The sequence below is a fragment of the Bufo gargarizans genome, chromosome 7 (assembly GCF_014858855.1).
Source record: "Bufo gargarizans isolate SCDJY-AF-19 chromosome 7, ASM1485885v1, whole genome shotgun sequence".
NCBI lineage: Eukaryota > Metazoa > Chordata > Amphibia > Anura > Bufonidae > Bufo > Bufo gargarizans.
The window spans coordinates 199951047-200183139 of NC_058086.1; the positions used below are offsets into that span (position 1 = coordinate 199951047).

General features: G+C 43.8%; 1 protein-coding gene across 1 annotated transcript; it reads left to right on the forward strand.

Moving 5' to 3' along the window:
* Window positions 1-55139: 55139 nt before the first annotated feature.
* On the forward strand, window positions 55140-174984 carry LOC122943808 (choline transporter-like protein 1). Its single transcript, XM_044301854.1, has 16 exons — window positions 55140-55719; window positions 72924-73013; window positions 104984-105126; window positions 105545-105681; window positions 111216-111309; window positions 122905-123074; window positions 134267-134356; window positions 139182-139321; window positions 142413-142599; window positions 146909-147074; window positions 147181-147337; window positions 148703-148786; window positions 150940-151077; window positions 160060-160296; window positions 165608-165682; window positions 173496-174984. The coding sequence occupies exons 1-16, from the start codon at window positions 55696-55698 to the stop codon at window positions 173517-173519; spliced, it is 1956 nt and encodes a 651-aa protein (XP_044157789.1). The 5' UTR covers window positions 55140-55695; the 3' UTR covers window positions 173520-174984.
* The last annotated feature ends 57109 nt before the right edge of the window (window positions 174985-232093 follow it).

A 232093-nucleotide genomic window follows, 5' to 3' on the forward strand; every position in this document is an offset into this window, starting at 1 on the left:
CATAGAGCAGTTTATATGCTTTAACTTCTTTTTCCCCCCTCTGAGTCAGCCCTCCTCCCCATGTGGCATAGGTGCTTTTAATTAGCAGAGAGAGAGCACCTCCTGGGAGAAACCTGCAGCCACCTTTCCACTCCAGCAGAGAAGCCAGCTAGGAAACAAAGGTATTGTAACCTAAAGCAAGTGCCAATACTGGAGGAAGGATTTTATATACCAAGGATTCAAGCCAGCAATTAGGCATCCGGGCCTTGGGATCCAGCCAGCTTGAATAGCTGTGGGGATAGAGCAGCATTGTACTGCAAAGCATTAACTGTATACCCTCCAAGTATCTTGCAAGATTGAAACCTGCTGTGCTGTGAAGTAAACCTGCTGTGCATGTGTACTGTAAAGGACTGCATTATACACAACTGCAATTGCTTGTATAAAGTTGGACTGTTTCCTGAAGTAAAGCAACGTTTGGTTTACCATCTGTGTACTCCATTAATCCTCCTGCAAACCGGTGTGCCACCGTTACAGGCACTGGCGTCATGATTCTTAAAGGGACCTTACCTAAGGCACTCAAAATACCTGCAACATCCAGGGCACCTCACATACCATCAGGCCTGGTCCCTATTTACCAAGTGTGCCCCAGAGGAACTAGTGTCTACCTCTCCTTCACTGTCGCATGCCTGCCCAGGGTTCTCCTCAGAAAAGTGAGTAACCCTCGATTGCCCATAACCGTGACCTCACTATCGCTATACCCTGCAGGTTCGGCGTGCTGCATATGTCTGTAGTTACCTGTGGTCCCCTTCTGGTCCATTCTGGTACAGTCATGTGAAAAAATTAGGACACCCTTTGAAAGCATGTGGTTTTTTGTAACATTTTTAATAAAAGGTTATTTCATCTCCGTTTCAACAATACAGAGAGATTAAAGTAATCCAACTAAACAAAGAAAACTGAAGAAAAGTCTTTTCAAGATCTTCTGTAAATGTCATTCTACAAAAATGCCTATTCTAACTGAGGAAAAAGATAGGACACCCTCACATGTATTCCCTCTTAAATTGGCTCAGATCTCACACAGGTATATCACACCAGGTGCACATAATTAGTAGATCGTTACTCTGCATGTTGAATGAGGCTTGCCCTATTTAAACCTCAGACATTTAGTTTGGTGTGCTCCTGACTGTTGAAGTGAGAGTGAGCACCATGGTGAGAGCAAAAGAGCTGTCAGAGGACTTCAGAAAAAAGATTGTAGCAGCCTATGAGTCTGGGAAGGGATTTAAAAAGATCTCAAAAGATTTTGAAATCAGCCATTCCACTGTCCGGAAGATAGTCTACAAGTGGAGGGCTTTCAAAACAACTGCCAACATGCCCAGGACTGGTCGTCCCAGCAAGTTCACCCCAAGAGCAGACCGCAAGATGCTAAAAGAGGTCTCCAAAAACCCTAAAGTGTCATCTCGAGAACTACAGCAGGCTCTGGCTACTGTTGATGTAGAAGTACATGCCTCTACAATCAGAAAGAGACTGTACAAGTTTAACTTGCATGGGAGGTGTGCAAGGAGGAAACCTTTGCTTTCCAAGAGAAACATCGAGGCCAGACTGACATTTGCCAGAGATAAAGTTGACAAAGACCAGGACTTCTGGAATAATGTTCTTTGGACAGATGAGTCCAAAATTGAATTATTTGGACACAACAGCAGAGGACATGTTTGGCGTAAACCAAACACAGCATTCCAAGAAAAGAACCTCATACCAACTGTGAAGCATGGAGGTGGAAGTGTCATGGTTTGGGGCTGCTTTGCTGCAGCAGGACCTGGTCAGCTCACCATCATAGAATCCACGATGAATTCTACTGTGTATCAGAAGGTGCTTGAAGAACATGTGAGACCATCAGTTAGAAAATTAAAGCTGAAGCGGAACTGGACCATGCAACATGACAATGACCCAAAACATACTAGTAAATCAACCAAAGATTGGCTGAAAAAGAAGAAATGGAGAGTCCTGGAATGGCCAAGTCAAAGTCCAGATTTGAATCCCATTGAGATGCTGTGGGGTGACTTGAAAAGGGCTGTACGTGCAAGAAACCCCTCAAACATCTCACAGCTGAAAAAGTTCTGCATTGAGGAGTGGGGTAAAATTTCCTCAGACCGATGTCGAAGACTGGTAGATGGCTACAAGAACCGTCTCACTGCAGTTATTTCAGCCAAAGGAGGCAACACTCGCTATTAGGGGCAAGGGTGTCCTATCTTTTTCCTCAGTTAGAATAGGCATTTTTGTAGAATGACATTTACAGAAGATCTTGAAAAGACTTTTCTTCAGTTTTCTTTGTTTAGTTGGATTACTTTAATCTCTCTGTATTGTTGAAACGGAGATGAAATAACCTTTTATTAAAAATGTTACAAAAAACCACATGCTTTCAAAGGGTGTCCTAATTTTTTCACATGACTGTATAATTCAGTCTGTGCACTTAAGAGTTGCACTTGAAAGATGTTGCATTTGGAAAGACCAAGGTCTGAAAAGACCTAGGACCTTAGATTTATACCACTCAGTGTTCAAACAGGTGGGATCAAGAGGGGAGGGGGCTACATATGGCCTAATCAAGGAGGATCAGATACAGGGGTGAAATAGTCAATGTAAACAAATACTCAATAAATCCAGCAGGGAAAGAGACATTAGTGCTTCAGATAAGACATACCAGGATTTAGAAGGAGAGATGAGGGGGATGGACAATATCAGACTGTGGAAAAGCTGGGTGTAGCAGTAAGATTCAGACAAGACATACCAGAAGATGAGAGAATTGGGTGATGGTCAGTAGGCAGTGATGACAAAGTGGATTCAATATCCATAATATTACATTCTGGTATAATTCAGTCTGTGCACTTAAGAGTTGCACTTGAAAGATGTTGCATTTTGAAAGACCAACAAGTGATGCGTGAAAACCAATGCTCATGTCACAGACCCATGAGGGGCCGGATTTCGTGCGGGTGCAATGCGTTTGCATCATGCATTGCACCTGCGCGGAATAATCACTCATGTGAAAGAGACTTTAGGCTGAGTTCACACTTAAGTTATTTGGTCAGTTATTTCCATCAGTTACTTCGAGCCAAAACCCAGATGCAGGTCAAAAACACAGAACAGAAGCAAATCGTTCCATTATACCTTATCTCTGAGTAGGTTTCACTAATAGTTTTGGCTCACAATAAGGCCTCATGCACATGACCGTAGACTGTTTTGCGGTCTGCGATTTGCGGGTCCACAAAACACAGATACTGACATCCTTTTGTATTGTCAGAATATACGCACACGGCATGGGCGGCAAATGAGCCCTTAAAGGGCGGTCTAATATATAGTTGTTCTTGAACTGCTGCCACAAACCCCGTTAATCTGTTAGTTTATACATAGAATTACTGTGCCTTGGCATTATTGGGCAGTCTAATATATCACTGTTGAACTGCTGCCACAATCCCCCTTAATCTGTGGGTTTAAACATAGAATTAATGTGCTTAAGTATTACAGGGCGGTCTAATATATCACCATGTGCAACTGCTGCCACATTCTTAGTTAATCTGTTACAAACCGGATTCCCAAAAAGTTGGGACACTAAACAAATTGTGAATAAAAACTGAATGCAATGATGTGGAGATGGCAAATGTCAATATTTTATTTGTAATAGAACGTAGATGACAGATCAAACGTTTAATCCCAGTAAATGTATCATTTTAAAGGAAAAATACGTTGATTCAAATTTTCACGGTGTCAACAAATCCCAAAAAGTTGGGACAAGTAGCAATAAGAGGCTGGAAAAAGTAAATTTGAGCATAACGAAGAGCTGGAAGACCAATTAACACTAATTAGGTCAATTGGCAACATGATTGGGTATAAAAAGAGCTTCTCAGAGTGGCAGTGTCTCTCAGAAGCCAAGATGGGTAGAGGATCACCAATTCCCACAATGTTGCGCAGAAAGATAGTGGAGCAATATCAGAAAGGTGTTACCCAGCGAAAAATTGCAAAGACTTTGCATCTATCATCATCAACTGTGCATAACATCATCCGAAGATTCAGAGAATCTGGAACAATCTCTGTGCGTAAGGGTCAAGGCCGTAAAACCATACTGGATGCCCGTGATCTCCGGGCCCTTAAACGACACTGCACCACAAACAGGAATGCTACTGTAAAGGAAATCACAGAATGGGCTCAGGAATACTTCCAGAAACCATTGTCAGTGAACACAATCCACCGTGCCATCCGCCGTTGCCAGCTGAAACTCTACAGTGCAAAGAAGAAGCCATTTCTAAGCAAGATCCACAAGCTCAGGCGTTTTCACTGGGCCAGGGATCATTTAAAATGGAGTGTGGCAAAATGGAAGACTGTTCTGTGGTCAGACGAGTCACGATTCGAAGTTCTTTTTGGAAATCTGGGACGCCATGTCATCCGAACCAAAGAGGACAAGGACAACCCAAGTTGTTATCAACGCTCAGTTCAGAAGCCTGCATCTCTGATGGTATGGGGTTGCATGAGTGCGTGTGGCATGGGCAGCTTGCATGTCTGGAAAGGCACCATCAATGCAGAAAAATATATTCAGGTTCTAGAACAACATATGCTCCCATCCAGACGTCATCTCTTTCAGGGAAGACCCTGCATTTTTCAACAAGATAATGCCAGACCACATTCTGCATCAATCACAACATCATGGCTGCGTAGGAGAAGGATCCGGGTACTGAAATGGCCAGTCTGCAGTCCAGATCTTTCACCTATAGAGAACATTTGGCGCATCATAAAGAGGAAGGTGCAACAAAGAAGGCCCAAGACGATTGAACAGTTAGAGGCCTGTATTAGACAAGAATGGGAGAGCATTCCTATTTCTAAACTTGATAAACTGGTCTCCTCGGTCCCCAGACGTCTGTTGAGTGTTGTAAGAAGAAGGGGAGATGCCACACAGTGGTGAAAATGGCCTTGTCCCAACTTTTTGGGGATTTGTTGACACCATGAAATTCTGATTCAACATATTTTTCCCTTAAAATGGTACATTTTCTCAGTTTAAACTTTTGTTCCGTGATTTATGTTCTATTCTGAATAAAATATTAGAAGTTGGCACCTCCACATCATTGCATTCAGTTTTTATTCACGATTTGTATAGTGTCCCAACTTTTTTGGAATCCGGTTTGTACATTACTGATACAGTTACTGTACACTATGGCCAACAGACAGTTGCATGGGCACTCCAAAGGAACAGGCAGTGACAAAAATGTTGCTGTAGTCAGCACAAGTAGCAGCAGAAGAAGGGATGGTGGTAGCAGCTGCAGGCATATGCCAGAGCTGCCACTGTCATCCAGCGGTCGTGCTTTGACTAACAATCCAACAGTATTGGAATGGTTAACTCACTCTTCAACATCCTCTCAAGTGACAACAGATATATACAGCCAGGAATCGGTGGGTTCCACTGATACCACACTTAGTTGGCATAACCCAGAACTGCCTCTGTGCCCTCACCTGTCCTGAACCTGTCTCTTGCTTTTGCTGCTCCTTATGCTAGCCAAGTAATGTATGCTGCCGACACTGCTCCGCTTTTCAGCTAGCATGAGCTTTGAGAGGACAGTCAGCAGTTACAGGTCAGCATAGACTTGGAGGAGAGGTCTGCTGCGGATTCCTATAGGCGTGCAACTACCGATGATGTCAGGTAGGAGCACATGTTGCGAAAGGTCGAGGACGTAAGCAAGAGACAGGTGAGGGTGACACAAGTGATGAACAAACATATGTAAATGATGATGTTGCCAATCGAAAATGGGAGCCACATGAAGAGGAGGCATCGTCATCATCAAGGGATGAGAATGGCAGCATGACAGTGAGACAGCAGGGTGTAAGCAGTAGAAGATCTGCAGCCAAACTCGGTACACCGTCTGCTACTCGGGAGACTACCTGTTAGGAACACACAGGTTCATAATAGCAGCAGAATGCAGGCATGATGCAATGGTAGAGGGAAAATGCCATACTCGCCAGTGTGGGAATTTTTACCAAGTCGCTGGGGAACGTTAGCATGGTAGTAATGCAGGATATGTGGGCAGAGGGTGTGGTGCAGCCAGGGGGCTAATGTTGGCACAACGGCCCTGCATCAACGCATGGATTATCACCATAAAGGGGTATGGAAAATAAAAAACATGCCACTCATTTAGTGATACAGCCTGATGCAGCAACTACTGTATCTCCCGCACCCCTTGTCCAGCAGTCAGGGCTCAACAACGTCAGCAGAAGGAAGCTGTTGTTCCTTCCCATCGACTTCAATTTCATCTATTGCTCCTGATACTTCTCCTCCTTCTCCTCATCACTTGTTTAGACAACAACTGATCACCGAAAAGGCAACAGTATGCGTGCACTCATCAAACGGCCCAGAAGCTGAACTTGCACCTGGCCAAGTGACTGGTACTACAGTCCCTCCCTTTCTATGTAGTTGATTCTGCACATTTCAGAGAACTGATGGCTTGTGCCCACCCAAGGTGGAGAGTCCCATATCCCAAAAAAAGCTATACCAGCCCTGCACACATACATTGAGCAGAAGGTGGGCCAGGCCTTGGGCCTCTCAGTAGAGTTCACGCCAGTGCTGACATATGGAGTTGTATCTATGGTCAAGGACAATATATGTCGTTCACAGGCACACCAGCAACTTGGCCAGGTGATGGCAATGCCGCCTCCGCGTTGTAATGCTGGGATTTCTACGCCAATGTCCTTCTCTGCCTTCTCATCCTCTACTTTGTCCTCACCTTCCCCTCTATGCACAGTTCACAATGGTCCTCCAGCATATCACCTATGCAAAGCTAGGCGTTGTCACATGGTTCTGCACCTGGTCAGGAACTGCTCCGCGTCTTCAATAAAGAAATTGAATACTGTCTGTCTCCTCGCCACCTGGATATATGAACCATAGTTACTAATAACAGGAAGAAGATTTTGTCTGCGCTGCATCAGAGAGTGCTGACCCATGCGCCCTGCATGGCACATGTCTTCAATGTTGTTGTCACAGGGTTCCTCAAGTCTTCCACTGAACTGCAAGAGCTGATAAAAATGTCCAGGAAACTGTGCATGCACTTCAGCCACTCTTACCATGCAACATATGCCCTCCTTGAGCTGCAAAGTTAAAATGCTCTTCCCCAACATTGCTTGATATGCAAGGTTTCCAACTGTTGGAACTGCCATGCTCCATATGTTAGACCACCTGTAGGAGCAGAGGAAGGTGGTCAATGATTTCTTAATACTGCAGACGGACAGGTCTACTCCCGGTGAAAACTTCCACGTTAGCCAGTGGCAGCGCATGCGAAACACGTGCCTTTTGCTCAGGCCCTTTGAGGAGGCCACTTTATTTATCAGTCAGCAGAACTACAGGATGAATTATGTCATTCCACTCCTTCACGTCCTTTTGGGGATGCTGACAAATCTGATTGGTGAGGGGACAGAAGACGTGGTGTCAGAATATTTATACTGCTTCTGATAAACAGTCTATATTCTTGATGTAAATAAATTTGAATCTGTGAGGGAGGAGATTCTAACTTATTATCATAAAGACCCAGCCAATAAGAGCTTGTGATCTGTGCTAAGTTTGACGACAAAAAGAAGGCAGTGGTAAATCAAAATGTATTTTTATTAAAATGTCAATACCCTACTTTCATGTACTACCTGATTTTGTACTTGTAACCTATTCTATAATTGAATAAAAATCCTATTGTTCAAAAAAATATAAAAAATATAATAATAATACAGTGCAAAGTAATCAAATATAAAATCGGTGACAATAAAATTATGAAAATTAATTAATGATATGCAACCTTTTAAGAAAGCCAAAATAATCTATAGGATATACATATATTCCTTACAATTTCTTTTTGTGATAATACCCTACAGTATATTTTAAATTATTTTGATACCTGATTTCTCTCAGCCGACAGATGTCTCAGATTAAACTCGTCAGATTTATATCATTTTTTATATATAATCAACCATACATGCATAGAACTGAACTCAGTTCCTTGGAGATGATACCGTGGAAAAAGTTAGAATGATACTGCAGTTACAAACCAGCTTTATTCCAAAACAGATTCTACACCCAAAATATGGTTAATTGAATATATATATATATATATATATATATATATATATATGTGCAAATGTATTATTTTTGTTCTACTATAAAATATAGGAAAGTTTATACTATACCAGTGCATCGGCTAGCAGAAATCAGTTTCAAGATTCAGGACTATAGACTGGTCTGGTCCTATTTGTTCTTGGACGGTTGTGTCCTCCTTGATTGAGGAATGGAATGATGTTTTCAAGGAATGGGTGGATCCCCCTGGATGACTGGATAGGTGGTCCTAGTTCATCGGCTGGGTCTGATGATTTCCTCAGGTAGGTGTATCAGATGGATCAGATGGGATCAGATGACCTCCTCTGTCAGCTCATGCCACCTTTTTATCCTATTCAAAAATGGGATTGGTCTGGTTTGATAATTTACTAGTGACATCACAAATGTTAATTCCCCCAACTATTTTGTAATACATTTCTTAATTTTTACTCTACCGCTAGATGGCACTAGGGCTCTATGTAAAAAGTTTTGACAATTTATAGCTATTTCCTATATTTTCCCTTTCAATTTGAAGAAGGGGTAATCTTTAACTGGGATTTTAGACAGAACTTATAGAACAATAGAATGTAAATACAGTGCCTTGCAAAAGTACTCACCCCCTTGACTTTTTTTTTGTATTTTGGTACATTACAGCCTTAAGTTCAATGTTTTGTTAATCTGAATTTTATGTGATGGATTGGGTCAGAACACAATAGTCTAAGTTGGTGAAGTGAAGTGGTAAAAATATATAAATAAAACTATTGTTTAGAAATAGAAAACAGAAAATTGGCATGTGCGTATGTTTTCACCCCCTTTGTTAGGAAGCCCATAAAAAGCTCTGGTGCAACCAATTACCTTCAGAAGTCACGTGAAATGATGTCTACCTGTGTGCAATCTAAGTGTCACATGATCTGTCATTACATATACACACCTTTTTTTAAATGCCCCAGAGGCTGCAACACCTTAGCAAGAGGCATCACTAACCAAACACTGCCATGAAGACCAATGAACTCTCCAAACAACTAAGGACAATGTTATGCAGAAGTAGAAGTCAGGGTTAGGTTATAAAAAATATCCAAATCCTTGATGATCCCCAGAAGCACCATCAAATCTATCATAACCAAATGGAAAGAACATGGCACAACAGCAAACCTGCCAAGAGACGGCAGCCCACCAAAACTCATAGACCAGGCAAGGAGGGTATTAATCAGAGAGGCAGCACAGAGACCTAAGGTAACCCTGGAGGAGATGCAGAGCTCCACAGCAGAGACTGGAGTGTCTGTACATAGGACAACAATAAGCTGTACGCTCCATAGAGTTGGACTTTATGGCAGAGTGGCCAGACTAAAGCCATTACTTTGAGCTAAAAACAAAAAGGCACATTGTGAGTTTGCAAAAAGGCATGTGGGAGACTCCCAAAATGTATGGAGGAAGGTGCTCTGGTCTGATGAGACTAAAATGTAACTTTTTGGCCATCAAAGAAAACGCTATGTCTGGCACAAACCCAACACATCACATCACCCAAAGAACACCATCCCTATAATAAAACATGGTGGTGGAAGCATCATGCTGTGGGGATGCTTTTCAGCAGCCGGGACTGGGAAACTGGTCAGAGTTGAGGGAAAGATTGATGGTGCTAAATACTGAGATATTCTTGAGCAAAACCTGTACCACTCTTTGCGTGATTTGAGGCTAGGGCAGAGGTTCATCTTCCAGCAGGACAATGACCCCAAACACACTGCTAAAGCAACCTTAAGTGGTTTAAGGGAAAACATGTAAATGTGTTGCAATGGCCTAGTGAAAGCCCAGATCTCAATCTAACAGAAAATCTGTGGTCAGACTTAACCACCTCAGCTCCCCTAGCTTAAACCCCCTTAATGACCAGACCACTTTTTACAATTCTGCACTACACTACTTTCACGGTATATTACTCGGTCATACAACTTACCACCCAAATGAATTTTACCTCCTTTTCTTCTCACTAATAGAGCTTTCATTTGGTGGTATTTCATTGCTGCTGACATTTTTACTTTTTTTTATATTAATCGAAATTGACCGAAATTTTTGCAAAAAAAATAAATTTTTCACTTTCGGTTGTTACATTTTTCAATTAAAACTACATTTCTATATACATTTTTCTCAAAATTTATTGTTCTACATGTCTTTGATAAAAAAATGCAATAATTGTATATTTATTGGTTTGGGTAAAAGTTAAAGCGTTTACAAACTATGGTGCAAAAATGTGAATTTCCGCATTTTGAAGTAGCTCTGACTTTCTGAGCACCTGTCATGTTTCCTGAGGTTCTACAATGCCCAGACAGTAGAAACACCCCACAAATGACCCCATTTCGGAAAGTAGACACCCTAAGGTATTCGCTGATGGGCATAGTGAGTTCATGGAAGTTTTTATTTTTTGTCACAAGTTAGCGGAAAATGATTAATTTTTTTTTTTTACAAAGTCTCATATTCCACTAACTTGTGCCCAAAAATAACATTTTGCATGAACTAACCATAGCCCTCACGGAATACCTTGGGGTGTCTTCTTTCCAAAATGGGGTCACATGTGGGGTATTTATACTGCCCTGGCATTTTAGGGGCTCTAAAGCGTGAGAAGTAGTTTGGAATCCAAATTCGTAAAAAATGCCCTGTGAAATCCTGAAAGTACTCATTGGAATTTGGGCCCCTTTGCGCATCTTGGCTGCAAAAAAGTGTCACACATGTGGTATAATCGTACTCAGAAGAAGTAGGGAAATGTGTTTTGGGGTGTCTTTTTACATATACCCATGCTGGGTTTTCCCATTTTTTTTATACAAAGTTGTCATTTGACAGAGATATTTCTCACACAAAGTTTGGGTATATGTAAAAATACACCCCAAAACACATTGCCTTACTTCTCCTGAGTATGGCGATACCACATATGTGACACTTTTTTGCAGCCTAGGTGCGCAAAGGGGCCCAAATTCCAATGAGTATCTTTTAGGAGGGCATTTTTAGGCATTTGGATTCTCACGCTTTAGGGCCCCTAAAATGCCAGGGCAGTATAAATACCCCACAAGTGACCCCATTTTGGAAAGAAGACACCCCAAGGTATTCCGTGAGGGGCATGGCGAGTTCCTAGAATTTTTTTTTTTTTTAGCACAAGTTAGCGGAAAATGATTTTTTTTTTTTTTTCTTACAAAGTCTGATAAATCCAATAACTTGTGACAAAAAAATAAAATTTTACATGAACTCACCATACCCCTCACGGAGTACCATGGGGTGTCTTCTTTCAAAAATGGGGTCACATGTGGGGTATTTGTACTGCCCTTGCATTTTAGGGGCCCTAAAGCGTGAGAAGTAGTTTGGAATCCAAATGCGTAAAAATGCCCTGTGAAATCCTGAAAGTACTCATTGGAATTTGGGCCCCTTTGCGCATCTTGGCTGCAAAAAAGTGTCACACATGTGGTATTGCCGTACATTTGTTTTGGGGTGTATTTTTACATATACCCATGCTGACATTAAAAAATAAATGTCTAAAAAATTTTACGCATTTGGATTTCATGAGGAGTATGGTGAGTTCATGTGAGATTTTATTCTTTGTCACAAGTTAGTGGAATATAAGACTTTTTTAAGAAAAAATAAAAATCTATTTCTGCTAACTTGTGCCAAAAAAAAAAATCTTCTATGAACTCGCCATGCCCCTCAAAAGTGATCTTTATAGCGCCGCAGCAATTTTACGGTGTTTTTGCAGTGATCAGACAAAAAAAATTCTGCCACTGCGGTGGGGTGGACTGAACGCAAGTGTGCGCACAAGACCACGCCTGATCGGGCGAACACTGCATTTTTTGTAGAGCCTATAAAACATGTCCTATTCTTGTCCGCAATTGCGGACAAGAAAAGGCATTTTCTATATAGTTCTGGCAATGTGCAGATCCGCAAAATATGGAAAGCACATTGCCGGTGTCCGTGTTTTGCGGATCCGCAGTGTCTGTGTTTTGCGGATCTGCGGATCCTTAGATCCGCAAAACACATACGGACGTCTGAATGGAGCCTTACAGGGGGGTGATCAGGGAGTCTATATGGGGTGATCACCCCCCTGTCATTGATCACCCCCTGTAAGGCTCCATTCAGACGTCCGTATGTGTTTTACGGATCCAAGGATCCGCGGATCCGCAAAACACATACGGACGTCTGAATGGAGCCTTACAGGGGGGTGATCAATGACAGGGGGGTGATCAGGGAGTCTATATGGGGTGATCACCCCCCTGTAAGGCTCCATTCAGACGTCCGTATGTGTTTTGCGGATCCGTGGATCGGCAAAACACATACGGACATCTGAATGGAGCCTTACAGGGGGGTGATCAATGACAGGGGGGTGATCAGGGAGTCTATATGGGGTGATCACCCCCCTGTCATTGATCACCCCCCTGTAAGGCTCCATTCAGACGTCCGTATGTGTTTTGCGGATCCGCGGATCGGCAAAACACATACGGACATCTGAATGGAGCCTTACAGGGGGTGATCAATGACAGGGGGGTGATCAGGGAGTCTATATAGGGTGATCAGGGGTTAATAAGTGACAGGGGGGGTGTAGTGTAGTGTGGTGATTGGTGCTACTTATTACAGAGCTGCCTGTGTCCTCTGGTGGTCGATCCAAGCAAAAGGGACCACCAGAGGACCAGGTAGCAGGTATATTAGACGCTGTTATCAAAACAGCATCTAATATACCTTTTTGGGGATAAAAAAAAAAATCGCATCTACAGCCTGTAGCGAATGATCGCCGCTGGCAGGCTGTAGGTGCACTCGTTTACCTCCAGTTCCTGTGAACGCGCGCTCCTGTGTGTGCACGTTTACAGGAAATCTCGCCTCTCGTGAGATGATGCGCCGGCGCGTCCAGGAGGAATAAAAGGGCCGCCGACAGGACGCAATCCTGCGTGCGGCGGTCCTGAGGCGGTTAAAGATTGCTGTTCACAAGTGCAAACCATCCAACTTGAAGGAGCTGGAGCAGTTTTGCAAGGAGGAATGGGCAAAAATCCCAGTGGTGAGATGTGGCAAGCTCATAGAGACTTATCCAAAGCGACTTGGAGCTGTGGTTGCCGCAAAAGGTGGCTCAACAAAGTATTGACTTTAGGGGTGTGAATAGTTATGCATATTGACTTTTTCTGTTATTTTGTCCTATTTGTTGTTTGTTTCACAATAATAAAAAATAAAAAAACAGCTTCAAGTTGTGGGCATGTTCTGTAAATAAAATTATGCAAATCCTCAAACAATCCATGTTAATTCCAGGTTGTGAGGCACCAAAATACGAAAAAAAGTCAAGGGGGGGTGAATACTTTTGCAAGGCACTGTATAAAGGTGTATCCAGGATCAGACCGCTATTCTCAAGGACTTGTAGGTACACAACTCCTAGACATGATTAAACACCTTTCATAGTCATTGTGATAAAATAGGATTCAAGTGATACTTTGGCCTTTGTCTTGATAAAGACATTGTTTGCTTATGGACATCTGTATTTACAATCCCCCTTCCGAGATCTTCTGAGAAACAGATAATTAACTTCACACCAGTCTAACTATCTGACATAGCACTCTGAAACTACATTGGAATTTCCACCTCAATTCTAACACTAAATGAATATCCCTTTATCAAACTTCTAGTTATATAAAACACCCAATTTTATAACATATCATATAAAAACCCGAAATCCATTCATATGAGGATTAATATAAACATTACAATGAATACTAAATGATATTCTTCTGAGTAAATGCATTTTATTATACCTGTAAAACCTTCTTCTCAAAAAAACAGACTGTATAAACACTTTTGCACAGATCACTAATCTCTCAGTTAGTCTTTGAGAGCTTCACCTCACCTTAACCTTTTAAAATCAGACAAGATGGCTCTCATACAGCACATATATCAGTCTATATTGTAATTTGTATAGACCTTCATAATATTAATTATTTTATGTTCCATAGTTCTGACAGTGGCACCTTCATTTCATGGCCAACTGAGCCCTGAGGAGGATTAACTGGCAGAAGAAGAGGAGGAGGACATAAACGTCCAGGAATTGTATACACAACTAGGTGGTTTATCTGTTCAAGCGACAGGAGAGGAGCAATAGGAGCCGAAGGGCGATGATTAAGACGACGCAGATAACCCTGACAGACCGTGGCAGTATGCAGTGGAGATGGAGGTAGGGAGGCCCTCCGAGTCCCTTGCGCAAGTGGCCAGATGCATGCAGTCATGTTTGTTTAGTCACAGCCGCACTGTCAGGATTTGGCAGAGGGATGACTACTTTCTATCCACATTGTTAGACCCTCGCTACCGCTCAAAAATGGTTGCATTTTTTAGACCTACTGAGAGGGATGCAAAAATGGACTACTATAGAGACATGCTATGTCAGCTGTTCGCTGTCTATGAGCGCCATCACCTGTCCTCAGTAAGGTCTGGCCCTTCTGGGCAGTTCTGGGGAGACTCTCCGTGCTCACACTCCACTGGGGGGGAGGGGCAAGAGCAGCACCAGTGCCATATGCAGCAACTTCAGTCTGGAGTCTATAATGAGCAATTTTCTTCAACCGCCTACTGAAGAAACCACCCAGCAGCAGCAGTACATGCAGCAGAACCTCAACCAGCAGGTGGTGGCATACTTGGACTGGACACTGTCACCAATGATCCAAGATCCTCTGGATTACTGGGCAGGCAAACCTGAAGTGTGGCCGCAACTGGCTGAGTTTGCCATGGGCATTCTTTCCTGCCCAGTCAGGAGTGTGGCATCAGAGCGGGTGTTCAGTGCAGCGTGGGGCATAGTTACCCCAAAGAGAACTTTCCTTTCCTCACAAAATGTTGAGAAACTAACCTTCATAAAGATGAATCAGGAGTAGATCAACCCGGACTTCCAGACGCTGGTGCCTGATGCAACAGAATACATCATTCTGCCACTAAAGATCATACTGTAGTGTGCTCCCACACCGACCACTCAGAAGAAAAATAAATGGTGATGTTAACAGAGCCTTTCTGCCACTGCTGCTGCCCCACCACTTCCTACACTGTCATGGGGCCTCGACTGCCACTAGTACTGCCACTGCTGCCACCCAACCCGCTCTGTCATGGGGCCACTATTGTCACTGGTACTGCCACTGCTGCTGCTACCTACCACACTGCTACTGCTGCTGCTACCACCCTCCCCACTCTGTCATAGGGCCACTGCTGTCACTGATACTGCCACTGCTGCTACCCTCCCCACTCTGTCATGTGGCCACTATTGTCATTGGTACTGTCACTGCTGCTGCTGCCACCCTCCTTCCATTCCCTAACATTCACACTGAGATTGTGAGTGGGACAAGTGGGATGACTATGATTAGGCCGAGTTGCCTGTTCCTACCCTTGTATTAACAGGTTAATTATCTTTATTGGTGATGCAGTGGCCACAGCCCCTCCCCTCTTTCTTCCCTCTCTCTCTTCTCATCGGTGGCAGTGGCAGCAGCGGCACAGTGGGGAGGACTGTGCTGCTGAAGAGAACATGGCACGTGCTGGGAGCGGCGCGGCCTAGTATCTTTGAGTAGCAAATCCCGGTATTGAATCGATCCAGATCTAAAGGTATCGATTAGGTATTGATACTTCCATACCTGGTGCAACCCTAATCAATGGGTCATCTGTGTACTGGTGGTATCATTCTGCGCAAGACCTGCTCTTTGGAAAAGATTTCTGTTCTCAGGCTATACCGCTTGAAAGGCATTGATATATTAGCAGAATCCACATTTAAAATTGCTGCATGGGTAAAGCAAAAATATGAACGTAGGGTAATAATATATCTGGGAACTTACACAATAGTGTGATATACTGTTATTTTTATTATATTACATTTCTTTTATTAAATCTTTACCACCAGTAGATATAGACTTAGAATTAGTGTTTATTTGTGTATAGTAAGTCACAGTGTCACGTGTAAGTAATTTATTTGGTCCTAACAACTCAGTCATAGAAGACCAAAATTATTTAAAAACAGCTTGCTGCAAGAGGAGCAGACTGCTAATCATTTTACTTATTCTGAGTGGTTCCTAATTATACTATCCCAGCTGTGACTGCTATTCTTTCTAATGCTACAGAAAACATATTGGCATGTTTGCCCATCCCGCCTCCCAACAGACTTGTGTTTATTTTGAGGCTTAGTTCACACTTCAGTGTTTGGTCAGTGATTTCCATCAGTGATTGTGAAGCAAAACTAGGTGCAGGTCAAAAACACAGAACAGATGCAAATCTTTCCATTATACCTTATCTCAGTGTAGGCTCCACTTTTGGCTCACAATTTCTGAATCAAATCACTTACCCAACGATGAGCAAATCAGTGAAGTGTAAACTAGGCCTTACAGGATGTTTTCTCTGTTAAGGTCCCTTGCACACGACCGTACGCCCCTGAGACATACGATCAGTGAGCGGGCCATATGTCCCGGAGCGGCATTGATCGTGCGCACGGGAGCGCACAGCATCATAGATTACAATGATGCTGTGCACGTCGGGCCCCCTTCGGGGCTATTGTCCTGCACTCATATGATCTTATGAGTGCAGGACAATAGTCCTGGGGCGGCCCGACGTGCACAGCATCATTGTAATCTATGATGCTGTGTGCTCCCGTGCGCACGATCAATGCTGCTCTGGGACATATGGCCCGCTCTCGGAGGGCATACGGTGGTGTGCAAGGGCCCTAACTAAATTCTTGGTTTTCTATGTTCAGGTTTATTCAAGCCAAATTATAAATAGAGGACACATACGGTATATAGAAAAGACTGAGGCCTGGATTTACTGAAGTTTCTCAGATCAGACCCTGTCTAAAAAGAGGCACAAATTGGTGCAATTTGGTGCAACTATGTATCTGACAACTTTTCCTGACTCACTTGTGCCACAGTTTGGCATATAATTCTAACTCAAAGTAGCCAACCAATAGTTGGTGCAATGTTAGATAAGTGTCTATCCATGCACCATATTTATTATCCAACTGTCCCACCTACAGATTCTGAACTAGAATCCATTTAATTACATTATCTCTTCTCTTCTATTATAAAAATGAGTTTCTGTCTGTCTGTCTGTCTGTTCTTTATGCGCGACCAAACGACTGGAGCGATCTTCAGCAAATTTGGCACACAGGTACATCAGGTGTCCGGGAAGGTTTTAGACCAGGTCTCAGATCTCTAGGACGTACTGTTCCTGAGATATTCCCAAATAATGACCTGCATTAGACAATAGAAGCCTAGAAGTCTTTCTCTTCATATCCCAACTGCCATACACACGATCACATCTCCCTTATCAGCCAATAGAAGCTCGCAGGCCCTTAGTCTCCACATACACACAGTTTTACTCCAGGCTTCCATAACAACCCAGCCATTTTTCTTCACTGCTGTAGGTCAGCTTTAGGCTAGGGCTACACGACGACATGTGTTGCGCGATAATAAGTCTCATGACACATAGGGCACAAGTATACTGCGACAATTTTTATAATAATAGTCTATGGTATTGCACTGCGACATGCTGCGACTGTGACGCGACAGTAACAGAAAAATCCATTGTGTAGCAGTCGCTGTATATCGCATGTTGTAGCGCGACACCATATCCTATCATTGTAAAAATTGTTGCAAGACATTGGTGCAACAAAATGTCGCATGACACATGTCGTCATGTAGCCCTAGCTTTAAAGAGCAGGGCGCTGTGAAGGTCACTGTTAAGGGGGCAGGGGCCACTATTAAAAGGGCAGCTGCTGTGGAGCTCACTGTTAAAGGGGCGGGCACTTAGGGGGTCACTGTTAAAGGGGCGTTTACTGTGGATGTTACAGTTAAGAGGGAAGGCCGCTGCGAAGGTCACTGTCAAGGGGGCAGGGTACTGTGAGGGCACTGTTAAGGGAGCGGGGTACTGTGGAGGTCACTGTTAAAGGGACGGATGCTGTGGAGGTCTTTGTTAAAGGGACGGGGAACAGTGGAGGTCACAGATAAGTGGAGGTCCCCTATGGAGGTCAGTGTTAAGGGCGGGATGCTGTATAGGTCACTGTTAAGGGGGCGTAACCCTGAGGAAGTCACTGTCAAGGGAGTGGGGTGCTGTAAAACTCACTGTTAAATGGGTGAAAGTCGAAGTTAAGCGGAAGGGCTGCTGTGGAGATCCCATTTTAAGGAGGGCACTGTGGGGGGGTCAGTGTTAAGGGGTGGGGGCTGTGGAGTTAACTGTTAAGGAGGAGGGGTGCTATAGAGGTCACTGTTATGGGGGATACTGTCGATATCTATTAACGACACACACAAACATTAAATGAAATATATGAAATACACTAGTGCGAAGCCAGGTCCTTCTGCTAGTCTCTTTCTTATATTATAAAAATTTGTGTCTGTCTGTTCTTTGTGACCAAACGACTGGAGCGATCTTCAGCAAATTTGGTACAGGTACATCAGGTGTCCGGGAAGGTTTTAGACTCAGCTCTCTAGGATGTACCGTTCCTGAGATATTCACCAAAAATGATCTGCATTAGCCAATACAAGCCTGCAAGTCTCTCTCTTCCTATCCCAACTGCCATACACACGAATACATGTCCCTTAGCAGGCCATTAATCTCCACATACACACAGTTTTACTCCAGGTTTCCATAACAACACAGCCATTTTTCTTCACTGCTATAGGTCAGCTTTAGGCTAAGGCTACACGACAACAATACATCGCACGACCCATAGGGCACAACTACGCTGCTACATGCATCCATCTTGGATGGATTTTTTGAGACTGTAGTGTTGCAGTCGCAGCATGTCGCATGTCGCAGTGCGAAACCGTAGCATATCATTATAAAAATTGTTGCGTGACATGTCGTCATGTAGCCCTAGTCTTAAAGGGGCAGTGCGCTGTGGAGGTCACTGTTAAAGGGGCAAGCACTGTAATTGTTACTGTTAAGGGGGAAGCTCCTGTGGAGGTCACTGTTGAGGGGGCAGAAGCCACTATTAAATGGGGCAGCTGCTGTGGAGGTATGCTATGCTGTGGAGGTAACTGTTAAAGGGGTGGGCACTATGGAGCTCACTGTTAAAGGGGCGTTCACTGTGGATGTTACTGTTAAGGAAACAGGCACTGTGGAGGTCACTGTTAAGGGGCAGGGGCCACTATTAAAGGGGAATCTGATGTGGAAGTCACTGTTAAGGCAGCAGGGTACTGTAAGGTCACTGTTAAGGGAGCGGAGTACTGTGGAGGTCACTGTTAATGGACCCGGGTACTGTGGAGGTCACTGTTAAAAGGACAGGTGCTGTGGAGGTCTCTGTTAAGGGGGCAGGCAACAGAGGTCAAAGATAAGGGGACGGTCCCCTATGGAGGTCAGTGTTAAGGGGTGGGGTGCTGTGTTGCTAGGCCTGTGTGATGAATGGGAGTCTCACACAGGCCTAGCAACTAGGAAGGAGCAGACAGCAAGCAAAAACACATAGCAGCAGGTAAGAGCCCAGCGCAAAACGTCAAGCACTGGAACAGCAGCACTTACCTGACCTGTGGTTTCCCCTCCAAGGAACCCCTGGGATCCCCTCACCGGAGGTACAGACAAACAAGGGGATGTCTAGCAACCATGCCGGGCAATACACCAAACATACCAGACATAGAACACCAAACTAGACATAACAACAAGTCCCCAAAACAAACCCACACCAAACATAACAACAAGTAAGGTAGGGAACAAGAAGGAGAACAAAGGGGGGACATCAAGGTGACATCAATGTCCAACTAGGTGGCCCTCAAACTGGATCGATGACATATCCAGGACAGGAGCAACTCCAGCACACACCAAGGCTGGAAGACAACTGACTCCAGCCTGTGGCGGTCACTGTTAAAGGGTCGGGTGCTGTGGAGGTCTCTGTTAAAGGGGCAGGGAACAGTGGAGGTCACAGATAAGGGGACAGTCCCCTATGGAGGTCAACGTTAAGGGACGGGTGCTGTAGAGTTCACCGTTAAAGGGGCGGACACTGTGGAGGTTACTGTTAAGTGGGCAGGGGCCACTATTAAAGGGGCAACTGCGGTAGAGACAACTGTTAAGGCAGCAGGGTACTGTCAGTTCACTGTTAAGGGAGAGGAGTACTGTGTAGGTCACTGTTAAGGGAACGGGGTACTGTGGCGGTCAATGATAAAGCAACGGGTGCTGTGGAGGTCTCTGTTAAGGGGCAGTGAAATATGCGATATATTATGCAATATTCTTCACCTGATGAGGGGGACCCTTTCCCTGAAACACGTTGTGTGATTGCAATAAATACTTTTGAAGATTCATCATCCGCCTTTGGTTGGCTCCTTGCGCCGAGGGATGCTCCTTCTTTTCACTTCATTCCAATCCTCTGTGTGGGCCTAGGCACGCTTATCCGAGGACATCTGCATCCGTGGCTGCATACCAACCTCTATATTGGGGATTGAACTTATCTCCGACATGTCTACAATAGCGTTGTGCCTATAATTGCGCAACCCTATAAGGTGAGCCTCCTAAATTGGAGTAAAATCCAAATTTCCAAACGTTTTTACCCTATGGTGCGCCCTGTTTTTCTGTCTATACAGTAAACAACTTGCCTTTACACGTACTCTGTTAAGGGGCAGGGAAGAGTGGAGGTCAGTGTTAAGGGTTGGGGTGCTGTAGAGGTCAATGTTAAGGGGCGGGCCATTTAGGAGGTCACTGTCAAGTGAGTGGGGTACTGTGATGCTGTGGAGGTCACTGTTAAGGAAATGGGGTACTGTGGCAGTCACTGTTAAAGGGGCAGGCTGCTGTGAAGGACAAAGTTAAGGGGATGGGCTGCTGTGGAGGTCCCATTTTAAGGAGGCGGGGCACTGTGTGGGGGGGGGGTCAGAGTTAAGTGGTTGTGGATGTCACCACCAGACATCTGAGAAGCTCTGACAGACGTCTAGAACCTCCTCCTTGAGGTTCCTTTGTTTTGCTTTCATTTTCTCATCTCGTTAGCTTCTCTCAGCTGTCATGTAGTTGCACTGATTGCATCCCTTTAAATCCTTTCCCATAGTGCATCACTTTGCGGTTTATATTCCTTCCTGGAGTGTGTGCATGCTGTTCCTACTTCTGAGTCGTCTACAAGATAAGTTTTGTTCATTCATTTGTGTTTTTCTGTTTGCTGGATCCCAGGTGACCCTGACTCCCTCCGTATCTAGTGTAGGGAGCCGGTGGTCGTGTCCCCTCACTATTATAGGGTGTTCAGGTGTTATACAGTCGAGCTACGAGGATATGCGATCATCTACCATTGTGATTTTCACATAGGCTGAGCAGTAAGGGAGAGAGCCAGGTCTGATGCAGGGCTCTCCCTTTTTGTTCCTTAGTTTTGGATCCAGACAGTCGTATATTCATTTTGTGTTTTCTAGTTTCCTGCACACCTTCCGTGACATTATAAACCGCCAAAACCGTCTCAAGCATGGAACCGGTTTCACTTTTGACTGAACGCATGCAGGGTCTTTCATTGAAGGTAGCAGATCTCCGTAAGACTCTTTCTCAGTTTCAAGTGACCGGTTCAGCTTGCGTTCATGGAGTTTGTTCTGAGCCTAAGATCTCGCTCCCGGATACGTTCTCCGGGGGTAGTGAGAATTTTGTGCATTTTAGAGAGGCTTGCAAACTCCATTTTCGCCTACTTCCCCATTCCTCTGGTGATGAGGAACGGAGGGTGGGGATCATCATCTCACTGCTCAGGGATAACGCTCAGTCCTGGGCCTTTTCGCTGCCGGTGGGGGCACGGCCCCTCCGTTCAGTGGATGAATTCTGATGATCCGGATCGTATTGCTCTGGCTGAGTCTAGACTACGTCTTTTATGTCAGGGTAAACAATCCGCAGAGATATACTGCTCAGAATTTCGGAGATGGGCAGCTGATACTGGTTGGAATGATGCTGCACTCCGAAGTCAATTTTGCCATGGTCTTTCAGAGGGATTGAAAGATGCATTTGCCTTTCATGAGAGACCTACCTCCTTGGACTCTGCCATGTCTCGGGCCGTTCGTATTGACAGGCGTCTTAGAGAGAGAAAAGAGAAAATTGAAGGTTTTCCGTTTGCTTGTAGTTCCCGTTTTGTCCTACCTGCCAGGGTGGTGCTAGAGAGCAAGAACATTTTTTGTGAGATTTTTGTAGATAGTTGAGCAGCTGTCAATCTCATTGATAATCAATTTGCTATAACTCATGGTTTACAGGTATGCACTTTGGGAAAAGATATACCTGTTTTTGCTATTGATTCTGCTCCACTTTCTCAGAAATCGTTAAAGGGCATTTGCTGGGGTTAGTCGATTACTGCGGTCCACATGCGGTCGGGCTGCTCCCCTAATAAAAGACACGCCACAGTGTCATGGGCTGAGCAGCTCCTCCAGAATTGCCACTATATTTTTTTGTTTTTCATTTTCTGCCTTGCTAGATTTGAGTGTGTTTGCCTTTACTTGGCATTCTAACACTCTTTTGCACCTGGTAACCTCCATCACATGGTCTGATGTGGGTGTGGCTCACGGCCTGGCTTCATCCACATTGTACAACCGCAGTATTCATGCTGGGCAATTGTGGGAAGCTTGGCTGTGAGCTGAATTATATCACCTCCAGACCGTGTTCACACCATAGTTAGAGCAGCGGTTAGGACCCCTTGCCATGCTGAGAACCGTGACATGGTGCATGATGGGCTCCGATATCTCCATGACTGGAACATATTGGCAAAAGTCTCAGCTTTTAATACCTGCATTTATGTCTTGCCAGCATAGTCAGTGTTATATCTGTTTGGTGCATTCTCTCTGTGTGTTTCGTGCGTTAAAGGGCAGTTGAGGATGTGTCATGTTTCGTCCTTAGCGGGTTGCCTACTCCTCTAGTGTTGGGGCTACCCAGGCTCACTAAACATAACCCCACCATTTATTGGCAAGCGAGGCAAATAAATGGTTGGAGTGACTTTTGCAGAGAGAATTGCCTCACGACATCTGTTTCTGAGGTTTCTACTAAGACTGTACCATCTTTTCTCTCTGAATTTTCGGATGTCTTCTCTGAGAGTGGTGTTAAGGACTTGCCCCCGCACAGGGAGTACGATTGCCCTATTAATCTCACCCCAGGCGCCAAGCTGCCTAAATCTCGTTTATACAATCTCTCCCAACCTGAAAGGGTCGCTATGCGTGCTTATATCTCTGAGAGTCTGAGAAAGGGACACATTTGACCCTCGAAGTCACCTGTTGCCGCTGGTTTTTTCTTTGTTAAGAAAAAAGCTGGTTCTTTAAGACCATGTCTGGATTTCAGGGAGCTGAACAGTATCACAATTTGTGACCCTTATCCGCTTCCTCTGATCCCGGACCTGTTTAACCAGATTGTTGGGGCTAAAGTTTTTCCAAGTTGGATCTAAGAGGGGCATACAAACTGGTCAGGGTCAGAGAAGGAGACGAATGGAAGACGGCCTTCAATACCCCTGAGGGCCACGTTGAGAATTTGGTTATGCCTTTTGGTTTGATGAATGCTCCAGCCGTCTTTCAGCATTTTGTGAACAGCATTTTTTATCATTTAATGGGGAAATTTGTATTAGTGTATCTAGATGACATTTTGATTTTTTCTCCTGATTTCAAAACTCATAAGGAACACTTACGTCAGGTCTTGCTCATCCTGCGGGGGAATAAATTGTACGCTAAACTGGAGAAATGTGGTTTGCGGTTCCAGAAATTCAATTTCTGGGGTTTCTTCTCTCCGCTTCTGGTTTTCGCATGGACCCCGAGAAGGTCCGCGCTGTGCTTGAGTGGGAGCTTCCTGAGAATCAGAAGGCGCTGATGCGTTTTTTGGGCTTTGCCAATTATTACAGGAAGTTTATTTTGAATTATTCCTCTGTTGTTAAACCACTCACTGATATGACTAGAAAGGGGGTAGATTTTTCCTCCTGGTCGGTAGAGGCGCGTAAGGCCTTTTCTAATATCAAGGAGAGTTTTGCTTCCGCTCCCATCTTGGTACAACCTGATATTTCTCTACCCTTCATAGTTGAGGTTGATGCTTCTGAGGTGGGTGTGGGTGCGGTCTTGTCTCAGGGTCCCTCTCCTGCCAAATGGCGACCGTGTGCCTTTTTCTCAAAGAAACTTCTCTCCGCAGAGAGAAATTACGATGTGGGAGATAGGGAGTTGTTGGCCATCAAGTTGGCTTTTGAGGAATGGCGCTATTGGCTAGAGGGAGCCAGACACCCTATTACCGTGTTTACTGACCATAAGAATCTGGCCTAGTTGGAGTCAGCCAAGCGTCTGAACCTGAGACAGGCCAGATGGTCTTTGTTCTTTTCCAGGTTTAATTTTGTTGTCACGTTCCGCCCTGGGGTTAAGAATGTGAAGGCGGATGCCCTGTCACGTTGTTTTCCGGGAGGTGGGAATTTTGAAGACCCGGCTCCCATTTTGGCTGAAGGTGTGGTGGTCTCTGCTCTTTATCCTGAATTGGAGGCAGAGGTTCAGGTAGCCCAGTCAGAGGCTCCTGATCTTTGTCCTCCTGGGAGGTTGTTTGTGCCTCTCGCTTTAAGACAAAAGATTTTTAAGGAACACCACGATACTGTCCTTGCTGGGCACCCGGGGGCAAGAGCCACAGTGGATCTCATCGCTCGGAGATTCTGGTCGCCGGCGCTTCGTAAGTCGGTTGAGGGTTTTGTGGCAGCCTGCGAGACCTGCGCTCGTGCCAAAGTCCCTCATTCACGGCCATCAGGTCCTCTCCTTCCCTTACCCATTCCTTCCCGTCCTTGGACACATCTGTCCATGGACTTCATAACGGACCTGCCTCGTTCCTCGGGGAAGACTGTGATTCTGGTGGTCGTTTTAGAAAAATGGTGCATTTCATCCCTTTTGCTGGCTTGCCCAATGCTAAGACGCTGGCGCAGGCATTTATTGATCACATTGTCAAACTGCATGGTATTCCTTCAGACATAGTCTCTGATAGGGGCACGCAGTTTGTTTCCAGATTCTGGAAGGCTTTCTGTTCTCGCTTGGGGGTTCGGTTGTCATTCTCTTCTGCTTTCCACCCGCAGTCGAATGGCCAGACAGAGCACTTCAATCAGAATCTGGAGACATATCTGCGCTGTTTTGTGGCAGAGAATCAGGAGGATTGGTGTTCTTTTTTGTCCCTTGCTGAGTTTGCTTTAAATAACTGTCGTCAGGAGTCCTCTGATAAGTCACCATTTTTTGGTGCATACGGGTTTCATCCGCAGTTTGGGACATTCTCTGGAGAGGGGTCTTCTGGTTTACCTGATGAGGACAGATTCTCCTCGTCTTTGTCATCTATTTGGCAAAAGATTCAGGATAATCTAAAGAGCATGAGTGAGAGATATAAGCGTGTGGCGGATAAGACACGTGTGCCTAGTCCGGACCTGAATGTTGGTGATCTGGTGTGGTTGTCTACTAAGAATATCAAATTGAAGGTTCCCTCCTGGAAGTTGGGTCCTAAGTTTATTGGGCCTTACAAAATCGTGTTCGTCATCAATCCTGTTGCCTACCGTCTTGATCTTCCTCAGACTTGGAAGATCCATAATGTTTTTCATAAGTCCTTATTAAAACCTTATGTCCAACCCATTGTACCCTGGTCTTTGCCTCCTCCTCCGATTGTGGTTGATGGTAATCTTGAATTTCAGGTCCCTAGGATTGTGGATTCTCGTGTTGTCCGCGGTTCTCTCCAGTACCTCGTTCATTGGGAGGGTTATGGTCCTGAGGAGAGGATGTGGGTCCCAGTGACGGACATTAAGGCCACTCGTCTCATCAGGGCTTTCCATAGGTCCCATCCAGAGAAGGTGGGCTCTGAGTGTCCGGAGTCCACTCGTAGAAGGAGGGGTACTGTCACCACCAGACATCTGAGAAGCTCTGACAGACGTCTAGAACCTCCTCCTTGAGGTTCCTTTGTTTTGCTTTCATTTTCTCATCTCGTTAGCTTCTCTCAGCTGTCATGTAGTTGCACTGAATGCATCCCTTTAAATCCTTTCCCATAGTGCATCACTTTGCGGTTTATATTCCTTCCTGGAGTGTGTGCATGCTGTTCCTACTTCTGAGTCTTCTACAAGATAAGTTTTGTTCATTCATTTGTGTTTTTCTGTTTGCTGGATCCCAGGTGACCCTGACTCCCTCCGTATCTAGTGTAGGGAGCCGGTGGTCGTGTCCCCTCACTATTATAGGGTGTTCAGGTGTTATACAGTCGAGGTACGAGGATATGCGATCATCTACCATTGGGATTTTCGCATAGGCTGAGCAGTAAGGGAGAGAGCCAGGTCTGATGCAGGGCTCTCCCTTTTTGTTCCTTAGTTTTGGATCCAGTCAGTCGTATATTCATTTTGTGTTTTCTAGTTTCCTGCACACCTTCCGTGACAGTGGACTGTGGAGTTCACTGTTACTTTCAAATACTGCCATTCTCACAGTTTTAAAGGCAGAGGCCAATCACATTTCAGCCATTCATTTTATATGGAAAAATTTTAATTGCCAGCACTCTTAGACTGTTAATGGCAGGGTCCTCAAATTTGGTACAGTCAGTCATTGGGTGACTTGGGTTCAAATTTTAATAAACCAGGTTAAACAGACTTTGCTTATATCTCTAGCACTTTCAAGCCAACATCCTGTGGTTTATTCAGAAACGACACCATATACAGGGAGTGCAGAATTATTAGGCAAGTTGTATTTTTGAGGATTAATTTTATTATTGAACAACAACTATGTTCTCAATGAACCCAAAAAACTCATTAATATCAAAGCTGAATATTTTTGGAAGTAGTTTTTAGTTTTAGCTATTTTAGGGGGATATCTGTGTGTGCAGGTGACTATTACTGTGCATAATTATTAGGCAACTTAACAAAAAACAAATATATACCCATTTCAATTATTTATTTTTACCAGTGAAACCAATATAACATCTCAACATTCACAAATATACATTTCTGACATTCAAAAACAAAACAAAAACAAATCAGTGACCAATATAGCCACCTTTCTTTGCAAGGACACTCAAAAGCCTGCCATCCATGGATTCTGTCAGTGTTTTGATCTGTTCACCATCAACATTGCGTGCAGCAGCAACCACAGCCTCCCAGACACTGTTCAGAGAGGTGTACTGTTTTCCCTCCTTGTAAATCTCACATTTGATGATGGACCACAGGTTCTCAATGGGGTTCAGATCAGGTGAACAAGAAGGCCATGTCATTAGATTTTCTTCTTTTATACCCTTTCTTGCCAGCCACGCTGTGGAGTACTTGGACGCGTGTGATGGAACATTGTCCTGCATGAAAATCATGTTTTTCTTGAAGGATGCAGACTTCTTCCTGTACCACTGCTTGAAGAAGGTGTCTTCCAGAAACTGGCAGTAGGACTGGGAGTTGAGCTTGACTCCATCCTCAACCCGAAAAGGCCCCACAAGCTCATCTTTGATAATACCAGCCCAAACCAGTACTCCACCTCCACCTTGCTGGCGTCTGAGTCGGACTGGAGCTCTCTGCCCTTTACCAATCCAGCCACGGGCCCATCCATCTGGCCCATCAAGACTCACTCTCATTTCATCAGTCCATAGAACCTTAGAAAAATCAGTCTTGAGATATTTCTTGGCCCAGTCTTGACGTTTCAGCTTGTGTGTCTTGTTCAGTGGTGGTCATCTTTCAGCCTTTCTTACCTTGGCCATGTCTCTGAGTATTGCACACCTTGTGCTTTTGGGCACTCCAGTGATGTTGCAGCTCTGAAATATGGCCAAACTGGTGGCAAGTGGCATCTTGGCAGCTGCACGCTTGACTTTTCTCAGTTCATGGGCAGTTATTTTGCGCCTTGGTTTTGACACACGCTTCTTGCGACCCTGTTGACTATTTTGAATGAAACGCTTGATTGTTCGATGATCACGCTTCAGAAGCTTTGCAATTTTAAGAGTGCTGCATCCCTCTGCACGATATCTCACTATTTTTGACTTTTCTGAGCCTGTCAAGTCCTTCTTTTGACCCATTTTGCCAAAGGAAAGGAAGTTGCCTAATAATTATGCACACCTGATATAGGGTGTTGATGTCATTAGACCACACCCCTTCTCATTACAGAGATGCACATCACCTAATATGCTTAATTGGTAGTAGGCTTTCGAGCCTATACAGCTTGGAGTAAGACAACATGCATAAAGAGGATGATGTGGTCAAAATACTCATTTGCCTAATAATTCTGCACTCCCTGTAGTTAATGGTTGTAATTTATTATGTCATTAAGATTGTAACCAGAGCCACACCGACAATTAGATGAGGTGATTGCCTTAGACGGCTCAATACTGGAGACAAGTGTGGGGTGACGGCAGGGCCCAGAGAGATTAGCGTTTCCATTGTTGAAGCAATCAGCTCTCTCTCTCTCTACTGAACTGTATCCGGAGGACCGTGATACAGTTGAATGTTGCGGCGGGGCACAGGAACGACATCTCCCTAGAACATTCGCACTAGGCCTGAAGCTTATCAGAGGCCGTAGCAGGCGGTGCAATGACGTCATTATCATCGTGCCTGCTTGAGCCGAGCAGCGTACATCGCGGGACACAAGCCGGCACCGCTTCGCTGACAGCCGCATGGTATTAGTGTTTATTTTTTTTTCTTTTGGCACCATGCTATTTGGCCACTATGGAGAAGGGGAAGAGGAGCACTATGAGGCGTCTACTGGGAGCACAATATAGGGGTATTTTGGGGGAGAGGGAGAGAAGCACTATGGGGGCATCTACTGGGGGCACTATATAGGGGCATTTTATATTGGCACACATTATAGGGACACTGTGGGGAAGGGGGAGAGGAACACTATGAGGGCATTTCATTGGAGCATTTTATACTGGCACACATTATGGGGGGCACTACGGAGAAGGGGGGAGAGGAGCACTATGGGGAACGATATAGGGGTATTTTATACTGGTTCAAGGCAAGAAAATCCCTAGCACCTCACTCTGGGATTAATAAGTTTTCTTTGTATTTTATACTGGCAAATATGATGTGGGCACAATGGGGACATTAGCTCAACTGGGGGCACTAAGTTTTTTTTTGTACTTGTCACACACAAGGGGGTATTGGCACACATTATTGGCTCTACAAGGGGCACTAAGTGGATGTATTTGTTTGTACTGGCACACAGAAAGGGGACATTTATTGTAGTGGCACATATTAAGGGGGCACTATGGGGACATTGGCTCTACTGGGGGAACTGGCAGGGTATTTTTGTACTGACACACAGTAGGAGGCATTGGCACACATTATGGGGGCACTATAGGGACATTGGAACTACAGGGGGCACTAAGAGGAGGTATGTTTTGTACTAGCACACATCTAGCCTTTTCTAGTAACAGCACACATTATGGGGGCATTATTTGTAATGGCACACATTATAAGGGTAGCCTTTAATAAATCAAATATAAAATAACCCCACAAAAAAATATATAAATGCACAAAAAGAAAAAAAGAGGAATGGCAATGCATATTAAGATAGGCATTAGATACACTGTGGACTGGGTAATCCTGAATGTCCCCAATATGCTGGAGGAGACTGTTTCTAGGGCAGGGTTGTAGCATTTGATTTGGGATCTATCCCTAATACCGACCCTTTTCTTGATAGTTCCTGCCTAAAAAATGGAATGGCCGTCCCGATAGGGGCGATCCCGTATTCAGGAACCTCCTGTATACCCTAGACTGTCCCTGAGGACAGATGATGCAGGCAGAGCCATATAGGATGCCCAATATTGATGTATTGTGGCCTAATCTAGGTATACGAAAATAATAAATGCTCAGTACAAAGAGTTGTTATAGTAAAAAAATAAGTAAATGCTGAGTATACAGTAATAATGATGAATAAATGCTGAGTACACAATGTCGTTCTTCTAAGTACTACACACGGTTATCTTTATGGATGTCAAGTAACTGCTGAGTACACAATATCATTTGTGCGATAGAAGATGCAACTATCGACGGCTAGATGCCAAATACACTGTTCGCCAGTTGCAGTTGGCAACCCCACACTTTTAGGTCCCTAGATCCCAATGCGTTTCGCCCATAATGATAGCCTGGGCTCATCAGGGGACACCTAATACAGTGTCCTAGTAGGCATCAATTATAAGTTATTCCACTGATGACACAGATAAAGTTTTCATTTACAGCAGACATTCATTAATGACAGTAATAGATTTTCAACCTAAGTGAGGCACTGGCGCAGACTTTTGGCGATGCGGCCGGACCAGTGTGGATCCCATACACACTAGACACTCCATGATCACCCTGATTATCTATTCTGGGGCACGCAAGTACCATGAATATATCAATTTGGTGCAGTATCTTCTATGCACCATATCTCCCTTAAACTTGTGGGATTCTTATTCACCAATATTGCTGTGGAGGGGTTTTGGTCTGGTCCAAAAGTTAGACCTGATAAAATGGTTCACTGCATAAATTGTCTGCTGTAAAGGACAAATCTATTACTGTCATTAATGAATGTCTGCTGTAAATGACAACTTTATCTGTGAGGAGAGGAGACATTCAGCATCCCAGTACTACCCGGTGGTAAGACCCTCAACCGGCAGTGTGTAAAGGGATTCTGTAACTGGCTTGTGATCTGGTAGCTAAGCAAATTGCTATCCCGCATACACATCTGACATATGAGATACGGACACACTCATATATGTATCTACCCTACTAACCATTTACCAACCAAGAGATACGCCCCCTAACAGCAGGTCTCGGTCTATGGTTGTCCACCTCTATATGGGACATTAGCTCATAGTGTCTGTCGATCAGACAATTACTTTTCCATCTAGGTCTCATACGGATACGTACGGCGCTACTGACTTAATATACACTCACCTAAAGAATTATTAGGAACACCATACACCATACAACACCATACGGTGTTGGACCCCCTTTTGCCTTCAGAACTGCCTTAATTCTACGTGGCATTGATTCAACAAGGTGCTGATAGCATTCTTTAGAAATGTTGGCCCATATTGATAGGATAGCATCTTGTTGATGGAGATTTGAGGAATGCACATCCAGGGCACGAAGCTCCCGTTCCACCACATCCCAAAGATGCTCTATTGGGTTGAGATCTGGTGACTGTGGGGGCCATTTTAGTACAGTGAACTCATTGTCATGTTCAAGAAACCAATTTGAAATGATTCGAGCTTTGTGACATGGTGCATTATCCTGCTGGAAGTAGCCATCAGAGGATGGGTACATGGTGGTCATGAAGGGATAGACATGGTCAGAAACAATGCTCAGGTAGCCCGTGGCATTTAAACGATGGCCAATTGGCACTAAGGGGCCTAAAGTGTGCCCAGAATACATCCCCCACATCATTACACCACCACCAGCCTGCACAGTGGTAACAAGGCATGATGGATACATGTTCTCATTCTGTTTACGCCAAATTCAGACTCTACCATTTGAATGTCTCAACAGAAATCAAGACTCATCAGACCAGGCAACATTTTTCCAGTCTTCAACAGTCCAATTTTGGTGAGCTTGTGCAAATTGTAGCCTCTTTTTCCTATTTGTAGTGGAGATGAGTGGTACCTGGTGGGGTCTTCTGCTGTTGTAGCCCACTTTTCTTTCCCATTCTGACATTCAGTTTGGCGTTCAGGAGATTGTCTTGACCAGGACCACAACCCTACATGCATTGAAGCAACTGCCATGTGATTGGTTGACTAGATAATCGCATTAATGAGAAATAGAACAGGTGTTCCTAATAATTCTTTAGGTGAGTGTATGTGCTAACATATTTTTGATTATATTTTGATTGTTTATATCAGCCATCTGCCAATATTTTAGTCAATTTATTTGTTTTTATATGTCATTTTAAGATACCCTGTTTTATTAGTGATTATTAAACAATTCACTACCTATGTATTTGCGGTCCGAGGCTCCTTGATATTTGAGTGCCCCTCTTATACACTATATATTGTATCTTCTGGTATTGCACCGTTTTGCTCGTCCTCTCCACCAGAGGAATGAGAGATGAGAAGTTCTTTTTGTACCGGGAGTCGAGAAGGGTGAACAACCAGTAATCTGTGTTGTCTAAAAGTCGTATAACGCGCGGGTTGTGGGAAAGGCAGCCTAACATGAAGTCAGCCATGTGTGCCAGAGTACCAACAGCAAGACTTCGCTGTCGTCATCAGGAGGATAACTCTCAATCTCCTCTTCCTCCTCTTCTGCCCACCAACGCTGAACAGATGGAATTAAACTTCCATAGGTATTACCCTCTGTAGTGGAGGCAACCGTCTCCTGCTCCTCCTCTTCATCGTCCAATTCGCGCTGAGAAGAGGAACTGAGGGTGGTCTGGCTATCACCCTGTGTAATGTCTTCCCCCATTTCCACCTCTTCCTCAGCCGGCACCCTGGGTGGACTGCCCCCCCCCCCTCCACCCCATCCTGGGCACACCACTGCCATCCCCATGTCAAATTCTCAATCTAACCTCTCCTAACATTACATAATACAGCACTACAAAGCATACAAGTTAATACAGCACCAAATACCTTTTACATCCAGTGACATCTCCTCTTCTTTCTTTCAGCCACTTCTCATCTCTGCATAGTTTGACAAACGGGCATCTTAGTTTCCTACTTTTCCATCATCCTCCCATCTTCTGAACACCCGATCCTGTCACCCCCAATACTGTGCAGCTGTGCTTCCCAATACTATACTCAAGAAACATTCCACATGAAAATACTAGTACCACACAGATGCACGCAGTGCCATAAAAAATAACAGCAATTAGCAAATAGTGCTCCTGACCCTAATAGTTTAGCAAACATAATGTCCCACAAAAATAATTGTGCTAAGCTGATACTGTGCCAGGGTGCCCCCCACATTAATAGTGCTCCGAAAAGTCCCACCAATAGTAATAATTCTTTGTCAGAGTCCACTTAGTAGTAGTAGTGCCCCAACAGTAATAAAGGCTCTTTAAATGTGTTGTTTATAGTGCCAGAACAGAAGCAATGAGCGCTTCCATCAAATACAGATGGAAGAGCTCATTGGTTTTCCATTTATAAGATGCAGCGCTTACTAGTCTGCAGGAGGAGGGAGAGAGAAGCGCTGTGAGCGCTGTACAGTACTACCCCCCCTCCTGCTTGCTCTTCTCAGGGCTCGCGCTGCTGTGTCCTGGCTGCCTGCAGCATCAGGACGTACAGAGCGCACTCTGACCTGATGCTACAGGAGGTCAGGTGACTGCAGCGCGGGCCCTGAGAAGAGAAGACAGCCAGGACAGGGAGAGTGAGGACAGGTAAGTTACTTTATTATTTTACAGTCTGAACTGAGGTCTGATATGGAGGTCTAATGGGGTGTCTGGAGAGGTCTAATTGGATTGTTTCTGCAGGAAAGTATTGGGGAGCACAGTGGACACAGTATTGGGGGTGGCAGGATGGGGTGTTGAGCAGGTGGGAGGATGATGGAAAAGTAGGAAAGTAAGATGTCTGTTAAACTCTGCAGAGACGAGGCACGGCTGAAAGAAGTCACCATGGTGGTCTAGTCTAACAGGAGAAGAAGAGGAAAGAGAACATCTACATCAGATAAGAGAAGTCAATGGATGTAAGAGGTATGTGGCGCTGTATTATCCTCTATGTTCTGTAGCGCTGTAGGTAATGTTTTCCAAGTATGTCTTTAAAGGGGGTTATCCTTTTTTTTGTATGAGCGCTGCATTCTCTGCTCTGTGTACCTGCTCATCACTGCAAATGCTACGGCGGGCAGATGAACAGAACAGGGAAAGCAGCTCTCATATGAGCGCTGCCGTCTCTTCAAACAGCTGGGGGAACAAAGGGTATTTCTACTATGGAGGGGGCACAGAGCCAGAGGGCATTACTACAATGAAGGGGGCACAGTGTGCATTATTACTGTGAAGGGGGCATAATGAGGATTTCTACTATGGAGGGGGCACAGACGGCATTACTAGCACAGTGGGCATTACTACTATTAAGGGGGCAAAATGGGCATTATTACTATGAAGGGGGCACAGTGGGAATTATTACTATAAAGGGAGCACAATGGGGATTATTACTATGAAGGGGACACAATGGGGATTATTACTGTGAAGGGGGCACAATGGGGATAATTACTGTGAGGGAGGCACATTGTGGGCATAACTACTGTGAGAGGGCACAATGTTGGCATAACTACTGTGAGGGGGCACACATCTGTACAAAACTACTGTGAAGGTTGCACAATGAGGGCAATACTACTGTGAGGGGGTACAATTTTTCTAAAGTACTGTGGGGGGGGGGGGGGGGGGGCAGAGACAAACATCCTAGGCACGCCACTGGGGAATGGGGGGGGGTGTCATTTCAATTTTCGCCTCAGTCAGCAAAAAGGCTAGGTGCACCCCTGCTTGTAACTCCTCCTCTTCTGTGAGCTCACATCCTGTGTCCTTCTGCTTTTTACTGTTTGTCAGCTGTGTTTCACAGAGTTGGAGAGAGGATTTTCCTTTAACCACTATAATAATTTCTCAAGGTACATTCAATAAATTACCCAAAGGCCGATCCACTGCATCTCTTTGGCTGGAATTCTACATGCAAATGTCACTAGGAGAATTATTATAGTGAGTTCATGATCTTCCATTGGTTCCATCAGAGACTTCTCTACATGTATCAGTGGCAGAATACTGAGCCACTGTGATAAATCTTCCGCAGGTCTAGACAGCCTGTCCAAGGGTATCTGCACATGTAGCGGATTTTTTTCCAGGCAGATTTTCGTGTTTTTTCCCCCAAAGATGTATCCAAAAACTCATGACTTGTGCAGCATATTTTTGCAGCCTTATTAGGCATTATTGTGGCATTTTGGTAAAAATACAGGTTTAAACACAGGTTTTTTGGCTAGCATTTTGTCACGGATGTAGTAGGGGAGAACACCAAAAGACAACAAGAAGGAAGGGGAAAGACACTAGGCCTCACTGATAGGGAAGGAAAAGGGTCACCACCTATAAAACCCTGCTCCTGGCCCTAACTCCTATCTGTATGGGCACCTCTCGATGGTAGAGATACTCATACACAGGAACCTAGAAAACACTGGTGACCCTCAATTGCCCTAAAGATAATGACAGGGCAGAGACCACCCGTTCCTTCCCTGGTGAAGGAACTAGCGTCTCACTGAGGCCTAGTAAACAACCAGGGGGGGAATACAAAACACAACAAAATCGGAACACTTAACTTCAGAGGATGATGGATAAACAGGACTTCAAGACGAACCACATGCCAGCTCTTCCAAGACCAAATGAAGCTATCCCAAGCAAGGAGTGATGGGAAAAGTCAGACTAAATAGGGCAAGGTAAAGGTCACATGATCCACACCTGAACAGGAGGTGTGGACCTACCAGCAACACACAGACAAAGTGAAACCGAAAGAGGCTGTCAGATCACTAATGCGTAGATAATCTTTCAGACCTTCTGAGACCTGTCACAGATGTGACACATTTTTTCTGAGTTTTTAGTCAGAAGCCACTAGCACCAGATATTGCATGGGGTGTTTTAGGTGTTTTTTAGCCCCCAAAAAACTCATAACACAAAACTGTGTGGCAGAGCACCCTAAGGCCCCTTTCACACGGGCGAGTATTCCGCGCGGGTGCAATGCGTGAGTTGAACGCATTGCACCCTCACTGAATACTGACCCATTCATTTCTATGGGGCTGTGCACATTAGCGGTGATTTTCACGCATCACTTGTAAGGGGTTAAACAACCTGTATGGGAGCTCCTGCTGATTTGGCCCGTGCAGCATTGTGAAAAGGCAGCGGCTTAAGGCCCATTAGTAACCGTATTTGTGGTCAGTAACGGGTTAAACATATTTTAACGAATTTGTTGGTGATGTTATTTTTAATTTTCCATTTTAATATCTATATATATATTTTTTTTATATAGAATCCTGCAGTTTTCACAATGGCCACTAAGCCTAATAAAAGGTACTGCTTCTTGGTTTAATTACTTTAATGCACTTATCTGCTTAACATCAGAGGCAGGATTACAATGACAGATAGCATATACAGGTCCTTCTCAAAAAATTAGCATATTGTGATAAAGTTCATTATTTTCTGTAATGTACTGATAAACATTAGACTTTCATATATTTTAGATTCATTACAAACCAACTGAAGTAGTTCAAGCCTTTTATTGTTTTAATATTGATGATTTTGGCATGCAGCTCATGAAAACCCAAAATTCCTATCTCAAAAAATTAGCATATCATGAAAAGGTTCTCTAAACGAGCTATTAACCTAATCATCTGAATCAACTAATTAACTCTAAACACCTGCAAAAGATTCCTGAGGCTTTTAAAAACTCCCAGCCTGGTTCATTACTCAAAACCGCAATCATGGGTAAGACTGCCGACCTGACTGCTGTCCAGAAGGCCATCATTGACAGCCTCAAGCAAGAGGGTAAGACACAGAAAGAAATTTCTTAACGAATAGGCTGTTCCCAGAGTGCTGTATCAAGGCACCTCAGTGGGAAGTCTGTGGGAAGGAAAAAGTGTGGCAGAAAACGCTGCACAACGAGAAGAGGTGACTGGACCCTGAGGAAGATTGTGGAGAAGGACCGATTCCAGACCTTGGGGGACCTGCGGAAGCAGTGGACTGAGTCTGGAGTAGAAACATCCAGAGCCACCGTGTACAGGCGTGTGCAGGAAATGGGCTACAGGTGCCGCATTCCCCAGAAACAGCGGCAGAAGCGCCTGACCTGGGCTACAGAGAAGCAGCACTGGACTGTTGCTCAGTGGTCCAAAGTACTTTTTTGGGATGAAAGCAAATTTTGCATGTCATTCGGAAATCAAGGTGCCAGAGTCTGGAGGAAGACTGGGGAGAGGGAAATGCCAAAATGCCTGAAGTCCAGTGTCAAGTACCCACAGTCAGTGATGGTCTGGGGTGCCATGTCAGCTGCTGGTGTTGGTCCACTGTGTTTTATCAAGGGCAGGGTCAATGCAGCTAGCTATCAGGAGATTTTGGAGCACTTCATGCTTCCATCTGCTGAAAAGCTTTATGGAGATGAAGATTTCATTTTTCAGCACGACCTGGCACCTGCTCACAGTGCCAAAACCACTGGTAAATGGTTTACTGACCATGGTATTACTGTGCTCAATTGGCCTGCCAACTCTCCTGACCTGAACCCCATAGAGAATCTGTGGGATATTGGGAAGAGAAAGTTGAGAGACGCAAGACCCAACACTCTGGATGAGCTTAAGGCCGCTATCGAAGCATCCTGGCCTCCATAACACCTCAGCAGTGCCACAGGCTGATTGCCTCCATGCCACGCCGCATTGAAGTCATTTCTGCAAAAGGATTCCCCACCAAGTATTGAGTGCATAACTGAACATAATTATTTGAAGGTTGACTTTTTTTGTATTAAAAACACTTTTCTTTTATTGGTCGGATGAAATATGCTAATTTTTTGAGATAGGAAATTTGGGTTTTCATGAGCTGTATGCCAAAATCATCAATATTAAAACAATAAAAGGCTTGAACTACTTCAGTTGGTGTGTAATGAATCTAAAATATATGAAAGTCTAATGTTTATCAGTACATTACAGAAAATAATAAACTTTATCACAATATGCTAATTTTTTGAGAAGGACCTGTATATACATATCTTTAAATGCTGTTAAGAACAGCTCAGGCAAGATTACAGTCTCCATTATCATGTTCAGGAAATAAAAAATCTGCCATTAGAAAATAAAAACAGATTAGAAAAAAGGAGATGTGTTGCTATCTGGTTTTTACTGACACATTCCCTTTAAGTGAGACTGTTCCTAGTATCTTTCACCACTCCCAATGTGATGGCAAGTCATTTACATTATAGGAATTAAAAGTCACTATAGGAATCTAAACCTGTGTAAGTATGAAATGAATCAGTGAATAGCTGTAGGGGGGCAAATTCGGCCCCAACATCACGATTGCCAGTGCTGTTTGTTAATCCTACCTAGGGCTGTCTTGATTACTCAAATGACCCCATAGCTGCCAGTCAGAATGTCTGTTAGGGCCCATTCACACGACAGTATTTTTCTGTCCGCATCCGTTCCGCAATTTTGCGGATTGGATGCGGACACATTCATTTAACCGTTTGCTGTCTGCATCTGTATGTCTGTTCCGTGGTCCCGCAAAAAAATTGCCCGTATTTGCTGTCAAGAATAGGCATTTCTATCAGGCCTCTTTCACACAGGCGTCCGCAATACACGGGTGCCGTTCCGTGGGCATTCCGCATCACGGATGCGGACCCATTCACTTGAATGGGTGCGCAAATCCAGAGATGCGGAATGGTGCCAAACGGAAGCACGGAATGGAACCCTACGGAAGTGCTTCCGTGGGGTGTCGTCCCATACTTCCGTTCAGCAAAAGGATCGAACATGTCCTATCTTTTTGTGGAACGGCCGGATTGCGGACCCTTTCAAGTGAATTGGTCCACGATCCGCTGCGGCTGCCCCACGGACTGTGCTAGTGCATTGCGGCCCGCAGCATGACCACGGGGCACACACACCCATGTGAAAAAAGAGGCATAATGCTCTGTTCACAAAATGCCGAAGGCACAAGGCAATGTTTTTTAGTGCATGCAGGACTTTTTCTCCCGTAAAAAAAAGTTAAAATCAAGTGCAAACTGACACTGGCTGAGCATGACTGAAGCTCAAAATAACAGATCAATTTTTTTATTTTATTTTTCTGTTCTTCTGACGGATCAGAAAAATGGAAAGCTAAACGGTAATGTGAAGGTCGCCTAAAGCCTGTTTCACACGTGCATTGTGGCGTTCCGGTTTTGAGATCCGACAGGAACGGTTTCCTTTTGTCCCCTTTCATTGTTAATGGGGACAAAACTGATCAGGACTCAGAAGGCATTCCGTTCCATTTTGTTTTTTGACCAAACAGAAAACCGTTGCAAGGTGCAGTTTTTGTGTCCAGTCTGCGAAATGGAACGAACCGGATACGGCAGCAAAATCAATGTAAGTCAATTATGCCGGATCCGCCATCCATTGACTTACAATGATTTTACTGCCGGATGCTGTTTGTCCCATTTCTAAGTAACACAACCGCATCCTAACAGAACGGATGCATCTGGATGTGTTAACATCAAACGGTTTTGAGATCCTCTGACGGATCTCAAAACCGGAAACCAAAATGCAAGTGTGAAACAGGCCTGAGTCAAAACCAGGAGTTGGTAAAAAATCAGGAAAGTTGTACATCTTTCCATAACAATTTCTCATATACTTAAAGGATAACTGTCACACTTAGACCCTAATTTCAATTTTCATATATGTAGTTACTAATAACATTGAATAAGCCACGGCACTCCAGAGGGATTCCAATCAATTTCTTTATTACACCTTGTGTAGCAACGTTTCAACCTAATGGTCTTTGTCAAGCTCCCATTACACAAATGACACAGTGAACATTAAATACAGTCCCCTGGCTCCGCATTGGTTACTGCTGAGCCCTACCCATTAACCCCCTCATTACTTCTTACAGACATTTACATATTACATATTGCCCACTCCATGATCCCTAATAACATACTTTCATCCTTTGCTCCCTTGCTTTACCATGCTGCAGGAGACGCCGTCCCATCCTCCTCACTACTGGTGCATATGAAGATAGGGCAAAAAAATTGAAATTAAATAAATGTATTGGTAGTCCAGATAGTGGCAGCCTCCATAAGACAAGTAAAGAATTAGAATGGCATAATTAATGTCCAGACTGAATGTCGATTAGAGTGTGGTGGATACCAGACAGCCCGCACCGTGTAATTGGGGGTCTCATTAATAATCTTATATGACTGTGTTAAAAATATATAGTAACATGGATCTTTAGCATCTGATGGCATTTAGATTAGAGTTTGAATGGAACGGAGTATGATCTTGTGATAGCGCGTCATTGGAGCGACGAGATCACATGACCAGGAAGTGAGGCATGATCTGATGGAAATGCGCAGAAAAGGGCGGAAGAATTTTCGCGCATGCGCAGATTATACACAGAGACGCGGGAGCCTCGTGTTGTAATGTGAGAACATCGATATGCACCAGTAGTGAGGAGGATGGGACGGCGTCTCCTGCAGCATGGTAAAGTAAGGGAGCAAAGGATGAAAGTATGTTATTAGGGATCATGGAGTGGGCAATATGTAATATGTAAATGTCTGTAAGAAGTAATGAGGGGGTTAATGGGTAGGGCTCAGCAGTAACCAATGCGGAGCCAGGGGACTGTATTTAAGGTTCACTGTGTCATTTGTGTAATGGGAGCTTGACAAAGACCATTAGGTTGAAACGTTGCTATACAAGGTGTAATAAAGAAATTGATTGGAATCCCTCTGGAGTGCCGTGGCTCATTCTACATTGTCTATTACGGAAATCCCAGGACCAGGATTTAATGCTACAGGCACCACCACGTACTGGATCCGCTATAATAATAGTGAGTAGTGCTGGCCTATTTTTCTATTTGTTACTAATAACATGATATTCCAGAATCAGTTACTATTAGACCGACTTACCCCATATTTAATAAGATTCAGCCCTTAGCAACCAGTCTACATAAAGCTGCAATTTCACTATTCAGTTAAGATGGCCGCCACTGCCCTCACCCTGAGGCTAATCCCACCTGCCCTCACTAGCCAGTAACAATAGCCCCGCAAAAGTGTCAGAAACCAGAGCCCTCCCCCTAAAGGGTTAATCTCCTGCAGCACAAAGGGGTCCTCTTACCACATGTTGCTTTCATTTATACACTGAGCAGACGGCAGATCTCCCTTCCCTGGTCTGCGCTGCTTCGACTCTGCATTGTCCCAGTCTGCAGAGTGAGGGAGCGTCTGCCAAGTGCAGGGACAGGGAGAAGTGCACACAGCCCAGGCACTGTTATCAGCTGCTGGGGAGGACCTGGCTTTAATCATTTACACACAGTCCCTGGCTGTCTGTAATATGACCTTGCACGCTGCTTGCTTCTGCATCCTCCGTCCTTCAACACATAGACGGACCATGCCTAGCAATACTATTTTAAGCACAGGTAAAAGCAGGCAGTACAGGGAACAAAACTGTGGAATTAAGGGGTAATTGAATACACAGTGAAAAGTTGAAATAGGGCCACCAAGGAGATATTAATCAGCACAATCCAATACTCCAAAAAAAATAAAAAAAATATGACAGTTATACTTTAATTACAAATCCGCATGGCAGGTCAATTTCTGAACAGAAAAAGATCTACAAAGTTTGTGTAATATCATACACTTTGCTGGTACTGCAATACACTGCAGTTTTTTGCATGGGAATCCACATGGAAAAACCGCACGTGTTCCGCAACGTGTGCAGGTGGCCTTGGGTTCGCTCATCCCTATTAGGGAGCCTTCACGCAGCAGATTTTGTTACAGAAATGTCTGTGTCTTAAAATCAGTTCCATTCTATGTGACTGGGACTTGAAGAAGTCCATGTGCTTGCTGCTAAATCCACCCCATTCAGATGGATGGAACTGACTTTCAGTCACAGAAAATCTCTACAAGATTTCCCGTGTGTGAAGACTCCCTTAGGCCTCATGCACACCACCGCGCTCATATACCCCGCATCCCCTGACGAAGCCACAGCTGGTGGCGAAACATGTCGGGAGGGGTGGTATAGGGCGACGTTTTAATACAGTGAACAGTGTCAGGGAAACTGCCAATAATATGCTGCAGTTAGCAGCTGAATAGACAAGGAGAGAGTGTGAGGCTATAGGGATGTAGATTGCAGCGGCCACTCAATGAGTTAGTAATAGAGGACGCAGTGCAGTGTTAGCAGAGTTTAGTGAGGAGGGCAGATAGTGGTCAGGAAAACCGTTGAATCACTGAGAGCTCCGCGGTGCATACAAACAGCTACAAATACGAGATTAGCAACATTGTTAGCTGGTTGGTAACCTTGTATATAGGGACCACTTAGTAAAGAAAGTGAGGCAGGAGTTATATTCACATCAGCGTTCCGTAGTACCCACTGCCAAGGAATCTGCCTAATAACTGCCAGCGTCAATATCATCCCACATCTAATGGTGGGATGAGGTGTACCCTATTAAGGGTTCCTATCAAACTATTGTGCACGTAATCACATCCTGAGAACTGCCAAGTAAACCACTCCGACAAATCCCATATAACACTGTGACACTGAAAATTTTAAACATTCATTTCTCTCCTTTTTTTTGTAGTGTGTATTGTCAAATAATAATAAAGTATAATTTTTTATAAAATTTGTTAGGGACCCCTATAGGGATTCAAGGTCTATTGTAGACCATTGTTGCATATATAAAAATATCCCGAGGGTCCTTAAAAGGGACTTTGATTAAAAATGTGACTGTGATGTCACATTGGCACGGTAACCATGATAGATACAAACAAGGATTGATTGATGGAATATACACAGATGAAAAGAATAACAATTAGGAAAGCATGTCGATGGATCCTATAACATTAAGGTTCTCACAGGAACCATGGTAAGTGAATTCTCAATGGTAATGCAAAGATATTATGAAAAACCCACCCTTGGTCATGTGACCGAGGCTTCTTCTGTCATGTGTCATGTGACTATGACATCACATTGGCATGGTTACTAAGGCAAATGCAAATGAGGATGGATCCATAGGATATACATGAGAGAGCAAACAATCCACATTATTCTCACTCCCATTAATAGAAATGACTTTTCTTGTCCGCAAGGAATTTTCTTTCCACTATTTTTGACAACATCTATGACGAAGGCCCCAAGTGGAGTCTCCAACGTAGATGTGAACATGCTGTAAACTGTATAAAATAAGCAATGATAAAAAAAATCATGCTGCAATGCAAAAAAATACAAAAGCCAATATACTTTAAATAAATGAGTTTTATTTTAAGCAATCTTACAAAAACACATGAAACATATACATATCATAACCACTCTAATCCAGCCCCCTACAATAATGTTATGCCCTCTATTAATAAATGATGAATGCCATAAAACAATAAAACATTTCAGAATTGTGTTTATTACCCACAAAGTCTTGTAAATGAAACTCAACCACCTGAAAATGTTCTCTAAAAAATATGACTTCCAGTAAAAAAACAAGACCTTAGGGATTCACACTACTGTATCCGTATTTTGTGGATCTGCAAATACGGATGTGGTCCAAGTGTAACCTGGCCCACAAAACGGACGAGAATAGGACATCTTTATCATCTGCAGCTTGGCCGCAAAGATGATGACATCTGTGTGCTGTAGGGCTGCAGTAAACCATTATTTTAGAAATCGAGTATTCTATCGATAATTTTTTAACATTAATCGAATAATCTAATAACAAAAAACGAATTAAAAGAACGTTTTTCTTTATAAAAACTCATCAGCCCCCGTGCCATCAGCTGCCCCCCAGTGCCACCAGCTTTCCCACAGATTCCTAGTCACCAACATTATATTCGGTCAAAAAATAAATAAATACCATCTCTATATACTTGTTACATCTGTCAGCGTTATCACATACGGCACATTATACTCTCAGTACTTTCCATAATGCAACAGTTCTCTCCGAGAGGTCACATTCCTGAAGAGACGCAGCGCAGCATTATGTATATTATATCTATGTGCAGGTATACAACATAAACATACACACGTGGATCCCCATCATATATATTACAGTACATACCGTACCAGCAGTGACTGGGAGACATTACAAGGACATGGTGTGGGAGGTCTCATTATAGGGGAACTCTCCAGTCAGTATGGGGGATCCTGGACAACGGGGGTGCCCCTGTCTACATGACATATAGAGCAATCATTTCCATAAATATTATTGGGGAGCAGGTTGGGGACCCTATGGCGATCATATACAGTCTATATGACATATAAAGCAATAATATATTTTCAATATAGTTTTTGGGGGGCCCTATGGCAATCTAACACAGGGGCCCCTGGAATGCAGGATGTGGAATATAAAGAAATAATTTGCATACATTTGGGGACCCCTAAAATTAAACAGGAAGTCCCCCCAGTCCCTGTAGAATGTAAACCAGTTTGCACACCTGTACATTGGGGGGAGCTGGGGACCCCACAGCTGACATGATCCAGGGCCCCCCCCCCCCCCCCAGTCTATGCGGAACCTAATGCACTGTCTCAGGGGAAACTTTGTGTACATCCGGGCCCCTGGTCCCCATGATCCAGTGCGCACATATAATGGCCAACGACTCACCAGTCGGTGTGGGGGTCATCTACCACCAGCAGGATACGGGACTTCCTCCCGGGGCCCCCTGCTCCCCCAGACCCATCGATGCCGCCGTCTGTTTGACCACATCGGTGATGGAAGAGAAGAAGCCCCCGCCACCTGCGCCCCACTCTGGGGGCGGCTGGGTGGGCTCGGGGCGCTGCAAGTCGGTCATGTAGCCATTGGGGAGGTTGGCGATTAAAGCTGCTGTCCGACAGCCGGCGGGTGCAGTGCGGTACGGGCTGGCGGGTGACCACGGAGCGGTGAGTCATAGCAACCACTTGACTCCCGCTCTGTGGTCACATGACACAAACGAATCCTCGATGCAAAAAATTTGCATCAAGGATTTTTTTTGTGTCGAATTACTCGATTCAATCGAGTAATCGCTTCAGCCCTATTGTGCTGTCCACATTTTTTGTGGCCCCATAGAAATTAATTGGTCCATGATTGATCCGCCAAAAATACAGATCAGATGTAAAAATCTAATCAGATCTAAAATACGGTTGTGTGAATGCCCCCTTAAATAGCTATGCTCAAAGTTTGTCCAGTTTTGGGACATTCTTAACTCTCCTGCTCCCCATCCTGTAAACTTCCGGATGGGTGGGGTCATGGGGCTGCTGCAGCCTATGACTGGCTTCAATAGTGACATTCTCCCAAGTGGCACATGACCCAGCAGTACTTTATTCTCTGGATTAGTACAATTAAAGAGATACCAAATATGTATAATTTTTTCTATAATTGTTTTTTTACGTTTTACTACTTTTGCACAATAAAAACCATCTCTCTTAAAAAAAAGAAAATGTTTTTGCATCGCTGCATCCCAAAACCCATGTTATTTTTTATTCTACGAAGCTGTGTTAGGGCTTGATTTTTGTGGCACGACTTTGTGATCACTTTTTATGTCACTTTTTTTGGTGGTGATTATAAAAAAACAGCAACTCTGTCTTATTTTTTATTTTTTTTACGGCGTTCACCGTACAGGATAAATATCATCATAATTGTGCCGTGTGGGTCATTACATTTTTTCCCCATTCAAAATGGTGTATTTCTTAACTTGAAATCTTTTTTATTTAATAAAACTTATTTTAACTGTTTATTAGCTTCTATAATACATTGCATAGCTTATTTTAAGACATTCAATAGGTTTCTGACCCCTGGCCAAACCGTAAATGACTATATATCTTGTGATCTCATTTCGATAAGGTTTCGTCCACTGAGCCATTGATGGGCAACTGGTTACTGGCAGTGGTGACATCTAGTCTGTGGTGACCACCTACAATGTGAAAAAAGATTAAGATTCCTAAGTGGTTGATACATTTTAATGGCTAACTGAAAAGATGATGACAAAATTGCAAGCTTTCGAGGCTACTTGGGCCTCTTCGTCAGGCGTCTCTTAATGGTGAAAGCATATACAGGTGAAACTCGAAAAATTTGAATATCGTGCAAAGTTCATTTATTTTAGTAATGCAACTTAAAAGGTGAAACTAACATATGAGAGACTCATTACATGCAAAGTGAGATATTTCAAGCCTTTATTTGTTATAATTTGGATGATTATGGCTTACAGCTTATCAAACCCCAAAGTCACAATCTCAGGTACCCTTTGCTCAGGGGGTATGGATTAATTAGCTGACTAGAGTGTGACACTTTGAGCCTAGAATATTGAACATTTTCACAAAATTCTAATTTTAAGCTGCATTAATGCAATTCCTTTTAAGTTGCATTACTGAAATAAATGGACTTTTGCACAATATTCAAATTTTTCGAGTTTCACCTGTACCTACAGAGCAGTGCAACGGCAATGGGGAGCAAAATGGCGCCAGAATATGCAAATCTGTTCATGGCCAAGCTTAAAAATGACTTCCTGTCCTCCTGCACCATCAAACCTTTTGCCTAATACCGTTACATTGATGACATCATAATCATCTGGACTGGATCTGAACAGCTAAAAACATTCCATGAACACTTCAATCAGTTTCATTCCACCATCAAATTAACTCTCAATTATTCCTTTACTGAAATAAGTTTTTTGGACACCATCATCAAGATACAGAACAATAAAATAGAAACAACTCTGGCTATACAGCAAACCTCAGATTGGACAGTTTCCACCCCAAATACATAAAAAACTCAATCATCTACAGTCAAGCTATCAGATACAATCACATACAGTGCCTTGCAAAAGTATTCACCCCCTTAACTTATTTTTTCGTATTTTGTTACATTACAGCCTTAAGCTCAATGTTTTGGTAATCTGAATTTTATGTGATGGATCAGAACACAATAATCTAAGTTGGTGAAGTGAAATAAGAATTATATATAAAAATTGTTTAGAAATAGAAAACAGAAAATTGACATTTGTTAGGAAGCCCATAAAAAGCTCTGGTGCAACCAATTACCTTCAGAAGTCACATAATTAGAGAAATGATGTCCACCTATGTGCAATTTTAGTGTCCCATGATCTGTCATTACATATACACACCTTTTTTTAAAGGCTCCAGAGGCGTTTCGACCTTTCGGTCTTTATCAAGCTCACACAATAATACACCAAAGTGAACATTTATATACTTACACAATACATCTGATCGGGTGCAGAAACTCCTACCTAAATTAGCCCCTCCTCTTCCTGAAATCTATTCCCAATTACATATTTACACATTAACAAGATTATCCCAAAATTTTCATACCATGTCACATGCTGCAGGAACTTCCCCAGGGATCCACACCATCATATTACTCAAGATAGGTAATTTAGCGCTGAGCGTCCTTCATCCGCAACTGCGCATGCGTCTATACGTCACTACTGTTTTACTAGCTCTCAATCCTGGCTGTCCCGCGATAGCATGCACATGTGGGCTCACTTCTGGTCACCTGACCGGTCATTGGACCACGCATCACTCTGACGCTGCATCTCAAGTGCGCTCCCTCGGTCACCTGACCACCTGGTTGCCTAGATACAGGACGCACAAGCTAAACCTACGATGCTCCTCAACCAAGTCAAAGGCGCCTTATAGTTGATACTACTATCCTATCCTGAGTACAACTACTCCTATAGTTTTTAAATATATAAGGGGGGGGGGGGCGTTTTGAAACATGTAACGGGGGAAGAAGACAATACAAACACCGGATGCCTTGAGAGGACAGGGTACAGACATCACAATAAAACAGTTTTATTACTCTATTTTATAATCTTATACACTATTCCTTAGAACTGATTGGGGATCACATCCAGGAGATCATTACAATACAATTAATCAAGCAATATCGGGCGAAAATAAGGCTGTCCGCTAGGTAGTCCACCATCCACTACTTGACTGGTTAACAGAACCCCACACGCCGGTGGATCACTCCCCGGATTATGGAGTCATCCAGTCTTATACACACATTCATTCATGAGGGATCCCTAGCTGTTGGATGCCTCCAACCCTTTTTTCTGCGGAAAAGGCAACCCTCCACCCCTACCCTCGCATAGTCAATGGAAATACCTAGACTCACATCTTCCAGCAATTTCATCCACAAATTTTCCAACATATTATACTCATTATTCAGAATTATATATCCTTTTAGTGTGACACCCAAACAATGTCCTATTACTAAAAAAAAACTATTTTTTTAAATAATTATTCTTAACTGTATCCCTTATGCTCAAAAAACATACCCATGTGTTCACATATATCTCCCACCACACAATAAACACAAAAAAATCACTTACCCTCGAAATTTGCAGCAGAATTCATATTCAAACTAAGTCCCACGAAAGAAATACAAGTTTATTCTATATGATCCATGGTTGATTTTCCCACAGCATGGACATAGTTCCTCCTGAAAATAGAGATAGACAGAAGAAGGGGGTCAATTACAGTTAAAATAACATGGCATATAGCCGGGCACCTCTACTTAGACATAAATAACTAAAACACATATCTCTAGGGTTCAGAAAAGGAAGCCCACCTTAAATTCCCTGTTTAGGCCCTTTGGTTCCATGGTGTAAATGTGTAGAACCCCAAGCAACCAGACAGAGGTTAAACAATAGTGGATTTTTTTGATAAAGGTCAGTACAGTCCAAACCAGTAAGCATATACAGGTAATCAACCCGAATAATAACGTGTGAAGGGAAACACCAAGGGGACAGCCAGTGATCAGGCCAAAGTTCTTGCGCATTATTAGTCCGTGTAAGGTGGTACCTATGGATGAGACGTCAGGATTTCCAGAGTCCAATCCAAGGTCATACACGAGACAAACTGTTCAGCAAAGATGAGGTATCCAGAGGCAGTCTCCAGAGATAAATCGAGGAAGGCAGAGGTCATGCACAGGTAAGTCTGGGAGAATATAAACTGCAACATACAACCAGGTTGTCAAAACAACAGTGGGCACTGACCAGCCAGGGAGATCACCTTTTAAGTACCTGCTAGCCAATCACAAAGTGCCATGTGTCTATTCCTCATAAGTCATATAATGATCCTAATCCCTGACCCTTGTGCGGCCTAGGCTGGTCAGTCACTTAACCCATGCCTGCCCTCTAATCTACTAGAATTTACGTACAGGTATTTTCCCCATCAGTGGCCGGCGTAGCGAATAAGATGCGCATACATTTGGCCGCATATCCATTTGCGAACCTCCTCTCGAGCGAGCACGAGGACGCTCAAGCGGCCCAGCATGAATACACGATCGTGTCAGCACGGACGCTGGAACGGAACCCGCAGGTGATACCGGAGTCAGGACCGGCCACTGCGTGCAGCCCCAGTCCGGTCAATCTGCCTCCGAGACCCCGGCGGTCTTCACCTCTGGCGACCATGCGGATGCACTACCGTATCTGCCCGCAAAGGAGAAGACTCCCCAGGCACATGCGTGACCTGTCCCGCTACTCCAACGGGGTCTCCCGCAGGCCGAGCCCCACGAGCACCCCTGGGGGCCCCAGTGGATCGCGGAACAGGAGAGTGTCTTACACATGGTATCAAGTTCAAAAATCCATCTTAATTCTTTCCTTTTCAATAATTTCTCCCTATCACCTCCTCTCCTCAATGGGGAAATGCCATCTATAATCCTATATCTCAGTTATGAGATATTATGTCTATATCTCCAGAAATGTTCTGGTACTGGTAATTCTACTTCATCCCTGTTCTCTTGATTCTGTTTCTTAGATAACAACCTACGGATCGTATATCAATGTTGGTTTATTCTGTTTTTGCAAGGCTGTGTGGTCTCTCCAACATACAGGAGGCAACATGGACATTGCAAGACATAAATCACATATTTGAAGCTATAGGTATAGAAATCCTTGATTTCATATATCTTTCCTGTTCTAGGGTGACAGAAGGAGTTACCCTTGATCAGGCTGCCGCAATTGCAGCAGCCCAAGCAAGGGTTGCAACCCTTTCCCCCCCCTCCTGTTTGTCCTTCAACATTATATCTGCACATGTCAGGCTATCACTCAAATTATTTGGTCTTTTATATGACATAAGTGGATGAGATTGAAATTCCTCCACGTCAGGGAAGGATTGAGACAAAATATGCCAGTTATGCCTCAATATTCCAATTTCAATTTTTAGGATATTTCCTATCTCTGAACCTTTGACTCATCTTCTGCAATCTATCGTCTATCAGACTTTCCTCCGACACTATCCTTTTAGCTCGCAGAAACTGACTGTACGGTAAGGACTCCTTTGTCTTCCTAGGGTGCGCACTGTCAAAACGCAACATATTATTATGATCTGTAGATTTTATAAACAGATCAGTCTCCAATTTCCCAACTTTGACATAAACCAGTGTATCCAAGAACTGCAAGGACTCTGTAGAAAAGACCTTGGTAAATTTTAACTGACTATGCAATTGATTTATGTAGTCATGAAAAGCATGTAAATCCGTTATTGTACCCTTTCAAATAAAAAATATGTCATCTATATACCTCACCCAACCTCTCACAAAAGTGTAGAGGGTGGATGAGTATATATACAACTCCTCCAAACAAGACATGTATATATTTGCATATGTCGGGGCCACGTTGGACCCCATCGCGGTACCCCCAAAACTGTTCATAAAACACGCTCTCAAACAGAAAATAATTACAATTAAGTAAAATTTCCAATAAGGACACGAGGAATAATCTGGATTCTTCCCCATAGTCGGATTTATCCAGGGCCCATTTGACCACCTCCAAACCCAATTCGTGATCTATGCTAGTGTACAAACTAATAACATCAAAGGACACTAGCAAATCCCGCTCTTCAAAACAGATGGTACTCATCCTAGATAGAAAGTCTGTAGTATCTCTCACATATGATGCAGCTCCCACTGCATATGGTCTTAACGCCCTATCCAGGAAAGTAGCTGCATTGGAGAAAACGGAACCTATGCCAGACACTATCGGGCGTCCAGGAGGATCTAATAAAACTGTTTTATTGTGATGTCCGTACCCTGTCCTTTCAAGACATCCGGTGTTTTTGTTGTCTTCTTCCCCCCTTACCTATTTATAAACAGTCTCCCCTCCTTATATATTTAAAAACTATAGGAGTAGTTGTACTCAGTATAGGATAGTAGTATCAACTATAAGGCGCCTTTGACTTGGTTGAGGAGCATAGTAGGTTTAGCTTGTGCGTCCTGTATCTAGGTAACCATGAGGTCAGGTGACCGAGGGAGCACACGTGAGATGCGGCATCGGAGTAATGCGTGGTCAGATGACCGGAGAGGTGACCATAAGTGCGCCCATGTGTGCATGCTATCGCGGGATAGCCAGGATTGAGAGCTGGTCAGAATGTATCCGCCTTAAGGCGGACATACGTAACTAAAACAGTAGTGACGTAAGGACACATGCGCAGTTGCAAATGAAGGACGCTCAGCGCTAAATGACCTATCTTGAGTAATATGATGGTGTGGATCGCTGGGGAGGTTCCTGCAGCATGTGACATGGTATGAAAATGTTTTTAATAATCTTATTAATGTGTAAATATGCAATTAGGAATAGATTTCAGGAAGAAGAGGGGCTAATTTAGGTAGTTTCTGCACCCGATCAGATGTATTGTGTAAGTATATAAATGTTCACTTTGGTGTATTATTGTGTGAGCTTGATAAAGACCGGATAGGTCGAAACGTTGCTGTATTCGGTAATAATAAACTTGAGAAGATAATTAATCATTAGAGTGCTGCAGGTAAAATACTATAATTTGACAACAGCAAACCTGCCAAGAGACAGCGGCCCACCAAAACTCACGGACCGGGCAAGGAGGGCATTAATCAGAGAGGCAGCACAGAGACCTAAGGTAACCCTGGAGGAGATGCAGAGTTCCACAGCAGAGACTGGAGTATCTGTACATAGGACAACAATAAGCTGTACGCTCCATAGAGTTGGGCTTTATGGAGTGGCCAGAAGAAAGCCATTACTTTCAGCTAAAAACAAAAAGACACATTGTGAGTTTGTGAAAAAGCATGTGGAAGATTGCAAAAATGTATGGAGTAAGGTGCTCTTGTCTGATGAGACTAAAATTTAACTTTTCGGCCATCAAAGAAAATGCTATGTCTGGCGTACCCCCAACAAATCACATCACCCAAAGAACACCATCTCCATAGTGAAACATGGTGGTGGCAGCATCATGCTGTAGGGATGCTTTTCAGCAGCCGGGACTGGGAAACTGGTAAGAGTTAAGGGAAAGATGGATGGTGCTAAATGCAGGGATATTCTTGAGCAAAACCTGTACCCCTCTGTGCGTGATTTGAGGCTGGGACGGAGGTTCACATTCCAGCAGGACACTGACCCCAAACACACTGCTACAGCAACACTTGAGTGGTTTAAGGGGAAACATGTAAATGTGCTGGAATGGCCTAGTCATAGCCCAGATCTCAATCCAATAGAAAATCTGTGGTCAGACTTAAAGATTGCCGTTCACAAGCGCAAACCATTCAACTTGAAGGAGCTGGATCAGTTTTGCAAGGAGGAATGGGCAAAAATCCCAGTGGTAAGATGTGGCATGTTCATAGAGACTTATCCAAAGCGACTTGGAGCTGTGATTGCCGCAAAAGGTGGCTCTACAAAGTATTGACTTTAGGGGGTGAATAATTATGCACATTGACTTTTTCTGTTATTTTGCCCTATTTGTTGTTTGCTTCACAATAAATAATAATAATAAAAAAAATCTTGATCATCTTGAAAACCTCAAAAAGACATTTTTGAATCAGGGATACCTTCCAACTATAGTTGGAAATCAAATTGCCAGAGACACCAGATTACCAAGGATAGAATTTAGACTCCTGTACTCCACTTGGTTTTCAAGAATAATGCTTTTATTAGTGTGCGGTTCCAGTCAAAAAATGTTTTTCGGCTTATAGCCTTCTTCAGTACAACCGGATCGAGCCGCATAGGTGAGGGAAGAAAAAAAAGCATGGAGGTAGTGTACCCACAGTGGGTGGCAGGAAGCTGCGTTGGTGAGGGGGCTCTGTGGCCCTGTGTGGCGAGCGTTGTCGTTAGGCAGTAGCCTGAATGCCATGGCGCCTTGGCATTCAGGCTACTGCCTAACCACAATGCTCGCCACACAGGGCCACAGAGCCCCCCCACAACGCAGCTTCCTGCCACCCACTGTGGGTACACTACCTCCATGCTTTTTTTTCTTCCCTCACCTATGCGGCTCAATCCGGTTGTACTGAAGAAGGCTATAAGCCGAAAAATGATTTTTGACTGGAACCGCACACTAATAAAAGCATTATTCTTGAAAACCAAGTGGAGTACAGGAGTCTAAATTCTATCATTATCTGGTTTGGGAACTATCTCCTAACACCCACGCAATCAAAGTGGAGTACCACCCAACCTTATACTACAGATTACCAAGGAGTGAGCTCCTAAAATACAAAACAAAACAAGAATATCATCGGGTACCTCTAGAAGAAAGGTTATGGCAGCATCTCCAGTGTATCCTTTATTGAAGCCATGAGTGTGTACAAAAAACAAGCAATTGCGACGTTTCGGCTACATAGTAGCCTTTATCAAAAGCTACTATGTCAGAATCAGAATCAGCTTTATTTGCCAAACACGACACAATCGATCGTGCCCGGAATTGGGTTAGGCACAGGTACAGGCATAGTGCTAGTGGTTGACAAGAGGCGGTGGGGAACACGGGGAAGGGGGGTAAGGTTCTGCGATGGGCACAGCAGGGGCAAGGGATTATGAGCAGGTGATGGGGCGTGGTGAGTTCAGCAGTCTGACGGCCGTCGGGAAGAAAGTGTAGCCGAAACGTCGCAATTGCTTGTTTTTTGTACACTCTCATGGCTTCAATAAAGGATACACTGGAGATGCTGCCGTAACCTTTCTTCTTTCTACTGTTCTGTGGACTGCTATGGATCTGCGGTCCTGTTGTGGCTGATGCATTCTGGGATTGGCCGGTGAGGTCCGTTGATGCTGCTCTATCATTTTGTTTTCTTACTGTACGGGTACCTCTAGTAGTCACTTACAACCAAATCTGGAAATTCTAAGAAGGGTTGCTCGGAGACTACATCCAATACTACAAAAAGATGACCGTTTGAAATCTATATTTCAGGACCCCCCACTCCTGTTCTACAGACAGCCCCCTAATCTCAAAAACATCATTGTCAGAAGCTCATTGTCCTCTCCAACAACAGGAACATTTCCCTGCAAACAGACCGGATGTAAGACCTGTCTTTACAAAATGACCACTGACAAGATAAAGGTCCCCAATACAGATCAGGACTACAAAATCCCAGGTACGTTCACCTGCACCACGTCAGATGTGGCCTATCTTATTGTACAGTATGTACCAATTGTCCTACTGGAGGTCTCTATGTCGGTGAAACTGGCCAAAAACTCAGAACAAGAATGAACTCTCATCGCCACACAATACAAAAAGAAAGGAAAAATTTGCCTGTACCTAACACTTTTGCAGCTACGACCACAACATCCCAGACATGAAAGTATTGATATTAAAGGGGAATTTCAAATCACAGAGGGACAGGAGAATCTGGGAATACAACTTCATGATAACCTTTGACACACTCAGATCAGAAATGAATGTGTCTCATGGATTTATATCTGCTTACATCTCTTAAAGATTGTGGCCCTCAGACCTCTTTGGTTCATCGCATTCATGGACTGAACATCAATTAGAGGACAATAAAACTTTCACACTTCTTATCTATAATCCTCCTACCATTTACTGTTACAACCGTTTCCTCCTCCACTCATACTGATCCGCTTTACGTCACCTGTCTCATCTACCTCATTACTTCTATGTACTTTGATGTATAAATTTGTGAATCTTCAGACACTGTCTAAAGAGACGCCTGTTGAAGAGGCCCAAGTAGCCTTGAAAGCTTGCAATTTTGTCATCATCTTTTCAGTTAGCCATTAAAAGGTATCAACCACTTAGGATTCTTAGGCTTTTTTCATATATTTACTGGCTAAGCTACTTTCACACCAGCGGCACGGACCTCCGGCAGGCTGTTCCATCGGGTGAACAGCCTGTTGGATCCGTCCTGCCGCTAGTGACCGTGTGCCCCTGGACTGCCGCTCCGTCCCCATTGACTATAATGGGGGCAGGGTGGAGTTGCAGCGGAGGTACGGCGAGAGGCTGCCGGAATAAATATCGAACATGTCCTAGTTTTATTCCGGCAGCCTCTCGCTGTGCGCTGCCATGCCTCCGGCGGAATTCTGCCCACGCTATAGTCAATGGGGACGGAGCGGCAGTCCAGGGGCACACATGAACTACCGGCAGGACGGATCCGACAGGCTGTTCACCCGATGGAACACCCTGCTGGAGGTCCGTGCCGCTAGTGTGAAAGTAGCCTAACACCGTACAAATGTATATATATATATATATATATAAATGTGGTAATTTGGGAAACAGTAGGACAATTAGGCCCCGCCCCACTAACGCCCAAACTACATGGGACTGACCATTTACAGATGGGGCTTACATAACCACGCCCATTGGTGTCTGAAAAAAGAGACAGCCCCTGCAAATTCAGGAGTTTATATATATAATTAATATCATTTCTTTCCAGTCATTCAGCCGCACGTTAACCCCCTTCAGAACCAGACACGGACCAAGCGCGCCAGTTCAGCACCCCAGCACAATCAAGGCTTCACCGGGGTGAGAGCAGTCACATGACCGGCCTGCAGCACGTGACTCCTGCGTCATCATTCCAAGCAGGAGCAGTTCCATTCTAGACACAACCGTTCCAGACGCTCCCGTGCCGGGCAGAGGAGGGAAGCGCGCCCGTTCTGCCGTCGCCCTTTCCTTCCCCCCAGCGCCATGGCAGCCTGTGACAGGCGCAGCAGATGGGACTCGTCCTCCCCCTAGAAGAAAGCCGCAGCTCTTGTCAGACGGCGCTCTTGTCAGACGGCGACTGCCCGTGTGCACTGCGGTCCTCGTTCCTTTCACTTTTATTGTTTCCTGTTTTTCCAGTGTGTTTCATTCTGCACCCTCCCCCCTTCCTTCACCCCACACCCTGCCCTATAGGAGTTGCCCATCTGACTGGCCAGCCCCTGGGAATACCCCACCGGAGACCAGAGCCCAAGAGAGGGAGCACCATTGCCGCACCATGGGATGCTGTGGGAGCACGCAGGTGAGTGTCCTGTAGCCTCCTGTACTGGGACTTCTGGGGAGAAAAGTTACATACATGGTGGAGAAGTCAGGATTTCCCATTGACACAGATAATTCCATTGGTCGCCACTGATCGTCCTGATCTAAGGCTACAGCCACACGGTCAGGTTTCCTGATGTGGTTTGGGAAGCCAAAATCGGGAGTGGATCCTAAAAGCAGAGAGAGTATAAAGGACAGATATGACTTCTCCTCTTATTTAATTCACTCCTGGTTTTAGTTTCCAAAACTGCATGCAGAAACCTGACGGTGTGGTCTTACCCTAAGGTATGTGCATTCTTGGTTGCATGAAGTAAAACAGTAGGAGGCGGATTTGGCATGGTTTTCAGCACCAAATCCATGCTGGAACCAGTGCCGAGGGGTGAACATACCCTAAATCTGACAGGTGGATGTTATGGTTTCTGTCCACCGTGGTCCTCAGACGTTCATGTGTGGGAGCCGCACAAGTAGCACCATGGACAGGGGAGCCTTTCCCAAGAAAACCCTGGTGCCATATGTTTATATGTATCTCATTGCTGGTGCTATATGTATCTCATTGCTGGTGCTATATGTATCTCATGTCTGGTGCCGTAGGTATATATGTATCTCATGTCTGGTGCCGTAGGTATATATGTATCTCATGTCTGGTGCCGTAGGTATATATGTATCTCATTTCTGGTGCCGTAGGTATATATGTATCTCATGTCTGGTGCCGTAGGTATATATGTATCTCATTTCTGGTGCCGTAGGTATATATGTATCTCATTTCTGGTGCCATATGTACATCTGAGGCATGTAGCTTTGGTATGGCTATCTCAGTGAAGAAAGAGGTCATTGTATGTGCCACAAAGACTTCTCCATCGCGTCCAGCTCCCTCACTGCGGGGCACCTGGGAATGGCGCGTCTTGCAATTTTTATTAGGTTACAGGTTGTGGAGATTGCTTATTCTGTATTTCTTGTGTTTGTGCACTAGCTGATGCCAGTTTAGTACTAGAGCTATGTGAGGCATTTTCAAGATTGGGCACCTGCACCCATTTAAGATGTGCATCATCTTAGGACAGTCATAACGTGCCCAATATCCAATGTGAAATGCACTGTTGGCACAGCCTGGACAGTTTCCATTACGATTGGCACACTTTGGTTGTACATGTGTCTAGACGCCAACCGACCATGTATTGGAGCACAGAGCACACTTGATCTGTGCCAGTCACTGCTGTCCTCAAGTTTCATGATGTCCAGGATAGATAGAGGTCTTTGTGTATTTACATGCCAAGTCTTGCTGCCACTTAAAGGGGTTTTCCAGGTTCAAGGCCGATTCTTGGCTAAAAGTTGCTCTTTATTTATTGACCACATATGCATAGGACCAGCCTCCGGCAGCGCTAGAGACCACCCATTTGTACCGGCGACGTCACCGGGCTCGCTGCTAGGTGGAAGCCTCCGCTTAGCATAGTGATGAGAAGCCCTGGATGTCACTGGCAGTAAACAAACAAATCTTGCGATCCTACTGCTGGAACCCCCACTGATCATGTGTTTGAGACCCCCCCCCCCCCCCTCCCGGAATATGAATGCATAACTGTACATCACTGGAATACCCCTATAACCCTTGGCCTGCTGCATTTACTAAGCAGGAACTAATTGATGTGCTATGCTATGACATTAAGGTTAGTGCCCAAATATTATACCAGTGTGTAACCTTCACTTTTCAGGTGTTAGTGCATTGATCTGAAGATCTGCATACACATTGGTGGCTGAAATACCAAGCTGCATGATGCCAGGCAGACATGTTATTTATGAAAGATATAGGATCGTGTAGTTTTATAGCTGGTTAAGGTCTTCCTCTTGTGTGTGAATAGGCGATTATACATGACAGGATCAACTGATGCGTTTCTAGTCCTGCCATTAAGGTCACCTTTCTGAAATCCAGGTCATGTAGGATTTATTGTAAGCCTGCTGAGCATTCCCATTCAGAACTGTCAGGCCGAATGCCACCACACATCTTCACACTTCTCCGGAGGAATTAGTGCTGCCCTAGATACGTGGAGCTCGCAGGTAGAGGATGTTATGAAGAGAAGTAGAGCATCCATCGGTGATACCTATGACCAGGAGTGATGTCACCATGGTGTCCTTCTCTGGGAGGCATCTGTCATATCTCTTGGTGCCTTCCATGTTCATGGATTTATGACTTGTACATGGAGGCAAATGGCACCTTTCTACATTGCTATAACTTATCGCTCAAAATAAACACACAACAACTTCTTCTTTGGAATTAAAATGCTACAATGCTTTAAATGGGTTCTGCACATTCATTTAACTGATGATCTATCTATGATCTAATGGCACCAATAATTTAGTTAGGTAGGGCCCTCTATAGTTCTGCCCCCCCCCCTTTTTCTGTGTCTCCCCCTTTCCCGCTCTTTTATTTCAGATTTTACCTCAAGATTGAAATGTGGACCAGTTCCAGCTGGTTTGAGTAGATCTTTTGAGGCGGCTGTAGCTCCACGGCTGATTGGCTGATGCTGTGGGAGAATACCAAGTCCTGATTTGTTGCCCTGCTTTCGGCGGGAAGGATTTCTTCTTCAAAAATTGTGGGGTTTAGCGGTGCTTCTGGGCCAGTCTGAAGAGGACCAGAACGATCTGAAATAAAAGAGCGGGAAAGGGGGAGACACAGAAAAAAAGGGGGGGGGGCAGAACTATATAGGACCCTACCTAACTAAATTAATGGTGCCATTGCCCACATGTGTCCCCCAAGCTGCTAAACGCTCTGGGGGGCCCATAACATAGAGGCAAATGGCACCTTTCTACATTGCTATAACTTACTGCTAAAAATAAACGCACAACAACTTCCTCTTTACATTAAAATGACCACAATGCTTTATTAAAGGGGTATTCCCATCTTAGACAATGGGGGCATATCGCAAGGATATGCCCCCATTGTCTGATAGGTGCGGGTCGGCTATTTTCGGTGGCCCCATAGAAATTAATGAAGGGCAGCTGCGCATGCGCAGTGCACCCTCCTTCACTTTCGGGGCTCCGTTCTCGATATACAGGTCCTTCTCAAAAAATTAGCATACTGTGATAAAGTTCATTATTTTCTGTAATGTACTGATAAACATTAGACTTTCATATATTTTAGATTCATTACACACCAACTGAAGTAGTTCAAGCCTTTTATTGTTTTAATATTGATGATTTTGGGATACAGCTCATGAACACCCAAATTTCCTATCTCTAAAAATTAGCATATTTCATCCGACCAATAAAAGAAAAGTGTTTTTAATACAAAAAAAGTCAACCTTCAAATAATTATGTTCAGTTATGCACTCAATACTTGGTCGGGAATCCTTTTGCAGAAATGACTACTTCAATGCGGCGTGGCATGGAGGCAATCAGCCTGTGGCACTGCTGAGGTGTTATGGAGGCCCAGGATGCTTCGATAGCGGCCTTAAGCTGATCCAGAGTGTTGGGTCTTGCGTCTCTCAACTTTCTCTTCCCAATATCCCACAGATTCTCTATGGGGTTCAGGTCAGGAGAGTTGGCAGGCCAATTGAGCACAGTAATACCATGGTCAGTAAACCATTTACCAGCGGTTTTGGCACTGTGAGCAGGTGCCAGGTCGTGCTGAAAAATTAAATCTTCATATCCATAAAGCTTTTCAGCAGATGGAAGCATGAAGTGCTCCAAAATCTCCTGATAGCTAGCTGCATTGACCCTGCCCTTGATTTAACACAGTGGACCAACACCAGCAGCTGACATGGCACCCCAGACCATCACTGACTGTGGGTACTTGACACTGGACTTCAGGCATTTTGGCATTTCCCTCTCCCCAGTCTTCCTCCAGACTCTGGCACCTTGATTTCCGAATGACATGCAAAATTTGCTTTCATCCGAAAAAAGTACTTTGGACCACTGAGCAACAGTCCACTGCTGCTTCTCTGTAGCCCAGGTCAGGCGCTTCTGCCGCTGTTTCTGGGGAATGCGGCACCTGTAGCCCATTTCCTGCACACGCCTGTACACAGTGGCTCTGGATGTTTCTACTCAGTCCACTGCTTCTGCAGGTCCCCCAAGGTCTGGAATCGGTCCTTCTCCACAATCTTCCTCAGGGTCCGGTCACCTCTTCTCGTTGTGCAGCGTTTTCTGCCACACTTTTTCCTTCCCACAGACTTCCCACTGAGGTGCCTTGATACAGCACTCTGGGAACAGCCTATTCGTTCAGAAATTTCTTTCTGTGTCTTACCCTCTTGCTTGAGGGTGTCAATGATGGCCTTCTGGACAGCAGTCAGGTCGGCAGTCTTACCCATGATTGCGGTTTTGAGTAATGAGCAAACTGGGAGTTTTTAAAAGCCTCAGGAATCTTTTGCAGGTGTTTAGAGTTAATTAGTTGATTCAGATGATTAGGTTAATAGCTCGTTTAGAGAACCTTTTCATGATATGCTAATTTTTTTAGATAGGAATTTGGGGTTTTTATGAGCTGTATGCCAAAATCATCAATATTAAAACAATAAAAGGCTTGAACTACTTCAGTTGGTGTGTAATGAATCTAAAATATATGAAAGTCTAATGTTTATCAGTACATTACAGGAAATAATAAACTTTATCACAATATGCTAATTTTTTTAGAAGGACCTGTAGGTGTGGGTCCCAGCGGTGGGACCAGCACCTATAAGACAATGGGGGCATATCCTAGCGACATGCCCCCATTGTCTGAGATGAGAAAACCCCTTTAAGGGTAAAACCATAACAATTAATTTATTAAAAACCACAATCGTCATAATTTAACGAACCATCAAACCATTAGATAAAAAGGCGAGGCCCCCCACAGGCATTGCAGCCATTTTTCAATCGCATTTTGCAGACCAATATTAAAGATATTAATACATATGTTGGACAGATGAACATCATCTGCTCTGTATAACCCCGGCACAAAACCTTCAAGATCAACATGCCTATAAGTACAACCATCGCGTAATGGAATATTTTTTTTTTCCATAGCCCTATTTACCCGTTTTCTAATTTTCTCATAAATAAAATGCCTCCTCTCTAAACCAAACCAAACTAAACCTTCGAACGATTTCTGAAAAAATGAACTTGCTATTAGGTAAAATGCATTGAATTAAAGCTAAATCTCTTTTCATTCCCCTTAACAAATCACAAGGCTTCACCTTCACAATGTCGTTACCACCCACATCAATTAACAGAAGATTAGGGGCAGGCCATTTTGCAATTGATTTACAGATTTCAACAATTAATCGTTTCCAAATTAGTACTCTAACATCCCACCAAAGGACCTGCAAAGACAAACTGTCGAATGATACATTTGCTGAATAAGATCTTTGTTCAGCTCGCTTCTGAGCCCAAAATATAAATGAGTGGCCTACAATCCATACCACCAAATGACTACCTGCAAAATAGAAATTATATTAGTCTGATAAAATTAAATCAGGTCTAACATAAAGCTTAACTCTGAGAATCCCAACGCCCAATTCTGCGAATCAATGACTCAATCAGGCCACATCTTTCTGCGTCAAGAGCAGCACCAATCCTAAAAGAATGTGACGATATTTTAACATCACTGAGGCCTAACAGGTTCAACATTTTTTGAGTACAGCGCAAAATTGAAATCTGGTTAAGGTAGAACAGTTACTATGCTACAGGAAAGGACCCGCTACTGCTGGACGAACCGCTACCCAAGTCTTTGCAATGGCCACCGGACAAAGCATTGAACCAACCCATTCATTCAATTTTATAAACCTACCCCTCCCAAATGTATACAGAATTTACTTTAACTGACACGTCTGAGAACGATAAACCAGAACCGTCCGACCTGTTAACTGCTACTAGCTCACCGATCCTTAGCGCAGCAAAAAATGCAAAGATAGTACGAAATAACAACACTTTAAAAGAATCAACACAAACCTCCGGTAAAAAATAAAACAAATCATGTAACAACTTGATGGAAATAGGCCTTCTGTTATCCATATTGCAAAAGTGCTTTTTATAACCTTTCAGCATCTGCTTAATTTGAAAACAGGCCGATAATGGTATCGTGCCATATCATTTCTGAAAAAAGGAAATACCATAAGCTGTCTTAGACACTGCAGAAAAAGGTAGATTTCTTTCACACAATTTAGCGACAAATAATAGTCCTACAATCATCACCATTACAAATCACGGAGGCCGCATCTTTGAACAATAGCCAATCCCGCCATGCGGCTGCATATGCAGCCCATGTTCTGGGAGCCAGAGAACATTTGATATTTTCAGTAATTGATCCCAAATAAAATCCCAAAGATGATCGGGGCAAGGGATCCCTTCCAGCTCCGCCTCCGGAGCAAGTTCTCAGAATCTCGCAAGCTGCAGACGAGACAGAGAATCAGCTAAGCTATTGGAAGCACCTGTAACATAATTAGCTTTAATCCAAATGTTACATTGCATGCAAAAAAGGACTAAGGGCCTCAATAACTTAACTACTAATTCAGATTTAGACGACAAAGTATTAATAGCAAATAGGACACCTTTATTATCAGTATGCAAAAAAAAATCATTTTATTACTAAATTCAGAACCCCAAATTACTACTGCCACTACTACAGGAAAAAGCTCTAACAGCACAATGTTACTAGTCACTCCAGCTTTCACCCATGAATTAGGCCATTGCTCATCTGATCAATTGCCATTCCAAAATGCATCGTAGCCGATTCTACCAGCTGCATCCGTGAAAAAGCCCAGTGCAACAGAATCCACAAATTTTTCTTGCCAACAACTTGCACCATTATAATTATTCAGAAAATCAAACCAAATGGATAAATCATCTTTTAGACATTTTGTAAGGCGAATATGTGAACTAGGTGATTTCAAACCCATGGTGGAAAAATATAGGCGCTTAGAAAAAACTCTACACATCGGTATTATTCTACTAGCAAAATTAAGTGAACATGGTACAATGCGGCGATCTGCTGCAATTAACCCCACAGGTGCCACACCTGAGGGGTTAACTGCTGCTTATCGCAGCACCCTGTCAGAGGCAGGGTGCCGGCAATGTGTTTCTGCCGCCAGCTGTATTTGTATCTTAAACACTTATTATCATTGGTGGTACCAGTGCGCCCGCCCCCCCCCCCCCCCCGTCCCCAGTATTAAAAACATTGGTGGCAGTGGCAGCTTCTGATCAGAGCCCCAGCAGTGTAATCCTGGGGCTCCAATCGGTTATCATGGCAGCCAGGATGCTACTGAAGCCCTGGCTGCCATGGTAAGCTCCCTGCTGCTGTGTGTACTATGCACAGGGCAGCAGGGATAGTGTAATATCCTATTCACCCTAATAGAGCTCTATCAGGGTGAATAGACAAAGGATTAAAAGATCCCAGGTATTAGCCCCAAAGGGGGAAATTTATACTTAATATTTATTTAATAACTAATCACCCCCTTTCCCAATTTTACATATACAATAAATAAATAAAATATAGTACAAACTATTAAAATATAAAAAAATATCTCCTATGCGGTGAACGCCGTAAAAGAAAAAAAGAAAAGAAAAACTGCGCAATTCGCCCCCTTTTTTTTTTTTTTTTTTTTTTTAAGTCACCTTGTCCCCCAAAATGATAGGATAGGACTGTTCGATTATGGACCAGACGTTCCAAAAAATGCGGAATGCATGCAGCTTTTTTGGGCTTTTTTTTTTTTTTTTTTTTTTTCACATGGTATTGAGTACCGCAATACTTTTTTATGGTATCGAAACCGAAACAACCCTAGTTTTTAATGTTAATATTTATTTGGAAAGTGGGAAAAGAGGGTTGATTTTAAATTTAATAATTTTATTTGGTTTTATATTTTAAAACCTATTTTTTTTGCCCGTAGTGGACTTGAACATGCAATCATTAGATTGTTTATGCCACAGGCTGCAGTAGTTTATCATTGTAGTCTGTAGTAAACTTACTGTATTGCTATTAAAGGGGTTTTACAGCTTTTGATTACTGATCATCTATCTATGCTGATGATCTATCTTTTGGATAGATCATCAGCATCTGATTGGCAGGGGTCCGACACCTGGCACCCCCATTTGCTACGGCCGCGACGCTCGCTGTAGTGCCGCGGCCTTCTCGCTGTTTCCCCGCAGTCCCAAGTGAATAGTTTGTTTAGGGCCTGGAGCGGTGATTTCTCACATTTCCAAACTAATTTTCCTCTTTTGTACATATGTAAGCATAAAGTGTTCTTTGTTGGTCAATGCAAAAGGCATTTAAGCTGAAGGGAAGACCACAGGATGTGCTTGACCCCCAATTCTTAAAGGGGTTGTCCGGGTTCACAGCTGAACCCAGGCAGCCCCCCTGATGTTAGCATCTGAGCATCTCATGCTCTTTTGTTTACAGTAACACATTGCTGTGCGGAAGCTTCCGCCCGGCAGTGTGTTTGGTGACGTCACCGGCTTTGATGGGCATGCTTTAGCGCTGCTCTAGCCGTTTTACTGGCTAGGGCAGCACTAGAGCCCGCCCATCAGTGCCGGTGACGTCACAAGGCTTCCTGGCAGCCCCATGGAGAGCCTGGTACATCACCGAAACTCCTGATAACGCCTTTGCCCTGCGCAATTTAAGTCAGAAAATGGAGGTATGTCCGGGTTCAGAGCCATGGAGGTATGTCCCTTTAAAGTAACAGTGCCATTCTTGACCACAGGCTTGTTACTACAAATCAGCTTTTGAAACATAGAACAAAGTGTTCAGATGTCATTACAAGCTGAAACAACCACATTCAGCCATGCTGTTTGAAGCCTGTAATCTAGCTTCCTTGTTTGTCTGTCCTAATTCCCTTGGGTCACTGCATGCAATTCTTGCGGTGGCCACCAGGCCTAGTATTATGTTGACACTTTCTGGTCTGTACAGATCACTTTTCAGCAGCTTTAGCATTATCATCACATGCAGAATTATAATGGTTCCACTGTTCATAATAGGTGATATAGCAGCTTATCTACTCCCTCCTGAATTCTGCACAGGTCACAAAGCAGAATAGTCTCCAATAGAAGTCAATGAAGTCCCCTCCTGTCTGTCATGTCTGTATCTCATCTGGATGCTCTCAAAGAAAATGAAATCTTGACATTTTTGGCACAACCTTTTAAAAGCAAGCCAAAGCCCAGACTCCTCAATTTCCTCTAACTCTGACTCAGACTCCCACTCCCTCATACATGGCACAAGTTTAAGCGATAACTTAAAGGGAACCTGTCATCGGGATTTTGAGTATAGAGCTGAGGACATGGGTTGCTAGATGGCCGCTAGTACATCCCCAATACCCAGTCCCCATAGCTATGTGTGCTTGTATTGTGTAAAAAAAAACAAAAAACGATTTGATACATATGCAAATTAACTTAAGAGTCATATCTTACTTGTGTGACCAGAGAAGAGTCATATTTTCAAGCTCTGACTCATCTCAGGTTAATTTGCATACGTATCAAATCTGTTTTTATACACAATAAAAGCACACAGAGCTATGGGGACTGGGTATTGGGGATGTACTAGCGGCCATCTAGCAACCCATGTCCTCAGCTCTATACCCAAAATCCCGATGACAGGTTCCCTTTAAGTTATCGCTTAAACTTGTGCCATGTATGAGGGAGTGGGAGTCTGAGTCAGAGTTAGAGGAAATTGAGGAGTCTGGGCTTTGGCTTGCTTTTAAAAGGTTGTGCCAAAAATGTCAAGATTTCATTTTCTTTGAGAGCATCCAGATGAGATACAGACATAACAGACAGGAGGGGACTTCATTGACTTCTATTGGAGACTATTCTGCTTTGTGACCTGTGCAGAATTCAGGAGGGAGTAGATAAGCTGCTATATCACCTATTATGAACAGTGGAACCATTATAATTCTGCATGTGATGATAATGCTAAAGCTGCTGAAAAGTGATCTGTACAGACCAGAAAGTGTCAACATAATACTAGGCCTGGTGGCCACCGCAAGAATTGCATCGCTTAAACTTGTGCCATGTATGAGGGAGTGGGAGTCAGTTAGGGCTCTTTCACACTTGCTTTGTCCGGATCTGGCGTGTACTCCGTTTGCCGGAATTACACGCCGGATCCGGAAAAACGCAAGTGAACTGAAAGCATTTGAAGACGGATCCGTCCTCAAAATGCGTTGTGTTACTATGGCAGCCAGGACGCTATTAAAGTCCTGGTTGCCATAGTAGTAGTGGGGAGCGGGGGAGCAGTATACTTACCGTCCGTGCGGCTCCCGGGGCGCTCCAGAATGACGTCAGAGCGCCCCATGCGCATGGATGACGTGCCATGCGATCACGTCATCCATGCGCGTGGGGCGCCCTGACGTCACTCTGGAGCGCCCCGGGAGCCGCATGGACGTTAAGTATACTGCTCCCCCGCTCCCCACTACACTTTAACATGGCTGCCAAGATTTAGCGTCCTGGCAGCCATGGTAACCATTCAGAAAAAGCTAAACGTCGGATCCGGCAATGCGCCGAAACGACGTTTAGCTTAAGGCCGGATCCGTATTAATGCCTTTCAAAGGGCATTAATCCGGATCCGGCCTTGCGGCAAGTGTTCAGAATTTTTGGCCAGAGCAAAAAGCGCAGCATGCTGCGGTATTTTCTCCGGCCAAAAAACGTTCCGGTCCTGAACTGAAGACATCCTGATGCATCCTGAACGGATTTCTCTCCATTCAGAATCCATTGAGATAATCCTGATCAGGATTCTTCCGGCATAGAGCCCCGACGACGGAACTCTATGCCGGAAGAAAAGAACGCAAGTGTGAAAGAGCCCTAAGCCTTGTAACATCCCCAAAAAATAAAATATCATTCCCAAAATATTTCAAACATGAAGTAGACATATGGGGAATGTAAAGTCATCACAATTTTTGGGGGTAGTACTATGTATTACAGAAGTAGAGAAACTGAAACTTTGAAATTAGCAAATTTGTCCAAATTTTGGGTAAATTTGGTATTTTTTTATGCAAAAAAAATATTTTTTTTTACTTCATTTTACCAGTGTCATGAAGTACAATATGTGACGAAAAAACAATCTCAGAATGGCCTGGACAAGTCAGTGTTTTAAAGTTATCAGCACTTAAAGGGACACTGGTCAGATTTGCAAAAAATGGCCAAGTCCTTAAGGTGAAATAGGGCTGAGTCCTTAAGGCCTGGGTTCACACCTGAGCATTTTACAGTGCATTCCTACGCGCTGTAAAACGCTCAACAGGCAAAAACCCATGCTTCCCTATGGGCATGGTTCTCACCTGCACGTTTTACAGTGCCTACGCCCAAAGAAGTACAGCAGCTTCTTTGGGTTGTATTGTCGCGTGTTCACGCCCATAGACTTTATTGGACGCCTCTGTGGTCAATCGCAAGAACGTGCGTACGACGCGCGTTTCCTATTTCCAAAAACGCGCTGTTGGGCTCCTTTCACACCTGCGTTCAGGTGTCCGCTCGTGAGCTCCGTTTGAAGGGGCTCACAAGCGGCCCTGAACGCAGCCGTCTGGCCCTAATGCATTCTCAGTGGAAGCGGATCCACTGAGAATGCATCCGCCTGCCAGCGCTCAGCCTCCGCTCCGCTCAGTGAGCGGACACCTGAACGCCTGAATGTAAAGTCTGAACGGATCCGCTCAGGCTACTTTCACACTTAGAAAATTTTTCTAAGTTATAATGCAGACGGAGCCGTTCTGAACAGAGCCTCCGTCTGCATTAATATGAGCGGATCCGTTCAGAACGGATCCGATCGAACACTAGTGTGAAAGTAGCCTAATACACCCCAAAAACACGCGTATCAAATACGTTCAAGTGTGAACCAGGCCTAAGGGAATCTCTTACAGTGCTAAAGTGTTTATTTCTTTCTCGTTATCACTCTGGCTGGTTTCCTGGCAAAGCCTTATATTTTTACATGCTTTGAGAGGAGAGCTTGATGCATAGCTGACTCATGTAGGAGACTGCTGCACTGTAATATGTACAGTAATTAATATATTTTCTGGTCGTGGTGTTATGTGTTACTTAAAGATAAATGCAGTGTTTAAGGGTCTTTTCACACTGCATTTATACGGTATATATATTTACTGGGATTAAGTCCTGACCGATCTGTTAAACAGAGGCAGTGACATCCATTACAGATTTAGATGGGATGGCATAGGGTTGCACCATTGCATCCAGAAAGAAAATTGCAAGCTTGACGTGTACCGCCCAGAAGGGCCTCCATCAAATGAATGGGAGGCCTACAGGTCTATTTAGCATGATGTCTGGAGATTTTCCGATGCATTCAGTAAACTGCTCACACATTTTTAGTAGACCCTTATGACTTAAAAGGGTTCTCCAGGAAATAAGAAAATAAAACAAAATATCACTTTATTATAAATATATCCCCAAGTACCTTTCATTAGTCATATTGGCTTGTTTTGTTGGGGGAGCAATCATCAGGAGAAATAAAATGGCCGCTGTCCTATTAGTGCACACAAAACCAGTCCTAATCACACAGGAGAACAAGTTACTTCAGTGCAATGAACCAAAGAGCTGCCTCATCCTCCTCTCTGCTCTACTTGTCAGGGATTATGATCCTGAAAACTAATAAGATCTTCAGCTGAATCTCTATAGCAATGGAGTTCATGAGGAGACATGAAGTAAAGAGAGGAGGGGATGTGGCTAATGAGCAGCAGCACTTGTATGTAGTCTCCATTACCACAGTCTGTCCTGTCCCTCCTCTGTACTTCATGTCTCCTCGATCTTATCAACTGTATTCAGGATCATAATCCCTGGCAAGCAGAGCAGAGAGGAGGACGAGGCAGCTCTTTAGCTCAGTGTTGTGAAGAAACTTGTCCTCCTGTTTGATTAGTACATGTTTTGTGTGCACTAATAGGACGGCGGCCATTTTATTTCTCCTATTAGACAAAACAAGTCATTATAACGAATGAAGGGTACATAGGACTTTACTGTATTTATAATTAAGTAAAATCTAAGTATTTTCATTTTCTTAATTCCCAGGGAATGCCTTTAAGCAGTATTTGCTGAGAAAGCTCTTTAGCCAGCCAACAGATATGAAAATAGATTGGCAGCAATTATTTTTGTAGCTCCATAAACTTCTGCAGAGCTTTAGAGACATACACATGAATGACATTTACAGCATTTCAAAATTACAGGCACGCATAAAATCATTCTCCTTGCTGTACATACAGATTTCTCCTGTAAGGGCTGTGAAAAAAAAAAAATTGGTGGTAAATTGTACAGTTTGTCTCCCGCTGTATATCCAAATGTAGTATTGCTCAGCTTGCAAAGCATGTTACAGTGCTCAGGAGTCCTCACTGTAGCTGGTCATATACATTAAGTAGACAGCGGTCTATTCTAACTCTCTCCCAATTCCCACTTACCCATTTGGTTTTGGCCAAGCAAGTTAGCCGAGAGAGTGGACATTTTTGATGGCAACTTATCTCTGAAGAGAACAAATGGATCGGGTGCCAAAATTCAGTTTACCCAATCCTTCTCTCCCCGACATCATCATTTGTCTGGGTGATTCAGGAGCTCCCATTCACATTTAAGTCCAGTAGACGGTCCTATCAGTGACTGACAGCTATCTCTGTATACACAGCCATAGAGGGAAGGCTGTCAGTCACTGATAGGTCTGTCTCCTTGTCTTCAGTCAGTGACTGACAGCTACCTCTGTATACACAGTCATAGAGGGCAGGCTGTCAGTCACTGATAGGACCTCCTCCTTGTCTTCAGTCAGTGACTGACAGCTATCTCTGTATACACAGTCATAGAGGGAAGGCTGTCAGTCACTGATTGGACCTCCTCCTGGACTTCAAAGTCCGGAATTAGCAAGAAATAAACGAGTAAATTACAAGTTTTACTGAAACTTTTCCTATAAAACTATAGATCAATCTCCCAGCTTATTCTGCTTTATAACATGCGCCTGTAGCTTAACCTTTTCCTAACATGTGACATACCATAACATCACATGTTGGATCTTTAAAGATGGTGCCCGCTCCTCTTACAGCAAACACCTGTGGCTAATGTCTGCAACTGGTGGTAATGCCGATTGCGGACATTTAACCCCTCAGTGATGCTCTGGCTCTCCGTGCAGCAATGGGAGGTGCTGAAGCTTATGTGTGGCGGCCCCTGTCATAGTGAATGATAGGAGGCTGCTACACGGTCTTTCCTATGGAGCCCTGGTCTGTAGTAGGGCTCCACAGGAAAGTAGTAAAATCATCATAGACTCCAATGCTAGTGCATTGGAGTCTATGACAATAGCAATCTAATGATTGCTTGTTATAGTTCCCTATGGGAAATAAAATACCCGTATTTTTCGCCCTATAAGACGCACCGGCCCATAAGACGCACCTAGGTTTTTGGGGAGGAAAATAAGAAAAAAAAAATATTTTTAACCAAAAGGTGTGCTTTTGGTGGGTTTGGAACTGATGGTGGTCTGTGGATGGCACTATTACTGGGGATCTGTGGATGGCACGGGGGGGGGGGGGGGGATCTGTGAAGGACACTGTTATGGGGGGATCTGGGGATGACGCTGTTATGGGGGGATCTGGGGATGACACGCTGTTGTGGGGGGATCTGGGGATGACGCGCTGTTGTGGGGGGATCTGGGGATGACGCGCTGTTGTCGGGGGATCTGGGGATGACGCGCTGTTGTCGGGGGATCTGGGGATGACGCGCTGTTGTCGGGGGATCTGGGGATGACGCGCTGTTGTCGGGGGATCTGGGGATGACGCGCTGTTGTCGGGGGATCTGGGGATGACGCGCTGTTGTCGGGGGATCTGGGGATGACGCGCTGTTGTCGGGGGATCTGGGGATGACGCGCTGTTGTCGGGGGATCTGGGGATGACGCGCTGTTGTCGGGGGATCTGGGGATGACGCGCTGTTGTCGGGGGATCTGGGGATGACGCACTATTATATATGTGCCATCCACAGACCCCCCCACCCCATAACTGTGCCATCCACAGATTTCCCCGTCGCTCCAGTGCTGCAGTATACAAATATAAAATGTCTCATTCAATTAAAAGTGATTAAACATGCCCCCTCACTCCTAATATTACCGTACATCCTAACAGCTTCTGTACAATGCAGGCAGGCCTGACGGCCGGCGCGTCACTCACTGACGTCACTTGCCTGCGCCGCCTGCTTCATTCATAAAGTAGGTGGCGCAGGCACGTGACATCAGGGAGTTACGCTGACGCTCGCCCAGCCTGCCTGCATTCTACAAAAGCTGTTAGGGTGTACGGTAATATTAAAAGTGGGGGGGCATGTTTAATCACTTTTAATTGAATGAGACATTTTATATTTGTATAGTGCAGCACTGGAGCGGCGGGGCCGAACTACAGTAACTGCACCGCCCCGCTGCAATTACCGGCCCCCAGTTCCTCCTCCCAGTCCCTCCACGCTCGCATATACATCGCAGCCTGCGATGTAAAAATGTCTGCATTCGCCTCATAAGACAAGCATTTTTTCCCCTATTTTGGGGGGGGGGGGAGTGCATCTTATGGGGCGAAAAATACGGTAATAAATAAAAACAATACACATAATAGATATCACCACGTGCGAAAACGCTTGTACTATCAAAATAAAGATGTTTTAATCCCATACGGAAAACGGCAAAATGAAAAAAGGGTAAAAATGGCTGATTAGTTCTTTTTTTTTTTTTTTTTTTTTTTTTTTTTTTTTTTTTTTGGGTCCCATCTCTTTCCGCAAATTTTTTTTAAGAAAGAGTGATCAAAACGTTTTACACGTCCCAGAATGGTATCAATGAAAAGTACAGATTGCCCAGTAAAAAATTATCCCTCATACAGCTCTGCACAAATAACTACAAAAAAGATATAGGGGGTCAGTAAATGAGAGCAAAAATCTTCCTATTTTCCAATTCCCCCCCCCCCCCCCCAACATTTTTTTTAACGCAAGGAAAAGTATACATATGTGGTATCGCCGGATTCTTACTGACCTGGAGAATGAAGATCACAAGTCAATTTTACCGCATAATGAACACTGTAAAAAAAAAAAAACATAAAACTGTGTCGGAATTGCATTTTTTTTTTCACCAATTCTACAACCTTTTGGAATTTTTTTCCAACTACGTTCTATGCAATATTAAATGGTGGCCTTGGAAAGGACAACTTGTCCTGCAAAAAACAAGCCCTCATACGAGTTTGTGAATAGAAAAATTAAAAAGTTATGGCTCTGGGAAGGCAGGGAAGGAAAACGCAACGTCAAAAAAACCTCCGAGGTCGAAGGGGCTAAACGCCATGTTCATTGTGACAGGCACTCTTTAAAGTGTAACTGCCATTCTGTTTTTATTTGTGTAATGTATAGGGGCAGTGATACTGACCATTTTTGTAACATACTTAATTACTGAAATTGCACATTTCTATTAGAAAAATAGCTGTAAAGTGGCCCATTTTGAGACTTAGGAATGCTCCTCTGTCTTCTGTTTACATAACCCAGTCCTTATCAAGTCTTCACAGTTATGTAAACAGAAGACAGAGGAGCCTTGCTAAGGCTCAAAATGGGCCACTTTACAGTTATTTTTCTAATAGTAATGTGTGATTTCAGTAATTAAAGTATGTTACAAAAATGGTCAGTATCACTGCCCCTATACAGTACACAAAAAAAAAACAGAATGGCAGTTACACTTTAAGAAAAGAAAATCTGATTGTGGACTGCTAGCCTCATAAAACCTGCTTTACCAAACTGCTCATGTCCTGGTTTTACGTAATGAAATCATGGCAGTGCACTCCAGCAATGCCTGTGCCTGCAGCCAAGGAGACACATCTCCGTGATACAAGGCCCTATAATTGTGGTACAGTGTAGCCTGTCAGATGTAGCTATTTGCTAATGTCAGCTGAGTGCAATCATACATGTCCTACCTTTTTGTCTGTGGCTTATTTCTTGTAAAAACCATACTTTTATCATATGCAAATTTCTTCACTACCAGCAAGTTGGGCGTGTACTTGCTGGTAGCCGCTGCATCTGCCGCTTCTAGACACGCCCCATCTCCTATTGATAGACAGGGCCAGCGAGCGCTCTCCTCCTCCCGCTGGCCCCGTCTGCTGCTGAATTCCCGCACCTTCTAATATAAGCACCATACCAAATAAAACAACTGAAAATATTAAACGAAAAATGTGGAATCGGCTGCCCTTACAGTGCGGAGCCTGTAGTAAAATAGCACTTTTTATATGCTGACGATGGTTTTATGAAGAAGTTATGTAGCTTTTATGTCTTTGCTTTCAGAGCTCGAAGCGGGATTGGAGGCCGTTGGAGGAGCACAGTTGCACTGATATTCCGTGGCTCCTGCTGTTTACCCTTTTCTGTGTTGGGATGGTGAGTAGATAAATGCCTCTGTCGCCTGTCTGTATCTATTCTTTATCATTGTCATTTCAACTGTTAACACACTACTAATCTCAAGTAAATCATCCTAAAATCAAAATCACATTTTTGGTCAGTTATTTCTGTCCCCAACTGTCCACTGCATATAGACTTGGGCATTTAAGATGGAACTTTCCTGGGGATTCTGAGAAACGTAGATGCTTCTACTTGATTGATATTGTGCCAGTGCCCTATGCAGGGGCTGCACGCTCAGTGGAAAACATGGTGTTTGGGGATTTCATGACATCTATAGTGGAGTGACCAACTTTTTTGCTCCAAAGCTGTTTTGGTATTTAGTCTGCAGCATGTGAGCTCTGTTTATTTTATTGTGAGTCTGTACTCAAATTCTGCATCCGTCCTACAGATCGATTTTTTTCATTGTTGTCCAATATAGGCAGAAAAAAGTCAAGTGTTTAATGTGTGCTATACGGTACTCTGTGGTGTAGTAGAGGAAATGTGAACCATTAAAGGCGTTCTCCAGGATTTTTATATTCATGGATTTTTACTATAGTTAGACCACCAATATCTGATCTGCGGAGGTCTGACACCCTGCACCTATGGCAAGTGAGTAGCTCTGGCACAGAAACTACACAGCCCTGTCCACTGTAGTTCTGCTCCCATTCACTTTACTGGGAGCAGCTCTGCAATGTCCAGCTGCTTCGCACATAGCCTCCACAATCACTATTCGCTGTTCCAGGGAGAACACTATCTTTCTGACACAATAGGCCACTTTTATCAAACTGAATAATAAATCAGTCTTAGTTGCCCATAGCAACCAATCAGAGCTCAGCTTTCAGTTTCTACAGGGCAATGAAAAAATGAAAGCTGAGCTCTGATTGGCTGCTATGAACAACTAAGACAGAGTTACTATTAGGCAGTTTGATTTCGATATATTGGAGGGGGGCTACTTTTTCGTGGGTGTACATGCCATTTGCTGAAGTGAGACAACTCCTTTAATGTCTGTAACGTAGATCCCTTTTTAAGTCAGTCTCACTTGTTAGGCCTGCTATACTCCAAACATGTGGTTATCTTCCCTGTCTCCCATTCCTGTAGTATTGGAAGTCACATATCCTAGTCTATTACTCCACTGCTCCCCTGAATGTTCCTGCTTCTTCCTGAGCATCATGTTTCTCACTCTAGGCAGCAGATCATGCAGTGTCCTTTTTGAGTAGGAGAGCAGAGCAGAAGGGCAGTACTCATATAGCTCGACGTTACAGATTGCAATATAGAGGCATGCAGGCAGCTGTAAATCGAGGCAATGTCTGTGAGGGGGAGAGGAATCATGCGAACTGTCGCCCCTCACAATGGTAATACTACTCTCTTGAAGCCCTGACAGCATCAAAACAAAGGTGCTGTAAATAGCTGGGCAACATAATGGAAGTAAAAAAAATTATTACTTCTGATCATTGGTGATAACGCCTTGTGAGCATTTAGACATATATAGGTACTTTTCTGTATTTTTATAAGGGCTGAAAACCCCTTTTTGTTTGGTATCCAGTGATGCTGAAAATTGGTGCTGCACTGAAATAATGGGCTAATAGGCACTATAATTTTATTTTCTCCCTAATTATTATTATTATTATTAGTGCTAGTTTTGTGATTTGTCTGATTCCTCAGGTACTTGATTATTTGGCTTTCTTTATTGTATTATTTCCTCACCCATCCAAATTGGACATGAAATGACCATATACCCCTTGTCTTCTAGTTCATTGCGTAGTTTTGTTTCTAGAAGGCCATGAAAGAACAATCAGCCCATGCTATATGTATTTATGTGGATTTTTGTAGTGATCATGAAGTTATAACTAGAATGCCAACTACGTACTGTAGGCCAGCATGCAGAGCTTTTATGTTCTGCTCAGAAGACAAATAAGTAGCTTTTTTTTCTGATATTTCTTTCATTTGGAAGTTGGCATGTTAACATGTTTTGACAGCCACAAAAAGCTAATCTTGAATGGCTGCAAACCAAATGTTGTACAAGCTGTAAAATAATCCTATGCCTGTTTCACAAGATGTTTTACACCTTTGACATTGTAAACTATGCTGAGAAAGTGACTGCAATTGTTTTGAGTTAGGGCTCATGCATACGCATACAGCAGGTCCGCAATACACGGGCATCGGTCGTGTGCATTTCTCTTCCTGGATCGCAAACCCATTCACTTGAATGGATCCTCAATTACGGAGATGCGGAATGGAGGCACGGATCAGAACCCCACGGAAGCACTACGGAGTGCTTCCGTGGTGTTTCTGGCTGTGCCTCTGCACCGCAAAAAAGTAGGGCATGCACTACTTTTTTGCGATGCAGATGGCGGCCCCCATTCAAGTCAATGGGTCAGCGATCCACATGCGGCTTCCCTATGGTCTGTGCCCGTGCATCGCGGGCCACAGCACGGACATGTAGCCCTTACATTCGTGGGCATGAGCCATTAGTCAGTATAGAGTAGGTTGTCCTACAGAAATGTGACCAACTACCGGTACTTAATAAAATAAAAAATCTGACAGGTTTCATTTATTGCGTGGAGACCTAACAAAGTTAAATCAACATCACACATATTCATAATAGGTGATGGCAACCTCACAATCCAGAGTAGTATCTAATGCTTTCTTGCTCAGGTTCTTAAACCTTTGCCTACTAAAGATATGTATCATATGTCCTTGCAGTGTGACTAGGAATGTGGTGCTAGCTGCCATACTGCCGGACATACAGCCAGAACTAGAGAGACGAAGTGGGAGCTGCACAGAACTCCTGGTCTTGTTTTAAAGTTTAGATACTTAGCGTTAAAACAAACCTAGCTCATATAACTGGTTGCTATACAGCCTAAGATATAGTAAACTGAACCTTGCCTCTTTAGGCCTCTTTCACACTTGCGTTGTCCGGATCCGGCGTGTACTCCACTTGCCGGAGGTACACGCCGGATCCGGAAAAACGCAAGTGCCCCTTTCTCCGGATTTTATAATAAAAAAAAAAAAAAGGAAAAAAACACACATTAGGTATCACCGCGTCTGTAACAGCCGGCTCTATAAAAAATATCACATGACCTAACCCCTCAGCTGAACACCGTAAAAAAAATTATAATAAAGTGCCAAAAAAAGCCATATTTCTTTTTTTGTCACCTTACATCACAAAAATTGCAACACCAAGCGATCAAAAAGGCATATGCCCCCAAAATAGTACCAATCAAACCGTCACCTCATCCCGCAAAAAATGAGACTCTACCTAAGACAATCTGTCAAAAAATAAAAAATTTTATGGCTCTCAGACAATGGAGACACTAAAAAATATATATATATATATATATATATAGATATGAAAAATGGCGGCACTGACTGCTATAAAGGAAAAAATAGGGTGCACGTTCCAGGGGAATCGACTCCTTACCCCAATCAATGAATCCAGAAAAAGGACGGCACTCCGGTCTTGAAAAGGTAAAAGTGGTTTTAATCAACCTTGCGGTACAACGTTTCGGCTCCAATACTGAGCCTTTCTCAAGCACCTTGACCTCGTGCTTGAGAAAGGCTCAGTATTGGAGCCGAAACGTTGTACCGCAAGGTTGATTAAAACCACTTTTACCTTTTCAAGACCGGAGTGCCGTCCTTTTTCTGGATTTATATATATATATATATATATATATATATATTTATTTATTATTATTTTTTTTTTTTTTTTTTCTCTTCAAAAAATGCTATTATTGTGTAAAAGTTTAATCTATCCCCTAGTTTCCAAAATGGGGTCTCTTTTTGGGAGTTTTTACTGAAAGGGTGCATCAGGGGGGCTTCAAATGGGACATGGCATTTAAAAACCAGTCCAGCAAAATCTGCCTGCCAAAAACCATATGGCGCTTCTTTTCTTCTGCGCCCTGCCGTGTGCCATTACATCAGTTTACGACCACATGTGGGGTGTTTCTGTAAACTGCAGAATCAGGGTAATAAATAAGGAGATTTTTGTGAAACTCACCTGTAAAATCTTTTTCTCGTCTTTTCCATTGGGGGACACAGACCATGGGTATAGCTTAGAGGTATTAGTAGGAGGGACACTATGCAAATGAAAGAGCTCCTCCTCCTCGGGCTATACCCCCAGACTCCACCAGGAGGAACTCAGGCGTTGCACAAGCAGTAGGAGAAGGAGCAAGAAAAAAATCATGGAAACCATCGGACCAAGCCATAAGGTCCAACCAGAAACAGAAAAACTGAACTAAAGACCCCTCCTGCAACAGGAATAATGGGTGGGAGCTGTGTCCCCCAATGGAAAAGACGAGAAAAAGATTTTACAGGTGAGTTTCACAAAAATCTCCTTTTCTCGTGCTGTTTTCCATTGGGGGACACAGACCATGGGACGTCCAAAAGCAGTCCATGGGGTGGGAAAAAATACCAGCACCGCCAGGAGGAACGCCCCAACGGTCAAACAGGAACCACAGCCTGCAAAACCCTGCGGCCAAAGCCGCATCAGCCGAAGCCAGTGAATGCAACTGACAAAAATTTGCAAAGGTATGCAAGGACGACCAGGTGGCCGCCGTACACAGCTGAGACGCAGAGGCACGACTGCGTCTTGCCCAGGAAGCCCCCTCCGCCCCAATGGAGAGAACGGCAATTCTAGCCGGGGGAACTCCACCACAAGCGTGACAAGCCGCGGAAATAGCCAAGCAGATCCAGAGCGCCAAGAACGGCGGACGGAAGCAGTAGCCGCGAGACACACCTCCAGGACCCGTACAACATCCAGGGAATGCAGAGTGCATTCCTTGGGGTTAGCCGGAGAAGGACAAAAGGAAGGCAGGACAAGATCCTCATCAAGGCGGAAGGGAGAGACCACCCTGGGCAAAAAGAAGGGGACTGGACGGAGCACAACTTAATCCTGGTGGAAAACCAGAAAGGCTCCTGACAGGAAAGAGCGGCCAGCTCCGACACCAGTCTGACTTAAAAGCTCGTGATGGGACGTGAACTCACAGCCACTGCATAATAGCCCAGAACTTTAATCACTACGCTATGTAGCTGTATCAGAAGCTATGGTCACAAGGAAGTCCAGATGAGAACAGTCAGAGAGACCCTCCTCAAAGGCTCGAAGGGGGCCGACTGCAGAGCGCGCAGAACCAAATTGAGATCCCAAGGAGACAAAGGGGGAACATACGGGGAACCGAATGCGCCACCCCCGAAGAAAGGTCACCACCGGACCCTTAAGAGCAAGGGACCTCTGACGGCCCGCGCCGAAACCTGACCTTACAGGGAACTAAGCGACAGTCCCTGCACAAGCCCAGACTGAAGAAAAGACAGTACCATCAAGATGGAAAACCGAAGGGGAGGGAACCCCGAACCCTCAAAAAAGGATAGGAAGGCCATCCAGGTACGATAGTAAATCCGGGAGGAAGAAGACTTCCCCGGACTGATCATGGTCCTAACCACTGAATCCGAGAACCCCATCTTTATCAGGATGGCGGTTTCAACAGTCACGCCGGTAAACGAAGAGACCGCAAATTCCGGTGGAAGAACGGGCCCTGAGACAGTAGGTCCTGTCCGTCGGGAAGAGGCCATGGGGCGTCCGCCAGCAACCGAGCCACGTCCGAAAAAACCACGCGCGGCGAGGCCACTCTGGGGTGATGAGAACGGTCGGAGTCCCTTCCGCCTCGAACTGGCGTAGACCCTTTGGTAGGAGAGGAAAACAGAGGAGGCTGAAGTCCTGCCACGGAGACACCTGCGCATCCATCCGTACGCCTCCGGATCTCGGGCGCGAGCCAGGACCACTGGGATCTTGTTGTTGAACCCGGACGCCATTAAGTCCACATCCGGACGGTCCCATCTGTGGCAGATTTCCTCGAACCCTTCTGGATGCAGAGACCACCCGCTTGGATCCACCGTGTTGTGGCTTAGAAAGTCCGCTGTCCAGTTGTCCACTCCTGGAATGCAAACTGCTGACAACACCGGAACGTGCGTCTCCGCCCACGTCAGAATTCTCTTCACCTCCTGCATCACCATCCGGCTGCGGGTCCCGCCCTGATGGTCGATATAGGCCACGGCCGCGGCATTGCCCGTTTGAACCCGCACTGGGAGGCCCGCAAGGAGAGAGGTCCAATAGGAGAGAGAGAGCGGAAAAAATCGCCCTCAGTTCCAGAAAGTTGATTGGAAGGCGAGACTCTGCCGCCGACCAAATTCCTTGAACCGTGCGAGACTGGAAAACGCCCCCCCCCAACCCAGGATGCTGGCATCGGTGGCGGCGATCGTCCAGGAGAATGCGAGAAAGGAACTCCCCGACCTCAGGTTCTTTGGGAACAGCCACCAAGGGAGAGCTGCCCGAACCCGCTGAAAGGTAAAGGATCTCCTGTTGCGCCAGGCGAGTGTGAAACTGGGCATATGGAAGGCCTCGAAAGAGGCTACCATAAGACCCAGGACCTGCAAGTATTCCCGAATGGAGAGGCACGGGGAGCGCAGCAGATGCGACACTGCCCCCTGGACCTGGGAGGACTTGAAGGCTGGTAGAATACTTAGGCAGCCGAGGTGTCCAAAATCACCCTCCGGAAGGAGAGCCTCTGGGACGGGAAGAGGCAGGAGTTTGGGAAAGTTACCAGCCAGCCGAACCGTTCCAGGGTCTGAACAGTGATCCGGACGCTGTCCGTGGTCTGCGGTAGAGAGGGGGGCCTCTATCCGGATATCGTCCCGATAGGGCAGCAAAGGAATGCCCCTGGTACGAAGAAGCGCCATGAGCGGTCCAGGACCGTGGCAAGGACCCGCGGGGTGGTCGCCAACCCGAAGGAAGGGCGACAAACTGACAGTGTCGACCCATAATGGCGAAGCGCAGGAATCGATGGTGGGATTCCGCAATCGGGACATGTGATAGGCCTAGGAGCAGCAGGGCGGGCTGACTGGGCCCTCTAGTGCCGGGAAGGCTGGTGCAAAGGAAGGGCTCTTTGCGGGCGACCTGAGACCCCCGGCGGAGGAAGCAGGCGACGGCCTACCAGATGAGAAACGGCAAAAGGCATGCAGAGATGAACTCGTCCAGCTGATCCCCATAAGGTCTGGAAACCCCAAAGGGGAGATTAGCAAGGGAACGCTTGGTGGAGGCGTCAGCATCCCACACCTTCAATCAAATCTCTTCGCGCTGAGTGACAGAGATGGCCAACCTGCGGGCAAAGAGGGAAACAATGTCCCTAGAAGCTTCGCAAAGAATCTTAGAAGCCTGAGACATCTGGAGAACCAACTCCAGTGTGTTAGTAGCCGCATCTCGTACCGCCAGTTCCTGGTGGTGGTGTTGTAACCACACCGAGAGAGCACTGGCTACCCCTGCTGAGTGAAAGGTAGGTCACAGGGACGCGCTGCCAGCGAAAAAAGGACCTGGAAGAGAGTCTATGCGTCTGTCTACAGCATCCTGGAAAGAGGAACTGACTAAGACAGGAAGGGCCACATAATTGGCTAATCCGGCCACCGGAGGATCCACCTTAGGGGGAGGAGACACCTCTCCTCGCCGTCAGCAGGGAAAGGAAAGTATATTCATGCGCTGGGTGGTCGAGAACCTTATTAAGACCACCCCAGGCCCTGGACATGACCGCGGAAAAATCCCTCATGGACCGGGAACATGGTAGTCTCCGACTGCCTGGACGGAAAAAGGGGGAACTCCTGACCAGTGGAAGGAGGAGAATCCCCTTGGAGAATAAAGGTGTCTCGGACAGTCACCACTAAGTCAGCCACCCTGGTGGAGAGCTTAGGCGAGGGGTCCCGCTCCATGACCTAATCAGAGCCGGAAATTCTCCTTCAGACTTGCGCTCCCTAAGGGAGGGGAGAGTCGCCCGAACGCGCCTCTAGACGAGGGGGGGGGGGGGGGAGAGCCAGAGCCATCCGAGGAGGGATGCTGCTGCTCACGCTCCCTGTTAGTAGTCGGGCGTCTTCTGTGGAAAACCACTTAGAGAGGTGGTTGGCGTCACAGGATTTGAAAATGCCCTATAGTCCAAAAAGGACCTGGCTCGTCCGAGCCGGATAATTCTCCTTCGGATTACTCTCCCTAGGGAGGGGGAAGAGCAGTCCGCAAGTGCCACCGGCGAGGTGAGGGGGGTGGAGAGACGGAGACATCCGAGGTGGGATGCTGCCGCTCACGCTGCCTCTTCGTAGTCAGTCACCCACTGTGGGGACCACTGAGAGAGATGGAGTCGTTAGCGCCACAGGATTAAAGGACATGGTTGCCTTGGCGACTAAGACCAATTTAGCGGCCGCGCTGGACATGGCAGATGCCCAAGCGGGGACCGCAGGCCCCCAGGGACGTGGAGGAGGGGTGGAGGAGGGGGGTAAGGCAGGGATGCAGGTAATACTTATCTGCTCCTGCAGAACTTCTCCTGCAGAACTTCTCCCTCGACTCCAGGACCAGCAGGGATGCACCTCATCAGGCTTCTGACTCCTTGTCCAGGAGTGCAGTGTTCTGGTGGAGGGTGGCAGCAGGAGACCCAGTAGCTGGTGGGATACCGGAGCTGCAGGTCGAGCCCGGATCCACTTGTCTTCTTTGGGGGGCAATGGAGGCAGCCAGGCAGCGTCCAAGGACGGCAGCGGGCATTCCACGGGGGACCAGGAAGGCGCCATGCCGACCTGTGTCCCCATCTAGAATAATATAAACAATTTTTGAAGGCTGAAAGGGGCTTTGAACTCAGAAAGCCTGGACATGGGGCAGCAGCAGCAGTACCACTGAGCTAACAGCTTGCCTGGCACAAAACGGAGTAGAGTGATGAGGAGCTGCACGGCCATGAGCAAACAGAGTCTCCGGTGTAAGGAGAGTCAGAGCGGCATGCCGAGGCTCCGCCTCCCCGAACGCGTCATTATGGCGCGAAAAAAGCGCGCAAAAAATAAGCGCGCACGCGAAAATATGCGCGAAAAAAAGCGCACGCGCGAAAATATGCGCGAAAAAAAGCGCACGCGCGAAAATATGCGCGAAAATAAGCGCACGCGCGCGGAAATAAGCGCGCGCGTGATTTAAACAAACACCACGTGGAGGAGCGGCCTGCCGGCGGGCGCTGAGGGAGCGCAGCAGCCAAGGCCCGACGAGAGAAGCGCTGAAGCCCACAGTTTAAGGGGGAAGAGATGCCAGTACTCCAGTGCCAAAATGAAGAAAGTGCCCCATCAGGATCCTTCTTCAAGTTCACCCAGGTAGCCACAGACAAATAGACACAGAGGGAGGGGGAGGGATTGGGCAACACTTATCTGCTCAGCATGCTCCCTCGATGTCCAGACCAGCAGGGATGCGCCTCTTCAGACTTCTGACTCCAATCCAGGAGAACAGTGCTCTGGAGGAGGGTAGGCAGCAGGCGTCCCAGCAGCTGGTGGGATGCCGGAGCTAACAGGTCGAGCCCGGATCCACTTATCTTCTTGGGGGGAAATGGAGGCAGCCAGGCAACGTCCCAAAGACGGCGGCGGGCACTCCACGGGGGACCAGGAAGGCGCCATGCCGACCTGTGTCCCCATCTAGAATAAAAATAACAAAAAGGAGTAGAATCAGAGAGTGTCAACCTCCTTCACCAGACACTAAGCAAAGACTGAGTTCCTCCTGGTGGAGTCTGGGGGTATAGCCCGAGGAGCTCTTTCATTTGCATAGTGTCCCTCCTACTAATACCTCTAAGCTATACCCATGGTCTGTGTCCCCCAATGGAAAAAAGCACGAGAAATTGAGTTTTCTTTGACTCTCAGCCCTCGATGTGTTAAAGAAAAAAATGGATTAAAATGGAAAATCTGCCAAAAAAGTGAAATTTTGAAATTCCATCTCCATTTTTCCTTTACTTCTTGTGGAACACCTAAAGGATTAAATCCAAAAAAGTATGCACTTTATATTTGACCTTTTGCTACTGCTACTGCATTTTTTTTTATTTGTAACGATAGATGAAGGAAATATTTCCGGTTATACCAGACTTTTGTTAGTTTCTTGATAGAATTCTCCTCTGCCTTCTTTTTTTGCTATTTTTCTTTCATGACTAACTGACAGTGACTGAAATAAGCAGCGCCAATAAACCTAGAAAAAGATGAGCAGGTCCGTGTGAATTGTGTCTCGGTAGTGCTGCTGAGGTATTAATGGATGTGATCTGCAAAAGAGCACTGTGCTGGAAGACAGGATTGAGAAGCAGATTCCCAGCAGCCAGGGGTGGCTTTCATTTGAAGGGAAGATCAGTAAGCCATTGATGTTGTCCAGTGTTGGTAAGGCTGGTTGTTCCTGATAAGTTTTCACCGCAGCTTTCCCCCTGCAGTTTTCATATATCCCTAAAGGTTAATGAGGGAAATCACAATATAAGGATTTCAGAATCCTCATTCACTTCACTGAAATGTTTGCCTGTGTATGATATAAAATGGCAGCACTGCATCCCTGAATCTCAGAAGAAGCATTAAATATCAGGCATAGTACTGTAAGATTTTTTTATTATTATTATTATTAAAAAGAACTCCAGGTATGTCCATGTTCACTGATTACATTTCTGAAACCCATAATTTGGCTGTTTGAATGCAGGCCAGCCAAATGCTGGAACTTGATAAGGTATAATCCAGTCAGCACTCGATCGATGGTCACGTTGCCGCGGGAAGGAGCGAGGTCCACATGAAATATACAAGGAAATCCCGCAAACCGTGTCTTGCTTAAAGGTATTTTGCTTTATTCTTTAGTCATCGGCATCACAGATATCCAGCGCATATCAGGAAGCGTTTCGGCACAAAGCCTTTTTCGGCAGATACAAAGTCAGGTATACAAATCTATATACATATATATAGACAACCAAATATAAGGTATTGGAGAAAATAAAGACTAAGAAGGGGAGGCGATGTGGACTTTTACTACGCAGGGAGGCCTAATGTTTTCACATATTGGATACGATACATCCTAACGGTCTTAATAGAGACTATGAAATTGTACATTTATGAACTTTCTCTGATGTTAATGTCTCGAGGTGTGCATCACCGGACGTGTGAATTAAGATGGTAGCCCAAACACTGCAAACTGGCCATCACGTGATTTGTATACCTGATTTTGTATCTGCTGAGAAAGGCTTTGTGCCGAAATGCGTCCTGATATATGCTGGATATCTGTGATGCCTATGTCTAAAGAATAAAGTAAAAGACACGGTTGCCGGGATTTCCTTGTAAAATGCTGGAACTTGTCTGTGTTCTGACTGGTCAAAACTCCTCAGAAAAGAAATATACCTTAAAGGGGGTTGTCTGGGTTCAGACTGAGCTAAACTTGGACATATCCCCTTCTTTACCCAGGCAGCCACTCTAAGGTCCCTTTCACACGGGCGAGTATTCCACGCGGGTGCAATGCGTGAGGTGAACGTATTGCACCCGCACTGAATCCTGACCCATTCATTTCTGTGGGGCTGTGCACATGAGCTGTGATTTTCACGCATCACTTGTGCGTTGCGTGAAAATCGCAGCATGCTCCACTTTGTGCGTTTTTTACGTAATGCAGGCCCCATAGAAATGAATGGGGTTGTGTGAAAATAGCAAGCATCTGCAAGCAAGTGCGGATGCAGTGAGATTTTCACGCACGGTTGCTAGGAGACGATCGGGATTCATCTTCTGTATTCATCACATGGTCCATCACATGATCCTTTACCATGGCGATGGATCATGTGATGAGCGTAGTGACATCATTAAAGGTCCTATTCCTCACAGAACAAGACAGAAGAGATGCCGGCTGTGCGAACAAGTGGATTAAGGTGAGTTGAATTATTTATTTATTTTAACCCCTCCAGCCCTATTTTACTATACATTCTGTATTCAGAATGTATTATTTTCCCTTATAACATGATTATAAGGGAAAATAATAGCAATCTACACTACAACCATGCTGATAGACTCCTACCCAAAAAGACTGAGTGCTGTAATAAAATCAAAAGGTGCTTTAACAAAGTATTAGTTTAAGGGTGTGCACACTTATGCAACCATATTATTTTATTTTTATATTTTTTCTTCCCTCTACCTACAAGATTTCAGTTTGTTTTTCAATTGAGTTGTACAGTTTATAGGTCACATTAAAGGTGGAAAAAGTGATTTATCTTTACATCACAGAAACCTGACATTTTATCAGGGGTGTGTAGACTTTTTATATCCACTGTGTATATATAATATATATATTATCAATTTTTATAGCTTGAAAGAAGGAAGGGAAAGGTACAATATAAGCGAAACCTTTGCTTCCTTTGCTGGCTTGATTCATTTTTCCAAAATGTTATATTTCCATGGCACTTGTATGTTTTTTCATACTACTTTGTTGATGCATTACATCCAATAAAGGGATACATCAAGAAAAGACCCATATAATCTATAGTCTCTATACACTCTTTATAATCCATACTTGATGTCACTGATAAATTATCATATTCGTCTGCATGCAGAGCAGTGTGTTAGACTTTACGTTTCCTGCTGCCAAAGACAATGATACAGACATTCAGACTGAAATAACACATTTCGTAGATTTGAGATGGGCTGCAGATCAATAGCAAATTAACGTACTTACAAGCAGCATGGCTCTTCATTTTGCAGCAACGCAATCAGAATATTAAGTGTCATCAGAGGACGCTTCAGAGTGTTAAGATTGGGCTTAGAATTGCAGATTGTCTGGACCCCAGGCGCTGACAATGTGCAGGCTTGACAGCTTGGGGAAAACTTTTTTTGCTTTAGCTGCAAAGTTTTTCAAGGACTGCTTTATATCTATTCCTAAGAAGAATTGGAAATTCCTTGCCATTGTGACACATTTATAGGATTACTTGAAGGAGAGTGTGTAAGAAGTGATCTGTGGGAGATTATCATTTGCTCGCTACTACAAAGGAGTCTGTTTCCAGCATGCTGTGAAATGGCGGCAAGACAGAGACAACGTTGTTTTCCCTCTCTGGACTCCAGCAATAAGCAGCAGCTTCTTGGCAAAGGGCTAGTGATTGAAAAATGTATAAAGCGATTGACAATGGACAAGTGGAAGCTTTCTGTAATTTCCGCAGCCTTACTGTGGGGGCAAAACGTTGAAATATGATCATAAATATCACTAAAGTGAAGGCTGCGTTCACATCTCCGTTTTGGACATCCGGCACAAATGGTGGCTGTTGGACGGGCAAAAATATCATTGCATGCAACAGCTTTTTGTCAGGCCGAAACCTGGCATTTACGACGGGAATTGGCTGGATTACATTGCAGTCAATGGGCATCCAGCAGTGAAGTAGAAGATCCAGCAGTGCCCAATCCTGTGAGATGCAGCAGGCTGCTCTGTGCCGGAACCTCTGAGAGGTGAACAAAGCCTTAAAGGGAACCTGTCACCGGGATTTTGGGTATAGAGCTGAGGACATGGGTTTCTAGATGGCCGCTAGCACATCTGCAATACCCAGTCCCCATAGCTCTGTGTGCTTTTATTGTGTCAAAAAAACTATTTAATACATATGCAAATTAACCTGAGATGAGTCCTGTATGTGAGATGAGTCAGGGACAGGACTCATCTCAGGTTAATTTGCATATGTATCAAATGGGGTTTTTGACACAATAAAAGCACACAGAGCTATGGGGACTGGATATTGCAAATGGATCTTCATTTATGTTTTTTTGCTCTAGGCCTTTTTTGTTAATTAGGTGCTGTTTTTATATCTTTCACTTTTTTTTTTTTTTATGCAGCATGTTCTGCAGTTTTTTCCCCAGGCATTTTTACATCTTTTTCACTATAGGGCAGGCATGTCCAAACTACGGCCCTCCAGCTGTTGCAAAACTACAACTCCCAGCATGCCCTAATAGCTGTAAGCTATCCAGGCATGCTGGGAGTTGTAGTTTTGCAACAGCTGGAGGGCCGCAGTTTGGACATGCCTGCTATAGGGTAAAAAAAAAAAAAAAAGCCAGAAGATAAACACAATTTTCAAAAAATAACCACTAAAAAAGCCACATCAAACAGCCGCAAAAGGCACAGGTGCCCCCAAAACACATGCAATTTGTCTGATGTTATGTGAAAGGGGTTACCCGGGTTCAGAGCTGAACCCGGACATGCCTCCATTTTCACCCCTGCAGCTCCCCTGACTTGAGCATCGGAGCAGTTCATGCTCCGATGCTCTCCTTTGCAGAGCAAAGGCATTTTTTTGGAGCTCCGGTGACGTACCGGGCTCTCCATGGGCCTGCCAGTAACCCCACTGACGTCAACGGCAGTGTGTTATTGAAAACAAAAGAGCCTGTGCCCTGCACAATCTAGCGCGGGGCAAGGGAGCGCATCAGAGCACCAGATGCTCCGATGCCAACATCAGGGGGGCTGCCGGGGTGAAAATAAGGGTATGTCCGGGTTCAGCTCTGAACCCGGACAACCCCTTTAACGGTGGAAGAACGCTAATGCGAAATTCATGTGTGTGAGGACTCCAAATTGAGCAGTCCAATGTGAGCCTATGAGGAGAACCGCTGTCAAGCAGTCACCTAATACCAAGCTGTGGAGCTGTTTTCTGCAGTTCTTTGCCACTCTTGGTCTTAGAAGTCTTTTTTTATATATTGATTTTGGATATTTAAGTAGAACTAGTGCATGCTTTAGATTAAATGGCACCAATTTTGTATCTTACCTTTAATAAAATATATGCTTGGCGCATATTGAGAAACACTAGTCTAGTGAATCTTAATGGGTACAAATCTTCAGCTTCCAACACTCAGCAGTGGCAGGGGAGTGATGCAGGGGGAGAGGCTTGTCCGTTCTCTGCTCTGATCATTTTGGCAGATGAAAGATAATCATGCATCGAGGAGACCAGGACTGCTATATTACAGGTAAGTACATCTGCCCTGCACATCGGCAAAAGTTGATCAATTACTTGTCAAGTGAAATTGAGCGACCAACCATTGTTTTAGCCGACCAAAGATATATATGTATCATCATCCCCTGAAAGGGGGTCAACCATGTTTGAAATTGACACAAGATCCCTCATTCAAAGAAAGATAGTTTGTGGACAAAAGATCTTTTTTTTTTTGGTTATTACTAGTATTACTGTATTACTAGTTATACATAGGTTAGGGAGAGTTTTCACAGGTGGATAGCAGGGTGTGGGGAGGGCACTGGAAGGGCCTTGACACTTTCACATTGGACTATTATTGTTCGGAGGATTGGCGATATGAAAGTATGTTCTTGATTATTGTAAACATGCCTAATGATAAAAGGCTCTCTTGTTATTGATCAGGTCTTTAAATTCTCGTTTGTAGGCAGCACTTCTGTCAGTGTAACAGGGTTAATTGTATGAGAGGAGGGGAAACTAGTGATCACATGAATAACCATTTGTACATATGCCTCACGATAACTGAAACATGAAATGAAAGTAAACAAGCGCCAATTGACTTGCTGATCATCTGGCGCTGGTTGTGGGTAGTTTATCAGCCCATGTAAAAGGACACTAAGATGAGGTGTGGGCACCCCTTTAGGCCAACCCTGAGTAGAATGGCCTGCTTTCTATATTTTTTAAAGAGCAAGTAGTGCTGAGTCTGTCCAGTCGGGTACAGCAAACAAGAAAAAGCGTGCGATCTCTCCAAAATCAATAAATATAATTTTTTCGCTTCAACAGGAAACCATATACAGATCAACCAAGAACAGCCTTCACTTTCTGATCTGATCCAATCTCTAGATATTGATGACCTATTCTCAGATATTAGTGGGGGTCCGACACCCAGCGCCGCCACCAATCACCTGGTTTCTGCACCAAAACAGTGGTCGGAGCCTGAAGCAGAAAGCTCTGTCCACTATGTAGTGGCCGTGTCCTGAGGACAGATCATCAAGAGACTTGTCCTTTCTGAACTAAGCCTCCATCACCCAAAATTTCACCTGTAATTCTGCTTCTTCAGGGTCATAACCTCTAATGCTGCAGGGGCCAATATAAAAGGCTTATTTATAATCACTATTCAGACAGCAATGTTTCAGGATTCCTGGCCCTCCTCTGTAGAGAGCAGGATAGCTTTTTGCCTAGAGCACAATTTTGTTATTGGAACATGCACTACCTTCCACCATAGGCGGTTTTGTACAGGACATCATACCACAGAACTTGGTACGTGCTATAATGAACGTACTGTACACACCATATTAGAGGATGAAACGCAGCAGAGGACAGGCATGTATTTCCTCCTTATGACTGCACAGCCAGTGGACATAACCGTAGACTGCTAGCTCAAACAGTGAGTGCCGCGTTGACTGGTTGGTGGAAATCTAATATTGAGTGCGTTTTTGTTGTGTCTAAACTGTATGCAAGAAGATTAATTTCAGGCAAGGTGACAAATTATAGGGGGTTTCTGTAGTGAGACAACTCCTCTAAGTTATATTTTTTGTTAATAAATTGTGTTGCTTCCTAATTGGTCACAATCGTGTGACTTTTTTTATTTTTTATGGTGTATTCCAGTTATTTCAAGTTAATTACTAGACCCCCCCCCCCCCCCCCCCCCCCCCCCCCCCCCTTTCCAAAAAAATAAAAAAATGAACAGAGCACCAGGTTGCATGCGCTATGTTGCCTCATTCATCTCTATTTAACTGCCAGAGGTAGTTGAGTATATACAGACGTGGACAAAATTGTTGGTACCCTTTGGTCAATGAAAGAAAAAGTCACAATGGTCACAGAAATAACTTTAATCTGACAAAAGTAATAATAAATTAAAATTCTATAAATGTTAACCAATGAAAGTCAGACATTGTTTTTCAACCATGCTTCAACAGAATTATGTAAAAAAATAAACTCATGAAACAGGCATGGACAAAAATGATGGTACCCCTAACTTAATATTTTGTTGCGCAACCTTTTGAGGCAATCACTGCAATCAAACGCTTCCTGTAACTGTCAATGAGACATCTGCACCTCTCAGCAGGTATTTTGGCCCACTCCTCATGAGCAAACTGCTCCAGTTGTGTCCGGTTTGAAGGGTGCCTTTTCCAGACTGCATGTTTCAGCTCCTTCCAAAGATGCTCAATAGGATTGAGGTCAGGGCTCATAGAAGGCCACTTTAGAATAGTCCAATTTTTTCCTCTTAGCCATTCTTGGGTGTTTTTAGCGGTGTGTTTTGGGTCATTGTCCTGTTGCAAGACCCATGACCTGCGACTGAGACCAAGCTTTCTGACACTGGCTAGTACATTTCTCTCTAGAATTCCTTGATAGTCTTGAGATTTCATTGTACCCTGCACAGATTCAAGACACCCTGTGCCAGACGCAGCAAAGCAGCCCCAGAACATAACAGAGCCTCCTCCATGTTTCACAGTAGGGACAGTGTTCTTTTCTTGATATGCTTCATTTTTTCGTCTGTGAACATACAGCTGATGTGCCTTGGCAAAAACTTCGATTTTTGTCTCATCTGTCCACAGGACATTCTCCCAGAAGCTTTGTGGCTTGTCAACATGTAGTTTGGCATATTCCAGTCTTGCTTTTTTATGATTCGTTTTCAACAATGGTGTCCTCCTTGGTCGTCTCCCATGTAGTCCACTTTGGCTCAAACAACGACGGATGGTGCGATCTGACACTGATGTTCCTTGAGCATGAAGTTCACCTTGAATCTCTTTAGAAGTCTTTCTAGGCTCTTTTGTTACCATTCGGATTATCCGTCTCTTAGATTTGTCATCAATTTTCCTCCTGCGGCCACGTCCAGGGAGGTTGGCTACAGTCCCATGGATCTTAAACTTATGAATAATATGTGCAACTGTACTCACAGGAACATCTAGTTGCTTGGAGATGGTCTTATAGCCTTTACCTTTAACATGCTTGTCTATAATTTTCTTTCTGATCTCTTGAGACAGCTCTTTCCTTTGCTTCCTCTGGTCCATGTCGAGTGTGGTACACACCATATCACCAAACAACACAGTGATTACCTGGAGCCATATATATAGGCCCAATGGCTGATTACAAGGTTGTAGACACCTGTGATGCTAATTAGTGGACACACCTTGAATTAACATGTCCCTTTGGTCACATTATGTTCTGTGTTTTCTAGGGGTACCATCATTTTTGTCCATGCCTGTTTCATGAGTTTATTTTTTTACATAATTCTGTTGAAGCATGGTTGAAAAACAATGTCTGACTTTCATTGGTTAACATTTATAGAATTTTAATTTATTATTACTTTTGTCAGATTAAAGTTATTTCTGTGACCATTGTGACTTTTTCTTTCATTGACCAAAGGGTACCAACAATTTTGTCCACGTCTGTATACCGGTAGGTAAATGGTTTTTCTGGATGTAATTATTTGAAGCCACTCCATGTTTTCAACTTCCTGTCCTGGGCTGTCAGAGACACTGAAAAAAAATTGAGGCCGGCCAGAGATGGTGCATGATTTAGAAAAATTAATAAAATTGGTCTGGTCCCCACTGCTTCCTGTCCTAGCCTGGCTGGAAGTGTTATATGCCAACTCTCTGCACGTCACCACTACTAGCTAATCAGTGGTCACGTGCCACGCCAGCACACATCACCATAGAATTCTTGTTTTGAATGCTTATCCGGGTAGGTCAGCAGTTGCGGTCAGAAAGATACATTTTTAGAGCAAAATGGTTCAGTTTTCTTTTTCCGTTTAGCCATACCTTTTTCCTTCATCCATATTCTCTCCCATTCCATGGCTGAACTTGATGGATGTAACTATGTAAGAATAGATGGTGGATTCAGCTCACCTCCTACCCCTCCCTGCACAATGACCCCTGCATACCTCACAGAGCATGTCCAAGCCATCTACAATCAGAATAAAGATACAAATAAAAATAGGGAAAAATTTTTAATTATCTGGCTTTTACTAGTAAAGCGAAAATAGATGCTTTCTCTGTAAGACGCTGTACTGTAACATGTTACGTCAACCAGATTTGTGTAAAGCGTAGAGTTTGAGATGATTTACTTTAAAGATTAAAGGGAACCTGTCACCATGTTCTGACATATAAAACCAAATGTACCTTAATGCTTGTTTACCCTGATAGTTCCCAGCGATCGATCCATAATCTTCTCAGGACTAACCTGTCCTATTTTATCGTCCTATAAAGCTTTCCTGCCTTTTATGCTAATTAACAGAAAAGAGTTATATCTTACAAGCTTGACCAGAGAAGAGTCATATTTTCTGAGTCAAGCTCCTCAGCTCCGCCTAAGAAACGCCCTTACAGATAAAATCTTGCGTGAGCTTCCTTGCTTTGAGTCAAGGTAAGTACCCCCCCCCATCACCGTACCGTCTCCACTTTTGTTAGATTGACAGCCTGCAGTGTGGCCGGGATCGCATAAGTCTCGCACATGCTCCTTGGTAAGGCGCGATCTTGTCTCCGGCTGCTGCTGTTAGCAGGGTTTCAGCGGCGCACTGCGCATACGCGAGACTTGTGCCATCCCAGCCGCACTGCAGGCTGTTAATCTAACAAAAGATGGGACGTGCTTACATAGACTCGAAGCAAGGAAGCCTCATTTGCAGACGACCTGCGGAGGAATAAAAGTTGTTTTACAGCGATCATGCGCCTCAGACATCTTACACAAGCACATCATTTGAAGCCGGATGTTAACAGCTTTAAGGTACTGCTAGTTGGTTATGATCCATTTTGGTGCCGACGGGTTCCCTTTAATCAGTTGTCATTGACTCGGCATGTACATTTTTTAGTTCATTCTTTACTATACATTGTAGCATTGTTCCCAAAATCTGCCCATCTAAATGTGCTGTCGATAACCCGATGAACGAGCAAAATTCAGGCACATCGATCATCCATTTCTGGACAGGTACAGGTACAAGGGATCACAATAGCAATCCCTTGGCCTCATACAGTGAAGGAGATTGCTGCATGTAAATGCAGCGGTGTACTACACTGAACGAGCAGCCGACTGTCGGGAAGGAAGCGGCTGTGACATTGTGCGGTATAAACCCGCCTTTCCACTGGAGCTGTTCAGCCAAGCATGCATGCATTGATTTTTCGATTTATATTTACTTAGGTGAGAGGGTAGACATTTACGGCACTCTCTCTATCGCTAAGTCAAACAAACCATAGATAAGTAATACCACTATCAACTGCTATCAGTAGACTACTGGTTGTACAAAGTAAAAGTACACTGACAAGTACAAGTTTATGTTCAGTTGTAAAGGGTATGATGAGGCAGACTATTATCGAGAAGGAAGCGTTCCTTCCTTCGCCTGCCTGTCAGCAGAGGAGACTGCAGCTATTACATACAGCGATCTCCTCCTCAGTGTGATTGCAACATCTAATACAGTCTTTACCAGAGGAAGGGAAGGAAGAGGAGAAAGTTATATTATGTGCAGATTTTTCTGCGGCAAATCTACAGAGTAATACAGCACCAGCAAAGTTAATGAGATTATCAAAATCTCCTCTACACAGCGCGAAAGTATTCCTTGCATAAATTGACCTGTGGTGTGAATTTTAAAATCCACAACATGTCAACTGTTGTGGACTTTCAGTGCAGATTTCATTCTTTGCCATGCAAAGTAAAATTTCCTACGAAGTCCTCATGTTAGGCTATTTTCACACTGGCGTTTTGGCTTTCCGTCTGTGAGATCCGTTCAGGGCTCTCACAAGCGGTCCAACACGGATCAGTTTTGCCGTAATGCATTCTGAGTGGAAAAGGATCGCCGTTCAGTCTCCGTTCCGCTTTGGAGGCGGACACAAAACGCTGCCTGCAGAGTTTGGCTGTCCGTCTGACGAAGCGGAGACAAACGGATCGGTCCTGGCACACAATGTAAGACAATGGGGACGGATCCGTTTTCTATGACACAATCTGGCACAATAGAAAACGGATCCGTCCCCTATTGACTTTCAGTGGAGTTCAAGACGGATCCGTCTTGGCTATGTTAAAGATAATACAAACGGATCCGTTCTGAACGGATGCAGACGTTTGTATTATCTGAATGGATCCGTTTGTGCAGATCCATGACTGATCCGCACCAAACGCGAGTGTTAAAGTAGCCTAAGAGAAGAGGATTTAGGTCTGGCTTAAATGTGGAAAAGCACTGAAATCAGCAAAAAAGGAAGTATGTTCACACATGGCAGATGTATCACAGATTTGCCACCACAGATTTTCACTCAACTTTTAAGACATCTCATCCAAACGCTTCGTAAAAATTTTTTTGCAGTGTACATTGACCTGCAGTGCGGATTTGAAGTCTACAAGATGCCACTTAATCCTCTGGATCTCCACCAGGGTTTTCACTCTTTGCAGTGAAGAGGGTGAAATCCACAGCCATCCATATCAACAAAAAGTGCATGTAATACGTTTTGGTTTTTGATGCAGATCCCATAGCAGCCAATCAGATTTCACCTTTCATTTTGGACAGCTCCTTTGGAAAATGAAAGGGGGAATTAGATTGGTTGCTATGGGAAACTAAGCCAGTTGTACTTTACACCAGTTTGATAAATGACCCCCTATGTACTATAGCTTCACCACACTGGGATATGCTCAGAAAGCTAATCTACACATTTACTGCTTTATTCTCAGGCACAATGTATGATTAGAAAGATACCAGTAATATGTGTTAGCTTATAAGCATAGAAAAAACATGCATCTCTATGTAGTAATGCTATAGCTTGGTTTTGCATGTAGAAATACCAGGTTTAAAGACTTTTTTATTTTTATTTATTTATTTTTCGTCTTAAATCTACGCCAGCTCCCTTGTGGGTTTAGATTTAGATAATTGCCAAAAACTGGCGTCGAAAATTGATAAATTAGCACTCTTCCCCATCACGCCCCCCCCCCCCCTTGTTGTTTTTATTTTTTAGAACGCGTATGTGGCGTGTAATGGGAAGAAGTTGCAGAATTTGCCACAAAACACCTTTACAACTAAATCTGTGTCAAATATATGCCAAAAAGTGGTATATATTTGGTGATAAATGACCCCATATATTGAAATAAATGGGTCTGCACCCATTCCGCAAAATTGTGGATGCGCCCTAATATGTAGATTAGCTTTCTGAGCATATCTCAGTGTAGTGAAGCTATAGTACATAGTGTATATGATATGTAGATGCTAGGATATAGCTTTGCCCTCAGGATGTCTAGCCTTTTCAATCAAGGGGAGGGGGGTGTACCCATAGCACAGGGGGTGTTACAAGGCGGTGCTCAAAGGGCTCAGCCCCGCTTCCTGGTGCTCCAATTGCTCGTTTTTATATGAATAAAAATGCAGATATCTCTGCCTCTGTTTAGCTTACAGACAAAAGAAAGGTATTGTTTTAAACAGCATGATGAGCCCTACCATCCAGTATGTCTGGTTTAATAGGGTTGATCCTGGTGACAGGGCTGCTTTAAGGGGCCATTTAGACAGGCCGAGAATTGAACAGTTTATCGCTAATGAGCGTTCATAGTAACTCGTGAGCGATGTTTGGGTGGTGTAAATGTACTGTTAATTAGCTGATGAATGAGTGAAACGCTCGTTCATTGGGCAAGTTTACAGGCAGCAGATCACGCTGTGTAAACACGATCTGCTGCTAGCAAGCAATGAGTCCTTAGGGGAAGAGTGATGGCATTAGCGATCATTCCACCCCATACTCTGGAGGAGATCGCTGCATGTAAATACACCGTTCTCCTCTGCTAGTGATCATTAGATTGTCTGGAAGGAACACTTACTTTCCGACAATCTGCTGTAATATTGTCCTGTGTAAAGGGACCTTAACCACCTCAGCCCCCCTAGCTGAAACACCCTTAATGACCAGGCCACTTTTTACACTTCTACACTACTTTCACCGTTTATTGCTTGGTCATACAACTTACCACCCAAATAAATTTTTTCTCCTTTTCTTCTCACTAATAGAGCTTTCATTTGGTGGTATTTTATTGCTGCTGACATTTGAACTTTTTTTGTTATTAATTGAAATTTAATGATTTTTTGCAAAACAATGAAACTTTTCACTTTCAGTTGTAAAATTTAGCAAAAAAAACGACATCCATATATAAATTTTAAGCAAAATTTATTGTTCTACATGTCTTTGATAAAAAAAAAATGTTTGGGTAAAAGTTATAGCGTTTACAAACTATGGTACAAAAATGTGAATTTCCACTTTTTGGAGCAGCTCTGACTTTCTGAGCACCTGTCATGTTTCCTGAGGTTCTACAATGCCCAGACAGTAGAAAAAACCCACAAATGACCCCATTTCGGAAAGTAGACACCCTAAGGTATTCGCTGATGGGCATAGTGAGTTCATAGAACTTTTTATTTTTGTCACAAGTTAGCGCAAAAAGGATGATTTTTTTTTTTTTTTTTTTTTTTTATTACAAACTCTCATATTCCACTAACTTGTGACAAAAAATAAAAACTTCCATGAACTTACTATGCCCATCATGAAATACCTTGGGGTGTCTTCTTTTCAAAATGGGGTCACTTGTGGGGTAGTTATACTGCCCTGGCATTTTAGGGGCCCAGATGCGTGAGAAGTAGTTTGAAATCAAAATCTGTAAAAAATGCCCTGTGAAATCCGAAAGGTGCTCTTTGGAATGTGGGCCTATTTGCCCACCTAGGCTGCAAAAAAGTGTCACACATGTGGTATCGCCGTACTCAGGAGAAGTTGGGGAATGTGTTTTGGGGTGTCATTTTACATATACCCTGGGTGAGATAAATATCTGGGTGAGATAAATATCTCAGCAAAAGTCAACTTTTCCCATTTTTTTTAATACAAATTTGGCATTTGACCAAGATATTTCTCTCACCCAGCATGGGTATATGTAAAATGACACCCCAAAACACATTCCCCAACTTCTCCTGAGTACGGCGATACCACGTGTGACACTTTTATGCAGCCTAGGGGCCCAAATTCCTTTTAGGAGGGCATTTTTAGACATTTGGATCCCAGACTTCTTCTCACGCTTTAGGGCCCCTAAAAAGCCAGGGCAGTATAAATACCCCCCATTTTAGAAAGAAGACACCCCAAGGTATTCAATGAGGGGCATGCCTAGTTCATCGGAAAAAAAAATTGGGCACAAGTTAGCGGAAATTGATTATTTTTAGTTTTTTTTTTTTTTTTTACAAAATCTCCCTTTCCGCTAACTTGAAACCAAAATTTTAATCTTTCATGGACTCAATATGCCCCACGGCGAATACCTTGGGGTGTCTTCTTTCCAAAATGGTGTTATTTGTGGGGTGTTTGTACTGCCCTGGCATTTGAGGGTCTCCGCAATCATTACATGTATGGCCAGCATTAGGAGTTTCTGCTATTCTCCTTATATTGAGCATACGGGTAATGAGATTTTATTTTTTTCCGTTTAGCCTCTGGGCTGAAAGAAAAAATGAACGGCACAGATTTCTTCATTCGCATCGATCAATGTGGATGAAAAAATCTCTGCCAAAAAAAAAAAGGAGGGGAAATTCTGTCAGAATGCACATCAGTGCTGCAGCTAGTCGATCGGTTGGTCCACCTGGAAGGTAAAAAAAAAAATGAAAAAACCAGGCTGCAACGCAATAAATTTTATTAACTTTATAATAACTTTAGAACAGAACATATAAACTTTATTTAACTTTTGAAACTGAACGTTAACTTTTTTTGCTTACTGGTGTTTTTTTTGTTTTGTTTTTTGTTTTGTTTTTTTACCTTTTTATAGGACAAACCTCTCCTTCCCCATGGGACAATGTGCAAAGCGCAAATCGCCCAAAGATGTGGCGAAGTACATTATGCCCTTTGTCCCAGGTGAAAGGAGAGGTTTGCAGCAGCTCTGTGTGTGAATGGGCCCTAATAGCCCTGTGTGCCTGTCCTGGTGAGATGTGATCCCTATGCTAAGTGTACCTGTGTGTGGTACTTCCGGAAACACTCTTCAAAGCATAGGGCAGGGTGGTCAGGGCAGTCAGGACAGAAATAGCGGGTGTCACGCCTTATTCCACTCCTGCTACAGACATGACATCTTTTTCAGGGTGACGGTTGAGTTGAGGTACCAGGAACGACACTGGGGAAATGTCGCTCGTGTAGACGGCTAACTACACTGGTGGATGGGGCCACTGAGCCTCCTGGGTACAGGAGGTTCTCAATGATCTCTTCCTAAAATTGGAGGAAGGATCCTGTTCTCCCAGCCTTACTGTAGAGAACAAAACTATTATATGCAGCCAATTAAATCAAATCTACAGACACCTTCTTATACCAGCGTCTGGTGCGTCGGGAAACTAAATACGGAGACAACATCTGGTCATTGAAGTCCACCCCTCCCATGAGCAAATTATAGTCGTGGACCGAGAGGGGCTTTTTAATGACTCTGGTTGCTCGCTCAATTTGGATTGTTGTGTCTGCGTGAATGGAGGAGAGCATGTAAACGTTACGCTTGTCTCTCCATTTCACCGCGAGCAGTTCTTCGTTACACAAGGCAGCCCTCTCCCCCCTTGCAAGACGGGTGTTAACGAGCCGTTGGGGGAAGCCCGCGTGACTAGTTCGCGCGGTGCCACAGCAGCCAATATGTTCTAGAAACAAATGCCTGAAGAGGGCCACACTTGTGTAGAAATTGTCCACATAAAGATGGTACCCCTTGCCAAATAAGGGTGACACCAAGTCCCAGACTGTCTTCCCACTGCTCCCCAGGTAGTCGGGGCAACCGACCGGCTCCAGGGTCTGATCTTTACCCTCATAGATCTGAAATTTGTGGGTATAGCCTGTGGCCCTTTCACAGAGCTTATACAATTTGACCCCATACCGGGCGCGCTTGCTTGGGATGTATTGTTTGAAGCCAAGGCGCCCGGTAAAATGTATTAGGGATTTGTCTACGCAGATGTTTTGCTCAGGGGTATACAAATCTGCAAATTTCTGGTTGAAGTGGTCTATGAGGGGTCGAATTTTGTGGAGCCGGTCAAAAGCTGGGTGGCCTCTGGGACGGGAGGTGGTGTTATCACTAAAGTGCAGGAAACGCAGGATGGCCTCAAATCGTCCCCTGGACATGGCAGCAGAGAACATGGGCATGTGATGAATTGGGTTCGTGGACCAATATGACCGCAATTCATGCTTTGTGGTTAGACCCATGTTGAGGAGAAGGCCCAGAAAAATGTTTAATTCGGAAACTTGGACTGGTTTCCACCGGAAAGGCTGGGCATAAAAGCTTCCCGGGTTGGCGGATATAAATTGTGTGGCATACCGGTTTGTTTCTGCCACAAAAGTCCAAGAGCTCCGCAGTCAAGAACCGCTCAAAAAATCCCAGGGCTGAACCGATCTGAGCTGTCTCAACCCGAACTCCAGACTGGGCGGTGAAAGGGGGAACTACAGGTGCGGCTGAAGTTGGGGGCTGCCAATCAGGATTTTCCAGCACCTCAGGGATTCTAGGGGGTCTATGGGCCCGTCTTTGCGGTGGATGCGACGGGGTAACTAATGCACGTGCCACCGTACCAGCTTCAACTGCCCTTCTGGTGCTCGCCACTTCACCATGTTGTACGGCAGTGCTGGTACTAGGTCCAGGGAGGACTGCGCTGCTGGTGTATGCCTCACCACGTAACCCGACAGCGCCAGCCCCAGCCCCACTCTGCTGCCCTTGAAGTGGATCCTGCGCAACCTGTGGTCTAGCAACACGGGGCCGGGTACGCCTGGTGGTATCAGGGACCTCAACCTCCTCGTCCGAACTTTGAGTCAGAGTGCCACTGCTTTCTACGGGTTCATATTCTGACCTGCTGGATTCGTCAGATGAGGGTTCCCATTCCTCATCCGACTGGGTCAGAAGCCTGTAGGCCTCTTCAGAAGAATACCTAAATTTAGGGGTATTCCTAAAAAAACAAGCCTGTCTTACAAATGGGAGGCTAGCGAAGTACCGGAGGCTGTTGCGGTTGATCAAAAATATCAAAACAGATTTTTTTTTATCGCCGCAGCGCTTGTAAAGTGAATGCGCAGTGATCAAAAAAAAAAATTTTTTTGGTCACTGCGGCGGGGCGGGCGTGGGTGAACGCATGTGTGGGCAACCGATCAGGCCTGATCGGGCAAACACTGCGTTTTGGGTGGAGGGCGAACTAAGGTGACACTAATACTATTATAGATCTGACTGTGATCAGTTTTGATCACTTACAGATACTATAAAAGTACAAATGCTGATTAGCGATTCGCTAATCAGCGAATAAGTGACTGCGGTGCGGTGGGCTGGGCGCTAAACAATCGCTAAACTACCTAACCAAGGCCTAAACTATCCCTAAAACCTAACCGTCAATACCAGTGAAAAAAAAAAAGTGACAGTTTACACTGATCACTTTTTTTCACTTTCACTAGTGATTGACAGGGGCAAGAAGGGGTGATCAAGGGGTTAATTGGGGTGCAGGGGGGGTGATCTGGGGCTAAGTGTGGTGTTTGGTGCTACTCACTGTGAAGCCTGCTCCTCTGCTGGAACCAAGACCAAAAGGACCAGCAGGGAACCAAGACCAGGAGCAGGGAAGCCATTTAACACATCATATTTACTAATATGATGTGTTAGATGGCTTGTGATTTGTCATTTTAAAAATCGCCAGCCTGCCAGCAACGATCATTGGCTGGCAGGCTGGTGACCCCCTCTAACTTTTGCCGGCCCGCGATGTGCATGTGCGGGCCGGCTAAGCGCGTCATCTCGCGTCTTGCGAGATGACTCGTATATGCGTGACTGTGCGCAGCGCTGCCGCCTCCGGAACGCGATCCTGCGTTAGGCGGTTAAAGGGAGTCTGTCACCTCCATATGGCCATATACAGTGCTTACATGGCTCTGTAGCACACCTATACAGGATTGTAACGGTATCTTTGTCTTTGTCTTTAGACTTGCACCAGCAGGAAAAACTAAGTTAAATTCATATGCAAATGAGCGCTCGCAAGTGCCCAGGGGCGGCGTTCAGTGTGTAGGAGCCCAGGCTGCTCTGCCTTCTTTTCACTTTACTCCTCCCCAGCCTCTGCCTTTGCCGCCCTCCAAGTCTCTTGCCTCATCGATAGGTCCAGACTTGGAGGGCGGCAAAGGAAGAGGGTGGGGAGGAGTAAAGTGAAAAGAAGGCAGAGCAGCCTGGGCACCTACACACTGAACGCCGCCCCTGGGTACTTGCGAGTGCTCATTTGCCTATTAATTAAACTTCGTTTTTCCTGCTGGTGCAAGTTCAAAGACAAAGTTACCGTTACAATCCTGTATAGGTGTGTTACAGAGCCATGTAAGCACTGTATATGGCCATATGGAGGTGACAGACTCCCTTTAAGTTGAAAAATTACTGATTTCTAACAGAAACATTTTCCATTCTTATTCAAGATTTCAGGTTAAAGTGAATTAATTAATTAGGCTAAATGAATTGTAGGTTCCTAATGAAGGTGGCATTCCAGATACCAATTATTATACTGAAAAACAGTATCTAATTTTAAATCATTGAGTGTTAAAGGCTTCCGCAATGTAAAAGTTGCTTTACTTTCCATTCTTTGTGTAAAGTGGCCTTGCAGACTATGATAATTATGTGAGAAAATATCATAAGGAGGGGGGGGGGGGGGGGTTGGTGTCCCTTTTGTAAAGATGCGTACAGCCGCTGACACGCAACAGTGGGTATTTTTGCTGGAGGGTTTGCCCAAAAATCGAAGATCTAAACTAATATCCTTAAGCTATATATGTCGTGGGCATTGGGAGTTATGTTTTTACTTCATTATGCCCATTTGTGAACCGGTAGAAGGAGAAATATGTGCCCAAGTGTCCTATGATCAGTGTCATGTCCCAATATGTAGAAGAAGGCATCCAGCCTTGTAAGAAATGTCTTAGATCCGTAGGTGAATAATTAGGGAAATGTGTAAACCAACTAGATATCGGGTCATAAGAAATGATGGGAGATTTTATAGAGAGAAGGTTGTGCTATTGTCACTACAATACAGTCTTGTGATGTGTTCATCTCACTGCATTGTATAGGGGTTTGTTTGGATGTAGTGGAATATGCTACTATTAGGTCAATTTTAAAGTTATTTTGGGCCTCTAAAAAGATGTCATGTACGTGTCCACTGTCGGTATAATGTTACCTGCCATAATGATGTCCAGTAGTTTCAACTGAAAGTAAATCCTGTGGGGATCCCTGTCCTGGAAGTGTGGTTTTCTTAGAAAGGGTAAGAGAGGTAGGGGTCTAGACCTGATTTTCATCTAAGCACGGTGATCTCCTACCTGTGTTTCTACCGCTGTTGCAAAACTATGATTCCCATCATGCACTGATAGCCGCACACTATCAGGGCATGATAGGAATTGTAGTCTTCCCCACAGGTTGGGGAACATTGGTCTAGTATATTGTCAGACTTTAATCACGGAGGACAGAATTGGGTTGGATTTTAATTCTACTGGCATCAAAGTGTATGGCGTCTAGAAGAGGAGGAAGGGGTTTGGCAAAATGTTCATCGATTGCAGTATCCAATCTGCAACCGTACGTGGCAAGGAGGCAACATTGTAGTCATGGATATGTGTTGGGTGGGCTTTGGTTGTGCGAGTATACACACAGCTATCTTGAGTTATTCCTGTCTCAGATGAATTATCTATAGAGGGTAATAGTTTTAAGGCCATGAATAGTTATAATACCTTTGGACATTTGATTGGATGGTCTGAAGAAATTCCAAGAAAACGGGGTCTCGAGGGAGAATTGATCATTGTAGGCATATTTGGTGTTGGTTTTTAGACCGCAGTTGATATAGGCACCTGCGCCAGATTATCTAATCACAAAAAGTGCAGTACACAATGTGTTTCTATGAGGAGCAAGTGAACGCCACCTATGTTTTATACTGAGGCCACACAGTTTATTAACCTAAAACATGTGCTTGTTCACACCCCCTTTTTTCCATGAGCCTTTTTTTTTCCTCTGTCAGTGGAAAACCCGCACCATAGTTTACACAACACAGTTTCTTCTGTGTGCGATTTCTAAAACCACATAGCATAAAAAACAGAAAGATGCAGCTTCTTGGTGCAGTTCATACACAGGAACCACGGCGCATGGCAGCACACCGATCTAGCTGCAGAACTGTGGTAAAAAACAGTGGTTAGTGATTTTTACTGTGTGAAGATACTCTAACCCGTCTATTCATATACAGGTCCTTCTCAAAAAATTAGCATATTGTGATAAAGTTCATTATTTTCTGTAATGTACTGATAAACATTAGACTTTCATATATTTTAGATTCATTACACACAACCTGAAGTAGTTCAAGCCTTTTATTGTTTTAATATTGATGATTTTGGCATACAGCTCATGAAAACCCCAAATTCCTATCTAAAAAAATTAGCATATTTCATCCGACCAATAAAAGAAAAGTGTTTTTAATACAAAAAAAGTCAACCTTCAAATAATTATGTTCAGTTATGCACTCAATACTTGGTGGGGAATCCTTTTGCAGAAATCACTGCTTCAATGCGGCGTGGCATGGAGGCAATCAGCCTGTGGCACTGCTGAGGTGTTATGGAGGCCCAGGATGCTTCGATAGCGGCCTTGAGCTCACCCAGAGTGTTGGGTCTTGCGTCTCTCAACTTTCTCTTCCCAATATCCCACAGATTCTCTATGGGGTTCAGGTCAGGAGAGTTGGCAGGCCAATTGAGCACAGTAACACCATGGTCAGTAAACCATTTACCAGTGGTTTTGGCACTGTGAGCAGGTGCCAGGTCGTGCTGAAAAATGAAATCTTCATCTCCATAAAGCTTTTCAGCAGATGGAAGCGTGAAGTGCTCCAAAATCTCCTGATAGCTAGCTGCATTGACCCTGCCCTTGATAAAAGACAGTGAACCAACACCAGCAGCTGACTTGGCACCCAAGACCATCACTGACTGTGGGTACTTGACACTGGACTTCAGGCATTTTGGCATTTCCCTCTCCCCAGTCTTCCTCCAGACTCTGGCACCTTGATTTCCGAATGACATGCAACAGTCCAGTGCTGCTTCTCTGTAGCCCAGGTCAGGCGCTTCTGCCGCTGTTTCTGGTTCAAAAGTGGCTTGACCTGGGGAATGCGGCACCTGTATTCCTGCACACGTCTGTACACGGTGGCTCTGGATGTTTCTACTCCAGACTCAGTCCACTGCTTCCGCAGCTCCCCCAAGGTCTGGAATCGGTCCTTCTCCACAATCTTCCTCAGGGTCCGGTCACCTCTTCTCGTTGTGCAGCGTTTTCTGCCACACTTTTTCCTTCCCACAGACTTCCCACTGAGGTGCCTTGATACAGCACTCTGGGAACAGCCTATTCGTTCAGAAATTTCTTTCTGTGTCTTACCCTCTTGCTTGAGGGTGTCAATGATGGCCTTCTGGACAGCAGTCAGGTCGGCAGTCTTACCCATGATTGCGGTTTTGAGTAATGAACCAGGCTGGGAGTTTTTAAAAGCCTCAGGAATCTTTTGCAGATGTTTAGAGTTAATTAGTTGATTCAGATGATTAGGTTAATAGCTCGTTTAGAGAACCTTTTCATGATATGCTAATTTTTTTAGATAGGAATTTTGGGTTTTCATGAGCTGTTTGCCAAAATAATCAATATTAAAACAATAAAAGGCTTGAACTACTTCAGTTGGTGTGTAATGAATCTAAAATATATGAAAGTCTAATGTTTATCAGTACATTACAGAAAATAATGAACTTTATCACAATATGCTAATTTTTTTAGAAGGACCTGTGTGTATATATATATATATATATATATATAAAAAAAAAAGTTTAGCCTCCAGAGGCAAGGCAGCAAGGCTTTACCATAAGGGACAAGTTCTGTGGAATAGTCACCTCCGTGGCCGGTCACAGCAGGAACAGCTTAGGTGATAACATCAAATGCCAATGAGTAGAATTCTTGTTTGAGGGAAGGGAAGTTTCTCTCCTTTAGGGCAGATTGGTTCATGTCACGTGAAAATTTTTTTTTTTTTTTTTAGCTATCACCTCTCCATTCACGTCATGGATTTTCAATCATTCTCACTATGTAACTATTTAGCCACGACCAAGAGGGAATCCTATGGCGCAGGAAAGAATAGATAAAAACTTGTACATTTCTACTGTTGCTATCCAGTCCCTAATTGGGCAGATGACCAAAACTGAAAATGTCTTCCGATGTGTCTGATTTTTGCCTTAGTTGAATAAAGTATTTGCAGGTTTAATTCCTAGATATTTTTGTAACCATTATGGTATTCTTGTAACGTAGGGCTTTATCTGTGGATTTTCTATTGCCACTGGAGCCGCCTCCCGTTTAGTTTCTGGTTATGACAGTTATGGAAACATTTGCGGGCAGAAGAACACTAAAGTTGAAGGCGTTGAAAATAGTGGCCTTGACCACACCAACCGCAAGTAAGTGTTTCTTTAGCAAAATTCTATTAGCGGATTCACAGTAGTAAGTTATTGGCTGTGGGGCAGTTTTGGTGTGTACTCATAATTGATTTGTTGTTGGTTTAAAAAAAAAAAAAACTTTAGCTGCCCCCCAATAAGAGAGCTGTTTGCTGATGCCACTCGCATGGTTATTCCGCGGTAGAAGGGGTAGGGTTTAGACAAGCCGCTACAGTTCACTTATGACAGCACACAAATGTTGGTCTGCATACATTGACAGTGCTGGCCATTCGTCACGTTGGCTTTGTATTGCTGTAATAAAATCTTGTGCTCTTGTTTTATAGGTTTTGCTTATTGTCATTCAGTTCCATGCACTTAACTTGTCTAATTGTATCATTCTTTTTTTTTTTTTTTTTTATTCCCCTGATTCTATGATCATTAGGTATGTTTTTTTCTTGAACCCTTGCAATTTGGATTTAGTGCACCGAAAAATAAAGTCCATGGCATTGTGTGTTTCTGAGTGTCCTCGACAAGAGCTCAAGACCTTAAATGATGTAAAAAAATTTGCTGAAACAAATGGTAAGTGTGGAGATGTATATTTTAGGTATTCCAAAGGCATCCCAAATGAATGGCCCGTGGATGAACATCTGTACCTCTAAAACAGTGGTTATTTCAGGGATAGCGTTGGTAGCTTTTTTCAAGAAGCTAAGGTATAATTTTCTAATGTGGAATGGGCATGTCCTCCTGTGGTCCATGGGATTTAAATGGTATGTACACCTTTGGGGGCAGTTTTTTTTATGATTGCATTGTACTCATTTTGAGCTGAAAATCTTTTTTTTATTTGGTCTTTATTACACATATGGAGTCCTTTTTTTTTTTTTTTCTGTACAGAGTTGAGATGCTCTAGCAGCAGCCTGTGGATTTTCTCTTTTTCCATCAGTTGGGGAGCTGACAGACTCCTTATCTCTGCTCTCTGACATTATAGACACTCATTATAGCTCAGTTCTTATCTTACTGATAACTTAAGTGGCTTAAATAAGTGTTTATGACCTCTTAGTAAAGGATTATTAGATGACCGGCACAAATTAAAAGTAAAAAGTACGATTCACACAGCTAGACAGTTAACCTTTTGTGATAGAACGGTTCAATATTTTTAATAAAGACCAATTGAAAAAATGATTTTTAGCCTGAAATCAATAAAATGCAATCATAAAAAAAGGTCTCCGAAGGTGTACATTGCCTTTTTAAAGGGGTATTCCCATCTCAGACAATGGGGGCATATCGCTAGGATATCCCCTCATTGTCTGATAGGTGCGGGTCCCACCATGGGGACCCGCACCTACAATAAGAACAGAGTGGGGAAATAAACAGAGGGTGCATGCACATCCGCCCTCCGTTCATTTCTATGGGGCCGCTGAAAATAGCAGAGTGCTGGCTCGGCTATTGCCGCCTGCCCCATAGAAATGAATAGGAGCATGGGCCGCGCATACGCGGTGTGCTCCCTTTCAATTTTATGGGAGCAACGCTTGGTGGAGGACGGATTCCCGGGAAATCCGGGGTCCTCCCAGCCACAGCGCTCCCCGCTTCGTTCTCGTTGTAGGTGTGGGTCCCAGCGGAGGGACCCGCACCTATCTGACAATGGGGGCATATCCTAGCGATATGCCCCCATTGTCTGAGATGGGAAAACCCCTTTAAGCCAGAAACTGGCTTATGTTATATATACAAGCTCATAGCTGGCATAGTTTTCAAATTCTGGCACGCGGGCCTGCTGAAAGATGTGTCAAGTGCTTTCATGGATTTTGGAATAAGGGCTCAAGTACACAGCCGAATTTTGTATCCATGTCCGATCCACATTTGCACACAGACTCATTTATTCTTTTGGTCTGCAAAAAACAAACGGTGGAACATGTCCTATTCTTGGACACAAAATCCGGAACATGGACCTATTGAAGTCAATGGGTTTGAAAAAAAAAAAAGGAAAAAAAACGTTATCTGTGTTTGCGGACCGCAAAACAGATACTGTTGTGTACATGAATCCTTAGATTGCTATATGTAATCCCACACGTCAGTATTTTAATTGATTATCCGTCCTTCAGAATAAAATCTCAGCATGTTCTGCAGGATTTGTGTATTCAAATCAATGGATCAGTGGGGAAAAAAAGTACACTGAAAAAAGGATGGTCTGTCTTTCACTGATGGTTGCTAGAGGACGATGTGAAAAAGGAGGAAAACTGCTATTGATTAAACTGTTATCTATATAAAGTCATTGTAATTCTACCTATGATGATAATGAGAAGGCTACTTAAAAGTTACCTGCACAGAACAGGAAATCATGTCCTATTGTTAGACCTAGTGGGCACTATGGACTATAACCTTGATCAGAATCCAGGGTATATAGAGCAAAAGAACCACAGCACTCACCAATAGATCCAGTGTTTATTCATGCTTGTTAATGCAACATTTCAGTCCACAAACACCAGATCATGTAGGGTGTTCCTGGTATGCAGTGGTTCAGGGGACAACTTTTAAACCTGTGAATTTATTTAAAATAATACTACTGTAGATCCCTTATGACTTTCAATGTGTCCCCAAGTGGAGATTGTGTGTAACTTGTTGGTTGAATCTTGGTTAACCTTTTTAGCGTGCTTTTAGAGACCCCGCTGCTTGACCAGACCTGTGATGGTAATCATTCCAGTCTGATCTCTGCCACTGGCGTCTGGCTCCTTCCCTGCCCCATAGGCTCTGCCGGTCCCTGGTCTCCCCATTGCAACATCCGGTTAGACATGGAGCATGTGACCGCTGTAGCTGATTACTGACTGGAATGGCGATGTGTCAGCTGTGTGGCTCGTGACCCATTGACTTGCCACATGGTTTACATGCGACCACTGTGGCCAGTCACTGGCTACAGTGGTCACATGCCGCACATGGAACGTGGGAGGACCCGGGACCTGCAGATCCATTTGAGCTAGAACCCAGTGGTGGGGATCAGGTAAGTATAATTGCCACCACTGACCACACTGTGGGGTCTGAAGAACAGCGCCAAAATGTCAGCCCCTTTAAGAATTTATATCTTAAAGTAGAGGAATCAATATCTTAAAGGGAGTGTTATAAGTACATGACCTATTGTGTCATTCAAGTTTTTGTATTAAATGTATTTTTTTTTATTGTTAGTGAATTTTTTTATTTAATTTTTTTCATGTCACTATTTAAAAAAAAAAAATCCCCAAATCCTGCAGTTTTCACTAAAGTTGCGATGGTGAGCAGGTAAACAGCGAAGAGAAGGCAGTGCTTGTACGAATGCTGCGGTCACTTCAAACAGCTGATCGGCAGGGGTCCCGGAAGTTGCCCCCACCCGCCGATCTGATATTGATGACCTATCCTGAGAATAGGTCATCAATTTAAAAAAGCAGACAACCCCTTTAACCACCTAACTGTTTTGCTGGAGTCCAGCTCCAGCAGTACGAAAAGTAGCCAACTGGAGGGGGAGGGCTGCTTTAGATGCTGCTATCTCCTGAATGCCAGCTTTCAAGCAGACTAGCTGCTACCATTCAGGAGATAACAGCATCTAAAGCAGCCCTCCCCCTCCAGTTGGCTACTTTTCCTACTACTGGAGGTGGACTCTAGCAAAACAGTTAGGTGGTTAAAGAGGTTGTCTCACTTCAGCAAATGACATTTAGGGCTCATGCACACAAACGTATTTTATTTCCGTGTCCGTTCCGGGGTTTTTTGCGGACCATATGCGGAACCATTCACTTCAATGGGTGCGCAAAAAAACGAACGTTACTCCGTGTGCATTCCGTATGTCCATATTTTCGTTCCGCAAAAAAAATTAAAAATAGATGTCCTATTATTGTCCGCATTACGGACAAGGATAGTACTGTTCTATGAAGGGCCAGCTGTTCCGTTCTGCAAAATACAGAATGCATACGGACGTCATCCGTATTTTTTGCGGACCACAAAATACATACGGTCATGTGCATGAGCCCTAATCATGTAGAGAAAGTTAATACAAGGCACTTACTAATGTATTGTGACTGTCCATATTGCCTCCTTTGCTGGCTGGATTCATTTTTCCATCACATTATATATTACTCGTTTCCATGTTACGAGCACTCCACAATCAGCGCTGGCCGTATATGCACACTACAGGAAAAAATGCTGGACTATGTGCACTCCTATGGTCCTGGTAACCAGAGATGCCAGGGCTTTTTCTGGACTGTGCAAAAACGGCCACTGCTGATGGACTGCAGGTGGTCGTAACCATGGAAAGGAGCAGTGTGTAATGTGATGGAAAAATGAATCCAGCCAACAAAGGAAGCAATATGGAGAATAATAATACATTAGTAAGTGGTTTCTATAAATTTTCTCTACATAATAAATGCCATTTGCTGAAGTGAGACAACCCCTTTAAGCTTCAAGCGCAATAGATGGGAAAATAGGAATCTTCACTTTTTCTGTTTTGGAATTAACATCTTCATGAAAGCAAGACCTCCCTGCAGGTGTGGAACTTGGTCTAGAAGTCAGCTGTTCTCCTGAGGGTTTCCCATATCTTCAAGTCCAGATTTGCATTTACAGCAGCAATAAAAAGATTTATGTATTAATATCTAACCAGGGGATAATAAAAGAGATTTTAGCGTTTCCCATAGCTATAAAATATACTGTCGGATCCTTTATAACCTTAGATTAAGGTATGGTGAATGAGGGGGGGGGGGGGGGGGGGAAAGAAGTCAAACATAAAATTGCCAGTTTAATCATCATGTTAAAGTGCTTTTTTTCCTATAGAAATCTTCTGAGCAGCTTTATGTGACAGAATTCTTCTTCTTCACAGACAGCCAAGAGCTTAAAAAAAGATGTTAGAAAGTTGCAGAGCATTTCATTATAAAACTAAGGCTACTTTCACACTGGTGTTTTGGCTTTCCGTTTGAGATCCGTTCAGGGCTCTCACAAGCGGTCCAAAACGGATCCGTTTTGCACTAATGCATTCTGAATGGAAAAGGATCCGCTCAGAATTCATCAGTTCAGTCTCCATTCCGCTCTGGAAACGAACATCTGCCTGCAGCGTTTTGGTGTCTGTCTGATGAAACTGAGCCAAACGGATCCGTCCTGACACACAATGTAAGTCAATGGGGACGGATGCGTTTTCACTGACACAATCTGGCACAATAGAAAACGGATCCGTCCTCCATTGACTTTCAATTGTGTTCAAGACGGATCCATTTTGGCTATGTTAAAGATAATACAAATGGATCCGTTCTGAACGGGTGCAGACGGCTGTATTATCTGAACGGATCCGTCAATGACGGATCCGAACAAAACGCAAGTGTGAAAGTAGCCTAAGCTTTAATAAAGAGAGTAATTAAAATTGATGGCCTGTCCGTAGGATAGACCATGAGTATTAAGTGGGAGCAGCTCTGATTCTCACCATCCCTGCCAATCCAAGTTTCAAAGGAAATGGGACAAAGCTGCAATCCCCAGAACAGCCGCTACTAAAAGTATGTACAGTCCTGCTGCATGTCCAATGGCTTTAGCAATCTGTCATGTATCATTACCTTGGACTGATGGTGGCTACAACTTCACCCTAGCCCTGTAGTTGGCCACCACACTCATGGGACGACATCAGGTCACTATCATCGTGGCAAAGCAGCTGGATTTGGGAGGGCCCGTTTTTGGAAATTTTTAGCAAAATACTGTGTATAGGGTGTGGCGGTGTTCAGACTCTTAAGGGCTGTTTCACACAAGTGGATGCCGAGCGTGACATCCGCTGTGTGAAAGAGTGCCAAGACCCGATGCGGACAGCAGAAGCACGGAGCAGTAACATGACTGTTAATGCTCCGTGCCTCTCTGTGATCTCTTTACTACGAAATCACAGTGAGATAAAGTTGTCACTGTGACTTCGTAGTAAAGAGGTCACAGAGAGGCACGGAGCATTATCAGTCATGTTACTGCTCCGTGCTTCTGCTGTCCGCATTGGGTCTTTGCACTCTTTCACGCAGCAGATGTCACGCTCGGCATCCGCTCGTGTGAAACAGCCCTTACTCTTCAAACTTTAAATGCAGCTCTATCCATCAATTTCATAAACTGCATTTTATTATTATAATTTTTTCTCCCAACAGGATCACAGTTATGTGATTATGCACTATCCCCTAGCCAGTACACTACAGACAGCAAAGCAGTGTCCTTATGCCCAATCGTTCCAGTGCCAGAAAGGTAAGTAATGTGAAATGTCTCCACTGAGCTGTGAACACTTCCCTTTTCTACTGACAGGTGCTTGTATGATCCACAAGAAGATCTAGGAACGTCTTGATGGCACCTTCACAAGTTCTCCTTCCCTTTGTGATAGCAAATTCTTGCAAGAGCCTATCTTGCAGTGTTTTTCTCATTATACTCAAAACAAGGGCACCTTCACATGCTGTAGAGCTTGTTGTAGAAATAGCTTAGCCTGAAAATCACTTTCATTCGTCTGAATGGGGCTTACAGAGGTCCTTGCCACCAAAACAACCCTATTCAGGTGAACGGAACAACAAAGTCTGCAGGCTGAAGGCTGCCTATGTAAAGTCTAAGATATCTCTGGCAGGTTTTAGATACTCTTGTCCTCATTTTTTGTAATCTTTAGAGCTTTAGAGTATATTTGTTATATTCAACGGCCTGCATTGGTAAAGACTGGCATATTGTATGCTAGTCTAGGTAGCACATCATCACTCGTGTCATTTTAGAGGCACCACCCCGTTTTAAGGGGACCTATGAGCTATCGGGACATGTCTCTGTTTTTGGAAATACTTGTATTCTCATAAAATATTTTTTTCTAGCTCTTGGCTATATGGGCTCTCTGAATGCTAAGTGTGAACATATTGACTGGTAGGATGTCTCACAACAGAAGTCAGACAGCTTCTGAATTATCACTTGTTTTGGGTTTGCTCTGTGCTGTGAGTGAAGGTCTCAGACAATGGTGTGCCAAGTTTCTGCTGGGTTGGTATACACTATAAAGGGTTTATCAGAAGGGGTGTACATGGGTTTCCAGCTTTTAGATATTGATGACCTGTCCTCTAGATAGGTCATCAATATCAGATCAGTGGGATCCGACACCAGCTTTTTGCGGCAGTTGCCTAACAGTGAATGGAGTGGGAAGCAGAAGGCTTCATCCGTTGTGTAGTGGCCTTGCCAGCTTCCTGCAGCATAGCTCCCATTCAAGTGAATGGGAGCTGATCTGCAGTACACCAGAATGCCCATTACACAACGAATGGAGCCTTATGCTTCCAGTCCTTCCTCTTTTATGATTCTAGGACTGGCGGCAAACAGCTGATTCCTGGATGTGTTGGACCCCCACCTATTTGACCTATCTGGAACATAAGTCATCCATACCTTTAAAAAAAAAAAAAAACACTGCTCCTCCCTCCAGTTCCCACTAATCAAGCACAAAAGCTTCAACATATGATTTTTTGAAGGAGTGTTCTTCATGTATTTTTTTTTATTTTTTTACTTGTTACTGTGAATGGAAGTCTTAAAGGGTCTGACTGCCTTTCTGTTTTTATTGCTCCATTGCATGAAAAGATATACATAAAACTTTAAAAATTGTCATCTTAAAAGTATTATATTGTTTTGCAGCTTCTGTGTGTCTAGATGGTTAGACACTACAGTCCTTGCAACGTGATGTTGTGGTCATGTGATGGGGTCTAACAAGCGCGATTCAAAGATAAAACAAGTCGATTGGCTCTCGTCTAAAGATCCTTTACACAGTCCAATGGAAACTGCTTGGGGGGGTGAATGATCATTACTGTGATTAGTCTGCTATACACAAGTAGATGTGGAGCCGGCCAGCAAGCATTTTTGTCTGCTCATCGGTGGAGTGTTCAGACGATGCAGATTAGGCTTTATACTCCACTCCTTCTGCCGCTGCTTCTCGCTAACCTAGACAATATAAAAGAGGGCAGATGCAATGGAGTGGCCCATGGAGAGACACTGGGCTGCATAGGAGCTTTATACAGAACAGTATGATACTTTTTCAAAGGGGTTTTTTAATATTGATGATCTATCCTCAGGTTAGGTCATCAATATTAGATCGGCGGGGGTCCGACTCCCAGCATTTCTACCAATCAGCTGTTTGAAGAGCTCTCCTCACTTACTAAGCACAGCACCATTGATTGGATAGTGGCTGTGCTTAGTACTGAGCTACGCCTAAGCCATGTGACCAAGGAATGTGACGTCACTGGCCTAGAAAGAGGCGGCAGCACTTACTTTCAATCAGCTTATTAGTAGTGGATCCCACCGATATATCGATGACTGACTTATTATAAGTATAACATCATTTTGTAAGACAGTAATTCCTTATCCCCTTCCTGACCTCTGCTGTTCATGTATGGCAGAAGTCTGGTCTTTAAACATGGCTCCACTCAGAGGCTGAGCGGGCATCATAACCACCGGCTTTCTGTGATCGGCTTTAAGCTTTAACCCCTGAGAGGCTTTCTGTGGGATCGGGGGAGCTCTTTGTTCGTTATTGTAACCTCAAGCCCACTGAAGGATCTGAGGCTACCACAGTGATGGGTCCTGTGGAGCCCTGCGTGTGGCTCCATAGGAACATAATGAAAATGGTAATTCATTGCAGTCTATGGGACAAGTGATCTAATGATTGCATGTTCAAGTTCCCTAGGGGAATCTAAAATAAGTGTAAAAAAAATAAATTTAAAAAAAGGTTTTAAAAACATAAAAGTTTAAATAACTGGGGCCTCCCCTTACCCCATAATAAAAATGACCAAACATAATTAAAGACCATTTACACTGCCACGTTGCAAAACACCCATACTATTAAATTCTAAACGTATTTATTCTGAATGGGGAACACTGTAATGGAAAAAAAATCTAAATGGCCGATTTGCTGTTTTCACCTCCCCATAAAAAGTGATCAAAAAGTCATGCACACTCTGTAATGGTATCAATAAAAACTACAGATCGCCCTACAAAAAATGAGCCCTCACACAGCTCTGAAGACATAACTGTAAAAAAGTTATGGAGGTCAGAATATGTCGGTGAGAAGAAATAAAAAATAATTTTTTACCAAAGTTTAAATATTATAACACAAGAAAAAATAAAATAAAAAATGTGTTCTCATACTGACCTGGAGAATGAAGGTAACGGGTCAGTTTTCCCACATAGGGAATGCTATAAAAGCAAAACCCATAAAACTACGGTGTAATTTATGTTTTGTGCACCCCACCCACAATTTCACCCCACTTGAAATTATTTTATTTTTTTACAGCTTCCCACTACATAATATGCAGTGTAAGATGGTGCCATTAGATAGTACAGCTTGTGCTGGAAAAAAACAAGCTCTAATATACAGCTATGTAATAAGAAAAAAAAAAAGTTATAGCTCTGGGAAGGCAGGGAGTAAAAAAAAAAAAAGCAAAAAATGGAAAATTGCAGGGTCCTGATGTGGATAATGGGATCTAAAAAAAAAAATAATTAAAAAATAAGTTTTAAGTTTTTAGTTTTTTTTCCTGTGAAGAATCTTGAAAGGCCTTTTCAGAACTCTGACCTCAACCTTATAAACTTATTTTGTGTGTAGAGTGTGAGCCAGGCCAATCACTGTTATCTATGCTGAATCAAATCTTATCCATGTGTTTCCAGAACAGTTGCACCCTCCCTTCAGTAAAGGGGTTATCCCATGATTAAAAGGGTTATGCAGGGGTTTTATATTGATGGCCTATTCTCAGGACCTGGCACCCCCACAGCTGTTGGAAGAGGCAGGGTCCAGCAAAAATGCTTCCGTTACTGATAATACAACTGTCTGCATTTGTTATGGACGGATCCGGTTTTATTATCTTTAACATATCGTTAACATTGCCAAGACCGATCTGTCATTACCTCCATTGAAAGTCAATGGGGGACTGATCTGTTTTCTATTGTGGCAGAGAAAACGGATCCGTCCCCATTGACTTGCATTGGGGTCATGACTGATCCGTCTTGCTCCACATCCCAGGACGGAAAGCATACTACAACATGTTGTGGTTTGCTCTCCGGTCTGGGAACGCAACTAAACGGAACAGAATGCATTTTGGAGCACTCCGTTCTGTTCAGTTCAGTTTTGTCCCCATTGACAATGAATAGGGACAAAACTGATGTGTTTTTTTTCTGTTATCGAGCCCCTATGACGGATCTCAATACCGGAAAACTTAAATGCTAGTATGAAAGTAGTCTTATACAATAGACTCCAGGACTCTCAGGGTTATACAACATTATAAATCATTATAATGCTGTGCAATCCTGTAAGAGGAGTTGAAGGGTTTCTACCACTTCAGTTTGACCAAATTAGCTGTCAGACACTAGCGATCTGCTAGTGTCTGATCTCCATAACCATGCAATTCTTAGACCTTTGTGTGGAGCCGTTTCATTAAAAAACTAACTTTTATTCCTATGCAAATGAGCCTCTAGGTTCTATGGGGGCGTCTTTTCAGCACCTAGAGGCTCGGTCTACTCACCCTGTATGCCCGCCCATCTCGTCTTGAATGCCTGCCGCCATCACAGCCATCGGACGAATTCACGCGCCTGTGCCGTTCACTTCTGTCATTGGCGCAGGCGCAGTGAGTAAATGATACGCTCCTGGTGCCGGATTCCTCACTGCGCCTGCGCCGACTAAGTCACAGTGAGGAAAACGGCATCAGGAGAGCGGCCTTCACTCACTGCGCCTGTGCCGAAGACAGAAGCGAACGGCGCAGGCGTGTGAATTCGTCCGATGGCTGTGATGGAGGCATGCATTCAAGATGAGATGGGCGGGCATACAGGGTGAGTAGACCGAGCCTCTAGGTGCTGAAAAGACGCCCCCATAGCACCTAGAGGCTCATTTGCATAGGAATAAAAGTTAGTTTTTTAATGAAACGGCTCCACACAAAGGTCTAAGAATTGCATGGTTATGGAGATCAGACACTAGCAGATCGCTAGTGTCTGAAAGCTAATTTGGTCAAACTGAAGTGGTAGAAACCCTTTGAGTTCAGAATGGGACCTTGCACTGACGCACGCTGTGAGTTTCTCTCTCGTGTGTGTCTGGCCTAAAGGTTTAACAGTTTTCAAGTTCTTGCTTTGGAGAAGACTAAGTGGCCACTAGTTTTAATGGGTCTATGACCAAAAAATATACTGTGTATACAGGATGACCATTTCAAAGAGGCACTGTTTGTTGGATTGGACATTTGGAAGACCGATTCCTATTTCTGTTTTATTTGTGAGGCATACTGGAAAACAGTACATTTTCATTGTATACGTATAACCATGCCCATACTGGTAATGAGTGCAGGGCGTGGATGATGCCAAAACTTCAGTCACTTTTTGTACTCTTCATATATCGTCATTTTGACCACTAAGCAAAAAATCTAAATATCCATTTAGCTGCTTATGTTACACATTCAGCTGTGTAATGCTCGGTATACTGAAATGTTCACTATACAGGTGAAACTCGAAAAATTTGAATATCGTGCAAAAGTCCATTTATTTCAGTAATGCAACTTAAAGGAATCGCATTAATGCAGCTTAATGTGAAAAGGTTCAATATTCTAGGCTCAAAGTGTCACACTCTAGTCAGCTAATTAATCCATACCCCCTGAGCAAAGGCTACCTCAAAATTGGGACTTTGGGGTCTTATAGGCTGTAGGCCATAATCATCCAAATTATACCAAATAAAGGCTTGAAATATCTCACTTTGCATGTAACGAGTCTCTCTCATATGTTAGCTTCACCTTTTAAGATGCATTACTGAAATAAATGAACTTTGCACAATATTCAAATTTTTCGAGTTTCACCTGTAATGCCATGTGTTGATGCAATATGAAGCTGCTTTTCATACTATGGAAGGTAAGTCTCTAACACTGAAGGAAAACCTCAACCTTATTTAACGCGTACCTCCAGTTTCACAAGAAATACGTATATAATGCAGGAGTTTGCCATAGAATTGTTTTTCTAAATCGGTGTAATAGTGGGTTTTGCTGTCGACCCGCAGCATGGACTGGCTGAGGTCTGTGCTGTCAGCTGCACTTAAAGGGCTTTCCAATTACAAGCACATATCCCGTATCCACAGGATACAGAATACATTCTTGTAATGGGACAACCCCTTTAACTAGCCATCATCATGTTCTGTTTTAAGGCTGTTGTCTTTAGCGCGAGAACAAGTGCGATAGGATCTGACGGCGCCGTGATTGAAGACTGTGACCTAGGAAGCAAAACTGTGCGCGGTGTAGTTAAGGCTACTTTCACACTAGCTTTATTGCTGGATCCGGCAGGGTTCAGCAAAAACGCTTCCGTTACTGAAAATACAACCATCTGCATCCGTTATGAACGCACCCGGTTGTATTATTTTTAAAGAGGACCTTTCATCGGTCCAAACATTGTGAACGAAGTACAGCGGCGCCCAGGGATCTCACTGCACTTACTATTATCCCTGGGCGCCGCTCTGTTTCTTCTTCTATGCCCTCCGGTATGTTCGGGGACTTGGTTATAGTAGGCAGAGACTTAGGGGACTTGGTAATAGTAGGAGGAGTCTGCCCTTGTTCTGCTGGGCGTCTCCTTCTTCCAGGCTGTAGCGCTGGCCAATCGCAGCCCAGAGCTCACGGCCTGGGAGGTTTTTTTTTCTCCCAGGCTGTGAGCTCTGCGCTGCGATTGGCCAGCACTACAGCCTAGGAGAAGGAGACGCCCAGGAGGACAAGGGCAGACTCCGCCTACTATAACCAAGTGACCGAACATACCGAAAGGCATAGCAGGAGAACAGAGCGGCGCCCAGGGATAATAGTAAGTGCCAGGGCCGGCCTTAGGTGTTCAGGCGCCCTGTGCGAGCTAACCTTGTGGCGCCCCCCCCCCCCCCCCCCCCAAAAAAAAAAATGCTTGTTGCTGGCATCATGGCATAGGCTGGCTGACTATCCAACCAAGTAGTTACCAGCCCTCACACCCCAAAGGCCGGTGTAATGTTATACTTCCCTAGTTCGTGAGATTTCCCTACCCTCGTCACTTCCGGTCGCACCGGACATGACGTGAGGAGGTGTGCAGCATCGCGCAGGCGCACAACGACAGGTTAGGGAAATTTCACAGCAGCGCATGCGCCAGGAGCCTCGCCGGCGGTTAGGGTAGGGAAAAACTATGGGCCAATGCGCAGTGATCGGATGGATGTTTTCAGCTGAACACCGGCCGACACTGCGCATGCACCAGGAGCCTCACCAGCGGTTAGGGAAGGGAAAAATTTACGTACGGGCCAGTGCTTTTTCCCTACCCTAACCGCTGGCGAGGCTCCCAGCGCATGTCGGCCGGTGTCCAGCTGAGAAAATTAATTTCCAATGTAGTATTAATAACTAAACAATTAAATAATAAACATATTGCATTGTCTACTTACCACCAGGACAATAAGATGATCTGGACTCTGGCTGCAGTCTGGCTCTGGGGACTCCATTGTCACTCTCATTATTCCCCCCCCCCCCCCATTACTCTCATTATTCTCCCCCCATCACTCTCATTATTCTCCCCCCACATCACTCTCATTATTCTCCCCCCCCCCATCACTCTCATTATTCTCCCCCCCATCACTCTCATTATTTCTCCCCCCCATCACTCTCATTATTTCTCCCCCCCCCCATCACTCTCATTATTTCTCCCCCCCCCATCACTCTCATTATTTCTCCCCCCCCATCACTCTCATTATTTCTCCCCCCCCATCACTCTCATTATTCTCCCCCCCATCACTCTCATTATTTCTCCCCCCCCCATCACTCTCATTATTTCTCTCCCCCCCCCCCCCCATCACTCTCATTATTCTCCCCCCCTCACTCTCATTATTATCCCCGCCCCCTCACTCTCATTATTCCCCCCCCCCTCACTCTCATTATTTCTCCCCCCCCCCCCCATCACTCTCATTATTTTCTCCCCCCCCCCATCACTCTCATTATTTCTCCCCCCCCATCCACTGCTCATTATTTCTCCCCCCCCATCACTCTCATATTCTCCCCCCCCTCACTCTCATTATTATCCCCCGCCCCCTCACTCTCATTATTCCCCCCCCCCATCCTCTGATTATTTCTCCCCCCCCATCACTCTCATTATTTCTCCCCCCCCCATCACTCTCATTATTTCTCCCCCCCCCCCATCACTCTCATTATTTCTCCCCCCCCATCACTCTCATTATTTCTCCCCCCCCATCACTCTCATATATTCCTCCCCCCCCCATCACTCTCATTTATTTCTCCCCCCCCCCATCACTCTCATTATTTCTCCCCCCCCCATCACTCTCATTATTTCTCCCCCCCCCATCACTCTCATTTATTTCTCCCCCCCCCATCACTCCATTATTTCTCCCCCCCACCCATCACTCTCATTATTTCTCCCCCCCCCCCATCACTCTCATTATTTCTCCCCCCCCCCCCATCACTCTCATTATTTCTCCCCCCCCCCATCACTCTCATTATTTCTCTCTCCCCCCCCCCCCCATCACTCTCATTATTTCTCCCCCCCCCCATCACTCTCATTATTTCTCCCCCCCCCCCCATCACTCTCATTATTTCTCCCCCCCCCCATCCCTTCTCCCCCCCCCCATCACTCTCATTTCCACCTCTAGTGTAGCGTGGCCGAGCTCTGTTTGATCCGCGGTACAGGAGCATTTGTTTCCTGTACCCGGCCGGACTGACAGGAAGTGCACACTAAGTGAGCACTTCCTGTCAGTCCGGCCGGGTACAGGAAACAAAAGCTCCTGTACCGCGGATCGAACAGAGCTCGGCCACGCTACACTAACAGCACACAGCAGGCGCAGGCAGGCTCAGCCACTCAGGCGGCGCAGAATGAGGGGCGCCGCCAGCCGCCCGAAGTTTTTTTTTTTTTAAACCGCAACGTGCGCCCCCTGCTGAATACAGGGGAGGGGGAGATGGAGGGGGCGGGGGCCCGCCCGCCCCGTGGGAAAACATAAGTGCCGCCATATTACATTGCGGGCTGTCGGCCGCCCGGCGCCCCTGTTGCTATGGCGCCCTGTGCGGCCGCACAGCCCGCACACCCCAAAGGCCGGCCCTGGTAAGTGCAGTGAGAACCCCAGGCGCCGCTGTACAGATCATGACACTTAGTTCACAATGTTTGGACCGATGAAAGATCCTCTTTAACATAGCCAAGACAGATCCGTCATGAACTCCATTTTCTTTTGTGTCAGATAGTGTCAGAGTTATATGGATCTGTCCCCATTGACTTTCATTGTGGGTCATGACTGATCCATCTGGCTCTGCATCCCAGGACGGAAATTTAAAGGGAACCTGTCCATGTGGATATTTGATTATAATCGAACTAATTATATACAATCATTAACTACTAAAAAGTGCCTTAGATGTATTCACTTACTGGTCTGACAGATGGTTACCTCATAATATACACACAAGCATGCCGCATGCTAATGAGCTGTTTCGAGTCCGGCGTGAGGTCATTGAGTCCGGCGTATATTTAATTCAGAGCTATAGCCACTCCCCTGCCCACCTGCTGCTGATTCCTATGGAAACAAACAGTCATTCAGCAGCAGGTGGGCGGGGAGAGTCAGGAGCTCATGAATATTCATGACTCATCATTATCAGCTGGAGCTTTTCAATACAAGATCTCGGCAGATTGACTGGGTCAATTAAAGAAAGTGACCCAGCATTTTGATAAGCGAATCAGTCACTTATTTATGTTGCCCTTAGTTAGGACACCATAAAGCTGGTGACAGGTTCCCTTTAAACCACAGCTTGCTGCGGTTTGCTCTCCGGTAAGGGAACGCAACCAAATGGAACGGAATGCAGTTTGGAGCATTCCGTTCTGTTCAGTTACATTTTGTCCTCATTGACAATGAATGTGGACAAAACGGAAGAGTTTTTCTCCGGTATGGAGACCCTATGACTGATCTCAATACCGGAGCAGCAAAGCAGCACAAAACTTGACCGGTCCATGTTTTGGGTTAAAGGGTTTATATGGAATTTTTATATTGATCGCTTATCCCCAGGATGGACTGAGCTCCAGCTTCTGACACCCCCACCAATCAGCTGCTTGAATAGGCCACTCGCTGGTTCTCCAGTGAGTGCTGTGGTCTCCCTACAGCTTACCAAGCACAGCACCGTTCCCTGGATAGAGGCTGTGTTTGGTATTGTAGTTCATGCCCATTCACTTGAATGGCACTGAGCTGTGCCTAGACCATGTGACTGATGTATGGTGATGTCACTGTCCTAGGAAGAGGCCTATGCGCTAATAGAACATCACGGCCTCTTTATACAGATGGTCGATGGGGCTGCTGAGAGTCAGACCCCCACCAATCTGATATTGCTAGCCTGTCCTGAGGATAGGTTGTTAATATAAAATTCTGGGATAACCCCTTTGATATCAAAACCTGCTAATACAATGACTTAGAAAAACAAGTATATTACAAAATCCATTTACCTTAGTTATTTTTCTTGTGAAACTGGAGGCACGCTTTAAATAGACATTCCTCTGCTTTTCTTTTGCTGTAAATACTTTTGGAAATATTGTCATTTTTCACTTGTAAAAAATGTAGCTCAATATGTTGGAAATGGCCGAAAATATAGCTTTCTGTTGTACAGTTCAGGCTACTTTCACACGTGCGTTGTTATTTTCCGGTATTGAGCTCCAGCAGAGGATCTTAGTACCGGAAAAAAACGTTTCCATTTAGTCCTCATACATTCTGAATGGAAAGAGATCTTTTCCGGATGCATCAGGATGTCTTCTGTTCCATCAGCATGCCGTTTTGTGACCGGACACAAAACCGCTGCAATCTGCCGTTTTGTGTCCGGTCATAATAACGGCAAAAAACTGATCCGGCACTGAAAACAATGTAAGTAAAAACCAGATCTATCACCCGTTGACTTTTAATGTATTTAGTGACAGATCCGTTTTTTTTCCGTTTTTGATTTCACTCCTGATGTGCAAAATCAAAATCCTCTGCCGGATCTCAATACTGGAATTATCAATGCAAGTGTGAAAGTAGCCTTATTTTAGTTTTTTCCACTGCTAATTTCCCATTGCAGTAATGTGAATATTGGTTACAATAACTGCTTGCACAGAGGATCCCATGATAGCATCAGTCTACGCTTATATTCACATGGCTGTATGAATGGCCTTTGGGAATGCTGTTTTTTTTTCTTAAATACTGAAAATGGAATCCAATCCTAATTGAAGAATTCTTCTCCAGTGGGAATGGTTTAGGAGGTGTTCGCTGCTTTCCTCTGGAATAAGTATGCAACCAGAGACGAATGAAGCCTCTCTGCATGTGACCTCAGTTTACAATAATATTTTCAGAAGAATGGAGGACACATGACATTGCATGGTTGGTTATATGCTACCATGGCAACCCCAGAGCAAGCAGCATGGTGAATAGTATTTATTAAAGTGACGTTATTTTCATTACGTTTTTATTGAGCTTCATTTTTATATATATATAACACACCCCTTTAAATTATAGAACGAGATGAGAGAAACCGTTTAATGCATGTAAGATACTGGCAAGCAAGTCTCATTTCTCATCTATAATTTTATTTCTATGGGTCATACCACTTTCTTATGGTCCACATGAATGTGTTTATATTGTGTTCCTCCTCTTTCAGATGGTCTTTGCCTTCATATTCATTCATTTCCATTGACAGCATTTCCAACCATCGTCCACCATGTTTCTTCCCTCGCCCTTTTGTTATGAATTTAGAAAGACAGGAATAAACTTTCATTCCCCTTTCCATTTCTGTGTTGATGTGACATTCTTTTCATTTTCTATTTCGGTAGGAGTAATTTTTTTTTCTATTTTGTTTTTTTTTCTCCTTGTGTCACCAGTGCACCTATTCCATTCTTCCATCGCTGTGCTCCTGTGAACATTTCCTGCTATGCCAAGTTTGCAGAAGCCCTGATCACTTTTGTCAGTGACAATAGTGTCCTACACAGGCTGATTAGTGGAGTAATGACCAGCAAAGAAATTATAATTGGACTTTGCTTTTTGTCACTAGGTAATGGTTTTTCTAATTATTAGACTTGATGTATAGCATTGTTATAGGTGACGTTTTTACAGATTCACTTCTTAGTCTATAAAGAAGGTTTTATGGAAATATGGAAAATGTTTGCCACATATACTTACAAATCACTGCATGATCATACTTGGTCTCCAGTATTAAAGGGGTATTCCGGTTTAGCAATTTTAAGCATCAATTGACTGGAAACAACACATTATCACTCACTAATAGTGATTGTAATGCTCCGTTTTCGTGCACTCCATCAAGGTCAAGTGACGTTTTCTGCTGTGTTGATTCTGTATCCCAATGACATAACTTTGGCCTAAGGCTCCGTCCTGTTGACACAATATCATCAATGACTTGGCCTCTGAGGGCGCTGTTCTGCTCATTTTCCTAAACCCTGCTCTGCAGATATGATGTCAGCAATGGGCAGCTTTTTTTGGGAAGGGCTTCAAGCAGGGAGGGGAAGGAAAGGCAGAGACCTGATGATGCAGACAGTTCTCTTAAGTGTGGCGCCCGGATGTAAAAACTGGGTATGTGTCACAAATCAGTTACACGAGAGGAGTCAAAAGGCTCACAGAACTTCATCATCTGACTGGTACAGTAGTAATGCTGGTGTTTTTTTTTTTTTTTTTTTTTTTTTTTTTCTGTGTAACCGGAAAACCCCTTTTAATGCTTCTCTTAGGGCTCTTTCACACTTGCGTTCTTTTCTTCCGGCATAGAGTTCTGTCGTCGGGGCTCTATGCCGGAAGAATCCTGATCAGGATTATCCTAATGCATTCTGAATGGAGTGAAATCCGTTCAGGATGTCTTCAGTTCCGGACCGGAACGTTTTTTGGCTTGAGAAAATACCGCAGCATGCTGCGCTTTTTGCTCTGGCCAAAAATCCTGAACACTTGCCGCAAGGCCGGATCCGGAATTAATGCCCATTGAAGGGCATTGATCCGGATCCGGCCTTAAGCTAAACGTCGTTTCGGCGCATTGCCGGATCCGACGTTTCGCTTTTTCTGAATGGTTACCATGGCTGCCGGGACGCTAAAGTCCTGGCAGCCATGGTAAAGTGTAGTGGGGAGCGGGGGAGCAGTATACTTACTGTCCGTGCGGCTCCCGGAGCGCTCCAGAGTGACGTCATGGCACCCCACGCGCATGGATGACGTGATCGCATGGCACGTCGTCCATGCGCATGGGGCGCTCTGACGTCATTCTGGAGCGCCCCGGGAGACCCACGGACTGTAAGTATACTGCTCCCCCGCTACCTACTATTACTATGGCAACCAGGACTTTAATAGCGTTCTGGCTGCCATAGTAACACTGAACGCATTTTGAAGACTGATCCGTCTTCAAATGCTTTCAGTTCACTTGCGTTTTTCCGGATCCGGCGTGTAATTCCGGCAAATGGAGTACACAACGGATCCGGACAACGCAAGTGTGAAAGAGCCCTTAAGCAAATTAAGTCTATTTTTAGGCTGTCCTATTCTAATAAGCAGAAACCTTTTTATTTCTGAAAAAAATGTGTGTGTATTTGAAATAACTGTTCTTGAACTGCATTTAAATTGTGTGGCATGTCTATACATTTGCATGCAAAAGTTTGGTCATCCCTGGTCAAAACTACTTTGACTGTGAATAGTTAAGCAAGTTGAAGATGAAATAATCTCCAAAAGGCATAAAGTTAAAGATGACACATTGCCTTTTTGTATTTTAAGCAAAATTATTTTTTTATTTTCACCTTACATTTTCAAAATAACAATAAAGGAAAAGGTCCTGTATCAAAATTATGGGCACTCTGCATAATTAGTACCTAGTAGCACCCCGTATCACAGCTTGTAAACACTTTATGTAGTCTTTCAATTCTTGTTTGAGGGATTTTCATCCATTCTTCCTTGCTAAAGTCTTCCAGTTCTGTGAAATTTCTGGGTTGTCTTGCATGCACTGCTCTTTTGACGTCTATCCACAGATTTTCAATGATGTTCAGATCAGGGGACTGTGAGGGCCATGGTAAAACCTTCAGCTTGTACGTTTTGCGGTAGTCCATTGTGGATTTTGAGGGTTGTTTAAGATCATTATCCATTTGTAGAAGTCATCCTCTTTTCAACTTCAGATTTTTTACAAGTGGTGTTATGTTTGCTTTCAGAATTTGCTGGAGTTTCATTGAATACATTCTTCCCACTACCGGTGAATGTTCACCGTGCATTGGCTACAACACACCCCCAAAGCATGACTGATCCACCCCCATACTTAATGGTTTGCAGAGTGCTGCTGTTTTGGCTTTTGTGCTTTTAGTCATGGTGACGTGCAAAATGCACAGTGGGATGTGCTAACCCCCTTTATTTTCTTTGCAGCATGCTTAAAGGGAACCTGTCACCGGCATTTGTGTATAGAGCTGAGGACATGGGTTGCTAGATGGCCGCAAGCACATCCGCAATACCCAGTCCCCCATAGCTTTGTGTGCTTTTATTGTGTAAAAAAACTATTTGATACATATGCAAATTAACCTGAGATGACTCCTGTCCTTGACTCATCTCACATACAGGACTCATCTCAGGTTAATTTGCATATGTATAAAATCTTTTTTTTTTTTTACACAATAAAAGCACACAGAGCTATAGGGACTGGGTATTGCGGATGTGCTAGCGGCCATCTAGCAACCAATGTCCTCAGTTCTATACACAAAATACCGGTGATAGGTTCCCGTTAATGGTTGGAGAGGGGTTCTTTTCATTAAATTAACATACCTTTTAACCTTATTGGTCCACAGGACTTGTTTCCAAAGTGAATCAGACTTGTTTAGATGTCCTTTTGCAGACTAATGACGCTGCTCTTCTATAAAGGCCATATTTATGCAGGTGTTGATGAACAGTAAAACAATGTACTACAATCCCTGAGTCTGCTAAATCTTCCTGAAGGTCTTTTGCAGTCAAGAGAGGGTTCTGATTTTCCTTTCTAGGAATCCTATGAGCACTGTCTCTGAAATTTTTCATGGTCTTCCAGACCTTCTCTTGACCTCCACTGTTCCTCTTAACTGTCATTTCTTAGTTACATTTCGAACTGAGGAAATGGAAACCTTAAAACTCTTTGCTATCTTCAGAGTGTTAGGCAGCTCCTTAGAATAAGGGTCCATTCACACGTCCGTAGTGCATTGCAGATCTGCAATACACCCGGCCGGCACCCCCATAGAAATGCCTATTCTTGTCCGCAAAAAAATAGGACATCTCTATTTTTTTTCCGGAGCTGCAGACCGGAAGATCGGGGCCGTGCTCTGGAAATGCGGATGCGGAGGGCACATAGTGTGCTTTCTGCATCCATTCAGTCCCCATAGAGAATGAATGGATCTGCATCCGTTCCGCACAATTGGGGAACGGGTGCGGACAACACTTGTGTACGTGTGAATGGAGCCTAACCCATGTCTGCTGTTTTTTCGGACAAGATTAGAGGAGTGTAGTGATTTATAAAGCTTTAAAAATTTGCATCACCGGGCCTTTCCTAACGATGATTGTGATCAAGCCTTAACCCTAACAGGCTATTTAAGGTCTGAGACCTCCGCACAAAGTTCTGTGAGCGCTCAAATCTCCTTGGGTTTCCATACTTTTGCAAGGTACACCTTTCCTTTTTTCACTCTAAAATTGTGCAAAACCCAAACGATACACATATATTGCTTAAAATGTTGAAAAGTGTGTTTCATTTTTGAAAGGGCTCTCCAAGATATTTTTATTGATTACCTATCCTCAGGATCAGCTGGTTGAAGAGAAGGCTGTGCACTGTGCCAGCGCAGCCTTCTCTTCCTTGTTTACCTGCCGTCGACATCGCAGCAGTGAGCAGGTGTAGTTACAAGAAGCCGTCCCATTCACTTCAATGGGATGGCTCATTCCTATACAAGTGTATTGAATAAATGGGACGTCTTCTTGTAATTACACCTGCCTAGCAGGTATACATTGAAGGGAAGACTGCACTGGCACTGTGTGCAGCCTTCCTTTCAACCAGCTGATCAGCAGGGGTGCTGTGAGTCGGACCCCCACCAATCGGATATTGATGACCTATCCTGAGGATAGATCATCAATAAAATATCTTGAAAACCCTTTAACTTTATGCCTTTTGGAGATTTTCATCTTCAACTTAATTATCTGTTCACAGTAGCAATAATTTTGACCAGGGTTGCCCAAACGTTTGAATGCCACTATATATGCTCGTGCCATTTATTTCTGTAATGTCATGTGGGGAAATTATTGTGGATCATAGTCATCATTTAGCACTTGTTTTGGGAGATCATCTAACATTGTTATATGAATTATTGCCATTAATTCATCATCAGCTCTTGGTTCTCGGTAGAGCCTGTGATTGGCCGCAGGTGTCTGATTCCTGGTCCTGCCCAAAGATGAGTGTTCAGAGGGACAGGGGAAGACGGGGTTATTGGCCTCAAGGCCTGTACAATCCATTTATCATGCCTAATTTTGCAGGTGGAAATATCTGCTGAGCTGGAAAGTTTGATTCATGACAATTCCTGCCTCAGTTTTCAGTGCCATTTAAGTTGTACTGTAAGTGGTTATTGAATACGCTAGTTTTTCTAGTGCAGTAACTTAGCTGTAGGGTTGCAAGGTAGCAGTGGTGCCCTGACCCCGTTGCCTGAGGAGGACTTGGTGGTCTTCTGCCACGTGCTACTTAAAAACATCCCCACACTTTCACTAGGTGGGATGTCAGACACAAGGAATAATGCATAGAAAATTGAAGAAGCCTAAATGTTCAGTGTTGCGATGAGCAGTTGTCATGTCTTGCAATTTCCCTGCAATATTAGCTTCTAAAACTACTTAAGGCTAAGTGATATAAGCACTATAAAATAAGTTAATACTGTGTTTTGAATCTGTCACTTGAGACTTTGGGTAAAAAACTATTTAGAATAAGATCTGTTCACATCACGTATATGACATCTGTTTAACAGGACATTCAGTCGAGTCGCATTATTTTGACCACTTACTATTTTCGACCTTGGCAACGCATAGCTTGTGAAAAAAGTTGCGTGTCGTGAGCTGGCTTGGTGGGTATATAAGGTGTGCCATAAGCTGTCTGCACAGATATCCCTCATTGCTGTCTCAGGAAAAAGGGGAGTTGAAAAGGATAATTATTGGCTTTCAGACCAAGGGTGGCAGTATTTATGAAACTGCTCAGTTTGTGAACTGTTCATGTCCTGCTGTGGTGAAGGTGTATCATGTATCGACAAATGGTACCACTGCGAATAAGCAACATGGAAAATGCAGAGCATCATGTGCCAATGATGTGAGGTGAACGTTGGCTATGAAGGTGTTTAAGGGTAGACCGACACTCTGCAGTGGAGCAGCTCACCACTAAAGTGAACCAAGGAGCTAGACGTGTCTAAAACAATGTTTCAGCAAACCCTACTGATTATGGTGCTCTGAAGCAGACAGAAGGTCACTGCACTTCTGCTAACAAAGATGCATCAGCAGAAAAGGCTTCAATTTTCGCGGCAATATAAGAATTGGATCTCTGCTGACTGGTAAAGTTTGGCCTTCTCCCATGAGTCAAATTTTTTGCTTCATCGAACAGATGGACGTTGATGTGTCAGATGAAAAGTGTCAGAGAGCAAGCACCCTGCAACCATTGCTAAAATAACGCAAGCTGGTGGTGGCAGCGTTATGGTCTGGGAAATGTTTTTGTGGCATTCTCTGTGTCCACTCATCCATGTCAACTGATTTGGGTATAATATGTCTGACATTGGTTGGAAGAGCAAGACTCCCAAGTACTACCCTGGCCCCCCTAATTCTCCAGACGTGAACCCAACTGAGCATCTGTGGGACCTCCTTGATCTTTGTGTTCGCTCTATGGATTCTCCCTTATGTACCCTCCAGCAGCTGTGGTGACAACTTACCAGGACCTTATTGAGTCTCTCTGAACCTGTCTAGCTGCTGTCCGTGCTGCTGCGGATATTAGCTGGTGTTCATAAGAATGTGACTTGACTGTGTATATGTTAAATGGATGCCTCTGACAGTACCATACAGTGGCGTAGGTCCCCATTGGGAATTTAATTTTATTTTTTACTGGATACCATTGTATGGTACTATTGTACTATTGTCTACTGGAGCTTTCTCCACTATATTGATGTATAATGGCCAAATGCAAGTCTAAAGGACACTCTGTAGCATGTATGCTGGGAGGATGTGACATGAACATAGCCTTGATTCATAAAAATCATACATTACATAGCAACAAACAGGTTAACAAGTAAAACAAGTGTGAATGGGCCATGCTCACAAAGCTTACATACATTACTTGACTGTCTAATAATCGTATGCCTGTAAATGCCCCCTAATTACCGTGAATACAACAAAGGGCAGCCCAGAAAACATTTTACCTGCTTGACAGCTCAAACAGTTGTCCATTGAATGCATTGACATGTCAGGTCCTCCAAGTGGGAGACACTCCCATCAGCACGCCTCACTTTGCTGGCACAGAATTCCAGCGAGGGACTGTAATGGGATGCCACTACTGCAACAAGTCAGTTCATGACATTTCTCCCCTCGTAGATATTCTACCTTCAACTGTGAGCAATACTAATACAAAGTGGAAGCATTTAGGATTCACAGCAACTCTGCAGCAGGCCACATATAGTCACAGAGTGCTGAGGATCGTAGAGAATAAAGCCTCATTCACACATCAGTGTTCCACCTACTTGTGGTGTATGTACGTGTTCTCCACGGACAGCACACATACCCATTCATTTTAATGTGTGTATTCACACATCAGTGTGTTACCACAGAAACATGTTCTAGTCCGTGTTTCACCAATCATTAGGAAGAGATGCTTTGAAAATTATCAGCTGCACAGTGTCCATGAAACACGGATGACACATGGACAGCAAAAAAAGGGACACGTGGGACCCTCACGGACATCTTCATGGAGGCATCACTGACCACCTTTTCACGGATTTGAACACTGATGTGTGAATGAGTCTGAAGTCGCCAAAGCTTTGCTGACTCAAACCTCCTCTGGTATTAACGTCGGCACAAAAACTCTGTGCCGGGTGCTTCATGGTATGGGTTTCCATGGCTGAGCAGCTATATGCAAGCCTTAAATTACCACCACAATGCCATGTGTTGGATGGAGTGGTGTAAACACACCGCCACTGGACTCTAGAGTGAGGAATTATTAGGCAATCTGATGGGCGAGTCTGGGTTTGGCGAATTCCAGGAGAATGTTATCTGCATGACTGCCAACTGTAAAGTTTGGTGGAGAGGGATGATGCTATAGAGTTGTTTTTCAGGGTCTGGCCTTAGTTCCAGTGAAGGGAAATCTTGATGCTTCTGCATACCAAGACATTTTGGACAATTGTACGCTTCCAAATTTGACCTCACAAATGTTCTTCTGGATGAATAGGAAAAAATTCTGACACACTCTCAAAATCTTATAGAAAACCTTCTCAAAGAGGAGGGGGCTTTTTTATCCTATCATGAGCGACCTCCCTATCCAACTGTTTGCAACAGTTTATATATAATTTTTTTTATTCAATCCGAGGCTTTAATTATGCTAATTAGGCACCTTGATAGGATAAAAAAGGCCGGAGGTAAAAATACAACATGCTACGGTTTTCTGAAAAGCCTGATCAGTCAAAAAGACTGAACTGAAGACATCCTGAACGGATTTCTCTACATTCAGAATGCATGGGGATAAAACTGATCAGTTATTTTCCGGATTTGAGCCCCTAGGACGGAACTCTATGCCGGAAAAGAAAAACGCTAGTGTGAAAGTAGCCTTAGGGTCCATTCACACGTCCGTTGTTTCTTTCCTGATCTGTTCGTTTTTTTGCGGAACAGATCTGGACCAGATCTGTACCCATTCATTTTCAATGGGTCCTGAAAAAAATCTGATATTGTGCTGTCTGATTTTTTTATTTTTATTTTCTTCAGGACCCATTGAAAATTAATGGGTCCAGATCTGTTCCGCAAAAACAGATCAGGAAAGAAACAACAGACGTGTGAATGGACCCTTAATGTGATGTTTTTTTTTTTTTTTTTGTAAATGGAGTTTGCTTTAATAACTGTATTTGTGTCACTAGTGTTTTGACTACTTCTGTAATTTTTGTAACCAATACTGTGTTTTTAATGCATGAAATTCAGAATATTTAGATGATTTAGGTGCAATCTCTGGATGCTATTGTGTTCCTGTTATTCTGACTTGTGTAATGTAATGGCATTGTGTACATTCTGAATACTTCTTGCATTTATTTTCATGTTTGTATACTCTCTGCATTTCCGATTATTCCAGGCAAAGCTGTGAGATAAAATCAATACTGTAGTTGGCAGAAGGTAGCAATGCTTCATGCAACAGGCCACCTATAACACTCTGCTGACACGTTGTCATCTGTAATACTGATAAGCATTCTCTTGCCGTACCGCACGTCTCTACATCAAGCCAGCCAAGCTTGCCTCTGCAATTTCCAGCAAAATAGTACTGCTGATGGTTAGCGATTTCAGAGAGACCATCTGCATAGATGGAGCAATTCTCTGAGCAGTTTTACTTTAGAGTAGTTTCATACTGATCCCTCAAGACTCCGTGCTGTAATACACATGCTTTAATATAATGCTGTAATAAAAAAATAAAAATTATATATATAAAAAACTAAACCCATTAAAGAGGTTATCGAATAGTGCAAATACCCCCCACAATGCCCAGGCCCCTCTTATAGACAATACTTACCTGAACCCTGTACCCGCGTCCCTCTGGATCCCTGCATGGCAACTGTAGCATCAAAACATACGGGGGGGGGGAGGGGGGAACAGCAAATGGCAGGCTGTGACGATGACCAGCCTCTCTAGCATCACAGGTGCCGCTAGGGAGGCTGGTCACTGTCGTGGCTTCTTTTGATCCGTGCGTCAGGGAGGTGCAGCGGTGGCCGTGCAGTGATCCAGAGGGACGCGGGAGCTGGGGAAGTATCGTCTATAGGAGGGGCCTGGGCATTGTTGCGGGGTATTTCCACTATTGGATAAATCCTTTTAAGTTTATTAAAATATCAATTTTCAGTTATAATAATTACATTTCACAGCAGTTTGCAAGAAAGAAAAGCTGTAAAATTTCCCCTTGCACAACTGAAATCCCTAGAGGTCCTAATGGCATATGATAACTGTCAAAATGGAAAATACTAGTCCTGGGACCTTGCTGCCTATGCACATCAAATCTTAGCACGCCCTAGATGTGGTATCTTTTTTCAAAATGCATTTTGGAGGTATGGTGTTTTTTGTTGTTTGTTTTCCCATAGACCTCTCTGTTTGTCAGGAAAAACTCATGAAAAAAGCCACCTTAGATTGCTTGCTAAAAACTCATGAAATTTATGGCAAAAACACCACTAAAAACTGAGGTAGATTTACTAAGAGGAACATGCCATTAAATTAGTGATGAGCGAAGAAAGCTTCAGATCATAGATCCAAAGTTGCTTCATTAAAAATTTCGGATTAATGCTGTACGGAGATCCATCTCCATAAGGCATTAAAATGTACGGCCTCCGATGAGGTGAAGTTAGTTATTTGCGAAGTCTCACAAGACTTCATTGAATAACTTTGGTGTTATTTAAAGAAAACTTTAAAACTTGGATCCAAACTCTGCTTCGGTTCCAAGGGAACTGCTTCCCTCTGCCTAACGCCACAAATGCCGTGATCAGCGTTGATTGCGGCGTCTGAAGGGTTAAATGACTGGGTCCGGTTCCTTTAGTTAAGGCTACAGGCATCGCTAAATACAGATAACAGTTGTGTGCATGCTGCATTTACCTAATAGACATTCCTATTCTTGTCTGCAAAACAGACTTTGAATAGGACACGTTCTATAACTTACGGAACGGCCGCACAGATGACATCCGTGTGCTATCTGCATTTAATTTAGTCCCCATAGAAATTGAGTCTGCGTGCGATATACAGATAGGACACAGTCATGTGCATGAAGCCTAAAGAGAACCTGTCTCCATGAAGTACAGTGCAATCTGCAGGCTGCATGTTAAAGAGCAAGAGGAGCGGAGCAGATTGTATAGATTTATGGGAAATGATTCAGTAAAACTTGTAATTTATACATTTCGGCTATATTGGCATAATCTGCCACTGATTTAGGGGCAGAAAATAGTCATTTTCCACTACGTAATCCACTTCCAAAATCCCATTAACAGCCTCTCATTGACGCAAGTCTAAACATTTGAGCATGTGCACACTTTGTACACATGGTAGATTTTTTTTTTTTTATTATTATTATTTTTTCAGCAGCTGATTTGAAAAATGCTTGAGAAGTGACATTACCTCTTTGAAGCAGAAAGGATTGTGGGGAAGAAGAAAAACCGCACTAAAAACTCTTCTAAAACTACAACCAAATTACAAATCTGGCACCTAAAAATGACCTGTTTTAGCTATCAATTCTGCTGCAGATTTTTCTGCAGTGGATTTTGTCCATGTGAACATGCCCTTAAATCTCTGCTCTTTCTGAACTGTTACCCAAGTGGGTGGGCTTGTCAGTAATTGCACTCTTATGCAGGGAAGGTTGCAAGTGACTTATAAGGCCGCCCACTTGGCCACTGAGCTTAGAAAAGGCAGAGATTACAAGTTACACTACCACAGGACTATATACCAATCTACTCAGCTCCTCCTGCTCTATAACATGCTGCCTGCAGATAACACTGCATTTTATAGCACTTCTAAAACGGGTGTAAAAACTTAAATGGGTTATCCGGTCACTTAACCTAATCGGTATCCAGTAATGACCTGTGGAAGGAAGATCTTTTACACAGTACTTACCTGCCCCTTGATCCACAGATGTTGCCATCTCTGCTGCACACTCAGGGCCCGACCAGATATGACCGCTTCTTAGCTGCTTTAACTACTATGCACATCCAGTCAGGACCTGGGCCGAAGAGCCTGCAGCGTGTGCGAGTGCAGCAGAGATGGCAGCATTGGCAAAGCAAGAGATGGGTAACTACTGTGTAAAAGATCTTCTTTCCACAGGTCATTACCGAATACCGATTAGGTTAAATGAGAGGAGAACCCCTTTAAGTGATAGAATGTGTATCATCCATCTCAGTAATACTTTACACAGGCCAATATGTTAAATCAGCCTCTTGCTCTTACACAGTACATACCTCAGATTTTGAAAATAAAATTAAAATGAAGCAAGCTGTAAAATCTATTCATTGCAGTCTCTCATTTTCTTTGCAGTGCTTTCAATGATTTTGATGGTTATCATCAGGTATATCTCTAGAGTACTTGTGTGGATTTTAACCATCCTGGTCACATTGGGATCACTTGGTAAGTTTTGCTGCTCTATTTCTTTTTTTATAAAATCTCACTGAAAATGTTCAGAACTATAATAGGTCAATATCTTTAATAGACATTTAAAGGGGTTTTCTGGGCGATACGTAAAGGATGCAAAGATCACTTCACCGGACTGCCATTGCTCTCCCAGGGTCCCTGCCGGTCTCTCCTTCCTGATTGATCCCTCTCCATACCAGTATATACAGGTCCTTCTAAAAAAATTAGCATATTGTGATAAAGTTCATTATTTTCTGAAATGTACTCATAAACATTAGACTTTCATATATTTTAGATTCATTACACACCAACTGAAGTAGTTCAAGCCTTTTATTGTTTTAATATTGATGATTTTGGCATACAGCTCATGAAAACCCAAAATTCCTACCTAAAAAAATTAGCATATCATGAAAAGGTTCTCTAAACGAGCTATTAACCTAATCAACTAATTAACTCTAAACACCTGCAAAAGATTCCTGAGGCTTTTAAAAACTCCCAGCCTGGTTCATTACTCAAAACCGCAATCATGGGTAAGACTGCCGACCTGACTGCTGTCCAGAAGGCCATCATTGACACCCTCAAGCAAGAGGGTAAGACACAGAAAGAAATTTCTGAACGAATAGGCTGTTCCCAGAGTGCTGTATCCAGGCACCTCAGTGGGAAGGAAAAAGTGTGGCAGAAAACGCTGCACAACGAGAAGAGGTGACCGGACCATGAGGAAGATTGTGGAGAAGGACCGATTCCAGACCTTGGGGGACCTGCAGAAGCAGTGGACTGAGTCTGGAGTAGAAACATCCAGAGCCACCGTGTACAGGCGTGTGCAGGAAATGGGCTACAGGTGCCGCATTCCCCAGGTCAAGCCACTTTTGAACCAAAAACAGCGGCAGAAGCGCCTGACCTGGGCTACAGAGAAGCAGCACTGGACTGTTGCTCAGTGGTCCAAAGTACTTTTTTCGGATGAAAGCAAATTTTGCATGTCATTCGGAAATCAAGGTGCCAGAGTCTGGAGGAAGACTGGGGAGAGGGAAATGCCAAAATGCCTGAAGTCCAGTGTCAAGTACCCACAGTCAGTGATGGTCTGGTGTTGGTCCACTGTGTTTTTATCAAGGGCAGGGTCAATGCAGCTAGCTATCAGGAGATTTTGGAGCACTTCACGCTTCCATCTGCTGAAAAGCTTTATGGAGATGAAGATTTCATTTTTCAGCACGATCTGGCACCTGCTCACAGTGCCAAAACCACTGGTAAATGGTTTACTGACCATGGTATTACTGTGCTCAATTGGCCTGCCAACTCTCCTGACCTGAACCCCATAGAGAATCTGTGGGATATTGGGAAGAGAAAGTTGAGAGACGCAAGACCCAACACTCTGGATGAGCTTAAGGCCGCTATCGAAGCATCCTGGGCCTCCATAACACCTCAGCAGTGCCACAGGCTGATTGCCTCCATGCCACGCCGCATTGAAGCAGTCATTTCTGCAAAAGGATTACCGACCAAGTATTGAGTGCATAACTGAACATAATTATTTGAAGGTTGACTTTTTTTGTATTAAAAACACTTTTCTTTTATTGGTCGGATGAAATATGCAAATTTTTTGAGATAGGAAATTTGGGTTTTCATGAGCTGTATTCCAAAATCATCAATATTAAAACAATAAAAGGCTTGAACTACTTCAGTTGTGTGTAATGAATCTAAAATATATGAAAGTCTAATGTTTATCAGTACATTACAGAAAATACAGAACTTTATCACAATATGCTAATTTTTTTTTTTAGAAGGACCTGTATAGTGACACTCATATAGCAGCAAAATATTCTGCAGCCAATAGTCTCTGTCCACAGTGGGGGTCACAATCTAATTTCCCTGTCTTGGATGCACTCACTAGGGCAAATTTCACATGAAAGAGGGACCTGTCACTTCTCCTGACTTGTCTGTTTTAGTAGCTACGTGTACTTGCATTCCCCATGTAATAACCATTTTGGAACATATTTTCATATACCTTGTGTTGTTCCTCTGTTATTCCGTCTAGAAGTTTATGAATGAATTGCCAGCAGTCTGCGCTAAAGGTCTATCTGGGTGTTACCTGTAGAGGGATTGCCCTGCACAGTCTGACACTGGCAGTTATGTTTGAATAGTGTCAGACTGTACAGGTTTATACCTCTACAAGTAACACCCAGATGGACCTTAAGGCTAAATGCACACGATCAGGATTGCGCGCGGATTTGCGTGCGGGAAATCCGCACTGTAGGTCATATACATTTTATTCTATGAGAATTTGAAATTCTCAGTGCACACGATGCAGATTATTTCTGCGCTGATTTTGACCTGCGGTGCGGATTTTAAAATTCGCAGCATGTCAATTTTATTTTATTTTTCCTGACCGGATTTTCTTCATTCACTTAGTGAAATCCGCATGCGGAAAATCCGCACCAAATCCACACGCAAATCTGCACCAATTGATGCGGATTGACCACACAGATTTGCCTGCGAACACCTGCGGATTTCAGTGCGGATGCTCCGCACATGAATCCTGAACGTGTGCATGTACCCTAATAGCAGACTGCTGGTGATCCATTTATAAACCTCTAGCAGGAATAATAGAGGAACAACCACAAGGTGTATGAAAATATAATCCAAAATGGTTATTACATGGGAAACGCAAGTAGTTACTTAGAAAAGTCATGGGAGGTGACAGGTCCTCTTTAAGCCATTTAACAGGGCAGGCTTGAAGTGTTGGAAGAAACCAGACTGGAGGAAATGCATATAAAAACAGGAAGAACAGGCACACTCTATGCAGATGTCGGCACTGTTTGGATTTGAATCCAGACCCCCAGCACCGCAGTCCATGCTGCACCACCCAAGTTATTGAAAATGGCTACCAATCTTTAGCGATCTCACATTGGCTGTACAGCTAAAACAAAGCAGAGAAACAAGCAGGCATGGCAGTCTGCATTCTGCGTACTCCACTCGTTACAATATCTATTGGCGTCTAAAACTTGGTTAACTTCCTTATCTATGGAAAAGACTGCAGTTCAGCAATCTCGCTTGTCTGATAACTAAGATTTGAAATCCTAGACTAAAGGGGTATTCTTATCTGGGATATCGCTAGAACATGTCATGGGGGTCTCAAAGTGAAGGGAGGGCATAAGACACATGCACAACCACTCTTGATTTACCGCTATCGGACTTATAGGAAAATAGTAAAGTGCTGGGTCAGCTATTTTTTGGGAAGTCCCATAGTGGTGTCCACACTTGCAAGGAGCGGTCTCTGTTTACTACTATGGTGCTTGAGAAAATAGCTGAGAATGCTGCTCGGCGTGCCCTATCCACCACATGTGCAGTATGCTCTCCTTTAACTTCAGGGCCTTGTTTTGGAGATGGAAGCGGGTGTCAGAGGTGGGACCCGCTCCTATCTGACATTTATGACATATTCTAGTGATATCCCGACTAAATCTAAAATAAAACTGCAGCAAGGCTTGAGAAAGAACGAGAGGTCGAAACGTCGCAATTTTTGGTGAATAAGCCAGCATGAATTGAAGACCAGCGAGTGCTGCAGTTTTATTTTTGATTTATTCCGGATGATTTGGGGATGCTACAGGCTGGTATCCAACACTGCGGGCCCCACCACCATAGAGACTTTTTGCTATAGATTCCTAAGTGCTGCTACTTTTTCTTTTTTGAGCATATTCTAGCAATATGCCATACATTTCTCACATGGAACAACCCTTTTATTATCACCTAAAGAAAAATCAATACTAGTCATTTATACATGGCAATAGGCCACATGAAAACTGCTATCCGTTTCGCTCCATGTTTCTTCTTGTTCCCTGTAGGCCCTCTGTAAGACTTCATTTTAAGCTGTGTTTCAGTACAAGCCATTGCAGAAGGTAGAAAGATGCTTCATGTAGCTGCTGACATACACATTACAGCCTTACATGGGGCTATATAGACTATATATACCAGAGTACGCCCGTGTTTGAGTCCTAATTCATTTTGTCCTAAACAACCGTACTCTGACACAGTAAACTTTATTACAGTAGAAGATGGAGGCTTAACTTCATGGCTTCAAGGGCAAAGATCCATTATATTATTATTGAGCTGTTCCTTGTCTTGAGAGCCTCATTTATTTCTGAGACCTGCAATAATTTGTATTTGTCCTGCTCGCAGTTCTTACCTTAGGCTGCTTCTTGGAGAGAACGCCATCAGTAGGCGGTTTTCAGTTCAGATAATGTGTCCCTGGCTACACCGACATTTCATTGATATAATACATCATTTAATAAAACTTAGAATATCTTTGCTGTTTATATGATGATTATGTGATTGTACAGAAAAAGGCCAACTAGAACAAGATCTAGGAGTGGTTTGAGATGTAGTTATACATACTGTTGATACATATTTTTTCATTATGTCAAAAGTATGAAATATCAGTAATAATGCCAATGTGAAGAGAGCCTTGGCAGTATAGATTTATTTTGAGCTTATGAAGAAGCTTGTAGATTCTTAGAGTTATCAAAGTTCTCTTGAGGTCAACATGTTCTTGGCAGATTTTTACCCTGTTCTTCTAGGATTACTTTTACTGTACACTATACATGTACCTTTTATTTTTCTTATGGAGCCTTTCAGATGACTTGTCCCTTGTCTCTTTGACAAAGAGTCTTCCATTTTTCTGTTCATCGGCGCTTCAAAGGAGCACTGATTTCCTACCATTGCATTGATTAAAGTACTGTAGATATTTTTATGCAGGGTCCTTAATTATTATACCTAACTAGAAAAGTAACAGTTATTTTATGTTATCTTAATGTGTATGTGCTCCACTGTTCTGCAGGAGGGACAGGTGTTCTTTGGTGGATGTATGCTGAACATCGGAAATCTTTCAGTGAAAATCTCCCACCAGATCAGCTTCAGGTTTCCAAAGACAACCAACAAGCCTTGCTCATATATGCCATTACTGCCACTGTCTTCACAGTAAGCCTTCAGCTTTGTGTTTTTAACTGAATCTAGGTCATTTCTTTCTCACTTCTTAATTTTATTTTTTGCCACACAATGCTAGTTTACAATAGTGAATGTGCCGAAACTAAAGTCTGGGAAGACGTTCCTCCACCAACTGACTTTTACTTTATCATATAACAAACTTCTGCATTGGAAAGGTGAATGTGATGGCCACTAAACTACGGAAACATCCTCATTTATAGCTACATTTTTATCTGTTTGATAATACATTAGCTTAAATGAGCGTTTATGAGCTGTTAGGAGTTCAGAGATAAGACCCAGCCATCAGAGCAGCTTCCTGACTGAAGCAGAGAGTCTACTAATCGGAAAATGCATTGAAAGCTATAGTAGAAAAACTATTGAACATTTTTAATAAAGCCCAATTTAAAAAAAATTTTTTTTAGCCCCATTAACAGTTTAAAGGGGTTATCCCACAAATTAAAAAATAAAATATTTGGAGTAATGCACACCATAATTTCATTGTAATAGCTGCTGCTCTTTGGTGTAATTTACGGCCTTTTTCTTTGGAGGACGTCTCTTTTCCATTGTTAACTGCTTCACCCCCTGCAGGTAAAATAGTTCCTCACACAAAGCACCAGAGATTCAGTAACAAATAGCACCATGATTTGCAATGCAGTTTCTTTCTCCACTGTCTAGACCAAAGTATAGCTATATATTGTATTAAATGAAAAGGTGTCTGGGTACCTACCTCTGTCTAACCACTCGGACACCGAGGTTGCTATCCGGAACCTGCTCCAGACAGTCCCTGTGCACAGATGGCGTAGCTCTACAACGTTTCACACACAGGATGAAGGACCTTAGGGATTTGCACTTGTGTAACTCCAGATTTCTGATCTAGAATTCATTAATTAATGCTTGTGCTCTTTATGTTTATTCACTTGCAAACTGCACACCTTATTTCATATTTCCTCCCTGCTGATTTCAGCTGCAGGAACAAAGCGAGTAAAAGGGAGAGATAAAACAAAAACTTGAATACCGTACCCAAAGTGATCTGTGTGTCTGTTAAGACAGTCAGTGTTCTATATGACTAAGGCCTCATGCACACGACCGCAAAAAACGGAAGCCGTCCGTGTGCCTTCCGCAATTTGCGGAACGGTCGGCCCATTACAGACATGCCTATTCTTGTCCTCAAAAACTGACAAGAATAGGACATGCTATATTTTTTTGCGGTGCCTCGGAACGGAGCCACGGATGAGGACAGCACACTGAGTGCTGTCCACATTTTTTGCGGCCCCATTGAAGTAAATGGGTCCGCATCCGAGCCGCAAAAACGGCCCTCCAGCTGTTGTAAAACTACAACTCCCACAATGCCATGCTGTAGCCTGATAGCTGTAGTCTGTTTGGGCATGGTGGGAGTTGTAGTTTTACAACAGCTGGAGGGCCACAGGTTGAGCATGCCTGATTTAAGAATATCCCACAAAATGAATGCCTGATGCATTGAAACTAATTATATCACCTGCTCAATCCTGAAAACATGGCAGGGTAGGTGGGCTCTGAGGACCGGAGTTGGGGAACACTGCAATATATGATTAGAAAGACACCAGTAATATGTTTTAGCATTTTATATAGCACTGCAAAGCTACAAACAAAAAGCGCTGGGCAAAAAATTTGAAACCAGTCATTTAAAATATCTGCAAGCAAATACTTGTAAGGGTGCTTTTTCAGGTGCCATTTGATGCCGTTTTTAAAACCAATGCCAGGAATAGAAGTATATAGGAAATATATGTATTCTCCTTTTTTTCCTGTTAATCCACCCCATATTTTTGCTTCCAAACGCACTGCATCAAAATGTCACATGTGAGAGCACCCTTACAGGCCTGGTGTTGATGTAGTGACTCTTCTGCTATATATCCTCTTCATGGCATGTTGGGATCATTGCCGCTGCATTTCTGCTTGATGCTGCTGATTAAGTTTTCATGTGTCTCACAAAACATTCCTTGCCCTTGACGTTTATAGACAAGCTGGGTGCTGTCAGAAGGATATGTAGAGGTGAGGTGCCATCTCTGCCATCCTTGGTAGAAATGTTGTTTAAGGATTTCCAGCTGTGCCAGGATTGATATTGACTTTAGTCAGGGCATAAATTCCTCCTCAGGCTTGTGTTTATTGTGCCTTTAAACTTCACACACGGCACCTTCTACATTTGTTAAACCTTATGATACAAAGGCTTTATATACAGTAGTTTTAGTAACCTTTTCTCTTATTCACATGAGGTACTTCATAATTTTATTGTGTAGCTGAGATTACAATTAGTTAAAGGAGTTTTCTGGAACTTGGATACTGATGACTTGTCCTTAGGATAGGTCATAAGTATCAGATCGTGGGGGTGGGTAGCACTTTATACTACAGAGTGGACGGAGCCAGAAGCACAAGGTTCCGTACGATGTATAGTTGCCATACCAGGGTACTGCAGCTCAGAGCTGTGAATGGGAGCTAAGTTGCAGTGTGTCAGCTCTGGAAACTGCACAGTGGACAGAGCCTTCCATCCACCATATATTATCCTGTGCCAGCAGTGGAGTCTGACCCTCCCCCCCCCCCCCGCCAATCTGATATTGATGACCTGTCTTGAGTATATGTCATTAGAGATGAGCAAATTTCATATTTTGAAATTAGTTCACGCTTCATTTGGTGGTAAAAGCAGAATTGCGTTATGGATTCCGTTACTACGGACCATAACGCAATTCTATAGCGGAATGCCTTTAGAGGCATTCCGTTATTCATTCCGTCATAATAGAAGTCTATGGGCTGCAAAATGGATCCGTTCCGTTATGCAGGGAAGTCCTCTCCTGCATAACGGAAACTGCACGGATCCGTTATGCAGGCGATATACTTCTATTATGACGGAACGAATAACGGAATGCCTCTAAAGGCATTCCGCTATAGAATTGCATTATGGTCTGTGGTAACTGAATCCATAATGCAATTCTGCTTTTACTACCAAATGAAGCGTGAACGAATTTCATGAAATTCGCTCATCTCTATATGTCATCTTTATCTAAAGCCTCTTTAAGAATATCATCATATCTTATTTTTCGTTGTCGTATGGCAGGTGATTCTGTTGCTCATCATGCTGATTATGAGAAAACGGGTTGGTCTTACCATTGCCTTGTTCAACGTGGCTGGAAAGGTTTTCATTCATCTACCGCTGTTAGTCTTCCAGCCCTTCTGGACTTTCTTTGCTCTTCTCCTCTTCTGGATCTACTGGGTCATGGTCTTGCTTTTTCTGGGAACTACAGGTAAGACTTGCAGCTTTTTTCACTGCAAAATGCTTACATTTTTTATGTTGCTTTTGATTTGAGTGATTTTATTCCAACAAAATAGGCTTGGAAAGTTTTCTTTCCTTCCCATCTTTCAAGATCCATAACTTTTATGTCTTGGTCTGTCATTTAACTGATCAATGGGAAAATGGCGAGGGTTTAATCTTTGGACTTAAAGAGGACCTTTCATCGGTCCAAACATTGTGAACTAAGTATCATGACATTCACAGCGGCGCCCAGGGATCTCACTGCACTTACTATTATCCCTGGGCGCTGCTCCGTTCTCCCGTTATGTCCTCCGGTATGTTCAGGGACTTGGTTATAGTAGGAGGAGACTGCCCTTGTTCTGCTGGGCGTCTCCTCCTCCTAGGCTGTAGCACTGGCCAATCGCAGAGCAGAGCTCACAGCCTGGGAGGTTTTTTTTTCTCCCAGGCTGTGAGCTGTGCGCTGCGATTGGCCAGCGCTACAGCCTAGGAGGAGGAGACGCCCAGCAGAACAAGGGCAGTCTCCTCCTACTATAACCAAGTCCCCGAACATACGAGAGGACATAACGGGAGAACAGAGCGGCGCCCAGGGATAACAGTAAGTGCAGTGAGATCCCTGGGCGCCGCTGTATATGTCATGATACTTAGTTCACAATGTTTGGACCGATGAAAGGTCCTCTTTAATATATACAGTACAGACCAAAAGTTTGGACACACCTTCTCATTCAAAGAGTTTTCTTTATTTTCATGACTATGAAAATTGTAGATTCACACTGAAGGCATCAAAACTATGAATGAACACATGTGGAATTATATACATAACAAAAAAGTGTGAAACAACTGAAAATATGTCATATTCTAGGTTCTTCAAAGTAGCCACCTTTTGCTTTGATTACTGCTTTGCACACTCTTGGCATTCTCTTGATGAGCTTTAAGAGGTAGTCACCTGAAATGGTCTTCCAACAGTCTTGAAGGAGTTCCCAGAGATGCTTAGCACTTGTTGGCCCTTTTGCCTTCACTCTGCGGTCCAGCTCACCCCAAACCATCTCGATTGGGTTCAGGTCCGGTGACTGTGGAAGCCAGGTCATCTGGCATAGCACCTAATCACTCTCCTTCATGGTCAAATAGCCCTTACACAGCCTGGTGGTGTGTTTGGGGTCATTGTCCTGTTGAAAAAAAAATGATGGTCCAACTAAACGCAAACCGGATGGAATAGCATGCCGCTGCAAGATGCTGTGGTAGCCATGCTCGTTCAGTGTGCCTTCAATTTTGAATAAATCCCCAACAGTGTCACCAGCAAAGCACCATCACACCTCCTCCTCCATGCTTCACGGTGGGAACCAGGCATGTAGAGTCCATCCGTTCACCTTTTCTGCATCGCACAAAGACACGGTGGTTGGAACCAAAGATCTCAAATTTGGACTCATCAGACCAAAGCACAGATTTCCACTGGTCTAATGTCCATTCCTTGTGTTCTTTAGCCCAAACAAGTCTCTTCTGCTTGTGTCCTGTCCTTAACAGTGGTTTCCTAGCAGATATTCTACCATGAAGGCCTGATTCACACAGTCTCCTCTTAACAGTTGTTCTAGAGATGTGTCTGCTGCTAGAACTCGGTGTGGCATTGACCTGGTCTCTAATCTAAGCTGCTGTTAACCTGCGATTTCTGAGGCTGGTGACTCGGGTGAACTTATCCTCCGCAGCAGAGGTGACGCTTGGTCTTCCATTCCTGGGGCGGTCCGCATGTGAGCCAGTTTCTTTGTAGCGCTTGATGGTTTTTGTGACTGCACTTGGGGACACTTTCAAAGTTTTCCCAATTTTTCGGACTGACTGACCTTCATTTCTTAAAGTAATGATGGCCACTCGTTTTTCTTTACTTAGCTGCTTTTTTCTTGCCATAATACAAATTCTAACAGTCTATTCAGTAGGACTATCAGCTGTGTATCCTCCTGACTTCTCCACAAGGCAACTGATGGTCCCAACCCCATTTATAAGGCAAGAAATCCCACTTATTAAACCTGACAGGGCACACCTGTGAAGTGAAAACCATTTCAGGTGACTACCTCTTGAAGCTCATCAAGAGAATGCCAAGAGTGTGCAAAGCAGTAATCAAAGCAAAAGGTGGCTACTTTGAAGAACCTAGAATATGACATATTTTCAGTTGTTGCACACTTTTTTGTTAATTCATAGTTTTGATGCCTTCAGTGTGAATCTCCAATTTTCATAGTCGTGAAAATAAAGAAAACTCTTTGAATGAGAAGGTGTGTCCAAACTTTTGGTCTGTACTGTGTGTGTGTGTGTGTGTGTATGTATGTATATATATATATATATATATATATATATATATATATATATATATGTGTATATATATATATGTGTGTGTGTATATATATATATATATATATATATATATATATATATATATTAGATATAAAAAGTCTACACACCTCTGTTAAAATGTCAGGTTTCTGTGATGTAATAAAATGAGACAAAGTTAAATCATTTCAGAACTTTTTCCACCGTTTTTAATATGACCTGTAAACTGTACCACTCAATTGAAAAACAAACTGAAATCTTTTAGGTAGAGGGAAGAAAAAATATAAAAATAAAATATGGTTGCATAAGTGTGCACACCCTTAAACTAATACTTTTTTGAAGCACCTTTTGATTTTATTACAGCACTCAGTCTTTTTGGGTATGAGTCTATCAGCATGGCACATTTTGACTTGGCAAGATTTGCCCACTCTTCTTTGCAAAATCACTCCAAATCTGTCAGATTGCGAGGGCATCTCCTGTGCGCAGCCCTCTTCAGATCACCCCACCAATTTTCAATCAGATTTAGGTCTGGGCTCTGGCTGGGCCATTCCAAAACTTTATTTCTTCTTCTGGTGAAGCCATTCCTTTGTTGATTTGGATGTATGCTTTGTGTCGTTGTCATGCTGAAAGATGAAGTTCCTCTTCATGTTCAGCTTTCTAGCAGAAACCTGAAGGTTTTGTGCCAATATTGATTGGTATTTGGAACTGTTCATAATTCCCTCTAGCTTAACTTAGGCCCCAGTTCCAGCTGAGGAAAAACAGCCCAAAGCATGATGCTGCCACCACCATGCTTCACTGTGGGTATGGTGTTCTTTTGGTCATGTGCAGTGTTGTTTTTGGGCCAAACATATCTTTTGGAATCATGGCCAAAAAGTTCAACCATGGTTTCATCAGATGATAACACCTTTTCCCACATGCTTTTGGGAGACTTCAGATGTTTTTTTTGAAAAATATAGCGTGGCTTGGATGTTTTTCTTCATTAAAAAAAGGCTTTCGTCTTGCCACTCTACCCCATAGCCCAGACATGTGACAACAATCTCCCGTATTCTCCATATGTACCACACAGCCAGTACTTGCCAGATATTCCTGCAGCTCCTTTAATGTTGCTTGTAGGCCTCTTGGTAGCCTCCCAGACCAGTTTTCTTCTCGTCTTTTCATCAATTTTGGAGGGACGTCCAGTTCTTGCCACATTTTCTCCACTTGATGATGACTGTCTTTCCTGTGTTCCATGGTATATCTAATGCCTTGGAAATTCTTTTGTACCCTTCTGCTGACTGATACCTTTTAACAATGAGATCCCTCTGATGTTTTGGAAGCTCTCTGTGGACCATGGCTTTTGCTGTGGAATGCGACTAAGAAAATTTCAGGAAAGACCAACTAGAGCAGCAGAACTTTATTTGGGGTTAATCAGAGGCACTTGAAATGATGGCAGGTGTATGCTGACTCCTATTTAACATGATTTTGAATGTGATTGCTTAATTCTGAACACAGCTACCTACATCCCCAGTTATAAGAGTGTGTGCACACTTATGCAACCACATTATTATTATTTTTTGTTTTCTTCCCTCCACCTAAAAAAAAATTTCAGTTTGTTTTTCAATTGAGTGGTACAGTTTATAGGTCACATTAAAGGTGGAAAAAGTTTTGAAATGATTTATCTTTGTCTCATTTTTTTACATCACAGAAACCTGACATTTTAACAGGGGTGTGTAGACTTTTTATATCCACTGTCTATATATTTGTTTAAAAACGTTAACCATTTCTTTATAATTCTTGTTGCATTGTAATGTACAGTAATTTTATCAGCATCGTATTACACTTGGAAGCAGGTGTGACTTAACATGGCAGGCCTGGGGGAGCCTTTATAAGGCCATGACAGCCAATTGCAGATGATTGCGGGACAGAGGGAGCCTCTGTCTAACCACTGAGATAACCCAACTGCTAATGTATTTTCTAATTTTTTAACTACTTAATGTAACTTCTCTGTTTAGGTGACGCATTCAAAAATGAGCAAGGATTTGTTGAGTTCAAGATCAACGGTCCTTTGCAATACATGTGGTGGTATCATCTAGTTGGGCTCATATGGATCAGTGAATTCATTTTAGCCTGCCAACAGATGACAATTGCAGGAGCTGTAGTCACCTATTATTTCACAAGGTAACATTTTTTTTTTTATAGACTATATGCTAGAATAAAAATGGAGAATGGGAGTTGCATTACATGTGTCTGACTAAGACACTTCTACATAATGTGTTTTCTGCAGAAACAAGCAAGACCTCCCATTTACTCCTATTCTGGCTTCAGTAAGTCGACTGGTTCGTTACCATCTTGGGACAGTGGCAAAAGGAGCCTTCATTATTACTCTGGTGAAAATACCAAGAATGATCCTCATGTACATTCATAGCCAACTCAAAGGGAAGGTAAACGTCATTACAATTGATGGTGTGGGCTATCTTTGAGTGGATTTTGTCAGCATTGCTGTATGAAAAGAAGTTAGCATTTAAGGAAAAAACACCAGTTTGTTCTGGTCAAAGATAACATGGACTAGATTCATAACAATATGATATGTGCAATATTTTCTATTGACTGTCCAAATTGTCCACTTCTTAACAGTGCAGGAGGATCCTAGCTTTCCAAAAGATTTATTCAAGGAATTCTCCTGTCTGGAATATTCCTCTGGCTGCTCTTTCTACTCTATCTGCTAGACTCTTGATTTGAGCATGGGACCTATCGCCATAGGATGTCATATGATACTAGAGCGCTAGCTCCCTAGCTGATATGAAAATAGGTCATTAACGTTTGGATTGCCCTAGTAATGTAAAAACGATCAAAGGCACCAAGGATTTCCATTTAAAAAAAAACTATGTTTTACTAAGTTCTTCACTAAAAATGGCAGTGCAACATACATTATATAGGTATAAATGCTTGTGTGTATATATAGTGTATTTTTTGCCCTACAAGATGCACCTAGGTTATAGAGGAGGAAAATAAGAAAAATATTTTTCATCAGACCCTCAATATTAATCGGACCTCAGATCAGACCACATTGTTAATTAGACCTCAGGTCAGACCCCGAATGTTAATCAGACAAAAAAAAAAATCAACTCCCCTCTCCTGTACCTTCTGAGATCCAGCGCTCTTCCTGCTGCACTGTGCTGTCACCTGACATCGCACAGCATGAGGTCACAGAGCACGGTGCACAGGTCACAGCACAGAGGACAGCGCCAACACCCAAAAATCGGTGAGTACAAAGCCAGCCTGCTGTACTAATAAGCGCTTCCAAGCAGCTTTGGGGTGGATTTTGCTGTGGAAATGCTGTAAATCCAGAGTTAATTCTGCTTTGGAAAATCTACCCTGTGTCACCTGACCATAAAAAATCTTCTGCAAGAATTTATGATTAATATTTTGTCATTTCAGTTCCATCGTTCTATCACAATATATTTTTCCCTAAAGTAAGCTGTCCTTTCATGAAATCCTAGGTGGTTTAATGTACAGCATGTCACCAGTCAAAGTGACGAAGCATATTGTCACTTTGACAAGAGGTGAAAAATTAATTTGTTGGAATCGTAATATCTAGGGATTGTTCCCAGAACCACACTGCTGTAATGCTTGTTTTCTTCATTTAATAAACATTCGAGATGTCTTTGTCAGCCATGTATCATATAAAAGATGGGAATCATTTTACTGTACCTCATAGCACCAAAACTGCAATTACAAATCTGATCTGAGAGGTCTCTGTAAGTGATCACATCAGTGACCAAATACATATCTTGTTAATGTTCTAGGAGAACGCATGTGCCCGCTGTATGTTGAAATCCTGTATTTGCTGCCTCTGGTGTCTAGAAAAGTGCCTCACATATTTAAATCAGGTGAGAACCATATCTGTTACTCTTTAAATGACACATAGTATATTTGTATATCCATCCAGCCTCAGGGTATGTTATCAGATAGGTGGGAGTCCAGCACAACCCTTTTCAGCAGGTAATTGGCAGATGTGCGAGAGTTGGATCCTCACCGATCACATATTGATGACTTATCGCAATATCGCCCCCACCAATCAGCCACAGCCTCCTCGCAGCTTACCAAGCACAGCACTGTTCGTTGGATAGCGGCTGTACTTCAATGGGACAACTCCTTCTTGTTCAAGTGACTAGGAAGGAGACATCCCATTGAAGTAAATAGGATGGCTGATATGTAATTACACCGCTCCAGTTGCGACAGCAACAAGTAAGCAGAGAAGGCAGCGCTCATGTGAGCGCTGTGTTCTCTTCAAACAGCTGATCGGCGCCCTGCTGATCTGTGACTGATGACGTATCCTGAGGCTAGGTCATCAATATAAAAAAAAAAGCGGACATCCCCTTTAAGTGCTCGGAAAACCCTGTTGGGGTTAATCGTTGATCTGTTGAACAAATGATTGACTTATTAAAGTGCTCCCACAAAAAATGTCATTCTTTGACCTGTTAGAAAGGTATGTGATGTAAACTGTAATTAATGTAAATTCTCTTACCAGTGATTGCATTTGTGAGCGTTAACTTCCCGTCTGATCCTCAGCAGTGACCAGCACTCTGACTTTCCAAATAACAACGCATCTTTTTTGTGTTGAGAGGAAGGCAGTTTGTCTCTGTGTTCCTATGGGAGCCTTAAAGGGGTTATCCGGGCTTTTAATATTGATGACCTATCCTCAGGAGAGGTCATCAATATCAGATCGGGGGGGGGGGTCCAACACCCGGAACACCTGCCGATCAGCTGTATGAAGGGAAGTCGCGCGCAGTGTGCACGTGCCTTCTACCGTCTCTCTTTCTGCTTGCTGCTGCTTTGCTATAGACATAGCAGCAGCGAGCAGGAAGAGAGAAGGGAAACTGCACATGCGCACTGCGCGCGCCTTTACTTTATAGAGTTGATAGGTGGGGGTGTCGGGTGTTGAACCCCCACCGATCTGATATTGATGTCCTATCCTGAGGCTCATCAATATTAAAAGCCTGGAGAACCCTTTTAATTTCAGTCTCATAGGAGTGAATAGAGAAGTAACTGACTTCCTGTCCCATTTGGAGATCAGAGTACTAGTCACATGACCACAGCTGAGGATCAGAAGGGAGGGGATAACTCACAAATACAGTCACTGGTAAGATGATTACCTTCACTACAGTTTACATCATGTACCTGTCTAACAGGTCAGAGAAGAAAGATTTTTGTGGGACTGCCTCTTTAATGATGCGTTTGGCTGACCCAGCCAAACGCATTTTATTCCTTTTTATCAATTACAGTAATTCAAACTAGCCATCCTTTTTCGCTTGAAGGATGAACTATCTTTCTGGGAATGTTGTTTCAAAGATGGATGGACTACTAACTATTGGATTCAGTGCTGTATTGTAGAAGAGTTATTTTAATATAGCAAGAAGTATATATCGAGACCATAAGATTACTTCCACAAGATATTTATCAGCGATTATATTTTTATAATACATTGAATTTTGCAGAATGTTCCACAAAACATGATCCACCAAGATTTACATTTCCTTTGGGAACCTTTAAAGACAATACTTCCACTGTATAATAGCGGACACTGTGGGTATTTCCTATACAGATTCCAGGGTAGCTCTCTCTTTGGCAAGATGTACACAGGAATAATTCTGGCCAAAAGCTGATCTTTTTCCAGCTCTTGTTCATAGTTATGTTTTACAATATGCAGTGACACAAATAGCTGGCGGTGCCGTTACAGAACGGCTATCCGGGCTGGGTCATGCAGGGGCCTTTTCCGGTCTATGAAGTCTATTTTAGAAGAGCGTAAGGGCAGGGGTTGTCTTTCTGAGAAAATATATTTATAAATGTAATTCATTGACAGATAAGAGGTCATATTGTTCATCTGCCCTGAGTAGGTACTACTGAGCATGCATCTTCTCTGAGAGAGCCATGTAGGACAAGGCGGCATGTGTATTATTAATCATTTCTCTCCTGTACCTGGAACTGTGCAATCTCTGTAGAAGTCATGTTGTATCACTTTCCTGTATTGCTTTATGTTTAGAATGCATATACAGCCACTGCTATCAACAGCACAAATTTCTGCACTTCCGCAAAAGATGCCCTTGTTATTCTGGTGGAAAATGTACTGAGGGTTGCTGCCATCAACACAGTGGGAGATTTTGTACTCTTCCTTGGGAAGGTAACTATACAGAATGCCTAGTAATAGCATGATTTTCTGTCTACATCATGCTTGTTTTCCAGAAAAAAATTGTGTATGTGTGTGTGTGTGTGTATGTATACATGTATGTGTGTGTGTATATATATATATATATATATATATATATATATATATATAATATATTTTTTTTTTTTTTTTTTATAAAATATATATATTTATAATTATAATGTGTGTGTATATACATATACAGTATAAATATTGCTGGACCACTGAACATTGCATTAAAGGAAATTTACTAACATACATATAAACATGTAAAAATTGCATATTTGCACTAAAATATTAAGATTTTATATTGCATTGTGACCATGTTCACTATACCATAAACCTAATCTATCAGCAGATTTGTTCCTATGACACTGGCTGACCTGTTACATGTGCACTTGGCAGCTGAAGACACCTGTGGGTCCCATGTCCATATGTGCCTGCACTGCTGAGAAAAATGATCTTTTAATATATGCAAATTAGCCTCTAGGAGCACCGGGGGCGTTGTCATTACACCTAGAGACTCTGCTATCTCTGCAGCTGCCGTGCCCTCTGCACTTTGATAGACAGAGCCAGGAAGTGAATACATAATCACGTCTGGTCCTGTCAAAGTGCAGAGGGCACGGCATTTGGCGAAAAAGTTTAACAGCTCCTAGAGGCTCATTTACATATATATATATATATATATATATATATATATATATCATTTTTCTCAGCAATGTGGGCACATATGAACATGGGACCAACACAGATGTCTTCAGCTGCCAAGTGCACATGTAACAGGTCAGCCAGTGTCATAGGTACAAATCTGCTGACAGATGGCCTTTAAATGTGACGTTTACTTGTACAACAGGAGGCTCCGTCTTTCATAGGACCGGTCCTCCACACAGCATATCTAGCATATCATTAAAACTGGAAATAAAGGCTAACCAATGTCTTCTAGTTACAAGTTGATAGTTGCGATCTATTGACAATACCTGTCTTCCATGTTTCACTTCTAATTCACTTGCAGCAAGCTTCCAGCATGTAAAGGGCTATATTCTTTTTCACAAGGTGTATTATGCTTCCTCGGCATTATGCAGTCTAATAATTTACTGCACAGTTTCTTCATGACCTATCCTTTAGGCTTCTGCTGAGGGGAAGAAAAAAAACTGTTACATTTCCACTTGCAATTTTGCAAAGTAGTGTAATGGAGCTGAGCCAGCTGTGTAGTCTCCCCCCCCCCCCCCCCCCTATGAACTGTACTAGGAATGGACAAGCAGTGATAATGGCAGTGAGATTGGATGTGGGGCCCAATATGCAATATAAACTGCCTTCAAATTACCATAATATCCATAAACCGTATGATCAAAATCATCACATCCTCTGTCTACCGTACAATCACTACACAGCCCTAGATACAGCGATTGTATGCCTGTGTTGAAATGCTTTTGGATCCCCACTATGCATGTGTTATGATTTTTACGTTGAACATCTTTGTGCAGGCAAGTTATCATATTACCGGTGTCTGAAATGGCTTTCTATTTGATACACAATATTTTTTTCATTGAGCACAGTCCCCTCCAGCTGAGAACCTCTGAAATCTCCATCAAAGCTTGCTGCCGAGCAGAATCCAAGGACAGATAATTCCATATACTTATCCTGAGTGTGGGCAGTAACCTCCAGATGAGATCGCCCATTCTTCACACTGGCCGCAGCGTTTGTCAATCGTCTCCTAGCACTTGATGATACATAATTCCATTTGCCATAAAATGTCGGTCTAAGACAAGTGCACCTGTCATTTGTGGGATCATACATTCTTTTTAACCTAAAATACTAGCAGGTTATGCTGCAATGCGGTGTGTATTTTTCAGATGGGTGAATATTAAATGAATGCACATTTTTTATTTATATTTAAAGAGGGCCTGTCACCGCTCCTGACATGCCTATTTTAATAGCTACATGCATTCCCCATGTAATAACAATCCTGTTGCATCTATTCTTATGGCTCTATGCTGTGCTGTTCCTTTATTACTCCTGCTAGAAGTTATGAATGAATTGCTAATAGCCTTTAGTAAGGGTACAGAGGGGTGGTAACCAGTTGGGGGCGGGGGGGGCAGCACTGATTGGATAGAGTGAGACTACAGGGACACCCCTAACTTTTAACTCCCCTCTGTGCCCTTACTGTAGACTGCTAGAAATTCATTCATAACTTCTGGTAGAAATAATAAAGGAATGGCACAACATGGAGCCATAAGAATAGATTCACCAGGATTGTTATTACATGGGGAATGCATGAAACTATTTAAACAGACCTGTCAGGAGTGGTGACAGGTCCTCTTTAATGTGAAAATAAGGTAGCAGTTTCTGGCTATACAGACTCATTGGTCATCAATAGAAAAAAAAGGTCAACCCCCTTTAATTACCCTTTGCGTATGTGTAGCAGTAGCATAGTCTGCTGCACTGTACAAAATTTGTAATCCCATCAATATCGCAATCCAATTTGCTTCTCTCTTCCACATGTGAAGATTAGGGATTATTTCACAGGAATATGGTGCCCTGCGATCATCAACGTCCTGAGGGCAACAGCGCTTAGGTCTCATCACTGGGCTCGGCGCATGCCCAGTGAGACTTTTGAGGCTGTTGCCCTCAGGAGGTTGATGATCGCGCAGGCGGAACTGCGCCTGCGCGAGTTTTATGGCCGCAGACAGGAAGGAGGACTGGGCATTTCTATAAGGTAGATTATGACGTGGGGAGGGGGGCGGAACCGTTTGCCGGGCTGTGGGAGGTTATTTGATGATCAGGAGGCGTTCTTGGGCACTGCAGGGGGGCGTCACTGGGAACCGGAGAGTGAAAAAAAACCGCCCCTCTGGTCACCTTGGACCCTAATTAGCATAACATAAAAATCGCTTTTATATAAAAAAAAAATATAAACGAAATAAAGTAAAAAGAAGACTGCTGGAAATATGGTACTTTAGTCAACATAGCGATGGTGACAGCTTAAAATGGTAAAAGCAGGTGACGGATTCCCTTTAAAGAACATCTGGCTGCAATAGCAACTAGAGTTGCACCGGGTATCGAAGTATCGATACCCAATCGATACTTTTAGACGCTGATAGATACAATACGGGGCCTTACTATTTAACAATACTAGGCTGTGCTAATAGCGACTCCTTTAGTTGCTATTGCAGCCAGATGTTCAATGGCCAGTATAATACACTGTAGCACAGAAGTATTTATCAATCAGTGATTAGAAGTTTTGATGTTCAAGTCCTCTAGTGTGATTAAGGGTCCATTCACACTTCTGTATGTGTTTTGCAGATCCGCAAAACACAGACATCGGCAATGCGGACAAGAATAGGACATGTTCTATTTTTTTGCGGAACGGAAATGCGGATCCACAAATGCGGATGCAGACAGCACATTCCGGCGCCATTGAAAATGAATGGGTCCCCACCTGTTCCGCAAAATTTCGGAACGGTTGCGGACCCATTTTGCGGACGTGTGAATGAACCTTTTGAATGAACAGTTTTAGAAAAAAAAAAATTGTGTAAATCACATTAAAAAATAATCTGCACCTTTCATAAAAAAAAAAAGGTGCAAAAATAAAACTTAAAAACAAGCTGTAAAATTATTACATCATTATTCTGCAAAGTGAATGCCTATCCTCAAAAACTAAAATAGAATAAAAAGATCAAAAAGTTGTAGGCAACTCAAAATGGTACCAAGAAAAAGATCAGCTCATCCTGGAAAAACAAGTAGTAACACAGGATATATATTCTAAAATAGGCAAATAAATATACAACACACAAAAACAACTCTATTATCTCAACCCTATCTCCAGTTCCACAATCACTCAACACATAAAAATCTATAATATATATATATATATATATAATTTTTTATTTATTTTTTTCATAACATTTATCATATACATATCACACTCACTAGATAAACTCTTTCACAGTATTCTATCACCAGAAACCAATAGAAAATAAAAAAACATAAAATATATCAACAATACACTCTATTGCACTTAACCCACAGACCAGTGCACTTTACATACACGGACTATCACACTTACCCAACCCTACACACACCATAGTCTATGAATCCATCAGGCAATACACACCAAGAACAAACAAAGAGAATACCAATTTTATCCACAAATTGATCCCTTCACTTTTTACCTTTTTGATTCTACAAGACCAGCAATTAATAGAATAACAAAACACATACACAGCTACATAACACTCCATTGCGCTTAATTCACAAGTCAGTGCACTTTACTCACACGGACCATCACACCTATCCAACCACACATATACCATAGTTCACGATTCTACAAGGCATCACGCAACAAGAATAATTCCAACCCATCATAAATATAATGTGCAATAATATTCAAAATTTAGCAGGCACTCGCTTTTCAACTGGATACATGTTTGTTTATTGATTAAAATAGTTTAAAAGATAAAAATTAATTGATAAATAGTATAGCAGCTCCTCAACTCTATCGCTAAAAATGATAAAACGGCTCCTCAAATACAAATGCTGACTATGACTGTATAGTAGTGCACATATATATTTAAAACAATGCATAAAAACAGTCCCAATGTTGGAGGTGCTAAATTGTAGCAGCTTGGATTCAACAGTTTGAGCCCGTGATTCCAATGATTAAATGGAAAGTCCCCGTAATGTACACGCCATATTATGATAAATGTCACCAGGGTAACAGTTTCACAAACCACAATACAGCCGCTGTCGCCGAATATGTTACTTCATATGCCACAATCAAATTATTGTCGCCAGAACAGTACTTCACCTTTCAATATCAGTGATAATAGGGTAATTCGCATTTCTGGGGAAAATGCCGTTCTGAGGATGTGCCTAGATGCAGCGTCCCGCGTAGTCTGTGGCACTGGCCTTCCCCTTTGCAGAGTTCCCTGTGTTGACGATTCTTCTCCGGTGGTGTTTTCTTGTTTGCTTGTCTCGTGGCTGAAGATCGGCGCTGCGATGTATGTGGTTGTAGTAGTCGGCGTTCCTCGTTGCTAGCGGCATGTATTTCCGGGTATAGTGACTTAGTTGTCCGCGTGACTCAGGGCTCTGATCAGGTGACCCAAAGGCTCCGTATAATGAAGCAAGAGGCAGTTGAGTATTAGATACTGTAGAAATCCTTTACTTTTAATCCTTAGTGATCACTTGGATATGGAGTGGACCCTTTCTTTTCTCAGACGCGTTTCGGGACGCAAAGTCCCTTCATCAGTGACTCACAGATTTTTCTGCGCGAGTGCAAAGCATTTTAATGCTTTTTGCACACTAGAGAAATCTGCATGTTTGGTGTCTGAACCCGGACTTCTTCACAGAAGTTCGGGTTTGGGTTAGGTGTGTTATAGATTTTATTATTTTCCCTTATAACATGGTTATAAGGGAAAATAATAGCATTCTTACATTCTTAATACAGAATGCCTAATAAAATGGGGATGGAGGGGTTAAATAAAAAATAATAATAATTTAACTCGCCTCATCCACTTGTTCGCGCAGCCCGGCTTCTCTTCTGTCGTCTTCTTTGATGCCCAGGAGGAAAAAGGACCTGCGGTGACGTCACTACGCTCATCACATGGTCCATCACATGAACCATCCCCATGCATTATTTTATTTTAACCCCTCCAGCCCTATTTTAGTAAGCATTCTGTATTAAGAATGCTATTATTTTCCCTTATAACCATGTTATAAGGGAAAATAATAATGATCGGGTCCCCATCCCTATCGTCTCCTAGAAACCATGTGTGAAAATCGCTCTGCATCCGCACTTGCTTGCGGATGCTTGCGATTTTCACGCAGCCCCATTCACTTCTATGGGGCCTGCGTTGCGTGAAAAACGCACAATATAGAGCTTTCTGCGATTTTCACGCAACGCGCAAGTGATGCGTGAAAATCACAGCTCATGTGCACAGCCCCATAGAAATGAATGGGTCCGGATTCAGTGCGTGTGCATGCGTTCACCTAACGGATTGCACCCGCGCAGGAATCTCGCCCGTGTGAAAGGGGCCTAACAGGTTGCAGCTGCACAAAGCACCTGTCTCTGCTTTTTTCAATATATGCTGTTTGCAATATATACCTTTTTACTCCCCATTTCTTAATGGCATAGCAGTGAACAGGATAAAGCGTCTAACCTGCATTGCTACAAAACTGACACTGAGTTACCAACTCAGGGGAAGTTTATATACAACTTTGTAACTTTGTATCACATTTTTTACTCCCCCAGTGAATCTGGATTACTAACCATTTCTTTGATGTAATTGCTCCCCCTACTGGACAACAACGATAACTCAGACTTTAGCAGTATCTATTACCTCTGTATCATGTTCTCCTTTTGTTCGACTATTTTGTACTTTGCCTTATCTTAAGTGGACCCACCATACCCTTTTTATATTTTTTCATTTTTTATACTGACTTTACTCATACCAACGTTTTTATATTTATAACATTAATAAATTCGTTTTTTAACAGCAACATTAACAGTGTGATCATTATATGCTACCCCAGATATTTTGAGTGCCACCCACATTTATAGTATACTTTTAGTAACACAGCTGTCTTGAAGAAAATGTTTAAAAAAAGTAATGGTTCTTAGAATACTGACACACATTCTTTTTTTTAAAGAATTTTTATAATAAGAAATTTTATGTGTCTGAATTTGATATTATTGCAATCTTACTGACCAGAGAATATATGGTAGTTAAATTGCTTAATGTCCTAAATATGCAGGCCATTAAGGGGTCATTCCATATTTTTTTACTTGTTTATATAATAGGAAATCATACAATCTAAAAATATAAATGTATTTAAAGTTCTGTATTCATACAGTACCATTCAGATCAGGCATTTGATCCATACCTGCACAGTAGAATCATATAGTCCATGGATCAGTCCAGTGTAATGTATCCATGGCCTAACTGAAACATGGCTTCAGTCGTGTGACCCCTGACAATTAGTAAGCAACTGGGTTATATGACCTACCTGTGCTGTGTCAGCATACAGGACGCATCCATGTAATAACCAAATAAGACTAATGGTGAAATAATGATTATTGTGGTTATTAGCATACTACATTACTGTGTGTATTTGCATGGCTTCCTGTCTCTAGGTGATTTATAAAATGGCTGCCTATTTGTAGGTAATATTATAAAACATGGCTGCCTGTCTGACAGGCACAGATCTACTCCTACACAGATGCTGACATACATGATGATAAGTACTGTATACTGCAAAGAGTAATAGTATTTAATATGATGATCTGCTCCACAGTGCATTAGCTGAAAGATAGCAAGAAAGTTAATTGAATTCCTGGGGTCACATGATGAATGCTATGTTTAGTCTTATTATATTATGGATATAATAAAGGTCTGTGAGCAAAATTTTAAATACATGTATATTTGAAAACTATATCACTTCCCATAAAATCAGAAAACCTCTTTACATGGTTTTCCAAGATTTTATACTAATGACCTATTCTCAGGATATATCATCAGTATCTGATCCCCACCAATCCGCTGTTCAAGAAGGCAGCAGCGCCGCAGCCTTCTCGCACCTTTTTCTAGGCCAAGAGACGACCCCTTCTTGTGTCACGTGGGCCAGGCACTGCTCAGCCCCATAGAAGTTAATGGGGCTGAGCGCGATACCAAGCACAGCCGCTATACAATGTACAGTGCTGTGCTTGGTAAGCTTCAAGAAGGCCACAGCTCTCACAGGAGCACCGCTGCCTTCTCAAAACGGCTGGTGTCAGACCCCCTCCGATGAGATACGGAGGACCTATCCTATCCTGAGAATAGGTCATCAGTGTCAAAATCTAAAAACCCCATTTAAGCTTTATGAGGAGGCGCAAAACACACTACTAGACTACTAATTTTGTCTCATACACCAGTAGCTATGTCTGATCTGTAGATTTGGCTGCCGCCTCCTGAAAAGCCCTTGTGACAAAAGCTCTTTCTGTGATGAACGATGTTGTTGTCTTCCAAGACTGAAACCTCGGAAAGGCATTTTATGTGGTTTTTCTTTCCATGGTGCATGAATCACAAATGATCAGTAAAGCAGTCTACCGTGAACCGACACTTGTCAAATGGTCCACTGTTTCCTTTCTAAGAAGCGGGTTGATAAATGCTATAGCCTCTATAGTAAATCATACACTTGGCCTAGTGCAGGGATGCTCAACCTGTGGCCCTCCAGCTGTTGTAAAACTACAACTCCCACCATGCCCTGCTGTAGGCTGTTCAGGCATGCTGGGAGTTGTAGTTTTGCAACAGCTGGAGGGCCGCAGGTTGAGCATGCCTGCACTAGGCCAAGTGTATATGTATTTCCATATTCCCAGCCTTCTTACCTGTTCACAATTAAGACAGCCGCTGTGAAATACACTAATTGAAGCAAAACCTATCCTTTGTCGCTGGGGATGTCATCTTGTTTGTGCCCTTTGCTGGTGGTGGTAAATGAGCCTTTATGTGTTCTACAGGTCACAAATCCTCCTACTGCGCAGTTTGTTTTATAAGCTAAATAAAGAAAATATGACATTTTGCTGCAGCACAAAATGTTAACATTTCCTCCACCGCTTAGTGTATTGTCAGCCTGGTTCTCAGTTGCCATTAACCAATGTGCTTTCTGACAGCTGTAAAAGATTGTCCACATGCGCGAGTCATTGGAAGCATATTTTCAGAATGTTCAATGAACATTTTAACCTGAAAATATTCTGAAGGATACTGCGCGGTATCCTTCAGAATATTTTCAGTGTTTTATGTTTGGTGCAGCAGTTTTTGTGTGGTTCTGCTGTGATACCGCAGCCGTATTTAGAGGTGTGTGGGTTTAAACGCTATTAAAGCATTCAGTTATACTGTGTAATTAGCATCAAACATTTTAACCTGTCATGTGGCTGATCTGGCTTGTAAATGTACTCTAAAATGGTTTTCCTCTTTGTTTTGGCCGTAGATTTTGATAGTGAGTGCCACTGGCCTGGCAGGAATTTTGCTGCTCAACTACCAGAGAGACTACACAGTATGGGTATTGCCGCTCATTATTGTCTGCCTATTTGCCTTTCTGGTCGCACACTGCTTCCTCTCCATCTATGAAATGGTGGTGGATGTCCTGTTCTTGTGCTTTGCTATTGACACAAAATATAATGATGGGAGTCCAGGAAAAGAATTCTTCATGGACAAGGTTCTAATGGTAAGTTTCTTCTTCTCTGCTGCACAAGGGTGGCATGATGATTATGGTCATTTCATGATATTTTGGACAATTTGTTAGAGTAAGGCTGGTTTCACACGAGCGAGTTCAACGCATTGAACTCGCAGCGTGTATCTGTGAAAGCTCCTGTCCTAACCTCCTTAGTACTGACGAGGTCACCTAGCATTATATTGATTTGTGATGCTATGGAACCCTTAGAGTTCTGGAATGTATTGTATAACACCGACATAATGCTGTCAGTGTTAACCAATACATTCCAGAACTCTAAGGCCCCTTTCACACAAGTGAGTTTTCTGTGCAGGTGCAATGCATGATGTGAACGCATAGCACCCGCACTGAATGCTGACCCATTCATTTCAATGGGTCTGTGAAAAACGCAGCATGCTCTATATTCTGTGTTTTTCATGCATAGAACTGAATGGAGCTTTCACTGATGATTGCTAAGAGATGTTGTTTGTAAACCTTCAGTTTTTTATCACACGCGTGCAAAATGCATCGAAATGCATTGCCCCCGCGTGGAAAAAACCGAACGCAATCACAGACAAAACTGACTTGCTTGCAAAATGGTGTGAGTTTCACTGAACGCATCTGGAGCCAATCGGTATTGTTCGTGTGAAAGGCCTAAGGCCCCTTTCACACGGGCGAGTATTCCGCGCGGGTTGAACGCATTGCACCCGCACTGAATCCTGACCCATCCATTTCTATGGGGCTGTGCATATGAGCTGTGATTTTCACGCATCACTTGTGCGTTGCGTGAAAATCGCAGCATGCTCTATATTCTGCGATTTTCACGCAACGCAGGCCCCATAGAAGTGAATGGGGCCGCTTGAAAATTGCAAGCATCCGCAAGCAAGTGCGGATGCGGTGCAATTTTCACGCATGGTTGCTAGGTGACGATCGGGCTGGGGACCCGATCTGTATTATTTTCCCTTATAACATGGTTATAAGGGAAAATAATAGCATTCTGAATACAGAATGCAAAGTAAAATAGTGATGGAGGGGTTAAAAATAAAAAAAATTAACTCAGAGTCCACTTGATCGCGTAGTTGCGGATCTCTGTCTTCTTCTGTAATGTTGAGCTGCTGGCTAAGGACCTGATGAACCATGTGATTGGACCATAGCGACATCACCAAAGGTCTTTTGCCAGGTCCTGAAGATAGAACAGAGACCGTCAGCTATGGAGCTGGTAAGTAAACATTTTTTTTTTTTAACCCCTCCATCACTATTTTACTTTACATTCTGTATTAAGAATGCTAATATCATCCCTTATAACCATGTTATAAGGGAAAATAATAAAATCTACACAACACCTAACCCAAACCTGAACTTCAGTGATGAAGTCCGGGTTTGGGTCTGGGTACCAAACATGGCGATTTTTCTCACACGGGTGCAAAACGCATTAAAACGCTTTGCACTCGCGCGGAAAAATCGCGCATTTTACCGCAATGCACCCGCATCTTATCGGGCCCTCACACGCCACGCTCGTGTGAAAGAGGCCTAAGGGTTACATAGCATCATGAATCAATATAATGCTATGCAACCCCGTCAGTACAGGAGCTTCCGTAGACACGCGCTGCGAGTTCAATGTGTTGAACTCGCTCGTGTGAAACCAGCCTAACTTTAATTTCCATAAATGAATAGTTTAAGCAAATATAAGAAACTTTGTAATTTGTCTTTTTAGAGAAAGATGACTCTTCACATATCAGGCTACTCTTTGCCTCCCATCTTTTAACTAAAGTTGGGCATACATATTCAATAGCTGTTGTCTGTTTTGCACACGCATTAGTTTAATGACTTAAGTTCCTTATTTTATGGCTGGTGACTTTATTTTTTTATGTATAATTCAGATTTCTTTTTATATCCTTTTGTATGCACATAACTTGTGCTATTTTAGAATACTAAAAAAATAGTAAAAATGCTACCATACTTTTAGCTATCTTTGTCTGGTCATATATTACCCTAAATGAAATTATTTGCATTTGTCATTGTCTACTGTAAATTTTCATTTATTACATGGCCACTTTCATTTAATCAGGTCTTGGCTAGCTTTGCTATAATTCACTTCAGCAACAGTTTTTCAGTGAGCTGTTTGTGTGTGTATACGGCAAGATTACAGACCTGAACGAACAGCATCATAGTGATCTACTTCAACCTGCAGTTGGGCCACTTCACACACCCAAAATACGAATAATGGTGGAACTTATCATGTATTTGAAGTCTGTTTTGCTTGAGTATGCATTAGCTTACCTTATGTGACATTTATCAAATGTCTCATGTTTGATAAATGGGGCCGCAAAAGATGCGGACTGTACTTCCGTCAAGAATAGGTACCGTATTTATCGGCGTATAACACGCACAGGCGTATAACACGCACCTTCATTTTAAGAGGGAAATTTCAGGAAAAAAAGGGTAGCTCAGAACTTTTTTTTATTAATATTAATACCACTTATAAGGTAAATAATGTAAAAGGATGACACTTATGGGGCTCTGTGGATGACACTTATGTCATCCACAGATCCCCATAAGTGTCATCTACAGATCCCCCATCAGATGGATAAGTGTGGAGAGAGGAGGCGGGAACACTCATGGCGGGGCCCGGTGCAGTGACTCTACTCTAATACACCGGGCCCCGCAACTGTTAAACATTCAATCTGACTCTATATCTAATTGTACGGTACTTACTGTAGTACCGGATGTATAACATTAAGACGGCGCAGACCGGCATCTCCCTCGGTCATGCGCCGCCTGTCTCAGCTCCCTCCTGATGCGCTGCCTGCCCCAGCTCCCTCCTCATGCGCCACCTGCCCCAGCTCCCTCCTCATGCGCCGCCTGCCCCAGCTCCCTCCTCATGCGCCGCCTGCCTGCTTATCTCACTTTATGAATGAACAGGCAAGCGGCGCATGACAGAGTGAGCTGGGGCAGGCGCCGCATGACAGAGGGAGCTGGGACAGGTGGCGCATGAGGAGGGAGCTACGCCAGGCGCTGCGCCGTCTTAATGTTATACATTCGGTATGTAAAAACATGGCTTCTTAACATTATATCGGCGTATAACACGCATACATCATTTGCCCCCTATTTTCAGGGGGAAAAAGTGCGTGTTATACGCCGATAAATACGGTATTTCTATCATAGGGCCAGCCGCAATTTGCAGACCGCAAAACGCATACGGTCTTCTGAATGAGCCCTTAGCCAGTTACCAGGAAGTCTGCCCATTGACAGTTGGCACGGTTAAGGCTAGTTAGACCCAGCCGCAACCACTTTGCACCAGAATCCCAGTGATCATGTGACATTTCAGATAATGGGAGCGGTGCTTCCTCTATTCTTTACACAGCGCTCACTGAGCACTAGAGAAGACTGAAGCAGTGAAAACTTTTTCTGTCTTTTGTCTCAGGTTCCCCTCTGTCTCTGCAAGCAGGGGACCTGACATTCAGCTGCCTAGTCAGAAAGCAGCCTTTAGAGACCTGGATCATCTGTGATCGGTCCTTAACTGGTTAACTGGCAAGTGGGCCTAAACTAGTTAAACTGGCTCTGATCAAATACATTGAGGAAAAATGAAGAATTTCATTAAAAAAATAGTTGGACAGTGTTTTAAAGGAATCTATCACCACCATTCTGGACTATTATTTGTAGCAATACATGAGTAGTACTGCAGATAAGGTGTCCCTCCTTCTGAAGAATATGTGCCCCAAATTCCTGAGTTTGATGCCAGATTGATTGTTGTTTGGGCTTCAGAGAAATAGATTTTTTTCAAAATCTTTTTCTTTGAAGATTTCATAAATTTGACGCCAAGCAGTTTGTTTCCCAAAACCCTAGTTCCTCATATGCTAGACCTCTTGGTTGGACCCCTGTAAATGCAGCAGAGATGATGACATGTTAGGGCCTCTTGCTGCATATGGGCCTTGGTAAAAAAAAAGTACAGTACAGAATTAAAATAAGCAAACTGTGCGAGAGTACCTCCGAGTACACCCATAGGCTCCGGGTTTATGAAAGGAAAGACTCCCAGAATGCCCCCCTGGCCTAGAAGTTATAGGACTGCTGAATAAGGCCCCTTTCACATGGGCAAATTTTCCGCGCGGGTTGAACACATTGCACCCGCACTGAATCAGGACCCATCCATTTCTATGGGGCTGTTCACATGAGCATATTTAAAAAAGCAGAGACAGGTGCTTCGTGCAGCTGCAACCTGTTAGGCCCCTTTCACACAGGCGAGATTCCTGCGCGGGTGCAATCCGTGAGGTGAACGCATTGCACACGCACTGAATCCGGACCCATTCATTTCTATGGGGCTGTGCACATGAGCTGTGATTTTCACACATCACTTGTGCGTTGCGTGAAAATTGCATCATGCTCTATTTTGTGCGTTTTTTCACGCAACGCAGGCCCCGTAGAAGTGAATTGGGCTGTGTGAAAATCGCAAGCAAGTGCGGATGCGGTGCGATTTTTCACGCACAATTGCTAGGAGACGATCGGGATGGAGACCCGATCATTATTATTTTCCCTTATAACATGGTTATAAGGGAAAATAATAGCATTCTGAATACAGAATGCATAGTACAATAGCGCTGGAGGGGTTAAAAAATAAAATAAAAAAATGAACTCCCCTTAATCCACTTGTTCGTGCAGCCGGCATCTCTTCTGTCTTCATCTGTGAGCAATAGGACCTTTGATGACGTCACTACGCTCATCACATGATCCATCACCATGGTGATGGATCATGTGATGAATGCAGTGACGTCATCAAAGGTCCTATTGCTCACAGATGAAGACAGAAGAGATGCCGGCTGCACGAACAAGTGGATTAAGGGGAGTTCATTTTTTTATTTTATTTTTTAACCCCTCCAGCGCTATTGTACTATGCATTCTGTATTCAGAATGCTATTCTTTTCCCTTATAACCATGTTATAAGGGAAAATAATACAATCTACAGAACACCGATCCCAAGCCCGAACTTCTGTGAAGAAGTTCGGGTTTGGGTGCCAAACATGCCGATTTTTCTCACGCGCGTGCAAAACGCATTACAATGTTTTGCGCTCGCACTGAAAAATCGTGCATGTTCCCGCAACGCACCCGCACCTTTTCCCGCAACGCCCGTATGAAAGAGGCCTAAGGGTTACCATTAGGGATGAGCGAATCGACTTCGGCTGCTTCATCCAAAGTCGATTCGTTGTAATACTGTACGGTGGTGACAAATTACCTTTTAAGGATATATTTGTTTTTAAGTTGTGTTTGTGGTTATTTTTTATTGAATTTTATTCAGCATTTATTAATTGCTTTGCCCAATATTTAATTCTAGGAATTTGTGGAAAACAGTAGAAGAGGAATGAAAGAGACGGGTAGTGGAGCAGAGGGCAGGGAGCTAAAACCGATGGTAGGTGCAGGCAAGGAGATGACCATGCTCCAAGAATTTCACTTTTACTTCCTGCCCCTATCTCTCTTCACTGACTGGGCTTCTTCTGGTGACTTCTTTGTTGTCTGCGTCACACAAGATGTTCTCTTTTTCTTGCTTATCTGCTTGCCCATCAGCTGGCTAGCAGAGTATTTGTCACAGCTGAGACCATTACCTGTAAAGGCAAGCTGAAAGAAATTGTTCCTGCCTCTTCCTAGTGGGAGAACCTTAGTATATAACCTCTTGTAGAGGTAACATTTCTATTATGTTAATGGTCATGGACATGTCTGTTAAACACTGTATTGGCTAATGCACTGCAAATTCTATGGCCAGAAAGTAGGAAGGTACAAAAACACTCATTGCAAAAAAAAAAAAAATAATAATAAAAAACTGCACCTAAAAGGAGTTGTTGGAATGTAATGACACTTTATATGTGTGAATGTAACGATGATATATGTAAGTGATTACAATATTAGAGTAAAAGGATAAGTTTATTGGGGAAAACTGTACAATACAAAGAAGGCTCTTGTACCCTGCTGGGCTACCTCTAGCCTGGATACAAGATGAGATATGGTTGAGCATGGAGGCATACAGGTTCCGTATGGTATTCTGCAGCACATTTGTCCACAGATTATGAAGCTGGGGCTCTAGATCCCAGCTGTTCCCATAAATGTTCGATTGGCGATAAATCTGGCAACTGGGCAGGCCAAGGAAGTGTTGCAATCTTGGGAAGACATTCCTGGCAAACTGTTGCTGTGTGGTGAGCATTATTCTGCTGAAGAATTCCAGATGGAAGTCCTGGCATAAGAGGCAACCGACTGTCGTATGCAATTGCTCCCTAGATTATCACTCCGGCATTTGGGGCAGTGTGTCGCTTTATAGAAAAGGAAGGATTGAAGCGCTCACCACCAGGCCTCCATACTCTAACCCAACTGTCATCCCAAACTGAACCTCGATTCGTTGCTAAACATGATACGGTTCCATTTCTCAGCAGTCCAAGCTTCTAGTTCACGACCTCATTGCAAACAAAGGTGATGGTGGCTGGCTGTCAATGGCAGAACATGTGGGTGCACATGACACCAAATTTCCTACTGCTAAGTGCCTGGGGCATCCTGTAACTTCTGCTTCCAACACCTCCTAACAGCTAGGTCAGAATGGCCTAGGTGGTGGGCAGTTCCTCAAAATGATAATCCCACTTTTTTCATTTCAGTGATGTGACCCCTCTCAGTCTGTCAACTGGGCAAAATGTCTTTCAATGCATCGTAGAGGCATGTCTAGCAGTCAGTGATCTCTCACCAAGAGGTACACTACCAAAAAGTAGCCTCTGAGAGCCTTTTGTATAGAGCAGCAAGAACCAGTGCCTAATCGGACCACACCTGTAATCATTTACATATCTGTAACTGCATGCTGAGTTTTTGCGGCAGTTTTTTTTGTGTTTTTTTTTTGTCAATGAGTGTATTATTGCATTTACTTTAAAGAGGACCTTTAACGGGTCCGGACATTAATATAACTAGTGGATTCGGTGGAGCATACTTATGTTATATGTTATATTATACAGAGCTTACTATTTTCTGTATGCCCTGGTCCATTGTATACCATGCCCTAAATGTCCAAATGGGACAACCCATTAGGGTAACACATTTACACCACATACTGCTGCATTATATCTAGGCGCTTGTACATTTCCTTTCAGCTTGTCAGATCCATGCCGTTTGTGTTATGTTTGTAATGTATTTTGATGAAATTATGTAAAAGCTCTATTATCTAATATAGCATGCACATCGTCACATCTGTATTTTTAGTCACCTGGAAGGTTCTGTTCCCACTAAAGTTTTTCACTTTAATGTCAGTCATTTCCATGGAATTAGTTACTGGAAAATTTCCAACATAGGCTACATTCACATCTACGTTTTTGCTGGATCCATTTTGGATCAACAAAAAACGCTTCCGTTATTATATTTCCGTTATAAACGGATCCGGTTGTATTATCTCTAAAATTGCCAAGATGGATTTTGTGTCCGAGAAAACTGATGCACCATTGATTTACATTGTGTTTCATGCCGGATCTGTCTCGCTCCGTATCGCATGACACACTCAAAAGTACTACTTGCAGCACTTTTATGTGCGTCTTGGGAACGGAATGCATTCTGTAGCATTCCGTTCAGTTTTGTTCCCATTGACAATGAATGAGGACAAAAATGAAGCGTGTTTTGAGATCCTATGACGGATCTCAATACCGGAAAGGAAAACACTGAAAGTGGCCATACTTAGCTTCCATTTTCTACCCAGTGAAAAAAAGAGTAAAGTCAATAAGAAAGCAAATCACAGCATCAATCATTGTCCGTTAGCTTTTCAGTTCAGTAAAACAGTAGTCAAGAGTTAGTGTGAACAGATCCTAAAGGTTGGAGGTGCACTTCCATATACTGTACTAATGCCAAATAAATGTGGGTGTCTGTATCCAGTTTGTCAGCTCCTGTGGAATGTATGGAAGCTGAACTGCATATGCCTGTTACAACAAGGCCCTCCCACGATGACATTACGTCCTGCATTTCTTATATTTAGTGGAGTCTATTTTGTGTTGTGCCCATCAGTATCTTCCTGGTGTCCATAATATGTATATTACCCGGAGTTCATTTTGAGAATATTCTATATGTCCCCCTGACAGAATTTCTAATATACTGATAAATATATATAAACAGTGAATAGAGGAACTCCAGCCCATGTCATAGCTAGTTTTCCCAGAACCACTGCAGAGGAGGTCTACAAAGGGAACAGCTACTTTGTGGGAACGTCCTCTTAGACTTGCATGAAAGATCAATGTAGTCGCTTGGGCCAGCAGGAGGGGAGAGAACATTGTAATTCTTCTGAAGTGCAAAAGTACTGGAACATTGTTAATAACAGCATGCTCGTGTTCTGTAAACCTAATATCAGAAATCTTACAAGGAGAAGCCATGTGCATTTCTTACATGTAGTTATTTCAGCAGTGACTTTTACTGTCCTTGTCCCTTCACCTGCCAGCTTTAAGACTTTCACATTCACTCCAGAGAATAGTATTTTTACTTGTTTTATTATTGTTGTTTTTGTATGGTTAGGAAAAAAATGTTCTGAATATGTTTCACCTCAAAAATCTCTCTCTAATGGCTTTCCCATTTGTCTGGCAGAGGCAGAGCTAGACACACAGTGAACATTCAGCTTTTAGCCTTCCTCTCTTTTCACTATGTGCTGGTTAAGACATATACCTGAGCAGCACTGTCCAGCCGAGCTGCATGTGCCATCAGGTGGGTTGGGGGGTTGTTACACAGCTATGCAGCTGGCTGATGAAAATGATACCTTTTGTCTGTATGATAAACAACTACAGAGAAATCTGAATTTTATTCATATGCAAATGAGAATTTCGAGCACCGAAACCTGGAATCTCTTCATGAATGGTAAACCACTATACCACTAACAGGGCTCCAGATGGCGACCAAAATGGTCGCCAATGCGACTTTGAATTTACAAATGGCCACAAGACTTTTTAGTCTTGTCGCCATTTGCGACTAGACCCGCCGCCGCAGCTCTGAATACAGCGGTGGGCACAGGAGATGATAGTTCTCTGCCCCGCCGCCGATGTTCTTCTCAGCAGCGCAGTGGAGAAGGAGTCTCTCCCTCCCCCCTGTGCTGCCGCCTCTGCCAATAAGAAGAGAGACAGGAGGAGGAGGGGAGGGGCTGTGGCCACTGCGCCACCAATGAAGAAAACTGACCTGTAATACAAATACAGGAGGCGGGTGCCGGAATCAAATAGCTGGCACCCGACCTCTGACAGGGAGCTGCGATCAGCTGCAGTTGAGTTAACCCTTCTGGTGCGGTACCTGAGGGGTTAACTGCCGCTGATCGCAGCTCCCTGTCACAAAGGTCGGGTGCCGGCTATTTGATTCCGGCACCCGCCTCCTGTATTTGTATAAGAAACATTGGTAGCACAGTGCACCCCCCCCCCCCCCCCTCAACACCCCAACACCCCAGTATAAGAAACATTGGTGGCTCAGTGGGAAGTGCCAATGAGGGTTAAAAAATAATAAAAAAAATGAACTCGCCTCCTCCAGTTGATCGCGTAGCTGGCGGTATCCTGTTCTTTCTTCAGGACCTGTGGTGACGTCACTGAGCTCATCACATGGTCCATTACCATGGTGATGGATCATGTGATGAGCACAGTGATGTCACCACAGGTCCTTTGACAGGTCCTGCGCCACCAATGTTTATTATACTGGGGTGTTGGGGGGGGCGCACTGCGCCACCAATGTTTATTATATTGGGGCAGGCGCACTGCGCCACCAGTGTTTATTATATTGGGAGGGGGGCGCACTGCGCCACCAATGTTTATCATACTGGGGTGTTGGGGGGGGCGCACTGCGCCACCAATGTTTATTATATTGACCTTCTACTATGCATTCTGTATTAAAGAATGCTATTATTTTCCCTGCGTTCAGGCAAATCTTCAGTTTTTTTCGCCGGAGATAAAACCGTAGCATGCTGCGGTTTTATCTTTTGCCTGATCAGTCAAAATGACTGAACTGAAGACATCCTGATGCATCCTGAACAGATTGCTCTCCATTCAGAATGCATGGGGATATATATACCTGATCAGTTATTTTCTGGTATAGATCTCCTAGGACGGAACTCTATGCCGGAAAAGAAAAACGCTAGTGTGAAAGTACCCTAAAATATTAAGTTTAAATCCCCCCTTTCCCAATTTTACATATAAAATATATAAAAAATAAATAAATAAACATATTACATAGCGCTGTCCAAACTATTAAATTATAAATATAATATCTCCTATGCGGTGAGCATTCGCCGTTTTTTAGTCACCTTGTCACCCCAAAAAACAGGATAGGACTGTTCTATTATGGGCCGAATGTTTCATAAAATGCTAAATGCACGCAGCTTTTTTTTTTTTTTTTTTTTTTTTTTTTTTTTTGCGCGGTATTGAGTATCGCAATACTTTTTTATGGTGACGAAAGCGAATCAAAATTTTGGTATCAAAACAACCCTACGCCGATATGATCGGCATAGCGTTGTCAAGATACCAAAATTTTGATTCAGTTTCGTCACCATAAAAAAGTATTGCGATACTCAATACCGCGCAAAAAAAAAAAAAAAAAGCTGCGTGCATTTAGCAAAATTTGATGGTTTTTTTTTTTTTTTTATATTAACTATTTTTATCAAATGATCACACATATCCATAAGCATGAAGTCATATCTCAGGCAAATGTAATACAGACATATGAGTTACATACATGAATGGACAGGGCGGGGTAACGCCCCTATCCGTCTCACAATGAGGATATGAGTTATTGCTAAAATAAGTTATAAAACTTAACAGTAACAACTGAAACAAGACATGAGGTGGTGTCAGCGTATCAGTGTACTTTAGTTACTAAGCCGTGTTCGATTTACTCACAGGGATAAATACTCAGTGTAGGGGGGGTGGGTTAGGAGAAATTCCTATATTCTTTCCAGGGAGACCAAATTAGGAGGAAAGTGTGTCTTGATCTCAACTCCCAATGTGAAATCTCTTCTAATCTATAAATCTGATCAACCTTGTTGATCCAATGTTGAGTCGTTGGGACTTCTGTTGAGAGCCAACAGGCTAAAAATTTGATTTGGCTCCTAAATTTTTCAGTTCAGGAGCCAATGGCTACTAGGTATTTTTTTTAGTCTGGAGCACTGACTAAGCTATAGCATTAAAGGGTTTCTGTCACCAGAAATACCTAAATGAAACTGGCTGACATTAGCGATGTGCTAATGTCAGCTGAACCTAACTAGCCTATTCCTAGTTTTATCTATGCCCCCGTTACTCCATAAATGTAACTTTTATAATATGCAAATTAGCCTCTAGGAGAGGCTCAGTTCTTCCACCTCTGTCACTTCCCTCCAAGTCTTGATTGACAGGGCCAGGCAGTGCTCGCATCCTCCTGCCGGCCCTGAGTGCATGGAAAATCTCGCGCCTGTGCCGTTTAGTATTTGGCGCAGGCATAGTGAAGGAAGGAAGCTCACTGGCTGCCGACTTCCTTACTGCACCTGCGCTGAATACTGAACGGCACAGTCAATCAAAGGGAGGGGGAATTTGCAGAGAACAGGGGGTGTTACAAAGCAGTGCTCAAATGATTCAACCCGAACCTCCTGGTGCTCCAATTGCTCATTTGCATATGAATAAAAAGCAGATCTCTCTGCAGCTGTTTATCATACAGACAATAGAAAGGTATCGTTTTATTCAGCATGATGAGCCCTACCAGTCGGTATGTCTGGTTTAATAGGATTGATCCTGGTGACAGAGCCTCTTTAGTAAGGCTACTTTCACACTAGCGTTCGGGTGTCCGCTTGTGAGCTCCGTTTGAAGGGGCTCACAAGCGGCCCCGAACGCATCCGTCCAGCCCTAATGCATTCTGAGTGGACGCGGATCCGCTCAGAATGCATCAGTCTGGCAGCGTTCAGCCTCCGCTCCGCTCAGCAGGCAGACACCTGAACGCTGCTTGCAGCGTTCGGGTGTCCGCCTGGCCGTGCGGAGGCGTGCGGCTCCGTCCAGACTTACAATGTAAGTCAATGGGGACGGATCCGTTTGAAGATGACACAATATGGCTCAATCTTCAAACGGATCCGTCCCCCATTGACTTTCAATGTAAAGTCTGGACGGATCCGTTCAGGCTACTTTCACACTTAGAAATTTTTTTAACAATATAATGCAGACTGATCCGTTCTGAATGGAGCCACCGTCTGCATTATATGAGTGGATCCGTCTCAGACGGATCCGCTCTGAACGCAAGTGTGAAAGTAGCCTTAGTATGACTTTTTTGCCCATTCCCATTGGGTCTGTTACATCCATACACAGTGGAAAGAGAAAATCCAGCTTCTTATGGAGTAAAAAATAGTTCTTTATTGGCTCATCGTATAAAATCCACCAAAATCACAGGAAAAAGATGTACAGTAACGCGTTTCGGGCTACAGAATGCAGCCCTTACTGTACATCTTTTTCCTGTGATTTTGGTGGATTATATGATGAGCCAATAAAGAACTATTTTTTACTCCACAAGAAGCTGGATTCTCTCTTTCTTATGGATATTCTATTAGGCCCAGTTCTGGCCTTTTTTCCGTGCTTCGTGGATTAAAGTCAGAGGTGAGAGCTGCAGCCATTTCAACCATTGTTTATCCATACACAGTGCGATCACATTAAGAGTAGGGATGCACAAACTTCTGTTTTCAAGTTCGGCGTAAAAGGTTAGGGTTATCTAAATTCCGTTATTGATTCTGCTACTACAGACCATAAGTTATGGTTCTATGGGTCTAATTCTTACAGAACGTAAACCTTGTACGTCGAACTTGAAAACACAAGTTCGCTCATCCCTAATTAATGGGTATAGAGAAGGAGGATTACAGCACACCAAGGAGGGATCTGAGAGGTATATACACAGCAACAGAGACTAACAAGCATAGCTCTGATATGACACTAGGAATAGCTCGTCGCCTATTCTTTTTACTGGTTTTGGTCCTTGACACTGGGATTTACATTAGTAGCTGATCTTCAGAGACTTGATCATTTAAATCCCATTTTTACATTACCAATATCCAAGAGTAATTGGAGGTACTCTTAGTCCGATTTCAACATTGTCAAGATGACATCTTCTATTAGTCAGTTTCTGGTTTGAATCGGTATGTAATGTGATACTTATTCCACTTGTTCTGCTTTCATCTGCCCATTTCTGTGTTTTGTGCTCTCCAAATTGAATTTCATCTAAGATTATCCTTATATGTTTTCTAGGCTTCGGGAACAAGTTCAGCTTGAATCTAGCCCAGCAATATCGGACCCCATTGACATTCCAAAATAGACACAAGCAGCCAAAATAGAAGCAGGGTTAATAATTCTCCTGTTGATCTCATTCTTTGTGCTATGTACCCTATGAGTTGCTGCCAGCAGCATTGTCACCATTCAATTTTTTATGTTAGTTGTGCAGCATGTGAAAAAGGTCAAGCTACTAAACTTGAATGGAAACCAGATTTCCGAGCGGAAGTAGATATTTTCCCTCTTCTATTCAGTCAGGTTTGATGCTTTAATACACAAGAGGCAATCTTTACACTGCCATCTGTGCTTCTGTATTCCTTATTACAATGTTAATGTAATATAGGAAATCCATAGGGTTCTTATTTTCTTTCTTTTTTTATATAATTCTCTTAAAATATTGTGACCCTTCTTGGAGATAATAAGGGAATAAATGCAGATATATTTTTCATGTTTTTTGTCGCTTCAACTATTTCCCTCTCCCGACCTGAAATTTCTGTACACTCCTGCAATTTTGCACTAAAAGTAACCGTAGCCTTGATAACTATGGTACAGGTTGACGTATGCTGGATGTCTATGACAGTGTAGACTCTGTCAAGGCGTTTTGCAGCAAGAATTAGCCTGCTTTTTTCTCCTATGTACAAAAGACAAGGATCTATTCCCAAGATCTCATATTCTGAAAGTGAGTTGCCTGCTGTTTTGCTGTTCCTGCTCTCACAATTACAGTAAATGTTAATGTTTGTATCGATTTCATTCTAGAACTGCTATTCCAGCAGAGCTCAGGTTATTTCATTGCAGTTGTCACCTTACCAGACAACTGGTTTGCTGGTGAGTGTCTATGCAGAAACATTTATGCCATCGCAAGAGGTGTAAAACAACTGGCGTGTACACTGTTTTGTGGCATCTGTAAAATGTTCTCTCTCCAGGGAACTGACTGCAACTTCATTGATGTGGCGTCATCAAGGGGATACATTCTCACACTGAACAGGGCTCATTTAGCAATACTTCTTGGTGGCAGTTCACTCTACTGTAAAAAAATAAATAAAAATATCTAAATTTGAGACTATATCGTAAATCCCTCCAGTGGCATTTTTTGGGTTATTGGTCAATGGCCTGTTTCTTTTGAGTGGTCTATAAAAGCTTTAAAAGAAATGGCCTTTAATTGTTTCTATATTTATAATGTTGGAGAAGTCTGTATGTCTTATTTTTGCTGAATTTCAGTGGTTCTGTCAAAGGAGAAGTATCTTTTTTATTCACTGTTGAAAATAATAGACTCCTTTTTTTTTCTCTCTGAAGTGAGACTGTAAATCCAAGGGAAGGGACGTTTTCTTTTCCTGATACTTCATCTTTGACAGCGGCATTTATTTTGGAAAATATACATTTGCATATGTCTTTTCTTTAAGATGTCTTGTTTTTAATGACTTTTGTAGGAAAACAGAAAAATAAATAAATAAAAAATGCTTTAACTGTCTCCATGTATTTTTCTGCAACTCGGAATGAATGTCATTTCATATAATAACAATTCTGTGTGGCTTTTATGGCCTCAACAGGGGTCTGATTAGATGTTCAGACAAAATACTGACACACAAGAAAAGCTTTGACTATATTAGACCTGGTTCACATTGATGTTCGGAGCCTCTGCCCGGGGTTCCATTACTTATGACAGTAAAATGAATGCAACATCCTGAACAGCACCATGGCTTCTATTGTAAATGGAGCCTAACATTCCAGATGTTCAGTTTACTCATTTACAAAATCAGAGTACACATGTATGATTTTTATTTTTTTATCCCATACAACCGTAAATGTTGTTAATGCAGTTTTGCTTGTAAATACTTAAGAATAATGGGTTAAAATCTTCTACATGTCATGCATAGCAGTCAGGTGAAGGTTGATGGAGTGAACTCTAATGACATGTTCGTTTTATTTGATTTATTTTTTTGTCACTCTGTGACCCATGGAATTGCATGGACAAAGTCTTGTGATAAGTCCTCCATAGACTAAGATTAAGCAGCGATGTGTTGGGGAAATACTGATCCCAACTATAAATCCTGAAAATAAAATTGTTCCTAGACTGAGACTACGTTTACATAGTCAGTATTTTGGTCCATATTTCACAATCGGTATATAAAAGCCAAAACAAGGATTTGACTCTACAGAGAAATAGTATAATGGAAAATGTAAGCCTCTAGTGTTTTGGACCCACTCCTGGTTTTAGCTTAGAAACACTGATTAAAAATGCTGCCCATGTGAAGATGGGATCTGAAGAACGACCGTTTTCTTTCAAAAACAGCACCACACCAGTTCTTGGGTTGTCTATTTATTGCAGCTTCATACCATAAAGGGCCCTTATACATACATTTGTATGTTTTTGGGTTTTTTTTTTTACCACCCAAAAAAAAAGCAATAGAAATCAAATGAGTTTTTTCCATGCCTTTTTCCGTGGATTTTGCGAGCTAAAAGTTGGTTGGACAGGAATGATACTGTTGCAATTCTACATGCCACCTGTGGGACAGCTGTGGTGCTGTTCTGAAAGAAAGCAGCTAGGGCTGCAGAAAACGATTATTTTAGCAATCGAGTATTCTACTGATAATTTTTACGATTAATCGAGTATTCTAATAAGAAAAAATGAATTGATAGACTTTTTTTTCTTTATAAAAACTCATCAGACCCCCTGCCACCCTTCGTTCCCCCCTCTGCGATCATCTCAAAAGTGCATCAGATCCCCCCCCCTTCCCCCGTTCCTTCAGCTCCCGAACCATCAGGTCCATTCCCCCAGTGCCTTTAGCTCTCCCCCACCCCAGTGCCATCAGCTTGCCCCCCAGTGCCAGTACTTTCCTTTCCTGTAGAGGCTCCGCTCCACAACTCCTCAGTCTTCTCCTTGCGCTGCACTGACGTCACACAGCGTCAGGTCATAGTGCACGCATACGTGCACGATGTCCTGACGATGTGTCAGGGCTGAAAGTGCAGCACGGTACAGGCCGGCGGGTGACCACAGAGCGGTAAGTAATAGCAAGCGCTTTACTCCTGCTCTGTGGTCACATGACATAAACGAATCCTTGATGCAAAAATTTTGCATCAAGGATTTTTGGGTATCGAATTACTCGTTTCAATCGAGTAATCGTTTTAGCCCTAAAAGCAGCCATGTTTTTTTTTTTATATCCATCCTGGACAACCCCTTTAACCTGTTCAGGACACAAGGTGTACCGGTACGTCCTGGTACATAAGAAATCATTCGGCAGGCACTCTGTACCAATGCCCAGGGGGGTCTTGTGACCCCCCGATGTCAGCAATCGCAGAAAACCGTAGGTCAATTCAGACCTGTGGTTTTCTGCGTTTCCGGGTTATTCGGGTCTTTGATCACCCGATAACCCGGAAAGGACAGTGATCGGTGGTGTGATTATACACCACCAATCGCCATCCTGTGAGGTGGCGATCGAGCCACCTCTCAGGATCACCTGTGATTGGTCCCCATGCGGCATGTTGGCAGAGCGCGGCAAGTTTGAATCTCCACCGCTGCTCTCCCCGCTCATTCCGGTCCATGGAGCAGGGAGAGCAGCAGGAGATCGCGCTGCCCACCGACATTGTGAGTTTTTGGTGCCAAAAGGCACCTTAGGAGGCAGGGGCAGGCAGGTAGAGTGAGGTGTAGGCAGGGATAGTTAGGGCAAGTTTAGGGTTAGATTAGGTAAATAAAAAAACAAAAAAAAAAACAAAAAAAAAACTTTTCTGGTCTGTGAGCCCCCTGATCGGGTGTCTGGGGTCCACAGCAGTTAGCTGTGTGACCCTAGACCCCCCCAGTGCTGCAGCTATGCCACACACACACGCACACTTTTTGGGGGTGCAAGTTTTTTTTTTTGTTTTTTTTGCATGTGCTAACTGTGGACGGCACTCTTTGCGTCCGGCCACTGTTAGCGCATTGCCCACCCAGCCCCACAGCTCATTTGTATATATTTTTTTCTTTTTTACACTTTTTTTTTTTTAGTTAGGTATTTTATTTATTTTATTTTTTAATAGCTATAGGGTAAGTGCGTGAACACCCGTGCCCCACACATACGCACACCTGAAAAAAATTCCGCGCACACACAATCAGACACACACTCCCTGATGGCCCGCCGGACGTTCTCGGCCGAGGAGGCATACGCCCTCCGAGTCCGAGAGCCCCAGTGAGGATGAGTATGACCCCACGTTCCTGTTGTCATCCTCATCATCATCAAGCGATGATGAGCCCCCAAGGCGGCGGAGACGCCGCCAGGCGGATCGAGGGGACCCCCATGCTAGGGACCCTGTGGCCCAGCCTAGTACGAGCAGCTCTGGGGCTCGTACTAGTTTTCCGGCCCACCAGGTCAGTCCACCTGAGCTCCCTGCAGGTGGACTTTTCTGGTGTACCCCAGAGAACTTTGAGCCTGCAATTACTGATTTTGTTCGTTAATCAGGAATCCAGATTTACACAGTGGGCTTCACTGAATACGACTTTTTCAGTCTTTTTTTCAGTGAGGAACTGGTAAATCTGATGGTGGAACAGACTAACCTGTACCCCTAACAGTTCTTCGCTCAACACCCGGGCTCGTTTTTGACTAGGGCTGGTGGCTGGACTCCGGTCAGTGCAGCCGAGATGAGGATGTTTTGGGGCCTCGTGCTGCATATGGGCCTAGTCAGAAAGCCCAGTGTCAGGCTGTACTGGAGTGGGGACCTCACTCTACAGTTTGGCAATGACACATTCCCTTACGTCCTACCAGCAGCACAGATGGGGTTAACTGCCCCTGTGGACTGGTAGGACCGGCGGAATTTTAATGAGCCCAAGAACCAATAAACGATCTTCAGCTCCCTGAAAGGGAGGAGATCACCCCCCAGCCCACCGTGTTTTTTTCTGTCCTTTGGACAGGTTGGACTGGCGTATCGCTCCCTTTTAGGGAGCTGAGAGTGCTAGGGGCTCCTTTCGTCTAGATAGGATCGCCCCGTTTTTTTGGCTCTCTTTCTTTGCCTTTATTTTAGGCTGATGGCGGCGATTTTTTGTACCTGGGGACCGTCGGGGGGTGGGGTGTCCCCTCCCCTCTCCTTTCAGTGTTTTCGGGTGTCCGTTCCTTCCCATCGCCGCATGCATGTGGCGCTATGGGCGCCGCCATCTTCCGGAAGTGACGCGCACTTGTGCGCTACGTCACTTCCGGTTTCTTCGCAGCGCGATCTGAGGTTTTTTCCTCATCTCCCTGATTAAAGTTGCTCCCCTATATACATCCTGGGATCCAGGACGACCCAGGGGAGCTATCTACAGCAGGCTGAGCCAGTATTTGGCTCTCTTCTATATCTGGGCTATTTACGATCTGGGACCCGCCCAGGGGGCGGGGCCTTCTCCTTTTAAGCGCCCAGAGCCTGTCATTCAGTGCTCTGGTTGCATCGCTTTGACAAGCTAGCTCCAGAGTTCCCTGCGCCTTGTGATATCCTTAGTTGTATTGCTTGACGTGGGTTTGTGTGTTCCTCTGTTACAGCTCTATATTTCTTCTAGTGCTGGTGGGCCCCCTTAAGGTCTTGTTTCTCCACCTCCAATTTTTTAGGTGTTATGACCTGTCTTTTCTTTCCAATTACAGACTATGGCTTCCCCCAGGGATCCGGATCAGCGAAAGTCTGGGGCCAAGAGGAAGCATTTGGCGTGTTTTGATTGCAACACGCCCCTAGACGACGGCTGTCCCTATTCTAGGTGTGAGAGTTGTCGCACGACATCCACGGAACCCACGATGCAGGAGATGTTTCAGTGGACGAAGACATACGTGGATGATTCCATTAAGGGAGTGGTGCAGTTACTCAATGAGAGGTTACCAACACCCTCTCAGACTCCCATGGATGTGGTCGCTCCAGTCGCACCAGTGGAAAGACCTACCCCCTGGTCTGTGGGGTCTTCTTCTGAGGAAGAAGAAAATACTTCTTGCTTTTTCCCTCCAGAAAAGACGCAGAAGTTACTTAAGTCCATCAGGTCGGGGGACCAGGATGTTGACATTGGGGAGTCCTCCGATCCCGCCGTTCGGACACAGCGTGTCTTCAGAGCGGATGAGACCCTTCTCTCTGTGATGCGCACAGAATGGCGCAAACCTGAGAAAGGCCCAGTTCTCACCAGAAAGTTTAAACTGATGTACCCGATGGCTAAACCCTTGGTGGAATCGTGGGGTTCCGTTCCCAAGGTGGACATGGCTATAGCCAAGTTGTCCCGGCGCACTCTAGTCCCCGCAGACGATGGGTCTAGTCTGCAGGACCCTCTTGATCGGAGGGCAGAGTGCACCCTTAGGAGGAGTTATGCGGCGGCCGCTGCCTCCGCGTCAACTTCAATCGCGGCCACTGAAGTGGCCACCTATTTACGCTCTAGGCTTAACCAGATCCAAACAGACATGGACCAGAGCGTATCCAGGGATGATATCCTGGCAGCCTTCAAATCAGCCAACCTGGCTATGGACTTCCTAGTTGACTCCACCCAGATGCAGCTGAAGCTGGCCGCCAAAACTATGGCCTTAGTTTCGGCTGCCCGCAGACCACTTTGGCTGAAACCCTGGATCGCGGACAACGCGTCCAAATTCAACCTCTGCGGGCTCCCCTTTGAACCAAACAGGCTGTTTGGGTCCGAATTGGACAAAATAATGGAGGGGCTCTCCGACAAAAAGGGGAAGAGCCTCCCCCAGCAGCCCTTTCGGGGACGCCCCAGGCAGGGAAAGAGGCGCGAAGGACGCCCGGGGCAGCAATCTAGGCGCAGAGATTGGGGGGGACCGTCTCGTAAGTATTCGAGGCGCTCCCGTAAACCCGCCAAGGAGGCAAAACCCTCCTGACTATGGGCCTCCTCGAGGCTCTTGGATAAGCCCTGCTGCCCCTGCAGTGTCTCCTCTAGACTTTCCCATACCACTCCCCCAAACACCCGTGGGGGGCCGTCTCTCCTTTTTCAAAGACTCCTGGAGTCAGTTGATCGCAGACCCTTGGGTTCTGAACTTGGTCTCCGTCGGGTACCGGGTAGACTTTCTCTCTCTCCCACCAGAGAGATTCGTCGCTACACGAAACTTCGGGCCGGCCAAACAAGTGGTCCTGGAATCTTACATCCAGGACTATATCTCCAAGGGAGCCCTAGAGGAGGTGCCGGCAGGGGAGAGAGGCCTAGGCATTTATTCACCAGTGTTCCTGGTTCCCAAGAAGACGGGAGACCTCCGGATTATCATCGATTTGAGATTTCTCAATCGATTTATAAGGAAAACAAGGTTTCGTATGGAAACCATAAGGTCAGTCACCCATATCCTCAACCTCGGGGATGTCATGGCTACTCTGGACCTCAAAGATGCTTACCTTCACATCCCGATCCATTCCGCCTTCCGGAAATTTCTCAGGATCGCGGTCCAGATTTCAGGGGTTCGCAGGCACTTTCAGTTCACCGCGCTCCCCTTCGGAATCTCTTCTGCCCCCCTGATCTTCACCAAGGTGGTGGTATCGGTGGTGGCAGCATTGAGACTCCAAGGGCTGACTATCATTCCTTATCTGGACGATTGGCTTTTCATAGCCTCTTCAGTTCCGATCCTTACCCACCATCTTCAGATCGCAATCTCCTTTCTTCTCCGCCTAGGCTGGATCATCAACTGGCAGAAGTCGAATGTGAGCCCATCATCTTCAATCCAATATTTAGGATTCGTGGTCGACTCTATGGAGATGTCCCTCCGGTTGACTCAAGAAAGGAAAGCGCGGATTCAGGACCTGGCAAAGGTCCTTCATGTCCCTCGTCGAGTCTCTATTCGGACTCTCATGAAGATGGTGGGGCTCATGTCAGCGGCTGCGGACGCAGTCCCTTGGGCGCTATGGCACCTCCGTCCTCTTCAGTCGGAGGTCTTACACTTATGGAACGGCAGCCCTGCGGGGCTAGATTCCCTGTGCTCCCTGTCCGGTCAAACCCGGAATTCCCTCAGATGGTGGTTTCGACTGCCAGCAGGGAAGTCTATGACCCAACCAGTTTGGGTCATATTGACTACAGACGCGTCCCTTGTAGGCTGGGGCGCTCACCTGGACGGATCCCAAGTGCAGGGATCTTGGTCCCCCTTGGAGCGGCATCTTTCCTCCAATCTTCGCGAGATGCGAGCTATCCGGCTAGCCCTCCTTCACTTCGCCCCTCAAATTCGGGGCAAAGCGGTGAAAGTCCAGTCAGACAATATGACTGCGGTTCTCTATATAAACAAGCAGGGAGGCACAAGGTCATTACCCCTTCTATCAGAGATCGGGGTGATTCTTCGGTGGGCAGAGCTGAACCTTTCCCATCTATCTGCCGTTCATATCCGAGGTTCCCTCAATATGATAGCAGACCGCTTAAGTCGAGGATTACCGACCATGGAGTGGTCTCTGCATCCGGAGGTCTTCAGGCAGCTAGTTCACAGTTGGGGTATGCCAGAGGTGGATCTCATGGCAACCAGGTTCAACGCCAAGGTGCTGAGGTTCTGTTCCCTGTACCGGGAAGACAACCCCCTGGCGATAGATGCTCTGTCGATACCGTGGAGGTTCAGGCTGGCTTACATCTTCCCTCCTTTTTCCATGATACCGAGGGTATTGATGAAAATTCGTCAGGATCAGGCCTCGGTAATAGCCATCATACCGTTTTGGCCCAAAAGATCCTGGTTTACCCAGCTCATTCAGATGAGTCGGGGACAATACTGGAGACTCCCCCCGGAGCAGACCCTGGTGTCGTGGGACACTCACCTCTGCCCAGATCTGCACAGGTTCAACCTGACAGCCTGGAGGTTGATCAGTCCCTTCCCAACATAGAAGGGCTTTCCGAGTCGGTCCTGAGAACTTTGTCGCATTCCCGAGCAGAGTCTACAAACAAGGCCTACTCCAGGATCATGAGAATCTTCGTGGCATGGTGTGATTCCAAACAGGTGGCGTCTGCAGATCCGCCCCTTCCTGCGATACTACATTTCCTTCAGGACGGATTAGATAGAGGCCTATCTCCAGCTACCTTGAAGGTACAAATGTGTGCCATCTCGGCCTGTCTCAACAGGCCATACTCTCGGGATCCACTCATCAAACGCTTCCTGAAAGGGGCGGAAAGACTAAAGCCTACTATACTGAAACCCATTCCCCAGTGGGATCTTTCAGTAGTGCTCAGGGGTCTAGCATCTTCCCCCTTCGAGCCTTTGGAGGAGGTTGATTTCAAATATTTGACTTTAAAGATGGTTTTTCTTCTGGCTATAGCCTCAGCCAAAAGAGTTTCTGAATTGCAGGCTTTCTCTGCAATTCATCCATATATTATTTTCCTACAGGACAGAGTACTCCTGAAGTTTCTGCCATACTTCAGACCTAAGGTGCCTACTTTTCAGAATATCAACCAGGTAATCTCCTTACCAGTTTTGTTTACAGCCTCCTCCTCTGATACTCCAGCTAGAGATCCGCTGGATATTTCTAGATGCCTCCAGATCTATGTGGATAGATCCAGAGAGTTCAGGATAGATGAGAATCTCCTTATCCTGTTGCCGGTAAGTCTAAAGGCCGTAAAGCGTCTAAAGCCACCATTAGTCGCTGGATCAAGGAGGCCATTAAGGAAGCTTTTGTCTCCCAAACCTTAGATCCTCCCGAGTTTGTGAGAGCCCATTCTACTAGGGCGGTCTCCACCTCGGTTGCGGAAAGAAGCCTTCTCCCCTTAGAGTTGATCTGTAAGGCGGCCTCCTGGAGCTCTGAGTCAACCTTCATCTCCCATTATAGGATAGATGCTAGGATGGCAGAGTTTTCGGCTTTCGGGCAGACAGTTCTTACTTCTGCCAGGCATGAGGACCCTCCCTAGGGGTTTTATCTTGCTATCTCCCCATCTGTGCTGCTGGTAGGACGTAAGGGAATCGTTAATTTCTAACGATAATTTGTTTTCCCTTAGTTCTAACAGCAGCACACAAAGATCCCTCCCTAATTTACATCATACTTGTTAAAGACACGGTGGGCTGGGGGGTGATCTCCTCCCTTTCAGGGAGCTGAAGATCGTTTATTGGTTCTTGGGCTCATTAAAATTCCGCCGGTCCTACCAGTCCACAGGGGCAGTTAACCCCATCTGTGCTGCTGTTAGGACTAAGGGAAAACAAATTATCGTTAGAAATTAACGATTCCCGATTTAAGGCCATCTGGAAATGCCTGCATTATGCAGATAATGCAGCATGTCCCCCCCCCCCCCCCCCCCCCCCAAGGTGATCCTGCCTATGGCCGCCTGTACAAAATCAGGCCGGTCATCGATCACTTCGGAGCCAAATTCATGGAGGCCTACGTACCTGGAAGGGAGGTCGCGGTTGATGAGTCTCATTGCTTTCAAGGGGAGACTCATTTTCCGCCAGTATGTTCCCTCTAAACGAGTGAGGTATGGCGTGTAGCTGTACAAACTTTGTGAGAGTACCTCAGGGTACACTTACAAGTTTTGTGTTACGAGGGGCAAGATTCCCGTATTCAACCCCCAGAATGTCCCCCCCACTCTGGGTGTTAGCGGGAAACTTGTGTAGGACCTTATGCACCCACTGCTAGATAATGGTTACCACCTATACGTGGATAACTTTTATACTAGTATCCCCTTGTTCCAGATCCACGTTTGCTTGTGGGACCGTGCGGAAAAATCAGCGTGGCCTCCCTACCTACCCCCTCCAGGTACCTAACCCCAAGGGGTGAGACCTGTGCCCTTACCAGTGGAAACCTGCTGCTGGTTAGATATAAGGACAAGAGGGATGTCCTTATACTGTCCACAATTCACGGTAACAGCATCACCCCTGTCCCTGTGCGAGGTACCGCGGCAACGGTCCTCAAGCCTGATTGTATCATCGTCTACAATCGGTACATGGGAGGAGTTGATCTCTCTGATCAAGTCCTCAAGCCATATAATGCCATGCGCAAAACCAAGGCATGGTACAAAAAAGTTGCAGTCTACTTGGTGCAGGTTGCCATGTAAAACTCTTTTGTACTGTTCCAGAGCGCTGGCAACACAGGGACATTCCTCCAGTTCTATGAGGCAGTCCTCAAGACCCTGATTTTTTTCTGACCGGGAAAGAGCAGGTGGGAGTACCTTAGGAATTGGAGGTGCCCGGATCGTTCCTGGCCAACACCAGGTGTGGTCCCCCATACTGGAAAGAAGGGACGAACCCCCATAAAAATGCAGTGTGTCACAAGAGGGGGATACGGAAGGACACCACCACTCGGTGTGACACGTGCCCCGATCATCCGGGCCTCTGCGTTATTGGTTGCTTAAGGTAGTACCACACTTCCATGGAGTTCTACATTTATAATCCCAATCACCAATTTAGCCACTGACTATTCAAAAAAATCTATGGTTCTCAGACTTGAGACACCCAAAAATAATAATTGGGTAGAACTAAGAAAAAAAAAAAAAAGTAGACTTACTAGGTAGTGCCGCGTCCGTAATAATCTCCTCTGTAAATATACCCCTAAACCCCCAGATTAACACGGTAAAACAAAAAAAAAATGAATTACATAACAAAAAGTGTAATGGCAAACGATCAAAAAGTCATATAGCCCCCAAAACAGTGCCAATAAAACTGTCCCCTCATACCGCAAAAAATGAGCCCCTACCTAATACAATCGGCTAAAAAAAAAAAAGACTCAGACGATAGAGATACAAAAAATTTCTTTTTTTGTATCCAAAAAGATAATATAGTCTAAAACCTAAATAATTGTAAAAAATTTGACTTATTAGGTATCGCCATGTCCGTAATAATCTCCTCTGTAAAAATACCCCATGACCCAACCCCCCAGATTAACACGGTCCAAAAACAAAAATTTAAAATGGTGCCAAAACAGTCCATTGTTTCCAGTAAAAACCAAGTGTAAACAGCCAAGATTTTTTTTTATTTTTGGTAACCTTACCTCACAGAAATGTAATTTAGAGCAACCAAAAAACATATGTAACCTAAAAATAGTCCTCCCAAAAAAAGCCACCTTATCCCGTAGTTTCCATAATGGGGTCACTTTTAGGGAGTTTCTACTGTAGGGGTGCATCAGGGGGTCTTGAAATAGGACACGGTGTAAATAAACCGGTCCATAAAAATCAGCCCTCAAAACCCACACGGTGCTCCTTTCCCTCTACACCCCGCCGTGTGGCCGTACAGTAGTGTACGACCACATATGGGGTGTTTCTGTAAACGGCAGAGTCAGGGCAATAAAGATACAGTCTTGTTTGACTTAACCCTTGATTTGTTAGTGGAAAAAATGGGTTAAAATTGAAAAATTGGAAAAAAAAAATTAAATTCTGAAATTTCATCCCCATTTGCCAATAATTCTTGTGGAGCACCTAAAGGGTTAACATAGTTTGTGAGATCAGTTTTGAATACCTTGAAGGGGTGTCGTTTCTTAGATGGGGTCAATTTTAGGGAGTTTCTACTGTAGGGGTGCATCAGGGGGTCTTGAAATAGGACACGGTGTAAATAAACCGGTCCATACAAATCAGCCCTCAAAACCCATGGGGTCATTTTTGGGTGGTTTCTATTATGTAAGCCTCACAAAGATTTGCTTCTAAACTTCTAAGCCTTGTAACGTCCCCAAAAAATAAAATAGCATTTCCCAAATGATCCAAACATGAAGTAGACATATAGGGTATGTAAATTAGTAACTATTTTTGGAGTTATTACTATGTATTGTAGAAGTAGAGAAATGGAAAGTTAGACATTTTTCCCAAATTTTGGTACATTTGGTATTTTTTTTATAAATAAAAATGATTTTTTTTTTTACTCAATTTTACCAGTGTCATGAAGTACAATATGTGACGAAAAAACATTCTCGGAATGGCCTGGATAAGTCAAAGCGTTTTTAAAGTTATCACCACTTAAAGTGACACTGGTCAGATTTGCAAAAAATTGCCTGGTCCTTAAAGGGGTTCTGCACTTTCATTTAACTGATGATCTATCCTCTGGATAGATAATCAGCTTCTGATCGGTCGGGGTCCGACACCCGGGACCCCCGCCGATCAGCTGTTTGAGAAGGCAGCGGCGCTCCAGCAGCGCCACGGCCTTCTCACTGTTTACCGCCGGGCCGCCCGCCCACTGACGTCACGACTAGTATCAACTAGAGTGGGCGCGGCTAAGCTCTGTTCACTTGAATGGAGCTTAGCCGCGCCCACTCTAGTTGATACAAGTCGTGACGTCAGTGGGCGGGCGGCCCGGCGGTAAACAGTGAGAAGGCAGCGGCGCTGCTGGAGCGCCGCTGCCTTCTCAAACAGCTGATCGGCGGGGATCCTGGGTGTCGGACCCCGGCCGATCAGAAGCTGATGATCTATCCAGAGAATAGATCATCAGTTAAATGAAAGTGAAGAACCCCTTTAAGGTTAAATAAGGCTGTGTCCTGAAGGGGTTAAGAGAATACATAGAGGTACAATGTTAGCAGTGTTTACAAAGCTACACACTTTTTAATTTCAAGCTTTTGGGGAATATTTAATTGACTCCATACTACTGCACTGTCCTTAATTTGCTGCATTGAGAAATACATCGTTTACAAAGCTATATTCACCATGAACAGCTGTTTTCCACATCAGACTCCAGTATATGATACAAGTTTATAGTTGTGTACAGTAATTTCCACTTCATAATTGTTCATTACACCAACCATTTCCTTAGATTATTAAGAACTATATCAATGTCATGCCTAAAATTTGTTACACACCATTACAATAAAATTAGTTTTTTTGGAGAAAAGATTCTAAAAACATTAAAAATATACATTAGAGAAGAATGAGAAATAATACTGCTGGTTTTATGGAGCATTCATGTAACATGTTTCCTTACCAGGCTAATTTTTCAGCAATGAGCTGATCTAACAGCAAATAACTAATTTCTGAACCAACCTACATGTACCGTATTTGATATGATTTTTAACTGGACATCTTAGACCTTTCTTTTGTGCCATTACTTGATAGATATAATATTTAAAAAAAAAAATAAGGAAAACCTGAATTATGAAAAAAAAATAACATTTTTCCTTTCTTAATTATTTTTTTTTAACTGTTACAAAAGATTTCAAGACAGAACATTTCTAAAACCATTATCGTACATTTGTACTCTGAAAATGGACACTATTTGTGTAATTTACCTGCTGGCTGGCCTCACCATAAGCCTCAAAAGGCTACAGCGCATTTTGGCGTCCTACTTATTTTTTTTTTTTTATTGCTGGCTCTATGGCACCGTACTGCCAGTTCGGATGTTGGACAGCGCTAAAACATTACAAGCCCCTTCACAGTGACTTTGTTGTGCCCCTAATGTATTCATCTTAGCTAAATTTGGACATTTTAAGCGATTGGCTGGGGTGTTTTTTTTTGTTTGTTTTTTGTGTGCATTAGAAAAATACCCCTGCTCTACTAAATGTAGCTGAAACGAATACCTAGACTTTAAAAAAAATGTTTAAGAAAGTAAAAAGGAAAAAAAAAGTGTACTGTATGTATATGTACACACAAATTCCATTATACTATTGCTAAAACTATTAAATATATATTTTTTATGAACAAGGCGGGAAATATGTGTGTATGTAGTCTGATGTACTATTGCTAATACTGGTAGCTATTGCTAGAACTTTTTAATTTTTGTATTGTCTTTATTTCACTTTATATGAATTTTTAATGACTTTTCTTATATATTTTTACTATTTAATTTTTTTTTTTAAGTGAATTAACTCCTTCCAGCCACAGTCAGTGCAGGAAGGTGTTAATTCACAGCCTGCAGGCACACAGTTAACTTTACAGTTCTAACATCAAGAAGCGTGCTCCCCACCGGCTTTTAAATTGTACACTGCGATGGATCCTTGTAGCAGGGTGTTACAAGGATGCCATGCAACCAGACCGCTTCTGCTGGTTTCGGCATGCCTCACTGTGACCGCAGCTGTCTAATAAGCCACAAGCACCGGCAGATCGCGATGTAAACATGCACTTTTATACGTCGGGTTAAAGATGAGCACCTACTGCCACGACGTATAAAGTTCTCTGCCACGGCTGATGCATCCAGGCAGAGGATGAATTGAGAGGTGGCCTCAACCAGAGATGGGACCTAATCTATCACTTATTTATGGCATATCCTGTGGGTGTGCTATAAGGCTGGGGCTACACAGCGATCATGGATGCTATACCCATATGACAACCAAGGATTTCTGTGTAGAACTCAAATTGCAGTGACTCCAGAATCACAAAAAAAAAAAAATCGAGCAGGGGTTGATTTTTGGGGGATTCTTGGGTTGTTTGCACTTGAATCAACTATGGCATATTGATAGGATTTGCCATAAAGCTATGGCTTATGTGTAGTGCTACAAGAAAGTTGCGCGACATTTCATATAATGTATTTCAATGGTGTTTTAATGTGACAAAAATCTGGATGGATTTTCTTGTGTCTGTCGCGTCACAGTGATCTAAGTCCTCAGGATGGGTCATCCAGTATCTGATTGGTGGGGTTCTGACATCTGGGACCCCCGCCGATTAGCTGTTTGAGAAGACACCAGTGTTCCTGTGAGCGCCACAGCCTTCTCTCTGCTTTTCGTAGGCCAGTTATGTCACCTTCATCACTCACGTGGCCTAGGAGCAGCTCAGCCCCATTCAAGTGAAATATTCAATATGTGAGAAAGAATCGAAATCGCACATCCTCATTACTATGCTTTTGATATAACAACTGTTTTAAACTCCAGCAAGATAAAACATGGCTCTACAGCACTATTGTCAATCTATTGCTATGCACATTTATGAGGCATTAGTTTACAGTTTGATCAAAGAGCATAGGCCCACTTACCACGACAAGGTCACCTCTTCAAGTGGGGACCTACTCTAACCATTCAAGTGAAATGCCAAGCACAGCCGCTGTATAATGTAGGCCGCTGTGAGAAGGCAGCTGTGCTCACAGGAGTGCTGCTGCCTTCTTAAAACAGCGGATCGGCGGGGGTCCTGGGTGTCGGACCCCCAGTGATCAGATACTAATGACCTATCAGAGAAAAAAAATTATTGAACTGAACAGATCCTGACACAATCCATATCACTCGTGTGAAGGAGACTTAAAGGAAACCTGTCACCGGGATTTTGGGTATAGAGCTGAGGACATGAGTTGCTAGATGGCCGCTAGAACATCCGCAATACCCAGTCCCCATAGCTCTGTGTGCTTTTATTGTGTAAAAGAAACGATTTGATACATATGCAAATTAACCTGCGATGAGTCGGAGCTTGAAAATATGACTCTTCTCTGGTCACACAAGTAAGATATGACTCTTTTATGTTAATTTGCATAAAAGGCTGGAAGTACAAAAATGCATCATACTTATTGAATTCGTCTGCAAATTAGATTAAAAGTGTAATTTATATGTTTAGGGTAACACAATGAACATTTAGAAACGCTCAGTGAGGGTAGCATAGTAGAGGTGACAGGTTCCCTTTAAGGTCCCGCTACAGCATTTCAATTGAGGTGAGATCTGGTTTTTACTGGGCCATTGCATCACCTTGATTCTTTTCTTTTTCAGCCATTGCTGTAGATTTGTTTGGTCTGCTTGGGATCATTGTTCTATTGCAGGTATCAGCAACCTTCGGCACTCCAGCTACTGTAAAACTGCAACTCCCAGCATGCAAACATGCATGGCTGTTCTTCTAACTCCTATGGAAGTAAATGAAGCATTCTGGTTGTTTTGTTTTTTGAACAGCTGGGGTGCCAAAGGTTGCCGATTCCTGTCCTCTTTCATGACCCAGTTTCAGCCAAGCTTTTAAAGGGAACCTCCAAAAACCATCCCAAGCCGCCAGCAGTACTCGAGAGTAGCCAGCAGCGTGATTCCAGCGTGTTTCCGACGATCGTTTTATCCCCTGCCCGCGTGATTTTCTAGTCATGTTTATAGTCAAGGGGGCAGTGGCCTCACGGTAACCACACCCCCTTCCTGCTCCTTCGCTGTGACTGACAGCCGGCTGTTCGGCAAAGGCAGCCGAACTCTCGTGCATAAGCACTGTCAGTGCCAGCGAAGGGGCAGGAACGGGGCGTGCTTACCGTGACCTGAAGCAAGGAGGCCGGTGCCCCCTTGACTTCAAACATGACTAGAAAATCACGCGGGCAGGGGATAAAAGAACGTTTTCTGAGCTTTTGCTTTATCTGACTTCAGGAAGAAAACGATCGTCGGAAACACGCTGCTGGCTACTCTCAGGTACTGCTGGCGGCTTGGGATGTTTTTTGGAGGTGACAGGTTCCCTTTAACTCTAGAATACAGAGGAATTCAATGACTGCAAGGTGCCCATGTCCTGTGGCTGCAAAACAAGCCCAAATGATTACCCCATCATCGCTGTGCTTGACAGTTGGTATGAAGTGTGCTTATATGCTGTGTTTGGGTTTTGATGAATGTGGTGCTGTGCATTATGGCCAAACATCTTCACTTTGGTCTTGTCTGTCCAAAGAACTTTGACCCAAATTTACTAATGTATCTGCACTGTCTAAAAAAGTGTTTCCTGCTTTAGCTTTGTATCCAGCTATCCACCATCTATAACAAAAGATTTTTTAAGGCTACTTTCACACTTGCGCTTGATCGGATCCGTTCTGAACGGATCCGATCATATTAATGCAGACGGAGGCTCCGTTCAGTACGGATCCGCCTGCATTAATAACTTAGAAAAATTTCTAAGTGCGCAAGATGCCTGAGCGGATCCGTTCAGACTTTCAATGTAAAGTCAATGGGGGACGGATCCGCTTGAAGATTGAGCCATATGGTGTCATCTTCAAGCGGATCCGTTCCCATTGACTTACATTGTAAGTCTGAACGGATCCGCTCGCTGTCCGCCTGGCCGTGCGGAGGCGAGCGGAGCGGAGGCTGAACGCCGCCAGACTGATGCAGTCTGAGCGGATCCGCTCCATTCAGACTGCATCAGGGCTGGACGGAGGCGTTCGGGTCCGCTCGTGAGCTCCTTCAAACGGAGCTCACGAGCGGACCGACGAACGCAAGTGTGAAAGTAGCCTTACATGTGTGGGAACAAACTAAAACACCAATAATACACAACTACACATTGAAATACCAACATTACATTTTTATTGTTAGAATACATTAATAAATAGACATAAATACATAAAATTATGCAGGAGATGTAAAATATGGAACAAGAAGTTCCCCCACACTCAGGAAGGGCCCAGGGTTCAAATTAGGGTCCATTCACACGTCCGCAATTTTGTTCCGCATTTTGCGGAATGGAATTGCGGACCCATTAATTTCTATGGGGGGCAGCACGATGTGCTGCCCGGATCCGGAATTGCGGATTCGCACTTCCGGGTCCGCAATTCCGTTCCTGAAAAAAATGGAACATGTCCTATTTTTGTCCTCAATTATCGGACAAGAATAGGCATTTTCTAAATGCGGAACGCACACCGCCGATGTCCGTGTTTTGCGGATCCACAGATCCGTGGATCCGCAAAACACACACGGATGTGTGAATGGACCCTAAAAGATGAAAAAGACCGTATATATGCCAACCTGCTAGGTAGGTACGATAGAGGCCTGTGGATACTCGCATACGCTACAGGATCCCACCTTAAAGCATCCTAATAGTGCAATAACATGCCATAGAAGATACAGCAATAACATATTATTGTAATCAAACAGGAGGGTGCACTTAAGCACAACAAGTGCACCCCCTGATATATAGGTAAATAAAACTGTGCAAAGCTGCTACCTAATACAAAGGATACAAATCACCATATAAGGGCCCTTTCACACCTGCGTTATAGTCTTCCGGCATAGAGTTCCGTCGTCGGGGCTCTATGCCGGAAGAATACTGATCAGGATTATCCTAATGCATTCTGAATGGACAGTCCGTCCTTCAGGATGCATCAGGATGTCTTCCGTTCCGGAACGGAACGTTTTTTGGCCGCAGCAAATAGCGCAGCATGCTGCGCTTTTTGCTCCGGCCAAAAATCCGGAACACTTGCCGCAAGGCCGGATCCGGAATGAATGCCCATTGAAAGGCATTGATCCGGATCCGGCCTTAAGCTAAACGTCGTTTCGGCGCATTGCCGGATGCGACGTTTAGCTTTTTCTCAATGGTTACCATGGCTGCCGGGACGCTAAAGTCCTGGCAGCCATGGTAAACTGTAGTGGGGAGCGGGGAGCAGCATACTTACCATCCGTGCGGCTCCCGGGGCGCTCCAGAGTGACGTCAGGGCGCCCCAGGCGCATGGATCACATGATCCATGCGCATGGGGCGCTCTGACGTCATTCTGGAGCGCCCCGGGAGCCGCACGGATGGTAAGTATGCTGCTCCCCCGCTCCCCACTACTACTATGGCAACCAGGACTTTAATAGCGTCCTGGGTGCCATAGTAACACTGAAAGCATTTTGAAGACGGATCCGTCTTCAAATGCTTTCAGTACACTTGCGTTTTTCCGGATCCGGCGTGTAATTCCGGCAAGCGGAGTACACGCCGGATCCGGACAACGCAAGTGTGAAAGAGGCCTTACATGCTGTTGAATCCTATTGACCAGGTGGGATATCACCACCAATAGGCCCACATACCCAGAAGAAAATGGTTATGGCAATAGAAAATAACAGTCTATAAAACCCCAGGCAACCCATAGTACAGTCAGTGTCAGTATTAATAAGTATAACAAGCCCTGATGATAACCAAAGTAGTGATAGTAATATAGTAGAAATGGGTTACAAACCTCAAGAGGGAAGGACCAAACACCCAACATACGTTTCGCGCAGGTGCGCTTCCAAGGGGCTGCGCTTCTTCCAAGTTAAAGCTGCTATCTTCTATGGCAGGGATAAACAACCTGCGGCCCTCAATACTATTCTGTGCGGCCCCCAACCATCTGGTAACAGACATGTATATCTATGTCTTGTGGCTGCTCACATGTATCTTTCATGTATTCTCTCATTAGATGGGAGTACTAGAAGTGTAACTAGACATTTATGATATATACTCAATATGCCATAAATATAGTATTTCAGTTGGTAATACCCCCTTTAAGTTTTTTTTTCGGCCCTTGGAATTGGTTCAGGTTCACAACGTGGCCCCCAACCAGAAAAGGTTGTGCACCCCTGTTCTATGGCATGTTTTTGCACTATTAGGATGCTTTGTGGTGGGATCCTGTAGCGTATGTGAGTATCCACAGGCCTCTATGGTACCTACCTAGCAGGTTGGCATATATATATATATATATATATATATATATGATCTTTTTCATCTTTTATTTGAACCCTGGGCCCTTCGAGTGTTGGGGACATTCTTGTTCCATATTTTACATCTCCTGCATAATTTTATGCATTTATGTCTCTTTGTATCCAGCTGTATCTTCAGCTTAATAACACAGAAAACATTAAAATGGGAAATGATGCAGTCCTCCCAGGACGGTAGGACAGAGGCCAAAAATCTAGGAACGTTATGCCTGATCCGGGATGACTGGGAGGCATGTAGATGACCAGATTGTGATGGCTTAGAATTTCCTATTCCAAACACTGCTTCACATATGAAGCACTTCATAAAGAGTGGCAGCTGACTTGTATGATCTGTAGTCTCTAGTGCACAAAATAGAGAATGTTTTGAAAGGTGAAAAAAAAAAAAGTTCCACAAAGAATTTTTTAATACCCAATGCATATTCTGAAAAATAATTCATCAGATACATTATAGTTATTTCTAGACTCAACTAATAATTTACTTAACCACTTAGGGACTGGGCTCCTTTTCCCCTTAAGTACCAGGCCATTTTTTGCAAATCTGACCAGTGTCACTATGTGTGAATAACTTTAAAACACTTTTACTTATCCAGGCCATTCGGAGATTGTTTTTTTCATCACATATTGTACTTCATGACACTGGTAAAATAGAGTCAAAAAAATTATTTTTTTATTTATAAACAAAAATACAAAATTTACCCAAAATTTGCAAATTTCCAAGTTTCAATTTCTCTCCTTCTATAATACATTGTAATACCTACAACAATTGTTATTACTTTGCATTCCCCATATGTCTACTTCATGTTTGGATCATTTTAGGAATAACATTTTATTTTTTGGGGATGTTACAAGGCTTAGAAGTTTAGAAGCAAATCTTGAAATTTTCAAACACCCACTTTTTAAAGGACCAATTCAGGTCTGAAGTCACTTTGTGAGGCTTACATAATAGAAACCACCCAAAAATGACCCCATTCTAGAAACTACACCCCTCAAGGTATTCAAAACTGATTTTACTAACTTTGTTAATCCTTTAGGTGTTCCACAAGAATTAATGGAAAATAGAGATAAAAATTCACTTTTTGGGCAGATTTTCCATTTTAATAATTTTTTCCAGTTACAAAGCAAGGGTTAACAGCCAAACAAAACTCAATATTTATGGCCCTGATTCTGTAGTTTACAAAAACACCCCATATGTGGTCGTAAACTGCTGTATGGGCACACGGCAGGGGACAGAAGGAAAGGAATGCCATATGTTTTTTTCGAAGGCAGATTTTGCTGGACAGTTTTTTTGACACCATGTCCCATTTGAATCACCCCTAGAGTAGAAACTCCAAAAAAGTGACCCCCATTTTAGAAACTACGGGATAGTGTGGCAGTTTTGTTGGTGCTATTTTAGGGTACATATGATTTTTGGTTGCTCTATATTACACTTTTTGTGAGGCAAGGTAACAAGAAATAACTGTTTTGGCACTGTTTTTATTTTTTGTTATTTACAACATTCATCTGACAGGTTAGATCATGTGGTTTTACACAATAATAGCTTTTTAAAAACAAAAAAAATTATGTTTTAGTGTCTCCATATTCTGACCCATAGTTTTTAAATTTTTTGAGTGATTGTCTTAGGTAGGGGCTCATTTTTTGCGGGATGAGGTGACGTTAGATTGGTACTATTTTGGTGGGCATATGCCTTTTTGATCGCTTGCTGTTGTACTTTTAGTGATGTAAGGTGACAAAAAATTGTTTATTTAGCACAGTTTTTATTTTTTACTTTTTACAATGTTTATATTAGGGTTAGGTCATGTGATATGTTTATAGAGCCGGTTGATACAGACGCAGCGATACCATATATGTCTATAATTTTTTTTTTACTTTATTTGAGGGAACTTCCTTTTTTTTTTTTTTACTTGAAACTTTAAATTTTTTGGGGGGAAAACTTTATTTTTCCAACTTTTTTTTCACTTTTTTTAATCAACTTTTGGGGGTCTAATCCCTTTTACAATGCATTCTAAAACTTCTGTATTGGAATGCATTGGCTGTATGAGTAATACAGTGTGTATTACTCATACAGCTTCTTGCCTGTGAGATCCAGGGGGCTGGATCTCACATGCTCTTCACCTGAAGGCAGCACCAATACCTAAGGAAGGCATCGCGCTGCCTTCCATGCCATCGGATCCCCATAACAGCAGCACGGGGACCCGATGGCACTGCCAACCGCCCGCCGCAGCGATCCGTAAAAGCCGCAAACCTCAGGTCTGAATTGACCTGCGGTTTGCAGCGATCGCCGATACGGGGGTTCACGGGACTTCCCCCCGCGCATTGTCCCAGGGTGCCTGCTGATTGATCTCAGCAGGTACCCAGTTCCGATCACCGCCCGCCGGTGATCGGAACTACACATGACGTACCGGGACATCATGACGTACCGGTACATCATATGTCCCCAAGAGGTTAAAGGGGTTGGCCACTCTATGTATTTGCTACTACTGTGTGGGAGGCAGGGAAAAAGATAATTTCCTAATATATGTCATTAAGCAGATTTGCCTATATTTTCTATTACCTGAAGCCACGCCCCCTGAGCCCGCTCTGCCCTGCAGCCGAATCCATCCATGGCTGCACTCGACATGGAGGAGCTTTAGAGGTCTGGCATTGAGGTGGCCCTGGCTCCCCACACCCCTGTTTATTTACTTCTGTCAGGAGTGCAAGCTCAGGAGGACCGCAGGGCAGCAGCATTACACGTCAGCAGACACGCTGAGCCAATGAGGAGTGGGCTCTACACACGTGCCTGCTGACGCTGATTGATGCTGCTAGTATTTACAGGAAAATGGGCCACAGCACTCTATTCATAAAATGGCAAGGGTGGGTGCACGTCCAGGTTGTGTTCTAAAGCTCCACCTCCAGAACTATAAATCTCACAAATATTTAGGACAGCACTCCTTAGGTAGTGAAAAGATAATGATTTTATTTCATGTTATTTCAGCCGGAATAGGTGGTATGTCAGTTGCAACGTTTCAGGCTTAATAATCGCCCTTCATCAGGCACTCTGAGGACCACACTGTGTATACAGCCGGCTGTATACACAGTGTGGTCCTCAGAGTGCCTGATGAAGGGCGATTATTAAGCCTGAAACATTGCAACTGACATACCACCTATTCCGGCTGAAATAACATGAAATAAAATCATTATCTTTTCACTACCTAAGGAGTGCTGTCCTAAATATTTGTGAGATTGATGCTGCTAGGTCCGCGCTCAGAAGGAAGCATGCAGAGGTCAGGAAGAAAAAACCTCTCTGCATGCTCCTCCTCCTCTCCTGCAGCCTCCAAGTAGATTACTTTACCATCGGATGCAATTTTAGCATCGTTAGACATTACCAGTTTATATACTTCAATCAGACATGATTTTGGGATAGAGGTGGTTACTAAGGCCCTGACCCAGTCCACTTTTTCAGCTGAGTGTCAGGATTTTATTTTACAACTTTTACATTTGGTACTGACATGTAATTATTTTGTGATCATTTTTATCTCCAGAGGAAGGGGACCGACATGGGGTCTAATGTGGCCCCTACTTACGCTAACATGGTGGTCTCCTTCCTTGAGGAATCGTACATCTATGTATCGCCCCACTTCCGACATGTTTTGAAGTAGTGGCGATACATAGATGAAATTTTTTTGATTTGGACTGGTTCGGAGGACCTACTTATGGAGTTTTTTCAATTCCTTAATACCATTGATACAGATATAAAATTTACCTTGGAACATTCTAGTAAACAAATACACTTCTTGGACACCGTTGTAATTGTCAAGGATCACGTACTATCGACGGGCTTATATTCTAAGCCCACCGATCGCAATACATTATTAACTTACAACAGTGCACATCCCAGAGCCATGGTTAAGTCCCTTCCTCTGAGCCAATTTTATCGTGCGAAACGCATAGTAAGCAACGACAATGAATTGTCAGACACACTAGATCGCATGACACAGGCCTTTATAGATAGAGATTATCCTTTATCTCTACTAAATGAACACCTGACCTCTTTACAGGGGAAATCACACACCGACTTTCTCAAAAAGAAAGATAGGAATAACAACAAACAAATTAAGAGAATTCCTCTAGTCACTGTCTATACAGAGGACAGTACACATGTTAGACAAATTGTCTTGAGACACTGGCCTGTCTTGAAAAGTGGACATGGGAGGATTGAAGAATTCTCTCTTCCTCCCCTCATGTCATACAAGAGAGCCAGGAATCTTAAAGACAAACTAATTCACACGGACATAGGTCCACAAAAATAATTTGGCCAGACCTTCCTACGCTGCCCCAAATTGGGAAGTTTTCCCTGTCTAAACTGCATAAATTGTCGATACATGCAGCAAGGAAGTTTCTTCCTGCATCCATTGACACAGAAAAAATATCATATCAAACACTATTTAACATGCGATTCTTCATTTGTTGTATACATTCTTTGGTGCCCATGTCAGTTATTATATGTTGGTGAGACCTCACTGGATTTTAAAACTAGAATTAACCAGAATAGATATACCATTCGCAAAAAACATTTTCCAGTTCCAAAACATTTTACTGACATTGGCCACAAAGAAAGGGACCTCAGATGTATATTAATTGACCATATCCCCACTCCCCGCGGGGGTGGCAATAGACGCACCTTACTTAAGAAATGCGAGATTCGGTGGATTACTAAATTAAACACATTGAGACCCCAAGGGTTAAATGTGGACTATAAGCCCTGGCTGTTGTCCTGAGTGATCGTATTTGGGATTTTGCTCGCCTGTTTTCATTATGGAGTTGTATTTGTCAGTGCCCCTTGTTTTCATTTAACAAGGTGATTTTATACATTTTGTTTTTATTTACCTTCAGGATTATGGTGAGGATTGGGCCCGTTCTCGACAGGAGTGAGCGGTGGAAAGCTGACCTATTGGATCATGATGAGACCTGGATAATTTATATCACAAGTTTTTATGTATTTTTCTCAATATATATTATAATTTTTCTTCCAACTTTTAGGTTGGGATAATAATGGTTGAGCCTCATGAATTATTATTTTTTCCTATACCTTGCACATGGATATGGCCATACACAGCATCACTATAGGGTGCCCACAGTGTCCATTCTATGTGATTTGCATATCTTGGCTCGATGTGTTGATACGTCCTTGGAGTTAGTGAGTATCTGAGAGGTTGGTGACATTAAGGGTCCTTCAATTGATTCTCGTATGATTGCCCCCGTAATCTAGAGGATTATTCCGTGAATGTCACGTTGGATTTCCAGGAGTGGTGTCCCGCGGACAGAGGGGATATTCTAACTTGTGGTTCTGTGGTGACAACACGAGACACATTTGTTGGGCTCCTCGTAAGACTAGGGGGCAATTTAATAACAACTATCTTGAGTGATTCATTTGATTTGGTAATATGCGGTACCACCGCGCATTATGTAATATAATTTTTTTCCCCTCCTTTATAGTGACTGTTCTACCGTCCATTATATCACCACCTTACCTCTTTGACTAATCACTGACTCACATCTATATATCACATCTGAGCTAATGCATTGCTGATCGCAATAGGTCACTGATGGGAGCCATGACATGCTTTTGTATATTGGCGATTCCATCTGCCAGGTTACTAGGAAATACTTAGTTGAATATGCATTCCATCATTTGTGAAGTACTTCAGAGTTTCGCAATGTCTCTGATGAGGTGATTATACTCTTGACTACATGATCGGATATGCAATCATGTGCTCTGATGTCTTCACAAGTTGTAGAGAATTTAGAACTTCGTATTGTCTCCCGTGATGTGATATACCTGATCACATGATCGGATGCGCGATCACATGTTGCGATCATATGTCCCAAGGTCCTTGGACATGCGCATTCTAATGATCGGATCAACGCGCGATCATGTGACCGGGAATTTTAGAAAGGTCCTGTGACATGCGCATTGTAATTAATGGCACGCCGGGATCCACGTGAATCGGCTCCATCGCCCACTCCTGGGACCCGTCTCATCAACTTACTGAAGGTACACCTGTACACTTTAGGTCATCAAGAGGACCTACACATGTGTTTATTATCACAATTAGCATATTATGTTTTAGTTTATGCTTATGCTGAATTTTAAAAAGAAGGAATTATGTCACATTATCACATTTAAACTTACTATAGGATGTGATTGTATAAATATACTGAGATTATTGTCTATATTATTGTTTTGAATTTATTGATTGTACTTGATTTGTTAATTACTTAATGATATTAAGCTGTATAAATATGCACATTGCACTGCCCACTTTGTCACTGCTTGAGAAAGATCTCAGTAAGCGGATCGAAACGTCGTGTGTCTGGTGAATAAAGCCGTTTTTCTACCTTTTTACTATTTGGATGTGCTGTGGAATTTTTCTATTTTTATGCATTGGAGGTGGATCGCCCCCACAGCCGCTGGCACTCGGACCGTACTTTACAGATAGCTGTGCTGCCCACATCTGTCTACCATATATATATACAGTACAGACCAAAAGTTTGGACACACCTTCTCATTCAAAGAGTTTTCTTTATTTTCATGACTTTGAAAATTGTAGATTCACACTGAAGGCATCAAAACTATGAATTAACACGTGTGGAATTATATACATAACAAAAAAGTGTGAAACAACTGAAAATTTCATATTCTAGGTTCTTCAAAGTAGCCACCTTTTGCTTTGATTACTGCTTTGCACACTCTTGGCATTCTCTTGATGAGCTTCAAGAGGTAGTCATCTGAAATGGTCTTCCAACAGTCTTGAAGGAGTTCCCAGAGATGCTTAACACTTGTTGGCCCTTTTGCCTTCACTCTGCGGTCCAGCTCACCCCAAACAATCTCGATTGGGTTCAGGTCCGGTGACTGTGGAGACCAGGTCATCTGGCGCAGCACCCCATCACTCTCCTTCGTGGTCAAATAGCCCTTACACAGCCTGGAGGTGTGTTTGGGGTCATTGTCCTGTTGAAAAATAAATGATGGTCCAACTAAACGCAAACCGGATGGAATAGCATGCCGCTGCAATATGCTGTGGTAGCCATGCTGGTTCAGTATGCCTTAAATTTTGAATAAATCCCCAACAGTGTCACCAGCAAAGCACCCCCACACCATCACACCTCCTCCTCCATGCTTCACGGTGGGAACCAGGCATGTAGAGTCCATCCGTTCACCTTTTCTGCGTCGCACAAAGACACGGTGGTTGGAGCCAAAGATCTCAAATTTGGACTCATCAGACCAAAGCACAGATTTCCACTGGTCTAATGTCCATTCCTTGTGTTCTTTAGCCCAAACAAGTCTCTTCTGCTTGTGTCCTGTCCTTAGCAGTGGTTTCCTAGCAGATATTCTACCATGAAGGCCTGATTCACATAGTCTCCTCTTAACAGTTGTTCTAGAGATGTGTCTGCTGCTAGAACTCTGTGTGGCATTGACCTGGTCTCTAATCTGAGCTGCTGTTAACCTGCGATTTCTGAGGCTGGTGACTCGGGTGAACTTATCCTCCGCAGCAGAGGTGACTCTTGGTCTTCCTTTCCTGGGGCGGTCCGCATGTGAGCCCGTTTCTTTGTAGCTCTTGATGGTTTTTGTGACTGCACTTGGGGACACTTTCAAAGTTTTCCCAATTATTCGGACTGACTGACCTTCATTTCTTAAAGTAATGATGGCCACTCGTTTTTCTTTATTTGGCTGCTTTTTTCTTGCCATAATACAAATTCTAACAGTCTATTCAGTAGGACTATCAGCTGTGTATCCACCTGACTTCTCCACAACCCAACTGATGGTCCCAACCCCATTTATAAGGCAAGAAATCCCACTTATTAAACCTGACAGGGCACACCTGTGAAGTGAAAACCATTTCAGGTGACTACCTCTTGAAGCTCATCAAGAGAATGCCAAGAGTGTGCAAAGCAGTAATCAAAGCAAAAGGTGGCTCCTTTGAAGAACCTAGAATATGACATATTTTCAGTTGTTTCACACTTTTTTGTTATGTATATAATTCCACATGTGTTAATTCATAGTTTTGATGCCTTCAGTGTGAATCTACAATTTTCATAGTCATGAAAATAAAGAAAACTCTTTGATTGAGAAGGTGTGTCTGTACTGCATATATATATATATATATATATATATATATACTGTACTTGCTATATATAAGTGTGTGTGTATATATTATATAAATATATATATGTTTATGTCTATATCTGTGCATGCGTGTGTATATGGATATATATATATATATATATATATATATTGTGGGGGTTTAGCTCTTCTTCAGGGTCATTCTCACAGATACGGCTTCAGGACACCAGGTTTCTGGTCCAAACAGTGCATTTATTGCGCCTCAGCAAACCAAACATAAATACAAAATAAACACCTGCCCGGCTGGGCTCTAACTAAACATGACGTTCCTGACTCACCTAAGTCACAGTCCACACCCTGTGAACCCATGCGGCTTTGTCAGCCAATGTCCCACAGCCTCCTGGCTGCTCCCACAACGATGTCTCCTTGGGGATAGAGGTCTCTCAGCCCTCTCGGCTCAGACCACACAGAGCCACTCCAGCCTTCTGTGTGCAAGTCCCCACCCCCTCTCACTCTGAGGATTCCTTTATCCCCAGGTGATTACTGCACCTGGTCTTTCTTCAGACCTGGCGATTCTGAGGGAAGACACAGCAAATCCTGCCATACATCTCCCCTAACAACCATGAGGCATGTCCCTGCCTCACATACCTCCCCCCTTTGTTCAAGCCTGTAGGGGTGAACACTAGCATCAAATCCAGATGCACGTGAACGGGCATTAATCTGGCCTACAGTCTTCCCCTTATTCTGCCAGACCCAGGACAACAGCGCTTGGTTTGTCACCCTCATGAGTTTATTACAGAGCTGACAAGGCCTCTGGGTATTTCTTGTCCATCTCATGAGCAGGTACTGTCTTTTTATATTTCCTGGCTTCTGCACAGGCCCCTCACGTCCTTTCTTGGACTGCGGCAACTCTTGACTGAACTGGTCCCAGTCATGGTCGTGTCCCAACCCTTTCTCGTTTGCCTTGCAGAGCTCCTTCAGCAGAGCAGGTTTCTTATGTCTCGCTCCTTTTTCCACGCCTCTGGACCCCTTTACTATTATTCTCAGCAGGTGTTTTGGAGCCAGCTTCAGAGTCTTCTGCGTCTCCAGTGGCTTTTCCCACTTCAGCAGTCGCTCTTTCCGCCCTAACCTTGGTCTCTGGGACATCCAAAGTTTTCTCCCATTTCAAGAGCTCGGCCTTAGCTTCCTTGGCCTCTGTCTCTTTGGCCTTTACTTTATTAGCCTTCTCCCCATTCAGGGACATGGCATCATATCCTTGGTTTCTTAATTCCTCCTTCCCTTTCGCATCAAGGTTGGAGGCACTGGGGTCTTCAGCATACTTCTTGTCTTCTGGCGTTTTCCCCAGGACACTGGTCTCCTTTTGGGGAGGAGTCAGGAGAGACAGCCCATCGCAATAGCCCGGATCTGCATACTGGTCGTCCGTCTCCTCATATTTCTTCCCCAGCAGGCAGCTGGCTACTTGGAAGGCCTTGTAGGCGGAGGGGATGTCTTTTGCGACCTGGTCCTGGTTACACACTGTCATGAGACTCTTGGCCTCTGCATCGACATCAGCCCCATCAACTGGTTCAGCTGATACCTTTTCCACCTTCTCTGCCTTGGCCAGTACCCTGGCACCACCATCTCCAGACCCACTCTTACCAGGCTCTGACTTCTTGGCACCTTCCAGAGGATCTTCCTCTTCTGGTTTCTCACTTTCTTCCACCTGCTGTGCAGGAGCACACTTAGGCTTCTCCACCTCATAGATGGCATCTTTTGAGCTCATGAGAGCTTCCATCTTTGCTCTGAGTTGCTTGTTCAGCCTCTCTAATTCATTTCGCTCCTCAAGCACTTCTTCAAGGGCTCTAGCCAAGGAGAGGGTCTTGGACTCTTTCTCCCAAGCATCAGCCTCCGCTCGGTCGCGTTCTTCGGCATATCGAGCCGATATGTATTTCTCTTCAACCAAGAGCTGGTCAAACTTCTTTTGTTTCTTCTCCAATCTAGACACAGTTTGTCTCTGGTGGTCCAGGTCCACCATGCGATCACATAACTCTTGATCAAGTTGAGCCATCCTGGCTTCCAAATGTCTTTTCTCCTCCAAGAGAGCAGATTTTTCTGAGGCGCTGTTTAGAACCTCATCAGCCAGCTCATCTCTTTCCTGCTCTGCATGAAATCTGGATTGCTCAGAAACTGCAAGTTCCTCTTGAAGTTGGAGAATTTCCGCTTCTATTAGTGACTCTAGTTCCTTCAGCTCATTCATCTCTTTCTGTGACTCCTCTGGAGATTCCTGCAGTTGGTCTGCGAGAACCGCTAGCCCTATCTATAGTGTATCTAGGGACTGTGCAGAACGAGAGAAAACATCTTCAAGTTTGTAGCTGTACTGTCCTGTCAGGTCATCTACAACTGTCAGGATATGAGCTTCAGACACTAGGCTGTCACCCGACTGAACTCTCGTCTCGTCAGATATAACTGTCACCTGGTTGCTACTAGTAACGACTTTAGTTTTGCTGGGTCTTGACATGGTAGCCTCACTCTCAGAGTTGCTAACTGTCACAGCACATAGGCCACTTATACGGCTCGTGTCATTATTAACCCTGGCCTCTAGGGGCACCCCTGAGTCAATCCCCACCTGGGACATTTTATTAATCATAGAAACCTGTGGAGACTGCACATCCACCTCTGGTCCGTGTGGTACACCCTCTAGCCCCGCCACGTTGTCTACAATGGGTCTCCTAGCGGTGTTTCTTCAACATTTATCAACACTTTTATATCAGACACATGTTTACCCACAGGGGGAGCTTTTTCCCCAATCACAGCCTGCAAAGGAAAAGGCATGTCATTATTATCACATATTTCATATGACATCACATTTTCCTTATGCATTTCCGCACTTTTGTCACCATCACTTTGTATTTGACCAGCACCATTGTTTCCAATGGTCAATATGCTTTTCCCATGCAGGTCAAAGTGCAGCTCCCTTAGATCCTCACTTAAAGGTACAGGTACAAGTTCTGCAGGAGTTTTTGCACTCTCTGCAGAAGTGTCTCCATTACTCCACAACTCCCAGCATAAGGGAAAGAGTACACCCCAACACTCCCTCATGCATAAGCTTATCTGTAACATCAAGTTCATCAGTCTCTGTTCTCATTGGAGTCTCACGCTCAGTGAAAATCAGTGGATAGTCCTTCTCCGCACGACTGTCCAGCACCTTTATTATTTTACCAGTCTCAGGTTTCAATCTTGTGCTACCTCTTACCCTGGGCTAGCATGGGATCCCGGATCCTTGTCATCCCAAAACTAGCTTTGGTCATGGGCAACTGAGGTAACACAGAAACCTTCTCCCCTGCGGGTTTCTGCGAGGAAGCAATCACAGCAGGCTTATCCGCCTGTCCAGACACCGTTTTTTCTCTGTGTGACTTATCACCTACCGGCCCAGCAGATATCCCCTGCCGCCGGCTCACTGTCACTGGCTCTGCCACATAGTTAATAACAGGAACAGTCTTACCCTTTGTAATCAACCATTCTGGTAAAGCAGTGACATTCTCTCCCGCGGACTCATCAAGGTTGTGGTTGCTCCTAGCAACAGCTTTACTGCACCTCCGCACTTCCTCTCTAGGACTCCGGGCACAGTCGCAGGGAAGATATGCACTCCCGAGAACCGCACCGCTCTTCACCTCCTTTTCTTCCCGACGGTTGCCCTTGGCAACGGCATATCCTTGCCTTTTATCAGGAACTCCGCTCCACAACTGCCCAAACAATGGAAAGTCCTTGCCCAGTACAAATTCCACTTCCAGTGTCTCACATTTTAACAGCTCCCATTGCACAGAGCCATAGTCCGTCACAAAGGTCAGTGACACCGTAGTTTTTGTCTCTGGCCCCCTTGTTACAAAGTCCAGAATTACAGGCAGGACCCGAGACACTTGCTGGCGGGAGTCTAGAATGACCCCCAGCGGGATTCCGCCGATCACTAACTCGCAGGATTTCTCCCACGGGCTATACCATTTTGCAGCCATTTCCACTGATCAGTCTCTTTTACTCGACTACTGGCCCTTTAAGTCCTGCACTGTTTGCACCACAGAAAAAAAAACGTCCAGTTTAACACCAGCAGTCTCTGCTCTGCAAACTAGCAGGCTTCCAGCACTTTTACTTATCAGCAGGGACACCTGCCCGCATCCGACACCAATTGTGGGGGTTAGCTCTTCTTCGGGGTCATTCTCACAGATACGGCTTCAGGACACCAGGTTTCTGGTCCAAACAGTGCATTTATTGCGCCTCAGCAAACCAAACATAAATACAAAATAAACACCTGCCCGGCTGGGCTCTAACTAAACATGAAGTTCCTGACTCACCTAAGTCACAGTCCACACCCTGTGAACCCATGCGGCTTTGTCAGCCAATGTCCCACAGCCTCCTGGCTGCTCCCACACCAGTGTCTCTTGGGGGATAGTGGTCTCTCAGCCCTCCTGGCTCAGACCACACAGAGCCACTCCAGCCTTCTGTGTGCAAGTCCCCACCCCCTCTCACTCTGAGGATTCCTTTATCCCCAGGTGATTACTGCACCTGGTCTTTCTTCAGACCTGGCGATTCTGGGGGAAGACACAGCAAATCCTGCCATATATCTCCCCTAACAACCATGAGGCATGTCCCTGCCTCACAATATATATATTCTATGTATCTGTATAAATGTACAGTGGATATAAAAAGTCTACACACCTCTGTTAAAATGTCAGGTTTCTGTGATGTAAAAAAATGAGACAAAGATAAATCATTCTTTAATGTGACCTATAAACTGTACAACTCAATTGAAAAACAAACTGAAATTTTTTAGGTAGAGGGAAGAAAAAATATAAAAATAAAATAATATGGTTGCATAAGTGTGCACACCCTTATACTAATACTTCGTTGAAGCACCTTTTGCTATTATTACAGCACTCAGTCTTTTTGGGTAGGAGTCTATCAGCATGGCACGTTTTGACTTAGCAAGATTTGCCCACTCTTCTTTGTAAAAACACTCCAAATCTGTCAGATTGCGAGGGCATCTCCTGTGCGCAGCCCTCTTCAGATCACCCCACAGATTTTCAATTGGATCCAGGTCTGGACTCTGGCTGGGCCATTCCAAAACTTTAATCTTCTGGTGAAGCCAGTCCTTTGTTGATTTGGATGTATGCTTTGGGTCGTTGTCATGCTGAAAGATGAAGTTCCTGCTCCGACTTTGTTTGTTCTGTCTGTACAGCTTATTCCTTTCAGAGTTCAGAGCGGGGAGCCTAGTTGGAGCGGATCACCTGGCCATAACTTACAGGGCCCCTGTAAAGTACATTTTTATAAATATACAGACGTGGACAAAATTGTTGGTACCCTTTGGTCAATGAAAGAAAAAGTCACAATGGTCACAGAAATAACTTTAATCTGACAAAAGTAATAATAAATTAAAATTCTATAAATGTTAACCAATGAAAGTCAGACATTGTTTTTCAACCATGCTTCAACAGAATTATGTAAAAAAATAAACTCATGAAACAGGCATGGACAAAAATGATGGTACCCCTAACTTAATATTTTGTTGCGCAACCTTTTGAGGCAATCACTGCAATCAAACGCTTCCTGTAACTGTCAATGAGACATCTGCACCTCTCAGCAGGTATTTTGGCCCACTCCTCATGAGCAAACTGCTCCAGTTGTGTCCGGTTTGAAGGGTGCCTTTTCCAGACTGCATGTTTCAGCTCCTTCCAAAGATGCTCAATAGGATTGAGGTCAGGGCTCATAGAAGGCCACTTTAGAATAGTCCAATTTTTTCCTCTTAGCCATTCTTGGGTGTTTTTAGCGGTGTGTTTTGGGTCATTGTCCTGTTGCAAGACCCATGACCTGCGACTGAGACCAAGCTTTCTGACACTGGCTAGTACATTTCTCTCTAGAATTCCTTGATAGTCTTGAGATTTCATTGTACCCTGCACAGATTCAAGACACCCTGTGCCAGACGCAGCAAAGCAGCCCCAGAACATAACAGAGCCTCCTCCATGTTTCACAGTAGGGACAGTGTTCTTTTCTTGATATGCTTCATTTTTTCGTCTGTGAACATACAGCTGATGTGCCTTGGCAAAAACTTCGATTTTTGTCTCATCTGTCCACAGGACATTCTCCCAGAAGCTTTGTGGCTTGTCAACATGTAGTTTGGCATATTCCAGTCTTGCTTTTTTATGATTCGTTTTCAACAATGGTGTCCTCCTTGGTCGTCTCCCATGTAGTCCACTTTGGCTCAAACAACGACGGATGGTGCGATCTGACACTGATGTTCCTTGAGCATGAAGTTCACCTTGAATCTCTTTAGAAGTCTTTCTAGGCTCTTTTGTTACCATTCGGATTATCCGTCTCTTAGATTTGTCATCAATTTTCCTCCTGCGGCCACGTCCAGGGAGGTTGGCTACAGTCCCATGGATCTTAAACTTATGAATAATATGTGCAACTGTACTCACAGGAACATCTAGTTGCTTGGAGATGGTCTTATAGCCTTTACCTTTAACATGCTTGTCTATAATTTTCTTTCTGATCTCTTGAGACAGCTCTTTCCTTTGCTTCCTCTGGTCCATGTCGAGTGTGGTACACACCATATCACCAAACAACACAGTGATTACCTGGAGCCATATATATAGGCCCAATGGCTGATTACAAGGTTGTAGACACCTGTGATGCTAATTAGTGGACACACCTTGAATTAACATGTCCCTTTGGTCACATTATGTTCTGTGTTTTCTAGGGGTACCATCATTTTTGTCCATGCCTGTTTCATGAGTTTATTTTTTTACATAATTCTGTTGAAGCATGGTTGAAAAACAATGTCTGACTTTCATTGGTTAACATTTATAGAATTTTAATTTATTATTACTTTTGTCAGATTAAAGTTATTTCTGTGACCATTGTGACTTTTTCTTTCATTGACCAAAGGGTACCAACAATTTTGTCCACGTCTGTATACATGTATATATGTGTTTCTTCATGTGCTTGTGCTGGCAGTCATGCAGATTAGCGAGGCAGTCGGCCCCCACGATGGTACGGACTGATTCCGACCAGTGCACGGACACCAGCTTGTGCTCCCCCAGGAGGATCTGCTGCACGTTTTCAGCGCTCATGATGCACAAGGTCCGGGTTCCAAACAGATGTGTCTTGTAGATGTGTCCGTACTTTCTGAGCTTCAGTTGTAGGTATTAACGTTCCTGGAACTAAAGGGGAGGCACTTGGAGCAGGGGTACTTGGGGGGGGGGGGGGGGTCCTGGATGCAGGGAAAGTAGGGACTCTGGGGAACACCTGCAGCAGAAAGGGGGAAGCTGGAGCAGACAGCACAGCACCTGGAGCAGGGGCAACTGATGGGAGTTACCTGGAGCAGGGGCAACTGATGGGAGTTACCTGGAGCAGGAACAACTGATGGGAGTTACCTGGAGCAGGGGCAACTGATGGGAGTTACCTGGAGCAGGGGGCAACTGATGGGAGTTACCTGGAGCAGGGGCAACTGATGGGAGTTACCTGGAGCAGGGGCAACTGATGGGAGTTACCTGCAGCAGGAGCAACTGATGGGAGTTACCTGCAGCAGGAGCAACTGATGGGAGTTACCTAGAGCAGGAGCAACTGATGGGAGTTACCTGCAGCAGGGGCAGGATCACTAATAGATGGACACTAGAGCAGAAGTATTACTACTAGAGGCAAATACCAAACCTGCGGCAGCCTCTGCACTCAGCACCTGATGCTGCCGCCTCTATACACAGAACTCCCCTCAGAGCTGAGCCCCGGGGAGCGAGTCCTCCGTCGTGCAGCTTCGCGCAGAAGTGCCCGGGCTCTGGAAGAGGAGGGAGCAGCATGCAAGCTGCAAGAGACCGCTGGATCTGGTGATGGCGCGGGTGCTGGAGCTGTACAACGGCATCGGAGGCATGCACTGCGGCCTGTTATGTAACGGGAGCGCCGGCCCTCTGTGTGGTCACCTGGTGCGGGGTACAGCTGTGCAATGAGCGGTGCGTGTGGAGTGCCGTGTGCTGATTGGTCAGTGTGCCGCCATGCGCAGTTTAATTATCAACACACAGGGCTTTTATTATTATACACTGTGTTTGAGAGAATCAATGGTACAAGCTATCTCTTATGCTAAAAGCCTTGTGTGTGTACTCAGGGCTGCGTGTCTGTGCGTGTGGGCCGATAACTGAACTGCACATGCGCGGCGAGCCAACGAACCATCACATGGCGCCCCACACGCCACCCACACCTGCGTGCCACCCAATCACCGCCGCCGCTCGCATGTTATGGTGTGCTCTCCACGTCGGAGTGCATCACAGAGCCGCACAATTCCAGCACTGTCAGCCACGGACAGCAGCTGCTGCGAGCAGTCTTAGCCACCAGTCAGTGCCAGCCGTCTCAGCCATCAGTCAGTGCCAGCAGTCTCAGCCACCAGTCGCTGCCAGCAGTCTCAGCACCACAAGTCAGTGCCAGCCGTCCCCTTGACATTTGATATAGACTATTCCTACTACTGTTCTAATGCCCGTTATTGTAACGGGCTTAATGTCTAGTACATGTATATATGTAAAGATAAAGGATTGGTTGGGGGTCACTCGGCTATCTGGCACTATATATATAATGAATAGTAGGCTGGTATAGAAATATATACAGATTTATTATAAAAATAAAGTGCATATACAAATATGTGGATGTGTGACTAATCTCCCTGAAACATTAGGGTTAATGCTATCAGACATCCACTATACACTCACCTAAAGAATTATTAGGAACACCTGTTCTATTCCTCATTAATGCGATTATCTAGTCAACCAATCACATGGCAGTTGCTTCAATGCATGTAGGGTTGTGGTCCTGGTCAAGACAATCTCCTGAACTCCAAACTGAATGTCAGAATGGGAAAGAAAGGTGGGCTACAACAGCAGAAGACCCCACCGGGTACCACTCATCTCCACTACAAATAGGAAAAAGAGGCTACAATTTGCACGAGCTCACCAAAATTGGACTGTTGAAGACATTCAAATGGTAGAGTCCGAATTTGGCGTAAACAGAATGAGAACATGTATCCATCATGCCTTGTTACCACTGTGCAGGCTGGTGGTGGTGGTGTAATGGTGTGGGGGATGTTTTCTGGGCACACTTTAGGCTCCTTAGTGTCAATTGGCCATCGTTTAAATGCCACGGGCTACCTGAGCATTGTTTCTGTCCATGTCCATCCCTTCATGACCACCATGTACCCATCCTCTGATGGCTACTTCCAGCAGGATAATGCACCATGTCACATAGCTTGAATCATTTCAAATTGGTTTCTTGAACATGACAATGAGTTCACTGTACTAAAATGGCCCCACAGTCACCAGATCTCAACCCAATAGAGCATCTTTGGGATGTGGTGGAACGGGAGCTTCGTGCCCTGGATGTGCATCCCTCAAATCTCCATCAACTGCAAGATGCTATCCTATCAATATGGGCCAACATTTCTAAAGAATGCTATCAGCACCTTGTTGAATCAATGCCACCTAGAATTAAGGCAGTTCTGAAGGCAAAAGGGGGTCCAACACCGTATTAGTATGGTGTTCCTAATAATTCTTTAGGTGAGTGTATATAAAGACAATATATCACATAAGCATTGTTTGCTGTAGTTGATCAACTTCAAAAATAGAATATAAAAATAAGGGTAAAAACTAAAAAGAAGGATAAAAATAGAAACTGTAAAAAAAAAAAAAAATTTAAATGAAAAAGTTACTTATGTGGTTGCCAGTTTGGTAGTCCAGTATATAGGAGGAATTTATCAGGATAATAGTTCAGATGATATTGCTCCTGATATTATTAGTTTAGTGCTGATATACAAACCAGATTCCCAAAAAGTTGGGACACTAAACAAATTGTGAATAAAAACTGAATGTAATGATGTGGAGATGGCAAATGTCAATATTTTATTTGTAATTGAACGTAGATGACAGATCAAACGTTTAATCCGAGTAAATGTATCATTTTAAAGGAAAAATACGTTGATTCAAATTTTCACGGTGTCAACAAATCCCCAAAAAGTTGGGACAAGTAGCAGTAAGAGGCTGGAAAAAGTAAATTTGAGCATAACGAAGAGCTGGAAGACCAATTAACACTAATTAGGTCAATTGGCAACATGATTGGGTATAAAAAGAGCTTCTCAGAGTGGCAGTGTCTCTCAGAAGCCAAGATGGGTAGAGGATCACCAATTCCCACAATGTTGCGCAGAAAGATAGTGGAGCAATATCAGAAAGGTGTTACCCAGCGAAAAATTGCAAAGACTTTGCATCTATCATCATCAACTGTGCATAACATCCGAAGATTCAGAGAATCTGGAACAATCTCTGTGCGTAAGGGTCAAGGCCGTAAAACCATACTGGATGCCCGTGATCTCCGGGCCCTTAAACGACACTGCACCACAAACAGGAATGCTACTGTAAGGCCCCTTTCACACGAGCGAGTATTCCGGGCGGGTGCGATGCGTGAGTTGAACGCATTGCACCCGCACTGAATCCTGACCCATTCATTTCTATGGGGCTGTTCACATGAGCGGTGATTTTCACTCATCACTTATGCGTTGCGTGAAAATCGCAGCATGCTCCTCTTTGTGCGTTGCGGTGCGATAATCCACACAACGCAGGCCCCATAGAAGTGAATGGGGTTGCGTGAAAATCGCAAGCATCCGCAAGCAAGTGCGGATGCGGTGCGATTTTCACGTATGGGTTCTAGGTGACAGTCTATTCACTGTATTATTTTCCCTTATAACATGGTTATAAGGGAAAATAATAGCATTCTGACTACAGAATACATAGTATAATAGTGCTGGAAGGGTTAAAAAAATAAAAAAGTTAACTCACCTTATCCTCTTGTTCGCGTAGTTCGTTCCCGGTCTGTTCTTTGCTAGCTGTGGGCTTGGGCTGAAGGACCTTTGATGACGTCAGATCACATGCTCCATCACCATGGTGATGGACCATGTGATTGGAGCATATGATCTGACGTCACCACAGAATATCAATCCCAAGCCCGAACTTCTGTGAAGAAGTTCGGGTTTGGGTACCAAACATGCACGATTTTTCTCACGTGAGTGCAAAACGCATGACAATGTTTTGCACTCGCGCGGGAAAATCGCGCATTTTCCCGCAACGCACCCAGCTCTTATCCGGGCAAAAAAACTGACGCCCGTGTGAAAGAGGCCTAAAGGAAATCGCAGAATGGGCTCAGGAATACTTCCAGAAACCATTGTCAGTGAACACAATACACCGTGCCATCCGCCGTTGCCAGCTGAAACTCTACAGTGCAAAGAAGAAGCCTAAGCAAGATCCACAAGCTCAGGCGTTTTCACTGGGCCAGGGATCATTTAAAATGGAGTGTGGCAAAATGGAAGACTGTTCTGTGGTCAGACGAGTCACGATTTGAAGTTCTTTTCGGAAATCTGGGACGCCATGTCATCCAGACCAAAGAGGACAAGGACAACCCAAGTTGTTATCAACGCTCAGTTCAGAAGCCTGCATCTCTGATGGCATGGGGTTGCATGAGTGCGTGTGGCATGGGCAGCTTGCATGTCTGGAAAGTCACCATCAATGCAGAAAAATATACAGGTCCTTCTAAAAAAAATTGCATATTGTGATAAAGTTCATTATTTTCTGTAATGTACTGATAAACATTAGACTTTCATATATTTTAGATTCATTACACACCAACTGAAGTAGTTCAAGCCTTTTATTGTTTTAATATTGATGATTTTGGCATACAGCTCATAAAAACCCAAAACTCCTATCTAAAAAAATTAGCATATCATGAAAAGGTTCTCTAAACGAGCTATTAACCTAATCATCTGAATCAACTAATTAACTCTAAACACCTGCAAAAGATTCCTGAGGCTTTTAAAAACTCCCAGCCTGGCTCATTACTCAAAACCGCAATCATGGGTAAGACTGCCGACCTGACTGCTGTCCAGAAGGCCATCATTGACACCCTCAAGCAAGAGTGTAAGACACAGAAAGAAATTTCTGAAAGAATAGGCTGTTCCCAGAGTGCTGTATCAAGGCACCTCAGTGGGAAGCCTGTGGGAAGGAAAAAGTGTGGCAGAAAACGCTGTACAACGAGAAGAGGTGACCGGACCCTGAGGAAGATTGTGGAGAAGGACCGATTCCAGACCTTGGGGGACCTGCGCAAGCAGTGGACTGAGTCTGGAGTAGAAACATCCAGAGCCACCGTGTGCAGGCGTGTGCAGGAAATGGGTGCCGCATTCCCCATGTCAAGCCACTTTTGAACCAGAAACAGCGGCAGAAGCGCCTGACCTGGGCTACAGAGAAGCAGCACTGGACTGTTGCATGTCATTCGGAAATCAAGGTGCCAGAGTCTGGAGGAAGACTGGGGAGAGGGAAATGCCAAAATGCCTGAAGTCCAGTGTCAAGTACCCACAGTCAGTGATGGTCTGGTGTTGGTCCACTGTGTTTTATCAAGGGCAGGGTCAATGCAGCTAGCTATCAGGAGATTTTGGAGCACTTCATGCTTCCATCTGCTGAAAAGCTTTATGGAGATGAAGATTTCATTTTTCAGCACGACCTGGCACCTGCTCACAGTGCCAAAACCACTGGTAAATGGTTTACTGACCATGGTATTACTGTGCTCAATTGGCCTGCCAACTCTCCTGACCTGAACCCCATAGAGAATCTGTGGGATATTGGGAAGAGAAAGTTGAGAGACGCAAGACCCAACACTCTGGATGAGCTTAAGGCCGCTATCGAAGCATCCTGGGCCTCCATAACACCTCAGTAGTGCCACAGGCTGATTGCCTCCATGCCACGCCGCATTGAAGCAGTGATTTCCGCAAAAGGATTCCCGACCAAGTATTGAGTGCATAACTGAACATAATTATTTGAAGGTTGACTTTTTTTGTATTAAAAACACTTTTCTTTTATTGGTCGGATGAAATATGCTAATTTTTTTAGATAGGAAATTTGGGTTTTCATGAGCTGTATGCCAAAATCATCAATATTAAAACAATAAAAGGCTTGAACTACTTCAGTTGGTGTGTAATGAATCTAAAATATATGAAAGTCTAATGTTTATCAGTACATTACAGAAAATAATGAACTTTATCACAATATGCTAATTTTTTTAGAAGGACCTGTATTCAGGTTCTAGAACAACATATGCTCCCACCCAGACGTCATCTCTTTCAGGGAAGACCCTGCATTTTTCAACAAGATAATGCCAGACCACATTCTGCATCAATCACAACATCATGGCTGCGTAGGAGAAGGATCCGGGTACTGAAATGGCCAGTCTGCAGTCCAGATCTTTCACCTATAGAGAACATTTGGCGCATCATAAAGAAGAAGGTGCAACAGAAGGCCCAAGACTTGAGAAACTGGTCTCCTCGGTCCCCAGACGTCTGTTGAGTGTTGTAAGAAGAAGGGGAGATGCCACACAGTGGTGAAAATGGCCTTGTCCCAACTTTTTGGGGATTTGTTGACACCATGAAATTCTGATTCAACATATTTTTCCCTTAAAATGGTACATTTTCTCAGTTTAAACTTTTGTTCCGTGATTTATGTTCTATTCTGAAATAAATATTAGAAGTTGGCACCTCCACATCATTGCATTCAGTTTTTATTCACGATTTGTATAGTGTCCCAACTTTTTTGGAATTTGGTTTGTATATTGGTAATGTATAAACCAGACTAATGTCCTTTTGATCATATCCTGGACGTCAAAAATCACTTCTGTATCTGCGATGAAATGACACCTGAGGTGCTGCTGTTACTATGGTATCACAGTTGGCCAGGGATGTCATGTGACCACTCCTCTGAAGATGCTTGCTGTGATGCATGCTGGGCTTTTTTCTTTCACTTTGCAGCTGCTCCGCCCACACAGCCTGTCATCTATGGGAGCATACTATGCTGAAAAAATTAGAAAAATTGTACTTACACAGTATATCTCTCATTATACTAATACCTCTTGGCTTTAGTTATTATTGTGTCACGACCATGGTCATGGCTTTGACTCCTGGAACTGCAAGCAGTTGACTGCGGTCTTGTCTTGTTGTCAATCCCAGGTGAGGGCTGAAGTATGTTGCCTCACCTGTGGTCAGGGCTGGTGCAAGGATTTTTGCCACCCTAGGCAAAAGCTAATTTTGCCGCCCCCTTGACTCCACCCATTGACCACACCCCTTTACCCGCCCCTTTTTGAGCCACCTATTGCATGTAACATTTAACCTCTTAAGGACATAGGGCGTACAGGTACGCCCTTGTGCCCTGGTACTTAAGGACACAGGGCGTACATGTACGCCCTGTGCATTTTCGATCACCGCCGCACGGCGGGCGGTGATCGGAACCCCGTGCCTGCTCAAATCATTGAGCAGGCACTTGGAGCAAATGCGCCGGGGGGTCCGGTGACCCCCCCATGTATGCGATCGCAGAAAACCGCAGGTCAATTCAGACCTGCGGTTTTCTGCGTTTCCGGGTTATTCGGGTCTTTGAAGTCCCGATAACCCGGAACAGGATGGTGATGGTGGTGTGATTTCACCCCACCAATCACCATCCAGCGATCCTGAGTGGTGATGGTGACATCACCACTCAGGATCGCTTTCTGATTGGTCTGTGGGCGGTCCGGCGGCAGATTCAAAAGAGGCAGGCGCTCCTCTCCTCCTCCTTTTGTGTTCCGGAGCCGGAGGAGAGAGGAGCTGCCTGCACGTGTCTGCCACCGCTGCCTGCACCCCGATCTGTGCCCCCCAGGACCCGATCTGTGCCCCCCAGGACCCGATCTGTGCCCCCCAGGACCCCATCAGGTACATAGGGACAGCTAGGGAAAGTTTGGTTTAGGCAGGGAAAAAAAAGGGAAAGTTAGTTTTTGAACTTTGATTGCATCACCCTAAGTTAGGGTGTCTGGGGTCCACAGCACAGCTGTGTGACCCTAGACCCCCCAGGGGTGCTGCCACTTGCCCCCCCCCCTGCCCCCCCCCCCCCACCTTTTTTGGGGTGCATTTTTTTTTTTTTCGTGTACGCTGACTGTGGCCGGCACTTAGTGTCCGGCCACTGTTAGCGCATCGCACACCCCACCGCTGATCAACTTCGGACGGTTGATCAGCGGTTTTGAATTTTTTTCCCCACATTTTTTGCCCTTTTTTTTAGTTAGTTTATTTTATTTTTTTTCTGTTAGTTTTAGGGTGAGTTCGTGAACACCCGTGCCCCCACACACACGCACACAAAATAAAGAGTTACACACACGCACATATACACGCAGACACACACTCCCCTATGGCCCGCCGGACGTTCTCGGCCGAGGAGGCATACGCCCAGATTGCCTCTGACTCCGAGAGTCCCAGTGAGGATGAGGATGACCCCACATTCCTGTTGTCATCCGCATCCTCCTCATCATCTAGCGATGATGATGAGCCCCCAAGGCGGCGGAGACGCCGCCAGGCGGAGCAAGGGGACCGCCATGTTAGGGACCCTGTGGCCCACACTAGTACGAGCAGCTCTGGGGCTCGTACTGGTTTCCCGGCCCACCAGTTAAATCCACCGGAGCCCCCTGCCGGTGAACTTGTCTGGTGTAGCCCAGAGCGATACGAGCCTGTGATTCCTGATTTTGTAGGCCAATCAGGAATCCAGATTTCCACAGTGGGCTACACTGAATATGACTTTTTTTGTCATTTTTTCAGTGACCCACTGGTAAATCTGATGGTGGAGCAGACGAATCTGTACGCCCAACAGTTCGTCGCTCAACACCCGGGCTCCTTTTTGGCCAGGCCCGGTGGCTGGACGCCGGTCAGTGCAGCCGAAATGAGGACATTTTGGGGCCTCGTGCTGCATATGGGCCTGGTCAAAAAACCCAGTGTCAGGCTGTACTGGAGTGGGGACGTCCTATACCAGGCCCCACTTTACAGTACAGCCATGACACGCTCCCGGTTTGAGGCCATCAGGAAATGTCTGCATTATTCCGATAATGCAGCATGTCCCCCCCGAGGTGATCCTGCCCATGACCGTCTGTACAAGATACGGCCGGTCATCGATCACTTTGGGGCCAAATTCATGGAGGCCTATGTACCTGGAAGAGAGGTCGCGGTTGATGAGTCTCTCATTGCGTTCAAGGGGAGACTCATTTTCCGCCAGTATGTGCCCTCCAAGCGGGCGAGGTATGGCGTGAAGCTATACAAAATTTGTGAGAGTACCTCAGGGTACACTTACAAATTTCGTGTGTACGAGGGGCGAGATTCCCGGATTCAACCCCCAGAATGTCCCCCCACTCTGGGTGTTACCGGGAAACTTGTGTGGGACCTTATGTACCCACTGCTGGATAAGGGTTACCACCTTTACGTGGATAACTTTTATACCAGTATCCCCTTGTTCCAGTCCCTTGCCGCCAGATCCACGTCCGCTTGTGGGACCGTGCGGAAAAATCAACGCGGCCTCCCTGCCCACCCCCTCCAGGTACCTATCCCCAGGGGTGAGACCCGTGCCCTTACCACTGGAAACCTGTTGCTGGTCAGGTATAAGGACAAGAGGGATGTCCTTATGCTGTCCACAATTCATGGTAACGGCATCACCCCTGTCCCTGTGCGAGGTACCGCGGCAACGGTCCTCAAGCCCGATTGTATCGTCGCTTACAATCGGTATATGGGAGGAGTTGATCTCTCTGATCAAGTCCTCAAGCCATATAACGCCATGCGCAAAACCCGGGCATGGTACAAAAAAGTTGCGGTCTACTTGGTGCAGGTTGCCATGTACAACTCTTTTGTACTATCCCGAAGCGCTGGCAGCACAGGGACATTCCTCCAGTTCTATGAGGCAGTCCTCAAGGCCCTGATCTTTTCGGACCGGGAAAGAGCAGGCCGGAGTACCTCGGGAACTGTAGGTGCCCGGATCGTCCCTGGCCAACACTTTCCAGGTGTGGTCCCCCATACTGGAAAGAAGGGACGAACCCAAAAAAAGTGCAGAGTGTGTCGCAGGAGGGGGATACGGAAGGACACAACTACTCAGTGCGACACTTGCCCCGATCATCCGGGCCTCTGCATTGACGGTTGCTTCAGGGAGTATCACACTTCCATGGAGTACTAAATTTATATCCCAATTTAGCACTGACATCGGATAAAAAAAACTGGTTCTCAGACTTGAGACACCCAAAAAAAACTAAAATAATTTATTAAAAGTAGACATATTAGGTATCGCCGCGTTGGTAATAATCTCCTCTATAAAACTACCCCATGACCTAACCCCCCAGATTAACACGGTCAAGGAAAAAAAAAAAAAAAGGTGCAAAAAAAGGTTTTTTTTGTCACCTTACATAATAAAAAGTTTAATAGCAAGCGATCAAAAAGTCATATAGCCCCCCAAAAAGTGCCAATAAAGCCGTCCACTCATCCCACAAAAAATGAGCCCCCACATGAGATAATTGGATAATTTTTTTTTTTACAAAAATGACCCTTAGACTTTAGAGATACCCCCAAAAAAATTGAATCAAAAAAGATAATATAGTCTAAAACCAAAATAATTGTAAAAAAAGTTGACTTATCAGGTATTGCCGCGTCCGTAAGAATCTCCTCTATAAAAATACCCCATGACCCAACCCCCCAGATTAACACGGTCAAAAAAAAAAAAAATAGGTGCAAAAAAATAATTTTTTTGTCACCTTACATAACAAAAAGTTTAATAGCAAGCGATAAAAAAGTCATATAGCCCCCAAAATAGTGCCAATAAAACCGTCCGCTCATCCCGCAAAAAATGAGTCCCCACATGAGATAATTGGATAAAAAAAAAAAAAAAAATGACCCTTAGACTTTAGAGATACCCAAAAAAAGATTTGTATCAAAAAAGATAATATAGTCAAAAACCTAAATAATTGTAAAAAAAAAGTAGACTTATTAGGTATTGCCGCGTCCGTAAAAATCTCCTCTATAAAAATATCCCATTACCTAACCCCCCAGATTAACACAGTAAAAAAAAAAAAAAAAAAACAGTGCCAAAACCGCTATTTTTGGCACTTTTCCATTTCAATCAGTTTTTTCCGGTAATAAAACAAGGGTTAACAACCAAACAAAACTTAATATTTATTACCCTGATACTGCAGTTCACAGAAACACCACATTTGTGGTCGTAAACTGCTGTATCAGTAAAAGGGAGGCCGCAAAAGGAAAGGACCGACATGGTTTCTGGAAGGCCGATTTTGATGGCCTTTTTTATTGACACCATGTCCCTTTTGAAGCCCCCCTGATGTACCCTAGAGTAAAAACTCCCCAAAACTGACCCCATCTAAGAAACTACACCCCTCAAGGTATTCAAAACTGATTATACAAACTTCATTAACCCTTTAGGTGTTCCTCAACAGTTAATGGCAAATGGAGATGAAATTTCAGAATTTCAATTTTTGGTAACCTTGCGTCACAAAAATGTAATATAGAGCAACCAAAAATCATATTTACCCTAAAAATAGTCCCCAAAAAAATGCCACCTTATCCCGTAGTTTCCAAAATGGGGTCACTTTTAGGGAGTTTCTACTCTAGGGGTGCATCAGGGGGCTTCAAATGGGACATGGTGTAAATAAACCAGTCCATAAAAATCAGCCCTCCAAAAACCAAACGGCGCACCTTTCCCTCTACGCCCCGCTGTGTGGCCGTACAGTAGTTTACGGCCACATATTGGGTGTTTCTGTAAACGGCAGAGTCAGGGCAATAAAGATACAGTCTTGTTTGGCTGTTAACCCTTGATTTGTTAGTGGAAAAAATGGGTTAAAATGGAAAATTAGACAAAAAAATGAAATTTGCTAATTTCATCCCCATTTGCCAATAACTCTTGCGCAACACCTAAAGGGTTAACGACGTATGTAAAATCAGTTTTGAATACCTTGAGGGGTGTAGTTTCTTAGATGGGGTCACTTTTAGGGAGTTTCTACTCTAGGGGTGCATCAGGGGTCTTCAAATGGGACATGGTGTAAATAAACCAGTCCATAAAAATCAGCCCGCCAAAAACCAAACGGCGCACCTTTCCCTCTACGCCCCGCTGTGTGGCCGTACAGTAGTTTACGGCCACATATTGGGTGTTTCTGTAAACGGCAGAGTCAGGGCAATAAAGATACAGTCTTGTTTGGCTGTTAACCCTTGATTTGTTAGTGGAAAAAATGGGTTAAAATGGAAAATTAGACAAAAAAATGAAATTTGCAAATTTCATCCCCATTTGCCAATAACTCTTGCGCAACACCTAAAGGGTTAACGACGAATGTAAAATCAGTTTTGAATACCTTGAGGGGTGTAGTTTCTTAGATGGGGTCACTTTTAGGGAGTTTCTACTCTAGGGGTGCATCAGGGGTCTTCAAATGGGACATGGTGTAAATAAACCAGTCCATAAAAATCAGCCCGCCAAAAACCAAACGGCGCACCTTTCCCTCTACGCCCCGCTGTGTGGCCGTACAGTAGTTTACGGCCACATATTGGGTGTTTCTGTAAACGGCAGAGTCAGGGCAATAAAGATACAGTCTTGTTTGGCTGTTAACCCTTGATTTGTTAGTGGAAAAAATGGGTTAAAATGGAAAATTAGACAAAAAAATGAAATTTGCAAATTTCATCCCCATTTGCCAATAACTCTTGCGCAACACCTAAAGGGTTAACGACGAATGTAAAATCAGTTTTGAATACCTTGAGGGGTGTAGTTTCTTAGATGGGGTCACTTTTAGGGAGTTTCTACTCTAGGGGTGCATCAGGGGTCTTCAAATGGGACATGGTGTAAATAAACCAGTCCATAAAAATCAGCCCGCCAAAAACCAAACGGCGCACCTTTCCCTCTACGCCCCGCTGTGTGGCCGTACAGTAGTTTACGGCCACATATTGGGTGTTTCTGTAAACGGCAGAGTCAGGGCAATAAAGATACAGTCTTGTTTGGCTGTTAACCCTTGATTTGTTAGTGGAAAAAATGGGTTAAAATGGAAAATTAGACAAAAAAATGAAATTTGCAAATTTCATCCCCATTTGCCAATAACTCTTGCGCAACACCTAAAGGGTTAACGACGAATGTAAAATCAGTTTTGAATACCTTGAGGGGTGTAGTTTCTTAGATGGGGTCACTTTTAGGGAGTTTCTACTCTAGGGGTGCATCAGGGGTCTTCAAATGGGACATGGTGTAAATAAACCAGTCCATAAAAATCAGCCCTCCAAAAACCAAACGGCGCACCTTTCCCTCTACGCCCCGCTGTGTGGCCGTACAGTAGTTTACGGCCACATATTGGGTGTTTCTATAAACGGCAGAGTCAGGGCAATAAAGATACAGTCTTGTTTGGCTGTTAACCCTTGATTTGTTAGTGGAAAAAATGGGTTAAAATGGAAAATTAGACAAAAAAAAGAAATTCTCAAATTTCATCCCCATTTGCCAATAACTCTTGTGCAACACCTAAAGGGTTAACGACGTATGTAAAATCAGTTTTGAATACCTTGAGGGGTGTAGTTTCTTAGATGGGGTCATTTTTGGGTGGTTTCTATTATGTAAGCCTCGCAAAGTGACTTCAGACCTGAACTGGTCCCTAAAAATGTCGTTTTTGTAAATTGCTGAAAAATTTCAAGATTTGCTTCTAAACTTCTAAGCCTTATAACATCCCCAAAAAATAAAATATCATTCCCAAAACAATTCAAACATAAAGTAGACATATGGGGAATGTAAAGTCATCACAATTTTTGGGGGTATTACTATGTATTACAGAAGTAGAGAAACTGAAACTTTGAAATTTGCTAATTTTTCCAAAAATTTGTTAAATTAGGTATTTTTTGGTGCAAAAAAAAATATTTTTTTGACTTAATTTCACCAGTGTCATGAAGTACAATATGTGACGAAAAAACAATCTCAGAACGGCCTGGATAAGTCAAAGCGTTTTAAAATTATCAGCACTTAAAGTGACACTGGTCAGATTTGCAAAAAATGGCCTGGTCCTAAGGTGTAAAAAGGCTGTGTCCTTAAGGGGTTAACTATGGTCGTGTACCCTGTGCCAGTCTGACTATGGTCATGTATATATAATATCCAGCCATTTTCTGCCACCTAGTACCATCCCAGTGATGCCAATCACTCTGCGCTGTTCAGCAGGTTGGCACACCAAACACAAGCAGTGCCACCTATTCACTGCCAGGCGCCATTCAGCAACTGTCTGAAATCCTGAGCCACCAGGGCAACATAAAACAGTATGCTGCCTTGTGCCCCCTGCCAGTCTGGCACTGTCCTGCACCCTGTACCATTCATAGCCCTTTAGACAGTCTGTGCCACCTATTAGGCTCCATGTGTCACTGCTGGGCACCCTGTGCCAGTCAGAATCTATGGCCCCTAGTCAAGCAGCAGGTGTGCCCTGACCCCTGTACACAAGTGTGTGCCACCCTGCTGCCAGTCACTGTCCTGCAGCCTCTGACACCCTAGTGCAGGTTGTCAGAGTGCAGTTGCCAGGGGTGCTCACCAGGTTCTGCTCCTCGCTGTGCTCCAGGTCCACATTGCCTTGGCTCTTGCCAAGATCATGTGTCTTAGGCGCTTGATCCCGCGAGACCCACCTCTGGAGGTCACTGGTTCGCGGGATTGTGCGCCCGAAGTCAAGGATTTTTGTCAACACAAGCGAATTTACATTTTGGCGCCGCCCCCCCCCCCCCCCCCCCCATCATTTCACATTTCTGCCCCTCATGATTCATGTCCATTTTCTGCCCCTCATGATTCATGTCCATTCCTTGCCCCCCCCCCCATCATTTCACATTTCTGCCCCTCATGATTCATGTCCATTTCTTGCCCCCCCATGTGCTAATATCATAGTGCCATCCTCACCCCCTGTCCCTTAATGTGCCAGTATCGAGTGCCTCTCTCCTCCCCCCTCCATGTGCCAGTATCATGGCGCCAATACCCCCCCTCCCCCGTGGTAGTAAAGTAACAGTATTTTAAAAAAAACTAAACACTTTTAGAAAAGTTTGTCCTGGGATTTGAACTCTTGACCTCTACACATCAGAGGCAAGGCATTTACCCTCACAGCTATGAAAGCTGTCTAGCTAGTTACTTAAAAAAAATATAATAATAATAATAATAATAATAATAATATAAGACTTCTACTGTAGGTAACTTTGATACCTAGTGTACATCCATACACATGACAGCTGCCCAAACACACCCAGCTTTGCTACATCCATACACAGTGGGCAGCTGTCATGTGTATGGTTGTACACTAGATATCAGTACACTAGGTATCAGTAGAAGTCTTATAAAAAAAACGCTTTTAGAAAAGTTTGTCCTGGGATTCAAACTCTTGACCTCTACACATCAGAGGCAAGGCATTTATCCTCACAGCTATGAAAGCTGTCTAGCTAATTACTTAAAAAAAATATATATATATATATTTTCTACTGTAGGTAACTTTGATACCTAGTGTACATCCATACACATGACAGCTGCCCACTGTGAGTTTGAATCCCAGGACAAACTTTTCTGAAAGGCAGTCTAAATGAGATTTAAATGCACCAGGGTCTCGTAGCTGTGTGTTGCTCTGCCCGAAGTGACTGAACAAACTCATACTCGCAGCGCATCTGGCCGGCAAGTACAGGAACAGAAGGAGTGAAGTGAAGGAGATGATGTCAGATGGATCCACAAGTAGGGGGCGGGGCGCAGGCAGCAGTCGGGAGCTACTGCTTGGGATTCGGACTCCTGCCGGCGCCCCCAGGCAGAGTGCACTCTATGCGGTGGCTTACTCTGCTTATGGGTGGCGCCGGCCCTGCCTGTGGTTGCCGCTGGCAACATAATGTATGTCGCAGCATAGCAGCCTGAGCTGGTGCTAGGCAGCTTGCTGTAAGGTGCATGCGGTTGCACCTGGCAACCTGTCTTTATAGTCGTGCCTTTTGTCGTTTTGGTGTGCACGGGATTTATGTATTTGTACACTTCCCCTTTTAGTGGCTGTCTTCCCTTCCCTGGTGTGGGAAGGGTTAATTCCCTTCTTAGTGTGTGTGCACTGGGTGTGTCTGTGTGGGTGTGGCTACATGGGCTATTTAGCCTCAGTAGAGACCTGATGTCTGAGGGGTACTTCAGGCATGTTGCTGGAGTCATCCTCCTGGTCTTTTACCATCTGCCAGTGAGGGCTACCCTTGTGGTCATAGATGTTATATCTGATGTTAAGTTGATGTTGTTTTCCTTTTCATGTTTAATGCAGCTATGGATCTGGGTTCCTGTGTGTGTAGGCTGTGTCCATTTATGTATGGTGTAGACATCAGCTTGTGAGCACGGGATCCAGTCAGCAAGGCTGTGGCAGGTAGGTTTGAACTAGAGTAGTTCACCTGCCATATCCATATGTCTGTATATGTTTCCCCTTCCTTTCAGTTTGGCCAGTTGAGACTCCTGTTTCTCCGCGTCCAGGAGGAACAGGTTGTCTACTCAGCTTCTAGCTCAGGGATCTGCGGAGGGTTAGTAGGGATCCGAGGTTCCTGAGTATGAGCCCTCCTACCATCAGGGTCGGCTCATACAGCTAGGAGTTAGGGTCAGATTAGGGATGCGATAGGAGGTGACCTGCTCCCTAATTCGTCGTCCTGGTCGAGCAGCGACCAAACATCTTCTGGCATCGCACGGCTGAGGGTTTCCCCCATCCTCAGCCGTGACATATTGGGGCAATTTTTTTTTTTTTATGTGTATGGTGGCCAACCCCTTTTTGAACTTTCCTAAGATCCTTCTCCGGCACGTCCTCACGCTCCTCTGTAGTTTCGGCAGTCTTCGGATGGCCGCGCATGCGCAGATATATATTCTTTTGAGCCGCTGCTAAAATTGAGTCACGCACGCGCGGCTCTGTTTTAGCCGCGGCACTAAGGAATAAACTTCAGCGTATGCGCGGCCGACCTGCACTGTGCTCGTTCACAATGACATGGAGAGGCCGGGCACTGGATAGAGCTAGTTCTTCTGCGTAAGCGCGGCCCATGGATGCGGCAGCCAAGAGGTGGCCGTATCCATAGGATACCAAACATATACAATGAGGTAGGAGGCAACAAATTTTAGGGGGAACGCTTGAAAAAGGAGATTTAAAAAAAAAATCAATGGGACATATATATTAACTTAACCTATGATCACTGAGATGGGAATACCCCTTTAAAGCCTCATTCACACATTAGTGTTTTGATCAGTGATGGGCCGATAATACGTTTGTGTGCATGAGCCTCAAGTGTGTTAAGTTCCTGCATGTCAGCAGTCATTGCTACAGGTAGAAGAGAATTAGTTCCCACAATCTGGAAAGGCAGAGACTTTTTGTAGAAATTAGAGGATGAACGGGCTGGGGCAGGGAGACCAGAGGCAAGCTGAGAAACCTGCCTCTGCATCTCACAGCACCCTTTTCAGAAGAATGCTGAAGTTGAAATTTCCTTAGTAATGCTCAGTGAGACTTTTGCCAGGAAAACACTTTAGAAGCAGTTTCCTAATAAATTTAACATAATTTACTAATAAAGTATAATAGAAAAATAATTAAAATCACTTGTCCTATACATTAAAACAATAAAAGAATGAAATGATAGTTATGCTTTAAAGAGGACCTTTCATGTTTTTTTTTGTTCTAGATAAATATCTTTACTTGCAATCCAATCGCAGCGGAGAGTGTCACAACCAGGGAGAAGGTGAGCTTTTTTTTCTTCCTGGCTGTGACGCTCTCCTCTGTGATTGGATAGGTGCACAGCCAGGGAGAAGGAGAAGCCCATTGAGAAACCCTGGCGTCTCCTCCTCCCTGTTCCGATGCTCAGTATTTACATACTGAGCGCGAAAAATACAGGGGGGCACGGCTTAGCGATATTTTAAAAAAACAGGCAGGGCGGTAACCGCAAGTAAAGGTATTTATCTAGAACATGAAAGGTCCTCTTTAAGACACTATTTTTTAGGGTCATTTTATTCAAAATCTGGAAATGTGGATAGTAGAGAAGGTCCTAGTGACAAATACTATGTGATAGCTAAAAGGATAATATATTTGTGACCAACCTCACAAGAAATCAATCACGATCCTGCAATTTGGCTGGATGAATTTTAGAAAAAAGAACTGGTCAAAGAAATTCTAGAAGTTTAATTTCTTACTTTTTTGCTATTAATTATAAAACAGCGATGTTGTCTTTAGTTTCACTGCATTAGGCCTCATGCACGCGACTGTATCGGTTCTTGCAGTCCGCAAATCGTGGATCTGCAAAACACGGATAGCGTTGGTGTGCGTTCCGCATTTTGCCGACCCGCACATCCTCCCCTTAGAAATACCTATTCTTGTCTACAAAACTGACAAAAATAGGACATGTTCTACTTTTTTTTGTGGGGCCTCGAAACAGACATATGGATGTGGACAGCAGACGGTATGCTTTCAATGGGAAAATGTGTATCGGATGCAGACTAAAACTACGGTCGTGTGCATGAGGCCTTTATGCAATAAAAATCAGTAAGTGGCCTTAGTGTAAATCTCTTGATCAGTGAAATAATTACCAATTCCCTTTGTCTTTCCTGACACTGTTGAGGCTATAAATGTAGGCTATACATAGAACGGTGATGCTCTCGGAGGAAACCCACATGGCATGTTACGTGATACTTTAGCACTTGATACCGTAACATTGCTTTAACCATGCTGGTATGTAACTCCTCCAAAATGTGAGTGTCAGAAGGGTTGTCTCAGTAGGATTCTTTACACGTAGTACACTATATAAAACGCAAGCGCGTAGCCAACTGATATCTCTGCAGCCAACACCTTGGCTTTGAATTAATGCAATTTAGACTACTTTCACACTGGCGTTTTGGCTTTCCGTTCAGAGCTCTCACAAGCGGTCCAAAACGGATACGTTTTGCCCTAATGCATTCTGAATGGAAAAGGGTCCTCTCAGTTTGCATCAGTTCAGTCTCCATTCCGCTTTGGAGACGGACATCTGCTGCATTGTTTGGTGTCCGTCTGATGAAACTGAGCCAAACGGATCTGTCCTGACACACAATGTAAGTCAATGGGGACGGATCCGTTTTCTATGACACAATCTGGCAAAATAGAAAATGGATCCATCCTCCATTGACTTTCAATGGTTTTAAAGAAGGATCCATGGCTATGTTACAGATAATACAACCGGTTCCGTTCTGAACGGATGAAGATGGTCGTTTTACCTGAACGGATCCGTCTGTGCAGATACATGACGGATCCGCACCAAACGCGAGTGTGAAAGTAGCCTTAACCCTTAGGCTAATAGTGCCGTACATGTACGGTGCTGGTGCAATGTGTAAACATGACGCCCGCTCGCACAGTCCGTTCGGTGTCCGCTCAAAACATGATTTTTGAGCGGAGACAAAAGTCCTGCACTTTCGTCTCCGCTCAAAAAACATGTTCTGAGCGGACACCGAACGGACCCCATTATAGTCTATGGGGTCTTTAGGCTCCGTTACGCTCAGTTAGGTCTCAGTTATCTGCAGAATCCGTCCTTTCCGTTCTCCTGCTCCTCAACGGAGCCGGAGAACGGAAAGGAGAAACAGTAATGTGAAAGGAGCCTTACTGAGTAAGCTAACAGTATTAAAGCTGCAATTCTTATTTTGGCCACCAGATGGCAGGCCAGAATAAGAAATGAGTAAAAGTAAGCAAAAATAATAAATTCCTGATAAACCAAAATAAAAAATGTAATCTCATATAATCTAGTAATAATCACAAAAAATAAAAAAAGTTTAAAAAAATATAAAAGTTTACAACACCACCCTTTCCGTATAATTAAAAAATACATACCTAAATAACAATAAATATAAAAATCATGGGTATCACCATGACTAAAAATGCCCATACTATAAAAAAAAAATCAAATACGGCAAATGGTGTAACAGAAATAAGGGTCAAAATGGCAGATTTGCCATTTTTTCATTGCTTCTCTTTTACCCCAAAAAATGTAATAAAATGTGATCAAAAAGTCACGCATACTCCAAATTGGTATCAATTGAAAGTACAGATTGTTCTGCAAAAAATTAGCCACTAAACAACTCATATGGTGATAAAAAAAAAGAATTCTCAAAGTTTACATTTATTTTTACACTATTTAGACATAAATAACCTATACATATGGAGTATCATTGTAATCGTACTGACCCAGAGAATGAAGGGCATTGGTCAGCTTTGCCGTAAATAAAATGCTGTGGGAACAAAACCCGTAAAACGGTGGAAGGATTGCGTTTTTTCTCCAATTCCACCTCATTTTGAATTTTTTTACCGCTTCCCACAACATTTAATGCTATAATTAGCTATGTGACCGGAAAAATAAAAAAGTTATGGCTCATGGAAAATAGAGAAGAAAAATGAAAACGCAAAAATGAAAAAAACCTCTGGTATCCAAAGGGTTAAACTTTTAAAACAATATTCTTTATGTAAAACTTTTTATTATGCTTTTACAATGCACACTATAATTGGAATCTAAACAGTATATTAAAGAGCAATACCTTTATGATTAAGGGTCCATTCACACGTCCGTATGTGTTTTGTAGATCTGCAAATTGCAAATTGCACGGACACTGGCAATGTGCATTCCGCATTTTGCGGACCGCACATCGTCGGCACTCTCATAGAAAATGCCTTTTCTTGTCCGCAATTGCGGACAAGAATAGGACATGTTCTATTTTTTTGCGGAACAGAAGTGCGGATCCTGAAGTGAATGCGGATGTGGATGCGGACAGCACATTCCGACCCCATTGAAAATAAATGGGTCCACACCTGTTCCGCAAATTTGCGAAACGGATACGGACCAATTTTGTGGACGTGTGAATAGATTCTAAATATGTTTAAAGGGGTTTTCTGCTCAGCCTTTAAAATGATCGTTTATGAAGGTAGCTGTAATCTTGCAGTGTATTTCTTTTACCTTTTTTCCTCCTATTTTCTGTTCTTGGCTGTGGTCACATGACTTTGTCCATGCAATTCTTTCCTATTTCCTGTGATGTTATGTCTATACAGGGGCAGTGATAGTGGAGTGTCTATGTAACTAGCTGGTGGGAGAAGCTATAAACTAGCTGGGTGTTAGGGGTGGTGATAGGGGAGTGTCTATGTATCTAGCTGGTGGGAGGAGCTATAAACTAGCTGGGTGTTATTAGGGGCAGTTATAGGGGAGTGTCTATGTAACTAGCTGATGGGAGGAGCTATAAACTAGCTGGGTGTTGTTAGGGGCAGTGATAGGAGAGTGTCTATGTAACTAGCTGGTGGGAGGAGCTATAAACTAGCTGGGTGTTATTAGGGGCAGTTATAGGGGAGTGTCTATGTAACTAGCTGGTGGGAGGAGCTATAAACTAGTTGGGTGTTAGGGGCAGTGATAGGGGAGTGTCTATGTAACTAGCTGGTGGGAGGAGCTATAAACTAGCTGGGTGTTAGGGGCAGTGATAGGGGAGTGTCTATGTAACTAGCTGGTGGGAGGAGCTATAAACTAGCTGGGTGTTAGGGGCAGTGATAGGGGAGTGTCTATGTAACTAGCTGGTAGGAGGAGCTATAAACTAGCTGGGTGTTAGGGGCAGTAATAGGGGAGTGTCTATGTAACTAGCTGGTGGGAGGAGCTATAAACTAGCTGGGTGTTAGGGGCAGTGATAGGGGAGTGTCTATGTAACTAGCTGGTAGGAGGAGCTATAAACTAGCTGGATGTTAGGGGCAGTAAAAGGGGAGTGTCTATGTAACTAGCTGGTGGGAGGAGCTATAAACTAGCTGGGTGTTATGGGCAGTGATAGGGGAGTGTCTATGTAACTAGCTGGTAGGAGGAGCTATAAACTAGCTGGGTGGTGTTAGGGGCAGTGATAGGAGAGTGTTTATCTAACTAGCTGGTGGGAGGAGCTATAAACTAGCTGGGTGTTAGGGGCAGTGATAGGGGAGTGTCTATGTAACTAGCTGCTGGGAGGAGCTATAAACTAGCTGGGTGTTAGGGGCGGTGATAGGGGAGTGTCTATGTAACTAGCTGATGGGAGGAGCAATAAACTAGCTGGGTGTTAGGGGCGGTGATAGGGGAGTGTCTATGTAACATTTACATGTATCATTAGGAAAAGAGCAATAGGTTTAAAGGGCTTCTGTCACCCCACTAAACGCATTTTTTTTTTTTGCCTACTTATAATCCCTATCCTGCCATATTGCCATACATTATGTTATTAATAATTTTCGTTCAATAGATTTAGCCAAAAACGTACTTGTATGATATGCTAATTACCTTTCTAGCAGCAAGTAGGGCGTCTACTTGCTGGTAGCAGCCGCAGAAAACCGCCCCCCTCCTCCCGTTGATTGACAGGGCCAGCCGCGATCTCCTCCTCCGGCCAGCGCTGTCAGCATTTCAAAAATCGCGCGCCTGTGTTGATTCGGCTCATGCGCTCTGAGATAACTAGGCGAGCCACCTCAGCACTCCCTCAGTGCGCCTGCGCCGATGACATCATCGAAGGAGAAGATGTCATCAGCGCAGGCGCACTGAGGGAGTGCTGAGGACGCTCGCCTCCTTATCTCAGAGCGCCTGCGCCGAATCAACACAGGCGCGCGATTTTTGAAAAGCTGACAGGGCTGGCCGGAGGAGGAGGAGATCGCTGCTGGCCCTGTCAATCAACAGAAGGAGGGGGCGGTTTTCTGCGGCTGCTACCAGCAAGTAGACGCCCTACTTGCTGGTAGAAAGGTAATTAGCATATCATTAAAGTAAGTTTTGGGCTAAATCTACTGAACGAAAATTATTAATAACATAATGTATGGCAGGATAGGGATTATAAGTAGACAAAAAAATAAAAAATGCTTTTAGTGGGGTGACAGAAGCCCTTTAAAGGGATTGGCCACTTTAAAGGGAACCTGTTACCCCTACTATGCTACCCTCACTGAGAGTTTCTAAATGTTCATTGTGTTACCCTAAACATATTAATTACACTTTTAATTTCATTTGCAGATGAATTCAATAAGTATGATGCATTTTTGTACTTCCCGCCTTTTATGCAAATTAACATAACAGAGTCATATCTTACTTGTGTGACCAGAGAAGAGTCATATTTTCAAGCTCTGACTCATCTCAGGTTAATTTGCATATGTATCAAATGAAAAAAATTTACACAATAAAAGCACACAGAGCTATGGGGACTGGGTATTGCGGATGTGCTAGCGGCCATCTAGCAACCCATGTCCTCAGCTCTATGCCCAAAATCCAGGTGACAGGTTCCCCTTATGCCTCATGCACACGACCGTTGTTGTGTCCCGTGTCCGTTGTTCCGTTTTCCGCGATTTTCTGCGGACCTATTGACTTTCAATAGGTCCGTGGAAAACTCAGCTAATGCACCGTTTGTCATCTGCGTCCGTAATCCGTGTTTCCAGACTGTGAAAAAAATATGACCTGTCCTATTTTTTTTTTTAAGGACAACGGTTCGCAGACCCATTCAAGTCAATGGGTCCGTGAAAAAACACGGAGGCACAC

Bases quoted from the DNA above. Each gene is read 5' to 3' on its own strand.
- LOC122943808 (XM_044301854.1), top strand. From the start codon at position 55,696: ATGGGATGCTGTGGGAGCACGCAG. The intron at 73,014-104,983 runs GTGAGTAGATAA...CTTGTAACGTAG, and splicing joins CCCTTTTCTGTGTTGGGATG to GGCTTTATCTGTGGATTTTC. The intron at 111,310-122,904 runs GTAAGTAATGTG...TTGTGTCACCAG, and splicing joins ATCGTTCCAGTGCCAGAAAG to TGCACCTATTCCATTCTTCC.